The 263,165-nt window shown below is 51.6% G+C and overlaps 30 protein-coding genes, 2 long non-coding RNA genes, 5 other non-coding genes and 2 pseudogenes across 100 annotated transcripts in view; 18 read left to right on the forward strand and 21 right to left on the reverse strand.

Annotated features, from left to right (window-relative positions):
* Nucleotides 1–210: 210 nt before the first annotated feature.
* Nucleotides 211–2,441, reverse strand: LTB (lymphotoxin beta). 2 transcript variants are annotated; one of them, XM_019715622.2, is made up of 5 exons: nt 1,998–2,441; nt 1,527–1,578; nt 1,245–1,316; nt 987–1,073; nt 211–828 (listed from the first exon to the last, which is right to left on the reverse strand). In XM_019715622.2, exons 1-5 carry the CDS (start codon nt 2,157–2,159, stop codon nt 389–391), a joined length of 813 nt encoding a protein of 270 aa, XP_019571181.1. In that variant the 5' UTR covers nt 2,160–2,441; the 3' UTR covers nt 211–388. The 2 variants fall into 2 exon arrangements, with proteins under 2 accessions (XP_019571181.1, XP_019571182.1); XM_019715623.2 differs by lacking the exon at nt 987–1,073 and having other exon boundaries at nt 1,998–2,276.
* A 1,168-nt stretch (nt 2,442–3,609) lies between these two features.
* LST1 (leukocyte specific transcript 1) lies at nt 3,610–7,381 on the forward strand. 5 transcript variants are annotated; one of them, XM_074332662.1, is made up of 5 exons: nt 4,394–4,409; nt 5,325–5,452; nt 5,535–5,653; nt 5,844–5,942; nt 6,870–7,381. In XM_074332662.1, exons 2-5 carry the CDS (start codon nt 5,425–5,427, stop codon nt 7,017–7,019), a joined length of 396 nt encoding a protein of 131 aa, XP_074188763.1. In that variant the 5' UTR covers nt 4,394–4,409; nt 5,325–5,424; the 3' UTR covers nt 7,020–7,381. The 5 variants fall into 5 exon arrangements, with proteins under 5 accessions (XP_074188764.1, XP_074188763.1, XP_019571185.1 ...); XM_019715626.2 differs by lacking the exon at nt 4,394–4,409 and having other exon boundaries at nt 4,497–5,452; XM_019715627.2 differs by lacking the exons at nt 4,394–4,409; nt 5,535–5,653 and adding an exon at nt 6,240–6,262 and having other exon boundaries at nt 5,143–5,452.
* Nucleotides 7,382–8,193: 812 nt separating this feature from the next.
* On the reverse strand, nt 8,194–10,607 carry NCR3 (natural cytotoxicity triggering receptor 3). Its single transcript, XM_019715625.2, has 4 exons — nt 10,315–10,607; nt 8,712–9,056; nt 8,434–8,541; nt 8,194–8,311 (listed from the first exon to the last, which is right to left on the reverse strand). Exons 1-4 carry the CDS (start codon nt 10,355–10,357, stop codon nt 8,265–8,267), a joined length of 543 nt encoding a protein of 180 aa, XP_019571184.2. The 5' UTR covers nt 10,358–10,607; the 3' UTR covers nt 8,194–8,264.
* Nucleotides 10,608–13,558: 2,951 nt separating this feature from the next.
* Nucleotides 13,559–17,384, reverse strand: LOC109436733 (pseudouridine-5'-phosphatase; annotated as a pseudogene).
* A 737-nt stretch (nt 17,385–18,121) lies between these two features.
* On the forward strand, nt 18,122–18,227 carry LOC141571934 (U6 spliceosomal RNA). Its single transcript, XR_012496976.1, has one exon. It is a non-coding gene; the product is annotated as a U6 spliceosomal RNA (small nuclear RNA).
* Nucleotides 18,228–26,203: 7,976 nt separating this feature from the next.
* AIF1 (allograft inflammatory factor 1) lies at nt 26,204–27,974 on the forward strand. Of its 2 annotated transcripts, none has more exons than XM_019715516.2 (6): nt 26,204–26,341; nt 26,497–26,558; nt 26,645–26,711; nt 27,066–27,116; nt 27,305–27,467; nt 27,775–27,974. In XM_019715516.2, exons 1-6 carry the CDS (start codon nt 26,317–26,319, stop codon nt 27,857–27,859), a joined length of 453 nt encoding a protein of 150 aa, XP_019571075.1. In that variant the 5' UTR covers nt 26,204–26,316; the 3' UTR covers nt 27,860–27,974. The 2 variants fall into 2 exon arrangements, with proteins under 2 accessions (XP_019571075.1, XP_019571076.1); XM_019715517.2 differs by having other exon boundaries at nt 27,066–27,107.
* Nucleotides 27,975–32,372: 4,398 nt separating this feature from the next.
* PRRC2A (proline rich coiled-coil 2A) lies at nt 32,373–47,172 on the forward strand. 3 transcript variants are annotated; one of them, XM_019715533.2, is made up of 31 exons: nt 32,373–32,541; nt 34,323–34,497; nt 34,989–35,166; nt 35,515–35,614; nt 35,709–35,781; nt 36,100–36,243; nt 36,403–36,554; nt 36,750–36,829; nt 36,979–37,121; nt 37,425–37,515; nt 37,628–37,844; nt 38,264–38,738; nt 39,338–39,525; nt 39,733–40,021; nt 40,381–40,591; nt 40,789–42,633; nt 42,900–43,177; nt 43,363–43,493; nt 43,717–43,846; nt 43,931–44,016; nt 44,209–44,442; nt 44,578–44,718; nt 44,814–44,885; nt 44,998–45,177; nt 45,366–45,448; nt 45,630–45,840; nt 45,927–46,022; nt 46,158–46,370; nt 46,450–46,544; nt 46,648–46,738; nt 46,850–47,172. In XM_019715533.2, exons 2-31 carry the CDS (start codon nt 34,386–34,388, stop codon nt 46,988–46,990), a joined length of 6,480 nt encoding a protein of 2,159 aa, XP_019571092.2. In that variant the 5' UTR covers nt 32,373–32,541; nt 34,323–34,385; the 3' UTR covers nt 46,991–47,172. The 3 variants fall into 3 exon arrangements, 2 of the variants coding, with proteins under 2 accessions (XP_019571092.2, XP_019571093.2); XM_019715534.2 differs by having other exon boundaries at nt 45,975–46,022; XR_012496512.1 differs by lacking the exons at nt 45,927–46,022; nt 46,158–46,370; nt 46,450–46,544; nt 46,648–46,738; nt 46,850–47,172 and having other exon boundaries at nt 44,814–44,884; nt 45,121–45,177; nt 45,630–45,767.
* On the forward strand, nt 34,673–34,803 carry LOC141571980 (small nucleolar RNA SNORA38). The gene has a single exon (XR_012497014.1). It is a non-coding gene; the product is annotated as a small nucleolar RNA SNORA38 (small nucleolar RNA).
* Nucleotides 47,173–48,108: 936 nt separating the features above from the next.
* On the reverse strand, nt 48,109–58,807 carry BAG6 (BAG cochaperone 6). 22 transcript variants are annotated; one of them, XM_074332671.1, is made up of 26 exons: nt 58,668–58,807; nt 57,926–58,046; nt 56,683–56,800; nt 56,360–56,556; nt 56,083–56,136; nt 55,851–55,925; nt 55,021–55,259; nt 54,392–54,521; nt 53,754–53,951; nt 53,332–53,581; nt 52,951–53,028; nt 52,732–52,839; nt 52,499–52,611; nt 52,318–52,402; nt 51,841–52,124; nt 51,151–51,430; nt 50,816–50,985; nt 50,576–50,629; nt 50,347–50,449; nt 50,134–50,258; nt 49,826–49,972; nt 49,671–49,730; nt 49,416–49,559; nt 49,228–49,335; nt 48,582–48,728; nt 48,109–48,289 (listed from the first exon to the last, which is right to left on the reverse strand). In XM_074332671.1, exons 2-26 carry the CDS (start codon nt 58,031–58,033, stop codon nt 48,194–48,196), a joined length of 3,471 nt encoding a protein of 1,156 aa, XP_074188772.1. In that variant the 5' UTR covers nt 58,034–58,046; nt 58,668–58,807; the 3' UTR covers nt 48,109–48,193. The 22 variants fall into 22 exon arrangements, with proteins under 22 accessions (XP_074188772.1, XP_074188768.1, XP_074188770.1 ...); XM_074332667.1 differs by having other exon boundaries at nt 52,318–52,405; XM_074332669.1 differs by lacking the exon at nt 58,668–58,807 and adding an exon at nt 58,532–58,667.
* On the forward strand, nt 58,679–62,993 carry APOM (apolipoprotein M). Of its 2 annotated transcripts, none has more exons than XM_019715538.2 (6): nt 58,679–58,817; nt 61,547–61,701; nt 61,924–61,997; nt 62,085–62,183; nt 62,357–62,455; nt 62,852–62,993. In XM_019715538.2, the coding sequence occupies exons 2-6, from the start codon at nt 61,649–61,651 to the stop codon at nt 62,875–62,877; spliced, it is 351 nt and encodes a 116-aa protein (XP_019571097.1). In that variant the 5' UTR covers nt 58,679–58,817; nt 61,547–61,648; the 3' UTR covers nt 62,878–62,993. The 2 variants fall into 2 exon arrangements, with proteins under 2 accessions (XP_019571097.1, XP_019571096.1); XM_019715537.2 differs by lacking the exon at nt 58,679–58,817 and adding an exon at nt 60,974–61,156.
* A 123-nt stretch (nt 62,994–63,116) lies between these two features.
* LG05H6orf47 (linkage group 05 C6orf47 homolog) lies at nt 63,117–65,527 on the reverse strand. The gene has a single exon (XM_019715536.2). The coding sequence runs from the start codon at nt 64,732–64,734 to the stop codon at nt 63,844–63,846; it is 891 nt and encodes a 296-aa protein (XP_019571095.2). The 5' UTR covers nt 64,735–65,527; the 3' UTR covers nt 63,117–63,843.
* Nucleotides 65,528–66,577: 1,050 nt separating this feature from the next.
* On the reverse strand, nt 66,578–69,738 carry GPANK1 (G-patch domain and ankyrin repeats 1). 8 transcript variants are annotated; one of them, XM_074332690.1, is made up of 5 exons: nt 69,440–69,738; nt 69,226–69,289; nt 68,680–68,905; nt 67,693–68,405; nt 66,578–67,172 (listed from the first exon to the last, which is right to left on the reverse strand). In XM_074332690.1, the coding sequence occupies exons 4-5, from the start codon at nt 68,301–68,303 to the stop codon at nt 66,728–66,730; spliced, it is 1,056 nt and encodes a 351-aa protein (XP_074188791.1). In that variant the 5' UTR covers nt 68,304–68,405; nt 68,680–68,905; nt 69,226–69,289; nt 69,440–69,738; the 3' UTR covers nt 66,578–66,727. The 8 variants fall into 8 exon arrangements, with proteins under 8 accessions (XP_074188791.1, XP_019571133.1, XP_019571134.1 ...); XM_019715574.2 differs by having other exon boundaries at nt 67,693–68,408; XM_019715575.2 differs by lacking the exon at nt 69,226–69,289 and having other exon boundaries at nt 67,693–68,408.
* CSNK2B (casein kinase 2 beta) lies at nt 69,736–73,924 on the forward strand. 2 transcript variants are annotated; one of them, XM_074332695.1, is made up of 7 exons: nt 69,736–70,057; nt 70,658–70,740; nt 71,444–71,546; nt 72,113–72,228; nt 72,673–72,748; nt 72,854–73,043; nt 73,684–73,924. In XM_074332695.1, the coding sequence occupies exons 2-7, from the start codon at nt 70,669–70,671 to the stop codon at nt 73,772–73,774; spliced, it is 648 nt and encodes a 215-aa protein (XP_074188796.1). In that variant the 5' UTR covers nt 69,736–70,057; nt 70,658–70,668; the 3' UTR covers nt 73,775–73,924. The 2 variants fall into 2 exon arrangements, with proteins under 2 accessions (XP_074188796.1, XP_019571141.1); XM_019715582.2 differs by having other exon boundaries at nt 69,925–70,180.
* Nucleotides 73,925–74,080: 156 nt separating this feature from the next.
* Nucleotides 74,081–76,363, forward strand: LY6G5B (lymphocyte antigen 6 family member G5B). The gene is made up of 3 exons (XM_019715584.2): nt 74,081–74,839; nt 74,947–75,075; nt 75,286–76,363. Exons 1-3 carry the CDS (start codon nt 74,782–74,784, stop codon nt 75,684–75,686), a joined length of 588 nt encoding a protein of 195 aa, XP_019571143.2. The 5' UTR covers nt 74,081–74,781; the 3' UTR covers nt 75,687–76,363.
* Nucleotides 76,364–78,071: 1,708 nt separating this feature from the next.
* LY6G5C (lymphocyte antigen 6 family member G5C) lies at nt 78,072–83,507 on the reverse strand. Its single transcript, XM_019715583.2, has 3 exons — nt 82,128–83,507; nt 80,524–80,691; nt 78,072–78,581 (listed from the first exon to the last, which is right to left on the reverse strand). Exons 1-3 carry the CDS (start codon nt 82,246–82,248, stop codon nt 78,418–78,420), a joined length of 453 nt encoding a protein of 150 aa, XP_019571142.1. The 5' UTR covers nt 82,249–83,507; the 3' UTR covers nt 78,072–78,417.
* A 3,426-nt stretch (nt 83,508–86,933) lies between these two features.
* On the reverse strand, nt 86,934–100,012 carry ABHD16A (abhydrolase domain containing 16A, phospholipase). Of its 2 annotated transcripts, none has more exons than XM_074332697.1 (20): nt 99,813–100,012; nt 98,732–98,788; nt 97,937–98,003; nt 97,605–97,691; nt 94,920–95,005; nt 93,283–93,356; nt 92,975–93,097; nt 91,523–91,637; nt 91,323–91,424; nt 90,323–90,386; nt 89,882–89,931; nt 89,422–89,545; nt 88,931–89,035; nt 88,635–88,698; nt 88,187–88,243; nt 87,983–88,045; nt 87,789–87,865; nt 87,607–87,705; nt 87,455–87,517; nt 86,934–87,258 (listed from the first exon to the last, which is right to left on the reverse strand). In XM_074332697.1, exons 1-20 carry the CDS (start codon nt 99,942–99,944, stop codon nt 87,233–87,235), a joined length of 1,635 nt encoding a protein of 544 aa, XP_074188798.1. In that variant the 5' UTR covers nt 99,945–100,012; the 3' UTR covers nt 86,934–87,232. The 2 variants fall into 2 exon arrangements, with proteins under 2 accessions (XP_074188798.1, XP_019571172.2); XM_019715613.2 differs by having other exon boundaries at nt 87,455–87,501; nt 99,813–100,011.
* Nucleotides 100,013–101,580: 1,568 nt separating this feature from the next.
* Nucleotides 101,581–111,294, forward strand: LOC109436794 (lymphocyte antigen 6 family member G6F). 3 transcript variants are annotated; one of them, XM_074332698.1, is made up of 6 exons: nt 101,581–101,861; nt 102,353–102,682; nt 102,766–103,029; nt 103,975–104,130; nt 109,525–109,674; nt 110,987–111,294. In XM_074332698.1, the coding sequence occupies exons 1-6, from the start codon at nt 101,708–101,710 to the stop codon at nt 111,217–111,219; spliced, it is 1,287 nt and encodes a 428-aa protein (XP_074188799.1). In that variant the 5' UTR covers nt 101,581–101,707; the 3' UTR covers nt 111,220–111,294. The 3 variants fall into 3 exon arrangements, with proteins under 3 accessions (XP_074188799.1, XP_019571173.2, XP_074188800.1); XM_019715614.2 differs by lacking the exons at nt 109,525–109,674; nt 110,987–111,294 and adding exons at nt 104,302–104,368; nt 104,503–104,657; XM_074332699.1 differs by lacking the exons at nt 101,581–101,861; nt 102,353–102,682; nt 102,766–103,029; nt 103,975–104,130 and adding an exon at nt 109,110–109,427.
* Nucleotides 111,295–112,067: 773 nt separating this feature from the next.
* On the reverse strand, nt 112,068–114,846 carry LY6G6C (lymphocyte antigen 6 family member G6C). Its single transcript, XM_019715519.2, has 3 exons — nt 114,627–114,846; nt 113,141–113,251; nt 112,068–112,730 (listed from the first exon to the last, which is right to left on the reverse strand). Exons 1-3 carry the CDS (start codon nt 114,676–114,678, stop codon nt 112,516–112,518), a joined length of 378 nt encoding a protein of 125 aa, XP_019571078.1. The 5' UTR covers nt 114,679–114,846; the 3' UTR covers nt 112,068–112,515.
* A 1,480-nt stretch (nt 114,847–116,326) lies between these two features.
* Nucleotides 116,327–119,594, forward strand: MPIG6B (megakaryocyte and platelet inhibitory receptor G6b). 4 transcript variants are annotated; one of them, XM_019715610.2, is made up of 6 exons: nt 116,327–116,459; nt 116,650–116,997; nt 117,154–117,244; nt 117,596–117,636; nt 117,755–117,850; nt 117,974–119,594. In XM_019715610.2, the coding sequence occupies exons 1-6, from the start codon at nt 116,399–116,401 to the stop codon at nt 118,045–118,047; spliced, it is 711 nt and encodes a 236-aa protein (XP_019571169.2). In that variant the 5' UTR covers nt 116,327–116,398; the 3' UTR covers nt 118,048–119,594. The 4 variants fall into 4 exon arrangements, with proteins under 4 accessions (XP_019571169.2, XP_019571167.2, XP_019571170.2 ...); XM_019715608.2 differs by having other exon boundaries at nt 117,774–117,850; XM_074332706.1 differs by having other exon boundaries at nt 116,349–116,459; nt 116,698–116,997; nt 117,774–117,850.
* Nucleotides 119,595–119,914: 320 nt separating this feature from the next.
* DDAH2 (DDAH family member 2, ADMA-independent) lies at nt 119,915–123,206 on the reverse strand. 3 transcript variants are annotated; one of them, XM_074332708.1, is made up of 8 exons: nt 122,964–123,206; nt 122,538–122,581; nt 121,775–122,137; nt 121,559–121,658; nt 121,363–121,436; nt 121,080–121,199; nt 120,420–120,520; nt 119,915–120,232 (listed from the first exon to the last, which is right to left on the reverse strand). In XM_074332708.1, the coding sequence occupies exons 3-8, from the start codon at nt 122,069–122,071 to the stop codon at nt 120,070–120,072; spliced, it is 855 nt and encodes a 284-aa protein (XP_074188809.1). In that variant the 5' UTR covers nt 122,072–122,137; nt 122,538–122,581; nt 122,964–123,206; the 3' UTR covers nt 119,915–120,069. The 3 variants fall into 3 exon arrangements, with proteins under 3 accessions (XP_074188809.1, XP_019571162.1, XP_019571160.1); XM_019715603.2 differs by having other exon boundaries at nt 120,420–120,569; nt 122,964–123,198; XM_019715601.2 differs by lacking the exons at nt 122,538–122,581; nt 122,964–123,206 and adding an exon at nt 122,289–122,474 and having other exon boundaries at nt 120,420–120,569.
* A 316-nt stretch (nt 123,207–123,522) lies between these two features.
* On the reverse strand, nt 123,523–128,669 carry CLIC1 (chloride intracellular channel 1). Its single transcript, XM_019715612.2, has 6 exons — nt 128,385–128,669; nt 126,171–126,280; nt 125,848–125,973; nt 125,584–125,690; nt 124,794–124,975; nt 123,523–123,906 (listed from the first exon to the last, which is right to left on the reverse strand). Exons 1-6 carry the CDS (start codon nt 128,421–128,423, stop codon nt 123,745–123,747), a joined length of 726 nt encoding a protein of 241 aa, XP_019571171.1. The 5' UTR covers nt 128,424–128,669; the 3' UTR covers nt 123,523–123,744.
* MSH5 (mutS homolog 5) lies at nt 127,087–145,723 on the forward strand. 7 transcript variants are annotated; one of them, XM_074332702.1, is made up of 25 exons: nt 127,087–127,218; nt 132,151–132,301; nt 132,574–132,697; nt 133,159–133,239; nt 133,424–133,486; nt 134,191–134,312; nt 134,495–134,604; nt 134,878–134,913; nt 135,240–135,322; nt 136,042–136,087; nt 138,881–139,019; nt 139,136–139,198; nt 141,418–141,546; nt 141,812–141,884; nt 142,057–142,166; nt 142,397–142,477; nt 142,706–142,793; nt 143,010–143,199; nt 143,278–143,437; nt 143,845–143,994; nt 144,277–144,354; nt 144,552–144,695; nt 144,887–145,024; nt 145,174–145,247; nt 145,469–145,723. In XM_074332702.1, exons 2-25 carry the CDS (start codon nt 132,164–132,166, stop codon nt 145,578–145,580), a joined length of 2,532 nt encoding a protein of 843 aa, XP_074188803.1. In that variant the 5' UTR covers nt 127,087–127,218; nt 132,151–132,163; the 3' UTR covers nt 145,581–145,723. The 7 variants fall into 7 exon arrangements, 6 of the variants coding, with proteins under 6 accessions (XP_074188803.1, XP_074188801.1, XP_074188804.1 ...); XR_012496515.1 differs by lacking the exon at nt 127,087–127,218 and adding an exon at nt 131,658–131,800 and having other exon boundaries at nt 144,887–145,038; XM_074332700.1 differs by lacking the exon at nt 127,087–127,218 and adding an exon at nt 131,658–131,800.
* Nucleotides 145,724–146,026: 303 nt separating this feature from the next.
* On the forward strand, nt 146,027–147,476 carry SAPCD1 (suppressor APC domain containing 1). The gene is given in 6 exon segments (XM_074333925.1): nt 146,027–146,192; nt 146,195–146,208; nt 146,425–146,499; nt 147,005–147,100; nt 147,214–147,279; nt 147,342–147,476. Coding segments are annotated over 6 exon segments (552 nt in total).
* A 1-nt stretch (nt 147,477) lies between these two features.
* Nucleotides 147,478–156,552, reverse strand: VWA7 (von Willebrand factor A domain containing 7). Of its 2 annotated transcripts, none has more exons than XR_012496514.1 (17): nt 156,248–156,552; nt 155,802–156,050; nt 155,196–155,477; nt 154,633–154,729; nt 153,922–154,032; nt 153,289–153,484; nt 153,002–153,171; nt 151,885–151,997; nt 151,557–151,673; nt 150,882–151,067; nt 150,257–150,389; nt 149,984–150,136; nt 149,786–149,878; nt 149,133–149,434; nt 148,915–149,049; nt 148,539–148,713; nt 147,478–148,442 (listed from the first exon to the last, which is right to left on the reverse strand). XR_012496514.1 is itself a non-coding variant. In XM_019715548.2 (17 exons), the coding sequence occupies exons 2-17, from the start codon at nt 156,033–156,035 to the stop codon at nt 148,269–148,271; spliced, it is 2,676 nt and encodes an 891-aa protein (XP_019571107.1). In that variant the 5' UTR covers nt 156,036–156,050; nt 156,248–156,528; the 3' UTR covers nt 147,478–148,268. The 2 variants fall into 2 exon arrangements, 1 of the variants encoding a protein (XP_019571107.1); XM_019715548.2 differs by having other exon boundaries at nt 148,915–149,054; nt 156,248–156,528.
* A 122-nt stretch (nt 156,553–156,674) lies between these two features.
* On the reverse strand, nt 156,675–169,834 carry VARS1 (valyl-tRNA synthetase 1). 2 transcript variants are annotated; one of them, XM_019715541.2, is made up of 30 exons: nt 169,478–169,834; nt 168,816–169,235; nt 167,597–167,731; nt 167,363–167,501; nt 167,035–167,159; nt 166,861–166,945; nt 166,518–166,618; nt 166,255–166,382; nt 163,164–163,328; nt 162,862–162,943; nt 162,265–162,384; nt 162,077–162,185; nt 161,895–161,989; nt 161,585–161,675; nt 161,221–161,345; nt 161,035–161,138; nt 160,796–160,954; nt 160,614–160,704; nt 160,392–160,497; nt 160,233–160,303; nt 160,023–160,148; nt 159,598–159,702; nt 159,452–159,520; nt 159,292–159,370; nt 159,068–159,195; nt 158,570–158,725; nt 158,196–158,402; nt 158,014–158,125; nt 157,570–157,895; nt 156,675–156,820 (listed from the first exon to the last, which is right to left on the reverse strand). In XM_019715541.2, exons 2-30 carry the CDS (start codon nt 169,200–169,202, stop codon nt 156,752–156,754), a joined length of 3,795 nt encoding a protein of 1,264 aa, XP_019571100.2. In that variant the 5' UTR covers nt 169,203–169,235; nt 169,478–169,834; the 3' UTR covers nt 156,675–156,751. The 2 variants fall into 2 exon arrangements, with proteins under 2 accessions (XP_019571100.2, XP_019571099.2); XM_019715540.2 differs by having other exon boundaries at nt 166,861–166,948.
* Nucleotides 169,835–170,460: 626 nt separating this feature from the next.
* On the reverse strand, nt 170,461–176,233 carry LSM2 (LSM2 homolog, U6 small nuclear RNA and mRNA degradation associated). The gene is made up of 5 exons (XM_019715632.2): nt 176,009–176,233; nt 174,779–174,846; nt 171,233–171,263; nt 171,059–171,118; nt 170,461–170,949 (listed from the first exon to the last, which is right to left on the reverse strand). The coding sequence occupies exons 1-5, from the start codon at nt 176,009–176,011 to the stop codon at nt 170,824–170,826; spliced, it is 288 nt and encodes a 95-aa protein (XP_019571191.1). The 5' UTR covers nt 176,012–176,233; the 3' UTR covers nt 170,461–170,823.
* Nucleotides 176,234–177,417: 1,184 nt separating this feature from the next.
* On the reverse strand, nt 177,418–181,069 carry HSPA1L (heat shock protein family A (Hsp70) member 1 like). 2 transcript variants are annotated; one of them, XM_019715600.2, is made up of 2 exons: nt 180,976–181,069; nt 177,418–179,667 (listed from the first exon to the last, which is right to left on the reverse strand). In XM_019715600.2, the coding sequence occupies exon 2, from the start codon at nt 179,652–179,654 to the stop codon at nt 177,729–177,731; it is 1,926 nt and encodes a 641-aa protein (XP_019571159.1). In that variant the 5' UTR covers nt 179,655–179,667; nt 180,976–181,069; the 3' UTR covers nt 177,418–177,728. The 2 variants fall into 2 exon arrangements, with proteins under 2 accessions (XP_019571159.1, XP_074188810.1); XM_074332709.1 differs by lacking the exon at nt 180,976–181,069 and adding an exon at nt 180,581–180,938.
* A 378-nt stretch (nt 181,070–181,447) lies between these two features.
* On the forward strand, nt 181,448–183,910 carry HSPA1A (heat shock protein family A (Hsp70) member 1A). The gene has a single exon (XM_074332711.1). The coding sequence runs from the start codon at nt 181,709–181,711 to the stop codon at nt 183,632–183,634; it is 1,926 nt and encodes a 641-aa protein (XP_074188812.1). The 5' UTR covers nt 181,448–181,708; the 3' UTR covers nt 183,635–183,910.
* Nucleotides 183,911–199,636: 15,726 nt separating this feature from the next.
* On the reverse strand, nt 199,637–202,172 carry LOC141571611 (heat shock 70 kDa protein 1). Its single transcript, XM_074332712.1, has one exon. It carries the CDS (start codon nt 201,838–201,840, stop codon nt 199,915–199,917), a length of 1,926 nt encoding a protein of 641 aa, XP_074188813.1. The 5' UTR covers nt 201,841–202,172; the 3' UTR covers nt 199,637–199,914.
* Nucleotides 202,173–202,706: 534 nt separating this feature from the next.
* LOC141571613 (uncharacterized) lies at nt 202,707–206,799 on the reverse strand. The gene is made up of 3 exons (XR_012496518.1): nt 205,612–206,799; nt 204,548–204,708; nt 202,707–203,027 (listed from the first exon to the last, which is right to left on the reverse strand). It is a non-coding gene; the product is annotated as an uncharacterized LOC141571613 (long non-coding RNA).
* Nucleotides 206,800–213,002: 6,203 nt separating this feature from the next.
* HSPA1B (heat shock protein family A (Hsp70) member 1B) lies at nt 213,003–215,618 on the forward strand. Its single transcript, XM_074332713.1, has one exon. The coding sequence runs from the start codon at nt 213,329–213,331 to the stop codon at nt 215,252–215,254; it is 1,926 nt and encodes a 641-aa protein (XP_074188814.1). The 5' UTR covers nt 213,003–213,328; the 3' UTR covers nt 215,255–215,618.
* A 3,158-nt stretch (nt 215,619–218,776) lies between these two features.
* On the forward strand, nt 218,777–230,422 carry LOC109436747 (uncharacterized). Of its 3 annotated transcripts, none has more exons than XR_012496517.1 (7): nt 218,777–218,933; nt 219,114–219,152; nt 219,372–219,411; nt 219,968–220,142; nt 220,356–222,076; nt 222,956–224,071; nt 230,408–230,422. It is a non-coding gene; the product is annotated as an uncharacterized LOC109436747 (long non-coding RNA). The 3 variants fall into 3 exon arrangements; XR_002136154.2 differs by lacking the exon at nt 230,408–230,422 and adding an exon at nt 229,092–229,106; XR_002136153.2 differs by lacking the exon at nt 230,408–230,422 and adding an exon at nt 229,092–229,106 and having other exon boundaries at nt 218,783–218,953.
* LOC141571970 (small nucleolar RNA SNORD48) lies at nt 219,208–219,270 on the forward strand. The gene has a single exon (XR_012497004.1). It is a non-coding gene; the product is annotated as a small nucleolar RNA SNORD48 (small nucleolar RNA).
* Nucleotides 219,801–219,868, forward strand: LOC141571967 (small nucleolar RNA SNORD52). Its single transcript, XR_012497001.1, has one exon. It is a non-coding gene; the product is annotated as a small nucleolar RNA SNORD52 (small nucleolar RNA).
* On the forward strand, nt 220,170–220,250 carry LOC141572003 (small nucleolar RNA ZL8). Its single transcript, XR_012497034.1, has one exon. It is a non-coding gene; the product is annotated as a small nucleolar RNA ZL8 (small nucleolar RNA).
* A 417-nt stretch (nt 230,423–230,839) lies between the features above and the next one.
* Nucleotides 230,840–238,075, reverse strand: LOC109436736 (small ribosomal subunit protein eS26; annotated as a pseudogene).
* Nucleotides 237,561–241,547, reverse strand: NEU1 (neuraminidase 1). Of its 3 annotated transcripts, XR_012496516.1 has the most exons (7): nt 241,183–241,500; nt 240,564–240,756; nt 239,585–239,847; nt 238,825–239,007; nt 238,420–238,642; nt 238,035–238,320; nt 237,561–237,944 (listed from the first exon to the last, which is right to left on the reverse strand). XR_012496516.1 is itself a non-coding variant. In XM_019715628.2 (6 exons), the coding sequence occupies exons 1-6, from the start codon at nt 241,426–241,428 to the stop codon at nt 238,094–238,096; spliced, it is 1,335 nt and encodes a 444-aa protein (XP_019571187.1). In that variant the 5' UTR covers nt 241,429–241,547; the 3' UTR covers nt 237,561–238,093. The 3 variants fall into 3 exon arrangements, 2 of the variants coding, with proteins under 2 accessions (XP_019571187.1, XP_019571188.1); XM_019715628.2 differs by having other exon boundaries at nt 237,561–238,320; nt 241,183–241,547; XM_019715629.2 differs by having other exon boundaries at nt 237,561–238,320; nt 239,774–239,847.
* A 221-nt stretch (nt 241,548–241,768) lies between these two features.
* Nucleotides 241,769–252,811, reverse strand: SLC44A4 (solute carrier family 44 member 4). Of its 2 annotated transcripts, none has more exons than XM_074332715.1 (21): nt 252,709–252,811; nt 250,812–250,860; nt 250,328–250,401; nt 250,133–250,211; nt 249,321–249,420; nt 249,116–249,241; nt 248,889–248,949; nt 247,622–247,712; nt 247,461–247,544; nt 246,992–247,227; nt 246,788–246,887; nt 246,099–246,194; nt 245,715–245,814; nt 243,831–244,084; nt 243,658–243,752; nt 243,452–243,555; nt 243,274–243,347; nt 242,987–243,057; nt 242,789–242,883; nt 242,631–242,715; nt 241,769–242,007 (listed from the first exon to the last, which is right to left on the reverse strand). In XM_074332715.1, exons 1-21 carry the CDS (start codon nt 252,737–252,739, stop codon nt 241,889–241,891), a joined length of 2,124 nt encoding a protein of 707 aa, XP_074188816.1. In that variant the 5' UTR covers nt 252,740–252,811; the 3' UTR covers nt 241,769–241,888. The 2 variants fall into 2 exon arrangements, with proteins under 2 accessions (XP_074188816.1, XP_074188817.1); XM_074332716.1 differs by lacking the exon at nt 252,709–252,811 and adding an exon at nt 251,123–251,257.
* A 423-nt stretch (nt 252,812–253,234) lies between these two features.
* The window catches only part of EHMT2 (euchromatic histone lysine methyltransferase 2), a 15,326-nt gene continuing 5,395 nt past the window's right edge, over nt 253,235–263,165 (reverse strand). For 2 of the 4 annotated variants that reach the window (XM_074332717.1, XM_019715597.2), the window contains 21 exons: nt 261,580–261,717; nt 261,345–261,459; nt 261,080–261,181; nt 260,718–260,866; nt 260,483–260,626; nt 260,164–260,399; nt 259,904–260,086; nt 259,699–259,781; nt 259,249–259,355; nt 259,028–259,150; nt 258,850–258,951; nt 257,993–258,097; nt 257,723–257,877; nt 257,472–257,639; nt 257,005–257,149; nt 256,639–256,716; nt 256,155–256,270; nt 255,965–256,051; nt 254,411–254,489; nt 254,095–254,270; nt 253,235–253,704 (listed from right to left, as the gene is read on the reverse strand). In XM_074332717.1, the coding sequence (XP_074188818.1) occupies nt 253,524–253,704; nt 254,095–254,270; nt 254,411–254,489; nt 255,965–256,051; nt 256,155–256,270; nt 256,639–256,716; nt 257,005–257,149; nt 257,472–257,639; nt 257,723–257,877; nt 257,993–258,097; nt 258,850–258,951; nt 259,028–259,150; nt 259,249–259,355; nt 259,699–259,781; nt 259,904–260,086; nt 260,164–260,399; nt 260,483–260,626; nt 260,718–260,866; nt 261,080–261,181; nt 261,345–261,459; nt 261,580–261,717 (2,772 nt within the window). In that variant the 3' untranslated portion in view covers nt 253,235–253,523. The remainder of the gene's footprint in view (nt 253,705–254,094; nt 254,271–254,410; nt 254,490–255,964; nt 256,052–256,154; nt 256,271–256,638; nt 256,717–257,004; nt 257,150–257,471; nt 257,640–257,722; nt 257,878–257,992; nt 258,098–258,849; nt 258,952–259,027; nt 259,151–259,248; nt 259,356–259,698; nt 259,782–259,903; nt 260,087–260,163; nt 260,400–260,482; nt 260,627–260,717; nt 260,867–261,079; nt 261,182–261,344; nt 261,460–261,579; nt 261,718–263,165) is intronic. The other 2 variants (XM_074332718.1, XM_019715599.2) reach the window with 1 other exon arrangement.

Below are 263,165 nucleotides of genomic sequence, written 5' to 3' on the forward strand. Positions count from 1 at the left end.
ATCCCCTTCCTTCTACCCTCCAACTGGGCCAATGCTGGGAAAAGGCAGGTCAGAGGCCGAGAGTGGGTGGGACCCACAGACCCCCATCCCAGGGATCAGATGCCATACGAAGCGTTATGAATTGTTTCAAGCAACCAGAAAAACACAGAAAATATTTAACCATCACTTGTGTACCCACCCTGAATGAAGACATGTTAGCATCTCAGCATCTGTATTGGCAACACTACAACTTCTCATTCTTTATTTTCATCAGGCTCAAAATCAGTTTCCAAACAGTCTCCTACATTTTCCCACGGTCACAGGGTCCCTGGTATCTGGGTCCCCAATATCTGGGCTGATTCACGCACTCCCACCAGGCAGTCGTTTTCCCCGGGACACGGGGCGGCTATCACCCCACCATCACAGCCCCAAAGAAGGTCTTCCCTCTCCTGTAGTCCACCATATCCGGGTGACTGATGTTGACGTACACCCTCTCGCCCCTCCGGAGCTGCACCAGGCCGCCGAACCCCACGCTCGTATACCAGAGCCTCCGGGCCGGGTCCAAGGCTGGGCTCACCGTCTCGGCGCCCTCGAGCAGCAGCTCCGGAGTCCCGGGTCCATAGGCGCCCCCCGCCCGGTACAGCCGGCTGCGCAGCGTGACCGAGCGGCCGAGGGGGTCCCCGTCCGCAGGGGGCGCCCGGCCTCGGTAGCCGACGTGACAGTAGAGGTAATAGAGGCCGTCCCGCGGGAGGGCTAGCCCCTCCGCGCGGGAGAACTGTGTCCCGCTTCTCAGGAACGCCTCTTCTTTCTTCGTCTCCCAGCCCAGCCCCTGCCCCTGTGTCCAAGCGCCTGCGAAGAAACGGGAGGGTTGGCTCTCGGGAATCCGGTCCCGAGAGGAGCGATCCAAGCCCAGGACCCCTGGGAAGGCGGGCAGAAGGGAGTGGGGGCGGGAAGTTCTAACCCCCTGCAGGAACCGAGCCCGTAGTGGGGTGGGATGATGGTGCTACCTCTGCAATGAGCACGAGCTGGGGATTGAGGGAACCTGGGTGTGGGGTGCGGAGCGGTGTGCTGGGGAGATCCAGGCCGGGTTTTGCCTGCTCCGGGAGGGAAGCAAGACGCTAGAACGCGGGACAGGCGGAAGGGTGGGCATTTTAGGGGCTAGAAGTGGTGAAGCGAGTCGGAAACCCAGCAATGCAATAACAGAGCAAAGGGGCTCTAACCGTGGGCTAGCCCCCTTGGACTATTCAGGTCTATGGGATCCTTACCTATGAGGTGGGCAGCCGGGAGCTTGGGGCTGGGATCTGTTTCTGCATCCTGCTCTGGCAGCTCCTGGAACCCTGGAAGGGGCGAAGAGTCCACGAATGGGTCAGGGCCGCCATCCATGCATGGTCCCCTCAGAGGACAGGGCGCCAGAGCCCCAGAGCCCAGGGACGGGACACCTGGATTCCTGGAGACAGGAAGGAGGACAGTATCTAGGGACGCAGATGAATGGGAGCTGGGAGTCCCCGAGGGTCTGGAGCCCTGGAGGGGAGACGGTCTGCTCTTACCCAATCGCTGCTGGGCCTGTGCCTGTGCCCCCGGCTCAGTGGTCCCTGTTACCTGGGTGGGTGGGGTCACAGTGCCAGAGTTCAGTCTTAGCTGATGCCAACCCCACCCCTCCCAATGTAGCCCCAAGCGCTAAGCCTGGGGTTTGTCCCACCAGCCGCAGCCCAACACCCATCTCCTTGGAAGGGAAGGCAAACAAGGCAAGGCAGATATACTAGAGGATAGAGACAGAGACCTGAGTATGTCTTGGGAAGAGGAGGGGAGAGACACCCAGGAAGGGGCTTGGAGACATCAGGATACAACAGCATCACAGGAACATGGAAAAAGCCAGCAAAGACTCACACTAGACAGGCATCCCCACCGGGGGCAGAGGAGCCAGCTGAGCAGGTGAGGCAGGAGACCCTAGGCACAGCCAGAGGTAAGTAAGCATGAACAACATACAGCCCTCTGGGGCACTTGTTGCAGCCACTCACCAGTCCTCCCTGCTCCTGGGGCACCACTGACAGCACAGCCAGGACAGTGATAGGCACAGCCAGCAGCAGGGTCACCAGGGAAGTGGCTCCTGCCACAGCCAGCAGGAGGCAGCCTTTCCCCTGGGGCCTCCTCCCCCAGCCCTCCAGCCCCAGTGCCCCCATGGAAACTGAGCCAGGGCCCAGGCAGGGGGGCTTTCATACCTCAGGGGTGGGGCTACCCCCTCCCCATAGACGCACACACCTGGCTGGGACTTTCCACACACCCCTGCTCCCCTCACCCAGCTTCCTGTTTACCCAGAGCTGGGGCGGGGCAGCTGGATGCCTGGGTTCTCTGAACTAGGGAAGGAGTTGGGGTGAAGAGATAGGTTCTCAGGGTAGATCTGGAGGGAGTTTTAGAGACCTGGCTCAATAGGGAGGGAAACTGAGGCCCAGATTGCAGAAAATCAGGCAGCAAAGCTGCAACGAGAATATAGAACTCCTGATGTTCAGTGCAATCTGAATCCTTCTACACCCCCGAGGTGGGTGCTAGAGAGAAGGTTGCATCCACATCCCTGAGGTCAAGAACTGGGGTCTTGAGGGATGGATGTCCGAGTTCCTGAGAAGAACTTATCCCTACACTGGACTGATCTCCTCCTCCATTCCCGTGCTCGCCCCTAGACCCAGAGCTGGGTCCACAGTGATGGCAGCTGAATGGAGTCTGCCTCACCACAGACTACTGCCTCCTGAGGAGGGATGGAATGAGCATCACCTCCCTTGGTACAGAGTGCAGAATGAGCCCCATCCATTTAGTAGGTGTGACTAAATGTTTATGAACAAGTGAAGAAAGGACAAATGAATAAGCAACACCAAGCAGCATCCCTGAAACGAATGGTATGGTAGACAGTGCAATAGGAGCTCAGAGGAGGAAAGACCAAGTCTGAGGAAGGTGGAGGTGGTCATACATTAGCTCCCCTTCTTGATGACATCTCTTTGTGTTCAGATAATAATAATAATAATGGTAATACTAATTTAGCTTATATACAAATAGCACTAGCATGTGCCTGCCACTGATCTCCGTACTTTACATAATTCTTGTCATCCTGACAAAAACCCTATGAGAGACACAGAGAGGTTAAGGAACTTGTGGAAGGTCACACAATAGCAGCAGAGTCAGGACTTGAACCCGGGCAGTCTGGCTTCAAAGCCTTGACCACAAGACAATTTAAAAACTGAGTACTGACTTCAGGTTTACGCATTTCACTGCATGTACGTTTTGCCTTCCTCAGCCCCCCCCCCCACCCCCAAAGAAAGGCAGAAACAAACACTGAACTGGAGTAAATGGTTTACAGGTGAAACATGTTGATGTTTGAAACTTTGAAAGGTATCAAAAAAAAATGAGATGATTGATAGATAAGTGATAAAGCAAATATAGAAAATGTTCATTGTAGAATCTAAATGTTAGGGACATGTTCAGTGTACAATGAAAAATGTACCATTTTTTCTATGTTTAAACTTTTTAATAATAAATGTAAAAAAAACTGAATATTGTCCTATGGTGGGGCAAGGGGAACATTGTAGATGGGGGAGGGAGAGGAAGTAGCAGAAAGTTTCTGAATTTGGAGAAGGAAATGCAAATGCATACGGACAGGGGCACCAGAGATCCTCCTGATCCCTTGCCTCTACATGAGCTAACTCCCCGGTCTTCACCCTCCTCAAGGACTGGGTGTGCAATGCTCCAGCACCCATCTTCCTCTCCATCAGTGCCACGAAAGGCCTTCATCCAGGTCTCTGTCGCGAGGGCCAAGACCAATGCCCTTACTTACTTTTGTGCTTAACGTCAGAACGCTGCCTCCAGCAGGAAGTCCACCTGAATTGGCCATGCCTCCTTTCCCAGTGCCAACTTGTCATCATCTTTCTATCCTAGATCTATCAGCAGGGCTTATCTAGGTCTAGTCTGGCTGCTTTTGACTTTCCTGTTTGTTAATCAGTCAGCAAAGCACCCTGCTAGATAGAGCTCCAGAACACCAAGTGAGTCACCCCAAATCCCCCAGAGTCCCCAGTCTTATGTGGGAGCCAGGGGGCTTTGTGAGCTCTTAGTGGATGCAGTGTGAGGGGGAACTGGGAAACAGCTCATCAGCGAAGGCGCACGGAGGAGGTGTGCAGTCACTCACTACTGTGGGATCATTAGCTGGCTGGAGCTGAGGGCATGACAGGCTGCCTTACAGTCCCAGGAGTCTGCAAGGAAAGATGTCATAACCCTAACTCTCAAAGCCTAACTTCCTCTCCTAACCATGCTGGGGAGGCACCAAGGTTGGGAGAGAAGTTAAAGCCAGAGGAGAGGAGGGAATGTCTGAGGTGGCAACACCTCTCCACCCAGGCAGCTCTGGGCAGCTCTTGGTCCCCCCAGCCCACTGCTGCAGGCCAGAGGCTCTGGTAAGCTGGGAAACTGCAGGGACCCTGGGGGGGGGGGGAACTTGGGGTGGGAATCACAGCCCAGGACGAGGTAGGGCTGTGAAGAGCGAGAGGAGTATGGTTTTGAGGTTTCCCGAGCCCCGAGGACTCCTGTCCGGCCTCCGTCTCTGCCCCCCACACTTAGCACAACCCACTTCTACCCCCACTGCTCGTGCTGGCCACCTTGGGCCCCCTGCCACCCGTGCTTCTGCGCCACACCCTCTGCCACACACACCCCAAATTCCTCTTGTACCCAGGAGTGTCTCAGCTTCCAGACTCTGGTCAGCACGTCCGGTTCTGGGGTGAATTCAGACAGGGCCCCCCTTTTGCCCTCAAACAGGAACCAGTGGTTATAGGGCAGGAAGTGCCTGAGGGGAAGTGATGGGGCCCCAGACACCCCTCTATGCCCCACTTCAGCCCATCAGTGTCTGCCTGTGGGAAGCAGTTCTCCACTCCAGCCAAATAGGGATCCCCCTCTCCCCACTTGCCCTGGGACTGAGGGAATGGCCTCAGCTGCCAAGTGGCACTGGATGCTGTTCTCCCTACTTTCCCTCCAGTCCCCACAAGCACTGCAGACCCTGGCTCCTCCTCCTCCATCAGCCCCTCACCAGAACCTAGAACTGTCTGGTGCTGGAGAGGCCCCCATGAACCACGTGGTCAGTCTGGGGCAGAGGGAAGGGGATGGGCTCTGGAGCTGGACAGAGCTGGCCTTGAACCCCAGCTCTGTCACTTCCAGGCAAGATGTACTTATAGAGTCCGTGGTAGAGTTTCAGGTTCCTCAGGGAGGTGGGCACCACAAGACCCTACATTGTCGTGGGGATTAGCAGTGACGAATGGAAAGTGCTAGGGTTGGATATAAATGAGGCTCCTCAACCTGGGAAGATTGTAACTTTACAGATGAGGAACTTGAGGCACGTGACTCACCCCAGGACATTTAGCCTGGCAGAGCCTGGGCTAGGTTTCCTCAGCTTCAGGCCAGTCTTCAGTCCCCAACCTAATGGCAGTTTGTGAGGCGCTCGTACAGGGTAAGGTAACCGTCTGCACGGGGAGAGTTGTGGGTGCACAGGGAGCAATGGGTGAAAAGAGGTATGTGTGGTTCATGAGTAGGTGGGCAGGGCCTCTCAGGACCAACATGCAAGTGGGCAAGGGACTTCACAGGGAGGCCCAGAGACAGCAGGGATGGCAGAGGAGCCTCTGAGGAGCAAGAGGACGCAAGCGTGAGTGAGGTAACTGATGAGGGATGAGTCCCTCTGGTAGGAGGTGAGGTAACACGGTTGGGTGAAGAATCTCTGAGAGTGTGTTTTTCTGCCTCTAAAACTGTTGGAGAGGGGAGCTGAGACACCCCCGCTAACCAGGAGGATGGGGTAAGCTGAAGAGGGACAGGGGCCCTCTAATACTTACCCCTTCTCCCTACAGAGTCATGTCTTTACCTGCATGTGGGCTTTGGGCTGGGGGTGCTCCTGCTCGTGGTTGTGGTTGTACTGTCTGCCTGTCTGGGTTGGCTCCATCGGAGAGGTGAGCACCACCCTGACCTCCCTCCTTCACCACGAGCAATGCCCTGAGTTGTCCCCACCCCCACCCTTTCCTACTGCTTTCCCTGAAGCCCCAGCAACCCTGACACACCCTGGGGAGGAAGGTGGTAGGGGTTGGTGGGAGAGGGGAGGGGAGAATGTCCAAAGAGAGAGGCCAGAGCTTTGGCCTTGGGACCCACAGGCAAGTCAGCAGGAGACAACCAACTGCTGGGGGTGGGGGCGAGTCAGGAGGGCTGGGAGGCCGATGGTGGGCCATGCTGAGCTGCTTCTTTTCTTCCAGTGAGGAAGCTGGAGAGGAGCCTTGTGAGTCTGGGGGCAGGGAAGTGGGTGATGGGGCAACAAAAGGCAGTGGAGGCTGAGATGGTGGGAGGCAAGAGAAGAGAGAGAAAGCTGGAGCATGAGAGAGGAAGCAAGACAGAGAAAATCAGAGAGGCAGAAAGAGAGGAAAGAGAAGAGTAGAAGACAGGAAAGAAATGGTGTAGAGATAGGAAGAGGAAATAAGACCGGAAAGAAATGATGTAGAGATAGGAAGAGGAAATAAGACAGAAAACAGAAAGAAATGAGAGACAGTGAGAGAGAAAATCAGAGAATGAAAGGGACACGGGAAAAATAGAGAGATACCAAGAGAAAAAGTAAGACAGAGCGAATAAGAGTGAAGGGGGGAGAAAGAGAGTGAGAGACACAAAGAGAAAGGGCAAGAGAGAAAAGAACAAGAGCTGAGGGCGGGTGGGGGGTGTGGGGGTGGGAGGGGAAGACAGGGGAAGGGAGGGAAGGGAGAAAAAGCCTAGAAGACTGGGAGGCAATGAGGTAAGAAAGTAGGGGTGGGGCAAGAACTCACAGGAAAGGATCAGAGAGAGGGAGGCCCCTCCAGTGACATCCCTTCCTTCAGTGCCTTTTCCCTTGGCCCCAGGCCCAGGTATCGGTGCAGGAGCTCCACTATGCATCTCTGCAGAGGCTGCCCTGCGGTGAGGGGCCTGACCTTGGCAACAGAGAAAGGAAAGGCTCCAAGGAAGACCCTAACTCCGACTATACCTGCATTTACCAGAACAAAACCACCTGAGCACCCCCAAACACTGCCCTCAACCTAGGTGGGCGGTGCCCTGTGGTTCATCCAGTAAAGTCGGTGGTCTTGCCGCCTTCTGTGTCTCAGGCAGGCTTCTCAATCTATCTCAAGCCCCCATTCAACATGGCCACCATCAAAACTTAAGCGACTTACCCTCTCACCTTGTCTGGGGTCAAGTAGTGATTTAGTGGGAGAAGGATGTTTAAGGACCCAAGCTCCCCTGAAGGCCAGAAAAGAGTATGTAGTGCCCACCCCACCGCCCACCTTATCTGTAGTTTCAGTTACCCGTGGTCGACCATGGTCCGAAAATATTAAATAGAAAATTCCAGAAATAAACAATTCATAAGTTTTAAATTGCACACCTCTCTGAGTATTGGAATGAAATCTTATTGTCCTGCCCAGGACATAACTCATCCCTTTATCCAGCCTATCCACACTATATATGCTACCCACCTGTTAGTCACTTAATAGTCGTCTCAGTTATAAAATTGACTGTCAAGGTATTGCAGTGTTTGTGTTCAAGTCACCCTTACAGTAGTCTAATGCTATGTCACCGTGCCTCCGTCATTCACCTCACTTCATCTCATCACATAAGCATTGTATCATCTCAGATCATCACAAGAAGGGTGAGAACAATACAATAAGATATTTTAACAGAGAGAGATTATATTCATATAACTTTTATTACAGTGCATTTGTTATCATTGTTCTCTTTGTATTATTGTTATTAATCTCTCACTGTGCCTAATTTACAAATTAAACTTTATCATGGGTATATATGTTTAGGAAAAAGCATACTATATATACAGTTCAGTACAGTTCATGGTTTCAGGCGTCCACTGGGTGTCGGAACGTATCCCCCTCGGATAAGGGGGGACTATTATATTTGTGGGCAATTGACAAGTAGGACTAATCAGATTTGATACTCCCCATTTCTCAGGAGAACTGGCCTCAGCCTCCTGGACCTGGAAGAGGTAGGGCCCATCCTGTTGAACCCCAGGATGGTGGTGGGAGGAGGCTCTAAGCACAGGTGCTGGGAAGCTCCCTCCTTGGACCTTTCCAGGCCAGACTTACTAGAAGGGAGAGTTAAGAGTCAGGGAAACCTGGAGAGGGGTATACTGGGCATCTGGAGAATGGAGAAGGAAATACACAGAGACTCATAAGAAGTTAGTAGTGGGGCAGAGACAGATTTATTGGGGTCTCTTGATGAGCATTGGGATCACTGGAGCCTGGAATCACTCATCAGAAGCCATCCAAGCAGTGACAGTGTCTTCTCATGTGACAGTGGCCTGATGGAGAGATGATCAGCGTCACTGGGCGCTGCAGGCCTCCCCTCCTTGGTCTCTGTCTGCTCGAGGGCTCTCTCACTGCCCCTCCACCTCTTCCGCCATTGCACAGCTCCATCACTCACATTTGCCTTGGTAATAGATGGTGCTGCCCATGGCCACAGAGAGAAAGCTGAAGGCATAGAATCCAGCCCGAAGGAGGAGGGATGTGAGGGCCCCTCGCTGAGGAGGTCCTGCGTGTGGGTGGTAGAAAGGAAGTGCTTGGTAACTGGGACCCTGGGGAAGAAGTGAGAATGGGCTCAGGGAGGGACAGAGGGCAGGGAGCCTCAGGGAAGGACTCTCAACTGCCACAGAGGGTGGGGCTTCCAGCCAAGGAGGCACAGCTTCCCTCTGGGCACCTCACCTGTCTCCACCACCAGTAGAGTCCCATTCCCTGTCCCGACACCCAGGCCCAGCACTTCCACCCTGCACACGTAGATTCCAGCGTCACGGCCTTGCGTGTCCCAGATGTGTAGCTCAGCCTGGTGGTCACAGAGGAAGCGGGAAGAGGCAAGAGGGGCCAGGCGGCCCCTGAACTCTGGGGTCCTGTTCCTCACCTCATTCCCTGGGGCCACATTGTCCCGGTACCATGTGACGGAGCCAATGGCCAGTCTCCCTCTGCTGGCATTGAAGGAACAGGGCAGGAAGGCAGTGACGCCCTCCTGGGTACGAACCTCAGGGGGCTGAGACACCCAGAGAGCACAGGATACTGAGGGCAGAGAGACAACCCAGAGAAACACCTCCCCAGTTAGTCTGAAGAGAAAAGACAAGAGAGCTTGCAGGACGTCCCCGCTGTCCCTTCACCATGGAGAATCAGGGGGACAAGAACTTTGGGTGCCTCATTCAATCCTTTCCTCTTCACCAATCTCATTTCTTAACATTGCTTATTAAATCGTTTTTCAAATTCTTCCCTATACCCACTCTCACCCTCACCCTCTCCCATCATTTTCCAGCTACATTCTCTAGTAACATCTTGCTGAAATTTAACCTGTCACAGAGACATTGAAACTCATTAATAAATGTGGATGTCTAGTTCATATCGTTGATTGTGTTATTCCAAGTATTATTTTAGTACCGATGACGTTCTACAGTCTACCACCCTTGCTACTTTGTTTTTTGTTAAAGAACATTAACTACTTAAATCTACAGGTGAAGACATGGCTATAATTGATTGAGATCCCTATTTAACTTAATCCAAATTGATGAATTACACCAATTATTAAAATCCCTGATTAAATTCTCTAGTTGGTGAAATTTACCAGTCATTCTATTTCAGTGGTTCTCAAACTTGAAAGTTCATTGGAATCACATGGAGTCTTTGTTCGAACAGATCCCTGCGCCCCTCCCCAGAGCTTTTTATCCAGTGGGTCTGGAGTAGGGCCTGGATTTGCCCCAGGTTCCCAGCTGATCTGAAGCTACAGGTCCGGAGTCCACACTCTATTTAGTTAAGGGGTATATATGATAGGTAAGGTCTCTCTGTTAATTAAAATCAGTTTCACTAAGAAACTTATCTTAGATTTAATTAGGTCTCCCAAACTCCTAATTATATCTAGACCCAGATAATAAGCTTTAATAGGCTTATTAAACTCATCAAATTAAACCCCTTTAAAAAAAAAATTGACCCCTTCCCTGAAGCCCTTCCTTCCTTCAAACCGATTTTACTGGTTCTTTCAACTTGATCTTATTAGGAAGGTGGCTGAGAAGAAAAGAGCCCTGGGATGGAAGCTGGAGAGTGACCCCCTAGTGGACAACATGGAGGGAACTGAGAACTGGGGGAGGGGGGTCCCTGGGTGTCGGCTTTATTGAGGGTCCCACCTGCTCCCACTCTCCTCTCTCCTTGCCCCTCCTCTCAGGGTCCATGTTCAGCCCCCACCAAGCCTGCTCCCCTGGGATACCTATGTCCAGCCTCCCCCATCCTCCCTCCTCCCAGCCCCACACCCCACAGGGTCCTGGGAGAAAGCTGTCACCTGGATGGACCATGACAAAGATGAGCAACAGCATCCGGACCATGTCGAAGGGCGTTCCAGTTGACGACGAGGGGGCCCTGGGCAGGGAGGCGAGGGTGGAGGAGAAACGACCCACCGCTTGTGACCAAGCCTTTGGTCACCAGATGGGAGTAGGGAGCTTTCTATGACACACAGGACTCACACATCACTTGCCAAGGACCTCAACTGCCTGGGCCCTTGGGCATGAAATGCATGCCTCTCTGAGGAGAGAGGCTGTTGCTGGTGGTGATATCTGGGTCACCAGGAGGTGGGGGCAGCATGTGGGCAGGTTGCCTAAGTGTTTGGGAGGGAGGGTGAGGCTCACATGCCTGGAAACGCTAGGGTAGGTGGGTGAGACCAGGATGTGGTTCCCCCACCTTCTGACGTTCAAGAAGACCAACATTTTATGCAGAAGAAACCTCCAAGAGCCTCCTGGACCTAGAGCTCGCCTACTTCCCCTCCCCAGGGTGCAACAGTGCCCAGGTCCACTCCATCCATTCCCTCCCCTGGAATCAGGCCCTCCCCCAGGGCAGCTCAAGAAATTGTATCACTGTGGGGCTTCACCGAGCCAGCTGATTGGTAGTGGTGACAGGGGTTGCTAGGGGCTTTGTTTGCAAGCTGCATTTGCATAGCTATCACCCGGGTTAACATAGACTGTATTGACTTGCAAGGTCTGGCAGAGTGAGTGCAGCGGATGGAGAAGTTCCGGCTCTTTCATGATCAGATCTCCATTAAAGGAATACACCTCTCACAGAGGCCTGCTTTGCCTAGAACATCCTGCACGATCTATCACCCACTGGTAAATCCACTCATATTATTTTATTCACTATTTAACGAACATTTATTGAGCAATCACAGTGTCCATTACATGAAATGTATTTGTACAGACACAAATGAAAGACATATTGCATTACATATAACTCCAAGGTTATACATGGATTAATAAAAGAGTAGGCCACATACTCTTGTATATGTATGACAGACCTATGTGAGATAACACAGCACATAGAAAAGGATTCCCTTTATAATCCTTTAATAAGCCTGGTGAAACACGGGCCCAGCCCTCTTACCACACACTTCTCTCTGGCTCCTTTTATATCAATATGTATTTTTCCTTTGTGCCTGTGTTTCTAGCTCTGTTTCATAATACATTTATAGATTGTGCAGTGCCCACCCTTCACTGCAGTGATCTGGAACTTTTTTTTTTTTTTTTTGGAGAACCAGTAATCTCATGGTCCAGAATGCTGGCTTGGAATCAGGCTGGGTTCAAACGCCAGCTGCCACACAAACTAATTATATAAGCTTGAACAAATTATTTACTTCTATGAACCACCTAGACACACATGCACGCCACACAGCAGGGAAGGACAGTGTGGGGACAAAGCCCCAGAGAGCAGTTTCCAGGCTCTCGGCCTCACGTGGAGAGTGCTGGCTCAGGTAGTAGATGGTCATCAGCTGTGACTAGTTGGCCATCGGCTGTAACCAGTTAGTCATTAGCCACTGATAGAACTGCCATAGCTAAGCTAGCAAGGTGGTGGCGTGGCGTGGCGGAGTGTGGATTACGGATTGCAGCTAGCACGGCAGATTGCAGCTAGCAAGTGAGGTTGGTTGACAGAGAAGTGGCTGGCAGGTTGTGGATTGTGCGGCTCCTGCTTCCTGTCTCCAACCCAGCCGCCAGGGAGAATATAGTGGTATGACTCCCCTACCTATGGTTCTGTGGGTGTTCCTTTTTGGTCTCACCATGTCCTGAGTGTCATGCGGGGTGTCAGGTGGAGTCTCAGCTCCTGCTCCCCGCATAAGAACACAGGATATGGCAAGGCCAAAAAGGAATACCCACGGAGCCATAGATAGGGGAGTCATACAACTGTAGTCTCGCTGGCGGCTGGGTTGGAGACACAGGAGGCAGGAGCCACACTATCCACAACCCGCCATCCACTTGTCTCTGCCAAACAATCTCACTTGCTAGCTGCAATCTGCCTCTGCAATCTGCAATCCACACTCCGCCGCTTGCTGGCTCAGCCACCATCTTCTTGCTAGGCCCCCAGTTACTGCTAGTGTAACCATGGCAGTTATATTAGTGGCCAACGGCTCACTAGTTACAGCTGATGGCCAACTAGCCACAGCTGATGGCCATCCAATCACAGTTGATGGCCATTTACTACCTGAGCCAGCACCTCTCCACGTAAGGCCGAGAGCCTGGAAACTGCACTCCTGGCTCTGTCCCCACCCTGAGTTCTTATGTGGGGAGCAGGACCAGAGACCCCGCAGGACAACTGACTCAGCCATTCTCCCAGCTGTGGAGTGGTTGCCTCCTCAGGGCAATCTAACCAGAGGACATGGGACTGAGGCACCACGGCAAGGTAAGAGCTGCCCCCTGGTGGTCACAAAGCATGGGGGGCCTGAGGTACCAACAGGTGGCTTTTCTGCACTGGGCGGTAATTCCAGCTTCTGCCCTGTCCCTTTCCGTGCCTTGTCCTATCAACATTAATTCCCACCCAAAAAGTCAATGTAGAGAAAATTGTGTCTTCTACTCAACTGTGAGAAGCCCACGGTTTATTGACGGAGGGGCGGGTCACCACTTAGTAGAATGGGGTGGGGGCTGAAACAGGCAATTGGCCTGAAGATAAACCATACTTTCACAGTACACACGCAATCTCCACGTCCCTGGGCGATGTGGCTTAGACATCGAGTCAGCCTAAGTTGGAGTCCTGGTTTTACTACTTGCACATCTGTAAAATGGGAGTGGCACCTGTCAACTTCCAGACCCCGCTGTACTGTCTGTTCGTCCCTATGTCCTCCCCAGTCCTGGGCTAGGATGACCAGTGTTATAGCTGGGCCTGAACTCAAGGGTATCCTGCTTTCTCCTCCTCTTTTCTCTGTCTACGATTTCCAGTATCCAAAAATGTTGCGGATTCCAAAGACAATACTTGGATTTTTTTAAAGTCCATCTAGAATAAATCCTGGTATATGTGTGGACCCTTTTTAATAATTCTGAGGCCCTCTAGGGAGCTTTAACCTGCAGGGTGGGAACTGTTGTGTTAATTAGCTCAGCCAACACAAGGATGGAATTTTTCAAAAGAAAGTTTTACCAGGGACTCAAGAGGAAAGGCAACAAACAGCAAAGCTGTGAAGTGGATGTATACACATTGTCGGAGCCTGCCGAGGAGACGAACGGTTCCTGAAGTGGGGAGTGAGGATTGAGAAAAAAACAGACAAGAGACAAAGATGGGATCGGGAGGGCGAGCAGTTCTGACTAGACTGCTGCACCTGTTTTATTTTCCAGCTTTCTTTTATACACACAGAAACAAGAAGGTTACATAGAGCGGCTGAGGCAGCAAGTACAGATTAGTTATGTTTTTTCAAAGTTTGACCCTGACTGTCTTTACCTTTTTTATATTTTCCCATACCCAGGACAGCAGGTGTCTGTTTGTTCTTTATGCTTATCAGAGTTCCCCTTAGCGATCCTCCCAAACTCTGCTTGTAGTTACATTTTCTTAACCCTTAATGCTCCAGCTCCCTACAACACATCTCTGTTCTAACTTCTTTAACATCCAGCTGTTGGCTGAGTTGAGTGTGATCAGGGCCAATAAACTCCCAGCTCAAAGCTCAGAGCAAAGAGGTGACAACACAGAAGGGACTCTGGAATCCCAGCACAGGTGATCCCACCTCACTAGCGTTTCCTCCTCTAAGTGTTGGCAGGGGTGAGTTGTGGGTGGCGTCTCTGGTTAAGTCCTTATAAATGTTTTTCAACTAATTAATGGTTGCCAGTTTCTTCTTTCAACCTCCCTGGCACCTGACTCTCCAGCTTCCTCTCTATTTCAACCTTTGTCATCTCTCTGGAAGACTTAATATCCAGGTAAATGACATTTTAAACACTAAGACATATTATATAAAGTAAGATGCACAGATCTTAAGTGTACAGTTTGATGACCTCTGGCAAATATATGTCAACAACACTGCAATTCCATCACCCCCCCGATTTTTTCCTAAACCCATTTTTGGTCAATCCCTCTCCCCTCCCAGAAGCAACCACTGATCTAGACCCCTATAGATTAGTTTAATCTGTTTTTTTCCCCAACTTAAAATTTATTTTATTACAAAGACATATTTTTCTTAATTAAAATAAAAAATGAGCATGAATGAAGAAGCAAAATGTCCCCTTCACCACACCCACAGAATCTCTCACTCTCTCTTTAACAACAGCAAATATTTGTAAGGCAATTGCTATATACCAGTCACTATTAAGTTACTCAACCCTGAAAATTTAGGTGTTGTACACATTTCACAAATGTAAAAACTGAGAATCAGTGTTTTGATAACTTGTTTAAGGTTATACAGATTAATCAATGGTAAAGCCAGGATATGAACTGGGTTATAAGCCTCCTTTTATTTATTTTTCTGATTGTACGTGAGATTTATTTTCATTTCTTTTTCTTTTTTTTTTTTTTTACTCTTCCAATTACAGTTTGACATTCAATATTATTTTCTATTAGTTTCAGGTTAATGATTTGTTAAGGGCTCATCCATGACATGGCTTTCCCACTCAGTTTACAAAGCAAATAGAATTATCATCTCACATTTATCAGTTGCTACTGCATATTAAGATCAGCGGACCACGTGCATTCCCACTGAGGGGGCCGGCCCGGTGGCTCAGGTGGATGGAGCTCCGTGCTCCTACCGCGGAAAGCTGCTGGTTGGATTCCCACATGGGCCAGTGGGCTCTCAACCACAAGGCTGCCAGTTGGACTCCTTGACTCCCGCAAGGGATGGTAGGCTGCATCCCCTGCAACTTATAACAACAGCAACTGGACCTGGAGCTAAGCTGTGCACAACTAAGACTGAAAGGACAACAACTTGACTTGGAAAAAAGGCCTGGAAGTACACACTGTTCCCCAATAAAGTCCTGTTCCCCTTCCCCAATAAAATAAAAATAAATGAATAAATAAAAAAAAGAAATGAACACAAGTAGAATTTCATTTTGTCTTGGAAAAGTAGGTATTTACATATATATGCATACATGTATTCACACACAAGCATGTATATGTATGCGTGCATATTCACTGTACATGATTATTATATGACTATGCAAATACAATCATATCGTTGTTCATAGGACAATTCTGATCTCTGTTCTGGGCTGTCTCTTGTTTTCTCTCGACTGCCAAGTTAGGGCTTTTCACTTGCATTTACTGCAGAGCAAGTGCACAAGTGATGAGGCTGGGATGGCTGTTGCCGTGGCAATGTGGGCAGTGCTGCTTCCTGGGCAGGACGGCTCATTCAGTGCGCACCCCCTCACCCGCATGCCGCAAGGCGGCCCCCTCACTCACAGACCGGCAAACCGAAGAGTTCCGGCTGGAAGTCCTGCAGCACGACCGTGACCTGTGTCGTCAAGTCTCCGTGTAAGTGTCCATCTGGAACCATAACCACGTGCATTCCCGCTGCAAGGGCCACCTCCACCCGGTTGGGAGTGTCTTCAAAGACGAGGCACTTCTCCATGGGGGCAGGAGGCGAGAACCTCTTCGCACAGGCGAGATATATGACTGGGTGCGGCGTGCCATCCCCACTTCGGGGTCATCCCCCAAAACGATATGATCAAACAAGCTGAAGAATTCCTTGCGTGCACTGGTCTTCATCTCCGGAGCTGGTGGCCACCGCCAACAGCACGTGGTGCCTCCGCAGATGGTGGGCGAGATTTTCCAGCCCTGGCATCAGAGCTGCCATGGGGAACACATCTTGCAGCTTCACCTGGCTGTCTTCCACCAGCTCGTCTTTGGACATCGGCAGCTGCAGGACGTCTAGTATGACCTGAGCCGCCTCTAGTGCCTGGGACTTCACATCCCACGTGTACGTCTTCTCAGAGCGATCACAGGTTTCTTGGAACACCACTGAATAGAGCCGTTCAGTGTCCAGAAGGAGGTGGGTGATGGGCCGCAGCGGGGGAATGGGCGCCACGATTGTGCCTCCCTCTCAGCCAGGTGGAAGCAGGGAGGAGGCCTAGTTTAATCTGCTTTTGCATTTAATATAAATGGGATTATATGACATACACCCTTGTATCTGGATTCTTTCATTCTGCATAATGTCTGTGAGATTTATCTATGTTGTTGCTTGTATCAGTAGCTTGTTCCTTTTTATTGCTGAGTGGTATTCCATTATACAGTTTATCTGTTTACCTCATGATATACAATTGGGTTGTTTGTTATATTTTTGCTGTTATGAATAAATCTATGAACATTCATGTACGTCTCTTGCAAATGACTTTTCTTTTTTATGCTCTTTTCTTCTTATTATTAGTTTCAGGTGCACAAAGCAAATGGCTTTTCAATACTTGACTTCACAATTGCTTCATCTTCTCCACTCCAACCATCACCTTGACTCTACATGACTGCACTTTGGATCTTGTCACTGTGGAAGCTGTTCCACTTTGGAATCTTACCTCTTCTTTCACAAGAACATAAGAGCAATCAGGACTGATCCCTTCAGGCACCTGTTCCCTGCTCATGTACATTCACACCATTCTCCTAAAACAACTTTTAGGTTGTTTCTCTCACTTTCAATCACAAATTTTGAGCATCTACCATGGACTTACCCAGGCACTCCTGTTATAGCCACAGTGTTAACTACTGCTTCCCCAATCTATATCTCTACCTTCACCTCAGGCCTCTTTCTTGAGGTCTGAGTCCAGAATATCTAACGTCCCTCTAGACAGCGCCTCCAGAATGTTCCGCAGGCCTTTCACAATAATCGGTGTCCACCAAACTGGGTCAGCCTCCTATATTCCCCGTCTTAGTGAATGGAAACACAATCCACCCACTCACTCAAGGCAAAACCCCTGGATTTATCCTATTATTCCTTCTCTCTCAATTCCCCCATCCAAACAATCTCAAGTCCTGTCCCTCCTGCCTCTGAAATATCTCAGGTATCTTTCCCTGCCTCTTAATTCTCACTGCTAGTTAAAGGCCCTCCTCATCTCTGGATGAAACCTGTAAAATTGCTTCTCTGAGGAACAGTGTGGTTTCTTCTCAGTATCATTCCACACCTACCTCTCTGAGCATCGAGGCTCATCCATCCATTCAACGTTTTTACAAATGCCTTCCATGTGCCAGACATCCTAGCTTTATCTTCCATCATATAGCTTCCCCTCATCTCTCTCCTTATCTCTCCTACCTCCCTCAAATCTATCCACAACTCTTTTGTCTCACCATCTTTATTCACATCACTTGTTTTTTCCCTATCTCTCTACCCAGACCACACATCTCTCTAAACATCTCTACACACACACACACACACACACACACACACACACAAACACACACACACACCTGATTATTCACTAATCCATTCATTCAACAAACATTTAGTGAGCATTTTTCATGTGACAGACACCCTATTTCTTCATATTTCTCTTTTTCTTCCATAATCTCTCTCTCCACCTCTTTTTCTGCCTCCCCATCTTTCTCCACATTTTCCCTCCCCACCGCTCCCCATCAGCACACCTCTTTTCCCCACCCCATCTCTCACCCTCTTTCTCCTCCATTTCTCTCTGAGTGGAAGAATGAGGCAGGTCTGGCAAGGCATTCACCTCTTCCCTTTGGGGGCCGATCACCCCTCCACTGAGAAGCCTTTCCTGATTCTGCCCTTAACTCTGTGCAAGGATGCTTTCTAAAAAAATTTAATCTACAATATCAGAGGAAGACTTTAACCCACATCTCTCAGAAACTGATAAATCAAACAGAAAACAATTACTGAAGACATAGAAGGACGAAACCAGACAATCAAGAAGCTTGCTCTAGTGCTCATTTCAGCAGCACATCCACTAAAATTGTAATGATAAAGAGGAGTTCAGCATGGCCCTGCACAAGGATGACATGCAAATTCATGAAGCACTCCATAATTTTGAATAATAATGTCAACTAAATTTAATACATATGTAGTCACAGGATGTGGAGCACAGCATAGGGAATTGAGTCAATGGAATTGTAACAGCTACATACGATGTCAGAGGGGGAGTAGACTGGGGGAGGGGGTATCACTTTGTGAGGGGTGTACATGTCTAGTACATTGTTTTGTACACCTGAAACTAATAAATACATAAATACCAAGCTTGATCAAATGGCAATATGTAGAATTTTAGGAAAATTAGAAAATACACATTCTTTTCAAGTACACACAGACATTTGGAAAAAAGAATCAAAGTCATATAGAACACAATTGCTGAACAAAATCTATGACAATTTAAGATCAATAACAAAGAATATTTATATTTGGAATTTTAAAAAATTTATTTTTAATGTATTTAAACTTCCAAAACCTATTTCTAAATAATTCAAATGTTAAAAGAAAATATTATAGGGGCCGGCCCGTGGCTCAGGCAGTTGGAGCTCCGTGCTCCTAACTCCGAAGGCTGCCGGTTCGATTCCCACATGGGCCAGTGGGCTCTCAACCACAAGGTTGCCAGTTCAATTCCTCGAGTCCCACAAGGGATGGTGGGCAGCGCCCCCTGCAACTAAGATTGAACACGGCACCTTAAGGTGAGCTGCCGCTGAGCTCCCGGATGGCTCAGTTGGTTGGAGCGCATCCTCTCAACCACAAGGTTGCTGGTTTGACTCCCACAAGGGATGGTGGGCTGCACCCCCTGCAACTAGCAAGGGCAACTGGACCTGGAGCTGAGCTGCGCCCTCCACAACTAAGACTGAAAGGACAACTTGAAGCTGAATGGCACCTTCCACAACTAAGACTGAAAGGACAACAACTTGACTTGGAAAAAAGGCCTGGAAGTAGACACTGTTCCCCAATAAAGTCCTGTTCCCCTTCCCCAATAAAATCTTAAAAAAAAAAAAAAAAGCAATAGAGCAGAATACAAATGTATATTTACATAGAATACTGAACTGAAAATCTCTGACCAAATTCACTAAGCAGAAAAAGAAAAGGGGAGAAAAGGAATGCACAGACCAAAAATATGTAATTTAAAAGGAATGTAATGTCAGGTACAGAAAATATTTAGATTGCAAATTTTTTTTTAAATATTTTATTGGGGAAGGGGAACAATGTATATTTCCAGGACTTTATTGGGGAACAGTGTGTTTTTCTGAAGACCCATCAGATCCAAGTCAAGTTGTTGTCCTTCAGTCTTACTTGTGGAGGGCGCAGCTCAGCTCCAAATCCAGTCACCGTTTTCAGTCTAGTTGCGTTTTCAGTCTAGCCCACCATTCCATGCAGAATCGAACTGGCAACCTTGTTGTTAAGAGCACGCACTCTAACCAACTGAGCCATCTGGTTGCCCTAGAGTGCAAATTTTGATGAGATGAATAATGTTCTAGAAAAATATATGACCAAAACTTACTCAAGAAAAAATTAAAAGCCTGATGTATCTATAACCATTAAAGAAATGAATCAGTTGTTAAAAATTTAACCACCAAAGAAAACACCCCAAGCACAGATCGTTATGAAATCTTCAAAACAGAGATCATTCCACACATACAAAAATTATTCTAGCAATCAGAAAACAGGAAAAGTTTCTCAATTTATTTCATGAGATTAATGTAACAGTGATACAAAAGCCAGGCAAAGAAAATTTGAGAAAGGAAAATTGTAAAACGGTTAAACTCATGAACATAGATGCAGGGAAAAAAAAGAACAATAAAAATATTAACAAATGTAAGCCAGAATTGACTAAGTATAAAACAATTTAACCAAGCAGTCTTTATCCTAGAAAAGCAATTCACTATTCATGTTAATTCCTAGTTCTTATTCATAGAATTCACTGCATTAAGAGATTAAGGAGGAAAATCCCTATGACCATCTCAACCAATACAATAAAAACATTTCACAAAGATGTTCATAATAGCAACTGCTTGATTTTAAAAATAGAAATAAAAACATTTGCAAGTCATTCATAATTTTAAAAGTTAGGAATGTATATTATATGAGGTCTGACAATTAAGTTCATGAACTTGCCACCATTCACTTACATTGGCACACTGTACAAATAGCTCAGTAAGGTTTCATAACCTGGTATATCCGTGTCTCACAGCTGTGTTCGTGTCGACGCGTGGCAGTGTCTTGCTGAGTGGCGTTTATTATTATTGTTGTGTGTTTTTGTGTGCCGTCATGAGAATGTCTGAGCTTGAATTAGAGCAATGAACAAACATTAAATTTCTTGTTAAACTTGGCAAGAGTGGAAGTGAAATCAGGGACATGTTAGTCCAAATATATGGGGATAATGCCATGAAGAAAAGGCAGTGTACAAATGGATTAAATGGTTTTCTGAGGGGAGAGAACGCGTCACTGATGAAGAGAGGTCAGGGCAGCCAGTAATGAGCAGGACTGACGAAAATATTGCAAAAATTCGTCAAATTGTGCTTCAAAATCTTCAGCTGACTGTGAGAAGTATAGCAGACCAGTAAACATCGATAAAGACTCAGGAAAATCTGAACTGAAAATGTTGGCATGAGAAAGGTGTGAGCAAAAATGGTCTTGAAGGAGCTCACCGATGAACAAAAGCAAAGGAGAGTCAAAGTTTGCCAAGACCTTTTGGAGAGGCAAGACGAGGTTTTTGACCGTGTTATCACCGGTGATGAAACATGAGTGTACCAATGCGATCCTGAAACAAAGCGTCAAAGTGCACAATGGAAGTCAGCCAATTCTCCACAACCAAAAAACGTTCCGTCAGTTCAAATCAAGAGTCAAAACGATGTTGCTAACCTTTTTTGATATCAGAGGGATTATCACTGTGAATTTGTGCCAACTGGACAGTTAACCAAGTTTATTTGGAAGTGCTGAAAAGGCTGCATGAAAAAGTTAGACGAAAACGACTTGAACTTTTCGCCAACAATTCATGGCTCTTGCATCACAACAATGCACCAGCTCACACGGCACTGTCTGTGAAGGAGTTTTTAGCCAGTAAACAAATAACTGTATTGGAACACACTCCTGTTCACCTGATCTGGCCCCCAATGACTTCTTTCTTTACCCCAAGATAAAGGAAATATTGAAAGGAAGACATTTTGATGACATTCAGGACATCAAGGGTAATATGACCACATCTCTGATGGCCATTCCAGAAAAAGAGTTCCAAAACTGCTTTGAAGGGTGGACTAGGCACTGGAGTGGGTGCACACTTCCCAAGGGGAGTACTTCGAAGGTGACCATAGTGATATTCAGCAATGAGGCATGTAGCACTTTTTCTAGGCTGAGTTCGCGAAGTTAATTGTAAGACCACGTATGTCTTTATTCTCCCATGAAATTTAGCGTTCATTTTTGAAATGGCTTTGTATTTCTCTTCTATATCTTTCCTCCTGTTCCCATTCATAACCTCCTATTATCATCTCTTCTCTGAGTATCTATATTTCTGATATGTGGCCTTCCTTTACTGCTAAAAAGCTACACAAAGTTTTATTTTTCAATTCATGCTGGAATTTTGGGCTACAATTTCCATCTGCTTTTGGCAATATACTTGTGGTGTATTGTCATCTGTTGGTAAATTGTGTTACTGTTTTTCACCTTTTTTCTCATAGTTAATTGAAAAGAAGCTTTGGTCATTTCTTTTTGTTACTCATATTTAAATGAGCTAGATTTTTCTGAACTATTAGCAGGAGGACCTTGTGGAGGGCGGGGAGAGGGCCCAGAATGGCTTTCCAGACTTACAAGTTCAAGGGTTCCTCCTGTTTTGCCATAGCAAAATATTATTTCCTTTAAATTTGGCACCTCAGTGTAGCCACTACCTCCTTTCCTCTGAGAACCTCTTCCAGTTAAGCAAGTGTCTACCGGCAAACTTAAGCTTCTCTATTTCACAGGAGGCCTCAGGAGGCCCTCTCCACAGTGCACCTAAGTGATGCACTTAATACTAGAAGAATTTTCCTGGTACTTTCTGAGACCTCTGGGTCCCTTTGGACACTTTAAAACAGTCTTGCTTCACCTTTACCAGCATTGAATCTGTTCAGTCAGCCCTGGCCTCAGCTTTGCCCTCTCAGGGTGAGGTCTTGGAAGGAACTTTTGCTATCTGCATCCTGTCACTGGGACCGTCCCTCCCTTCCAGCTCTTCCCTGAGGCACTGCTGGGGACTGCCTTCTTGGCTGGGAATTTGGTCCCAAATACACAAAAGATGGAGTTTGTAGGTATTCTGTGTCTTCTAACTTCACTGAAAATGTAGTGTGTGTGTGTGTGTGTGTGTGTGTGTGTGTGTGTGTGTGTGTTTCCAATCTCTCTTTATTGCTCCATAAGGTTTCCAGGAGAAAGGGGGAAACTTTAGAAATAAACTGCTGTCATGTTCCCCGCAAAGCCCTACTTTGAGAATTTTTAGAAACAAAAGGCTTTTGGCAAAGACAACATGAGTGAGTGGGTTATGGCTCCACGGAGCTGCATGGTGTAGGCTCCGAATCCTGACGTGTTTTCCCACCTTGCCTCACGGGGAGCCTCTGGTTTAGCAGGCCACGAGTCTGGTGCATACACCAGGATGCCCTTTTGTTCATTTTCAGTAAGAAACAGCTGCAGAGGTCTGTTTCTTCCGAGCCCCTCCCTCCCTACATACACACCTACTGTGTGCACTGCCTCAGTCAGGGTCCCAAAAGGAAAAGCACCCTCTCGTCAGGCTAATAGAGGAGACAGTTTATTTACGAAGGTGTGAGGGGGTGTATGGGAACCTCCAGGATACTGCCAGCCCAGGCCCCAGGGATGAGGGGAGGCACAACAGGGGTTCTTACTCATTTTGTGCCACGGACCTCTTTGGCATTCTAATAAAACAAAGATATATGCATATAACAAAGTAAACCAATTATATTGAATTCCAGTTATCAAAATATCAGTAAAAGTTTGCAATAGACTAAATCACGTACTTTTTTTTATTACCACATTAAGTAAAAGACAAGATATTTAAAATACAGGCAAGTTGAAGTTTGGGCTGGGGCCCAAAACTGTGCATTTCTAATGTTTCCGTGTGATGCTGGCAGAAGGACCATTCTCTGAGAACCACTGTTTAAGGAGATTTTGCATATGTCTGCTCAGATCTAGATTTTGCAGCCTGTCAGTGTTTTCAATTTTCCTTATTTCCAAGTTCTCAGTGGATTCCTTGCTGTAGCCCCCACATTGCACCCTTGCAGCTCTCAACCCAGAGGCCCCACTCCCCTTTAGCCCTGACTGCTGTCAGCTAGCCCTCTCTGTGGTCCAGGGAGCCTGGCCCCTGAGTTTGGGTGGGAGGTGTCTTTGTGTATGTCTGCTCCTCACAGGTTTTCCCCACATCTGTGTTTAGGCTGTTTCCTTCTCCACCCAATTGCCCTGCTAGATACTCTTTACTCTTTACTTTTGTCTCATGGTCAGAGCAGCTGTCACTTTATCCCAGGAAGTTTTTCTGGGCATCGAAGCTCAAGCTCGCCATGGTAATCTGCCAAGTCATCCGGGATGGACGACCACTCTGGAAGGCAATCTCAGTCTGAATAAAAGCCAGAGTTTTCCCAATGGCCCTACACAATCTGGCCTCATCTCCTGCCTCTGTTTCCCCTCACACACCTGGCTCCAGCTACAGTGGCCTCCCTACTGCTTCACAAATACTCCAGATACCCAGACATGTTCTCACCTCAGGACCTTTGCACTTGCTGTTCCCTCTGCCAACAATGCTCTTCTCCCATATATCCACATGGCTTATTCCCTCACCTCCTTGAAATCTTTGCTCAAATATTACTTTCTCAGTGAAGCCTCCCAGACTACTCTATTTAAAACTACAGTCCAGGGGTGGCTGGATGACTTAGCTGATTAGAGTGTAAGCTCTCAACAACAAGGTTGCCAGTTCAATTCCCACATGGGATGGTGGGCTGTGCCCTCTGCAACTAAAGATTGAAAACGGCGACTAGGCTTGGAGCTGAGCTGCGCCCTCCACAACTAGATTGAAGGACAACAACTTGGAGCTGATGGGCCCTGGAGAAACACACTGCTCTCCAATATTCCCCAATAAATTTTTTTTAAAAAAGGGGTGGGGTGAGGGGAGGATGCAGAGGGTAAAGAGAGTCAAAGACATGGTGACGGAAGATTAGACTTTGGGTGGTTAGCACACAATGGAGTACACAGATGTTGTATTATAAAGTTGTACACCTGAAGCTTATACAATGTTATTAACCAATGTCACCCCAATAAATGTAATTAAAATTAAAAAAAAAAAAAAACAACTGCAGTCCACCACAGCACTTCCTGCCCCCTTCCTTACTTTGTTTTTCTCCATAGGCACCTACCACCTTTAGTATACTTGTTTATTTATTTTTATTTTATTTTTTAAGTTATTTATTTTTTGGGGGGAATAGTGTGTTTCTCCAGGGCCCATCAGCTCCAAGTCGTTGTCCTTCAGGGCGCAGCCCACCATCCCATGCGGGAACCGAACGAGCAACCTTGTTGTTGAGAGCCCCGCTCCAACCAACTGAGCCATCTGGCTGCCCTACTTCTTTATTTTTATTGTCTCTCTTCCCCAATTAGCCTGTCCCTGAGAACAAGAGTTGACATTTGTTTGGTTCACTGGGCTTAGAAACACCTGGCATATAGTAAGTATTCAGGAAATAGTTGTTGAATTAATGAATAAAGAAATGAATTCATATATATATAAAATTACGGGATGTGGAGTACAGCATAGGGAAATAGATAGTCAATGGAAGTGTAGCAGATACATGTGACATCACAGGGAGGGGGGTAGACTCCGGGGTTATCACTATGTGAGGGGTGTAAATGTATAACTATTATATTGTTTTATACACCCGAAACTAATAAAATAAAATAAATAAAAAAATGAATTCTCCCCACCAGGCACTGAGACCATCGGGAATGCAGGCTTGCAGCTTTTTCTGCAAGGGAAGAGGCAGCTGCAATAAAGGGAAGTCAAGAAGTCAAAGTCCCCTCCAGCATCGTCCCCCCCTGCATGGGTCAGGGAGAGGGCAGTGAGAAGTGAAAACTTACAGCTGCAGAAGGGGAAACAGGCTGAGGAGAGAGGAGAAGAAAAGGTGTCTCCATCAATTCTGGAGCAGAATGGGTGGAGCTCTGGGCAGGGAGTTTGGACAAAAGGGTCTCAGTGAGGGGGATGCACTACCCTCCCCTCCCCCAGGAGTGACTAGATAGCAAAAAGGATGAAATGTTTGCCTAGGGAGGGCATTTATCAGGGCTACTCACCTGTGCTGTTGAGCCCACAGTGACCAGCAGCCATGCACGTGCACGTGAGCACACGTCCAATGTTGGCCTCACCCCGGCTCTGTGTCCATAAATGCTCTCTCTCAGCATCGCTTTCAGTTCCTCCAAAGAATCTATTTAAATTCTCGAGTTCCTGAGCTCTCCAGATTTTACTAAAGGTTTCAAAGGGGATAAGATGAGGGGGTTACATTGCACATCCTAAAGCAAACAAACTAAAATGCTTTCAATAGACGTTTCCATGTTTCCAAGTGCCTCTCTGGGGCTGCCGAGCTGGGAATGAAGTTTCTCTCCCTTTCCAGCCCTGCACCCATCTTGCTACCCTCCTGGACTTCACATTCTTTTCCCATCCACAGCACAGAAAAATCCAGCCAGCCCTTCCTCGGCTCCCTAGCCCAACCTGCATGCCCCAATTCATGAAACCTGACAGAATGCAAGGCCTTAGAGTTACCTGAACCTCTGGACCTGTTCAAAGATCATTTGTTCCTGAGAATAAAGGCCCCTGGGGTCTTCCTGCCCTTCCCCTACACCTCCAGTGGCTTATCAAAATATTTCTTTCATGCATACACAGGGCTCTCCATGAGAGGAATTGGGGAGCACGTCATTTTTCTTATTTCCATTCTACACTCAGCTCCCCCTTCCTCCTGGGGTGCCAGTGTCAGCAGAAGCTGATGGGGAAGTGAGGCCTGGGAGTAGAGGAGGAGGTAATGAGGGTAAAGGGGAAGTTTGGGAGGGAGGCGTCCTGGGAGGCTGTGGGAGAGGAGAGCAGCAGACAGAGACACAGCCAGCTTGGCCCTCTCCACCTGCACCTCCACCAGCACCTGCTGAGCCATGAGCCAAACCCGGGATTTACAGGGTAGGGAAGGTGGGGTAGGCAGAGGCCTGGAAGGGGGACAAGAAGAGACAGACCTGAGCCAGGGGCTAGGAGGGCAGAACTGTGACGGCCCTGGGCTGGTGTGGGGGTGAGGAGAGGAAGGGGTGTGAGGACACACTACCTTTGTGCCCCCGCAGGAGGAAAAGCCTTTGGGCTGCTGAAGGCCCAGCAGGAAGAGAGACTAGATGAAACGAACAAGGTAAAAGGAAAAAGTAAGGGGGCAGGACAGGGGGGACGGGCCCTGGCCCTGGAGGACCTACCCGGGTTCTGGCTTTCCCCCCACAGCAATTCCTGGAAGATCCCAAATACAGCAGTGATGAGGACCTGCCCTCCAAACTGGATGCCTTCAAGAGTGAGGGGAAAACTGTAGGGGTGGATGGGAGGTGATGAGGAGGGTTTCCCCAAGAACAGACAGGGGGCCGCAGAGACACAAAGTCTACTTCTGTGATGGGAAGAAGGAAGGCTGTCTCTGTTGCCCCTCTGGTTGTAGTCCCTTTCCCTGGCCAGCCCCTTTCAGCACCCCCTCTAGTTCAGGACCCCTTAACAGAACCCCACAACTGCCCAACCCCCACTTCCTCTGCCTGTCCCACCTCCTCCTTCCACACCTTCTCCCCCAAACCTAGCATTCAGTAGCAACCCCTCTCTCAGTGCCCCGCCTTGCCCCTCTAGCCAGAGCTTACCCGGCCTGCTTTCTCTCCTCCCCCAGAGAAATACATGGAGTTTGACCTGAATGGAGATGGAGATATTGGTGAGAAAGGTGACCTGGGGGAGTGTGCAGACCTAGAAAGGGGGAGGTCTCTCCTACACTGCTCCATCATGATGCTTTGGGAAAGGGCCCAGCTCCCAGTGTAGGAGGAAGGGAGTGGGAATGGGGAAGTGGAGGGGGCAGAGAAAGAGAGGGAGAGGGAGAGGCTCCCCTGTTCTCATCCCACCCTCTACTTCCAGACATTATGTCCCTGAAGCGAATGCTGGAGAAACTTGGGGTCCCCAAAACCCACCTGGAGCTAAAGAAATTAATCAGAGAAGTTTCCAGTGGCTCTGGGGAGACTTTCAGCTACTCTGACTTTCTCAGGATGATGTTGGGCAAGAGATCTGCTATTCTAAAAATGTGAGGTCCACTTCCAACCTCCCCTATACTTACCTGTTTTCTCCCCACTTCCACCCCCCGTCCCCGGGCTCACCTTCTACACATTACTCAGCATCCATTTCTTCCATCCTTTGAGAGGCCCTTCCAAGTTTCTATCCCCATCCATGGTTCTGGTCCCCACAGCCCCCAGCTCTCCCACCCCTGCCCTTCCTCCTCCTCCTCCCACCTTTGCAATCTCCGTTCTGTTCCAGACTTTCATAGCAGCCTAAAGTTTATTCTCTTGAAAGGACTGTTCCCTGATTCCTGTGTCTCTTCCCATCTCAACCAGGATCCTGATGTACGAGGAGAAAGCGAGGGAGCAGGAGAAGCCAACAGGTCCTCCAGCCAAGAAAGCTATTTCTGAGTTGCCCTGATCTGTGGTGGGGGAAACGTGGTGGGATTGAAGGGGCTTCTAATGGTCCCAACACGAAAAAAGAAGACAAAATTGTGAGCCAGAATCAAACTAAAATAAATTATCCTCCTCCTCCAGATGAAGTCAGTTTGCTCTCTGTTTGGGGAAAATTTTTCCCTGGGTTTGAATTATTATTATGGTGTTTTTTTTTAAAGAATCTTTGAGGGAAGGGTAGCAAGGATTTGCCCAGATGAGCAATCCATCACCAATGTGTAGTGTGTCTACTACAGCAGATGGGTTTGTACACCAAGGGGGATTCCAGATGTATAAGATAGTCTTGGCCTCAAGGAAGTTAGGTGGAACGAAAAGACATGTACAGACAAAAAAAAAAAAAAAAAAAAAAAATCACCCAGGCCCACAGTGAAGAGAACCAACATTCTCCATCATCATAAGCTTTGTGGGATTTTTGGGGGGAAGTAGGGGAAGGGGAACAGGACTTTTATTGGGGAACAGTGTACTTCCAGGATTTTTTTTCCAAGTCAAGTTGTTGTCCTTTCAGTCTTAGTTGTGGAGGGCGCAGCTCAGCTCCAGGTCCAGTTGCCATTGCTAGTTGCAGGGGGCGCAGCCCACCCTTGCAGGAGTCGAACCGGCAACCTTGTGGTTGAGAGGATACATTCCAACCAACTGAGCCATCCGGGAGCTCAGTGGCAGCTCAGCTCAAGGTACCGTGTTCAATCTTAGTTGCAGGGGGCAGAGCCCACCATCCCTTGTGGGAGTCAAGGAGTCAAACCGGCAACCTTGTGGTTGAGAGCCCACTGGCCCATGTGGGAATCGAACCAGCAGCCTTTGGAGTTAGGAGCACGGAGCTCCAACCGCCTGAGCCACTGGGCCGGGGCCGGTCCCCATCATAAGCTTTGTGATCTTAGCAAATCACTCAGTCTCTCTGAGTTTTTCATCTGAAAATGAAGATAATATGATCCACTCTGCAGTGCCTGACTGCATAAGCCCTCAATAATGTTTAAAATTTGAATGGATGGATGGATGAAAGAATTGGTGTTATTGGATGGAGTAAAGGATTCACAACACTATAAAGCCTGATAATTTAAGTGTTAAATGAGTCACTGAGGTCCTTTTGGAGACAAGCTACAAAAACTGAGTCTATCTAATGAAGGGAAAAGGGGCTTAGATTAAGAGGATACTGAGGGCAGATGCTGGGGATACAGGATCTCTGGATGGCAGAAAGGGTTTAAATAGCCAACCTGGGGGAAGGCAGGAACCTAAGAGCTCCCAGGCCTTCAGTGAGAGACTATTCCTGGACCTCTGCTCCAAGGAGTCCAGATGCATTAACTAGCAACCCCCAGTCACTGGCCACTATTTCAGATTTCCTGACTTCCTGGAAAGAGAGAGAATCCAATTGGCCCAGCTTGTTTCATGTACTGAGAACAGACCAGGTCACTGAGGCCACTCATGTTGGGCCTGCCCAATGGTGAAGCCAGGCTGGTATCCTAAAGAGTGCTACAGTGACTGTACAGAACCTCAGATGAGGACGAGATCATTGAGTTGAATAAAATATCTGAATATAACAAAATTAATACTTAACCTCTATTGAGCACCTACTGTATACTGGACACCATTCTAAATGCTTTACTTGTATTAATTAATTCATTTAATCTTCACAACAACCCTGGTGACACCAGAAGGGAAGAAAGGATCTGGGGATCTTAGGGGCTGGCCTGGTGGGGCAGGCGGCTGGAGTTCCGTGCTTCTAACACCGAAGGCTGCCGGTTTCCCACATGGGCCAGTGGGCTCTCAACCACAAGGTTGCCAGTTGGATTCCTCAACTCCTGCATGGGATGGTGGGCTCCGCCCCCTGCAAATAACAACAGCAACTGGACCTGGAGCTGAGCTGCGCCCTCCACAACTAAGATTGAAAGGACAACAACTTAACTTGGAAAAAGTCCTGGAAGTACCCACTGTTCTCCAATAAAGTCCTGTCCCCCTTCCCCAATAAAATCTTAAAAAAAAAAAAAAAGAGAGAGAAAGAAAGGATCTGGGGATCTTAAATAATTTGTTCATTCAGAATAAATAAATTGGGTTATATTCACACAGTAGGCTATTATTATAATACAGCAATGAGAATGAACAAACTATAACCACATACAACAATGTGGATGAAATTCATTAATATAATGTTGAGCAGAAGAAGACAGACAAAAAGAGCCCTTACTGTACAATTCCATTTGCATAAAGTTCAAAAACTGGTAAAATTAATATATGTTGTTAGACATTAGGATAGTAATTAGCCTTGGGGAAGGCTCAGAAGAGGCCAACTGAGCAGAGGAAAAAGGGAACAGAAAGGCCCTGAGGTGAGACATGCCTGAGGTAGGTAGAGAGGGTAATGAAATCAGAGACATAAAAGGGTGTCAACTCATCTAGGATCTCATAGGTCACTATAAAAACTTTGGCCTTTATTCTGAGAGAAATGGAGAGGTATTGCAGGGTTGTGAGTAAAGGATTCCTTTGAGGCCTACTTTGAAAAAAACGCCCACTCTGGCTGCATTGTAGAGAATATAATAGAGTGTAGGAGCAGGCGTAGACTCAGGAAGACCAGTTAGGAGACTGTTGCGGTAACCCAGATGAGAGATGAGGATGGTTCAGATCAAGGTGGATGGATGGATCAAGCAGTGGAAGTGAAGAGGTTTGATTCTAGATATTTTCTCAAGATAGTGCCTATCTGAAAGTGGGGAGTGAGATAAAAGGAGCTGATGAGGATTCCATAGTGTTTTACTTTACTGGAATTTTTAAATTGCCATCAGCCGAGAAGGTGAACACCGGCTGTGAGTAGAACTGGTTTTGAGGAGCTGAGGATCAACTGTTCGGTTTCGGACATACTGAATTTGGAATGATCTATTAGACGCCCAAGAGGAGATGTCAAGTACATAAATGTGTATACAAATCTGGAGTCTGAGCGTTCTTTGCTGAAGATATGCATTTGGGAGTCATCAGCACATAAATGCTATTTCAAACCATGAGACTGATGTGTTTGACACACCCAGTTTAGGTAAAGGGTAGGGGTGAAGGCTTGACTGGAGTGGGTTTAAGAAAGAATGAGAGGAGATAATAAACTGGAGACAGTGAGTATGAATAGCTGTTCCAAGAAATTTTGCTGTGGTAGCTGTCCAGGAAGAGGGGACAAGAGAATCATTTTGAAAGTTTGAGAACTGAAGTCATCTCAACTATCTTAATGAGCCTCAGGGTAGTATTTTTATCTGATTCTTGCTACTTTTTCTGCTCTCTTATTTCCATAACAGATAGGCAGTCCCTTAATTCAGCCACACCAGCCTAGGCCCAGCTCTCCAAACCCATGCCTCCACTCATCAGTTCACTGAACCAGAGCTATGCACCTTCTCCTCAAACCTAGCTAAATTCTAACTAGTTCTTCATATCTCCCACTAAGAGTTATGTTTTTCTAGACACATTTCTGAACCTGCCCAGGCGCGGTCTGATTTTATCCCCCTACTTCTACAATATTCTGTGCCTATCTCCGGTACCTTCAAAACATAACTGTTGAGTAAATGTCTAATACATTGTTTTGTACACCTGAGACTAACAAAAAAACATAATTGTTGAATGATTTGCTGAAAGGGTAGTAGGTCTGACTGGAGCAGAGTAATAAATAGGAGAGTAATAGAGGAACAAAGGACGGGAAAGTGCTGCATTTCATAGAGTGAAACCCATTGTGAAGAGAATACAAATTGCCAATATAAGATATACAGGTTATAAAATTAAATGTCTGTCTTGTCATTGGTTGCCAATATTTTGATGAATAGGTCATTCCTAGCCTATCTTTGTTCAAATGATTTGCATATATTATGCAAATAAATAGAACTGCCTGAAGAATGCCCATGCTGCGTGATATCGATGATACACTTCCTTGGACCCTTCGATTGGCCTGTCTAGTCACCTCATTTGCATGACGGGATTTAATAAATTAAAGGTCCCGCCCCTCTGGTGCTTTCACTTCTCGCGAAAGGACGCGTGAGTTGGGGCTCTTCCCAGGTTACGTAAGCTCCGCCTTCCGGCAGCTAATCCCTTCCGCCCGGTCCCCTCACTGTCTCCTCGGCTAAAGCACTGCGGGGCCTGCATCGTTTCCTTCCACTTTCGGCGTCTCTACGTCTCTCCGCTCCCATCTTTCCACGAACGCACGACGTACGCTCCACCTCTTTCTCCACCCCAGCACAAATTCTACGCCCCAACCGCCGGGCCGACTAGCGCCATATTCCCGCCCCCTCTATACGTCCCAACGGCCAACGCCGGGTTCCCGCCTCTTCAGCCAATCGGCGTCCTAGCGCGCCTGTAAATCCCTGCTCTTTATGCAAATAACCTATGCCAGCTCCTCACGCCCTGCTTTTTTTTTAAAATAACTACAGCCCTGGAAGTAAAGGGGGATAGAGTAGAAAGTGCCCCGCCCTTTATGCAAATTAAGGGGCGTGTCTAGGCGCGGAGGGAGGCGGGAGGTGGGGGGCACTCCCGGGGGCGGCGGTTGCCCGGATGGGCCGTTAGTCGGAGCCCAGCCGCGGAGTGAGCGAGGGAGACGGGAAGAGCCGAACCCGGCGCCATCCGCCGCCATCCGCCCCCGCCCCACCGCCATCCCACCCGGGGAGGCCCTGGGCCCCGGCCCCGGACCCCCGCGCACCCGGCCAGGTGAGTCTGGGCGAGACGAGTGCTCACGCCCTTTTCCAGCACGGGAGCAGTGGTGGCGGTGGCAGCGGCGGCGGTGGCGGGCCGGGGGGAGGAGAAGCTGCCATTAGCCGCCGCCATTTTGTCCTCCTACAGCCGGGGCCTGCCCTGCCCCTCCCCCTCCGATACCACCTTCTTGGGACCCGCACCTCCAGCCCCTCTCTAAGTCTATATAGCCTGCTCCTTCCCACCTACCTTCATGGCTTCATGCGGCGACCCCCTCTCCTGGGCCCGTAACTCCCCTCCTTCCGCGGCGCTCCTGGCATCTCCCCTCAATCTGTGGGCCCCCTTCGCCGCCGCCGCTCTGGGTGGGCCGCGCCCGACGGTCCTCTCGTAGAGTCTCCTTTCCTCCATATTGGACTCCCTCCCATCATCTAGCGCTAGGGTACCCCCCTCTTAACGCCCCTTTTGCGTCGAGTCACTCCCACTCTGGGACCCAGCTTTTATCCCGCATATTTGCTTTCTGTGTTCCTCAGTCTCCCCTCTCCTTTTTCATTTTTCCTATTCTTCATCCCCTTTTTCCTACTCCAAGCTCCCTTTTCTTCCTGGGTTTCTTGACATTACCACCTTAACTTTGCATCCTTTTTCTACCATTTCTGCTTACGTGTAGTATTTCCCACTTGCTTTCCTTTTAATTCTTTTATTAGTCTTATTCTCTTCACGACTTTTCGGTACCCTTTTCCTTCTTATATTTATTTTCAAAAATTAGTTACCTTAAACGTCGGCAAAGCAGCCCCCATCCTCTCATCTGCCCTGTCTTAAAGTTCTTCTCGATTTTACTTTTCATCCTGACCCTGTCTGGATTTCCTACCACTTCCATCTCCTTTTACACCATTCCCACTTATAAATGAATGCCTGGTCACTTCCACAGTGACTGACTGTGGAGTTTGGCCTGCTTGGGGAGCAAGGGGTATTAGGGAAAGAAGTGACTGCTGGTGGACTTTCTTAGTGAGGGTAAGAAAATGAAGTTGGTTTTGGCCTTGGCCCCGTGCTTACAGGGTGCTCCTGCGTTAGCTCCATAGGATGAATCCACCAGCATTGCCTTTGGAGACAAGATTTTTTCCCCCAAGAACTGGGATGGGGCCATGTAGGAAATGATGGGGTATTCTAAATTCTTGGGGTTCTATAGTTGGGAGTGGGTAGCACCCCAGTTCCATGAGATATTCTCTGACACCAGTCCCCAGTCTGGCTGAGCAAGCTCATAAAATCCTTAAACTCCCAGCATACCTTCCTGAAACCTCCCCCAGATGGGAGTGAGGCTGCTGGGAATGGAACCTGGGGCACAGTTAGGGAGCTGTGTCTAATAAGTCAGGCATCTAAAGCTCTGTTCCGTGCACGATGGAGCTGTATACCTCTTTCTGGTTTTCTCTGGGGCCTGGACTTGCCCTGTTTTATTGTGGGTCTCTGAAATGATTTTGTTGGAAGAGATGGTTGCTCGTGGGGATAACGGAAGAGGCTGCTCTCCTTTACAGGCTGGCCCAAAGGGGAGAGTATTTATGCTAGAAGGATACTAGATTTTTTATTTGGTGTCTGGGTGAAAAAGGGGACATGGTATTGGGGCTCTGTGGGAGCTGAGTAGATCGTGGCTGCTTACAGGGACTGTGGGGAGTTTGAAGAGGCTAGAGGAAAAGACACCAGAAGGCCGCATATCTGGGCCCCTAATGAGAATGAAAGGGGGTGTCTGAGCTTCTGTTGGGAGTCTGTAAAGAGAGCAGAAACTGATACACTTGGTGTTTGGCCCACAGGCTCCGGCACGTTTTGGGGGAGGTGCCTGTAGGACCCAACGTACTCAATGAGCTTCCAGCGCAATGTCCGATCGCTCGGGGCCGACTGCCAAGGGGAAGGATGGAAAGAAGTATTCCTCGCTCAACCTGTTTGATACGTATAAGGGCAAGTCCTTAGAGATCCAGAAACCCGCCGGTGAGGGTCCTGCAAAGATGCTCCTTATTAATGGAGGCCGGGCATGAATGGGGCATGTGTTTTAGAGGTCTTTGAAGGGAAATGGCAACAATACAGATTATCAAAAATGTAGAGGAACACTAGAGACTCCCCAACTTTATCCTGGGTCCCGTAGGGGGCATGGAGCTTTGGGTTACCCTCCTACAAAGGCGTGTCTGTAGTGCCCTGACTTTGGACACGTAAGAATTGGAGGCACAGAAATGTGGACTTGGAGAAGTCTGGAGCCAGCTTGCTCCCTGCAGGCTCCAGACCAACCGTCCCACACAGAAGCATTGGATGTAATGCCGCTCAGCCTTCCTGATAGGAATTCCAGGATTGCTGAGGGCAAAGGAAGGGATGGTTCTAAGAGAAGTTGGGTAGTAAGACACTGAGGATGTCTAAATGGGGCCTACGACAGGATGCTGTCAGATCTCCCATGTGAGGCGTTTTTCACCCTCTCCACCTTTTTCCAGTTGCCCCTCGCCATGGCCTGCAGAGTCTTGGGAAAGTTGCCATTGCCCGGCGTATGCCACCCCCAGCCAACCTTCCAAGCCTGAAAGCCGAGAACAAAGGCAATGACCCCAACGTCTCACTAGTGCCGAAAGACGGAACAGGATGGGCAAGCAAACAGGAGCAGTCCGACCCCAAGAGGTAGGGAGAGGCTTGGGGTACTTAGAGTGATGAGTATTTTAACTGTGAACTTCAGGATGAATTGGGATGGTCTAGCCCAGCCACAGAGCCAGAGAGAAGCTCCTCTCCTTCCTATTCCAGGATTCCTGTTAGATGGCTAAGAAATGGTACCTTTCGCTTTCTGTCAGATGGGAAGAAAGCATAAAGAAACAGATGACAGCCTATGCAGGGTGACGCGGTTGTAGTAGTTTGTACTAATGTTTGTAACCAGTAGTAAATAGGCTTGGGTGCTGTTCCTATTCTCCAGTTGTAGACGTAGGGGAGGCATCTCAGGCTCTGGATAACCTTCCTGCCCTTCCATCCCCTCAGTTCCGATGCCTCAACCGCTCAGCCGCCGGAATCGCAGCCACTGCCGGCTTCACAGACGCCTGCCTCGAACCAGCCGAAACGACCCCCAACAGCCCCCGAGGTAGCTGCAGAACTCGTTGTTATTGAAGGGATGGGAGCAAGAATGGCTTGTAGCTCCCCACCTACGTCACCATTTGTTACCTCTGCTTCCGTAGAACACTCCTTCGGTTCCAAGCGGGGTAAAGTCCTGGGCACAGGCCAGCGTCACCCATGGAGCACATGGAGATGGTGAGTACAGGCCTCTGGGCACGGTGGTAGACTGGAGCCGCACTATGCCTTCTCCGAAGTGTTCTCTGTCCTTTTGGCTAAATTTGGGGGGCCCATATTCAGTTTCTTGGGGCACAGCAGGTTTGTCTCAGCCTTTATGTGAGAGTGAGGAGGGTGTCCCAGAACTGAGCTTGTTCCTTGGGGAATGGGCACCTGACGCATAGGGGTGAGTTTGAAGGCAGGAACCTGGTGATCGGGTACTAACAGAACCTGGCTCTTTCATGGTGCATCCTAAACAAACATACTTCTATCTCCTGCTCTGCTCCGCAACCCCAACAGGTGGAAGGGCATCAAGCCTACTGTCACGATTCTCTCGAGAGGAATTTCCGACCCTGCAGGCGGCTGGCGACCAGGACAAAGCTGCCAAGGAAAGGGAGTCTGCCGAACAGTCGTCTGGGCCCGGACCAAGCCTCCGCCCCCAAAGTGAGTGGCCACCGTTTGGGAGTGGGTGGGTGGGTGGGTGAGTAGTTACCTTTTGACCAGGACGTTACCTTACTCCATCTCAGAGCTAAGTGCTGGCTTTTTCACCTTCCTCCCCATCGTTTTCAGCTACGTTCACACTCTGCCTTTTCCAAAATACAGATTCTACAACTTGGAGGGACGGAGGTGGGCGTGGCCCTGATGAGCTGGAGGGCCCAGACTCCAAACTTCATCATGGCCATGACCCCCGGGGGGGACTGCAGCCTTCGGGCCCACCCCAGTTCCCTCCCTACCGAGGAATGATGCCGCCCTTCGTGAGTTTGGATGTCTTATTTTGGAGTGGTTGCACTGGAAGCTGGAGAGTTAGGAATTAGGACTTAGTCTTGGAGGGGACAGCTGGAAAGCAGAGGCCTTTGACATAGAGTGAAGGTGGGGAGAATGATAGATTTAGGGAGCTGGCAGGCTATTTGACTGTGCCTCTGAGCAGCTACTATTGGGCCCTTTTGCAGATGTATCCCCCATATCTCCCGTTCCCTCCGCCCTATGGACCCCAGGGGCCTTACCGATACCCCACTCCTGATGGGCCCAGGTAAGTGATCCCAGGTCTGGGTTTGTGGTTGTGGATGGGGGAAGCCTACTGGAGAAGGAAGGGTTTTCCAGCCAGGAGGCTCAGTCTTGTATGTGGTTGTACGCCATGCCATCTTTTACCCCCTCTTCCATTTGCTTCTTCACACACAGCCGTTTTCCCCGTGTGGTAGGCCCCCGGGGCTCTGGGCCGCCAATGCGCCTTGTAGAACCTGTGGGTCGGCCTTCCATTCTTAAAGAGGATAATCTCAAAGAGTTTGACCAGTTGGACCAGGAGAATGATGATGGTTGGGCAGGTAAGTGGTTATTTAGGATGAGGCATTTTAATCTTAAAGGCAAAATCTGATGAGGAAAAAATGGGTGTGAGAGAAAAACAGACATTGAAGGGTAGGGGAGATACATGGAGGAAATCCAAGTGCTGGTAACGAACTGACAGGCGTGAGAGTGACAAGACTCCAGTGGATCAGACTTCAGAGGGAGGGGTGGCATTGGTAGTGCATTTCGTCACATAGCTCCTGACCACTTCCTGTGTCCCAGAAGATAACGGGAGACTGGAAAGCAGAATGATTGGATTATTTGCTCTTCACGTTTCCCCTCAGGGGCCCATGAGGAGGTGGACTATACTGAGAAGCTCAAGTTCAGCGACGAGGAAGATGCACGCGACTCAGATGAGGAGGGGGCAGAGGCCCAGTGAGTGAGGGCTCTGGGGGGCGGGGGCTCAGCCTTGTGGTGGTGCACTTTTATGCTTTTAAAGGAGCTGGGTTGCAGCTGATTTTTCATTCCATTGTTGGTCTGCTCACAGCAAGGAGTCCCAATCAGCTGCTGGTGAGGAACGGTCCCCTGAAACAGATGGCAAAAAGGGCAACTCCACTGGCAGCGAACCGCCTCCACCCAAGACGGCCTGGGCAGAGACCTCACGGCCTCCAGAGACAGAGATGGGGCCTCCTGCCCCAAAGCCGCCCCCACCCCCACCTCACCGGGGCCCCTCCGGGAACTGGGGCCCACCTGGGGACTACCCAGTGAGTGTCTACAATGAGGGTTTGAGGGGGCCCGTTGTGGGTGGTAGTGCCAGCTGAGTAGTTGAAGGAGCAGTAATAGAGGGAGCGGGAGAGAGGGCTGAAAATGGGCTGTGGGATGTGGAGAGCTTTGGAGCGTCTCTGACAAGGTTTGGAAGATCCTTGGTGTTAGGGGAGTTCAGGTGAAGAGAGAAATTGGGATGCTAGCAAGGAAGAACAAGGAGGCCTGGGTGTTTGGGTCTCTGAAAGGAGAGAGGAAGCAGACGAGAATGATGAGTTTGTCCCTACCCAGAGGGACCATCAACCCAAGGCCCCCCGCTCGTCCTTGCAGCAGTAGCTAGAGACAGTTGATCAGTCTGAAAGAGATCGCAAGAAACGTAATGACTGACACCTCTGGCCCTGCTGGGTCTGCCCATTGATAGGATCGTGGGGGCCCGCCCTGTAAGCCCCCAGCACCCGAAGATGAGGATGAGGCATGGCGGCAGCGGCGAAAGCAGTCTTCATCTGAGATCTCCCTGGCCGTGGAGAGGGCCCGGCGAAGGCGAGAGGAGGAGGAGCGCCGCATGCAGGAGGAGCGCCGGGCAGCCTGTGCCGAGAAGCTTAAGCGACTTGATGAGAAGTTTGGGGCACCTGACAAGCGGCTCAAAGCAGAGCCTGCTGCCGTGCCTGCTGCCCCTCCCGCCCCAGCTCCACCGCCCGCAGTCCCCAAAGAACTCCCCGCACCTCCAGCTGCTTCACCAGCACCAGCCCCAACACCAGAAAAAGAACCGGAAGAGCCAGCACAGGCTCCTTCTGCCCAGTCCACCCCCAACCCAGGTGTGGCTCCATCTCCCGCCCTAGTGAGTGGTGGTGGCAGCACCAGTAGCACCAGCAGTGGCAGCTTTGAAGCCAGCCCAGGTATGGAGGTGGGGAGAGGTACTACCAGCTGTCACGTCTCTTTTCTCCTTGGGTCGGGTAGGTGGGAAGGATGGGAGGAAATGCAGTAGACGGCAGTTGTTTTGGTTTATCGGACTATCGTGTTTCCCTGAAAATAAGACATAGCTGGACCATCAGCTCTAATGGGTCTTTTGGAGCGAAAGTTAACGTAAGACCCAGCATTTATATGTTATATTATACTCAGTCTTATAGTAAAATAAAACCAGGTCTTATGTTAATTTTTGCTCCAAAAGGTGCATTAGAGTTGATGGTCTGGCTAGGTCTTATTTTCGGGAAAACGCGATATCAGTATGAGGAGGAGTTTTATTACCCGAGTTCCTTAATGAGTCGTGACCTAAAACTACTTTTCTGTAGCTTTGTGTAGAGCGAGACTAAAAAAAGTATCCAATTTTGATGGTTTCATGGGATGTTAATGCCACCATCATTGGCTTCATGTGTTTTAAGTGGGAGGGATTTATCTTTAGGGAGGAGCTAGAGGTGAGAGCTGAATTACTGGGGTATTCATTGGAGTATCTGTGGTGGGCTAATCCACTCTGACTGTTGTCTTTTCATCCATGCAGTGGAACCGCAGCCGCCCTCAAAAGACGGTCCTGAACCACCAGAAGAGGTTCCTTCTGCCACACCCCCGGCTCCAAAGGTGGAATCCAAGGGTGATGGAGTTGGTCCCACCCGGCAGCCCCCCACCCAGAGCTTGGGCTACCCCAAATACCAGAAGTCATTGCCACCTCGTTTCCAGCGGCAGCAGCAGGTAAGATTGAGTTACTTGCTCTCTTAAGGCCCGCTTCTCTCCCTGGCTCCAACGTTCACCCTGTCTGTAGTCTCTTCTGGGTCTCTCTACCAGTCACGTCTCCGTCTTGTCTGGTTGTATGTTACATTTGTGTGTTAACTTTTTTTTGCCAGTTCCTTTTTTTGTCTGAGGGTGGGGAGCTTTGATACTTCTCTTGTGCTTCCCCAGGAGCAGCTCTTGAAGCAGCAGCAACAGCAGTGGCAGCAACATCAACAGGGCTCCACCCCCCCTGCCCCAGTGCCCCCATCACCGCCACAGCCTGTGACCATGGGGGCTGTGCCAGCTCCACAGGCTCCGCCCCCTAAGGCCCTATACCCAGGTGCTCTGGGCCGGCCCCCACCCATGCCCCCAATGAACTTTGATCCCCGCTGGATGATGATTCCTCCTTATGTAGACCCCCGGCTCCTCCAAGGCCGGCCCCCTCTGGACTTCTACCCTCCTGGTGTGCATCCTTCTGGTAAGGATTCAAAAGGGGTGGGGAGCCTCTCAGTCCTGGGGAGTGGTTGTCACTCAACATCTTGCTGTGGGACAAGGGGCCACCATTGGGGGGGGGGGTTCTTAGCACTGCTAAGATGGCTCTTTGTTGCAAGGACTTAGGGAAGAAATAAACAGTGGTCCTTCATTGGCCAGGATTTACTTGGATTGATTCAGTTATAGGGAAGCTGAGTGGAGAGCAGGCCAGGCCCAAACTCCCTGGGAATGAGAGATGGGAGGAGCTGGTGTTGACTGACAGAGTTAGACTGGGGAGATGCTCTGGACTGGAAAGCCTGGCACATGAAAAAGGGTTACCTTTCTCATGTCCTTTGTTTCCTGGAGGCCTAGTTCCCCGGGAGCGCTCAGACAGTGGGGGCTCAAGTTCAGAGCCGTTCGAGCGCCATGCACCCCCACTCCTACGGGATCGGGGCACCCCACCAGTGGATCCAAAGTTGGCCTGGGTAGGAGATGTCTTCACCAGCACATCCGCCGACCCCCGCCCACTTACCTCACCCCTGCGCCAGGCTGCTGATGAAGATGACAAGGGGATGAGGTAAGTGCGTAGAGAAATGCTGAATTCCTCATGAAAGGGTCTAGGCTAGGAGAGAAGGTACTATGGGTTATTGGTGAGGGGATGGGGATAAACATGAAAGGAGTGTCTAGGTCATAATAAAGTGTTCTCTTTCCCCGCCTAGTTCCAGTTTTTCTCTTGAGATGCTCATTTCCATTCTTTTCTGTCTCCGTCTTCAGGAGCGAGACCCCTCCAGTACCTCCCCCACCACCCTATCTGGCCAGTTATCCCAGCTTTCCTGAGAATGGAGCCCCTGGGCCCCCAATCTCTCGCTTCCCTTTGGAGGAGCCAGCTCCCCCAGGGTCCCGTCAACTCCCCTGGCCCCCAGGCAATGAGGAGGCAGCCAAGATGCAAGCTCCACCGCTCAAGAAGGAGACCCCCAAGGAGGAGACTCCACAGATAACAGGGCCAGAAACTGGCCGGAAGCCTGCCCGCGGAGTTGGAGGCCAAGGCCCCCCACCGCCTCGCAGAGAGAGCCGCACCGAGACCCGCTGGGGCCCTCGCCCAGGCAGCAGTCGTCGTGGAATCCCTCCAGAGGAGCCGGGGGCCCCTCCTCGTCGAGCTGGGCCTATAAAGAAACCCCCACCACCTACAAAAGTCGAAGAGCTGCCTGCCAAGCCCCTGGAACAGGGGGATGAAACCCCTAAGGTCCCAAAGCCAGACCCACTCAAGACAGCAAAGGGGAAGTTAGGGGGCCCCAAGGAGACGCCACCCAGTGGGAATCTTTCTCCTGCCCCAAGGCTTCGGAGGGACTATTCCTATGAAAGAGTGGGTCCTACCTCTTGCCGGGGTCGGGGCCGGGGCGAGTATTTTGCCAGAGGGAGAGGTTTTCGGGGGACCTATGGGGGACGGGGACGGGGAGCCCGAAGCCGAGAGTTCCGCAGTTACCGAGAATTTCGTGGAGATGATGGGCGTGGAGGTGGGACCGGGGGTCCAAACCATCCCCCTGCTTCTCGAGGGCGCACTGCCAGTGAGACACGAAGTGAGGGTTCTGAGTACGAAGAAATCCCCAAGCGGCGCCGGCAGCGGGGCTCAGAAACAGGCAGTGAGACCCATGAGAGTGACCTGGCCCCCTCAGACAAAGAGGCACCCCCACCCAAGGAAGGAGTGCTCCCCCAGGTCCCTCTTGCTCCCCCACCATCAGGAGTCCCTCCTTCACCAGCCCCAGCCCGATTTTCCACTGCCCGAGGTGGGCGGGTCTTTACTCCTAGGGGGGTGCCTTCACGCAGGGGCCGAGGGGGAGGGCGGCCCCCCCCACCCATGTGCCCAGGCTGGAACCCTCCAGCCAAGTCTCTGGCTCCCAAGAAACCTCCAGCAGGCCCTTTGCCCAGTAAGGAGCCTTTGAAAGAGAAGCTGCTCCCAGGGCCTCTGTCCCCCATGGCCCCAGGAGGCGGCGGCGCAGGCAGCCACCTCGGCATGGGAGTGGAAGACGGTGAGCGGCCGCGCAGGAGGCGACACGGAAGGGCGCAGCAGCAGGACAAACCGCCCCGGTTTCGGAGGCTGAAACAGGAGCGGGAGAACGCTGCCAGAGGGGCTGAGGGCAAGCTCTCTGCCGTGGCCCTTCCGGCCTCCACCCCTGGGCCCGAGGAGGCCCTCTCAGCAGTGGCAGTGCCCCTGCCACCTCGCCGGGCAGCTGCCAAGTCCCCTGATCTGTCGAACCAGAATTCAGACCAAGCCAATGAGGAATGGGAGACTGCGTCAGAGAGCAGCGACTTTGCCAGTGAGCGCCGGGGAGACAAGGAGGCTCCCCCACCAGCTCTGCTGACCCCCAAAGTGGTGGGAACTCCTGGGGGCGGTGGCGGACCAAACATTGCAACCATGTCCCGTGGAGATCTGAGCCAGAGAGCCAAGGATTGGAGCAAGCGGAGCTTCTCGAGTCAGCGGCCAGGCATGGAACGGCAGAACCGGCGCCCTGGCCCAGGCAGCAAAGCTGGCAGCAGTGGAGGAGGTGGTGGCGGTCCTGGAGGGCGGAGCGGCCCCGGCCGAGGGGACAAGAGGAGCTGGCCCTCTCCCAAGAACCGGAGGTAGGGGGAAAACCTGAGGGAGAGGCGGGGGTGGGTGCTGTGAATTGGCGACCCTGCGGGCGCTGGCATCTCTACACCGAGGTAAAGGGCTGGGATGCTGCTGATGGACATAAACACCCACCTGCCCTCTGGTCCTGTACACAGTCCCTTAGCAATGCTCGGCCACACCTGGGTTGGTTTGCACAGGACCAGGAGGGGTCGTGCTGCAGCTTGCAGGGAAGGAGTGAGCTTCAGGAGTACTGGAGCTGCCGCTCTGTTCCCCGCAGCCGCCTTCCGGAGGAGCGCCCCCCGGGCCTCCCTCTGCCTCCCCCGCCCCCCAGTAGTTCTGCTGTCTTCCGCCTGGACCAAGTGATCCACAGCAACCCTGCTGGCATCCAACAGGCTCTGGCCCAGCTCAGCAGCCGCCAAGGGAGTACAGCTGCGCCAGGGGGGCACCCAAGGCCCAAGCCGGGGCCTGCCCAAACCCCTCGAGGCCCCTCTCCTCGGCCCCCAACCCGCTACGACCCTCAGAGGGCCAGCTCCAGCAGCATTGGCGTCAATTCAGGTAAGGAGCTAAGGGTGGGATCATACGTCCCCAGAGGTCAGGTGCTCGAGGGGAAAGCGTGGCCTGGGGGCCCCGGTGCTGGGTGTCTGCCCTGAGGGGGTGGAAGGATTGGGAGGTGAGGCAAGAAGGAGCTAGGGGCAGCAACGCAGCGAGGCTGATGGTGACGGATTTCCCCTCTTCCCCAGACCTCCACTTCGAGGAGCCAGGGCCGATGGTGAGGGGGGTGGGCAGGACTCCCCGGGATTCTGCCGGGGTTAATCCCTTCCCCCAAAAACGGCGGGAGCGGCCTCCCAGAAAACCGGAGCTGCTGCCAGAGGTGAGAGGCCCTTGAGGTTGTGCTTCACCGCTCAGTTCTGAGGGTCCTTTCATGTTTTCTCCACTCTTTCCTGTTCATGTTACCACATTGTGACCCCACATTCTGGGTTAGTCACTGCATGTGTGTATGTCTCGTTGCCCCACACCCCACACTTCACTGTCCCAGTCTCATTCCCCACTTCTAGCTCATTAAGCTTCTGCCTTTGCGCCTTTCTCATTTTTAGGAATCTGTGCCACCTTCTCATAGCTCTGGATTCTTGGGCCCCAAGCCCGAGGGCCCAGGCCCTCAGGGAGAGTCCAGAGATGCAGGGGCCGAGGCCCTGTCCCCTCACATCTGGAATCGTTTACATACTGGTGAGCTGAACAGAAGGGGACTGTTAGAGCTGGGCAGGCCCCACAGCTGTCCTCACACCCTCTGTTCTGTCGCTCCGCTTCCAGCCACTAGCCGAAAGACTTACCCGCCTGGCCCCGTGGAGCCCTGGATGGAACCCCTGAGTCCTTTTGAGGACGTGGCTGGCACAGAGGTGAGCGAGGAAGGGAGTGTCTGAGCTTGGATGTTACTGAGCCCTGGCCATACTTCACCTGTTCTGGGTTGGGTCTGGGGCTGTGCCCTGACATAGTTGTCTCCTTTCTTCCGTTTGTCTGTCTGTGTACATCAGTCAGGTCATTGGGGTGCTTCTACCCTATTTAACTAACTCCTTCTCCACTCCTCTCAGATGAGTCAGTCTGACAGTGGGGTGGACCTGAGTGGGGATTCTCAGGTGTCGTCAGGTCCCTGCAGCCAGCGAAGTTCCCCTGATGGAGGACTCAAGGGGGCAGCAGAGGGGCCCCCCAAGCGACCTGGAGGCCCCTCACCCCTGAATGCTGTTCCTGGTGAGGGTCCACCTGGCTCTGAACCCTCTGAACCTCCTAGGAGACGGCCACTTGCCCCCCCTGATGGGGACAGGAAGGTAAGAGGAGCGTTTCGGGGAGTCTGACTATAGTTCTCCTGTCGTCTCTCCTTCTGCCTGTGCGTGTGCTGGGGATTCCCAGATTTGGGCTTCTGTTTCCTTCCCCCAACCTCACTGTACTGTGCCCCCACCCAGGAGCTGCCCCGGGAGCAGCCTCTGCCCCCTGGTCCCATTGGCACAGAACGATTGCAGCGTACAGACCGAGGCCCAGAGCCTGGCTCCCTGAGGCCATCCCATCGAGCTGGCCCCCCAGTCCAGTTTGGCACCAGTGACAAGGTCTGCATGGGCCGGATGGAGAGAAGGGGAGGGCTGGAGGTGGGACATGGAGGACACGTGCCTGAATCGTGGGACAATCTCCCTCCTGATAACAGGACTCAGATTTGCGCCTGGTAGTAGGAGACAGTTTAAAAGCAGAGAAGGAGCTGACAGCGTCAGTCACTGAGGTAAGTGGGAGTGAGGTTGGGTGGACACATCTCAGATTTCCGGAAGCATGACTGAGTGACCTGGGCACCCAGGGCGCACAGATACCGTCTCCACGGGGCCTCTCCTTCCCAGGCCAGCCCCATATCCCGAGAGTGGGAGCTGCTCCCCAGCGCTGCTGCCTCTGCCTCTGCTGAGCCGCAGCCACAGCCCCGGAACCTGGCTCCTGGGCACTGCGGCCCAGAGCCCAGCTCCTCCGGCCAGCGCTTGTACCCTGAGGTCTTCTATGGCAGCCCCGGGCCTCCCAGTTCTCAGGTAGGGCCTCCTTCCTATCCCATGACACCGTTCTGCCTGCTGGCCTTTACAGGAAAGCCTTCCCGTTGCTATCATTTTAACACATACTGTCATGTCATTTTTCTCCTTGCTTTTACTGTATTCGGAGGGGTGGGTGAGCTTTCGTTGACCAGAAAAACTGGAGCTTTTCTGGCTTTGCTGTCCTGCAGGTCTCAGGGGGAGCCGTAGACTCTCAGTTACATCCTAACCATGGAGGCTTCCGCCCTGGAACACCCTCACTGCACCCTTACAGGTGAGGCTAGGAGCCTGTGGATCTCAGAAGGAAATGGAGCCACGTTTTGGGGGGAATGGGAAGAGAAAGACATTTCTAGGGTACCAGAGGCTAGTGGGCTTAGGGCATTGCTCGGACGAAAGGAGTGAGTGACTCTGGCTTCCTGACGTCTCTCCTCCCTCTTGCCCCAATTTCTTTTCAGGTCACAGCCCCTGTACCTCCCCGCAGGCCCAGCACCCCCCTCAGCACTACTCTCGGGGGTAGCTGTCAAGGGCCAGTTTCTGGATTTCTCAGCACTGCAAGCAGCAGAGCTGGGGAAGTTGCCGGCCGGAGGAGTTCTCTACCCTCCACCCTCCTTCCTCTACTCTCCCGCCTTCTGTCCCAGCCCTCTGCCCGAGCCGCCCTTGCTTCAGGTAAGAGGTGGGCAGGTGCTGGGCTTAGGGAGCTAGGGGTGGGGGAGAACACTTTTGGGGGGAGTTGACATATTTGTCCCCAATAGGTGCGCCAAGACCTGCCATCCCCCTCAGATTTTTATTCTCCTCTGCAGCCTGGTGGCCAGAGTGGCTTCCTCCCCTCAGGGGCCCCTGCCCAGCAGGTACTTTTTATCTTCCCACTTCCCATCATTCTCTCTCTCTGTCCAACCTCTGGCTTTTTAAATTTGTTTTGACTCTTGCCCATGTTCGGACATTCCTTCCTGCCCCCAGCAGACACTCAACATTTCTTGTTACAGATGCTCCTGCCCATGGTGGACCCACAACTGCCTGTGGTGAACTTGGGCTCCCTGCCGCCAGCGCCGCCGCCTGCCCCACCCCCCCTCTCTCTGCTACCTGTGGGCCCTGCTCTGCAGCCCCCCAGTCTGGCTGTGCGGCCCCCCCCTGCTCCTGCTACTCGGGTGCTGCCTTCACCTGCCAGGCCATTCCCCCCTAGCTTGGGGCGAGCAGAGGTAAGGACCAGGAACTGGAGTGCTAAGGTGGGGCTGCGTCGCCTCAGAGACGGAAGGCTCATGGAGTTTCTTCCTTCAGCTGCACCCAGTAGAACTAAAGCCGTTCCAGGATTATCGAAAACTGAGCAGCAACCTTGGGGGACCCGGGTCATCACGAACTCCCCCAGCTGGAAGGCAAGAGAGGGGAATGGGGCTTCAGACTGCCCAGCTCCAAGGCCTTTCTTTGGGGACCAGGGGGAAGGTCTTCAGCTCACTTTAGACACCCTTCCTTCTCTAGGTCTTTCTCTGGCCTCAATTCCCGACTCAAGGCCCCACCCTCCACCTACCGCGGTGTCTTCCGCACCCAGCGCATCGACCTTTACCAGCAGGTGAAGGAGAAACCCATGTCCCCAAGTCTGAATTCTGGCGTCACCACCCAAGTCTGTCTATTCCTGACCTCACAGTGTGACTTACTCTTCCCCATGTGACTGCCCCACCAGGCCTCCCCACCAGATGCTCTGCGCTGGATGCCGAGGCCTTGGGAGCGGACAGGGCCACCTTCTCGAGAAGGACCTTCCCGACGGGCAGAAGAGCCTGGGTCCCGAGGGGATAAGGAGCCTGGGTTGCCCCCACCCCGCTGAGGGAGTCCCCTCATCGTCCCCACTTCCCCAGGGCTTGTATATAGATTATAAATATATAAGGGGGAAAGGGGTGGGTGGGGAAGGGTTGTAGGGCTGGGGCCTTGCTTCCTCTTCCCCCTCCCCTGGTCCCCTATCCCTGGGGCTGTTTGTTAAAAAAGAATAATAAAAGAATTAAAAAAATATTTCCAGAATGATTTTGGGGGCAGGTTGCTTGTTTGCAATCTTGTATCATAACAACAGTGCTAAGTAACCTGTAGAAGGGGTTCTTCAGGGAACTGATCTTTCGTAAAAACTACCTCAAAACAACCATTTGTTGTATCTTCAATTTCTGTAGGCCAGGAATTAGAGCTGGGCTCTGCTGGGCAAATCGTGTGCCGGCAGTGAGGTCAGTTGGTTACCAGTCAACAGCTGACAGCTGGGCAGGTCCCATAGAGCTCCCACCGTGTGTCTGGGGCCGCGGCGGGACGTCTGGAATTGTCAGTGTCTCTGTGGCCTCTCCAGCAGGATGTTCTCAGAATCGTGAGCCAGTGTTCCGAGGGATTCCACTGCAACCTGCAGACCCATGCCCTGGTCTTAAAACGTCTCTCCTGCCACTTTCTATTGGTCCAGCATTAAGCTAAAGAAGGGGAGGGCACAGCAAGTATGTCCTAAAGGGAGAATCTGTAGCCGTGTCACTTTGGTCCCATCGACAAACAGGTGCCTTTACAGCTTTCATGGACTCAATGTTCAAGCACATGTTGATCACGGCTCCTTGAACTGGGGAGACCAGTTCCACCACTGTCACTACTGCAGGTTAGTCGCAGGCTATCCCGGCTGCTCAGAATCGAAATGGGTTTTTACTGGACAGTTGGGGAGCCCTATCCTATCACGCACCTGGATAGGTTTCTTCCGTCTCAGAATGCACGTCTTATTTACATGCAAAATGCTTCTCCTTGAAGACCAGCAACTGTCCAAAACAGGCTTGTACATGTGCTGCACGCACAGTAAACGTGATGCTGCACGTCTGCTCCTGGGAAATGCTCAGCTGTCTGGTAGAGCTGGGTGCCCAGGGATGAACTTTAAAAACAGAAGATTAAGGGACTTAGACTACTTAACAAAGACAACTTAGAGACAAAAGAGCCAGGAAAATCTGACTTTTATTTCTTAAATACTGTGAAGAAAGAGGGGGAAATGGTCCCCTGATGAGGGAGGGCCACAGAGCAGTTAGGGATCGTCAGCAAAGGCCCGCTGGGCATTAGGGAAGCGCTGGGGGCTGTAGTTGGGGTCTTCCTGCAGCCGCTTTTGTATGTCAGCCCGGAGCTAGAGAGAGAGAGCAAGCAGGTTGGAGGGGCACTGGCTGAGCCCCCAGGATCCCACCAAGAACGCAAGGCCATCCCTCAGGAGCTAACACTCGGCCCCACCAGCCACGCACTGCCAGCCGCCCAGTATGGCATCACTGAGCCTATGCAGATGCCACTAGGGGGAAAACACTAAAAATAGTATGCGGTAGCCCCAGACTAACCAGTTCATCTCTGAAGGGATCTGGAGAAGTGGGGCCCTAGCCCGACCCCTCCCACTAGACCATCCCTATTCTGCTTCAAGGTGGGGGCACCTGCTGCCTGTAGCTCTCCTGAACCTCTGGTGCCTCCAGGTCCCGGCTCAGGCTCTCGGGGCTCGTCAGGGGCCGAGCTCCGGCTGCCTTAGCTGCCCGGCTCACGGCCTCTGATAGAAGCAGCTGGGGGCCCTCACCCTGCATCGTCTGGGGGACAGGGGGTGGGAGGGAAAAGAGGATCGAGGTCAGATCCAGTGCCACCACCCAGTTCACTTTTTCCTCGAGCCCACCAGTCTCCATGCTAGCAGACCAAGGCAACAGTCCGCATGTGATGGCAACAGCAGAGATGCCTTCCTAATTGTCTGGCGTTGGCCCAAAACAGCACTTGAATGCTGGACTTGCTCTTCAAAGTAAGAGGGGCGGGGTGGGCCACGCCATCCAGCTCTCGAAGCTAGCTAGTCCACAAGAGGACGCCACAGTAAGGAGGACGGGCCCTGGCCACACAGGGATTAGGCGGCTGAGGGATGACAGCACTGACTGCTGGCGAACAGACTCATGGGGCAACCGTGAGCAAGTCTGAGTCCCAGAGATGTTTCCTCATCAGTTACATGAGGGGACTAAACTAGGGAAAATTCCTCCCAGCTCAATTTGATTCTAGCACGATGGGAGTTGGATAGAGGGGACCCTCAGGGAGAGGCAAACCAACCTTGCGTCTCTTGGCAGGCATACCACTGAGGTAGGCGTCGCTCAGGGGGGGCTGCGGTTTCACCTTCCGCTGGCTCTGAATGTCCTGCTGGATGATAGGGACCCATTCCTGGGGAAGAAAAGATGACTAGAAAGTAACGCCCACAGTCTTCAGCTGTCTTGGCCCACTGGTAACCTCCGGACACTTACTGGGGGGACAGCAGCTGCCCAAGGTTCTGTCTCGGCTGAAGCTCCATCCTGTTCATCTTGGGAGCCCCCCTCAGGGGCCGGAGGCGGCCCTCGGGACATAGCCTCTTCTGCTGTTGTCCCAGGGGCTGGGGAGGCGTTCTCCCGCTGCGATTCCGACAGCAGGAAGATCCAGGCTTCAGAATTCGTGGCCTCCGGCCCCGCCACCCCTCAGCCCTCCGGTTCGTGTTATCCGGCCCCTCAACCACTCCCTGGTACCTGAGACTCAGGGGAAGTTCTCTCTGATCCCTGAACTTCCATTGGCTCCTCACAAAGTGGCTGTGAAATTGGACAAAGAAGGAGAACAAAAGACCCCCTCAAATCTGTGCGGTTCCGTCAAGTGCCCGAGCCCCACAGCCCGTCAGGCCCTTTACCTGCGGGGGGTCGCCAACCCTGCGGACATATCTGAGGATGGCATCGGGGCCCACGGGCATGTGCTCCAGCACCACCTGCAGCCTCAGTCCCATCATAGTGGTCAGCCAACTCACCAAGGATGGATTCACCCCACGAGACATGCGGCGCTGAGGGTACGAAAGCAGACAGTGCACACAACCGTCAACCAGCTTTTGAAAGGTATCAAAGAGTAAAGGATGGCAATTTGCAGCAGTAAAATGGAAACGGCAGAACACCAAAGAAAATGGAAACCTGAGCAAACAAAAAGCTGGGGGCTGGTGGTGCTTACAATTCGGCCATTGATGACAGCAGCAAGCTCCATCTGCTGTCCCCCCAAACAGTGCAGGTTCAGAGCCAGGCATTCAAACAGGCCCTGGTTACACAACTCCAGCAGACGGGCCCCAAATCCACTGTCTGTGGGCGACACAGAAGGAGGGAATGCTGGCACCCCGAGCCCCGCACACCACACCACACTGCTCGCCCCGCCCAGCCAGCCCCTGACCTGTGCAGTGCAGCACGTGGGCGGCGATACTATTAAACTGCTCCTGGAGAAATTCCAGGTTCGTCCGGATGATGTCCACACCCGGCTGAACCTGCACCAAAGACTGAGACAAGATACACAGAGACCCAAAAATAAGAAACCCGAAGAGATTAGCAGTGGAGGCGGAGGCAGCAGGAACAGCAGCTCTCCTACCAGACCCAGGAGGATGAGATGGGGAAGGGCTACTCACAAAACTCTCGCGAACGTATTCTTCTAGCCCCGTGATCAACGTGTGGGTTGCCATCTACGGGATGGGGGATGGGACAGCACAGGTTTAGATTCTAGCCGCAACCCTCAAGACACTTAACCCCTCCACCCCCAACAAGTCCAGGGTTTGGGCTGGGACAGTCATCACTTCAGGTGACATAGTCAGGAACAAGGCATTGAAGGTGAGGAGCAGCAGCGCTCTGGGGCCCAGATCTTCATTTACCCGGATGTTACCAGGTGTGGGCTCCTGGCCACCCAGGTAGTGCTGGTGGAAGAAGGATCGCAGCTGGGGCTGCAGACGCTGCAGTGGCTGGAAATGTCCGTGGAGAAGCATCACCACGTCCACCATGGAAAAGTTCTGGCACAGAAGAGAGAGCAGGGCCCCGAAGAATCCTGTGGACAGGGGCAGAAATTAGCAGTGGCCTTTACCACCTAACCTGCCTGCCCACTGCCAGCCCATCACCCTCATCCCACCTTGGCAACACCCCTAAACACAGGCCATCTACCTCCCTCTGGTTGCCCCTCCAAGAGAAGGCCAAGCACCACCCATTTGCTCACCAAGCGCCCCATCAGCCCCAGGCTCAAAGATGTTGCTGGACCCACTGAGGCGCTGTATGAAAGCCGCGATGCTTTCACTGCTGCCAGCCCGAGCCCCCAGGGAGCCCAGCAGGGAGCTCAGCACACCCTGCACCACTGAGGTAAAAAACTCCGGCGAAAGGCTCTCAGGACCCAGGCCTCCGGGACTGCCTGCACCACCAGCAGGGGACCCTGGTGGGGGTGTGGTCTGCTGCTCAGGGGCGGGGGGCGGGGGCGGGGGCGCAGGGGCCGTCTGAGTTGCCTGACAAACAGAGATGGAATAAAGAAGATTAAGTGAGAATGGGGACCAAGACATAAAACGGCATCAGCAGGGCACAAACCGGCTCGGCTGTGAAGGATGGGGAGCTCGGCTCTCGCCTTGACTCCTTACAGCACAACGTGCACAGGTCGTTCCTCAAAGCAGAGTTAGGCCAAGCAACTGCCTCTCCCTAAACGGGTTAGGTCAGAAAGCAGCGACACGAATGCGTTCTCTCCCTAAAGCCCGTTTTCCTCATCTCCAAAATAGGGGGCCGAGTTAATGGATCCCCAGGATTCCCTCTCACTGACATGCCACCAGGGATTGTAGCCCAGAGGTGATATAATGGCAGCAAAGCATCAGTGCCTGGCTGGGCTGGAGGAAAGGAAGTGAGGAAGAGCATGCCAGCCACTCACCTGCAAGAAGTCAGTCATGCCCTGGAGAAAGGCAGGGACACCAGGCATCGCCACAGTGATGGTGGGAGAAGCCACGCCAGGCCCCCCGGCCCCTGGCCCTGCAGGCCCCAGCAAGTTCCCCAGGAGCTGAGAGAACTGAAGGTCAGTGGTGGAGGGTTGAGGGGGTGGATGCTGGGTGGGCCCCCCAGGGGCAGGGCCAGCTGTGGTAGCTGTGTTGGTGGTTCCAGCACTGGCCGAAGCAGTGGCAGGGGCTGGAGGTGGAGCCATTCCCGGGGTCCCCTGAGCTGTAGGAACCAAAAGAAGAAAGCTGAAATCTGAAGAGAAACAAGACACCACAGCACCTCTATTCCGGTCTGCCAGCAGGAAACCAATGACAAAGGGATGACCGTGAGAGGTAGGGAGCACCAGTGAGGAAGCATCAGCCTTCAGAGCCACAGAAACCTCGTCAGTTTGAGGCAGGCAAGAACGAGGACTCACCCACAAGGACAGGCTGCATGAGAAGCTGCCCCACGAGGCCGCTCACCATCTGGGCTAAAGAGGCGTTGCTACCCACACCGGCACCCTGCTGAGACACAGGAGGCTCAATCCTGCCCTTTCTATGCCCACCACAGGACCCTTCCCAGGCTCCTGCCCACCGAAACTCTCCCCCATTACGCACCAGAGCCCCTGAGACTGGGGGCCCTCCAGGATGGGAAGGCCGAGCCTGTGGAGGGGTGGGCCGGGCAATCACCACCCGGGTCGGGGCTGTCGGGAAGCCCGGCACCTGCTGTCCTGTGCATGGCAAGAGGAGAGACCGAAGAGGGCTGAGGGCCCGGCCCATGCCCGCCAGCCAACAGCACCCACCACCATGGACCGTGGCCCCCTCCCAGGCCTCCCCTTCCAGGTTATTACCTGCGGCCGCGGAGGCAACAGCTGCCACCATGGCCTGATGAGTGATCTGGTGGGCGACGGCGTGCATGAACTCAGGGGGCAGGGAGGGCAGCTGGATGAGGGTGGAGCCTGGGGGGTGGGTCTGATGTAACCTTGAACCTGGACCCCCTTCAACCCACCCACTCAGCCCTATCCCTTCTCTACCCAGAACTCAGCCTGCTCTGATGCCCTCACTCTTACCCAGGGTCTGGCCATGACCAGGGGGTCCCAGGGGGCCAGTGGGAGCGCTCGGAAGTCCACCAGGCTGTGTGCCAGAATCTGGGCAGGGAGACAGAGAGAGTGGCCCTGAGATAGGTGTGGTCAAGGCCTGACTATCCTCCTGAGATCGATGTCCTTTAGGCCCCCATTCCCCCCGACCAGACACCTACCTTTCCCTCCATCTAGACAGGGAGAAAGTGCTCTCTTTACCACGCAAACAAACCTCCAAGGACCAAGGACAAGCAGTCGCTGCTGCCCCTCCCCACACACGCCATCTGAAGCTTCTGGCCGGCCTCTCCATGCAGCCTCGCTCCCACACCTCCCTCGTGCTGCTCTTCTCTGCCCGCTACTGGCCCAGCTCACCTTGAATGTTCATGTGCATCATGACCACGGGTTCCACGCTCTGGTGGGAAATCCGAATGACCCTTGGGTGGCCGGCGGTCGGCGGGGGAGCCGGCCCTGGCGGGGGCGCCCCCTCAGTTGACTCAGCAGTGGCAGAAGAGGGAGCCAGGGACGAGGCCTGCCCAGGACCAGGGGGAGGTGCCTCTGCACTGGGCGTCGGGGGGGGCCGAGTGCCATTCCCCGTCATAGTCACAGTGGTCCCCACATTGATCTGGAGACAGAAGGATGAGGCAAAAATAAAAAAACATAGCCTACCCCAGAGCCCCCCATGACACATTTCTCAAGTCTCCCCCATCCTTCGTCACTGTTTCCAAAGCTTCCACCCTGGGTCATTCCGAAGCCCGCCCTCTCCCCCAGGCCGGCGCCCCCCTGCCCCAGCCCACCTGGATGGGGATAGCTGCCTGCTGGAGCACCATGGGGGTGGTGTAGTGAGACATAGGCCGGACGACGTGCAGATGCCGTGGGGGTGCACAGGCCAGGTTGCAGCGCAGGTCCGAGAGCGCCACAAAGGTGTTGCCCAGCAGCCGCAGGCTCTCCCCCACCAGGTTGATCAAGCGCTGGTCCTCTTCACGGCCCTCTTGCTGTAGCCCCAGGCCAAACATAGAAAGCAGAAAATATCAGGCTGGAATCTACCTCACTCCCCAGAGCAACAATTCCTTCTGAGACGTCACGTCAACTAAACCTCTCAGTATGTCCCTGCGAACTTCGGCACGGACCAAATCTTTGCAATTAAATCTTACTGTACACACATGAAGGGTATTCTATTAAAACTAACCCTAGACTGAACCAATTAAATCATCATTCCCTAATCTCCCTCACTTTATAAACTCCCTAAGTAACTCAGTAAACTGAAGGGTGCAAGGACAATGGATATCACCTTTCCTGAATGAGAGAAAAACATCACTTTCTTACAAGCCTAGGGTAACGTCATCTCCTTGCAGACAATGCCTTTAGGGGAGAGGGTGGTGTGTATGCCAGCCTGTCCCACGTGGGCACCTGGGCTGGGGGAGGGCAGACTCACGTTGTTGTTGTAGTCTGTGCTGGCAGCGGCACCCAGAACCTCGCAGTAGCGCTGCAGGAAGGGGTGGAGGCGGCTCTCAAGCCGCTGGAGCTCCTGCAGCACCTCGACGTACTCCGCAGGAGAAGGGTGGCTGCGGGCAACCCCAGGAGGCAGTGAGCTGAGGCTTTCCTCAGCTTCCCAACCTCCAAGCGGACAGGCACCATAGCTGCCTTTCTCTCCCAGGTCTCCCAGACCCCTGGCCCAATCCCTTCCTGGACTAGCAGAGCTTGTTCTTTACCCCCACCCATGGGAAGACAGGAGAGAAAAATAAACTACTTCCATCCCCCTCACAGCACAATCTTGCACCTACAATGGCGAGACACTAACTCACATAAAACAGAGAGGGCCTGTGTGAACTCAGGGGCGAGTCGTGGTCAGGCTCAGGAAGCACCATTTGGTGCCCAGGGAGGGCAGAGCCGTTCAGCTGCCAGTCCTAACCTCGTTTACCTACCCTCGAGTCCCTCCCTATGCCCCAACACTCCCCCTCCACGGTGGACCTCCAAGCAATCCTTCCTGCATCACACCACCCTGCTCCTCGTCCTGCATGCAGGATCCCCACCCTCCTCTCAAAGGTGCCCTCTTTCTCTCACTTGGGTGCACTGGTCTCAGGGGCAGAAGCTGGGCCCGCAGGGGCTGGGCCAGAAGGGGTCAGCTCCGGGCTCTGGGCTGGGGCACGCTCTTCCACTTCTTCCGCCTCCATGGGCTCCCGAGGAGGCGCTTCACTCTCCACTGGTTCTGATGTCTGCGAGCTCAAGGCTACTGGCTCTGGGGCCACAGTCGGCGTCTGTGCCGGCGGCTGACTGTGCTGTGCCTGGGGCCCCCCTCGACACTGAAGGGGAGGGAGAGTCAAGATACCAGGTCCAAGGAGAGCAAGGGGACAAGGTGCTCTAACTAGGCTCCCTGAAGGCAGGGCTTTGCATCTGTATCTTTGACGTCCTAGCAGCCAGTGTAAGACTTACACAAATTAGATGCGTAATAAGTATCTGTAATACCCGTAAATGAATTACTGACAAAAGGTAGAGCTTGTGGTTTCCTTCCTAAGCACCATGAGAAGGAAAGGAAAGGCCATAAGCTACAGCCGCAACACAAACAAATGAAGTTAAGCCATGCCAGCATCAAACATAATTAAGAAATTCAAAAGCAAGAAACCTTCAATTGAGAAGAGATACCACGAGAATTATCTGACAAGTCTGAAACAAACTTCCCAGATACCAGGCACCCAGAGCATTAGCAAGGACAAGATAGTCTCACATAGATACTTTTCTCCCCCAAAGAATGAGAACTGCAAACAGACCAGATTAGGAAAAAAAGATTCCCAGTGCATGTGGCCAGTCATGCCTCACCCCCAGGCTGACAGAAAAGGGGGAGGGAGCATGGGGAGACAGAGTGACAGCAGACCCTAGCCAGCCTTGACACTTACCTCCATCCTGGAAAGTAAGGTCTGTATATCCCTGATCATGTGCTGAGCCATCACCAGCCGAACCCGGGGCTCACTCTACAACAAGAGAGAAGAGCAGGGCAGGTTTGAGATGAAGCCATGAGATCCACAGCCTAGTGAACCAGGTCCCAGCATCTCCTCAGCCAGGTCCGACCCACCTCACGGCCTCCTTCTCCCAGATCCCCTTCGCTGACCCTCCCAGGCTCCGTGATACCTGAATCGGGGCCTGTTCCATGTTGATGTGAACATCCACAGCAGAGCCGTCACTCTGGGGAAAGGGTAAGGGAAGTTGCTCTGGGAGAAGCCAAATACTGAGGCCCCCACACTTTCAACTCATTCTCTGGAGCCCCACCCCTTTTCCCCTCGAGACTGCGGCCATTAGCAGACCGCAATCTAAAGACTGCGACACCTGTCTCATGAGCTCTCTGCTGTTACCACAACCAGAACTCCCTTTCCCCACAAAAACCACCCCACGTGGAACACAAGCTTACAGGAAGATTGAAGGTTCCAACCATGACATAGCTGTTAGCATTCCGGTCATGGACAGAGGTCCCAGGCCCCCGAGCACCAGATGAGGGTCCCCCACCATGGGTGGCTGAGGCAGACCCTGTCCCAGAAGATGCCCCTGAAGGGAGCTGAGTCTGAGGAGGAGCACGTTCCACCAGGTGGATAACCTTTCCCCCAACGTCTGGGGAGAAAAAGCAAAACAAAACAAAACCAACACCAAAACATTGTAGGATCACATAAACCCTCCATCTCAGCTCATCCCTCTGGGCAGTTACTGCAACCTCTGAAATGCCCCCCCCCCCCTTACTGTATTCCTGGAGCTTCTTATCATCCTGCAGAACTCGTCCCTGGTAGATGAGCCGTTGTTTCTCTGAGGGGATGCTGACAGAGGCAGCAATGTGCTCCTTAAACTCCTTTACGTTCATCTGCAAAGAAGGGACACACACAAGCATGAGGGAATGAAGGAAAGAGGAAGGACAGAAGAGAGACAACTGACTTCTGGGGGTGAAGGGTAAAAAACCATCCCATCATAAAATCACTACCCACTTGTCTTGACTGTGAGGTAAGGATTGCACAAAGCCCCAAACTCAGACAACTCCTGTCAAAACATAGACAATGAACATAAAGAAATTCAGTTTCTAGGCCTAGGGGAAAAGTACATGGCTGAGAAACAGAAAAGCCAACTGACATTCCCTTCACCCCTTTGCCTGGCTCCCAAGAAATGTGTGTCTAAAGATACCAGTGATCCCTCCCCAAACACAAAATGATACAACTCTAATCTCAAAGATAAAAGTAACAACAAGGAAGATCGGGTGGACAATCAGGTTAAGGAAGAAAAAGAGAGAAGGCAGCAAAAAACAAAAACATTTTTCCAAATTAGGCAACTGACTCTTGGGAAGTATCAGGCTGTTTATGTACATATAATCACAAAAAACCTACATGGTTTTCTGAAATACATGTAACACCGTGTTTTAAAAACCACAGACCAACCTCTCACAGGTCTGTCTCCAAGTATCACAGGAGTAGTAATATGGATACTTGTATCCATGTTGTTAAGCTCAAAAGATTCCAATTATACCACAAATACTAGTTACTCCACTTGACAGCTACTAGGGCTCTACCTACATTACCAGTTCTCACTTCTTGCTTTTAAAAACACACTATAGAGACCTGACCAATTTTTGTTTTTAAGACACACTTGTGTTTGGGGTCTCTGTGTTCTGTTTCCATTCCCAAAGGCAGGAGCCATGTCTGTGCCTTTGAGCTGCAGTTCACTCATGATGATGGCATATAGATTCCTCCTCCCTCCATTATTTCCCTCTGCAATGAGTTCTATCAAGGTGGAGGAAGGCAGAACAAAATCTACCTCGTTCAACAGAAACCATACCTTCTCACTCAACAAGAAACATCAGAAACATTCTGTCTAGAATATGAACAAAGGAATCAACGAAAGAAAAGTTGAGGACCAGAAAATCAGGTTCTTCTCTCAGGCTAAGAGACCTACAAGAGAAAGAGTAAATGACTATCTTCCGGAAGTACTGGGGTCTCACCTGGGCCCCCACAATAAAGGTCCGAGTCTGAGAATCCAGGGTCTTCACCAGCACCTCCAGGCTGTCAGGCTCCTCCACAGTGGTACTGGTACTGTTATTGGGCTCCATGGCCTACAGCTCTCTAAGGAAGAATGGAGAGAGGCCCGCTGTAGCCCAGAGCAGATTTTATATACCCAGAAGCCTCTCCGGCCTGAGTCTCCGCCCCAGTACCTAAAGAGTTTCTCCCACACAAGCACACACACTCACACCCTCCCCCAACCTCCCTTCTGATTCCGGGGCACAGGGAAAAACACAATGGGCAAGGCACGGACCGCACAGGGAGCTAAGGGGACGAGAGGTGGGAGGGGCTCCACCATGCCAATCACAATAAGGGAGGGCAAGTCGGGCTAGGAAGAAGGGAGGGAAGGAAGCGCGAGACCAGTGTCATCACCGGTCGTGAAACAAGGACCCCAGAAGACGGCAAACCCTGGGACAACGCGAGAGCGGGGAGGAGTGGGGTGGAGGGAATGTCGCGCTAGACTCTGCAGAGAAAGTGGTTTCGCGCACGCGCGCCACGCCCATTAAACCCGCCTAAGTCACGACAGACCCGAGATGACGGACACTCACGGGGGGCCAGACTGGCTAGGTGACTGCCCCCCTCTTCCGTCTTCCCTCGGTTCTCCAGCAGAGCGTCGCAACCAACACACACCAAATACACACACACCACCACCCTGCGGCTCCGCCCCCGACTTCCCCACGGTACCGTCACTTCCGGTCTCCTCCAACCTGCCACGGAGGGCCACTTCCGTTTCCCCGATAGTATTTGGAAATCGCGAGGCGGAACTTCCGGCTCCCCCAGGTCCCCAAACTTTACTTTCGTGGGGCACGACAAGAAAGTCCGCGGCCCCAAACAGTGAGTTCCTGGGGCGAGACGGGCAGGGCCGGCCAAGATGGGAGGGAGCCGAGCACCCCGAGGAGCCGCCGCCGCCGTCGCCCGAGGGGCCGTATTGCGCCTGCGTGCATGGCAGTACGCATGCGTACACAGTTAGGCACCGCCCTACCTCTCTGATGCTGTTCATTTCTTCTGGGCGCGCGCTTGTGCAGTGGGAGATTGAGGTGGCTACTACAAATGCCTGGGGGGAAAAAAATCACCAGATGAGACTACGACGGCCTCAAGACGCTTTGGTCGGTTGTATGGATCTTGGAGTTTGGCGACTGAGGATTGTGTCTCGTTAACCTATGTTAGTCTTAGTCCGCAGAGATTTTGAGACGGCACTGTCCTGGCCACCTAAAATTCCATCTCTCTCGCTCTCGCTGCGCCACTCCTATGGCGCCTCCCGAAGTCACCCTTTCCTTAGGCGGTTAGGGGTGGTTCGCGAGCTGTCTTGAATGCGGACGACTCGTTGGGCCTGACCTCGGGTCCGCCTGGTGGGCGTTTTGCGGAGTGTGGGCGCCATGTTCCTCACTGGCAGTGCGCGGCCGAGGGAACACGCCATGTTTTGGAGAAACCAAGAATTTACCTTTCGTGACTTTTGTAAAAAAAAAAAAAAAAAAAAGTGGCGTGGGGGGGCGGAACCTCTGAGTTTGGGAGTTGGGAGCAAATGAAGTTCGACTGGACCAAAACACAAGGCTGATCCTGGGGAATTGAAGGGACCGCCAAAGTGCTTCCGTAGGCTAAGGTCCAGGGAGTTACTGCCTCTCTGCCCTTTTCTCCCACCCCCGCCTTCGGGCTAGGGTCTGGGCCCTGCTGCGCAGCCCCTACCCCAGCCATAGCCGTCGCTGCAGCGTGCCTTCCTCTGGTGCCCAGCCTTTCTGGGATTCGTTGTTGATCTATACCCATGTCCCAGTACTGTTTCAGTTAAAAGAGTTCTGATAAACACCTGTTTAGTGAGCACTTAGTTTGTGCCAGCCAGTTTTCTAAGGGTTTTATGTAGTGTCACATTTAAAAGCCTTTGAACGCTTGAGATAGTTACTACATCCATTTTATATAGTGCGTACACCTAAATTGTATGGTTTTTATTATTTAAAATGTCAAATATTACTTCAAAGTAATAGTATAATGAACCCTCGTATACCCTAAGTTGTCAGCCTGCCTCACCTCGCAGGACAAATCTTTTGTCAGTCTTGAGTTACAAATCGATTGAGGAAGCGCCACCTTTTCATTGCATTAACTCCACCCAGCTGGCATTATCCAATGACTGCCTCTTGACAATTCTTTCCTTACCTCCTATTTCAGAATTTATTACCCACCAGAAGCTATAATAAGTGCTTTACAAACATTACTATTAATTTTATCAAATACTTTGGATTTGCCATGTGCAGGCCTTTGCTAAGGGCTTTTATGCATTGTCTCTTTTAAGCCTATGAGATTGATGATTTACTCATTTACAGGTGAAAAAACAGGCATGAGATTAATAAAATTGTCCAAGTTCTAGTAAGTAGTAGAGTTAGGGTTTGAGCCCATTCTGCCTGACACCAGTGTCTCATCTTTAACCACTAGGTTATGTAGCCTCTTGTAGTAATAAACTCAGTGAACTCATCTGTCAGTGAACTTTTCTGGATGGTGTACATGTTGTTTCCCCAATTATAAACTTCAGAGAGAAAGCCTCCCATCAACCATGCCCCAGCACCTGGTTCATACCTGTTCTAAAGCACTTATCAGGTTGTATTGCAAGGACTTGTTTACACAGCTAGTTTTCCTTAGACTGACTTCTTCAAGGCCAGGGACTGTGTCTTACTCATTTTTACGTCCCCAAGGCTTAGCGAGTTTCTGGCAAACAGCTGGAACTCAAAAGTTTGCTACCGTAAATGAATGAATGAATCAATCCACCTCTATTCAGTGCTGCACAACACAGCAGACATCCAGCTCAGGTATGGGCTGAAAGAACACAGGTTTCTACCTGCAGGACTCAGCTTCCTTATAATTCCCCAAAGACCCTGAACATGCCAGGGTGTATTGTGGAGTGGTTGCATATAGAACGGGGAGGAAGGGCCAAACCATTCCATACTTGGAAAACAAGGTTGAAGTTACTCATTAGCAGGCAAAAGGGTCAAGGGTTGAGGCAAGGGGGCTGGAAGCAGAGTGGACTGAGCAGCCAGCGGAGAACAGTTAAAGCACCAGCTCCCTATTGCTTGAAGATGTTCCACCAAATTTGGGCAGCTCTACTTTACCTCTACGGCATTCTCCTTAACTCCATCTACCAGTGCCCTGAGCACAGTCAACTGACAACTCAGGGAGTGGATGGGAAAGAGGTATGGAGAAAAGGCGGAAGCTTATAGCGGGGTCTATGAGGGACTTGAGTGGGTGGCCTAGGGTGACCGGAAGCCACATTGGGAAAGGAAAGGAGGAAGACGGTGTGAGGGTTGTGATGATGAAAGCAAGGACAAGTAAAAAAATATCAGTACTATGCCCATCAATATGGAGACATGGTAGAATTGGCAGGAGGCAGGGGGTGGGGGCGTAGTTACTCAGGTAGATAGAGGGCAAAGAGGAAAAGTCATTTAATGACTCCCTATCATGGATCCAAGCCCCAGTTGGAAAAAGGCAGCCAATACCTCCGCCCCTAAGTCTTGCCGTCCTGACAGAGGTTAGATGAATCCTGTAGTGGGACCTACCCTCCTCTGCTCCCCTTGTCTCTCCAGTTCCCAGAGCCCCACCTGGGCCAGTGGTACTTCATCGCAGGGGCAGCTCCCACCAAGGAGGAGTTGGCGACTTTTGACCCTGTGGACAACATTGTCTTCAACATGGCTGTGGGCTCTGAACCCACACAGCTCCAGCTCCATGCTACCATTCGCACGTGAGTGGTGAGGGGGGCAGCGACCAGGAGGTACAGCCTCTGCCCAAAGTGTGAGCACCCACTGAGTTCAACAGCTCTATTAGTTTTCCTCTGCAGAGAGATGGGCCTAACCATCCTTTGGTAGCTTGAAACCCAAGGGGACCCGGGCTCCAAGAAGGAATAAGAGGGAATAAAGGTTGCTACTGTTTGGTGGGGATGTCACTCAGTCTTTCCTCCTCGCAGGAAAAATGGGTCCTGTGTGCCCCGGGAATGGATCTACCACCTGACTGAAGGGAGCACAGATCTCAGAACTGAAGGTTGGTTCTCTCCAGTTCCCCAAGTCCCCTGGGCTTGCCTGGTTTTGCATCTCTGTCCTCACACTTCCCCCCAACCCACCCTGACAGGCCGCCCAGACATGAGGACCAAGCTCTTCTCCAGCTCATGCCCAGGGGGAATCATGCTGAAAGAGACGGGCCAGGGTTATCAGCGCTTCCTCCTCTACAGTGAGTAGGGAGGCAGGATGGGTTGGTGGGAAACACAGGAGGGGCAGAAGAGTCCCTCACTCTGGGCCCTGTAACATCATCCCAGGAAGGGCTGGATGCTTCCAGGAGGTGCTCACCAGGGGTGGTGCTGAAAAGTAGAGGCTTTGATGGGCCTGTCCGTTCTGCCCTTCCAGATCGCTTGCCACACCCTCCCGAGAAGTGTGTGGAGGAATTCCAGTCCCTGACCTCCTGCCTGGACTCCAAGGCCTTCTTACTGACTCCCAGGAAACAAGGTGAGAGTGTAAAGTCCCACAGAAGAGGACTGGGACTCACCAAGTCTTCTGCGGGTGCTGGATGAAAGGGACAAGTGATGTCATCAGAGGGCAGGGCCCAAAGCTGACATCATCAGAGTGGCACCAGGTGTGTTGACACCTCCATTTGTGTCATAGGTTGTGATGGCACCAGAGGGAGCCAGGGTGGGCTTTGGGCTACTCATAAGAGAGGTTTCTGAGTTGGCAGTGGATAAAGGGGGCAGAGAGGCAGACGCGGAGGAAAACAGGTCACCGAGACCCCTTCTTTGACACAGGGAATGAGGGAATGCATTCTCCCCCACCCATTACCAGGAACCTTGCTTCTCTCCCTGGATTTCCTTCCTTTCCATCCTCTTCTTTTCTCCCTCCTCCCACCAGAGGCCTGCAAGTTGTCCAATGACTGACCTGTGGCTTCATCTATGCCCCCAAATGGATTCCGTGGGAGCTAAGATTGTGGTGGGGGAGAGGAGAAGCTGGAGACTCCCTTTCAAGAGTAATAAAGATGATTTTTCAAACCTCATCTCATGTTGGGGTTTGTCTCCAGACATCAATCCCACTGCCCCTATTTCAAAATTCCCCTGAACCTTCTACTATCTAAATCTCCAGCTGGACGGCATCACGAAGGACACTGAGTGGCAGTAACTCTCTTTGTAGTGATATATTTAGGATTTGGTGTGACACAGTGATTTATTGCTGAGTGGGGAACCCCTAACCCCCGCGTGGGGACTGCAAGCTCCAGTGCTTCCCCACAGTGCCTGTCTGGGCTGCCAGTCCCGTAGCGCCTTCCTGCCAATGCCGTCTGCTCCGTCCCCGCCCCCTCTGGCTCCCAGGAACACCAGAGCTTCATTGCAGGTTCCTTGTCACCTGTGTGCCCCATCTAGACTCCAAACCCACCCACCTAGCTGCCCGTCTTCCCTCGATGGCTCCATCCCAGGGATCCTTTGGGTCTCCCAACCACCCTTTACCCCAGCCGGAGGTCTGTCTGTCCCTGGGGAGTCTTGAAAGGTAGAGAGGACCCTTTAGTCTTTATTCTCCACCACCACACTTTTTTTGGGGGGGAGAGAGGGATTTTAAAAAGTGAAGGTGGGGAAAAAAAATGGAGGTGGGAGAAATGTAAAAGCAAAAATAACAGCTGGTGAATTCAAGGGCCATGTCCCCACCGCCCATAAGCCCAGACATCCTAAACAGTTCTTCTCTCCCGTGGGTGAGGAGGTCCCTGTGCCCTCATACTCTGCGGTTTCTCCCCCATCCCTGAGGTCCCTGTGCTTACAGTCTGGGTCATGCCCCCACTCTCAGAAGGCCACACTGTCTTCATCCTTACTCCCACCCCACTGAGGGTAGGGCCCTGTGTCACCCCCCCCCCCCGGCAGTCACAGCGCCTTTTCTGGGTCTCCCCTCTGCTCCTCACCATCCCTCCCCAACTTCTCACCCTCCAAGTCAGTGGCCTCCTCATTCCCACTGAGCTCCCGGAGGCTGACAGCCAGCACCAGGGCCTGTAGGAGACCAAAGAGGCAGGCGAAGTGCAGGGGGTGAGCAGTAAGCAGGCTCAGCACGGCATGGAGACCATGCAGGGCAGCCAGGAAGGACAGCAGCCCATGCAGCCAGAGGCCCAGCGGTCCGCTCAGGCCTAATGCGTCCAAGGCTGCCCGCAGCGGCCGGGAACACAACCCCAGCAGGGCTGAGGCCAGCAGCTCCAGCAGGTGCAGGGTCAGGTTGGTGGAGATCTGCAGACACTCCTCTGGACCCCCCAGGTACTGCAAGCGAGCCCCTGCTCCCCCACCTGGTTCCCCCTGCAGCCAGCCTAGCAGCTTCTGACGCCGGCCGGGCTTCTTCACTGGGGCTTCAGGTCCAGCGGGGCTCAGTCCCCCTTCAGGGGACAGTCCAGATCTCCTGGTGCCGCCTGAGTCCACAGGATCCCATGCCAGTTTAGGAATGGCCCCTGCAGCCTCCAGTCTCCCAGACTCTTGAGTGCTAGAGCCAGTCTTGTCCCCCTTGAGGGAATCCATTCTTTTGCTCCCTAGTTGCTCAACTCGGGTCTCCCTGCTTGGTTCTGGAGCAGCCCCAGAGCTCCTCTGGGCCCCTGAGTCCTTGGTCTTGGGAGGCCCCACATCTCCCATGGTTTCTGGGGCACTGTCCCAGTCACTCCCTGAATTTTCGGAGGAGCTGTCCACCTGTCTGGATTCTGGGGTGGGCAGGTCAGGCCTGGGTTTCCGGCGGCCCCAAGGGCGAGGTAGCCAGCCACCAAGCTGTCGCAGGAACATGGTTGGGGTGTGTAATGAGCCCCCAAATTTTGGGGCCGCTTCCTGGCACTGCTCAGGTTTGAGGGCTGAGGGTCTCCTCAGAAGCCAGAGTCTGTTCGGGCTCAGAAGAACAGGTCTGCTTGGCGAGTCCTACTTTGAATTCAGAAGTGGCTCCCCACTTCCCTGGATGGTCATACAGCCTCAAGTGGGGCAGGCAGCTTGTTTCCTTTTTCAGTTTTGAGGTAAAGAAAGGAGGCACATCCAATTCACTCACTACCACCGCTCCCCACACACAGGATTCCAAGAGTCAAGATCTGACAAGGCCTGGGTCACCCGACAGTGTCCTCCCCGGGTTTCCGGGTTTCATTCCCAGCAAGCAACACCCCAAGTTTCACTCACCAAGGCTACGCCCCAAGGTGCCCCCAAAACTGGGGAGGCGGTGCTGCATCCAAGAAGAAAGGTCGCCCCAGGTCCGAGGTGCTCCGGATCAGGGGCGTCCTGAACTGCTTCCCTAAGGGAGCTCAGGAATAAGACGTCTTCTGTTGGGGGTTGTGGGGAGGTGTCCAGCGAACTCTAGCCACCAGCGTTCGTCCTGTGAGTTAGAGGGCTATGAATCCTACAAAGCGGCCGGACCCGCACCCGAGTACGCAGCCGAGACGCGCGGCCTCCGCAAGGTCAGGCCGGAGACGTCCTCCGAGACCCCGGTCGCGAGGCAAAGCGCGGGCCCGCCTGGGGGACCCAGGCGTGCGGGCTCTGTGTGCTGCGGCCCCTCCCGGGCCCAGCGTCAGGGCCTGGGCCTCGCCGACTCGCCCCGAGCCGCAGAGCCCGGAAGCAGCTGCACCGGGATTGGAGGGCCAGGCGGGGCGGAGCCTGCAACTCGCGGGGCGGAGCCTGCGGACTGCCCGCCCCCCGTGCCCGTGCGCCGGCAGTACGCGCCATAGAGCGCACCCCGCCGCTCTGGAGACCGCCAGGATTTCTATTGACCCGGTTCTCCATATTCATCGCCCAGAGGCCCCCTGGACCGCCAGTGCGCCCCTGAACTCGCCCGGCCCCTTCAGTTCTTGGGTTCCTCCTCGCACCCCCCACCACTTGTCTTCGTGCCCGTGACTTCATAAATGGCTTTTCCGGAAAAGTAAACTATGAGAGGGGTTTGGGGGAATTGAGTAGCTGTTCCCTGCCCCTCCGTGCAGATTTTACTTCCTGGGTTTGACAGGTGAGCCCTTCATTTGTCTGGCACCTGGTATTAGCAGCACAAGAGATGTGGGAGACGGGAGAATGGGAAAAACTAGTGTGGACGAAAAGGATGTGCTTCCCGCCCTCCTGAGTTCTCAGGTGGTGAAGTACAAGAACGTTGACTTCATTTTTGGGAGGCCCGAGCTCTGATCCCAGTTGGGCTGACAGAGTACATGCTGGATAATCTCAGGCCCTCCCGTCACACTGGCCTCTTCCTACACTACTACCTACCCACTCTCATTCACCTCCGAGCCTCCCCTTATCACTGCGCAGTTTGATCACATGGCTGTCTCCTACACCAGCTGGGAGCAACTTGGAGCTTAGGAATGTCTTATTCCTATTCTTAGCATAGTATATGAACTTGTGATTGAATTAGCTGGAATAGTCAGAGGACCCTTCCTGGAGGTGAGACTCGCATAGAGCTGGGCAGTTCCTGGCTCAGGGTTGAAAGATAGGTGGGGCACTCTAGACGGGGCTAGGACCTGGCAGTGAACTAGACTGGCAAGGAGGTGACCCTATCATGCCACCTGGAGGGGCTGCCCCTATTGCCTCAGGTGGGGCTTGCATGTGGCCCCCAGACTTGTTTGGCTTCCCACAACAGCTTCCAGAAAAGTTAGTAAAACACAAAAGAGTAAGAAGATTGATTTATTTCTCAACTCCCACTCAGCCCCCTCTCCCAAAGATAGTGCCCATTGACCAAAACCTGAGGGTCTGGGACCTGGACAGGTCAGAGGCTCAAGTTCAGACCTCAGCAGCAGACCAGGGTGAGACCTTGCCAAGGTCAGAACTCAAGGTTCATGTATGTCCTCAGATCCCGCTCCCAGGCCCTGTCCTTCTCCTCCTGCCTTCTCTCCTCCCTCCGGCTCAGTGTAGTCACCTGAGGGACTCTCTCCTTCCCAGCCACTGCTCGGGTGTCCTGAGCCCGAAAGTGTGTAACTCGGGGTTGGGGCGCTGATCTGTACCCTAATCCTTCCTGGTCCCTCTTGAGGACTGTGGGGATGGGGTTGACACGGCCCTTGCCCTGGGGTCCCAGCCCCATTCCAGGCTCCCAACCCCCCCTCAGCAGTAGCTTGAAGCCTGGGCTGGATATGGGGACCCCAAGGGACAGGTTGGGGGTCCGGTGATCTCGGGACAGTGACAGCAGGTGAGCAGTAGATGTGTGATGGTTAGAGTCTTGGAAGTAGCCATCACAGGTGTCACAGTACTTCGGGGAGGAGGATTGGGACCTGCAGAGGACGAAGAGAAAGGGTGAGGGCAGGGTTGGACAGGGTCCTTCCAGTTTTTCTGCTAAGGAAAAAATTGCCTTCCGCCCCACTTAGCAATGAAGGACCAGAGGGGAATAGTTGGGAGAAGAGATGGTAACTAGGCCTCATGAGGCTCTTGGGCAAAAAAGGAATAATGGTTATAGCTAATGTTTCTATAAAGCTTACCGTATGGCAAGCACTGTTCTAACACTTTACATGTATTAATGCATTTAATCCTAACAACCCTGAGAAAGGTGCTCTTTTCCCCATTTCTCAGATGAGGAAACTGAGGCACATAGACGTTAGGTTGCTTGCCCAAGTAGAGTTAGCATTTAATCCCAGAGAACTCATGTTCATAACCACTCTAGCACACTGCCTTCCCTGTCAACCTATACGGGGATGGGGGAGAACCCTTCAGCTCTGTGCTGAGGCCTCTGGTGTGGAGTGGCTAGGAAGGGCAGAACACACTGAAAGAAGGACATGGGCACAGGCGTCCCCTCACCGGTTCTCTGGACTCCTCATCTCTCCGTGGCTCTCTCTGACGATGCGGGCCACTTCAGGGAAGCCCGCTTCTTCGGCCAGCTGAGCAGCATCCCTGCCACCCAGCTCGCAGACCCCAACCCAGGCAGCCCCTCGCTCTAGGAGATAGCGCACAGCCGCTCCCTGGCCTGCTCGGGCAGCACACATCAGGGGGGTCCACCAGAAGGCATCCCGAGCATTGATATTCCCCCCAGCTCCCCCTGCCTCATGGGGATCCAAGAGCCTTCTTAGTTCTGCCAGGTTCCCCTCCTGGGCTGCCCTCAGTATCCACTGAGTCATTCTGTCCTCAGCTTCAAGAGATCTCCTTTGTCCATGCCCTCCTGCTGCTCCTGCTGCAGCCTCCCTCCTCATGCTTCTCTTCTTCCGCTTTCTCTCACTGGCAGGCTCAGGCTGTGATCTCTGGGATTCAGGGGCACTGCTCTCATCCCCAATCAAATCCTCATAGAAAGCCCGGGCTGCAGCCCCATCCAGGGTAGGCTCCAGCTCTTCAGGCTGTGACTGCTGCTGCCCATCTTTCCAGAGGTCGCTAGGGTCGGTGGCCGGGGTGAAGGTGATGAGGGAGGGCCTGGACATGGCTGTGGGAGAGCTGAGAAACTCAGACTAGGCAAGGGGAAGATGAGACAAGGAAACCAATCCCATGGTGGCCCTGCAGTGACCACAGCCACCTCCAGAGACCTGCTGGGATGAGGGAAAGTAGCTTTAGATGAAAACAAACAAAAACCCTCCCACCCCAAAAGTTACCTCACAACCTAGGACCCTACAGGGCCTAAGGACAATAAATCACGTGGAAAAACGGAACCCTACAATAACAGACCATGCCCCTTAGTAAAGGTTAACAAAGACTCCATGGGACAGTTGTGCAGAGGTCCTGCGTTCAGCCCCCGCCCCCAACCTCATCAACAATAAAGAATAAGTAACCTCTTTGAAACTACCGCTCCGTAAGGCATACCATTAAGAAAAACAATCAGTCTGGCCCTTTAAATTTTCCTTGATCCTATTTTGGATATTATCTTCTCAAACAAAAACAGACTTGACACTTGTCTGGAAGCAGGAAGCAGATTTGGGGGAAGGCTGCAACCTGCGTTGTCTCGTAGCTTTCGTACTGCAAAATGGCACCTCTGTGCAAAGCAGTTCGCAAGCTCAAGTAGCGAGATGACTAGAAGACACCTGCGTGGCTGGAAAAAAACGAACTTTTACTTGAGGGTACAGGCGTACAGAAAGCACCAGGTTTCCTGCCTGGCAACCTTTCCAATAGTATTCGCGCAAAGTGCCACGTGCCAGCGTAGCACGAGGACCGAGGATCTGTCAGTTGGGGTCCTGCTTTTATATAACGCCCCACAATGCCCTTTGCCTCCCTCAACTTGGTCCCAGCTCTCAGCTCATTTTCTGGAGCTGGGAAACCACTCTCTGGGTTAAAAAAAAAAAGGCCCTGAGGAGGCGGAGGGAAACCTATGGAATGCCCAGAGCTGTGAAATAACGTCACGCTGCCCCTCACCATTACTCCAATCAGGGTTCGAAGGTCACACTTAGCGCCCGCAGCAGAAGGCCTCATTCAAGCCCTAAGAGGAAATGGAGAACTGCAAGGGGACGAGCAGCAGAATAATGGCTGGCACCACCTCAGGTTAGCGCTGGGCCGACCCGGCTCTCACACCGCTCAGCTCAGCCCAGCACATCCTACCCAGGTCCCTCAGCACGGAGGCCGGCCTCACCTCCCGCCTCAGGAGGCCGGACCCCCAGGTGAAACATGGGGCCCGTCGGGGGTCTCCAGTGGCGTGTCTGGTTCGGGCGAAGGGCTGGCTGGGGATGAAGTCAGTCCCCTGGCCAGCAGGGGCGCGCCGGGGCCGAAGTCTCGCTCGCTGTGTGAGGGGAGCGGCAGGAAATCACCCAGCCACCATCAATCCTTACCCCGCCCCCTCGCGACCCCCGGGTCCCGCGATCACCCGACTATATTTTTCAAGCTCTCTGGCCCAGGACGCGGTACAGGGCTTCCGCTTCCGGTGGAGCTTCGCTGCGCCCCGCCCCTAGCATCTTCCCCAGGGGCCTCGCGACACCAGGGTCGTGCGCAGGTCACCCTGGAATTCGTAGTTCGCCTTTCCCTGGTTTCTCCAGTTTCTCACTAGCAGAGACTCTATCTCCCGGCGTCCATCGCGGCGCCCGGCCCTTGGCGCTTGCGCGTTGCCCTCTTCCCCACCCTCTCCAATTTCCACTCCCCCCTCCCCACTTCGCCTGCCGCGATCCGGTCCGCGGCCTGCGCTGTAGCGGTCGTCGCTGTTCCTTGGAAGTAGCAACTCCCCTCCCCCACCCCGGTCCTGGCCCCCGTCCAGCCGGTGAGTCTGAGGTCGTCGCCGCGCTGAGTGCCCTGTCCCTGGGCACGGCACATGGGGGTCTCCGCGCTTCGACGTGCTCGGTGGAGAAGGAAGTGACCTGGTCCGGCACCCAGGGAGGAAGAGGTGGCCTGAGGGGCGGAGGGGGGATGTGGGGACTCCTGCGAAAGGGAGCTGAGGGCCACCCGCCCTACCCCAGGCCATGAGGAAAAGAGGGGCCCATCTCTTGCTTGGGAAGGATAAACTTCGGAACCCTTGGGAAATGCCCCGGAACATGTAGAGACCTGAGGGAGCACGGCCGGAGTTGACGTGAAGGGGAGAGGGGACTGGCTTTTGGGAGCGTCAGGGACGTGGGTAGGACTGGTGGGTCAAGACCTGTCGGTTTCTTGCAAGTGGCGGGACCCCAAAGAATTTCTCATCTCAGAAAAAGAGGGTTGAGCTGTGAATAAGAGGATCTGGGCAGAGGTGCTCCAGAGTCTGGGATCCTTTGAGGAAAGGAGGCCCCAAATTCTTCCGCGGTTGGAGAGCAAAGTGTGGGAGGAGGGAGGATACCAGAGGCAGGGAGGGAGAACTTGGGTTACACTTAAACTCTTCTTTCTCCAGCTGACGTGAAGATGAGCAGCTCAGAGGAGGTGTCCTGGATTTCCTGGTTTTGTGGGCTCCGTGGCAATGAATTCTTCTGTGAAGTGAGTTCTCTTCAATCTCCCTACTTTTTTCCACACATAGTCAGGCCAGATATTCTCCCACGTAGTCAGTTTCTACGCACTTGTCTCCCATGCTTGCATAGAAACGTTTTCCTGTCAAGAAAGAGTTCCTTCAGTAACCAACCACTAATTTGTGGTGAAATAATAGGACTGGGGCCCAACTCCCACCCCTGCCACCCTCCAGCAGTATAACGTTGCACAAGTTAGTCTGTCTTCTTTATTACTAGAGTGGTATTGGTAATACCTATTTCTGGTGACTGTTAGGAGAATTAAAATGCCGCATTGTAAAATGTTTTGTAGCATTTAACATAATGTTTGTCAACATAAAGGGCGTAACTGCCTTCAGAACCCATGCTTTTCAACCTCCACCTTTCTCAGCCATCTGCCCCTAAGGAGAGAACAAAACTGGTTCTTAGAGATGGGGGAGCAGGAGTAGGGACAGGTATCTTGAAAGGGAAGCCTCTCTAAGGAAGGGGATTGCTGTACATGCTTATCCTTAGAAAAGAAAAGCCAAAGCTTCTATGGACGGCAGCGTAGGCAAACTGGGGAGAGAGACTCAAGTGCTTCTGCTGAGTTGGGAACAAAAGCAGCTGTATTGAGGATAAGGCATCAGTTAGAGCAACTTGCTCAAGTCAAAGCCAAGGACTCTGCTGTGGGTTCCCTCTTGACCTCTGCATCCTGACAGGTGGATGAAGACTACATCCAGGACAAGTTCAATCTCACTGGACTCAATGAGCAGGTGCCTCACTATCGACAAGCTCTAGACATGATCTTGGACCTGGAGCCTGGTGAGTCACCCTCAGGGTTGTTTTGTGTGTGTATATGCTTTTCTCCAACTCGCTGTTCGTGTGCTTCTTGAATTTCTAAATTTCCTTTTTGTTTTCTGATTCCCTTAACCCAAAATCCCCTACTTCGTTTTTATTGCGTCTCCTGATTCTTGCCTAGTTTTGTGACTGATACCACTTGTTCCCACGCGCTGATCCTATAACTCAGCTATATTCCATAATGCATTTCCCCAGGGTTCTCATTTTCCGCTTCTTTATCCTACCTTGCACTTTCCGGGCTACAGTTACATCTTCTGCATTGACGTCTTTGCATTTGTGTGTTGAGGAGGGAATTGGGAAGGAGAGAAGAGAGCAGAGGCTGGGAAGGTGTGGAGAGAAGGTAGAGCTACCTCGGGTTAGTGGAAGGGTCAGAGGCCCGGGTTTCTGGGTCAGATGCCCACATGATAGATGGGGAGAGACTCAAAGGTGGGTGCTCTGAGAACTGAGTAGCCAGCAGCCCCCGGGGATGGGCAGGGCACCCAAGAAAGCTGTAAGACAAGTGGTTGCATTCAGCCGGGGCCATGTTTCAGATGAAGAGCTGGAAGACAACCCCAACCAGAGTGACCTGATTGAACAGGCAGCCGAGATGCTTTATGGATTGATCCACGCCCGCTATATCCTTACCAACCGTGGCATCGCCCAGATGGTGAGGCCTCTCTGCTCCCACTTGATTCCTGAGGCAGTAAGGGAAACAGGGGTTCCTGCAGCAAGAAATCACATGTTTCAACCCTGTCAAGGAGTCTAGCTGAGAAGAGGAAAATGACCTCAGAACCTGGGCCTGGAATTTAATCCTGATTGGGGGTTGTTCTGAAGGGGGTGTTTTCAGGGAGGGGGACGTAACCTTGGACAGAGAATTGTTATAGACTGCCTCTTTCTCGGGTAACAAACAGCAAATGGCTCTGATAGTCTGCAGCCTGCCTAAGTGGAGAAAAGGAAGCAGAGAGTCACATGGCTGGTCTGGGCCAGAGAAGGGGCCTCTGGACAGAAGGAGATAGGAGTGGGGCACAGAGTGATGTGGATTGGGCAGAGGAGGGGATTGCCTCTTCTCTTCACATGTACCCACCAGTCTTTTCCATTTTATTCACCTCAGTTGGAAAAATACCAGCAGGGAGACTTTGGCTACTGTCCCCGTGTGTACTGTGAGAACCAGCCAATGCTCCCCATCGGTAAGTGTTGGAGAAGGGGAAGGAGGGCAGCAGATGGCAGGTCCTCTGGAAAGGAGGTTGGGCAAGGTGGGAGAGCCTGGCGTGCTGAGCCTGGCTGTCTCCCAGGCCTGTCAGACATCCCAGGTGAGGCCATGGTGAAGCTCTACTGCCCCAAGTGCATGGACGTGTACACACCCAAGTCATCGAGGCACCACCACACGGACGGCGCCTACTTTGGCACTGGTTTCCCTCACATGCTCTTCATGGTACACCCGGAATATCGGCCCAAGCGGCCCGCCAACCAGTTTGTGCCCAGGTGGGGAGCATGGCAGAATCACCAGGGGTCACAGGACAGGCCCAGACCCCCAGAGAGAAGGGAAGAGGGGGCATAGTCCTTTCTTGAGCTCTGCTTCTCCCAAAGCTAGGGCTCTCCCTGCTGAGGGACCCTGCCCTGGGAAAGTTCTTTGATTGCCTACACCTCAGCCTCCAGATCCGTAAAATGGGGGTGATAGTAGTACCTACCTGGCAGGGTATTTTTAAATATGTGAAGTGCTTAGGATAACGTTTGGCACTTGAAGCACCATTTAAACAGTGGCTGTTCTTACACCGTCTTGGGTGTTCGTCCTTGGCCAGGACATCGCAGAGCCACGTTTCAGGTGTGGTTTATCTTCCTAGAGTATCGTTTTTCCCCTGGTGTGGGGAAGGAAAGTTCAGTTTTACATTAAAACAAGTACTGATACAGACATCTGTATACATACATGCATAGCCTAGACTTGAGTTTTAATGGATGTTTAAGGTACGTTCCCAAATATTCTGGAGGGGAGGAGTTTGGGAACCACTACCCTTCAGCACTGAGCAGGCTCTTGAAGGAGCTCGGGTGGGGAGCAGGGATGCAGGCTGCTGGCATGGTCGCGTGGGGCTCACTCTGCTGCCTCTTGACCTCTGCCCTGGTCCAGGCTCTACGGTTTCAAGATCCATCCGATGGCCTACCAGCTGCAGCTCCAAGCCGCCAGCAACTTCAAGAGCCCAGTCAAGACGATTCGCTGATCCCCTCCCCACCTGTCCCTGAGTGTCCTCAGTCTTTGACACCTCCATTCCTTTGCTGCCACCCTTTCAGGAACCCTCCATGGTTTTTAGTTTAAATTAAAGGAGTCATTATTGTGGTGGGAATATGAAATAAAGTGGAAGAAAAGGGCATGAGCTGGTCTGGTGCTTGGGGTTGGGGAAGGGAGGGTAGTGGTGTGCTGGACACCAGGGGTCCTCATGGCCCAGTCCACCCTCCCCAAGTTGAAAACCAGCACAGATTTGTGCCCTATGCATTTGGGCGATGGTGTTAGTAGCAGAGCAGAATTCCTAGGACTGGGTATGCGGGTGTGCAGTCACAAGGAAAATTCCCAGAGAAAAATCAGATTTCAAAGACTAGAGAAATACTTGTTCTTTGGGGGTCTGCTTACAGCTGTCTGTTTATACTGTAAAGGGAAATAACACTATCTTTCGGTTTTGGTTTTACAGGGAAAGGGGTTCAAAAAACAAGCAATTATAAGGGGTGGAGAAAGGAGGGAAGAGGTCCAGAATTGCTGTTCCATGGTGTTGTGCGGCCCCTGCTGGGGAAACTGAGACATGCTCAGCTCAGAAGGATGGGTATACTGAGTTCCTGGCCCAAGTTCCTTCCAACACGATAGGAACTGGCCCTGCTGTGGGGGGAGAACAGCAGATGGTGCCAGAGACAAGCTAATCCGTGGGCCCTTGAGGGGCGGGAACAGATGTTGGGGGAGCATGCCGGACAAAGGTAGCTGGATAAGGGCCCAGGTGTTGCCCTTGTCCCAGCCACTGCTCCCACGTTCAGGAACCAGACCTTGTGGGTGAAGACACACTGTCCCTCCTGTCAAGTTAAGTTCCTGCAGCCCGGATCCTGCCCCAGGCAGGATTGCAGCTCTACCCACAGCAGCGCCTGCTCAGACTCTGTCTGCAGCTCAGGATCAAAGAGCACGGTCACAGAAAGGTGGGGTTTCAGGGCACCCCTCAGGGGCTGCCCCTATCCCTAGTATTCCAAAATGAAGGCCCATATTCTTGTAGGTGTGCTGGTCGTGGTGGGCTTCACAGTGGGGAAGGGTAAGTGGGGCCCAGGGGCAGGAAGGCAGGGGGTGGGGCTCCCTGCACAGCAGGGAACTTGGAATGGGAAGCCAGTGTTCCAGCCCTCCTGTCTTCTGCTTCCTCAGCTCCTGTTACTCAGCTCCGGACCTGCCACCTCTGCCTCTTAGAAGAGCCTTCTGTAGGGTGCATTTCAGGCTCGGAGAAGTGCACCATAGGCAGCTCGTCCCCATGCATGGTGATCACCATCTATCACAGTGAGTTTAAGACTACTTGAGGCCTGGGACACAAGAAGGAGGCAGGCGCATCCAGGAAGGAGGGGTCCAGAGTTCAGAGCCAGCTGGGCTGATTTTTTGATCCCTTCTGAAGGCATCTGGGATAGAAGTCAGATCTGGTGAGCGATGGGGAGAGTCCGTGATAGGGGTGCTAAGTTTGGGAACTGTTATTAGCTGTCCTCTCTCCTCTAGATACCAAGATTCGCTTCTTCATCCGAGGCTGTGGACAGTACAGTTCTTACCGCTGCCAAGAAAAACGCAACACCTACTTCTCAGAGTACTGGTACCAGGCCCAGTGCTGCCAGTATGATTACTGCAACTCCTGGTCCAGCCCCCAGCTCCAGAGCTCCCTGCCTGAGCCCCCCGATGGGGCCCTGGCCCTGCCCCTGCCCAGGTCCCAGATCCAGCGGTTCTACCAGGCCCTGAACCTCTCACTGCCCCTCCCCAGCTTCCATGCTGTGGAGGAACCTGAAGGCCTGGACCCCCTGGCTGCCCTGCCCTTGAACCTGGGCTTGTCCATTGCTGACCTGCGCCATATATACTTATTCCTCAACAATTCAGGACTTTTGGTTCTTCCCCGAGCTGGGCTCTGACCTCTTACCATTCCCAGATTCCAGTCTCTTCCAGCCTCTCTCCCAGCCCCCCAGCGTCCTGCACTGCCTTCTCAGAACCCCACAATCTCTGCTCTGCTTTCTCAGACCCTCCTTCCTTTGTACTTCTAGTGTCTGTATGCCTTTGATTTAATTTTCTCCCCAGACACCAGTTGGCATAGCACCCAATGCTCTTCCTCCTAGAAAATAATCTCAAGTACAGATTCTGCCCAGGCTGACCTGGGAAAGGCAGTGGTTTCCTCAGCGCTTTCCCGTCATCTGAGTGTTCAGTCACCGCCCTCACCCCATCCCCCATCCTCTCTCACTCTGGTCACCTGCCACCTCCATTTAGATCTGGCTGTACATCCCATTTTGTGCCTATTTCTAAGACCCAGTGCCAGACTGAACTTGCAGCAAGAAGGATGAGGGGTAGATTTCTGTGCAGATTTCCAGGCTTCACATCCTGGCGTCTCTGCCTCGCTGTCTACACCACCCCACTCCTCTCCTGGTATCCTGCTGCCTTCTCCCATCTCTTGTCCCAGGCTCTGGCCTCCTCAGCCCCACTTCACATCACTTGAGTCCTGACACCCCCTTCCATAGGTACCCAGGGAGGGGAGAGGGTCTGTCCTGCTCTGCTCCATGTCCCCTGATTTCCCTCCACAATAAATGGACTGGGTTAAGTCTGTGTCACATTGTTCATCGGCTCAGACTCAGGTGTGGGCAGGTATAGACAGACTAAAAGTTAATTGGGTGTGGGGTTCAACAAGTCTGTGAAGCCCTGCCCACTCCACACGGCCTCCGCCTGGCCTGCTCCAGAGGACCCACGTCCGTCCCACCCTCCGTTCAGCTCGAGATCAAAGCATGAGGATTGTGACACCTCCCAGCTTTATGCCCAACAAAATCTAGAAAGAGACCCAGGTGAAGTCGTTTTTCCACCTAAGAGAGGAGGAAAAACTTAAACTAGGAAAACTAAGAGCAAAGCAAAGGGCCCACTTCTGCCTCTGAGTCACCTGGGGCTGTGGGACCTGAGTTCCTACCTGTCCATTCTTTTCAGCATCCTGGACCCCAGGGCCCCTTTGGTTGGGGGCCTTTCATAGATATAGGTATACATATAATTTTATTTCGTTTTTAAAAGCTACAAGCATACGGAAAGCAGTAATGAATAGCTATAGCTGCCTTTCTCATACAGTTGGGACACAGTGGACACTGGTGGCGCCAGGCCCGGCCTTAAGCAGCAGAAGTCACAGGCGGTACAGCCAGGCATTTGCCCGCCCGGCTCGCAACCCAGTGCTGGGGTTCTGAGACATTTTTCTGAAGTCTTGTAGCTTTGTGGCCGGGTGGCCCAATCTCAGTCCTCTGCTACTTGGGTAAGTTGTTGTTTCTGCCTCACTGGTCACCTGTCAGGTAAGGCTGTTCCTCCTAAGATTGAGAGAATGCATGTAAATGTGTACACAGTGGAAGGCAGGACCTCAAAAATAGATACATGCCTTCGAGACAAACAGAGACGCTAGCCTGTTCTTAAACCTTTCGGGCAAAATACTCCAAAGTCTTACGTACCATAAAACGGGCTTTTGTGAACTGTCCCCCTGTGTTACCAGTTCCCGTTCCGAAGCCACCTCCACGCCCCTCCCAGGCACGCCCTGCACGCAGGGTCGCCATTGCCCCCCCCCCCCCCCCCCCCCGTTGGAGCCGCTCAGATGGGTTTATGCTCGCTCCAGATGGCGCCATACGGCCTGTACACTTCAGGTACGCGGTGCTTGGCACCCATGCTGTGAGGAGACATTGCCACGGCCCCTTTGATGGTCTGTGCTCTGGCGGAACACACCAATGTTCACTTTTAGGTCAGAAGGCACTTGGAGGTACAGAGGGGGGTACAGACCTTCCACGTGTTCTTCTTTTGCTGGACCCCCTTCTCCGCATGAACTCGGACAGGCCCAGGTTTGTACAAACTGGAAGGCAGCCTCAGGCTGAGGAAGCCAAGGCCCAGAACTGGACAGTGACTTACCGCGGTCCTTGAAGAGGGAAGCTGAGCCTGGGGTCAGAGCGCCCAGGGCTAAACTAGGCCTAGCGTCTTTTCCACAGAGTGTCCTTCTCCCTCGGCCTGGTTTGTTCACTGCCCCACTCCCACTGACACCCCGCCCCCACGGACCTCCCCTGCAGTCCCCCCACAGCTCTGTGTGAGCGCCAACAGCATGCCCACTGCCCTTTGGGCCTTCACTGTACCCCTTTCCAATTCTTCACCTTTTTGTGCCTACAGCTGAATCAGAGACACCGAGGCAGGGCAGGAGGAGCTCAGCAGGGCTGGGAGCCCCCTACCTGCCCCCAAGATGGGGTAGTCAGGACCCCATCCCTTAGTTGCCACCTCCACCAGAAGAGACAGACAAACCATGCAGTTCGTATACCAGTTTATTTTGGAGGAATACCTGTCAAGAGAGACCTGGAGGTGGAATAAGCAAAGAGCAAAGCAGGGCAAAGAGGCAACCAAGAGGTGGAGGAGAGAGGAGGGAAGATGTCAGACTGAGAGAACTTGAAAGGAGAACTCCAGAGACATCTGGGGAGGGGCAGAGTGGGAATGGGGCTGTTGAGACATCAAGACTAGGGCTGGGGTATGGTAACCTAGGGGGGTAGGAGGGCTGGTGGGAGGGCCTGGGAGTTGTCCGGCAGGGCCCAGGTGGGAGTCAGGAGGCTGGCTGGAGACTGGCAGCATTTTACTCTGAAGGTCTCTGCAGAAGTCCTATGGAATATATGACACTCTGTTCTGTGGGTTGTTGCAGAAATTCTGGAAGCAGCATCGAGAGAATGTCCAGAAGCCAAGCACTGGAGATGGACGGGTCTGTGTGCAATCGCTCATCTGCTCCCTGCGGATGCAGTCACTCACCATCATGCCAGGGCCACTGCCTGGGGACGGGGACGGCAGCAACCGGTGATGTGGTGGTCCCGGCAAAGCCCAAGCCCTGCATCCCCTTGCTCCACGTGGACTTCTCATCACTGCCCCACACCTTCCCCTGGACCCCGAAACGCAGATTCCTGGAACTGGGCAGGGGCAGCGAGTGTCAGGGAGTCAGTCACCAGCCATGAACTCTACAGGAGTTTCCCATGGAAGATTGGTGGGAAAGAGTCATTTGAAACACAGTGACACTTGCGGGGGGGAGGGGGCGGCACTGAGCTGGGGCTTGTGGAGCAAAGTAGGAAGAATCAGCACCTTGAGCAGGACCACGTCAGAAAAAGTTGGGCGATGTATTGGAGGTTGGCTTGCACAGGGGAGGTGTTTATTTTATGGATTAAAAGTAAGAGAAGTTTATCTGCTGCTATTATGAGTATATATTAGAGGGGAAAAATCTTTGTGCCCAGGTAGGATGTTCACTGCTGCCCTGCTTGAGAGAGTGAAAAATGAAGTAACCTAACAGTCCATCAACAAGTGAGTGATGTGGCGAGATGGCCTCCGACAGGCCCACCACGGAGAGCCACGCAGCAGGCCAACGGACAGACGAGGAAGCTGTTCACAAACTGACATGGAAATATTAAGTTCCTAGAACTGTTAAACTTCAAAAGCAAATGCAGGGGCAGCAGGTTGGCTCAGGCGGTTAGAGCTCGGTGCTCTTAACAACAAAGTTGCTGGTTCAAATTCCCACATGGGCCACTGTGAGCTGTGCCCTCCACAACTAGATTGAAACAACTACTTGACTTGTAGTTGATGGGTCCTGGAAAAACACACTTAAAATAAATAAAAGTTAAAAAAAAAAGCAAACAAATGCACAACAGTGTTTATAGAGGTATGCTACTGTTTGTGGGGGAGAAAGAGATGAAGATGGGGTAAACTAATATTTGTATAGGGTGGAATGTCCACAAAAGATCACAGAAAAGGTAATCAAGACAGTAAAGAGTAGTTTTCTGTTGTGTGCATGGGAGCTGGGTGGATTGGGCCAGGAGTGGAAGGGAGACTTACCTATGACTCTCTTGAATACTGTAACCATGGCTATGCATCAGCTATTTAAAATAATTAATGTAATAAAATGATTTGAATAAAGGCACCTTCATGCACTGGTTAAGAGTGCCATCTCTGGAGCCACCACAAACTGTGACTTAGCCCCTAGGAGAATTGGGCACCTTTCTGCACCTCTGTTTCCTCATCTGTAAAATGGAGTAATAATACCTACTTCAGAGGGTTGTAAGTGCTTAGAACGGTGCCAGGCACTTAGCGTGTGTTATGTGTTTGTTAACTTTAAAAAGGTGAGGGACTGGGTGGACGAGCAGGCATGAAAAACAAGGGAATATAATCAATAATCGGCAAGTTGAAAGTGAGGTGGAGATGTCCAGAGGACAGTTTGACATGACAGTATGACCAAACGCTCAGATTCAAGAGGAACCAGTATATGGCTGCTGGTTGAAGCCGAATAAGCAGATAAAATGGTCTGGGAGAGTAAAGCAGTAAGATAGCTAAGGCCCAAATCTTGGTGAACATGTACCATTAAGGGTCAAGGAGAATGAGCGAAGACTCAGTGAAGAAGATTCAGGAGAGGCAGGAGAAGAGAGATGCTGGCAGGAACTGCCTGATACACGGGGACAAGGCAGCCTGAGGGGAGGCCCGTGGGTCTGGTGATCTTGAGGGTCCCTAAGGCTGGTGCTGTGAGGGCGGTGGAAGCCAGTCAGCTGTGCACTGAGGAGGCCGCAGCAGTGCAAGTGGAGACAGCGAGTGGCTCTGAAGGTGAGCATGGAGAGACAGCGATGGAACAGTATCTTAGGGTTGTGGAAACCAGACTTGGGGTGCAGCTTAGGACACTGGTAGAGACTCAGGCTGGGAACGGGCTGGGCCCAAGATTGGCGGGAGAAAGCGCCTTACTGTTCTTGATGAAGAGCGTCATGCAGCTGCTGCCAGGCGAAGCGAGGCAGACGTCAGATCCCAGAAGGCAGCCCAGCTCCTTGGTCTCCAAGAGGCATCGATAACAGCGCAGGTATTTGGGGAACTGAGCTGGATGAGGGGGTTTTTCACTGACAGGATCAAACTTACCTAGAACACAGAGAACCCCCACCTGCCTAATTTCCAGGTCAAACCCACCGTTCTCCACCACTTCCCCGTCTCAGAAAATTGATGATTTAAAGAAATCACCAATTCTTTAAAACCGTTTCACTTAATCTTCCACCAGAAGCTTTAGTCCTCATTAAAAATATCCATTCTCTTTTCTTATACTTCCTGAAATGAGGAATTCATTCATTCATTCATTCATTCATTCATTCATTCAACATGTATTTGAGGGGCCAATAGTGCCCAGCACTGTGCAGGCCTCTAAGTTCAAAGGCGAGGCGAAGGCAGCCCATTCCAGCTTTGGGCAGCCCTGGTAGGACAGTTCTTCCTCTGGGACCTGGTTTCCCAGTCCCCAAGCCCCTGGACTCTCTTTTGAATATGCATTCTTGATCTGTCGTGTTGAGAAGTGAAAACGAGAATGAATGTGTCCTCATAGGACAGGAAGAATCTCTGCTTTGTGGGGACAGGAGACTTCAAGCAGCCCAGGGCCACATTCTTTATTTGGTGGCCCTAGCACAGGACAGACTCATCGGACTTTGTCTACCAAAGCGCTCCCCATCTACATGCATAATGGTTGTCCCTCGGTATCCGTGGGGGATTGGTTCCAGGACCCCCCCACAGATACCAAAATCAAGGATGCTTACATCCCTCGTATAAAATGATTTAGTAACTGCATATAACCCACACACATCCTCCTGTCTACTTTAAATCATCTCTAGATCACTAATACAATGTAGATGACATGTAAATAATTGTACTGTACTGTTTAGGGAATAATGACTCAGAAAACATGTCTGCACCTGTTCAGTACAGACACAACCACCATAGGCCTAACTACACAGTACAGGTCAGCAACAACCAACTTTTCTTTTTTTTCCCGAATGTTTTCCATCCACAGTTGGTTGAATCCAGGGATACACTGTTGGTTGAACCCTCGGATACAGAGGGCCGACTGTACATCTCCCTCTTCTTCTGGTCCCAGGCCCAGACCACACATTAACGAGTCCCCAGACCCAGCAGAGCACTTGTTGTGAGGTAAATGCTGAACAAACATTTTGAATCCTGTTTCTATGGAGCTAGTGCTTTGTAGCCAAGTGAGTAGCCAGCTTCGTTCCACCCTGTGGATCCTGGTGCCGTCGTCTAGCATGTTCCCTGAACGCTCCCTATTCTGCATTGACCTCATGGGTTCCGTTCAGCTCATCGCTGTTGAGACAGCCCTGTGGTGTCACTAGAAATCTCCGAGTGAACATCAGTCCATTATCAGTGCCCAGGCATTGTCCTACCAAGCCCACTCACCTCACCTCTCCTCCTGCCTGGGCTTTACCTGAGTATCCTGGGCAGATGTACCCAGACACCTGGTGTCTGTGGGTTTCTCTATCCAGCAGGCCAGGAGACCCTTCTGACCCCTTAGAGCCACTTACCGAACGCCGAGCTCATCATGACCAGCGCTATTAGGAGGACCCTGTACAGAGCTTGGGGGGTGCTGTGGAGGCCCAGAGGACCCAGACTCCAGCTGCATGCAGGGCCAGCCATAAAATTCATGACTGCCAACCAGCTTCCAGTCTGTGCTTATATTGGTGCAAGAGAACTTGGCCAAGAGGAAGGAGAGGGACAATGGCCTTTGGGGTGGAAATGAGTGCCAGAACAGCCAGAGGGACAGAGCGTCCTCACCCACGGCCACTCTGGGGGACTAACAGCCTGGCTTGCTCACTGGAGCCCAGCAACAGAAGAATGAGAGAGGAACATTCTTTCATATTCATTCAACAGACAATGTATTGAATCATTGCATCAGGTGTTGTGGACACAACGTCACACCAAGTCCCTGCTGTCAACCTAAAAATAAAAGGCCTTTCAAAGTGAGAGGCAACAGCGTTTATGTGAGATCAGTAAGAATAACTATTCGGGAAGAATCCATTCCGGCAGAAGCCCAGATAATGTTCTCATTAGGAGACAAAGGCAATGGGTATTTATGAGAAGGGGAAGGGGAACGAGTACATCAAAAATAGAAGGAAGGCATTTCTACTAGTGCAGAAAAGATAACATGGTGATGGCAATTCTAAACAATGTTTTAAGTTTTCAGTCCAGTAGTCATCGGTCCAGCAGTCATAACTGCTTTCTTGACATTTTTGTAAACAATTCTTTGGGACACAATGTTGCCCTAGGCCCAGTCCAAAGGTTATTTTGCCCTATTTTAACATTCCAAAGGTTTGAGGCATAAGAGTGCAAGGCAGTTCTTCTGGGATGACCGCTAGCAGCTGCAGCTCCGTTTTACCTACCTTGATTGTTTACACTGCCCCTCCGCAGAGCATCCAGTCTTAGTGGGGGAGACAAGTCAACAAGCAATGATAGGGTATGAGGGGTGGAAGGCAGAGTGCTTCCTGGGAGCACCTGGGAAGTGGAAACTACTGACAAAGGGATTTCAACAGAGGAGTTAACATCATCAGTTTTTCATTTGTAAGATAAATAAGGCGGGAAACCAGTTAGGAAGCTGTTCCTGAGTCCAGTCACAAGATGGCGGTCTGGTCTAGTAGAAGAGAAGCAGGGAAGCCCAAAAGTGACTGAATCTGAGATATATTTAGACAGGAAAACAGGACAGATTTGGACAGTAAGGTGACGGATGGGGGGGATAGGCTTGCTCAGGGGAGTGATTGGTACTACCACCTTCCAAGATGGGAAAAACGTAGCACTGTCAGAAATCCAAAAACGAGGACCCGTGGGTCCCCAGTGACCATACTCAGCCCAGTGCCCCCTGTGGGTTCCGGGAAACCAACACCTTTTCCTACGCCCCCTTTTTCCCCGCCCCGCCTAACCTCAGCTGCAGATCAGTGGGTCTGATCTCCGGCGCCCACAGGCCCGGGCGCTGTGTGCTCTCTCTCCGCGCTTGGCTGCGCCTCAGCGCTCCTGCGAAGACGCGGAGGCGGCCCCCAGCCCAAGGTCAACTCTCCGCCAGGAGTCTGGGAAGAAACCTGGTAAGGGTTTGCCCGGCGATAGGACCCAATGGACACTCAGAGCATTACCCGGCTTTCCCGGAAGGTGGCGATACAGCGCCACGATCCCACCCAGGTCGGAATTCTGGAGACCGCGCAGCAACCAATGAGCGGCCGTGGGCAGACCCCAGGCGCCCCGCCTACTTCCCAGCTCGGGGCCTGCGGGGCTATGACCCCGCGTCGCTTGCTCTGTTCGAACCTTGCCACTTGCCAGTCCCTCTGCTGAGACCCTCAGGGTTTTTACTTTAAGGGTCGTTGGGCTAAGGAACGAACCACCTGCTCCAACCTCCAGTTTGGAGGTTTGGGGCGGGTTCGCAGAAGGGTTCCCGGGTTTCCGCTGTGGTACCAGACCATCCGGCTTCGAGGTGCTGATGAGGAAGATGGAAGAAACGGAGACTTGCGCCACGAAAGACGGATGGGAAAGAAGAAACACGAGTGGAAAACGCACAGCGCTGCGCGCCCCCCAAGAACCTTGGGATGAATTAAGTCAAATTGTATTAAAGTCAGTAATTTATGTAGGTGCCAAGGGAGGAGCGCCTGGCACCTACATAAATGTCTGTTGAATGGAACACAGTGATAAACGAAGAGTCACAGAGGAGGGACACCTCTCGAAGCGCAGAGGAAAAGGGGGAGGCAGAAAGGAATTTCACAGCGCTCTCCGAACCCCTCTCGAATATAAAACCGCAACTGAAAGGCCAGGGACTATGGAGGGCTACCGGTGGCTGAGGTTGGGCTCCCGAAGGGGTCGCCCTGAGAGGTCTGGGAGGACTTGCTGTGGAGCTTCAGCGGCCGCGGGCCCTGAGGGTAGCAGGAGGGAAGACACTGGCGGCCCCGCCTTCTCCGGAAGGACGTGTCCTCACGTTCACTAATCCCACCCTTGTTTAGTTTCAGTCCTTCCCTGTCCACGCGGCAGGGCGCGGCCAGTGCGCGCGAAGAGCCGCGAGAGTTCGTTGCCATGGTTCGTTGCCGCGGGCTCCGTGGCGGCTCTCCCGGGGTGAAGAGGTGGGGCGTTGCAGTAGTCGCCATGGCGACAGCAGTGACTGACTATCTGTGCTGAGTGCCCCTCCCGGGAGGCAAGGGATGCTTGGGGATTAGCAGCCGAGCGATGAAACAAAGGAGGTCGGGCCTGAGGCCAGAACGCCAGTTAGAGGAATGGGGCGGGGCGGGCGAGGGGCGGGGTTATAGGTGATTGGGTACCGCGCGAGCAGAGTTCTGTTCCCGCTACTGTCCGACCCGGCGGTCAGGAGAGGAACTGGAGAGGGAATCGTTAACCCGAATATAAATGAATGAAAAAAATGAGTGACTGCGTTCCTGAGGGAGCTGGGATGGCTTGTTGATTGGATGGGTGGATGGATGGATAGATAGGGACCTAGCTATCACCGACGCCTGGGCCTCCCACGCTCCGGGACCCTCACTCTGTTGTGATAGTTGTGCGGGAAATACATGCCCCTCCAGGGGTCGTGGAGCAAACCCTCAACCCCAACAAGCAGCCCAGAGCCGAGTCCAGCATCGCACACTGGGAGCCGTGCAGGGTGGAGCATGGGCCAGAGAGATAGGATAGGATAAGGGACGTCCCAGCCTGGGACCCCCACTCTTCTTCCCAGATTTCCTGTCCAGGCGCTACCTCTCCTATCTTCCAGCCTCCATCCTCTCTCCCAGTTTGCCCGGCTCCTCGGGGACACCTGGGTGTCCAGACCTCACCTGGTGCCCAGTACAGCAATAGGGTCTAGCAGATGCGGGGTCTACATCTCAGCTGGTCTTCCCCAGAGATTGCTGGGATCCTGCTATACAGGGTGAGGAGTGGACAAGTCCCGTCCTGGGATGGGGGTGGGGTGTGGTTCTAAGAACACAGCTGCTATGGGGTTTATCAAAGGTGGGGAGTAATCTGAGGGGGTAGACTGAAACCTATGGGAGGGGTGGTCCAGAATTCAAATGTTGAGCATCCCCTCTCCACCCACTTCAGAAATCCTCGTGTCATCCACTGTTCTCTATAGTATGTGCAGGAAGAACGGGAGAGGGAGTGTGGGGGGGGGGCCAGGTCAGAGCTCCTAATGGCCATGCCGGGAAGGGGGAGTCCTTTGTCTCCAGGGTGTGGGAGGTGGGGCTGGGGGCCCCCTATTTACATTTAAGGAGTTCCCTTAGCTGAACAAGGACTCTGTTTCCAGGATATTAACTGTCCTTGTGGATCTGGGCAAGGTTCAGAACCATGCAGCTGGCCCCCCAACTTCATGCTCCACACTTCCCTCACTTTGCCCTCTGGGACAGGATGGGGGGCATATCAGCTCTCCAGTATTTGCTATAGGGGGAGCGTTTTGGAGCTGGGCCACCTCCCCTCTCTTAACCCCAAATATCAGATGTCGTATCACTTGACAAATCTGTCACCCTGCACAGTGGAGCCGCAGTAAGCCCCACTTTAAGGAGCTGCGAGCTAGCGGGAGCTGACACGTGTGCCCCGAGCTGCAGTGGGGCTTCATGCACTGCTGGGGAGACACTGAAGTTAGCCAGAGACTATCTAGGACATTGGAACATTGTCCCCACGTTAAGTATCTTGTTCAAAACGGTGGACCCTGGGTGATAAACCTAGGGGTGTGTCATCTGGAAGGAAGGCTTCCAAGGGAAGAACATAGCCAGACAACAAACTGATGGGTGAGAGAGGGTCTCATTCTGTTCCATGAGGCCCAAGGATTGGAAATAGGAAGGATGTTACAGGGAACCGATGTCCTCAGGGTCAATCTAAAAATCGTGTAATGGCTACCCAAAAAGCTAAGTGTGGCTCTGGGAGGACGTGAGTCCTCGGTACCCAGTCCCTGGCAGGCCCTGTGTTTGTTAACTTGAAAAGAGCATGTGACTTGATGACACGGAGAAGAGGGTGTGCAGTTTGCTGCCTAAGACACGGGCGCAGGCTGCTCCTCGCTCCCCATGCAAATAGCAAGAGCTAAGCAACGAAAACGGGATACTGATGGTGAAACCATGCAAGGTAGACCTGAAAATTGGTAGAAGTAGGTGAAATCAGGTACTAGAAAGCACTTTATAAACAACAAAGTTTTTGAGTTGAAGCAACAGGAAGCAACCACGTATCAGGCATGCGGGAAGGATGAGGGCAGCTCAGGCTGAGGGCTGAAGGCCAGGGGGCCGGCAGAGAGGGGGAAGCTTAAACTGGCTGTCTGGAGTTGGGGTTCCCCAAAGCCCAGCCCTTTGGGACACTTGGACACTTAGAAAGTCACATAATTAGCCAGCCAGTAGAAAAAATACCTTTTTATTAATTATTAGGAGTAATCTACTCATTTAATGCAGGGTGTGTCCCAGGGGGAGGTTAAGTACTGCCAGATCGATGAGGGGAACGTGCAAGAGGAACAATGAAGAGGGGGAAGCCCCCCCTTTCCACAAACTATAAACAGCAACATGAACACAGAATCACAAGAGGATCCTTCCTCATGTCTCGTCCCATCCCATTCTTCCAGAATGAGTCCCAGTGTGGTCCCTAGAGGTGCCAGGGCATCTGGAAGTTCTGGACCGGGAGCGGGGTGCAGTGTGTGGCCTCAAAGTTGTGCAGGTGCTTCTGAGCCTGAGGAAAGAGGGCAGGGCAGGTAGGGTGCACAGCACTGCAGAGAGCATCAGCCACCAGACACCCCACCCTCAAACCCACCTCCCACTCTATGAAAGCTGCCACTTCCGGTGCTTACAGAGTATCCCCTGTCCCCAAGTCCCACTGCACCCCCGGCCCCTCAGGCACCCCTTCTTGCTCCCACCCCTTCACTCACCAGAAACAAAGCCAGCTGCCGCCTTCCATCTGCACTCATGTCCTCCCCTGCAGAGAGGAAGAACTTAGAGGGGGTCAGGTATACCCCGCCCAGTGGTATACCCCCGTCCTGGACTCTTCCCAACTCCCTCTCCTGCCCCAAGGCCTCCTTACCCACACTCCAGGGGAAGTCTGGCCCGTGTTCAGCCTGGTAGGAGCGGAGGACAGACAGACACCAGTCTTCCTCCACCTCCCATCGGCTGTAAATCGAAGCTGGTGAGGGGGAGAGAGGAGGACGCATCAGCAGCCTGGCCTTGCCAGGCCTTCCATCCCAAGGCCTCACCACATCCCCTCACCTTCCTCCAGCTGTGAGGAGGCCTCCAGCCACTGCCTCACCACTCGAAGGCCGTCTTCTGCCATCACACGGGGATACCTACAGAGGAAGCGCGGACAGGGTCAGAACCCATTCCCTTCACTCCACCGCCCTGAGACCTCTTCCCGCCCCCGCCCAGTGGTATACACACATGCACACACACACCCTGGCGCTCACCGATGCTGCAGGAGCTTCAGCAGGAGGTCATTGCCTCGGTTAGACATGACGTCCTCAGGAACCCTGGGGGTGAGAAAAATGGACACTGGAGGGCTGCAGGTTGGGGAGGAAGGGTCTAGATACCTAGGTTTCTGGTGGGCAGAGGCGGGCGGGGCAACTGTCTAACTGTGGGACCCAAGAGGGTAGAGGTTTCTAGGCACTCACGTGGTGGTGATGATCTCATCCTTGGTTCTGCGGATCAGCAGTACAGGGCCCTGGTACCTTCAGAGGACAGAGCAGTGGGGAGGGAGAGCTCAGAGGCAGACAGGTGACACATGGCCACCCGGCTCCTGAACTGGCTGCATTCTTAGCCCCTGCTACAGCAGGGCCCCAAGGCTAGCCCTTCACCCAGGAGTGAGAGTAGGAACGTTTGAGAAAGGGCACCTGAAAGTCCAGCCTTGCTAGGAGATCCCTGCTGTGTCAGGCATTAACCCTTTGCTTGCCAGGGGCTTAGGCCATTGGGGTGGGGGAAGGGTCACTGAAGGACGTGGGGCAGCGGTCATCTGCCAACTTGCACTTCAGTGCTACTCAGCGTTTGCACACCCAGCAGAGCTGTCCGGGGTGGGGTGAGGTGGAGCAGGACGTTACCTGATGGACGTGGGCCTGCCCTCACCTGCACAGCTGTTCCGCGTTGTTTAGATTGAGGTGCTGCCTCACAGTCCTGGTCACCAGGCCCCCTAGAGTGAGAAAAAAGTGAAGGGACAGCAGAGACAAAGCCCTTGCCCAACACAAAGGTCCCCACTGTTCATGGAGAGAGAAAACTGAGGCCCCCAGGGAGGGAGTCCTCCTGCTTCTCAACAACGGGGAGACCCACTCCCCACCCATGGAAAAGGGAACCATCTCCAGTTAGAACAGCTCCCAGTCCTAGCCCCCCTTCTCTGCAAGGGCAGGCCTGGGGGCTGTACTCACTCCAGCTATCTGGCATGACCTTCAAGGCCAAGGGCACGAGGTCATCAAAGGAGGCATCCAGGATCACAGCACTGATGTCTGGGTAGGACATGGCTGCCCACGTGGCTGGTCCCAGGACAGGAAAGAAGGGTGAGGACCAAGGGGCTCCTGCCCACACCCCACCCTTGTCCCACTGACCCTACAGGAGGACCCATCACCCCAGGCCTCTCCTTAACCCCTCACGTCTGGAGAAGACAGAGAATATGGAAGTGCACTGCAGCCAATCCGCAAAGAAAACATTCGCCTCCCTGATCTCAGCCCAGGACCCTGGTCTACTTTTAATAATCAGGCCTCAGTGTGGAAGGACATGTGAAGTGCGTATGTACGGATACCCGACCACCCAGACGTCGCTCTCCTTCACTCCATTTCTGGGCTGCCAGTGCATTTCCCCACCTCCCCTTGTGGTGGGGGCACGAATTCGCCTACAGTGGGAGTAAGAGGGAGGCTGGTACCAGTGAAGCCACCGATGGACCAGGCGTAGATGATGATATCCTGGGGCTGGAAGCCCAGACGGTGGACGGCAAACTGGACCACCACGTCCATGGCATTGGCCTCATTCTGCGGGAATGGCACCCCCTGCAGGTGGAAGGGCGGAGGCAGGAGTGCGTCAGCTCCACCACCACCCACACCCACCCAGAGTGGACGCTTCCAGGTGTAAAAGAAAAGGACGGTGGGAAGAGTGACTCTACCCAGAAACCAGCATTGACAATGATCCACCTCATTCCATCCTGCTAACCCCCGACTAAGCAGAGGGGGTGGGGCTCCGCGTGGTTTGCAGTTCTCTGCCCTTGGCACCCAGGTCACAGGTGAGTGGGAGCCCCACAGAAATATACACTGCCTTCCCTAACTCTGGTGCTGACCAGAAGGAGATCATAATTCAGGGAAACGAAGGGGTTCTGGAGAGGGTCTTACCGTGCTTCCGGCAAAGCCTGGATGATTCCAGCCCAGGACTGAATATCCAGCTGTAACACAGGGGGGACAGGCTGGGACCTCGTGCCCACCCCACCCCAGGCCCCCAGAAGGAGCAGCAGGACACCAGAGCTCTAACCACCCGCCCAACTAGAAGCAAATAACTGCAAGCTTTCTCGAGATGCAGAGCTGACACAGGAGGTTCTGAGGCAGAGGGAGAGAGACCTGTGATTGTGGGGAGGAGGGTAGTAAAGTTAGGGACACAGCCCAAGGGGAGGGATGTAAAGTTAGTACAGCAAATGGGGAGTGGAACTTTTCCCCCCAGGTGACAGTTTCAAAGCTCCCCCAGAGCAAGTGGTCAGGCCTGGGGAGGTTATGTCAGTGTGGGAAGAGGGGGACGTTCAGTCCAAGGGGCATAGACAAGAGGGCTGAGCCATGGCCTACCTTCCAAAGGTGTGGAGACGCAGCCCACCTCATAGAAGCCCGCGTTCCCCTCACAGCAGATCACCTATGGAAGGAGGCAGGAAGGAGGGTTGGGAACAGCCAAGTGGGACTCACAGTCCCCCTGTGGCAGGGAGGGCAGCCTGTGGGGGCTTCACAAGGAAGAGGCACATTCCTCTGCTCTCCAAGGGCAACGGAAACTTGTCTCACGGTTCACGAGGTCCAGAGGTTGAGAAGCAATGTAGATGCAAACGCTCCAGGGAAGGTGAATGTTTGCATGTTGAATTGCTCAACCACCCAGCAGTGTCCATTCGCCCTTGGAAGACCACCAGGTGGCTTTCTCCCCGGAACGGGATTATGGGTATTTTTTCCTGCCTACTTTTTGGGTCTATTTTTCCTGTGGCTGTTTCTTTTGTGTGGTATGGCAATCGCTCTTCCTCTCCCTAGCTGGGCTAAGGTCTTATGACCAGATAAACTGTAATTCCGTCTGCCCCAAGCCAAAGTCCAGAGATGAGGGGACCTGCATGGACTCTCCCAGCAGCTGGCAGAGGCAGGACCAGCACCCAGCTCCCTAGACCGCTGGTTAGTGCTCTTTCCAGGGCTGCTTCATGGAGGCAGGAGACTTTGGAGCCTGAGTTCAAATCCTGCCTCTTCCACTTAGTGTGTGATCTGGGAAAGTTATCTGCCTGTTTCACCATTTGTAATGGGCTAATGTAAACAGCATCTATCTTACAGGGCTGTCGTGGGGATAAATATATGCATTGCATCTGGTAAATGCTAAGTGGTGGCTATTACGATGATTACTTTTTGGTCCTTGAGTGTCACCTCCTACGTCATCTGTTGCCCTAGCACAGGGTTTTCCTATATGAAGAGGTCTTTAGGGTGGAGCTGGGAGATGGGACTATCCGCAGCTGTGCCTCCTGGGGGCTGCGGTAGAAATGGGATTCCCCAGAACCCCCACTGCCCTCCCCACACTCCACTGCAGCTCCCTGCTCCCTCTCACCAGCTTCTGTCCCTGGGGCTCAGCTGTCCCCCGCCGGTCCACAAACATGGTGTCAATCTCATTGCCATCACAGGCCAGCAGCTTTGCCCGGCGCCCATTACACTGAGTGGGGGACATGCAAGGCCAAGTTGTTAAGGGCAGGAGACCACGTCCTTCAGGGGGAGAAGGGCTGTTGGGGGGCAGGGGCAGGCGAGCCTCACCTCTTCCACCAGCCGGGCCTGGCCCTGCAGCAACACAGGCATGAGGGCCTTCTGGAGCAGGTACACAGAGCCCGGGTACAGCATCCGGCGCCCGAGGGTGTGTGCCACCAGGAAGCTGTAGGGAACGGGGGTTAACGAACCTCCAGCCCAGTGGGGCCCAAGGACTGTCCAGCCCTGGCACTCACAGGCTCTGGGGCCTGCTTCACCCTGGACCTTCACAGCTTTGTTTTCCTCTTTGGGGATTTAATGAAATATATTTTTTACCACAACCTTTGTAAGATACACATTCTATATTGTGGCCCAGGACACACATAGGTACATAGAATTCTGAAAGTTTTATGAGATAATACTTTCAATATACAATAAGTAAAAGCAAAGTTATTATCAAATATGAATCTGTTAATGTATAAATACAAGTTAATGAAAGTCCCCAAATAAATAATACTTGAAAAAAACACGATGATTATAATTCACTAAATTGATTTCAAGACTCACTAATGGGTCAAGATCCGTAGTTTGAAAGACACCAACTAGACTGCAGACTCCATTGGGGCAGGGCCCTGGCTGTTTGGTTCACTGTGATATGTCTGATACCTGCCATGCAGGAGGTACCCAGAGCCTGGTGCGGAGTAGGGCCTTAGTAAATATTTACTGAACAAATGTACTAATCAGGACAGATGAGATGTAGTAGGTCCTGCTCCCGACAGACGATTAACCACTTCCAATTAATGCCAAAGTAGGATTTATCTCCAGAACAGCACTGCACAGCCCCTTCCAGCACTGCCCTCAGAACGCAGCTTTGGCTGCCCCTCTGATCAGCCAAGCACACAGTAACAACCAACCCCAAGTCTGCGCTTCCCTGGTCTAGAGCCTGCCTCCCCGCCCCCAGCAACAGTAAAGTCCCAGAGCACCTGCTGCATTTGTCACCTCTGACATCATTAGTGCCCAATTACAATTTCCCCAGGCTTCACCTTGTGCTCTCAGGTCCCCAGGCAAGGTCGATGCCCTTCAGAATATGTCACCCTACATAATGTCACCAACCCCCTGAGGTGGGTTATTCACAGTTGCACAAACTATAGCTCATTCAAGGTGGGATAACCAGGAGCAGAGGTGCCAGCACAGGGACACAGCTGCCACCAGACCCTGCTCCAGCTAAGGCTCTCTTGTGCCCTCCCCACCCCCAACCTGCCTTCCCTCTAGGCCTCACTTAAAGAGCTTTTGTGTTAGAACTATGTTAAAATCCCAGTTCTGCCTTCACCACCAAGAGACTTTCGCCCTCTCTGAGCCTCTCTCCTTCACAAGAACGTAGGTGAAAATGGCTCTGCCACAAATAGTACAAAGCACACGGCACTAGGCCCACAGATGACCGCAACCTTACAGTGGAGCAGCTCGCCCCACGTCCCTGCCCCCCCCCCCACGCCCCGCTGGCCTCTCCTCCCTACCACTTCTCACCTGGTGATCTGACAAGGCAGCTTCTTGACCCGGTTGAGGAGGGTGTCTGCTGTCCCCCGGTGCAGGGGCTCTGGGCGGAGCAGGGCCACGCCCCGGCGGGAAGGGCCCCCTCGGGACTCCTTCCTGAGGAATGGAAAGATGCAGGGGAGGATGGGGTGAGGAGCAGCAAGCTGGACGTCTGAGGTCCGGAGGATGGTGGGGTCTAGAATGAGGAGATGGAGCTGGAAGGCAGGCACTGGGGCGCGAAGAGGGGGACGGAGGTGGGGGACAGGGGAGAGCAGGGATGCAGTGCGGGAGCTGGGCCTCACCGACTGCTGGGTTCTTCCCAGTGGAAGTCAACGGGCCAGCTCCTGAAGTCGAAGTTGTAGTTGGCGAGCTGCCTCTGTGTTGGGCAGGGAGAGAGGGCGTTGGGGTCAGGGGGCTGAGAAGAGGAGGGGGCCCACCTCCCCACCCAGCACTTCATGGAGGGACAGGCAGAGGTCAACACCTTCCTGGGTGGTGAGCAGACAGGGCCAGGAAAATCCAGCAAGAGAGGACACCTAGTCAGGTATCAGAACTGGCCTGACCACCCTCTTCCAGAAGAGGAGCCTAACATGCTTTGCTTTACCAAAATCTACGACTGACTCACCCCCGGGAGGGGTAGCTGGAGGCGCTGATGCTTCTGAGGCAGGGTGTAGGGGGGTGGCTGGACGTGTCCCTCCCCACACATGTCCTTCACATGATGCTATCTTGGAGACTCAGAAACCCCAGTGGATCAAACTGAGTGTCCCAAGGTTGGCTGACAGGGAAGGAGGGGCCGCCTCTTGAATGAAGCCCTCTCTGACTGTTCCATCCTCACGGCTACCTATCTTCCCTCAAACCTGCAGCCATGGGCTGGCACTGCCATCCAGACCATCTGCGCCTCCGGGTACCCCACTGAGTCATTCCACATGCTTTTTGGGGCAGCGGGAGCTGCCTTATACTCAGCTATAGCCCTTCCCCCACCCCAAGCTCCCAGCACTCTATTTTGAAAGCTGTTTTTTATTTTCTGTCAGAGAAATTTTTTGACATCTTCAAAAATAACTTGACTCAGAGAGAGCAACAGAAAATGTGTACAAAAATATGGCCAAACAAAACAAAATGAAGAAAAGCACATTTCAGGCAGGCTTTGCTCAGACCCAGACCCAGATTCATACTCAGCCACTTCCTTGCCTTGGGGCCCTGCCTGGGTCATTTGGCTTGTTTCCTCAGATGTGTCACTGAGGGTAGTAAGGCCACCCCACCTGGTAGTTGTGAGGATTAGAAAGGGCGGCTGCAGGTTACTGGGACAGCCCAGTGCTGGGGCGTCACTACACAGCCCCACACGCCGTGGTCTGGGGTGACCGGTAATACCATGAGGGTGCTCACAGATGTCTGGTCCCAGAAACCCCTTTGTGGCAGGAACGAGCCTTACAGGTTCCCAAAGCCCCTTCTCACAGGTGATCACACTCCAGCACTGGCTGGACTGGCACAACTCGAAGGACACTGAGCCCTGGCTTTTCTCCCTCCTGGTGCCACGCTGCGCTGCTGGCACAAGAGTGAACATATCGGCCCATCTTGTCCCATCCCCGAACAAAACTAGCATGGTGTTCAGTGCACACAGTAACAATAAAACATTTACAGGGCTGAGCTCCTGTGATAGACAGAAAACTCCTAGGAAACACTGTGGAACATTTCTACATCTAGACAATTCTTGCGGATGGAAGGTGGAAGGGTAGACGACTGTTCTAGCAGAATACTCCAGTAGAAGTAGTAGGAAGGAAAAGTTCATCAGGCACACAGTTCACTTGGGGAGGGGAGAAGGGATACAGCACTGTGCAAGCAAACGCCCAGTGTGGCTGGTGACAAACACCGCTCCTCCCCCTGGCAGAAGCTGAGCAGTACTCTGGGGAGGCACCTGTCTGGCACCTTTCCTGGAACCTCTCACCTTGTTTTCTACAGACTGGTTTCTATGTGTGGCCTCCAAAATGGTGATGAACTGCCGGTACTGGGGGTTGGTCCAGCGGCCGATGCCTGGTAGACAGGAGATAGGAAACTGTTAGGAAAGCTGGGAAGCAAGATGAGCAGGTTTCAGGAAGAGAATTAGAGATAAGCAAGAAGAAGGCTCTGGAAGGAGAAATGAGAGGAAAAGGAACGAAGGGCCTAGGCTCTGGGGAAATGGAAGACTGGAACGCTTCTCCATATCCAGCAACTAGCTAGAGCATTTTCCCCGCCTCAGTTTCTTCCGTTTGTTTCTTTATACACACTGGCCTTCCTTCCTCCAGAATGGTCGTCCGCCCCTGTCAAGACACTGCCCTGAAACCTCACTACTTGCCCTGCTAACATTGGCCTTCTCTTCTTTTCACTACCATCCTTCTCCAATGCTTGCTGCTATCTCTTTTCTGTACAGCCTAACTCGCTGCTGGCTGGCTTCATGGCTCTTGCCCCATAATTACTTGCTCACTGAACGCAAGTCCCTTTCCTCCCTCCTCGGTCTCTTCACTGTACCACTCGGCACTCTTCCTGTTCCTCAACATCCTCTCATCCTCTGCTTCCTGGATCCTCTGTTGCCTCCTTCCAGTTTCTGGACTGTTCCTCCCCTGCCTCCATGCTGCCTCCTTCCCTGAGAGTCATTCTGAATGCTGAGCTCCCTTTTCTCAGTGATCGCATCTGTGCTCCCTTCTCTGCCGAGGAGCCTCAAAGCCTGACATCTCTCCTTCCAGTCACCCCATGGGTGTCACACACCAGGTAATGTTGTGACATGGGAAAGACAGTAGGAAACAAGACACATTGGCACTGGCTGCCACTTTGGTTGGGGGTGGGGTGATTTTCACCACTTTGGCTGAAGAAAGACAGTAAACAGGGAAATTTCAGGGAGGGATAAGTGCTATAAAGAAAATAAAACCAGAATGAACTAGAATGCTATGTATCATCGAGTGTAGAGCCCTCAGCAATACTGAGTATGAAGCAAACTGAAGAATGATTTGTGCAGAGCGGTGCCATTTGTGTCAAAAATGTAAAGTGCACCAAAAAAATGCTATATATTATTTACACTTACCACACGAGTATGTCACAGATTCTGAGACATTTTTTTCACAGTCGAAAACTGTGAAATCAGTATGCATTTTACAATTCACAGCAGCCTTAGATTTGATGAAGTGAGGGATATATTTCATAAAAAAAATAAAAACATGGACCAGGGAAAAACCCACATCAGATGACAGTGGTTACTTCTGGGAAAAGAGGAACATGGGCTGGGAAAGAGTCCCAGGACAATGCCAGCTCTACCTGTAATGCTTCAGGATTTTACTGCACAGGTATCTGAAGTAGTATCACAACACATAAGCATTTCAGTTCTTGATGTTTTGTTCTCCGGACTTTTCTGTATTTAATTTCCCCCATAATTAAAAATAAATAAAATTGGGCCGGCCCAGTGGCTCAGGTGGTTGGAGCACCATGAGGTCGCTGGTTCGATTCCCACATGGGCCAGTGAGCTGCACCCTCTACAGCTAAGATTGTGAACAACAGCTCTCCCTGGAGCCGGGCTGCGGTGAGCAGCCAGGCTGCCGTGTGCTGCCATGAGCAGCCAGTGGCCAGCGCGAGTGGCAGGCAGCCATCGTGAGTTGCCATGGGCTGCGGTGTGCTGCTGTGAGCTGCTGTGAGTGGCCAATTGAAGACCTGCAACCGACCACCTCAGCCGGGGGAGCGCAAGTCTCATAATACCAGCGTGGGCCAGGGAGCTGTGTTCTACACAACTAGACTGAGAAACAACGGCTTGAATTGTTGTGGGGGGGCGGGCAGGTAGAAGAAGGGAGGGGAAAAAAAGAAAAATAAGTAAAATTAAAAATTAAGACAAAACCAAGGGGTAGAAAGAAGCTACTTTTAGAGGAAGAGGGAGCTCAGCCCTGTGGACATCAGGAGGCAGAACACCCTGGCCTGAACCCGACTGCAGCCACTCCCTTCTCCAAGCATTCCCCCCACCCGGTTTCTATCATGTGCATCCACCGGGGGCAATGAGTTGGTTTGTCTCCTCATTTTTTAATTGTGAGATATAACACACAATCATAAAACATACATTCAATTTAAAAAATACAAAGGAAATGTTCATGTGACCATCACCCAGGTCAAGAAAGAGAACACAGCCACCTCGCAGCAGAAGCCCCCCCACCGTCGTCTTCGCTCCCGCTCCCAGGTAATCACTCCTGACTTTCAAGATAATCATGCCCATGGTGTTCCTTAGTGTTTGCCACTTATATATGCATCCCTTTTGAACTGTGGAAACATAGTGGAAACGTACTGCATAAACCATTCAACACCATGTTTGTGAGATTCATCTGCGCTGCTGAATGTAGCCTGAGCTTGTCCTTGCATCGCACTGGCGCGTTCTGTTGCAGGACTACACCATCTACCTAATGTATTTATCCGTCCTCCTATCTGTGGCTGTGCACTTGTTTCCAGTTTAGCATAATTATAAACATATATCAAAAGATGTGGAATTGTTGCCCTTTAAGGAAAAGATCATGCCTTGACCATTCTCAATTATTTCCCCTCAAGGCCCAAGACAAAATTGCTGAAGTTACTTAATAAATATTTACCTAGTAATGGATACAAACCAGGCTCTCTCTCCACCTACCTCGGAGGCAGGCTACACCTGCCAGCAGAAGTAGCAATGTCCCAGCATAGTGAGAAAATGGCACCACTTTGGACAGACTCAAGTAACCTGGGAGGAGAGAGGGACTACGTGAGAAGCTTTCCCCACTGCACCTTAGCTCCTCTTCCCAGTTCCGCCCCAACCTCCATCCCACACCCTCTCACTGGGACAGCCATGCCCTCAGAGGAAGAAGACGCCTGATGGAAGAGGGAAGCCAAGCCATCTTTGCAGGTCCCCTTTCCTCTTTAGGGGGTCGGCTCATCTGCCAACAATCTGCCCGTTTCCTGTCCCACCACCTTTGAAACCACACTGACCTTTCCTGTATAAGTAGAAGAAGGCGAAGGGAGAAGAGTAGTAAGAGATGGACCAGAAGACTGAAGCCTGCAGCAGAGAGACAGGGACAAGCAATCAATACACACACACACACACACACACACACACACACACACATGCGCACACACCTGCCCTTTACCAGGCCTAAGCTCTGAGCAAAGTGGATAACCTGCGGGATATCATATGAAGTACCTATTCTGTGTATGGCATCATGCACACAGTAGGTGCTCAATATTTGTTGAAAGGCAATGTGTCAGAGCATAATAGAGGCTAGGTGCAGGTTCTATTTTCTTCCTCTTATCGTCTCCAGACATAATTCATCACATTTAAAGGCCAGTCTCTCTACTCAAGTTAATCAAGCCTTTTCAACTGGCCCTGCTCAGGACAGCCCCTGGCCTGGTCCCAAGAGATGCACAAATGTCACCATAGGAACCCTGCCAGAGAGAACAGCTGTCTCTACAGCCAAAGAGGTTAGTTGCCAGGGAGGACAGGTCACTGGGGACTGCAGGACTCAGCACCTGCAGATGGTCCCAAGAGTAAACACATTTTCCTCACGGCTCAGGCTGTCCCACAGAAAGCAGGGCACACGGCAAAGGGGAGTACCAAGTATGCACGTGCTTGACAGGGAGTCTCTGTGTGTTGGAGTGGTCTGCTGCAGAGCCTGGAGCATCCCCCACCCCGGGGCCACTGCGTTCTCCCAGGCTGGGGAGGACCAAGTTCAAGAGGCAGCGGGGGCTGAAAAGATGCAGTAGTCCCAGATGCCAGGGCAGACGTACCAGCGCCAGGATGCTATCGGCATGTTTCTCCAGGGCCCGGGGCTGATAGTACGTATCCTGCCAAAACAGAGGCCTGCGTTAAGGACCCTGCCCATTGACAAGTCCTCCCCCTTCCCTTTTGGAAGCCCTGATGTGTGTCCTCTGGTTCCAGCCTCCAAAGCTGCCTCTCCTGGGACATCCCTGGCTCCCGAAGAAGGCCCTCTTCCCAACCCCCTCTCCTAACCTGATTTCCCACCCCCACTATGAGAACAAATACAGAGGGCTGGACTTGGAAGCAAAAGTGAAAGCAGGATTGGACGACTTTTGCTCCTTCTTTTACGACCCAGTTTCAAATGGGTTGTAGACCGACGCCTGTGGGGAGAGGGGGGTTAGGCAAGAAAGGAAAGACACCATGACAACTTTAAGAGGGAACGATGGGCATCAGAAATACGAGTAGGCTGATTAAGGAAGAAAATGTGGCTGGTGGAGGGGCAGTTTGTAGGGAACCGGAAACATAATTTGAGACTACAGATAAAAAGTAAGACAACTTAGGGGTACACACATCCCACCCCACCCCCCAGCTTTCATGAGTGCAATGACTATGGGGGTATTCAGGGTAGGTTACGGGATGATGTGGAGAGCAGCGGATAGGTGGTATGTTGAAGAAATCATGTTAAAATTAAAAACATGCTAAAAGGAAGATAAAACGGAGCCGGGGAGGCACCAAGGGGTACTGAGTGTGAAGAAATCGAGAGTTTGGCGGCAAAACCATCCAGCTCCCGAGTCCGCTCAGGGTCTCTTCCAGGACTGAAAGAGTCAACTGAGACCGGCGTGAACCATGACAGACAGGGTGGGGGGCCGCCAGAGGAAAAAGGAAGGAGTGGCAGTCGGAATGAGAAAGCGGTGGCAAACAGCGAAAAAGGAGGTGGCCAGTCCACGGGCGTGACTTTAACCCAGGAAACACAAGGAGCGCAGACTCTGCGCACAACTGTGTTGACAAGCAGGCTCCCCCGATTTCCAAAAATGGGCGCTTCTGGGGAGCAAAGGCCGCAAAGGGGGTTGGGCCGTACCATGTTTCCGACCAGGGGAGAACTCGACTCACCCAGGAGCTGGAAGGGGGGGTAGTGACTGAAGTTGGAGTCTCAGAGACGCTGGACGGGGCTCTTTCAGAGTCCCTTTCCCGGTAGATTTTGTAGAGCCGGGGGCCAAGGACGCAGCTCAGCAGCTTCGCCATGGCCCCGGCTCGGGCCGCTGCTCTCCCAGCAGCAGGTCCCCCTGCTGGCCCCGCCCTCTCCGGCTTCTAGGTGCTGCGTGCTCTTGACGTCAGCACGTACCGGCTCCGCCTCGTGCCGGCTGGAGACATTTTCCGCGCCTCGTGAGAAGGATTTCGTGCAGTTGGACCTACGGGTGCAGCAATGGTCAGAAATTCGACAAAGGCCTTTGGAACACGGAGAGTTAGAAAATTATCAGGCATAGTTCAATCACATTTTTCTATCGCTTAATAATATTGGCAGACACTCGAGTGACATTGGGAACGAGGGGTAGGATTAGGAGCCCTTGACAAGAGCAATGAAAAAGGTAAGGTGTCTAGGAATACATCTAATCCGAGAAATGCAAGGTTTTATGAAGAAAATTATATAAAGTTATTGAAAGAGGTAAACGAAGGCTTGAATAAATGGCGAGCTACACCATGATCATGGATAGAAAGACTGAGTTTTGTTAAATGTGTGAAATACTGGTAAATAGATGAATCATCGCTCTTAAGCATAGACAAATCTCAAAACCACAATGTTAAGTGAAAAAAAAGAAAGCCACAGAAGATTACATACAACACGAGACCATTGTCTAAAATTCAAAAACACATAAAATTTAATGGACAAGTAAGTGAAAGAGAAAGAACAAATTTAGACAAGTGTTACACAGCATAAAGGACCTTTGACTGAAAGGGCAACAGTCTGTTTCTTAATAGATATACAGGTTTTATTTTTCTTTGTGCATTACACCTACATAATATAGAAACTCTACCTTTTCAGTATAGTAACCACATATACAGAAAAGTGTATCAATTGACTGTCTCAGCACCCAGATCAAGAACACATCATTACCACACCTAGAAGACCCTCTCCAGTCACCACCAGTTGCTATCCACCCCCCTAATAGTAACCACTACCTTAATTTTTAACCTCTTAGATTAGTTTTGCCTACTTTTGTACTTTATATAAATGGAAGCGTACAATACATGCCCTTTGTTTCTGGCTTCTTTTTGAGATTCAGCCTTGCATGTCACTGTGGTTTGTGCTATCTCATTGCTGTGGAATGTTCCATTGTATGAATATACCACAGTTTATTTAGCTATTACACAGTTATACGTCAGATATAGTCTTTGGTATGCATGGACTATTTTATCAAAACTAATTTTTAAAAATAAGTAGCCTTTAAAATATATATATAACACATTACAAACTATTAGAGCTATATGAAGATCTGCTCTGAGAGCCCTGCCTGGAGCAAAGGAATGAATCAGTGAATTTTCCAGGCCCCTGCTCTCCTTCTCCTTGAGTAATAACTTAATATACTCATCAGAAGCTCAGAAGAGGTCTGTGGTGTGCCAGGCAGCCACAAGGAAAGTCATTCTAAATCATGTCTGAAGTACTGACTGGGCATGCAGTCTCGTGCTGGGTTCCGTGAAAACCAACATGAAGACAGTTCTTCGCTCACAGCTGACGTCTTTTCAGGTTGGAGGAGAGAACACAGAATGGACTTTCAGACTGACAGGCGGGGGACAGCTATGACCCCTTCTGTGCAGGTTTCTTAGCACGAAGAGTCTTTGATCTGAGTCCCTCCACCTACGTGGGGTCAGAGGGTAAGGAGGTCATCTTTGGAGTGGCCTAGACTAGGTCTTCTTCCCTCAGAGCAGAAAAGTGTTGGTCACTTTTTCCCCAGTAAACATGCAGCTGGGCTTTATCTTTCCAGCATTCCCATCCCCTCCAAAGGCCCATGTCACGCCAGACCAGGGAGTATGGGCCTTTATCTGGGCTGTTTCCTCCCTGGGGACACCAGGTCCCAGGCAAGAGAGCTTGGCAGGCTCTCCACATGGCGGTCTTATTCCTCCTCCTTCTGCTCCTCTGTGGGGCCCCCCATGCTGCTGCAGGTAAGGAGCAGGAGGTGAGGGATTCTGCAAGGTTGTGAGGCACTGCCACTGTTTCTCCTTAAAGACATGGGGAAGACATCTGACTCAAGAAGATAGATTTACCTTGACTCACCTCCCCTGCCTCTAATACTGGGGAAAACTCAGAGACAATGAGGGTCCAGGTCATGTAGAGATTCCATTAGAAAATAAGAATGGATGAGTAAATGCTTCCAGAAAAGGAGAACCATGAAAGAGAGATATGGGCATTTGCCAACTATTCCAGTCTTTTCCCTCTTACCCTCAGATTCCCTCACTCATTTGGGGAGAGGCTAGGAAAGCCCCTACCTCTTTTCTCCATCTCACATTTTTTATAGCTGTCACTTGAGAAATGTGCTCACAGCCAGGCCACTGCTGGGGGACCTTAGAAAGGGAGGAAGCCAGGGGTTTGGAGGTCCGTGGGTGTTTGTTGATCTGATAGAGGTCTCTGGCCTCACACAAGCCGCTTCCCACAGACAACATCCTGGCCATCCACGTGGCCTTGGGGGAAGCAATGGAGCTGCCATGTCCCTCACCACCTACCCTGCATGGGGACGAACTCCTGTCCTGGTTCCACAGCCCTGCAGCAGGCTCCCCCACTGCCCTGGTGGCCCAAGTCCAGGTGGCCAGGTCAGCCGCAGAGCCTGGAAAGCCTGGAAGGGACTCCAGGCTCAAGCTTCTGGGGAACTACTCTTTGTGGCTGGAAGGGTCCAAGGAGGGAGACGCCGGACGATACTGGTGCGCTGTACTGGGTCAGCACCACAAGTACCAGAACTGGAGGGTGTATGATGTCTCCGTGCTTAGAGGTGAGTGGGGGCATGAAAACCAGGGGACACTGGGAGATGGGGGAGCCAAGGCAAAGAACTGAGGGGTCCCTCTCTCCCCACAGGATCCCAGCTATCTGCAAAGGCTGCAGATGGATCCCTCTGCTCTGTCCTCCTGTGCTCTGTGGTCCCCCCCAGACGCCTGGACTCTGTGACCTGGCTGGAGGGGAAGGGTCCTGTTAGGGGCCGTGTACAGTCCTTCTGGAACAATGGGGCTGCCCTGCTCTTGGTGTGTCCTGGAGAGGGGCTTCCTGAGCCCAAGGGTCATAGGCCAAGGATCATCCGCTGTGTCGTGCCTCAGAACAAAGGGGTCAGCTTTAGCCTGGCAGGTAAACTGAGGGAGATATGGGGAGGGATGTGCCCTCTGGCACATCTCATACCTGCTGGCTGGGGAGGAGGTGAGAGAGGAGGCAAATCTGTCCAGGAGGGATGATTTCTGGAGCTGACCATATCCTGCAAGAGGAGGGCTTTTTTCTCATTGACTGATTCCATAACTGAGAAGAGTGTTGGTTAAGCCAGCTATCTGGTGGGATAGACCATGGCCGAGAGAGAAGGAGAATTCTGGTGAAATATAGCATCGTCTAGAAACAGGCCAATCGGATTTGTGTGACACATTCCATAGCAGAAAGGAAGAAATTAAGAATTACTGCTGGGGGAGTTGTCTTTTGAAGAAAGGATGTATGCACTGATGTTATAATGGCCATTGACAATGAAGGCAGAAGAGAAAAAAATAGAATCGCTTTATAAGAAAATGCTTTACACAGAGGCAGAATGCTATTGGATATGGAACAACCTGTTTACAAGGCAGGAGGGAGCAGCAAGTGGCCATTATTTGGGGAACAGAGGCCACCCATGGCAGCCGCTGGGCTGCGCTTCCCTCTGCATGCACGGCGCCTGCTATGGTGTCAGCTGTGGTAGGCACTCAGCGAACGCTTACGGAGCTGAGCGAGTGAATGGAAGAATGAACACAGGGAAGGCACTTTTATTTTCTCTTGAAAGGGTAGATTACTGTGAAGGGTAAAGGAGAAATGAGCTATGGCTGGTTGCTCCAGAGTTAGCTGTCCGTTGTGTGGGGGGTGGGGAGGCATCGCCGTTCTGCATCCATGTTGGCTTATAGGGTCAGGGTGAGAGGCCTGGAAAGGGGCAAAGTAGGGGAGGGGGGGTACGGGGGGTGGATTTGGGGGCAAGAAAGCTTATGAAGCCTCTCTTTGGGGCACAGGACAGACCCCCCTCACTGCCTCACTCCGTACCCTCCTGTCTTGCCCTTATTGCAGCCTCTGTGGATGCCTCCCCGGCCCTCTGTGCCCCTTCCACAGGCTGGGATGTGCCCTGGATCTTGACGCTGTTGCTCGCAGCGGGCCAAGGGGTCACCATCCTGGTCCTCAGCACCATGCTCTGGAGGCGGAGGATCCACGGGGCTCAGTGCAGAGGTGAGTCCCTTCCTCCCAGAGGGAGAAAGGCCGCACATGGGTGTGAGGCCGAGGGGTGGGCTCTCATCTTACCTCTGTACCCCATCTTCTCCAGGGCAGGAGGGGAGGGAATATAGCTCAGAGGTACCCCGTGACTTCTCTGCTGTACCCCATGTGGCTCTTTCTCCCCAGATGCCTCGATTCCTCAGTTCAAACCTGAAATCCAGGTCTATGAAAATATCCATTTGGCCCGACTCAGGTGAGGAACAACTAGAGGACAGAGGCTTAAATCCCAAAGAGGACTGGGGTTGGGTCGGCCTATGGCTCTGGTTTCTGAGGGCGTGGAGAATGGTGGTATCCTTAATCTGTCTTTCTGTTTCACAAAACCCACAGCCCACCTGCCCCCAAGACCAGATGGTCTCCATGACATCTGCTGGGAAGTGACCTGCTGTCTCCTTGGCCATCTGGCGCCTGAAGGATTCCCTGAAAACCTTGGCAAGGGGGGAGGGGCTGAGAGTGTCACTTCACAGTCCAACTGGTCTCTTGCAGCCAAGCTGTGTGTGTGTGGGGGGGGGGGGGGCGGAAAGGAGAAGCATTTCTTGATGTCACCTACAAAAAAGGTGTGGTCTCCTGTCTTGTAGCAGCCAGTGGAGGGCAGCCCTGAGCCTGCAGTATTATGGGGTGTGGGGAGCCTGGCATAGCTGACGGGGTGAAGAGGGGTGGGGCTGGGCAGCGAGGAGACAGAGGAATCCAAGAACTTGAGCCGTGGTGGAGAATCTGGCATGGAGGAACCAGAGACAAATGGGAGAAGCTGAAGCCCAGACAAGGGAAGAGACTCAAGTCAGAGTAAAGGCTGAGATGTTCAGAGAGACAGAGGAAAGCAGAAGCACAGAATAGGAGGGTTGAGGGACAGAGGGAGTAGAAAGAAAACTCAAGGTGCCTCTAAATTACGCCAGTCCCCATCCTCACAAAGAAGAGACGCTGAGAGATAGCAAGCACCTTTAATCAGACCCCAGACTTCCTCAGATGGAAGAGAAGGGAACTGAGTCAGTATGGGGTGCCCATGCTGGCCCCACACCCGTCACCCTCCTTATCCCCGGCACTCCATTCTGGCATCCGGAATGGAGTGAGCTGCCTGTCATCCTGACATCCTGGGAGTCCAAAGAGTCACATGCTCTCTCCCTGGGCAGGAGTGTCCACAGGGGCAGCCGGCGGATTCCCAAGTGGTGTATGTCATCAGGTCCTATGTGCTGGGCTGTTTGTGAACCGTGGACAAGTCTGGGCTCCTGAGGCGGCAGAGGGCATTGATGCTCCCAGCTCATCCATTCCCTGGGCTCAGGCAGAAATAAGCTGGACCCCCAGCCACACACCCGCACTAGCAACTCCATCAGGTGCCCTTTTGTGTATCTGCTCATGTGTGGGCCTCATTGGAGGAAAGCTTTCTCGGAAGTCTCACCTAAAGCCTTCACGCTACAATCGCTTAAGCTAAGCTATTGGCAAGAAGAGGACGCAAATGACATAGATGGAGAATGAGGTGAAAGTATGGTTCAGGTTCCAGCAGCCAGCACAACCCACCGAGCAACCAGTTTGCTTTTAGAAAGCACGCACAGACGCACGCAGCGGTGTTGCTGGACTCCAAGATAGCACTTTTATTCAATTACTCTTCATAGTCCCCAGGCCCTCCTTCCTGAGCCCTTCTGATGGAGGAATATTTTCCTGTGAGTCCCCAAATGATGTAGATGATGTTGGATCTGCCGGGAGTTTCTGGGTGTAGGCTGGGGTCGTGTCTCGTGAGACCAAAGAATGGAAACACAGACCCAGGAGAGGCAAAGACTTTTAAAAAGAGGATAGTTTATTGAAAGCAAAGGGTTAGAGGTCCCAAGCGGGAGGGGGTCCGGAATGGGGGTGGCCCTGTGTCTGATGCAAAAGCTCTTACTTTTATACCTTCCCTTGCCTGCTTGGGGAAGGGAGCTGTTTGAAGAAGGGAACTGGTGCCTTCCAATGAATTTCGTCTGCCAGGTTTGTTCTGCTTGCCCATCCTGGAGGAATTAGCAAAGTAACCCACTCTTATCTATCAGATCTGCTCCGTTTGTCAGGCCAAAAGGAATTTTATGATTAACCTCAAGGCATTGTTACATTATATCCTGGAACGAAAGGAGTGATTTCAAAACCTGGAGTTTTAGGATATGGCTGTCTTTGTTTATTCCACCAGGGACCTCCCTGTCTGCCTAGGGACATGCTAACTCTCCTGTATCAATGACCTACCAAGTTAACCTTTCCTAGCAAGAGCTCCTCCTCACCATACTTGGTGCTCCTATCGCCTTGCGTGGGACACACAGCTGCATCAAAACACCGGCCTTGCCAGAGACCTAGGGCTGAGAGAGGGCATCAGCAATGGGCATCTAGAAAATAAAAAACCCAGAACAGGGTTTTTTTGTTTTTGTTTTGTTTTATGAGGCTGGGCTCTGGGCAAGTGCCTGTAGGGGCTGGAGCAGTGCCTGTGGGAATCAGGTCTTAGGAGGGGTCTGCGAAGGTGTTGGGTGTTGGGCCAGGGATCCGAGGTCTTGATACAAAATCAAGTTCATGGCCATATCTCCAAAGTGTCTGTACAGGTGTTTCCAGGGCCATGGTGATGGTGGAGGGGCACTGGGTTTAGGGCTGCAGATCTGTGTGAAGCTAGTGGAGGAGGCGGCCTCCCCAGGTGAAGCTGGCCATGAGGAGGGGCAGGTTGGTGAGGAGGGGGCTGGAGGGCCGCTGCAGCAGGGCCACGTCCTGGAGGCAGCAGTGGTGCCGCAGAGCATAGGGGCACGCACAGTAGGTGGCATGGCCTGGCAGAGGGCACTGTGCTGTTGGGAGGCAGCCTTTCAGCTGGATGATCCCACTCTGCTCTGTGGGACGAAGGGGGAATGCTGAGGCAGGGGCAGTAATGCAGTAATGGCCGGGGGCAGCAGCAAAGGCAGGACAGGTGGAGGTGGGGAGCATCCTGGAGCAGGGCCATTGGACCAGACTCCTACCTGAGGTGCCAGTACAGATGCCACAGCTTCATGGTCTGACACTCGGTGGGAACAGGGCAGCGGGGTTTGGCAGAGCTGCAGGTGTAACAATGCTGATACCTGTGGGGTTGGCTGAGATCAGGCAGTGGGGAGGAGAGGCCAACAGGCCAGGTGAGAGGTGGAGCCAAGACTTGGGATAGGAGGGGATGCACAGGTGACACACAAAGTGGGGAGAAGGGAGCAGTGCAATGGAGGGAGAAGGGCAGACAGAAAGGGAGACACAGAGAAGGGAGGGGAGACAGTGCAGTAACAGAGAAAGACACAGAGGCAAGAGGGATACAGGGATTGGGAGACCCAGATGTGAGTGAGAGATGACCTTAGAGAAGGACCGAACAGCCAGGGGTGGGAGGCAGCAGCGAAGAAGTTAAGCAGCTGGTGCCAGAGACACATGAGAAAACTAATTGACATTGTCTGAGGTGCCCCACAAAGAAGCAAGAGGTGAGATAAGGGACAGGGGAGACAGAGGCTTGTCACAGATGCCACAGAAAGGGACAGTTATTCTCCGATGGGACTAGTCCTGTTCCACCCTATCAGGCTGAGGCCATTCCCAGTAGCACCTCTTTCTAAAGCTCCTACAACTCTCTTCTTGCTGTTTCTCAGCCCCTGTCCCCATTGGCCCTCTGGCTCCTCTGCCCCAGCCGCCCCCACAGTACCCTGCCCCCTTCACTCAGTGCCCCACAGAGGAACAAGGTGCAGAAGATGGTGCTGGAGGTACTCATGGCTGGGCCCGGGGCTCAGGAGTCTGGAAGAATGTGACTGCACCCCAAGATCCTGAGAGACAGAGTTGGAACATCCAAGTGAGACAGGGAGGGACAGTAAACAAACACACCTAGGGAGTGAACCTGGGAGGGGGGAAGGCAGAACCGGGGCCAGATTCCCCAGCCGGAGCTGCGGGGGCTCTGCCTCCTGTGCACCCGTTTCCCTGCCCCCTACTGAAGTCTGCTCTTGCCTTGAGGGTCTTCTCTGTTCTCTCAGCTGTATCTGGGATCCAGTGTTGTGTCTGTCACCTTCCCTCCTACTCCTTTCCCTTCCCCACTCTTGTCTCAGGCTGTTTGCACGCTCAGCCGTCTCCTTATCTTTGCTTTCTCTGCCTTTTCCCCCTGTGTGCATTTAAGTCTCTCAGGGTCACCCTCCTAAACTGCCCTGGCCCAGATCTGTTTCAGTGTGGAATCATCATCCCCTCCCACCCACCCACACAAAACCAGCTGTTTAAGGGAGGGCCCCACCCAGCTTTAGATCCCTTTGATTCCCCCCTCCCCAAGCCTCAACATTCCTACCCCATAATTATGCCTCCCAGCTTTACTACCTGGGAGGAAAGAATTAGTCATGCTTGGAGTCAGCGGGACAGGGACAGAAGTGTTTCTACTGGGGCGGGGAGGTTGTGGGGCTGGGGCATAGAAACTAGAAAGGGATGCAGGAATAAGTTTTGGGGGGCCACGGTAGAGCCTGGAAGATGGGTTTAAGAGACTGGGGACTCAGAGAGCCACATCTGGAGAACAAGGGCAGGAATGTCTCAGGAGCAGGAAGACTCTGGGGGGGTGGGGGGGAGTGGACAGAGGAGACACAGCTATCCATCCAGCAGCAGTTTTCCAAAATTTTTTTTTCAATCTCACGACCACTTCCGACTCTTAAAAATTACTGAAGACCCCAAAGAGCCTTTCTTCGTGTGCGTTACATTGACATTTACTATATTAGAAATCAAAACAGAACATTTTAAACAGGTTCGTTTCAAAGTTAAAATAATAAACCTACTACATGTAAACAAAACATAGTTTTGTGAAAAATAACTTCTTTCCCAACAATGCTTTATACTCAGGGAATCTATTTAATGTCAGGCGTAATAAGATGGCTGGGTTTCATATCTGCTTCTACATTCCATCTGTTGGACGATGTTGTTTTGATTGAAGTGTATGAAGAAAATCTGACCTCACACAGGTATGTGGTTGGAAAAGGAAGACCATTGAGTATCCTCTGAAAGGGTCTTAGGGACCCGCAGGAGTTCTGGGGCCACAGTTTTAGGGGGCGTCTGGGGACTCCAGAGGATGCAGATCCCCGTGGGGCTCTGGGCCGCTGGGGGAGACTCTTTCCTCCCTTTTTATTGCCCTATAAAGTTCAAGGCAAGGGGGATATAAGGCTAGCAAAGCAGGGCCAGGGAGGGGGTGGGAGGGCGCGGCACCAGGGACGCCAGCCGGCCACACACAATGAACCCTCACCTTGTCGGCCTGCTGCTCTGCACCCTGAACGCCCTGTGGGGGGCTGCGGTGGGTAAGAAGGCAGCCAAGGCCCCTCTCTCACACAGCCTGTCCCCCGCTGCCAGGGGCTTCCTGAGAGCCCAGGTCCCGCTCCTCGTCTCTCCTGCCAGGAAACCGCATGAGGTGCTCTGACTGCAGTGGTGACAGCCCCAGCAGCTCCTGCAGCGAGATGGTGACCAACTGTGGTGAGGGCAACCACTGTGGCTTCCTGGAGCACAAACCCCAACCGGGCCTGGGACAGAGCGAGCTATCTGAAAACCGTGAGTCCTCAGTTTCTCCCTTTTCCCCAGCCCTTTCCTGCTTCCAGAACCTTCCAGGCTGAGTCTGGGCCTGGGCAGATGGTGCCGCTGGCAGAGCAGAGCAGTCTATAGCCCCTTCTGGCTCCTGGCACCAAGCCCCTCAGCAGCCTGCTGTCTGTTGTCCGAGTGGTGCCACCTGCCTCCTCGTTGCCCTCCAGGATCTCATAGGCCCCTTCACTCACACATGGTTGAAAAAGCTCTGTCCCTTGAAAGCAGGGACCAAAATATTCAATCAAACTTCAACTTTCATGCATCAGTTAAGGACCAAAGAGGTATGTGTTTTAATTTTTTACTTTTGAATTTTAGATGGCCAGAAAAGTTGTACAAACAGTACAGAGAATTCCCAGCTTCCTCTCATGTTGACAGTCAGTCCTTGAACAACTCAGGGGTTAGAGGCACTGATCCCTGCACAGTTGAAAATCCGCATGTAACTTTTGAGTCCCCCAAGACTTAACTACAGTCATCCCTTGGTATCTGAGGGGGATTGGTTCCTCTACACCCCCCTCAACCCCCTCGTGGATCCCCAAATCTTCTGATACTCAAGTCCCTTGTATAAAAAGACGTAGAACGATGCGTACAGTCGGCCGCGGATCCCCAACCATGGTTTGAAAATACTGTCATCAATCAGTCTGCGGTTGGTTGAATCCGCAGATGCGAAACCCAGGGATACAGTGGGCCGACTGTGTATTTACTGAAAAAAATCTGTGTATTAGTGGACCTGCGCAGTTTAAACCTGTGTTGTTCAAGGGCCAACTGTACAATTATGAAAATCAGAAAATAACATTGGTACAATACCACTAATTAATCTACAGACCTTATTCAATTTAGCCAGTTGTTCCACTCATGTCGTTTCTGATCCAGGACTCAAACCAGAATCCCACATTGCATTTAGCTCTCATGTCATCTTAGTCGCCCCCAATCTGTGACAGTTCTGAGTCTTTGTCTTCCATGACAAAGTCATGGAAGAGTCCTGGTATGTTATTTTATAGAATGCCCCTTAATTTGGATTTATTTGATATTTTCTCACGGTTAGATTGAGGTCATGAGCTTTTGGCAAGAATGCCATAGATGTGATGTGATGTCGCTCCTTTTCAGTGCATTGCATAAGGGGGCTCACAGTGTAAATGTGTTAACGCTGGTCACTTGGTTTTAGAGAGGTATTTTTGGAGGCGGCAGAGAATCTCTTTGGGCTTCTTGATATCCCATCTGCTCTGCCCAGAAGGCAAGTCCTCCATACAGGAGGCCAAAACCCCAGTCTCATTCTCTCTCTCAGCCTTAGTGACCTTGCCTCATCACCATCCAGCCTGCGTGACAGCCCACCACTGCAATCAAGTGAGAACAGAGCTGGTGGGAGATGTGACTTACACACGCCACAGGGACTGCTGCGTCGGAGACCTGTGCAACGGGGCCGTGGCAAGAACTGTGGCCCCGGCCTATACTTTGGCTGTGGCAGCCATCGCCCTGGCCTGGGTCTTGCCAGGACTGTGGAGAGGGTGGTGGCAGTAGGGGACGGGACCAAGGGAACAAAGGAGATCTGAGGTGAGAAGACACACACTCCTCTGTGAGCCATTAAAATCTATCAACCACTCGAGCTGACTGGAAAATTCCATGTCTCTTTTGTTGATGGGAGGGCTGAGGGAGTAATACGGGGGCATGAAGGCTCTAGTGTGGGGGTCACCAACCATCAGTGGAGTTAGTTATGATGATGCACTCCTTAACAAACTGAACCCCAAAGAACAATGGAGAATCTGCCCTAAGTTACTCCTGGATCTTGTTGCTAGGGGAGCCTTCCTCAGCGCGAGGATCACTGAGGGAGCAGGCTGGGGCTGAGTGGGGGTCACCAGGAATCAATGAGCCTGGCTGTCTGGTGTGGCTTTCCTTTGCCCCCTTTGCAGCTTGGCTCCCAATAGGACTCTTTCAAACTGAGAAACGAAATAAATATAAGCCTGTGATAGGACGATTGCTCAGTGCCCACTCAGTACCCAGGCCAGCGGAGGCCTCTGACTCTGACGCAAGAGACTGATACCTGGAAAGAGGGCCCTGGGTCCCATCCCCATGCACTCTCCTCCCCTTCCTGGGGGCCCTCACACCACACTGCACACCCTTCTTGGCAGTACATCAGAGGCGTGGCCTAAATTGGAGATAAGGATTGTTTCTCCAAACACTGGGACCTGTGTGCCACCCCCAGATACTGGACAGGAACATGGAGGCCTGAAAAACCTGTTTCTCCATTTGTCCCAACCTGGGAAACTCCCTGAAGGATTGGGGGTGGAGGGGTAAGAGTGTTACTTCCTGGGAGGGGGCCTCTGACGATAGGTTTTCTAACAATAAATGTACCATTTAATGAAGACACAGACATTTATTACTCAAAATGGAAAGAGGTGAGCAAGGGGATGGCATACGAATGGCAGCCAGGGTTTGGGAAATCAGCCCATACAGTGAGGTCATTGGAGCCTTCACAGGGGACAGGACAGAAGTCCCATTTCAGGCCCAGATCCCAATCCCTCTCCAAGTAGGGCACAGTACAGTGCAGGACACCAAGTGGGGAGCCCTTCTAGGGGCCAATGGGGGGTCTGGAAGGGTCTAGAGGGAAATGGGAAGGGACTCGAGAAAAGCAGAGAGGAGGGTGTGGGGTAGAATGATGGGTAAGGAGACCACTGTCTAATTAAAGAAATGTGAAGGGTCCGGAGAAATGTTACTCCGAGCAAAGGGAGCTAGGGAGAGACCACTGTGGGAAGCCTGGGTACAGGGAGAGAGGCTCAGGTAAGGCAGGTGGGAGGAGGGGCAGCCATGGAGTGTGTCTCAGTGCAGCAGCCAGAGGCCAAGGCCAGCCAGGGAGGTGAGGACCAGCAGGGCCAGGGTTGGCGCGGGCCGGGGCGCTGGGCTGTTGCAGTTGTCCTTGCTGCAGCAGGTGGTGTTGTAGGTCAGCCCCAGCTTGTGACTGGTTTGGTTGAAGGCCTCCCGGCAGGGCTCTTCTGCTGTGCCACAGCGAAGGTTGGAGAAAACCCACATCTTACCTGGGGGTTAAGAGTGGGCAGTGGGGTCAGCTAGGATGGGCAGCTGGCATGCCTGTGTCCACCTCCCCACCGCGTGCACCCACCCAGGCTGCTTCTTTCCTAACTCTGCCCCAGCTTTCCCCTTCTTTACACCCTGTCCCCTCACGCCAATCCTGGTCCTGTCGCTTGCTGGCTGTGCGGCCTTGGACCCATTATTGTCTCTTTCTGAGTCTGCTTTCCCACTTTATAGGGTTGTCATGAACATTAATTGAAACAATTTATGTAAAGACGTAGAATGGGGCCTGGCACATAATGATTCTTGGCCAAATGTTTTCACTGCTGTCATCCTCTGTTCTATCTCAGCCTCATCCCCAGTTGGGACTCAGCGCCACCCATAGAGTCTCCTCTCCCCACTAAAGAAGGGATATTACCAAGGTACACATTTGTTGTCAGGCATTTGTGTCCTGGCTCCAGGCGACAGGACTGCCGGTCCACACAGCCCAGCACAGGGACCTTGTAGCAGGAGTGACAGCGAATGTCAGCTGGAAGACACAAGTCAGGCTTGAGGCGATGGGTTGTCTGACTCACCTGGGCTGAGCCGAGCTGGAGGATAGGGTGGACAAGAGCCAATGAAGTAGGTGTTCTGACTTGTTTGGTCAGCAGAGACAGAGCCAGTGAATGATAGAGAAAACGTGGAAGTGGGTGAAGGTGGAGTTGTTGCTCTGTGAACAGCCCACACCCTAAATATCTTCCTTCACTCCATCTGGGAATGAGTCAGGAGGGGCAGAGCTACCAACAAAAACACAGGACTGGGATAAGGGGAAAGTGAGAATCCATGGGGAAGGAATGGAGGAAGTGGGGAGAAGATGAAGGAATTCAAAAGAGGTCACAGAGACTTGAAATAGGAAGAAATATTAAAAACATGGATGTTACAACACTTGCACAAATGGCCTGGAACTTGAGGCCAGCAAGAAAGCCACCTGTGGCCAGCTTTAGCAATGTACTCTTCACCTCCTGGGCCCAACAGGCATGTGGGATGAGGAACCTGAATGGAATCCTCTCATCCCAGGAGCTCTCTGACAGAAAGGATTACTCTCTGGGAGACAGATCACCAGATTCCGCCTGAGCACCTTAAAAATGGAGAGGGGGGGTACAGAAGGTGACACCCCCAAATTCCTGCCACAGCTAATTCAAGGTTTGGGCATGCAAGGTTTGGTGAAGGAGGGATTTGGTGGAGGAGTCAGGTGACTGCACCTGAGTGAAACCACCTCACCCTAGGGGTGAGCAGCCCTGGCGTTCCCTCCCTAGAAGGCCAGGGAAATCTCCCTGGTTCCCTAGGATGTTCTAAGAAGTCATTGGCTCCCTCCAGAAAAGCTTGTGTCCCTGGGGGTATGTGCCCCAGGGAGGAGCAGGAGGGAACTAGGAAAGGCCACAAAGTCCCTAATGGAGTACATGGGAGGGGTGAGGTGCAAAAGGAGAGCTCAGCTGAATGCCTAGGTTTCTGGGAGGACACCTTGCCGAGTGCAGGTGAACAGAGAAAGAAGCAGGTAAGCTGGATTCTGGAGTGTTTTGTATTGGAGTGAGGCTGGCAGGGGAACTAAGAAGGGTTTCTGTCATCAGGGTTTTGAAGAAGGGGGAACCTTGGAGTGGGGAACGGGGTACTGGGAGCGCTGGCCAGATAGAAGAGTGGTCTTGGAGGTGGGGAGAAGTCAGAAGGATGGAAATGTGAGTCCTTGAGAAATTGAGCAAGGACTCTGCCACAGGGAGGCCTTGTTCTGCAGGCACAGGAGAGCTAAGCCAACTGGAGGCCGGGGTGCTTGGGGTCCTGAGTAGTAGTGGGTAGTGGAGGGCAGCTGGTGAGGCTGGGCATAAAATTCCTGACCGGATCAACCAGGTCTTTGGGGCCCCGGTGCTCACCTGAGACCCAGCAGAGCAGAGAAGACAAGGTGAGCAGCAGCAGGCCTGTCATGGTGAGGGTCCTGAGAGTGGTGGCAACCGCAGCAGCTGACAGTAGATTTTCGGGGATCCAGCTCCGGGAGTTGAGTGGCCTTTTTGGAATTTATAATCCCAACGGTCCAGTCCCTCCCTTCTCTGCCTCTGGTGGCCCCTCCTTCCCCATTTATGCACAGCTGGCTGGGGAAAAGACCAGGGGTGGGGAGGGGCTAAACAGGACAGGGTGGGGGTGTGGGAATGGAAAGGGGGAAAGCATAAGTGAACCATTTTGGTTCTTGGTTTCAGGTCAAGACACCCTTCCTGGCAGCCAGCTGACAGCCTTGCCTGCCCAGCCCTCTGAAGAAGCATCACCAAAAGCCCCTGCGATGTTAGTGGCTTTGTTAGTATCATCTGCTAGTTCCTGGGAAATGGACAATGGTGATAGCCCAAGATGGACTGCCAATTTCAGGTCCCAGGAGTTCATTGATAGGGACATGTGGGCAGAGATTTGGATGGAAGGAGCCAAATTAATCTCCATTCAGCCCCCACTTGGTCTTCCCCAACCCCTGCTCAGCTACAGGATAAGGGAGTAGGATTTGTGATGTCACCAAGGGCCTCTGTGATGTCATAGCAGCAGAGGCATGGGCTGGGCTGAGCTAAGGAGGAGCTGCCTAAGGCCCCCCAAAGATTCTCAGGACCTTGCCCGGCTCCACTTGGGCTTGGTCTGGCCTCGGTTGCTCCAGTCCCTTGAGGGCCAATGAAGACCTGGGTGTGGGGTGTATGCACCCGCTCCAAAGCGCCTTCCCAATCAAAACCTGCCGGTTTGGGTGAGGCTCTATGGCTGGGAGGGACAGCGTGGGCACAGAGAGGTGAGGTAGAAGTTCAATAAGAGTAGAAATAGTAATGACAATGGCAAGCACTTTGTGTTCCCATGTGTCACCCATTGTTCTAGGCGTTTTATGTGTGTATGCATGTAGTTCTCACAACCCTCTATGGCATAGGAGAGTCGCGTGCTTTTATTTTTTTATTTTGTTTGTTTTCTAATAAGATTAAATTTATTCAATAACCTAGTAAAAGTTTTGATTATAAGTATCCAACAGTATAAAAAGTACAAAACAGATCTGTTGATTTCTAATATATTAATACAAAGTGCATGACTACATACAGTATATCCTACAGGCAAAGAGAGGTGGAGGGGGGAAAAGAAGACTTGTGGTTGAGGTCTAGTAATAAATAAATAAATACAAAAGTAGAGATGATCCATATTATAGTATATTCTACCACCAATACTGCAGCCAAAATGTACAAAAAAAAAAAAAAAAAGACAAAGAATCATTTCAAAATAACTCAGGAGGAAGGTGATAATGGCTGGGACTCTTGAGTCGTGTGCTTTTAGAGATGAGCAAACAGGCCCAGAGAAGTTAAGCTACTTGCCCATATCACACAGCTAGTAGTAGATGGCAACGTCAGGGTTTGAATTCAGTGGGAATTCGTGGGGCTGCGACCACTGCTCCGCTGCAGCCTGCAGCTGTTAAAAGTTTGAGAAAATGCTTTGTATACAGCCGGAGCACGAATTTTAAGTGAGCATGGCTGTGCACTTGCCTGCGAGAACTCCCAAAGGGAGCCCGGCAGCGGGTGGCCCCGCCCCCTCTTATCGGAGCCCCCAGACCCGCGGATCCTCCCTTCGCCCCCACTCCCGTTTCCCTCCGGTCTCCTGTGCTGATTCACTCGCCTCCTCTCCCCACCACATCCCAGCCATGGCCCTGGTTCTGCAGCTGCTACCGCTGCTGCTGTCGAGGGCACAGGGGGACGCCGGGGGTAAGCCATCCCTGAGAAAATCGGGATGAACAAGGAAAGACTTAGGAGGGGAGGGGGAGTCCGGGGGCTGGATGTGGGTGGGAAGGTATAGGATAGTGGGACAGCAGAGGAGAGAGTGAGGAGATGGGAGGGTGGGGGGTTGTCTCCCCCTGTGGACCTGACCTTAACCACTGCCCCCGGACTCCCCTAGTTCCCTTGGACGGCCACCCTGGGGACCGGGTGAATCTCTCCTGCATAGGGGTCTCGCATCCCATCCGCTGGGCCTGGGCGCCTAGTTTCCCAGCCTGTAAGGGCTTGTCCAAAGGACGCCGCCCGATCCTGTGGGCCTCTTCGAGCGGGACCCCCACCGTGTCTCCTAGCCAGCCGTTTGCTGGCCGCCTACGCTCCCTGGACCCTGGTATCCGGCGGCTGGAGCTGCTTCTGAGCGCGGGGGACTCGGGCACCTTTATCTGCAAAGGCCGCCACGACGACGAGAGCCGTACCGTGCTTCACGTGCTGGGGGACAGGGCCGATTGCAGGGCTCCGGGGCCTAGCCAGGGTAGGTCGAAGCCTTTCAGCACAGGGGGACTTAACTCAGATACACATCCCCGGCAGGGAGGGGGGCCTTGGTGGTCGATTCCTGAGCGGGAGAGGCAGCCGTCTTTCCCCGCACCCCTGATCTCGGCTCCACCACCCCTTTCCACCATTCCCCCAGGGTCCGTGTATCCCCAGCTCCTGATCCCACTGCTGGGCGCGGGCCTAGCGCTGGGACTCGGAGCGTTGGGCGTGGTCTACTGGCGGTGCAGGTGAGAGCGAGGGGCGGGGCAAGGTTTAATGGGGCGTGACCAGAGGCGGGAGGGGCAGGACCCGAAGTTTCGCGGACAAAAGCTACACTGGGAGCGTTGGGGTGTGGTTTGGAGAATGGGGGAAATCAGAACTTGGGGGCGAGGCCACAGGTTAGTGGGTGGAGCCATGGCTCGGGAAGAGAAAGGGGAGCAGGATCAGGGCGTGGGAGGGACTACATGTGGGGGTGGAGCCTAAGTTGTTTTGCGGGTCAGATCCTGCAAGTTGCTGGGTTGTGGTTGGCGCGGCCTCGAGCCGAGAACAAGCAAGACAAGACTGGTGGCTCTCAAAAGACTATTATGCATCCCTAACAGGCGCTCGCCCCCGCCCCCGCTTCGACCAGTCCCCAGATTTGGTGAGACAAACTCCACCCCCTTTTCCTTTTCCTACCCGCACATTCCCCACCCCTCAATTCCTGAGTCTGAGCCCTTGCTGGGAGCAGACAAGTTGGTCACCTACTCTCAATCCTTCAGCTGTGTCCCCCTCACATAGCTCCACTTGTGAAAGCCGAACCCCAGAGGCCAGTAAAGGAGGAACCTCAGATTGCAGGGGACCTGGACCAGGAGCCGGTAAGGGTTTGGGGAAGGGAGGGGACAGGCCAGAATCCCTGAGAAAAGTGGACCAAGAGAGACAGAGGCCTGGCAGGGGAGTCACTCTTCTGAGACCCTCCTGCCTTCCTCCCCACCCTTTAGAGCCTGCTCTACGCAGACCTGGATCGTATGGCCCTAAGAAGGCCTCGCTGGTTGTCCCCTGTGGTCCCTGCTGATGCCTCCACCATCTATGCGGTTGTAGTTTGAAGGAAAGCCCTTACTTCAAACCTCGCAAGCTGGGGCTCCCGACTCTGCATAACCTTCTCCCCCCAAGCCTCTCCCCTGGAAAAGGTAGACTGGGAGTCAGGACAGACACCTGGGTTCCAGGCTCTGCCACTGATCTTGCTCCTTCAGTTGCCCCACCTCTCATTACTTCAGTTACTCCATGTCTCCTTCACCACTGCTGTCCTGTCTACACCTCATCAAGCCGTCTCACCATGTTAAGACATCAACCACTCCGAGACAGTCGTCCCATCTCTCCCCTTCCCTCCACAGTCAAGCTCTTTGAACCAGGGGCCCACACCTATCTCTTCCATTTTCTTCTCCTTCACTCCACTCCCATGAGGTTGCCAGTGATGTCCTAAGGGCCACACCCAGTAGACATTTTTTAGCATTCATCTGGCTTGGCCTTTGATCGCTCCCTTCTTTAAGCTGTTTTTAATGCTGGTGTGTTCCTTCTGGATTTCTCTTCCTTTCTCCCTACCCCCATGGTACTCCCTACCATTCTAGGTTTGTCTCTTTCTTTATCTGCCTTCTCCCTCTTCTGGGAAGCTGTCATCCACAGCCAGTCCTCAGCCCTCATCTCAGCAAATGACACCCAGAACTCTCTCCAACTCAAATCTCAGATATGGGATTTCCAAATTGTTCCTCAGACATCCCTGCCCTAGGCATTTTGCACACAGCATGTCCCAAGCCTCTTACTTAATCCTCCTCTGCATTCTCTCTAGATCAACCCAGTTGCCCAAGTCAGAAACTGGGAGTCATGCAGACCTCCTTCCTCTCACTCCCAATGAACCAAGTCCTGCTGTTCTATTTTAATGTCACTGTCAAACCCACACCCTCTTCACTCCCAGCACTGCCACCTGAATGTACTCTCCTCATTTCTTCCTTGGATTTCCCATAGCCCCACCTCATCCCCCTGCCCTGGCCCTCCTCTCTGAAGCCAGAGAGATCCTTTCCAAATACTGACCTGCTCCTAACAGCCTGTGTTTCAGAACTGTAGTATTTCTTCCCTTAACCTTCAGCTCTGGGCCCATGGGCTTTGGTGTGGGGTACAGGTGCTGGGGTACAGGTGCTACAGCACTTGCCTACCTACTCTCCAGGCTTCTCTCTGTCACACCACATGCACACAACATGCCAGTCTTAGGGAAATTCTCCCCAGGCCCCAAATGCTCTTTGCTGTTGTCCAGCACAATTCCTTCATGGATTACCTTTTCCCCCCTCCCCACTCCCTGCCTGGCTAATCCTTATTTACCCTCAGGACTCAGTTCAAGTGTAGCCTTCTGGGATGCCATCCCTGACCCTCTTTGCCCCCCTGCATACATTTTGATGTCCTGGAGGTTCCCTTATTTCTCTCACAGTACCAGCCTCCTGTGAATTGTTCCATCACAACCTGTATTTGAATTTGTAAGACATTTTCGTGTATTGTGAGTTCCCTGATGTCAGGAGACTGACCCTTTTCATATCACTGCTAAGCCTCAGTAAATTATTGAATGAAAATTAATATCCCTAGAAGCGTCATTTCTTTCTCTCTATCAACTAGGGACGGGCTGGTAATCTACCAGTCTCTGAATCATCTGACATTTAGATAAATTCAATGAGTGATTCACCCATACTCTCTCTTCCCTGTACATGTTCCCCACAATAGAAATTCTATCCCGGCCATCTTACGCCCAAGCACCTATGACAGGGCTGGGCAATAAGACAGTAAGTGCCTAATGAGGGTTTGACGAATGAAAGAGGCCTCCTTCCCAGCACTATCCCCAACTTCAGGTTTCAGCCCTGCCCCTGTCCCTCTACCAAGACACCAGCCACAGTCCAGTCTAAAAGGTCAGTTCTGTTTTATTAGTTCTGGGGGAGAGGACTCACTCTGTGGCCTCTATCCTTTTCCCCACACTATGCCCTCCCCCTATCTTGAGTCCCTCTCCCCACTACTAACTATTCACCAATCCTCCATCTCACCTTCCTTCTTCTACCCGCTATGCTGCCCTACCCCTGGCCAGCCAGGACCACAAAACCAGGCCCTCAGCTGTGGGGCCGTGTGCTGAGGACCAGGCAGAGGGAGCTGAGCCCCGCGCCTGCCTTCTCCAGTTCTGAGCAGGACACAGGTACCAGGGTGACATCGGAGAGCTTCTGTAGTGCCTACAGGGAGGACATGGAGTGGGAGACAGGAGTGAGACCCTGAGGCCACAGCCAGGCCCACCCCTCTGCCGCCAGCTCAGAGCAGTCCCACCCGGGCTTCTAGAAAAGGTACCCCTCCTTCCTCCCACTAGGAAGGCCTGAGACTCCTTTCTTTGGTTGTTGTTAGGGATGGAGCCCCTTCCCTCACCTCCTGGCTGTTGGGCAGGTCCCCACCTCCGCGGTGCAGGAGGAAAGGGGGCACACCAGGCAACCCAGGACGCAGAAAGAGACAGTCAGCAGCTGCATCGTCTGGGAGGGTCAGGGAGGCATAGGGGTGGTCTGTCAACACCGCCATTGCCTGGGGCAGAGGAAGGAGGAAGCAGGAAGCATTCAAGTCTCAGAGCTTCTCCATAACTGAGCCTGGCTGCCCTACCACAACTAGGGTTGGGGACAATTACAGTGGTGGAATAATAAGGACAGCAAGTACAAAGGACTTATTGTGTGTCAGAAGCTGTTCTAAGCACTTTAGTTACCTCTGCTAATTTCCACCTCAGACTCACATGAAGTTCTTTCCACCTGTAACTAACTTCTCCCCTTCAGCCCCCACCTGTCAGTCCCATCCATCCTTTACGTCACAGTTTAGATGCCACCTTTGGGGATTTTTTAAAGACGATGTTAATTGACCTTGTTCCCGGGTTTCCCAGCTCCCTGTTTCATTATACTAACTTGTTGTTTTCTCGTGTGTTTTCACAGTAGATGGACCTCTGTGAAGGTAGTAGGGGCTGGAGCTACTTCTCCTCGGCTCCCAGGCCCAGAACCACACCCACTTTCGCCCAATCTGCCCCACCCCAGCCCCGCCCCTCCTCACCCTGACAGCCTTTTGGGCAGCGTCGCTGCTACCGGCCACCACAGTGCGGGGTCCCCCCATGCCACAGAAGCCGCGCAGGTGGGAGGAGCTGGATACCGGCACTGTGGAGACAGCGAAGTCCTAGGGAGACCAAGGGAAATAGGCAGGGACATGGGGGGGGGGGGGTTACCCTTAAACACAGGCTGCCCTCAGCCTCTCCCTCCTCAGCGCCGCCCTCCCCAGGCCCTTCTGACCCCCATCCGCTCCCCGCTGCTTCCCACCCAAGGCTGGTCCGGCTCCTCACCCGGAACGTGTCTGCCACGATCTCTGCTCCTCGGTGATTAGTCCACTTGGAGAGGCCTACGAAAAACTCCCGGCCTGAGGCCACAGAGGTTTGAGGGCGAGAGGAAATGAGTTGGAAACAAGACCTGAGGTGGCCCAGTCTCTCAAACTCTGCTTCCTTGGGCCAACCCCCAGGGGTGCTGGCACCCCAACCTCACCGGTAAAGAGAACATCGGTGCCATCCAGCGTCGCGTTCTCATCCCCCATCTCCACTATTCGGAGCCCCAGGTCCTGGAGGGCTTTGCGGACTCCATCCACCTTAAGGCAAGAGAAGAGGGCGAGGGGCTGAGAAAAATCTCACCCCCAATTCTTCCCTAAAGCCTCGGATGTCCAGTTCCTCCCTTCTCCCTACCCCCACCCACCTTGGTGCTCACCTCTGGCCTGCGGGCAGGGCTCCAAGGCCGCGTGATTAAGGCCGTGTCCCCTTGGATCACGGCGGTGTCACCGAGCAGCGGTCCCAGCGGCAGCGACTCTTCAGGAGGCAATTCTAGCAGCTGCAGCCCCAACCGCTGCCTCAGTTTACCCCCCAGCACGCCATGCTCCCTCTGAGCTTTGGCCAGGTCCAGAGCCGGGATGCCAGCCCCCGCACCCTCCCCCGACGCCAGGCTCTCCGGGACCCCCCGGATCAGGGCATGGGAGCAGCGGCCCAGCCCTTCCCCTGGCGTCCCCATCCCATCCACACAGACTCCCCCTCCAGCCGCGCTGATTTCTTAGTTTCTTCCTTTTATTTCACCTGTCTGTGAGAAGAGACAGAATGGGGGAGACAGAGAAAGAGACATGCATTGAAGACGTAGGGGGTGGTTAAGAACGCCAGGGTCTTCCTCCTGCCATCTCCGGGCGCCCCTCCCACTCTTCCCCACCCCCTCCAGACGTTCCTCTCCTGCCTACCCCATTCCACCCGCACGCTCGGGGGTCTTCTGCTTTAGGGCGAGTCCGAGAAGCAAGACCAGGATCCCCTAATCTCCAAAACACCTGTTGCCCCTACTCGGGGGCTTCGTGAGGTTCCTGCCCGGCGCCCCTCTTGGCAGCCGCTAGGATGCGCTCACTCCCCAAAAATGCAGCGGCCCCGCCCCCTTAACCCTCAGCTGCTCGCTGCTGTAGGGAACCGAAAGGCGGCGGGGAACCCACGGGGCTTACCGGACAGGAGACAACTGGGGGAAGAGGGCCTGGGGGATGGAAGTCTTGGATGTCCGAATGAGAAAGGGAGAGGGGCAAGGTGGGAGGAATTAGAGCCTAATGAGTTAAACATCCTCTCCACCCCGTCCCGTCTCTCTGCCCCTAGCGCGACCCAGTATAAACCAGACCGAGTCCCGGAGGACTGGGAGAGGTCTAAAGCGAAATCTGAGGGGCGGGGAAACGGGGGCGTGGTTCCGGGGAGCGGGAGCCACTCCGGGTTCCAGGACTCGGTCCCTTGCTCTCCCGGTCTTTTCCCCCAAGTCCACCCCACTCAGCTCCGCACCCAAATGTCGGCCCCCAGCACTCTGTCCGATGCAGGCAAGGGCCCGACACCCCCGGTCTCCGGCCCCAACGGGGCCCAGGGGACACCTCCCACCCCCGACTCACCTCCAGCTGCCACCCCCACTCCTGCAGCTCTGCGATCTTGGCTGGCCCCCCCACCTCCCCACCCCAGGACAGAGTCGGTGGAGAAGAGTCCTAGTCTTCAAGCCTCGGGGACTGGAGCTTTGGCTTTGAGGGGTCCCTGCGTAGGCAAGCTCAAATACTAAGGTGGGGCGGGGGCGCGACGGTCTGGCGGCTCCAGGGCATTGTCTAAGCGGGACGGGGCGGGGGCTCCTCGAGGCCACGCCCACTCCGCCCTCCTATGCCGCGCCCGTTCTACAGGGATTGTGCCCCTCCTTTCTGAACTCGGCCCCGCCCTTCGAGCACTGCCCCCGCCCACCCAAATCTGGCCCCCACTGAAGGAAGGGCTACAAAAGCGACAGGGAGCGGAGTGCAAGACAGCTCGGCGATGGACTGGCGGATTAAAAAAAGAAAAACAAAAGCACAGCAAGCACCCCTCTTCTAAATTCCTGGCTTCAGCTCTGAGCTCAAGGTCACTTGACTCATCCTTCATTCCGTGTTACCCACATTTCCAGCATGCTTTGTATAAAAACACTAGATTTTTTTCATTCTGTATTTTATTACTGAAATATTCTTACCCACCCCACCCCACAATAAAAATCTCACCCAGAACCCCCATTCCTTTCCTTCATCCCCCAGCCAGTCCTGCACAAGTGCTCCAAAATTCACTCCCCACTGGCCATTTTGGAGTGTGTCCATTGGGTAGCCAAGTGGAAACTACTTTGTGGAGAAAAATGGAGGGGGGCAAGGTAGCCCCAGGAGGGGCTTATTTGAGGGCCTTGGCCACTTGCTCATAGGCCAGCTCGATCTCCTCATCATCTGGACAAGTGGAGGAGAACTCTTCCCGAGCATAGGCATTGCGCAAATACCGATGCACTCCCCGGAACACCTCTGGGATGGAGAATCCCCGGTACTTCTTACATACCACCTGGGGGTGGGGAGAAGAGAGGGACCGACATATTAGCCTTAGGGAAGCCATACTGTGGTCTTTCTCTTATCCCAAGTCCTACCTGACCAAATCCAGCATCCTGTCCAGTCCAGGCGTTCGTTTCCACTATCTGGCTTCTCTTCCTTTGATCCTTACCTCCCACACGAATCAATCATCTTCTCCAATTGGCTTTCTTAACTCCCGAATGTCTTATAATGTCTTCACCCTTCCTCTACACTTAGTGATAAGCAGCTCCTTTACAGACCACCCCATTCCATGGTGCTACCTTTCGCCTCTTGATTTTATTGAGATATAATTCACAAACCATACATTTTTTCCAAAGCAACTTTTGTCTCTATTTTTCATTTGACTAGATTTCAAATCCTTTGGGGCAAGGACTAATTGCCTTGTCTTTCGGTGCCTAGTTCAATACACAGTTTTATGGCAGACTGACATTGGGTCCATGTTTCACAAACTAAAACCATAGCTTTGAGGCTATGACAAAAACATGGGAACAAACAGTTTTCAACTTCCACAAGAGGAAGTGGAGACTAAAGCTATAAAAAGAGTTAAAACTTTTGATTTTAGGACCAGCCTGCTGTCTGATCTGGGGATTTGGCAGTGATAGAGACAGAAAGAGCATTCTTGAAAGTACTACTGTGAATGTGTTACCCTCGGCCAGTCTGCCTGCACCTATGACTTGTATCAGGGAATGTAATTTTTTCAAACAGTGGTCTTGCCAGCAATGACTGCTGAAAAAAAATGGGATGGTATCCACTATTGGTAGCAATGTATAGAAACCACTGTAAGAAAGAAACAACCTTCAGAGTGGTTGTCATGGGAAGCCATCCCAGTGGCCATCCTCTCGTACCACGATGACCACCCACCTGTACTATGTGGAGCTTTGGCAACAGGTTGCAGTCAGCCAGTGTGAGCTCATTGCCATCCAGAAACTTCCTCTGAGAGATGCCCTCATCCTCAGCACTGGTCTCATCCACTTCTTCTGGGAGGGGGGATGTCAAGTAATTGTCTAAAACTTTCAGGGCTTTCAGGAGCCCCTTCTCCAGATCTGCAAGACAGGGAAATTGGATAGAACATCAGAAAAATAGTCCAAGAAGATCCATGGGGCGGGGTCGGGGTGAACACGAATGTGAGGCCAGTCCAAAATAATAATAATTAACACTAATGTAATGAGCTTTCTGTATTAATCTAAGAACTTTACATACAAAAACTCATTTAATTCTTACACCGACCCACAAAATAGGTATTATTATCCTCATTTTATAGATCTGGAAATGGATTTACCGAGAGGTTAAATGAATTGCCCAAAGTCACAGAGCTAGTAGGATTTGTATTCGAGTAGTCTGGATCTAGAGTCCCTGTTCTTAAGCACAACCCTGTTTTGCAGGAAAACAGGCTAGCAGCCAACCCAGCAGCTAATGTCCCCAGTGGAGCAGGAGAAACGGGGGGAAAAAATGAGAGATGTTTAAAAGTCGAGGCCAAGAAGAATGCAAGGAAATATGGGGTCAAGCAAAAATAAGGCAATGCGGGTGGTGGTGAAAATTTGCCAACATCTGCTCCATCCATCTCCCTCATATCTGAATTTTGTAATTCCTTCCAATCCCTGGATCTTCTCCATTCCTTCCAGGACCCAGGCTTCTGAGCAACAAGACTCACTATCATTGAGTGCTGGGTTTGAATTCTTGATGTAGGCAGAAAATTTGGCAAATACGTCCAGCCCAGCTGTGTTGGATTCGGGATTCAGAGCTGCGAGCTTGGGGTACCTGAAAGCCAATGGGAGAAACTGGGTAAGATATCTTCCTGGGAGGAGCCTCAGCTCCCGTCCCAGCCCTATCACCATCTATTTTTCATTTTTCCAACCTCTCTCTTTCTCAGAGCCTCCCAGCTCCCTTAACACCCCTTTCTGAGTGCCCCCAATACCTGGGGGGGGACAACACTGCCTCCAGAAATTCCTCAATCTTGTTGGTGTCTGTGTGTACTTCGGTGCCATACAGCAGGAATGGAAGCTGCCCTCCCGGGCACAGCTTCTGTACCGTCTCAGTTCGCCTGGAGGAAAGGCCAGGCATCAGGACAGGAAAAGGGGGTCAGGGAGAACCAGAAAGGGGAGATGGAGGGATGTGGGAAGAGAAAGGGGCTCTGGGTGGGAGGGGAAAAGGTTCAGGATGGAAGGGGTTGGGTGGCTGAGTGTGTGCATATGCACGTGTGAGCACAAGGGGTGTTTAGAAGAACAGAAGTGGGCCCACCTCTTAGTGTCAACGGTGGTGACGTTGAAAGTGACTCCCTTGAGCCAGAGCACCATGAACAGTCTCTGGGAGAAGGGGCAGTTCCCAATCTTGGCCCCATCACTGCCAGCCTGAAAAGCAACCCCCACCCCCAAGGTTAGGCCTGGGGCACGCTACCCATCCCCAGGCCATTTTCAGCATCTTCCACTCCCAGACCTAGCTGTTTTCTGCCTCGTCATGACACAGACTCGGTCTCCAAGAAAAGCCCCCCCTACCCCCCCAACTGGGCTCTCCACCCTGGAGTCTGGTCAAACTCAGGGCAGGTCAGTGGGAACACTTTCTGCAAAAGTTGCCTTCTGGTTCCCAGAGTTGAGGACAGGCGGTGGGCAGAGGGCACATGGGTTGTGGAGAAGTTAAAGGATCTGGACCCTGGGGAGGAAAGACTAACAATAGTGTAGTTTTCTAAGTGCTATTTTAAGCACTTTACCTTAAAAACTCGTTTAAGTCTCACATCAACCCATGAAGTAGCCCCTAGGGAGGGACTCTGGTGAGGCCAGAGTTGTAGGTTAGAGGCCTGGATTCCTGGGTTCCTGAATGGAGCAGAGCCTGAGGACAGGAGCGGTGGGGGACCGTTTGGGAGCCAGAGTTCTGGTTCTCTATACTTAGAGCCAAGCTGTTTCTGGGTAGCTGGGTGGGGAGTCAAGGGGTTCTGAGCCCTGCCCTAGAGATGTAGAGGGCCTTGCAGAGGGGGGCTGCACTCTAATTGGCAAGTGGTGACCTCATCTCCCAAGGGACACCTCCCCCTAGGCTGAGGGTGATTCATCTTATGGTGCCTCCAGCCTCAGCAGCTTCCTTCCTGGCAAGGAGTGGGGGCAGGGACCTGGGAGGCTGAGGACTGGGCTTCCAAGGCCACCTCCCTCTTCCCCGATACTGCCTGCAGGAGTCTCCCAGCACAAGTCCTTTGGCTCCAGATAATCCTCCTCCTTCTCATACAGGACCCAGGGCCGGAATCTCTGCAGCCCAGACTCAGCCAGGAGTAAAAATAGCCCTTGAGGCGGGTGTGACTGAGGTAGGGACCACACCTAAGTGGGTGGGCCCAGGCACTTCACTGGGCACAGCGGCAGGGAATGGCTGCCGGAGAAACTGAGCATAAAGGAGAGGGAGAAACAGGCAGCAACACACAAAGACAAATGAACAAAAGGGGGGAAGTGGAGAAAAAGGAAGCAGGAAAGTGAGGGCAGGAGATAATGTGCAAACAAGAAGACACAGAGGGTAGGCCGCCAAATGGAGGGAGGGGCTCAGAAATGAGGTCCAGACAGGGGAGCTTGGTGGGGAAGGGAGCAGGAAGAAACAGTGGAGGCCGCCGCGGGTGGTTTTGATACCCAAATGCCATGCGACCACCTCTCCTCATCCACACCCACAGACAGAGGAGAGTTGGGGCAAATCTTTTTCTCCTGCTTCTACAACCCCCAAACCCTAAAAGCCCTCACCCAGCTCTCCTCCTCTTTCTGATTTCTCTCCTCATCTAGCCTCGAGGTAGCCACAGCTAAACTCTCATCTCCTCGCCACCTCCCTTTCTCTCACTAACCCAAGTCCCCAGGACACGCTTCTCCACCCATCACCTCTCCAGCTCTGCTTTCACTCCCACTCTGTCTCCTTCTACCCCATCAATTCTTCCCAGTTGACCTCCTCCCACTCCCAGGCTTCCCTAACACAACCCTCTCCCCTCCTTGAAACCTCCCCGACCGGCCCCACACACCCACACACTTTTCCAAGTCTCCCCCACTACACCCCTCATCCTCTGATCTTCTCATTGGGCCTACATGTCCTGATGCTCCTCTCAGTCCCTCCCAAATTAAATTCTGTTGGAATTCCCGCGGTTCCCTTTTCCCCTGTTCTTCCATCAGCTTGTACACCCCTCCACCCCCACCCCAGTCAATCATCCCCACTCCTGGGAACCCTCCCTTTTCTCTATCTTGCGGTCCTTTAGGCTGCTGAAAACGTGGACTTTTACAAACTTTCCAGGGTTGAGCCTACAATTCTCATTATCCGCATACTCGTCAATTGTCTTTCCCTCCAGAACCAGCTAGCCCCCCCATTCCAAAGACTGCACGTGGCGCTGTGGGTGGGGGTAACGAGGGATGGGATTGGGGTGTTAAGGCTGGAGCTGGGGAAAGGTGAGAACTGCCTTTCAGGAATTCGCAGGGTGGCCTAGGAGGAAGGTGGTGTTCTTACCTTCACGAACAATTCGACCTGCGGTTGTTCTTCAGCCATGGTTGCGACGGGGACCAGGAAGCGGCCGTCGCTGGGGGAACTGGGAGGGGCCCGGGCCAGGGAAGGCGGATCTCACAACAAGAGATTCTCTCCCCCAGAGCTAGGACTGTCACTTCAGAGCAACACAAGCCCGATCTGACCCGCTCACTACAGACACGGCCTCCCCACCAACTCAGCGTGCGTTACACCCAGCTCTTCAGCGCGATCACCTCCCGGGCAGGATCAGGGAGCCGCTGACTCACGGACCGGCCCCGCCCTGAACCTGGGGAGGGGACAGGAGGGGGGCGGGACCCGACGATCAGGGAGTGGGCCCGGAGGGGCAGGTCCTCAGGTCTCCCGGAGGATCAGGAGGGGATGTTAAGGTGAGGGAATCCTAGGGACCTCCTCGTTACTCTGCTAGTAACCTTGAACACAAGACTTTATTTCTGCCTCACTTTCCCTGCTTCATTAATCAGAGGATTTTCCCAGGCTACCTTCACACAAGAAACTTGATTATCAACGGGTTGGGCACGCCCATGAGGGCCCAGACGGAATTTTAGGATGGGAAAGTGGTCAATTATTCCTTTTCCCACGTCCCTTCCAGATTTCAGTCCAAATTCTGGGTTGCTAGGACTGTGGTCCTGGAGAGGAACTTGGAAGTGGAAGCTGGGACTGGAGGAAAAGAGTGGAGAAAGGAAGGGCGGGGGATAGGTAGGGAGACAACCAGGCCTGCGCTAGTGGAACAGGAAGTTGAGCCCAGGGGCCTCATCACTGGGGGAGGTACGCTCCCTCTCTGTAGCCTGGTATGCTGTAATGCTTCTACTTTAGCAACCCCCCTTCCTGTGCCCCTCGCCCTTTTCTTACTGAAGGTTGCCTTGGAGATGGGGTGGAAGGATGGGGTTATTTTGGCCCCAGGAATTCTAGGGGATGATGGTAGCTGGTCCTATCACAGGTAAAAAGGAAAGATCAGACAGAATAGAGTGAGTGGACTCCTTGGGGACACAAATAAATAAGTAGGGAGGACCCAGGAAGAGTTAGCTCTTTCTTTCCCCAGTAACCTTGATTTTGGAGTTCTATCAAACTATGACCTGCTGAAAAATAGTCCGAGAATATGTCCTCCAAGCTGGACATAGCCCACCCTCCACATCTTGATTCTCCTTTCCAACCATTCCCGCTCTTTCTTCCTCATCACCCTCTGTCTAACAAGAGACCTACAGTTCCCAAAAAACTTGGTGGAGTGCAAGGACATAGGAGCAAAACAGAGCTTGAAACTTAAAAAAAAAGGGGGGGAGGGACTAGGGGGAGGAGTGGGGTGGAGGGACAAGCCAGCAGTTAGTGGTTTCCTCTCACACTTCCTCTTCTGTGGGTTTTCACCTCCCTGGGTGAAGGCCTATCTCTTTCCTCCCCAGAGAGGGGATGGATATATTTGGTATTTGCCCCCTTCAATTGTAACATCCTATAAGGATGTAGGATGATTCCGTGAGTATGTGTGGGTGGGTGGGTGACCCTCAAAATCTGCACATAGGACCCCTTACATCTGAGGAAGTGGGAGTCAAAGCAGCCCTACTTCCCAGGGTCCTCTCCTGCTCCAGCTGGTCAATGTCCACCAGAGAATCTGCCTCACAAAGATGTCCCCTCTGGGAGAAACCTCAGGCAAGTGGGGCCATCCCTGAGCTTAAACAGGTTTGACAGCTTCTCCCCTGCTTCTCTCTTTTCTCTCCTACAGTTTTATAGTTAGAACTGCCTTAATCATCAATATTGACTTTGGCTGGCTGGCATGGCTACCCAGAAGGTATTTTATTTTGCCTTAATTTCCCAGATGACAGGTCATGCTGCCCTCTCCTGGTATCATCCAGCAGTGCCCCACAGCTTTAAAGCCCAGAGCTGACCCCCGAATCCTGCATCAGAGAAGTCTCCCTCCCATTTCATCTCCTTGCCCCTGCTTTTCTCCTATCTCAATATCTCCCCGTTCCTCTTCTGGGCAGTCTTCCCTTTCTACTCCCTCCCCTTCCTGTGCTTGGTAAACCAGTCCCTAATCTCTTCCCACCCCAGATAGGAAGGAGTGTCCCTCCCAGACACTCCTTAGAGCTATCACCAGCCTCCTCCAGGTTTCCATAGCTCTGTTGCTCAACAATTTGCCAAGGGTAACCATTAACCTTGCCCTTAACTCACTCCCCCACCTTTCTCTCTAGAGGGGATTTTCCAATCACTGTTTAGCAGAGCTGGTTACCTTACCATCTTTCCTCAAGTCTTGGGTGGGATCTCCCCATCTCACTGTACCCAAAACAAAACTGGGAGGAAGATGTGTTGTAAGGGATCTGTTTTTAAAAGTATATGTTGGTTTATTTCTGTCTCATAATCTCCTTGCTTTTCCTACACACACACACACACACACACACACACACACACACAGTCAAAAGTTAGCTTCATGGAACGGAGCCCAAACTTGATTATGTTCACTACTTTGAGTCCACCACCTGGCCCAGAATAGGCACTAAATAGTTGCTGAATAAATGACAACCCTCTGTCCTTAGGGTGCGTGTATGCACCCAGGGATATGAGTAAGTTCCAGTAGGAGTGTAGATCTTATCAGGTCTATTCTCTGTGTTGGTGTAATTCCAACGTTTTCACCTCTTGGTAGTCTGAAATTATAAATTAGGTCCTGTAGTGCCCTTGTGGGGGTGGTCATACACTGTACCCAGGAAACTGGCAAAGGGCTGCTATAGGAGTCTCACTTATTTCTGCTTATTTATTTAAAACACTCACGTTGCTCTTACTATGTTTGTCAGGCACTGTTCTAAGCTCTTTTATAAATATTAACTCCGAGTGTACAAATATTAACTTAGAGTTGTTGGCACAAGTTGAATTAATGTTGCTTATCTCCATTCTCCAGAAGAAAAGAAAAACAACGCGCCTTTGGCCCTTTAAGATTGGCCTCCTCCCCCAGATTTCTGCCCTCCCTCCAATCCCCCTGCAACGCCCCCAGACTAGTTTCCAAGGCTCAAACCCAAGCTCCGCTTCCGGCCTTCTCACAGGCTCCACCCCGTGTCAATCAAAGCCCAGAAACCGTGAGGGCCAGAGACCCAGGTGCTAAGCTATAGCAGAGGGCGGGAAGTTTGAATGTTCTGGCACCGCCCATATGCGAATAGGCCAATCAGCGTCGGCCTCTGCAACTGCGGTCCCCTCCTCTCTCTCTCCCGGTAGGCTCTCTAGGCAGGATCCAGGTCTGTCCGACCAATAACAGCTAAGAGGAGGGGCGCCTGCGCGCGCACCCCGTCCTCGCGCTGGCGCGCCCCTCACGCCAGTTCGTGGCTGTTAGTTATTGACGTGGTGTCACGCACGTCGTGGTCCCGTTGACTGAAAAGGCGGGAAAACGCCGCAAGTTATCTGCAACTCTGGTGGGGAAGTTGAGAGCTTGGGGCTGCGGTCATTGGGGCGTGGTTGGCAGGGGCATGGAGAGGAGACGTGTGCAACTCGCTCCACAGGGCCCTCGAACCGTCTCCATCCTAATACAACCTCGGCGGGACAGAAATGGGGCGGGGGAGGGAGTTTTCCAGTGTGCGTCAGTGAAATACCTGAGCCATCACCTCTCGAAATACCCCACAAATGTTGAAAACGACGTGACCTTTCTCTCGCCTCAGCCCTCTCCCAGACTTCCCAGTGCACTTGCCCTTGAGCGCGCCACCCTCCCCAGCTACCTCGCAATGAACGCTCGCTCCTGAACCGCCTTCATTTTTCTAATCTGCAGAGCCTCCCAGGCCATGGCCTCCTTGGGAGCGACCGCAGCCAGGACGCCGCAGGGACCGGGACCCGGGGCGGCTGCGGCAAGCTTCCCCAGCCCGGCCCCAGTGCCGGGCCCCGGGGAGGCGGAGGAGGACGACGTGGAGGAGCCCGCGGAGGTCTCTGGGGCGACGAGGTCTTGGGAACGAGAGCTCGAATAAATCTGGAGAGTTGGGAGTTGACTGGAACGTCCGGGTGTTAGAATAAAGAGGGGCCAGGAAATGCTGGGCTGGTCACTCACCTTTCTTGAGCGTCAGTTTCAGATGTAGTGAAGGGGGTTGATGATGCCTATTCAGAGATTTGAGAAAATGATAAAGATTAAGTAAGGCATGGCACAGCCCTGCACTTAGGAGTGGTTCAAATACTGGTTTCCTTCCCTCCTGGACGACAGATCCATCTGTGTGTGCTATGGAATTCAGGCCACTTGGGCATTGCCTATTATGACACTAGTGACTCCACCATCCACTTCATGCCAGATGCCCCAGACCACGAGAGCCTCAGGCTTCTCCAGAGAGGTGAGGACAGAACCAGCAATCCCTCTACCCTGGCACTTAAAGTGTCTTTCACTTATATGTCCTTACCTGACTCAATCAGTTTTATTAGTTGACTTCCAGAGGACCGTTTGTTGTTTTGGGGAACTTGTTTTATTATTCAACAAATATTTACTAGGTGTGTGCAATATATCAGGTGCTGGAGATATAATCTTGGCAAATCATGTCTGTCCTCTAGGGGTTTATAGTGACAGTTTCCAGGGCACCCCTCTTCCCTCCCACCACTCCGCCAGTCTTTTTTCCTAATTCTCGTGCCTGACTCCTACCTATGCTCCCAATTTGTGGGGCACTCCCTACTCTTAGAGGGAGAAAATAAGTTTTTTAGGTGGGGAGGGAGATAGCAAGAAGAGGGTTGTGGGTTTCCTCTTAGTCAAAGGATGAATCAAAGATCCTTTAACTCATTTTGTCTCCATTCTCTTTCCAAGTTCTGAATGAAATCAGTCCCCAGTCTGTTGTTACGAGTGCCAAACAGGATGAGAATATGACTCAGTTTCTGGGGAAGCTTGGTAAGGACTGGGTAAAGCTGAGAGGGAAAATGAGGAAAGACTAAAATATGGAATATTACAGGAAACTAAAGGGTCTTGGAGGGAGGTAGAGCCAGGAAACCAGAATTGGGTGAGAGGGAAGATGGGACAGAGGCAGAAGACTGAAATGTACAGACTAATGGCCCTTTCTTTGCCTCCCTGACAGCCTCCCAGGAGCACAGAGAGCCTAAGAAACCTGAAATCATATTTTTGCCAAATGTGGATTTTGGTATTTCTTTGCTTTGCCCAATCCCCCATCCCAGCTTCCCAACCCTTTCTCCTAATTCCACCCCCATCATCAGAGGTCTTTCCTCAGATTTATCGTATCAGTTTTGTGTTCTCCAAACCCCGTGACCAGTCTCCTTAGGATCTGTCCTGCTCCCTATCCTTTAAGAACCTTATTATAAGCTTATTATGAAACCTCCACTTAGGCATGTCTAGGGATGAAGGCCTCCCCTGAGAAGAGAGAGAGGTGATACTTTTTGGACAGCTTTGATTGTTGGAATTTCCCCCTTAAGCCAAAGCTATTTGTGGGGGGAGCCACTGCCTCAGTGACCATAAGGCACTTCCATAACCTTCCCAGGTTTGCAAAAAGGACAGGGAATGTTCTATCCTAATTAGATGTTAGGACATTGGTGTTAAATGATGATGTTTTGAACCCCAAATCCCCAATTCCAGACAGATATCTTACTCTCCTGAGCCATTTATCTTTCTCAGGTTGTGATCTCAGCCAAACATCTTTATACCCTATGTAAAATAACAAGAGAATTAGACTAACAGTCCAAAATTTTGGTTCTTATTTCAGCTTTCCATTAACTGCCTGTGTGAGCTTGGCAAGTCAGATTATCTCTCTTGCTTCTACTGTCTCATTTTTAAAATGGGGTGAAAAATTGGGGTATAAGACCTTTCCCTTTCATGCCTCCCCCAAAATAGGTCTGGAGATAAGTAAACAGCGCCTCCTTTCTGGAAACTACTCTTTCATCCCAGACTCCATGACCAACACTGAGAAAATTCTCTTCCTCTCCTCCATCATTCCCTTTGACTGCCTCCTCACGGTGAGAGGGGTCCTGGGAGCTAAGGGATGGAATGCTGCCGGTTGGAGAAAGGCGCAAGCACCCTACTCCTCGGGTTGAGTCCTGGGAGGTAGTGGTAAGGCCCAGGACAATGGTAGTTTTCCCTGGTGTCCAACATCCAGGACACGGGATTTACCCCAGCTCTACTACTGATCCTTGCGCAGGTTCGAGCACTTGGAGGGCTGCTCAAGTTTCTGAGTCGAAGAAGAATTGGTGTTGAACTGGAAGACTATAACGTCAGCGTCCCCATCCTGGGCTTTAAGAAATTTGTGTTGTAGGTGATTTACCCTAATCTCAACCAAAGTAAGATGGGATTGGGAGCCCTGAGTACTAAGACAGGGTTGGGGTGGGGGTGAGAGTGGGAAGCACGGGCAGTGGCCTGTCAGGTAAAGTGCTCTAGGATACACAGGAGTGCCTGAGAGGGTGTGCAGCTCTAGGGAGAAGACCCAGATAGTATCCCCGGAGGTGGGCAAGGGGGTGGAACTTAGAAATGAATCAGACCTCTCACACCCCGGCCTCCTTCCTTCCGCTTGTTTTCTGTCTTCAGGGCCCATTTGGTGAGCATAGATCAAGACACTTACAGGTAAGGAGATGGAGGCAGGCTGCATCTCGGGAGGGAGACGGATTAAGTTTAAGGCTCTAATAGTCCTAATGAGGCTCTAATTTATTTAATCCTGGGGCTATATCTCTCTTCTTGAAGGGAAAGGAAGTGGAGGTGAGGGGGGAGAGAGGAAGAAAAGCACAAAGGTGTCACCCTTTTTTTCTAAAGAAGAAACTGAGGCAGAGAGAAGTGAGGGACAAACCTTACATGAAGACGTGATCTCTGGAGGATGTCCCCAACCGCCTTCCATTTTCTCAATTTCCTTTAAAGATCCAAGTTACCCCAAACTCTCAATTTCTCCCTGACAGTGTTCTGCAGATATTTAAGAGTGAGTCTCACCCATCAGTGTACAAAGTGGCCAGTGGACTGAAGGAGGGGCTCAGCCTCTTTGGTATGTGTGCCTGTCTCTCATCCCACACTACAAAAGCCTTCCAGAAAAGCAGTTGCCTCTAACGATGTGTCCCAGCCTCTCTCTCTTCCCACTTCACTCCCATTGCTAGATGTCTCTTCCACTCCAGTCCAGCTTTCTTACCCTCTTTGTATCCTCTCTGAGCTTGGGCACCCCCCCTTACCCTGTAGTGTCCAATGTCATTGGCATACCACCTCTTACCTTACCAATTCCGTGCTCATTCCTTGGGTTTGTATGGATGTTCCCTCCCCTGTGCAGGGACTTTGGGAGGCCCTGTGTATAGAGGAGAGTTAGTAACTGTGAAACTGCCCATGTTTGGTTTGCACAGAGTCCTTATCAGTTGTCTCTAGCGTTAGGGTGTACTGGGGACAGCGCCCCAAGTATCCACCTGGTTTCACTATGCATATCTCTGTGGGTTGTGTCTAATGTTTATGCATATGTGTTGGGCTCTTTGTGAGTCTAGCTATGCCTGCTTTGCCTATTTTTCTGGCTGAGTGTACCAATAAGTGCCTCTCCCCTCCCCTAAGCACATGTAAAGTAATCCTGGCTCACACTTGTGGCCAGGCTCTGCCTTTGGCCGCCTTTGTGTTCTGTATCTGGGGAATACCCCCCAGGCCTGCCTGCCCAACACTGGAATCTCTGACCTGGATGCCTCAGCTTAGACAGAGCCCATATGCTTTTCCCTGGCCATTCCCACACAGGAATCCTCAACAGATGCCGCTGTAAGTGGGGAGAGAAGCTGCTCAGGTAAGTGGATCTCACCCACGTGCTACGGGCTAATGCATGCAGTCTATAGACACACACCCCACCCCACGTGGTAGTGATAAAACCTACTGCCCTTTCCGCAATGTTGGCTAAATGCATTTAATCCTTACAACGACCCCATGTGGCAGCTAGTGTTACCCTCAGTTTACTTCGTCAGTGCACACCCACATACGCGTATACCCACTGATGATACGCGGACTTGCACACATACAAGCAGCAGAAACCCAATCACAGAACCCTCATGTACACATGGTGATATCTCTAATTATAAAAACCACACTTCAAATTTGAGCTATTCTCTGATGACTCTCAAATTTGTGTCTCTAGTTCAGAGCTCCATACGTAGACTGCTCATTACACATCATTGCTACCTGCGGTTTCCACAGGCAGCTCACACTCAGAGGATCCCAACTGACACCCACCGAACCTTTCATTCCTCTTCCTGCTTCCCTTTTCTGGTTAATGTCATTGCTGGCAATGCAGCTTCTCAAGCTCTGAACCTGGGATTGATGCTTCTCCCTCACCCCCATGTTCAATTATTCGCTATGGCCGACCGACTCTATCCTCCAGTGGCTCGCTCAGCCACCCCTTTCTCCCTCTTTCTACCACTCTAATTCTACCGACCATCATTTCTAACCTGAAGCATTGCATTTGCCTTCAAATTGGTGTCTCTGCCTCTACTCTGTTTTTTTTTTCCAATCTATCCTTCATCCTAAAATACCTGTTAATCCAAAACAGAGATCTGAGCATGTCACTGCACCTTTTTTAAACCTTAAGTAGAAACAAAATAAACCTCAGGAGGCTTCCCCATTACTTACAGGATGAAGATTAGCATCTTTAGCAGTATGATGTTCAGGACCACTCCCATCACCCCAGTTTTAATTTCCTTCCCAAGCCCCTCCAAAATCCTTTCTGATCAGATCTATCCCGTATTACCGTCATTTAGGGCCCCTTGCCATCGCCGAAACACCCTGCCTGTATTTATGCTGTCCTCTCTGAAAAGCCTTTTCCATTTTCTCCCCTGTCAAAATCTTACATCCTCTTCAAGGTGCAACCCAACTATCTCCTCTTTCCTGAAGCTTCCCCAGGCCGCTGTAAGGAGCCCGACATGCCCCTTCGCGTGTGCTCACACGGTGCTTGTTTATGTTCTCTGGTTGCACTGTCACATCAGTTGGAATTAGCAGTTGGTGAGTCTGCTTGGCCTCACAGCTGTGACCTGTGTGAACTCAGTGCCTGCCAGGCCACGGATACAAGCACACGTGACATCATCTCTAAAAACTCAGACCGGAAACCTTGGCTAGCCTGCAGGTGCGCAATCCTTTCCCCTCCTCACCCACCCTGCAGTGTGTGTCTTTTGGAGGTGAGTTTAGGATAACCTCTGAGGTCATCTCCAGGTAATTGGTGGGTGATTTAATTACACACACATTCTCCAGTGCTTCAGGGGCAGATCTCTAATCTCAGCCAGGCATGTGAGGAGAAGAGAACTGAATTAAAGGTGGGGAGGAATGCAGATTCCCCAGATAGGACCCTCCAGGGCATGGAATCCACCTGAATGATGAACCCAGGACCCTGCTGGCTTACAGCTGACTGGGCACCAGGAGGGTGACTGAAGGTCACAGTACACTCTACTGGCCTAGTCATCTGGAGACCTGGGTTTGAGACCCAGCTTTATTTCTTGCTGGCAGAATGACTTTGGACAAGTTGCTTATGCTCTAAGGCCTCATTTTCTCAGCTGTAAAATGAGAAAGTTGGACTTGACTAAAATCTCCTGGCACTAGCGGTAAAAACCTAGATGTTTTACGAGAAAGTTGTCTTGGTGAGGCTCACGTGCTCCCCAAGGTGGAGCCTGGCCGACATTGCCCTGGGTGGAGGCTTCCGTGGCCAAGGAGCACAAGTGCCCAAAACTGAGCCCTCCGCTTCATTCTAACCTGCATGTTCTAACCCAGGGCCGTAGACTACAGTGTGAAATACACATCCCCAGGCCCCAGTGTCTCCACACGTTGCTCTTATATACAATCATATGCGTAATGGCTTGCTCTAATGTAGAAAAGAATCTGTGGGCTCACAGGTCCTTACAGAGGCTCACACCCTTCATAACCTAGGGAGATAAGGACGCCCAGAATCAGGCAAACACAGATGAGACATTTCTGTATACTAATTCATTAGGAAATACCTCAGACACTAAAGGCATACATATTAATATTATAAACCTCTGTGTTTCCATCAGCCAATTTAAAAACAGCACAGTGTTACCGAAGCCCCTTAAGTGTCCCTCCCCAATCCTTTCTTTGCAGAGATTAACATTGTCATGAGTTGAGGACTTATCATTGCATGTGGGACAAGTATATACTTTCACAGGAAGAACACGAAAAGACGAACGTCTGTGCTATGACACCCAGACACTTTCACGGCTAAACACAGATATACGAGTATAAACTCATTCTGACTCACCCTCTCCTACTCAGCCGCAGAGAGAACTAAAGCGTTGGCGTGCAAATGCTTCAACACACTGCTCTCCCTCTAAAATATTGACAGGCTCTGTCACATAGCCACATGGAGTGACACATGGTCATATCCGTCAAAATCATGCTCAGAGCCAGAGACTTTCAATAGATACATGTAACACCCCTGCATAGATGGGACACTGTACTTGCCAGGACAGGCACATACTGCCACAATTGCCAGGGACCTGCAAACACATTTTCACAAACAGATCAAGACAATGATGAGAACAGATGTGATTTCTGGTCTCCCCACCCCAACCCTCACTTCCAGGCTGTGGTTCACACGTCCAACTCAGGACCTGCAGGAACTAAATTCCCGTCTGGACGTCATTCAGTTTTTCCTGCTACCCCAGAATCTGGACATGGCTCAGATGCTGCATCGGTTGCTGGGTCACATCAGGAATGTGCCTGTGAGCCCAGGGTCAGGGGCAAGGAGGTGGGGAAGGAGGCTGAGGGCTGACACGGGGCTTCTGGAGGGGCGTTTGCGTGAGGGGGGAAACAGTGGCTGTCCCTTGTCTGACTGTAGCTGATTCTGAAACGCATGAAGTTGTCCCACACCAAGGTCAGCGACTGGCAGGTTCTCTACAAGGTAGGACCACCCTTCTTAATCCCAGAAGTTCGACTTAAGCCCCTCAGCAGGTGTTCTAGACCCTCTGTACTCTGGGCACCCTGTCCAACTTTATCCCCAAACTTTTTTAAAGTGTGTATTGTGGAAATTGTCCAAATTTAGAGTAATAAAATGAACTCCCACATACCCACCATACAGCTTCAACACCTTGACTAAAGCCAATCTTGTTTCATGTACATCTTCTCCCACTTTCTATTCCTGGATTATTTTGAAGCAATTCCCAGGCATCATGTCATTTCATACATAAGTATTTCAGCATAATTTCTAAAAGAAAGATATTTTAAAAGAAGAAGAACTACTATCATCTTACCTAAAAATTAGCACAATCCTTTAATATCAACTATCTGATTTTTAAATTTCTAATCATCTCTTAAATGTCATGCTTTTTAAAAAAATTACAGTTTGTTTCATTAGGAACCAAATATGCTAAACATATGGCAATGAGATGATGTCTCTTTAAGTCTTTTGCATGAGTTCTCTCTCTCTCTCTCTCTCTCTCTCTCTCTCATTCTGCTTGCAACTAACCTGTTGAAGAAGTTGAGTTATTTGTCCTATAGAGCGTCCCTTAGTGTAGATTTTGCTAATTATATTCCCTAGGTGTTTTTGATGTGTTTCTGTCACTTCTAGAATTTATATAAATTAATAGTTGAATCTAGAAGCTTGATCAGGTTCAAGTTTGATTTTTTTAAATACTGTTTCATAAGTAGAAGACTATAATGTCTGATATACCTGTCTCTCCTTTTGTCATGTTAGCAGGTTTTTGTGTTTAATACCTAAGTCCATCAGTTACTTAGGGATTCCAAAGTGGTCATTCTAATGTTGTCATTCTTCATTTATCAGCCATAACATTTCTGGAAAGAAAAACTTCCTCTCATCTGCTCTTTGGTTACCCAGTAACACAGTTCATATCATAGAAAATCGCTTGTTGTTTTTTTCTCCACCTTTATTTACCAGCTGTCATCTTAGTAACTTAGTCCCCTGACATCCTCCCAGGTAGCCAATGAATTTTTTGTTGTTGTTTTAGTATCATTATGAACTTATAGATTTACACATGTGTTTCAATCCACTGCATTTTTAATCTATACATTCAAATTATTCCATCTTTTGCCAGTGGGAGCCTCTTGAGGTTGGCTTCTGAGTTCTTTAAACACAACCCCAGTAGACTTTGATAGCTTCCCTGCTCACTGGTTTGACAAAATGTACCAGATATATAATTTATACTGCCTGGTTCTGACCTGGAACCAGACATTTCTCCAAGGAGCCCGGGTTCCTTTTAGTGAAAAATGCTATTTTTGTACCACAGTCTGAATGCTAGAGGGTGCTCAGCGTGTTTTGGTTATTGCTTCTAGGCCTTTTCTGTGGACAGATTTAGGAACTTTCTAAAAAGTAAAATACATGATAAATTAGCACTGATACCACCATTTTAAATTCAGAACCACAGGGTTCTTATCTTGTATATTTCTTTACTGTACTTATCTTCTTCAGTATTTCTCCCACTCTGGAAATTCTGGTTGTTAGTCACACTAGGAATGATAAAATTAGAGTATCACTCATTTGCTTTTTCCTATATTACATCCACAACAATCTTATTAGAGCAATACCGGCACTACTAACAAGTATGTGACTAGTGAAAACCGTTAAGATTTTTTGAGGGGAGAGGAGGGACAGTTCTTTTTGTCCCCACTAGGGATATAGAAATTACTGTTTTAGTTACTTGGAATAGTTCCTCTCTGTGTGGTTATGCCAATGCATGGATATACATTTATGTTCATTTGTTTCTACTTTTGATTTTTAGCGATTTCTTTTTAAAATTTAATTTGTATAATTATGTAAAATATTTGCATAGTTCCAAAGTCGTGTCTCCCAAACAAGGTATAGTCAACTGATTCTAGCTTCTATCCCTGCCCCTCTCTCCACCCATAATAACCTTTTCTTTTTAAAAATGTGTCTTGTGCACTAGGCCATAAGCTCAGGGACAGGGACCATATCTTGGCTGTCTGCAGTGCTTAGTGCAGTGCTGGGCACATTTCCTTTCTCACTGTTTCTTTTTTGCCGTTGAAAGCTTCTCTCTGTCTTTGATACTGTGTTTTCCTTGTTGGTCTTTGCTCTCTGTCCATCCCTGCCCCTCGCCTCAGCCTGGCGGGCTGTGGGCCACCCTTCTCTGTCCGTGTCTCCTACAGACCGTGTACAGTGCCCTGGGCCTGAGGGATGCTTGTCGCTCCCTGCCTCCGTCCATCCAGCTCTTTAAGGACATTGCCCACGAGTTCTCCGATGACCTGCGTCACATCGCCAGCCTCATTGGGAAAGTGGTGAGTGGGAAGAAAAAGGCCAAACCCCGGGACCTAGGGGCAAGGATGGGGTAGGAGGATGGAGAGCGCCTGGGCTCTGCTGGGGAAGATGGGGAGCATGGGGGACGTGGAGCTCAGCTGGATGACTAAACAACGGGATGGTGAGAGGAGGCGAGCTTGGAGGGTTAAAGCGGCGGCTGCAGGGAGAACTGCGGCCGAGAAGCGGCGAGGAGCAGGACCGTGAGATGCGCCAGATGATGAGCGACTGGACTTCTTGTCTCCTCAGGTGGACTTTGAGGGCAGCCTTGCTGCAAATCGCTTCACAGTCCTCCCCAACGTAGATCCTGAAATTGACGAGAGTGAGTGTTGGGTGTGCGGTGGGCCTGTGAGCCCTGACACAGCCCCCCCCCCCCCCGCCAGCCCCCCCGCAGCGATGGGGTGCCATCCTTGGTCGGTGGCCACTACAGCTGGGGATGATCACACCAACCAGGAATCTTCCATTTGATGCCCACGTGTCTTCCACCCTCCTAGAAAAACGAAGGCTGGTGGGACTTCCCGGTTTCCTCACTGAGGTGGCTCGGAAGGAGCTGGAGAATCTGGACTCCCGTATTCCTTCATGCAGTGTCATCTACATCCCTCTGGTGAGGGCAGGAGGGTGGGTGTGACCTCTAGAGGCCTTTAGGGGAGACAACAGGCTTGGGAGGGACACACGGGGGACACACGGGGAGATGAGAAAACCGAAGAACAGGAGCCCTGTGGTGACTTTAGCCCCCTGAGGGACCATTGGGGATACAAGGGACTCTGGCTCCCTCTAGGGAGAGAAGGTTCTCCTACATCACTCTGCTTCATCTCCTCTTTACTCTCTCCCCAGATCGGCTTCCTTCTTTCTATTCCCCGCCTGCCTTCCATGGTGGAGGCCAGTGACTTTGAGATCGAGGGACTGGACTTCATGGTAAGACCTTTGACCTCCGCAGGCCGGTGATAAGGAAAGTGAATGAGCAGCTGACGGAGGGCCTTACCCCATCAGCACTGCCCAGTGTGGGAGCTCTCTTCTGTAGTTTTACTTTGACCTTTATTAGCTCTGAGGCAAAGGAGAAAGAAGTCAGGGTGGTGGTTTAGAAAGGTGGGAGAGGATGAGGAGCAAGAGAGGCGAAGCCACAGCGGGAACCCTCTTGCCCAGTTTCTCTCAGAGGAGAAGCTGCACTATCGCAGTGCTCGGACCAAGGAGCTGGATGCATTGCTGGGGGACCTGCACTGCGACATCCGGGGTGAGGAGAAGCGAAAGGCCGGAGGGGCGGCAGGGTGGAGATGGTTCTGACAGGCGCCTTGCTTCCTGCTCTTGCGCTCTCACTCTGACTCTGCGTCTTCTCCTCTGAACGTCTCAGCCTGTGTCTGCAAGCCTGTTTCCAGGTCCCTCTGACCTGCTTGTGTCTCCTTCACATCGCCCTGGAGCTGACACCAGCTCCTCCCTCCCCCACCCTCAGACCAGGAGACCCTGCTGATGTACCAGCTGCAGTGCCAGGTGCTGGCACGGGCGGCGGTCTTGACCCGGGTGTTGGACCTTGCCTCCCGCCTGGACGTCCTGCTGGCTCTTGCCAGTGCTGCCCGGGACTATGGCTACTCGAGGCCCCGTTACAACCCCCAACTCCTTGGGGTACGAATCCAGAATGGCAGGTGAGAATGGGTGGAGGCATAGGCACGAGGGGCCCCAAGGCCCCATATTCTGGGGGCTTCATCCACCTGGATCCACAGGCCATGTGCGCGGTACCTCTCCACACACTGCAGACACCCTCTGATGGAACTCTGTGCACGCACCTTTGTGCCCAACCCCACAGAATGCGGTGGGGACAAAGGGAGGGTCAAGGTCATCACCGGGCCCAACTCCTCAGGGAAGAGCATATATCTCAAGCAGGTAGGAGAGTCCTACGCCCTGGGCCTCTAGCATCTTCTCCAGCATCTCATCCCTCCGCCTGCCAGCCAACCCAGTCCCTGCAGCTCCTCCTGCCCAGTTCTGAGCCTGCCTGGCATGAAGAGACCGTAATCCACATGCCCTGCTCCTCTACCTCACGTGTGTTCCCTTCCCTACTTGAGGGAGAGCCGTGACGACTAGATCTTTCCATGGCCTCAGTTCCCTTCCCCCGCCTCTGCATAGGTCCGGCCGTGCCCGTGCCTCTGCCCACTCCCCGTCCCTGTGTACTGATTCTACAGCGAGCAGGCGGGGCTGTGATCCTCTATTAAACTGTGTCTACCCCCCTGGACTTATCATTCACCCTCATTTTAGCCTCCCCTCACCCCAGCCCCACGTCCTCCCCTGTCCAGGTGGGCTTGATCACCTTCATGGCCCTGGTGGGCAGCTTCGTGCCAGCAGAGGAGGCCGAAATCGGGGCGGTAGATGCCATCTTCACCCGAATTCACAGCTGCGAATCCATCTCCCTTGGCCTCTCCACCTTCATGATCGACCTCAACCAGGTCAAAGGGGGCAGAGAGGTGGGGTTGGGGCAGGGGTAATGGGGAGGAGCTTGACCCCTGAAAAGTGATGAGAACGGGACAAACATGCCCTCTGCTGCCTGCCCTCTACACTGGGGAACCCCCTTTGAAGCCTTGCTGTGCACGCGGCACTGTGCGCCTCTCCGTTAGACTCTGCGCCCAGTTTGTGGGTGCCGTACAAGCAGCTTCTGGCCCAGGCAAACGGCCCGTGAGCTGCAGGCCTCCACGGCTAACAGAACTCTCCCTCGCCCGCCTGGTGCCCAGCAGGTGGCAAAAGCAGTGAACAGTGCCACCCAGCAGTCTCTGGTCCTTATTGATGAATTCGGAAAGGGAACCAACACGGTGAGGGAAGAAACTGATGAGGCGCTACGGAGGGGAAATGGAGGAGGGCAAAGGGGCAGCAGCGGGAGGCTGGGCCTCAGGAACCGAGTGGGCTGTGTGGGCAGGAGGGAAGCGGAGAAGCGTGAGATGGGAAAGGCCGGGCGGTGGGGGCACATGGGCACCAACGGCTCTGCATCCTCACCCCGTCCTCTGCACAGGTGGATGGGCTCGCACTTCTGGCCGCTGTGCTCCGACACTGGCTGGCACTGGGACCCATGTGTCCCCACATCTTTGTGGCCACCAACTTTCTGAGCCTTGTTCAGCTACAGCTGCTGCCACAGGGGCCCCTTGTGCAGTGTTTGGTGAGGAAACTAATCTAGCCCCCTGGGACCCCTAAGCCAAGCTGGGGACTGGCTCCTCCATCAGAACAGGGGCCCCCTGAGCAGAGACCATGTCCCTTCCTTTTTCTCACTGCCCACAGGGATTGGCCAAGGGTTTCGGGGCTGGCAGCCGAGTGATGATGTCACACTGTCCCCTTTTATTCTCTTTTAAGACTATGGAGACCTGTGAGGATGGCAGCGACCTTGTCTTCTTCTATAAGCTTTGTGAAGGTGTTGCCAACGCCAGCCATGCCTCCCACACAGCTGCCCAGGCCAGGCTTCCTGACAAACTCATTGCTCGTGGCAAGGAGGTGATGAGATCCAGGTGTCAACCACCTGTCTCAGAGCTCCCCTCCGCTGTCCCTGCTCCTTTCAGGGGCCTGGGTTTCTGGGCCCATGGGATTTCTGATCCTTACTGCCCTCTCCTTACCCAGCCCCCCCACCACCTTCCTGTTCCTAGGTCTCAGACTTGATCCGCAGTGGAAAGCCCATCAGGCCCGTCAAGGAGTTGCTAAAGGAGAAGCAAATGGAAAAGTGAGTGTGTGACCCAGGCCCTTGTTCTCTCTCGCATCTTCTGTAGCTCTTGTCCCCTTTTAGGGGCTCAGAGAGCCGCTTTGCTTTCAGTGACCCACTGTTTCTTTCTGAAATCCCTAAATCCTCAACGTCCCAGCTTTCCTGTGCCACAGCCTCTCCTCTCTGCTCAGAAACTCGGTTACCCATTCCCCCATAAATCTCACTGTGCTCTCTCCCCTCAGCTGCCAGACATTAGTAGACAAGTTTCTGAAACTGGATTTGGAAGATGCCAGCCTGGACCTGGACATTTTCATGAGTCAGGAAGTGCTGCCTGCGGCCACCACCATCCTCTGAGAGCCCTTCTTCGGTCCTCCTCCACTTTCCAAACCCCACTGGGCTGCCGTGCCCTTTCTGTCTCTATCTTCTTCAGACCTAGAGTTCTCAGTTTCCCTGGAAATTTTTGTTTCATATTAGGAATAAAGTTTATTTTGGAGAAAGTTACTGTTTCCTTAGACTATCCAAAACAAAGCAAGAGAATAGGAAAGAGATGCAACACCAAGCAGGAGTCCACAGAGGGGCCTGTCTGGCTTCGTTAGAAACGCAGTGACACTGCTGTAGGGAGCCGGGGCCTCTACCCAGGGGGCCTTCATGAGAACCAACTGCAACAGGCCCTACAAAAACTGGGGGGAGGGAAGACAGGAGCCCAGGGCAGGTCGTATTTCCACATATGTACGGGGAAGCCCCCAGCCTCAGACAGACACAGCAGGAAGGGCTCTGAGGCCACAAGAGAGGTAGGACCCATGGTACAAGGCAGGGGGGGAAGGGAGCAGCCCTGGCCACCCGTGGGTGTGGCTCCACCCCGCCACCTTAGAACCATGGGGAGCTGTAGTCCTGATGGGTGGCCCCTGGTGCAGGCCCCCTACACAGTTCTGCTGCTAACCCTGGGCACAAGCCCCCACGACCCAGGAGCTTCTTCCTCTGGGTATTAGCCCAACTGGAGGACCGAGGGGAAGGCCCTTCTCCTAAACCTGCCCCTGACATTTCCAATCGATTTTCAGGACTCATAAGTCTTCCCCTCTGCTTCCCCTTGTCCCCGAGATCCTCAGTGGCCAGTCTGGGCTCACGTTCAGTGACCAGACAGTGAACCCAAGCAGGGCTCCTGCTAGAGTGAGGCAGCCTCTGATGCTTGTGTTTCCAGCTGCAGAGAATGCAGGCTCTGGAGAGGGAACAAGATGCCCTGTGGCAGGGGCTGGAGCTGCTGGAACATGGCCAGGTCTGGTCTGGGGGCCCCTGGTGAGGTATGGGGTTGCCCTGAGGCGGGCGCACAGGGACAGGGCACAGGGACGGGTGTGTGGATATAGCCTGATACCACCCTGGAAAACAGTTAATGGGCAAGGCTCCTGAATTGGAAGCAGCATTGTAATGACAGGATGCAATGAGGCTGGTGTTCATTGTTGGGATTGGAGGAGGCCGGTCTGCATTCCTTTCAGAGGACTGGCCTTTGGATCACTCCATTGGCTTGGGGGAGTGGCCTGGATTGTTCCAATGGATCAGGGAGGGACGGGGAGGATCCACAAAGAATAAGGAAAGGGGGTGAGTGGGATGGAGAAACTGAACTGTTAAAGAGATGGAGTGGAGAGTACTGGATTTTTCCACCTGCCTTGGAGGGATACTGGGATGAGGGGATCTGGATGGAAAAGAATGGCCTGTGGAGACAGCAGAGTGGCAGATGGGCCTCAAGTTATCACCACGTTGTCAGCCTCCACCTCCTCCTTTAGACTTTTCTAACAGATTTACACTCAGAACCAGGTGGCCCCCCATTAGCCCAGATTCAAAAGGTGAACATCTGTTTGCAGAATCTGATTCAGGGGAAGGTGAGTTATTGTTTTTAATTCAGACTTTTGGGAAGTGGGCGTAGAAAGGGGACTTGAGGTCAGCACTGGTTTCACAGAGAACAGTGAGTATCCTCCCCTGGTCCCTTGGACAGGCTAGTTCCTGTGCCACCCAGGACTGGAAGGGAAGGCCAAGGAAGCAGAACTTGTGGCAACAACAGGTACACTGGAGGGGGGGAGAGCAGAGCACAGGTGCCCAAACTGTTTCTCTCCTCTTCTCCAGGAGTTGTCAAGACAGCGGAACGAAGTCATTCATCCACAAGGGGAGATAGCTCAGCTGGGCTGCCCGAAGGGGCAGAGGGGGCCCCACCAGTGTCTAAACCTCTCATTCCCCTCAGTTGGTGACAGAAGAGCCTGAGTCAGAACCACCAGCTTCTTTATTCTGTCCCTTGACTCAACAGCGAAATGGCTGGGGGTGGCGGGAGTGTCAACTGAAGTCCAAAGACATCCTGCTGTAAAGTTTCTTCTCTGCTCCTGAAAATTTCCATTGCAGCTTCTTGGTATCTTACGCCCTCGCTCTCCTATATGATGTGCACAAATGATCTTTGAAATCCCTCTGGGGAAAGGACATGTTTATTGACACTGTCCTTCAGCTTTAAATACAAAAATAAAATAGGAGCTTCTCCAGAATTTCAAATAAAAACAGTTCTATAAATAACACTTCCTGGTACCTTCCTACCCCACTCCCAACCTTCCTCTCCTCTCCATGTATCTTCCCTTCTACCTGAGTTTGGGAGAGCAGGAACAAGTCGTGGAATAAAGTTGTGGAATAAAGATGCTACAGATAAATAGAAAGTATAACTTTCTTCCAAAATGAGTCTTGGGCTTCTTTTTCCCACATGGGTGGCTGGTGAGTGTGCACACACTCCTTCATTCTATTTCTTTTTCTTTTTCCCAATAAACCATTTTCTTTTGGTGGGAAAAAAAAAGTCTTGGGTTTGGTTCCCACCAGGGTTAGGAAAAGTGCATTGTGGGAAAATCCACTGCCCTCTCTCCCAGTCTTGCTAAGAAAAGAGAAGAGGCAAGTGCATGAGAAGAAAAACCTCCAGCCCAGCTAGGAGAGGTAGGGTCCCAAGGCCCATGTTACCTCCTCACCAATGGGGTAAGGTTGAAAATAGCCCTGGAGACCCGTCCTTCTAGGGGCTGTTTGTCACCAGGAGGCCAGGCCTAGGAGGAGCAGCACCCCTCCAAGTGTGCCCCACCAGGGGTTGCTTGCCAGCCCTCCCCCAGCCCTGCCCCGAGTCACCAAAGAGGAGGGACGAAAGGCAGGGCTGGCCGTGGTGAGGACGGGGCCAGACGAGTGGGCAGGGGCAGCGAGCTGGTCCTGGGGAGAAGAGGGAGAGACCGTCAGGGTGTCTGCGCCCAAATGAAGCTTCCCCTTGCCCAGCCTACCGAGCGATGGAAAGTGGGGGCGCCTCACCTGCGGGGCTGGGGCCAGCACCAGGAGCCGGAGGAAGGCATAGGTCGGGGCTACTGGGCTGGCTTCTCGACCCGTCGCACTCACAGTCACCGTCACCACGGAGTCCGGGGCGGCTGAGTCTGGGACCTCCAGCCACAGGCGCCCCCAGGCGGACTCATTCTGTTCCAGGCGAACCCTGTAGAGCGGATACAGATGCGGGGCTGAAGCCCAGGCTCCGGACAGCGGAGAGTCAAGGGGCGGAGCCAAGCGCTGGGGAGGAGAGGAGGCGACAATCGGAAGGGGCCAGAGGCGGGGGCTTAAAGAGCGTGAACCGGATCCCGCCCTCGGGAACCGAAAGGTGGGGACAGAAGGAAGCAGGACCGCTCAGCGGCCTCACCTGGAGAGGTTGGAAGTGAGAGCGAAGCTGGAGTTGACAGATGCCGTAAGATCGAGATCCTGAGGGCCAGAGAAGCTGGCGATGTGGAGGCTGAGCGGGGCCTTGCTGCCCGGGGCCAGGATACCCGGGGGGCCACTGAGCTGCGGAGGATTGCGGTCAGAGGAGGAGCGGCCCCAGCTCCCCCGCAGGCCCAACCACACCTTGCCCTAGCATCTCACCTCCAGAAGGACTGGGACCACCGCGCAGGCCTGGGGGGCTGCCCGGTGCAGGTCCCGCCCCCCTCCGTCCTGGCCAATCAGCTCCAGAGAGAAGGATCCAGCGGCAGACAGAAGCGTGGGCGGTAGCGAGGCCGCGAGGAGGCCTCGCTCCCGGGATCCCTTTGGCTCCAAGGGCACCCGGCCCAGCTCGGCACCCTCAGGGACCCCTCGAAAAACGACGTGGGAGAAATGCGGCAGAGGATGTCCAGGGTTGCCTCCGGAGCCCAGCCCTGTCACTTCTACCAGCAGCTGGGTCTGGAGACCTGCGACAGGGGAAGGGTGGGGAGAACAGTGGTCTGCGTGAGGTGCGCAGACCAGGAGAAAAGAATGAACGGCTTTCAGAATAGGGCCGACCTCTGGGGATTAGCGATGGGGAATAGGGGTTACCTCTGAGGCGTCTTGATGGAGAGGGTTAGAAGGGAGTTCTGAGGTGTTGGAATATTCTAAATCTTGAACTAAGTGATGGTTACATGGGTGTATTTAAGAAATCCATCCAGCTGTACACTTTTTAGTGCACGTTGTTATATGTAAATTTTAACTCAATAGAAAGTTAAATACACGTAGAATTTTGTAAATATAAAGGTAATGAACAAGTTGGGGGAGAATAGATGTACCTGCAACTGGATGAGTCAGGGGGTAGAGGCCTGGGTGGGGGCCATCCTCCATGGGGACCCCAAAGAAGAAGAGGAAGTCCAGGGAGGTCTGGGCTGAGGGAGGGAAAGGCAGTCAGACCTTCCTGAGGTGAGTGTCGCTGACAGTGCTCTCCGAGCTCTGCAGTCTCCCCTCCCCTCCCCAGGGATCTCCCTCCTTACCTTGCACTCTCACCCTGGGGTTACCCTTGGCTGTGACCCGGATCTCCCAGGTCCCCGTCTGTGGAGGGTCATTCATTGTCACAATCCAGAACTGCCCAAAGCGGCGAGTGTGACCTAGAGGTCCCTGGCCTTCCTCCTGGCCCTGGGAGACCCCTGGGTGGGGGTGGGGAGCAAGAGATTGTCACATGAAACAATTCCTTTCCCTTAGTACATCACCTCTCATTCTCCATTATCAGTCCTTCCCTCTGCCTGGAGACACACACATGGAAGTACCTTCAGGGTTCCTGATCCAGAAGCTGCTGACCGCCCCATGGATCCGGACTGTGACCCTCTGGAGCAGTCCATCCACACTGAACACAAGTGGCCTCCCAGGGACCACAACAGGAGGTTCCAGGGGAAGGGTCACCTTGAGGAATGGGCAGGACCAAAATATGGCGAGAAGATAAGGCATGGAATGAGGTGGGAACAAAGACAGGAGAAAGGTGGAGACAGAAAGAAACTAAGTCACATCTGGAGAAGGGGTACAGTGAGAGAGGCGCATAGGACCAGGGATGAGCTATGTCACTGACAAAGTTGGAGGCAAGGGATTAAGGATGAGTCAATCACTTCTTGCCCCCCCTCCCTTAAAATATGGCAGGACTTCCTGTGGTAGCTCCCAAGACAGAAAACTGGAGACTAATATTGGGGTGGGGGGATGGTGGTATTAATATGGAAGGAGCAATGTGGATGGTGGCTGGCCATGGATCTCAGAGGGAGAGAAACTTCCTTCCCCACCCTTCTGGCAACACAGCAGTGGGAGCCATTCCCTTTCTCCTATGAGAAAGAGAAATGCGGTGTCACCTATCCCCTCAGGTCTGAGCTGAAAGCATTGGTCCCTCTGTTCCCTACACTTACTCACCACGTCAGCCATACTGTCCCCAACAATAGCTGCCACGTCCTGAATGTGCTGATCTTTGGTGAAGATCACCTCTCCTCCAGAGGCCAGGGCCACCACTTCGTATGGCTCAAAACGCAGAGGGGACAAGACCTCACGCCGAGCTCGGCCCTGACCCCTCGATGGGTCTTCAGTCACCAGGAATGTTACCTGTGCCCAGAAGGGAGGCCAGTACTTGAGGTGTCCATGGGCCATCTACCATTGTAAATGAGGACCTCCTGCGCTCCAGCTTGCCACAGAGCTCACGATTAGTGCTAAGGTCTGTCTGCCCTCTGGCTGCTACACAGGGGCTCCCCATGACACGGCCTCCCGTCTTCAGTTAGTGGTTGCCGCTCTGTTGTAACTGTCACCATATGTTATCCACAAAGCGGTTATTGGCAACTATTAATAGATTTCCAGTTCTTCAAATGGTTTATTGGGGGCAAGTTCAAATATGAATTCAGCATCATTAAGGGTAGAGCCTCCCGCTCTTTAGTATTGTTTAAGGGATCAGGAAAAGTTACACTCATTGTACTTCTCCCACCCCATGCGAAGGCTGGTTCAACCACCATAGTGCAGTGGGACCTTGTTATGAGATTGTCACAGGGTCTCCTGCATCCCTGGGTGGCTAACACTGGGTCTCCCACCGGCTATGCTCACTCTGCAGCGCCGCTCCTGAGTCAGGGATTCCACCCGGTTGGTGAGAAAGGCATCCTTGGGGGAGGCGTCAGTGAAGACGAAGATGTCTGAGAGTGGAGGTGTGTGCAGCAGGGCCAGCTGGCAGGGAGGGAAAGTACGGTATTAAAAATGGCACCAGCAGTGGATGGGTAGAGTAAGGAGGGCAGAGTAGAAGGCAATATGGTCCTGGAACCCTAGAGTGAAGCTAGGGGGATCAGGCTCTGAAGGCGGGGTGGGGGGTGGGTAGCTCCCCTTTGTGGTGGGGCCTGGAAAGAGGGGGAAGAAGAAAAGAAGAGGGGACAGGGCAGACCTCCAGGGCTGACAGGCACATCTCAGGCTCATCTCCACCCCCCAAGGCATGGATCTCATTGAGTTGTTGCCAGAAGCTGTCGGGGTCACTGGTTGTAAAGACAGGGCCAAACCCTGGGGAGGGGGAAAGGAGGTTGACATGAGTAAGGAGAGAGTTCCCCTCATTCCTACCCACTCAAGAGGCCCCCTGTGCTCCTGGGTTGGACAAGTATTCAAATAACAACATTCCCTTATATAGGCAGGATAGGGCAGGGGCTAGGTACCTCTGGTGGGAAGGTGGACCTCATTTCCGTAACAAAATGGCAGCACTTCCTGTGGTCCTGAGTGTGCCTTTTTGGGTATGCATGTAAATATTAAAAAACAACTGGGATCTCAGTTTCCTCACCAGAAAAGCCAGAGATAATAGTACTTACCTCAGAGGGTTATTGGGAGGACTAAAGGAGATGATTTTGTAAATGTTAGAATAGTGCTTTGACACATAAGTGGCTAAATTCTTAATTACTCATTTATTCATATCTTCATCAAATGTGTGATAAGCCCCTACTAAATGCCAGCCACTAGGAGATTTATGCAGGCAAATCCTACTCAAAATCTGCTCTTAGGGAATTCTTCGTCTTACAGGCATTTTATTGACGATCATTTCAACCCTGGAAGATAGGCAGGATAAGGCTAGTAGTGACCCATTTTACAGATGATGAAATTAGGCAAAGAGCAGTTAGATGACCAACCTAAGGACACACAGTAAGACTCTGACTTCCATTTCAGCAGGGAAAGGAATACCATATAACTGTCTCAGACACTTCGCAGAGGCCTGGGCCCACCAGCACCCCATCTTTATTTCAGCCTCTAACTACTGGAAATGGAGAGAATTGAAAATGACTTATTGGCACCAAAGCCTAAGAAAGCAGAGGCCACCTGCCTAAGCATGGATTGTGATTAACTCACATGTAAAGTGCTGCCATTTTGGAAGCAGTGGAAGAAGAGGCTGGTTACTTCTCATTGCACACAGGAAAGGCTCACTCGGGGCCGTAGGAACTGCTATGAGGCCCACTGCGCCACCATTAACCCCTTGCCCTGGACTTTGCTTTTCTCCACGATCCTGGACAGACCACAGTTACCTGGGTCATGGAAAGGTACCAGGACATAGTGGGCGGGCTCCATGGGGCTGCCCCGTCGCTGCTCCACAATGCGGCGAGCCTGGATTTTGGCAGCGTTGATCTCCTCACCCATACTGCCTGTGGTGTCCAGGACGAAGCTCAGGCTGGAGGCTGGGCTGATGTCCAGCAGCCTGGGGAGCCGGCCAGAGACACACTGAAGGGTCTGCCCATTTGTCCCCAGCCCCTGGCTTCTCAGCTGCCCCAGGAGCACCTATCCATTAGGGAGCCCATCTCCGGAGGCCACTCACCTAGAGAAACTCCTGTCTCCCAGGCGGCTTCGCAGGAGGCTAAAGGCCTGAATGGAGGCCAGAAGGGCCAGTTTTGCAGCCTGGAGATGCAGCATGTGGTGGGGGGAGAAGCCTGGGGACGTGCTATCCTTGTTGATGCCTCCCCGTGGTGGCTGGGAGCTGCTCCGGTCAAAATGGCCCCCATGGCTACATTTCCCTGGGTTGGGAAAAGAGATCTGTAGGGTGGAGGTAAAAAAAAACCCCACTGCTTCCTAAGAAAATGGGGTCCTTTCTGACCTGGCCTGACCCTCTCACTGCTCGGCAAAGGATCAGCAGGAAGTGATGACATTTGGTGAAGGGCAAATCTGGAGGGGTCAGTCACACAGCACAGGATGGGTCCCCTAAGCCCTCCAGGCAGTCCCCAGGAGATGTCCTTGGGCCGTGGAGAAGTCATTAGCTGAGTAAGAAGCTGCTCCCCACCCCCACCAAATCATGGCCACCTCAGGGGCCTTCATCCACCCATCCCATTCCCAACAGCCTCTCCTTCTTACAGAAAGTGGGGCAAAGGCCTAGAGCACAGAGATCCCTCAGGACAGGGTCAGGGCAAAGGAAACGACTTTCTCCCTTACTTCTGGGGGATTTCCTGTCCGGTACCTGGAGGCTTGGAGGGATGAGTTCCAAAGTAGCCAGAGGTGAGGAGTGTGGAGCCCAGCAAATTTCCGGGACAGCTCAACTCGTGACAGTCAAAGCAGGTATGATCTCCCACTGGGAAAAGAGGGCTGAGGTCTAGAACCCAAGATTCTGCTGCTCTGACCCTTATCCCCATCCTCCCAAGCTTCTTCAGCGTTTCCTCAGCTGGAATAAGGTGAAAGGCCACAGGTGGCCTTCATAGATACCCTTCCAGGGTTTCTGAACTAAAACCTGGAGTTCATGCGCTGGAGCTGAGGCTGAACATTTGAGACTGGGACTTGCTAGAAAAGCCAGAAGTGTGGGGACCAATCCTATGGGGATTGTACCCCCTGTGAGCTGTGGACAGGAAGTGAACTTGTAATGGACAAAAGGCAGCTTCTGGGTCATGTTCAGCTGGAAGGCTGAGGGAATTGTGAGATCCACTGAGGGTAGAAGCCAAGTAAAAGAGAATTCAACTGAGGTCTGCAGACCTAGACCTGGCAGTCCTTTCCTGTGTGACCTCAGGGAAGCCACCAACCTGACCTGGCCTTTGGTTAGACTGGGAGACCTCACAGGTCGTTCCAGAGATGAAGTGATATCACATTCTATATGACCTCTGGCTGTGATATGGTGGCTGGTGTGCTGAAAAGAGGTGGCTCTGTGAGCATCCCCCAACCACTGGGGTCACGGCCGTACCTTGTGCCAGGTTCCCGAGCTCCTGCCTTGGCCAGAGGAGGTGAGGGTGTGGCTGCTGCTTCCCCAGTTCCACCCAGTTGCTGTGACTGTAGAAATCCTGGTCCCAGGGAAGGGAGAAGGGGAACAAGGAGCTAGTCTCTTCTCACAGTGTCCAGCCCTACGTCACCTTTGAGTTCCCACCGGGAAAGCCTCCTCCCAGCCCTAATCCTGTCAGACGCCCCAAGGCCCCTCCACTGCTCTCTTTCCATTGCCCAGACCAGAACATCGCTGAGGTAGGAGTCTCCCTGGGTTTCTTCCCATCTCCTCAGAGTTCAACCGCACGTCTTTGAGTGGCCACCTCTGACCTCAGCACCTTCCTCTCTCACCCTCACTGCTCTCTGGCCGTAGTGGGTTCCCGCAGTGGGTTCCGCGCTGTTCCCACAGGAAGTACTTCCAGTTCGGACTCAGGGCCTTCAGGCAGGGCCCCAATCCCGTCTAGAGAAAGGGCTAAGGAGGACCATCTGGGGCACTGGAAGGCTGGCAGTGAAGGAGCCCTCTGACCAGTACCCAAACTCTGTTCTCACCTGCAAGGCATGAAGTGCAGCCCCTAAGCGCTGGCGGGCCAGGGTGTGGTCAAGGGCTCTGGCGGCCACCACGGTCTCCCGCAGAGCCTCCACCAGGCGTGTGCGCCCCTGGCCCAGCCTTTCGGCATCAAAGTGCTGGTCAGGGTCGTTCTTGGAAGTTGACAGGAAGTCCTGGGCTGCATTGGCACGAGACACCTCGCCTAAGGCTGCTCGGAAGCGCCGGGAAGGGGACCCAGGTCCAAAGTAGGCGGAAAAGAGGTCATCAGCGAGGAGCGTGCGGCCCTGGGAGAGGGGTAGGGACAGGGTCTCCAGGAAAGCCCTTGGATTGGCCATTGCCCACATTTCCTCAGCAACTGGCACTCAAGGCTGGGTGTGGAAGGAATTGAAGGTGCTGGCCCTAGAGGGAGGGGCAATCTTTTACCTCTCTGAGGGGGGGAGACTCCTGATTTTAGGACCAGGGCTCCTGGGTGTTGTTGCTGCAGAGGGTAGAGACTGGAGGGAGAAAGGGGGGTCCTTCCTCCTGGCAAGCAGCGCCCTCAAGGAGTGGTCCCAAGGGATTGGGGAATCTGGCTGGGATGTGACATGACAGGACTGAGGGACGCTCACCAGGAAGTCCTTAAGATGAAGGGGGGGGCGACTTGGGGGCGGCTGCTCCAGGAAGAGCTGCAGAGTGACGTTGAGAGCCGCCTCCTCCGTCAGGTCCTGGTGGGTGATGGAGCTGGGGGCAGCCAGGAGGCTCCAGATGTTGGGGAAGAAGGCAGATGTGGGGGGCAGCAGCAGCTGCAGCAGCAGTAGCGCTGAGGGGCCCAGGTGGGATAGGGGCACATCGGTGGGGAGCATGGCTGAGACATGGACCTGGGGGACAGAAGACTCACGGGAGGAGGAAGGAGCGGCGATTCCAGGGCAGGCCTGGCTGTCTCCAGGGACACCTGCTTGGAACCCTTCTGCCTTGCCTCAAGCTCCTTACCTGCTCCAGTCCAGGGCTCCTCCCCCAGGATCCCTCTCGCCACCCAGTCTGACACCCACCCACAGGCACAGGAAGTCTCCCCTACCTGGTGGCTGGGTCTCCAGGCAGGGCTGCAGGGTGTGGCGTCACAGGCACTCAGGTCAGAGTTATAATTAACCTAAGCAGGACTCGGGGGAGGAGGACGGAGGCCCAGCAGGCTGGTGGCAGAACTTCGGCCTCTGGCCCCTGCAGTCATGCCTGCCCAAAGCCACCGGCAGCAGCCAGCACCAGGGCGGGCCCCCTTAGCTGCAGTGTGGAGGTGAGTGAGGAGGAAGGGAGCCAGCAGCGCAGCGTGACTCAGGCCTGGCTTGGTGCCAGGGACAGGCCCAGACGGATGCACCTCTGCCCACTGGGATCTGGTGCCTCGCCCAGCTGGCAGCCCGCCCACTGCTCACACCAGCTGCCGCTGAGGATTCAGGAACCCAGCCCCTCAGCACCCCTTCCCCAGCCCCACCACACACACAGATGAGAGATGGTTTTATGGCAAAATATTTATTGCTGTCATCCCCGTGGTGGACCACTGGGGGTTACGAGGGGTGGAGTTGGTGCATCACAGCATCTTCTGAAATAGGGAGATGGCCTCGTCCATCTTCCTGAGCTCTGCTTCTGTCTGTTGGAGCTGGGGGTGGAACAAAGGGTAGTGAGTGGTGAGGACCCAGTCCTAAGAGAGAAGAATCCCAAATGCCCACTATGGCAGAGGGGTCCGAGTTAGAAAGGCAGGTGAGGAACACAGGCAGGGAGTAGTTAGGGGACTGTGTGTACCTGGCTGGACCAGTCCCCCAAATTCTCAGCAGCCACCCCCCACCCCCAGCAACACCTTTCTCCTCTATTACTGGACTCTTAGGTCCTGCCTTTTCCCGGAGTGGTCAGAACTCAAGGACAAAGGAGCCTCAGAGCCTGGGACCCTGCCCCCACCTGGGGGGCAGAGCACAGAGGTTAGGTACACAGGCTGCTAGGTAGGTATTTAGCCTTCACTGGTAAAATGGTGAGAGTAATACTGCCTGCCCGGAGAGGGCTACCTGGAGAATAGATGGAGTGAGTGACCCCACCTCGCCTCCAAGGCTCTGTAGCTCAGCCAGCATGGCTGTATCTCTAAGTGGTTTACCCACTGCTCCTGCCTAGTGGGGTCCCTGTATGTATGCTGCCTGAGCCCCAGCCCAGGCGGAAGCCAAGTTCTGGCCCATGGCTGCCCAAGGGGTCTGGCTGGGAGGCAGGGGACCTTGCTGTGGGGCCTGGACTGTGCCCCACCCTGCTGCTGCCCACCTGCTCAACTCCATGCCCCTATGGACTACCTGGGGCTGAGCAGCGCAGCTGCAGGGCTGGGTTGAGATGTGGGAAGCAGGGGAAATGCCTGCCCACACCACACACCTTGGCCTCGTCTGCCTCCTGGACTGTGAGGGGCACCTTGGCTGTGTAGCCCGCGGCGGCGCGGCGCTCCCGCAGACGCTGGGCCTGCCGCTGTGCCTCACCACGCTTGGCCTGCAGCTTGCCCAGCTCACGGGCCGGGTCGACCAGCCCCTGAAGCTGCAGGTGGACGGAGCAGCGGTCGGAAGCCAGGGCCACAGCGCAGCCCTGGGGTATGGGAGCCCCCAGAGCCAGGACAGCCACCACACCTGCGCTGGCCAGAGCCTGCACGTAGCCCGACACTGCCGAAGCCAGGGCGCCTGTGGCCTTGTCCGCCACTTCCAGGAAACCTGCAGGGGAGGGAGGAAGGTGAGACCTGGCCCGAAGGAGACAGGAGACGAGGCAGTCGTACTGGGGAGTGGGCCCAGGGACAGTGGGACAGGGAGCACGTGGGGGCCTGAGGCTCACAGTCGGGCCGGATCCGGATGAGGTTGTAGTCAGCACGCAGGGAGCGCACGGCTCGTGTGATGCTCAGGGCCAGCTCCATGGCAGCGTCGGCCTCAGGGTCCTTCCAGGAGCACTGTGGGTGGAGGAAGGGGTAAGGAGGCCGTGGGGTCAGGCTGCAGTCCCCCTCCAGGCCAAAGCCATACCTCTGAAGGCTCTGGGTAGGGGGTAACGCAGAGGCTAGGGGCTGCGTGTGGCACCCGCCGGGGCAGCCTCTGGAACAGCTCCTCGGTCACGAAGGGCATGAAGGGTGACAGCAGCCGCAGGCCAACGTCCAGGCAGGTGTAGAGGGTCTGGCGGGCACACTCAGCAGCAACCTGGTCCACCCCATTCAGCACGGGCTTCAGGCACTCCTAGGGACAGGGAGGCTCAGGGCTCAGGGTGGAAAAGGTCTGGCCTCCAGCCCTCACTGTGCCTGTGACGACTGGGAGAGGGACAGGGAGGCTCAGGGCTCATGGCCGACTGCGGGAAAAGGAAGGCCCAGGGCCCTGCTGCGCCCGCCCCACTCAGCTCCTCTCACCAGGTAGACATCACAGAGCTCGTAGAGCCAGAAGCTGTACTGTGCGGTGGTGACAGCTGGGAAGTCATAGGCCTGGAAACCTTGGTTGCTGAGCCTCACGGCCTCAGTCAGCCGGCTGCGGATCCAGCGGTCCACCAAGCTCTCGTGGCCTCCAGGCTTGGGGGGAGGGGCACATCAGCCAGGGGCCATGGGGGCAAACACCCAGGGGGAGGGAGCCAGACCCCCTAGGGGCAGAAACCATGGGCAAATCTGTATTCCAGAAGCCTGAAGAGTCTGAAGCCACACGTGCCCAATATCTGGTGGGAGGACCCTAATATCCTGGGCTTTCCCTGTAACCCTCTGTCCCTCCCACCTCCCACATGGAGGCTGCTTGGGGGCAGGGGTGGGGCCTCCTGCCTCAGTGGCTGGAACCCTGACAGCATGGGCTGTGCTTGATGCCAGAGTGGCGGGGTGCAGCCTGGGCGGGTGCCGGCCATCCTGTGCCTACGAGGTCCTCACCTTGGAGGTAGGTGAAGGCACGAAACCCTTCCCAAGACCACGGAGGGCAAACTTAGTGGCGTTCCAGAGCTTGTTGCAGAAGTGGCGGTATCCCAGTATCCGGTTCACGTCCAGGTTGATGTCACGACCTGGGTGCGGGTGAAGTATGCGTCCTCACCACCTCCTTCCCACCATCAGCCAGGGCAGAGGAGGAAGGATGGGGCTGAGAGCGGGGCTGTCCGTACCCTGGGATGTGTAGGCGCACAGTCCAAACCGGAGGGCATCAGTACCGCACTCGGGAATCCCCGCCGGGAAGTCGGCCTTCTGCAGGGAGGAGTCGGAGCGCGAGTCCTGAGCCAGCCCCCTTCCTTCTGCCCGCACCCAGCCCGGGCCCACCCTCTATACCTGCCCTTCTTTAGCCTTCTCCATCTCGCTGGGATCCAGGTTGCTGTTCAGCAACTGGTCGTGGAGGCCCTGAGGATGAGGGGTGTCAGGGGTCCGCAGCCACAGCCCCGCAGCCCTTCCTGGCCTGGCCCGGCACCCAGCCCCACCTGCAGGGAGACTCCGTGGATAACATCGAGGGGGTCAATGACATTGCCCAGAGACTTGCTCATCTTCCGGCCGTGGGCATCTCGCACGATGGCATGGAGGTACACCTGCGAGGCAGGGCAGGCACGGCTGTGAAGCTGTGCCTCCCCGCCCAGACCCCACTGCCCCCCCGGGCCCTGCATCTGGTCTGCCCCACTCTGGACCTCAGGCCCCTCAGTGTCCTGCCAGCCCATTCGGCACCATCATGTGACTTAGAGGCGTCCCCCCTCTGGGAAGCCCAGGAACGGAACCACTGAGCAGATCCCAGGGAGCTTTCAGCCCCCACAGCTGTCCATGGCCCTGCCCTGTGCCCCGTCCATGCTGAGCCTGAGCTTGTGGCACAGGAGGCCATGTGAGGGGGACTGGGGGGGTTTCAGCAGGCCCCCACCTCTCTGAAGGGCAGCCTGCCGGTGAGCTTTAGGCCCAGCATGACCATCCTGGCCACCCAGAAGAAGAGGATGTCATGGCCCGTCTCCAGCAGCGTCCCCGGGTAGAACACACTCAGATCTTCTGACTGGGGGCAGAACACGGCATGTGAGGGAGCCAAGCACCCACCTCCAAGACTTCCACCCCACTAGGGCTGGCCTCAGGGACGTACCTGGTTGGGCCAGCCCAGGATGGAGAAGGGGAAGAGGCCAGAGGAGAACCAGGTATCCAAAACGTCCTCATCTGAGGAAAGCCAAAGGTTGGCGGTTAAGGGGGCAGAGGTGGGGATCAGAGCCCAGCTCTGCCCCTGACCCCCGAGGCCCCGCCTTGCCTTGCTGGAGACTGATCTTGTCAGGGGACACACCAAACTCCTTGGCTGCCTTCTCACGGGCCTCGGCCTCGCTGCGCCCACTCACCCAGTACCGCCCGTCGGGGTCCTGCCACAGGTGGAGTGAGTACCCAAGGGGCACACTGACCCCGCCCCCCACCAAGGACCCAGCACAGCTGCAGCTCCCCCACATGCGCCAGTATCGGGCTCTGGCCCAGTTCTCACCTCCCCTGGAGGTATGGCTGGGTCGTGGACAGTGATGAAGTAGGCTGGGATGCGATGGCCCCACCATAGCTGCCGGGAGATGCACCAGTCCCTGCAAAAGGCAAGGGGAAAAGGGGTCAGGGGGGAGGGAAGTGCCCTGGCCTGTGCCCAGCTCAGCCCCCAGCCACCTGCCCCTAACGCACCGGATATTGTCCATCCAGGCATGCCAAGTCCGCTGATGGGCCTCAGGCAGGATTCGGAGGTCACCCCGAGTCACAGCAGCACTGGCGGCCTGGGCCATCTCCCCACAGCGCACGTACCATTGTGGCCGCAGCAGAGGTTCCACCACGTCCTTGGACCGGCTGCAGGGTCACAAAGGTGGGGAGGTTGGATGGGGAGCACCCTGAGCAGCCCCTCCCCCCTCTCTGGCCCCCACCCTCACTTGCAAAGCGGCACCACCATGGGGTTGTCCTCGATGCCACGGAACAGTCCCCGCTCCTTCAGCGCCACCAGCACCGCCTTCCTGGCCTCAAACCTGGGCAGGCCCTGGGGGGAGACATGCCTCATTGTGGCCGTGCCTAGGTACCCCGCTGTCTCCAGAACGGTACTCACACCCAGGCTGTCTCACCAGAAAAGGCGGGGGCACATTGACGAGGGCCCCTCGGGCGTCCATGATGCTGATGGCCTCCAGCCCGTGCCTCTGCCCCACTTCATAGTCATTCTGGTCATGTGCTGGGGTGATCTTCACAGCACCTGGGGTGTATGTGGGGGTGCCAGGGCCACAAGGGAGGGACTCAGTAGACTCCCTTCTCACATGCACATAGCTCCCAGACCACCTGTCCCCCACTTCCCTAAGACAGGCCTCTGAGAACTAGCCCAAGTCCTCCCTTTCCCAGGGATGCTCCCTTTCTTTTCCTTGAGAGGGAAGATGGACAGTGGGGTGTGGCTCGTGGGCTCCTTCCTCTCCCACAGGAGGACAGGCCCTTGCTCACCTGTGCCAAACTCCATGTCCACGAAATCATCAAAGAGGATGGGCAGACTCCGAGACAGGAACGGGTGGGTCACGCTCTTCCCCTTCAGGTGCTGAGAGCAGAGGGAGACCTCAAAAGTGCACGAAGGGCTGGCCCCAACTCCCTCCTACCCAGGGCCCGGACTGTCCCAACACCCAAGTTCCCTCTTCAGGGCTCGAAAGGAGCCCCAAGATGAGTTTCTAACCCAATTTTTCTCTCTTCAGCTAGGGCTCAGTGCCCATGTCCCCGCCACAGTGTGGGGGCCCCTTTTCAGCCAGCATTCTTCCTCCACCTGGTATCTGGGATCTTTGGGGTGCACAGCTACGGCCACATCTCCCAGCATTGTCTCGATCCGTGTTGTTGCCACCACCACCTCCTCATCGCTCTCTGGGGTGACAGGAGACCTTGTGATCTCAGAGCTTGCCCCTTCCCACTGCACCCCCAGCCCAGGATCCTGGTGTCGCTGGCTCCTACCTGAGCCTTGGACCTTGTAGGCAAAGGAGATTAGGACCCCGAACTCCACCTTCTCCTTGTAGCCAGGCACTGGGAGCAGGGTGCGGCCTGTCAGCTCCTTCTTATCCACCTGTGAAATGGGTATGAGGAAAAGTGGCCCAGGGACTGGGGCTGGGGTGCAGCTAAAGAGAGCCTGGGGCAGGACATACCTCAATGTCGGAGATGGCCGAGTTGAGGGTGCAGGACCAGTTGACAAGGCGGGTACTGCGGTAGATGACGCCTTCCTCATGGAGCCGGACAAAGGCCTCTGTCACAGCTGTTGACAGTTTCTAGGGTAGAGCGGGGAAGTCAGAGATGGGCCTAGGTGCACAGGCAGACTTTCCATCACAGCAAGTCCAGTGAGACTGGCCTGCCCAGAGTCCCACTGCCCAGCACCCAGACCCCTTTGAGGGGTGGAAGGGAGAAATACTTTCCATGAAGGGGAGAGGGGACTCTGGGAACACAAGGCAGGCAACAAGCCTGGTGATACTGGAGATGGCAGGAGAGCCACTCAGCTGGGGACAGATGCTAGTGCAGAGAATCCTGGGAGTTCAGGCTCCATGGGAAGGTGAAGCCCCACCATGTGCCTCTTGGAGCAGTATGAGCTCCCAGAGCGGGCGAGAAGGAACGCAAAGGGCCATGACATGGCGTTTGTAGCTGAGCCGTTAGTGATTTCCTACGAGTGGGCTCACTTCCTGGGGGAGGACACAGCACATGCTCTCGTCTGTGGGTGCCCCACTCTGGGGAGCCTCCCCGTTCCTACTCACAGGGTCCATGGTGAAACAGGCTCGATCCCAGTCTAAGGAGCTGCCGAGCTTCTTCAGCTGGTGGTAAATCCGGTCACCTTTTCTGGAAATGGACACATAGGCGGGGTCAGCACTCATGCCTGGGCCGGACAGACATCTGATGGCTGCTGGAGCCATGTGGGGCTCACTCATCCTCTCAGATTGACCTGGGCCCTGAAGCCACTGACCCTCAGCTTCTGTAAGAGGGCTTGTGCCTGCAGCTAGGGTCGCAGATGACAGAGGTCTGGATAGGGGACAGGGAGGCAGGGCTGCTGTACACTCACTCCTCCTTCCACTTCCAGACCTCCCGTAGAAAGGCCTCGCGGCCCAGCTGGTGCCGGTTTAGGCCCTGCTCTCGCCAGAGCTTCTTCTCCACCACCACCTGGGTGGCAATGCCTGCGTGGTCACAGCCAGGGTTCCACAGGGTAGTCTCCCCGCGCATGCGGTGCCTGTGGGAGGAGCACAGAGGACCGGAGGTGAGTGGTCCGGTAAAGCCTGGCACCAAAGGAAAAAGAGGCTTCTGGGTAGGGAGTCAATGGACTCAGGAAAGAAAGGGGCGGTGGAGAGGGACCCCCGATTCTAAAATTACAGTCAGGGGGAGGAGATGTACAAGGACAGCCAAAGAACAGGCTCTTGTCCAACTAAATAACAAAATATATCAGGAAGTTATGATTATTAAAGCAGTAAGTTATGACACAGGGAAAAGTTACAGACTAAGGAAACAAAACAGTGACTAGAAACAGATCCAAGCCAATTTAGTGTCATTTCGTATCAGTAGGGAAGGGAAAATTAGTCAAAAAAATTTGTTGAGACAACTAGCTACATAGTTGGGAAAAAACCTCCATACTTCCCAATAGTCTCAAAAATGAATTCTAGTCAGATTAAAGAACTCAACATAAAAAAACACTACGAAAAAGCTTTAGAAAATGACATAGTTTTCAAAAAACAAAGCAATAACACAGGTGAACATGCGTATTACGTTGAGACAGGAGAGGCCATTTCTAACAAGACACACGAGATGAAGCACGTCGGTGAGACGACTAGAGCAAAACGTAAAACTTCAGACCATCAGCAGCCCTCAGTGAAGTTAAAGCGAGGGATAGACTATTATGGAGAAAATGACTGGAAGCTAGTCATGTTTTAGGGAATTAATCAGGAGATGAATTAGAGAGTAAAATCATGGTCTTCAGCTACTGTAATGACAGAGGTACATGCAGACTCTGCAGCCCTACGCTGGCACCCCACCACATGGCACACGAAGCGTTAAGCTCTCGTGTCCCAGTAGAAGGACTACCTGCGTTACGGTGGGGGAGCGGAGATTACTAGAGAAACTCAATCACAATGCATTCACACATTATTTTCAATGCCTCATCAAACTGTATTACATTCATTATTTTATGGTCTGTTTGTCCCCACTATATTCAGATCTCCCTAGGGACAGGACTGTAGCAACTCTGTGCTCTTGCAGATAACTGATACTCAGAAATTTTGTTTCTGTGCCATAATGGATATGAACATTTTCTGAACTTCAACGTGTTGTTAGATAGCGCTATTAAAGAAATTAAGCATAAGAAAGGAAGACAATAATATCTTTTCACTAAAAGCATCTGTTGGGGATCACATAAAATTGGCAAAAAAAAATAAATCAATGTCATGGATATTTGTAGAACAACACCCTATTTTCTGCTGGAGGAAGAAAAAAATATAGTTCTAAAACTCACTTTTATTTCATTTTTATAATGTCTCGTTGGTGGAAATATTTAAGGCTGTATTTCATGTTATTTTTTGTTCTAAAATATTGAGATAAATCTACTCCATTTAAGTAACATCTAACATTTTATTTAAATCACGTTCATTACAAAAAAAAATGTTGCTACCCTAAGAGTTTTATAAGAGTGTTGATTCTATCTCATGTAAATAAGTTGGCAGTTATATGAGTATATTATATATATTGAATACAACTCCATTTTTCCAGCTCTCAATTCCTTGCAAAATGCTAAAGCTGACATTATGACCCCAGTGCCCAGAGCAGAGCTGGCACATAATGATGTCCTGTAAATATTTCTTGACCAAATTAATTTAGTAAGTAGGACACTATAGAAAAACTTCTCAAAATTTGAAATATAATAGATAATCCTGGTTTCCAAAAATAAAAAGTTTTAAAATACTTTTTAAAGGAATTTGTCACCTAGAATATTAGACTTTATATCTGTTAACTAATTAAAATATTAACAGTGGGGCAGGTTAGATGGGGAAAGCCAAGCGCTAGAGCAGGAGAAAACATTTATAATATACGACAAACAAAAAAACAATACCCAGAATACGTAAAAAAAGTCTTCCAACAAGCCACAAAAGAAAAAAACAACAAAGAATCAATAGAAAGATTGACAAACGATCGGTATGTACAGATAGATCACATAAGGGGAAACCAGACTGGCCCAGAAACAGAAAGAGGCAGAGCCTCACTGGTAATCAGAAATTACACTGGTGCCATTTTCTTGCCCATCAGGTTGGGAAAATGAAGACCCATAATATCCAGAGTTGCAAGGGCAGGGGAAACGAATACCCTCACATTCACAGAGGTATAAATCGGTAAAGCTGTTTTGTAGGGCAACTTGGCACCCTCATTTGTACTTAATACTGGTGTGCCCATCCGACCTAGCAGTTTCACTTCCTGCTAACTACACCAGAGAAATCCTTCCACATGTGCTTGAGAAAGCATGTGCAGGAATGTGCATTCTAGCAAGGCTTTCAACAGAGAAAAATTAGGAACAACCATTAATAAAAACGTGACCCTGTTATGGTATAGTCACACTATTGAATACTACAGAGAAATGAGAGAGAATGAAGTCAGTCTATATATAAGGATAAGGAAAGCTCTCTAAGAGAAACTGTTAAGTGGAAGAAGACATTTGAAGAATAACATATTTGGTGTGAGCCCTTTATGTTAGAGGATAGAAAAGAAAACCATGAATTTCTATGTGAATATGTAAGTAAATAGATGGAAAGATCTGGAAAGATCCACATCAAAGTGATAATGAAGGCTAAGTCTTGGGAGGGAGTAGGTCTGGAGGGAGGATTTCAAAGAGACTTGAAGTTTTCAATTTCTTACAACAAGAATATTTCACGTATTTCTTGTTAAATTCAAAATAATCTTATTTCTAGTAGCAAGACAAGGGAGAGAAGGGAGTCGGCAAGTGGGGGTGTTGGTTACCTGACTAGTGGAGGATGCTAAGTGATCAGATGGGAGTGACGCACAGAGAAGCACCACCAGGGGGTAGAGCTGAGCGCCAATATGGAAGGAGAGAGGCAGGAGGGCCCCAGTCAGGGAAGAGAAGAAAGCAGAGAGAACCAGAGGAGAAGACAAGAGCTCACCATCGGGTCAGGGAGTCCTGGATGGCGTTGGTGAGCGCGTGGCCCAGGTGCAGGGAGCCTGTCACGTTGGGGGGTGGGATGCACATCATGAAGACGCCCCTGGGATTTGGTGCTGACAAGCTGGAACGCTATGGGCGAGGAAGGATTGGCACGTGCTAAGGCCTCATGTCACCTCTCCCAGCCCCCTCCCGGGCAATGTGTCCTTCAGCCCTGCCCTTCCCTGCCTCCTCCCCTCCAGGCCCGGGGCGGCAGTGCCCACTCACTCCATACTCTGGCTTGAAGAAGCCCTGCTGCTCCCACCAAGGGTACCAGGCTGCCTCCACGTACTGAGGGCTGTAGGAGTCAGGCATGGTGCCACTGACATCTGGGGGAGAGGAAGGGAGGGGTTAGTGTGGAGGCTGGGAACAACTGGGAAGGGGACGATGGGCCAGCAGAGAAGGACCTGGCCTCTGTTCCTCACATCACAGGACAGGAATTGGGAGGCTCTGCAAATCTTCACCAAACAAAGTGGTGGGAGCAAGGACAAAGCAGGAAGGGGTATAAACAAGCAGCAGTAGCTGAGGAGGGTTGTGGTGAAGAGTGCGGGTTCCTTCCCTCTCCTAGTACCTTTCTTTTCCCCAGGTGGGGTTGGGAGGTCATAGGTAATGACTCCAGGATCCCGTTTCTCCCTTTTCTCTGGTTTTGGTTTCTTCTGCTTGGGAGGGAAAGGATATAGGTACAGGTATCAGCCACCCCACCATGGCACCAATCTCCTATCCAGCCCCACCCATAACCTCTCACCTCCCCTGGGGGTGGCTGCTGCTGTTGCATCTTCTGCTTCTGCTGGAATTTCTCTAGTTTCTCCCGTTTCTTTGCCTCTTTCTTGAGTTGAGCAGCTGTCTTTGGGGGTGCAGTGACCTCAGGGCCTGGTAAGAGGCAGACAAATGCAGACTTAGCCTGCTGCGGGCCCTCTGTAAACAGTGCTGTCTCAGATGGGCTATTTCAGCATGGCTCCTCGGTGCTGACTCCCACCTTACCCTCCCGCAGGCCCCTGCCCCAGTGATTCTGTCATTTCTATGAGAAAAAGTAAGCTGCAAGGAAGACCCCGAGGAAACCCTTCCCTCCTCACCTGGCTGTTGGGAAAGAGGTCTGGCCCCTGAGTACAGAACCACCTCTCCCAGCACGGCCCGGAATTCTGGCTGCTGGACACATGTGATAAACCAGCGAGTGACATTACCCCAGATTCGGCGGGCAGAGGCGTCCAGGACCTGGGATGGGGTAAATAAATGGACTACCCTTAGTTACCGTATGGTGAGGTCTGAGGGGAGCTGCCCTCATCCTTCCCCAGGACCTAGTGACTCACATATCGGAAAGGCAGCAGCAAGGCTGTGACAGCCGCCAGGTCAGCCAGAGTGGGGGCCTCCCCGGCCAGGTAGGTGTGCAGCCGAAGCCACTCTTCCAAGGGGCTCAGGGCCCGTCCCAGGGCCCCCAGTGCAGCCTAGCAGGAAGGGGAAGGGATATGAGACAAGGCTTGGCCTCCTTTCACTCCCACGGATCATGACCTCTGAGGCCAGTTTCACCTTCACTGAAATGGCCATAAATAAAAATACTTCCCATTCATTCAGTAAATTCCTACTGAACACTTACTGTGTGTCAGATGCAATATATTAAGTACAGGAAGTTAGAGTAAAGATTACATGAGGCAACACAATAATTGTTTCAACAAATATTTATTAGGCACCTACTACATGCCAGGTACTTCTCTAAGGAATGACAAGAGAACTTGAACAGATGGAACACCTGACCTGCTGGTTTATATTCTAATGAGGGAGACAATAAATGAGCAAGTATATAACACATTACCCTATTTTTCTCCTTAAGTGCTATGAAGAAAAACAAATCAGGCTGAGGGGGACAGGGAATTCTAAAACAGGGACCTCTATTTTAGATAGGGTAATCAGGATATGAGGGAGGAAGCCAAGGTCTAAGTCATATTCATTTCAATCATTCATTCATTCATTCGAGAAATACTAAAAGTATCTGCCATGTGCTCAATATTCTGCAAAGAGGCAGTGTAAGAAGGACCCTAGGGAACAGCCCCACTCTGGAAGGCCTTAGTTACAAGCTGGTGTGGGGATTTCTCCTTTCCCTTACTTCCCCTCCTCCTCATTTCATTTCTTCCTCATCTCCTCCCAGCAGCAGCATCTCTCCTGGCCCTACCTGCGCTCTCCTCTCTCCTTCATCCCTACAGCTTTCCCTACAGCTCACAGTAACCTCCATCATCAGTTTCAGACTCATCAAACTTTTACGCAAGACGTTAAAGTGACTGGCACTAGACTATGTGCTCTGCACACATCTGTTCATCTTCTCATGCCCTTAACACGTTCCTCAACATGAAAACTAAACTTCTCATAGACATTAGAGAGACCAAGGCTCAGAGATGTTACCATGCCAGGTGGCAATCTGAAATCTGACCACTCTTTTTCCACATCTGACATGCTATCTTCCTGTCCCATTATCCATTCCAATTCTTGCTTCCAAAATTTTTCTGAATTTCCCCTCCCCCTCTTCTCCCCACTCACCTGGGGGTCCTGGACTGAGCTGCGGAGTCCCAAGGCAGGCAGCGTTGCCCCACAGGCAGCTGGTATTAGCTCCGTATCGGCGTAACTGACCCACTGTTGGACCACAACGGCTGCCCGGCTGCCCCCAGGCCCCCCCAGGCCTGCTGGCCACAGCAGCTGGGCCACAGCCGTGGCCCCCCACACCCAGAGCCCACCGGGCCCCTGCTCCAGGGCGGGCAGACGCGGTGGGGGAAAGGGAGTCCTGCTCGTCGGAGGCGGCTGGAGACAGATGCGGGGGTGAGCCCCTCCCCAGCCGGGACCCTCCCCAGCCTCCCCGTAGCGCGCAGCTATGAGAGCTCGGAGGCTGGGGAAGGCGTCGGGGTGAGGCGAGACATAGAGGATGGACATGGTTATGCAGGGGTCGAGCCAGATGTAAAAGACCTAAGGAGAAAAAGAGACGGGGAAGACTGAAGAACCAGAGGAGTCTTTGAGGAGAGAGAGGACCCTCATGGGGCTCCTCTACCGCAGGCGCACGAGGCCCCCAGGAATGGAGGTCTGATCCGGTCTCAAGAGCCGAGGGCCCGGCTCTCGGAGTGGCAGTGACAGTGGGGTACTCGGGGATTGTGGAAAGCTCCGAGGAGGCCCTCGGCGTCCGGTAGAACGCAGGTTCGGCAGGTACGTACTGGAGGGACGAGATCAGACGGAGCCGGACAGCCACCTCACATCCGGGAGCCAGCCGAAGCTGGACCGGCCCAGCGGCCGGGGCCGAGGTAGCGGGCGGCCGGGACGGTGAGCGGTTCTCCCGGCGACTCTGGCGTCCTGCGACCGCCGCCCGGGCCGTCGGCGCCCACGTGTTGTCCCCTTTGTGACAGCGAGCGTTTCCGGGCCCGCGGGTCCTGGCGCGGGCGGCCGTGTCCCGCCTGCAGGTGCAGCCGCCACCCTGCACGACACTGGCTGGGGGTGTGCGCCGCCTTCCGCGAGCTGCGCTCAGGTGCAAGGGCGCGGGGCGCGGGCACAGAACGAGGACGCCCCCGCACCGCGCTCCCGTCAGGCGCCGCCGCGGGCAGCCCGCACGGGGCCTCGTGAGGGACAGCAGCCCCCAGCGGGTAGCGGTGGAAACGGCCCGGAGAGAGTGCTGCGGCTCGCGGACCATCCTGGCACAGCACTGGGCGGCCAACTCCAACCTCATTTCCTCCTATTGAGAAGAGGGAGTCACGCCGATGGCCTCTAAGGCCCCTTAATGAAGAGCTCTCATCTGTAGCGGGAATGAGCGAATGAAGACTTAATTCCCACTCAACTCTCCACAATAAAAATTGTCACTTGTTTGTAATTATCTGCTGTATTCAGGGTGTACTGATTTGGCTGGGTTGCAGAAGAAATCCAGCATCAAATGCATTCTGGTGTCTCATTTAACACTCACATTACAAAAGGATAGCAAGCACTCCGGTAGGTATAGTATGAGCAAAAGGCCATGTAGGTAGGAGCATGTTCAGGAAACATGGTGTAGCCAACTTGAGGTATTATAGTTTATACCAAGAAGAGTGGCACATAATGCTGGGGAGCTGGGTTGGATTCTTGGCTGGGGTAATGAAGAGTAGCAGGGCTTGAGTTCAACATGCTTTTCCCACCCTCCAACCTCCTTCCCAAAACACACACACAACCAGAATTCAAATTTGCATCATAAATTTTATTCCCGATGCGGGACAGATTCCTTCCACCTCCAAAATGAATCACATGCTGCCCTGGAGAGGTCTAGGAGATTCTCCCACCATCTCCAGGGAAGGAGTAAGAAAGGCAGGTACTGGTGACAAGGAAGGCTTTGCAAACTACTTATCCACGCCTTCTCAACAGAGGATAGCTGCTCCCCACTATTAGTTCTCTCATCCCCTTATTCTTTAAAAAAAAAAAAAAAAAGTGCCTTCACTATTAAAAAAAACCCACAACACCTAAAGTATGGGGGGAGGGGTCCTGGGCTGGGACATGAGGTCAAGGTTCGCCAACTGAAGAGGGAAGGGGAGCAGAAGAGCCATCACTGTTTCTGCTGCAAGGCCTCCTTCCTTGCTGCGTCCTGTAGCAACTGCGTGTCGACCTCATCTGCTGGCAACTGCACATAGCGGACCACTGAGCCCCGGATGAAGCAGTTCTTCACTGATAACTAGACAAAGTTAGGCAAATGTGAAAACACCCTTAAAAATGTTCTTTCCCTACCCAGGGGCCTCCTGCTTTTAGAGGTGTTTCCTCTTTTCCACCATCCCCAAACTCACCATGTGAGGGTATTTCTCAGGGTCTGTGACACTAATGTCAGTTAATTTGATGTTGAGATACTAAAAAAAGATGAACACCATCATTAGCCCTAGAGACAAGATCCAAGTACCCAGCCCTTAAGCTCCACCCCCTCCTTCCCTAAGGCTGGATTCTGGTCTCTTGCTCTGTCTCACCTGATCCACAGAATGGAGGGTTCCACAGATGCTGTCAGGGGCAGAGGGAAGGAAGAACCAAGTTAGTTTACACCAAAGTCAACACAGAGGTGACTTCAGAACTAAGAACACGCTTGGGGGAAGTCAAGGACTTGAGGAAGCCAGAATAGGTGGAACCAAAAGGGGGCATTCCTAAGCTCTAGAGTAGGAAAGACAGTGCTTCAAGAGCGCTGTTATTTTAGACTGCACATCTCCTCTCTCTAAACAAGGGGTGTCCAAACTTTTTTCAACGGTTTTCACCAAGGGCCATATGCGGTAAAATACACAAACAGCCGGGCCACTCACTCGAGGAGAAGTACGTATTGCCTCACCTGGTTTATTTAAGTAAACAATATATTTTTGGAATTTGCTGCTGGCCAATAAACAATGGATCATGGGCCAATAAACAATGGATCGTGGGCCGCAGTTTGGACACCCCTGCTCTAAACCAACCCACCCTTAATAGCTACCATTAAAAAACTGTTATGGGCAGCCAGGTGGTTAGTTGGTTAGAGCGCAAGCTCTCAAATACAAGGTTGGCAGTTCCCGGCATGGGATGGTGGGCCGCTCCCTGAAACTAAAGATTGAAAATGGCAACTGGACTTGGAGCTGAGCTGCACCCTCCACAACTAGATTGAAGGACAATGACTTGGAGCTGATGGGCCCTGGAGAAACACACTGTTCCCCAATAGTCCCCAATAAAAACATTAAAAAAAACAAAAAACTGTTATGCACTAGACTTGTATTTCACCTATATTCTGCATAGACATTTGTAATTTTTATAGCCACTTTATACTCTTATAGCTACTTTACAAAGTAGCTATTACCATCCAGGGGCTCAGAGAGGTTGTGTTACCTGCCCAAGCTTAAAACAAATAAACAGGGACTCAGTCCACATTTGTCTGACCCCCAGAACCACTGACTATTTTCAAATATTTATTGCTTTGGAACCAGAGCCCCATCTGTAAAATAAAGTAGCTAGCATTGTTCTTGATGATGAAGGCATAAGGGACATTGTATCCCTTCCTGGATCCTTGAGACCCTGAAATATTGAGCAATGTTATCAAAACACCAGTGCTCCAAGCCCTGCTACCTCTCTTCCCCAACTCTTTAATTTCTGTCAGTGGCTTCACCACTGTCTCACAACCTCAAATTCCATGAGTGTTCTCTACCCTCCATGCCCCATGAATCCCCAGTTTGCTGATGCCTTTCTAATATTTCTATAATTGTCTTTCCAGTTTTGACTTCTACAAACCAAGGTCTTATTACTTTACATCTCAATCCAGGCCACCCTCCAACCTGGTCACCCTCATCCTAACCGTCCTGCATGTCTTCACCAGATTCGAAGTTCCTTAGAACCATGATTCTCAAACACTGATGTGTGTTCAAAGGTTTCAGGAGTCCATGGCAAGACGACATATCAATACATGCTAGTATAGTGTGTGTGGAGTGTATATTTAGTGTGCTAAAGGTTGTCAGTTTTTTTCCTAAAAATAACTTTTTAATTGGTCTTATTTTTTTCTTTTGGTATTAAAAATTTTTAATGAAATTATTATAATAAATGGCAGTTTTTTGTAAATGTCTTATCTTGAAGAAAATAAAGTTGGCAATTCTCTATTGGACCCTAATTTTCCTAAAATTCTAAGTCTTTGAAATCCAGTGTCTGAGACCTACTGCCTCAGTAGTAGTTTCACCATATCCCTGGCTGCTGAAAAGCCTTTGACAGCACCTTACCATCATCTGCAGCAGTAAAATAACTTTCAGGAATTGCATAAGGTGGCATTATCTCATTCATGAATATTTGGCACAAAAATGGTCTGACAACAAGCCTGAAAGAAAGAGCTCTTCTCTCACCCAATGGACTCCCTTCAAATCATACAGTCCTTGCTTTAGGACCTGAAGCTAAAACGTAACAGTTGTTTTTGCAATGTGGAAGGCCCAGGAAGGAGGAAAGAAGGAAATAAAAAACATGTCATCTCAGAGAATTGCATAGGGTTGGTTTTGGCTTCCATACTTGTCTCTCTATATGGCCCGAATCTATGTGTCATCAATACCATATGCGTTGCCAGTGTCATAAATGGAAATCTCTGATCCAAAGAGCAAGTCCCTCTCTTCACCATTCTCTGCCATGTCAAAGTTTCTTCCACTAAGAAGTTATTGCACATAGAAATGTGGAAAACACTGTTGATTCAAACTTTCTAAAGGGCAATCAGGTAATAGATATCAGTATTTTAAATGTACATCTCATTTGAAGGATTTTTTTCTAAAGAATTGGAAACAGCTTAAGTGTCTAACAGCAAGGCCTTGGTTAAATTAGTTCCAGCCAGCTAATAAAGATGCTATTCAGACATAAGAATATTAAAGATCAACTTTATTGACATGGAAAATATCTACAACATCTGTTAAGTGAAAAGAAAGTTTCACAACTGCATAGAGAATATAATCTTGTTTTTAACTTAAAAAAAAAAAGCCAGACAGAAATGGATTTCAGTTCTGGCTGTGTCACTGACTAGTTGCACAGACTTGAGCAAGTTTCTTAACCTATATAAGCTTGTTTCCTCATATATAACACAGCAACAATAGTATATGTCGTATCAGGGTGTTATGAGAATTAAATGAGTTAATACATGTATTCAGAATAGCGCTGGGTCAGTAGAGGGTTCTCAAACATTAGTTACTTTTCTTCCTTTCAGCACACATTTGTTAAGCTCCTACTACATACCAGGCCTCTGTTAGACATCAGGTACACAATGGTGAGCTTAAACATGGTCCTGGCCCTGTAGGGAGGACAGGCCACAAACAGTAAATGTATTTCTCTGAAATCACATTTTGAGAAGCACCTACTAGGGAGAAAATAAGACTCTACGACAGAGGGGTCTATTGGCTAGAAGGACCAGGAAAAGTCTCTCCAAAGATACAGCATTTTAATCCAAGTCCTGAAAGACGGTTAGGAGTAAGGGAGGTAAACGCGGTAAAGACAGAAGGGACCGCATTGGTCTTCTGTTTTATCTTTTATATTTTCTTTAACAAAAGGATTATGCCACATATACTATTCTGCAACAGCTTTCCATATCAATACATCTCATTCCTGTATGACAGCTGTATAATATGGAAGTACCACAATTTCATTAACTCACTCCCTATTGATAGCTATTTGTTTTCAATTTTTGGCTACTGCAAATAAAACTACAAACATCTGTAGATACATCTCTACTTGTGGAACTGATTCTTACATTTCTAGAGGCTGGGTCAAAGGAGTATTAATTTAATTAGAAAAAATAAAAGTATATTTTGTAAAAAATGTTACTGATGCCTAGGCCCTCTGACCTCTCTGTACTTACTCTTCATATATATATTTCTTTGTATTGCTTTCCAACACAAAATACAACTCCCCAGTTAATCTGTCAGCTTAAGGCAGAAGTCATTTATTTCTTCTGTATCTCTCCTACCTTGCTCAGCTCTCAAATAATACTTGTCAAATTAAAGTGGTTCCACTCCCCCTTCAGACATGTTGGAAGAAGTACCTACCTCAGGTCATTCTTGAGTTCCACGACCACATCCTTGCCCACAAGGGACTTGAAAAAGGAATAGAAGAGCTATTGGGTGAGAGAGGGGAAAACCATCATATGAGAAGGGACATGGTAGGAAGGAGTGTCTTTCTGGCACTATTACCAAATACGGGTACTGGGATTCCTGCCACATCTCTGGCAGTTCTCAAAACTTCACACAGAAGAATACTTGGTGACAGGGATGACCGGCTGGAGCCCAAATGATTCTGCATATTTCACTGAGCCCGACATAAAGTCACGAAAAGGCTCTGCCCTGCACCCCTTAGGCTCTCTACTCATCTCTCAATCTGTTACCCGGAATGATATTGTACCTCGGCTCTGTCTTTTTGAAAGAAAGATTTCAGTCAAGAGGCACAGTTTGTGCAGCACAGCACAGCAAGAAGTTTATTAGTAAAACCGAGTACACTCCGAGACATGGAGCAGGCAGACCCAAGAGGGGGAAGCAGTCTCTCCTTACAATGTGTGAGGGTTTTTATCTCTATGGGTAGAATCATCTTCCCCTCCCTCTCTGTCATCTTTCTCTGCTAAGGTGTCCCGTCCTCCCCTCTGGTTCTCAAGCTTGTAACCTATTAATTTCCCATGATTTATTTATCTCATTAAAAATGGTCGTGAAGCAGGATGTACATTCTGATTAAGTGCGATGATTTCTTTCTCTCCAGCATTTTTCCTTCTTCTAACGACATATCGTGCTCTCAATATCCTGCTGAGTACGCAAGGTGTTTGTGCCCCAAGTGAGAGCAGCTGCAAGGCGCCTCCTAACCGGGGCAGTTCCCTTTTTCTCCTGCTCATTTCTACCTTTCTTCCTACCCTATCAAATGCACCACCTTTCCTGGGGTCCTTGCCCACTTCTCCCAGGGAACTGTAGAATGTACATCCCCCTTTTCCACTTCCCCCGCCAAACTCCAGAAGCCTAGTCTCCATCAGGGAAATGCTCCTTGAGGAGCATTTTTCCCTCTCCCGCTGTCCCTGCCAACTCTCCCTCGGTTTTTTCCGCCCTTATAAGAGAAAAAGAAAAAAACCCATGTATTCCCAGGTGTCTCCTCAAAGAACTTGAGGCGCAGGAACTAAGGACGAAGGGAAGCCCGAGACCCAACTCCAGCGAAGAGGGACAAAGCCGGGACCCCCATCCCCACCGTCCAACCCGCCCGTGCTCCCCGAGGGCGCCCTCTTGTGACGTCACGGTACTTACCATGGTGCCGGTGCAGCGCGCTGTCCTGAGGGCCGAGAAGGCGAGGGCCTGCTGCCGCGGAGCGTGAGCCCGCGCGGGGGACGGGGCGAGGTGGGAAGCACCGCCGAAGCTCAGAGTATCGAAGGACAGCGCACCGCGGGCCCCGGGCTCGGGAGAGCGCGCGTGGTAGAGAGGAGCGCGCGCTGATGTCGGGGAAGGGGCGGGGCTTCCTGCCCCCCGACTTCCTCCCGGAGCTGCTGGCTCCACGCGCAGGCGCGGCCCCAGTTGATGCCTAAGGGTCGAAGAGACTCCTCACCTTTCGGAGGTTTTGTTCTTTTCTATGACAGTGCAGTCCCCAGCATGATTTGCTCACAACCTACAGACACTTGCTATTGAAAACTGTTGGGGAGTTTGTGAAACCTCATTATGATTTCTACCCTTTTCTATGTATGTTACACTTCCTTAAAAAGTAAAAAACAAAAAAAGAAAAACGTTGAGTCGCGGAGATCAGGAGCCTGAGCACAAATCTTGATTTTATCAAAAGTTCCCTCCCAATAAATATATTTCTCCCAAGGACCTACCCTCAGTCCACATTTCTTACACACTTTTGCCTAGGGCTGTCCTGTGAAGGACTGAGTAAAACCAAACGGAGACTGGCTCAAGGATAGAAATAGCCATTCTACCGTGTTTCCCCGAAAATAAGACCTAGCCAGACCATCAGCTCTAATGCATTTTTATTTGACTTATAGTAAAATAAGACTGGGTCTTATATTAACTGTAGCTCCAAAAAACGCATTAGAGCTGATGGTCTGGGTCTAGCTAGATCTTATTTTCAGGGAAACACGGTAATATTTCATATCCAAATATGGCCCCTCAAATACAGTGTCAACAAATGCAGTTACACATGCTTCTATTCTCATGTCCCCAAGATTTTTATAAATATACTATAATACAATTGGTGAAAACAGTTTTTCAAGAAATAAGTCAGTACTAAATCGTCCACTTCTCATCTTGCACAAAACTACCCATTTGTCAGGAGTTTGTTGTAGAAATGTTTTCTGCATGTCAAGGATGTAATAGTGGACCCTGTGAGTGCACAGATGCTGGATCTCCTAGACCTCACCTATAGGCGACATCAGGACATCAAGCAGAAGTTTGTACCCCCAGCACTTAAGCACCTAAACTGGCCTATCACTGAATATAAGCAGTAATTACATGAGGCAACTGCTCTAGCTGGAGCTAAAAGTGCCTGATGATCCAAAGTTATTTTCCTGCTTGAATCAAGTAATTCATGAAAATTTAAATACTTTGCCCTTACCAGCTAAATCATTCACAATTGGCTCACAATGAAACCACACAATCTCTCTCCATGAACTTTCCTTTTCCTTACTTTTCAAGATACACTCCCAGTTTAAAAATGCAAGAAGTAATTTGCTTTAGGAACAAATTTACTGAGTGGCAACCATCCACACAGGAAGAAATTGGGGAGGCTGGAAATAAATTACAGACATTCAAATTCGTCATACGGTTCAAAGAGGCGCCTAGATTTCCTAAGAGTCTCATTCTAGAGTCAAAAACAGGACACTGAAGTATGAAAAGATGGCACACGAGACTCCTCCACCAAAATCCCAAAATGATGTTTAGGTTCAGGTCCAGTCAATTCAAAAATCATAATGTCTGAAGATGAGGGGAACAAATTTCACCTTCCGGGCACCCTAGAACCCTCCAGCTCCAGATAAGATTAATCTACTTCTTCAATGGTGGGGCCTGTGGCAGCCTGTCCAGGCATATACCCTGTTCCACGGGCAGGCCCAGAGTATCCTTCCTGGTAGAGTTTTGTGATGACTGGGTTACACACTTGCTCCAATTCCTTTCTCTTATGATCAAACTCATCTTTCTCAGCCAGTTGATTGGTCTCCAGCCACGAAAGGACCTCACTGCATTTATCCAGTATTTTCTTTTTATCAGTCTCACTAATCTTACCCTTTAAACCTTCATCACTCACAGCACTCTTCATGTTAAAAGCATAGGATTCTAAGGCATTTTTTGCAGCAATTTTCTCTCTCTGAACTTCGTCTTCAGCTTTATAGTTCTCAGCATCCAAAACCATGCGCTCGATCTCCTCCTTGCTCAGGCGGCCCTTGTCGTTGGTGATGGTGATCTTGTTGGCCTTGCCCGTGCTCTTGTCCATGGCCGTGACGTTCAGGATGCCATTGGCGTCGATGTCAAAGGTCACCTCGATCTGGGGCACGCCCCTGGGGGCCGGTGGGATGCCACTCAGGTCGAAGCGCCCCAGCAGGTTGTTGTCCTTGGTCATGGCCCGCTCGCCCTCGTACACCTGGATCAGCACCCCGGGCTGGTTGTCTGAGTAGGTGGTGAAGATCTGCGTCTGCTTGGTGGGGATGGTGGAGTTGCGCTTGATCAGGGCGGTCATCACGCCGCCGGCCGTCTCCAGCCCCAGCGACAGGGGAGCCACGTCCAGCAGCAGCAGGTCCTGTACCTTTTCAGACTTGTCCCCCATCAGGATGGCTGCCTGTACTGCAGCCCCGTAGGCCACTGCCTCATCAGGGTTGATGCTCTTGTTAAGTTCTCGGCCATTAAAGTAGTCCTGCAGCAGCCTCTGAACCTTAGGTATGCGGGTGGAACCCCCCACTAAAACCATGTCATGGATTTTAGCCTTATCCATCTTGGCGTCCCGAAGAGCCTTCTCGACAGGCTCCAGAGTGCCCCTAAACAGGTCTGCACACAACTCTTCAAACCGGGCTCTGGTAATAGATGTGTAGAAGTCAATTCCTTCATAAAGTGAATCAATTTCCAGGTTGGCCTGCGTGCTGGACGACAGGGTCCTCTTGGCCCTCTCGCAGGCGGTGCGCAGCCGCCTCACAGCTCGCTTGTTCTCGCTGATGTCCTTCTTGTGCTTCCTCTTGAACTCCTCCACGAAGTGGCTCACCAGCCTGTTGTCAAAGTCCTCCCCTCCCAGGTGGGTGTCCCCAGCTGTGGCCTTTACCTCAAAAATCCCATCATCTATGGTCAGGATGGAAACATCAAATGTGCCTCCACCCAGATCAAAGATCAGGACATGTCGCTCTCCCTGACCTGCTTTATCTAAACCATAGGCAATGGCAGCAGCTGTGGGTTCGTTGATAATTCTTAGCACATTAAGACCCGCAATTACACCTGCATCCTTGGTGGCCTGGCGTTGAGAGTCATTGAAATAGGCTGGCACAGTGATCACAGCATTGGTGACAGGGTGGCCCAAGAAAGCCTCAGCAGTCTCCTTCATCTTAGTCAGTACCATAGAAGAGATTTCCTCAGGGTAGAAAGCTTTTTTCTCTCCTTTGTAGGACACCAATACCTTCGGCTTACCTCCTTCGTTGACTACTTGAAAAGGCCAAAGTTTCATATCTGATTGCACTACAGGATCATTAAATTTTCTGCCAATCAGGCGTTTGGCATCAAAGACAGTGTTCTGGGGATTCATGGCCACCTGGTTCTTGGCCGCATCCCCGATGAGCCGCTCGGTGTCGGTGAAGGCCACGTAGCTGGGGGTGGTGCGGTTGCCCTGGTCGTTGGCGATGATCTCCACCTTGCCGTGCTGGAACACCCCCACGCACGAGTAGGTGGTGCCCAGGTCGATGCCAATGGCTATTCCCTTGGCAGCAGCCATGTTTTTCCGAGGCCTATTGAGAAAAAAATGAGATAAAGTCTTGGCAGAGTAATTTTTATTTTATTATTACTTAAAACTTTAAAAAATTTATTTTAAGGGTGTTTTTCCAGGACCCATCAGCTTCAAGTCAAGCAGTTGTTTCAATCTAGTTGTGGAGGGCACAGCTCACACTGACCCATGTGGGCATCGAACCAGCAACCCTGGTGTTATAAACATCCCACTCTAACCAACTGATCTAATTGCTGCCCCTATTTTATTATTTTTAATCGTGGTAAAACATGAATAACATACAATTTACCATTTTAAGTGTACAGTTCACTAGTAAGTCCATTTACATTGTTGTCCAACCAATCTCCAGAACTCTTTATATTGCAAAACTGAAATTCTATGCCCATTAAACAACTCTCCGTTCCCCCCTCTCACCAGCCCCTGGAAACCACCACTCTACTATTTATGATTTCAACTACCCTGGGTAGCTCATATTAGTGGAATTACACACTGTTTTTCTTTTTGTGACGGGATTATTTCACTTAGCATAATATCAAAGCTCACCTATATTATAGTACGTGTCTAATTTTCCTTCCCTTTTAAGACTGAATAATATTCCAATGTGTATCCACATTTTATTCACTCATTCCCTCCATGGACACTTGGTCTGCTTGTACCTCATGGCTATTGTCAACAATGCTGCCATTGTTGACTTGGTGTACAAGTATCCTTGTGGTGTACAAGTATCTCTTCCTAGTAATGCTTCCATGGTTTTTCCACAGGTAGACAAAAGTAGTCTTAACCACCTGGAAGTGGGAAGGCAGTGGATGTAACTGTTTCAGTTCTCACAGCTCCTGACTCAAATGTCCTGTCCTATGTCTGTGATACTTTTTATTGTGACATTGTACCTGTCTCTTGCTGAACTAAGATTATTTTACCTTCTGGTCTCTGCACAAGCCAATCTCCACACTTGGATTAGCTGCCTTCTGGGGCTTCTTTACCTTCTATCAAGAATTTGGTGTACCAGAAGAATTTGGCTGCCAGAAATCCACTCAAGCCCTCACAAGTTTTCTCAGGTGAGGTGGTAGGCTCCAGGCAGTCTCTTTGTCTAACCTACCCAATAAAATCCTGTTATGTGGAGACAGTAAGAGATCGGCTGCTCCACCTCTTTCCAATCCCATCCACCTTGAAGTCCTCAAATAATCCCACTTCACTGATTAGGCAACACTCCATACCTCAAACTTGAACTAGAGATCCTTGCAGCACTTTCTCAAACTAGGACCTGCCAGTCTTGCCTATTCCCACACCACTGTAATCAACCCTCCAGATTCACCTATTCTCCCGCCGTCTTCGTTCCAGTTTGGTAACGTTGTCGGTGGGGATCCCTCAACATCCACACAGCGCAACCGGTATCCCCCCCACCCCCCACCCGCCCGTCCTACAACTTTGAGCCGGCCCCTGTGCTTGCATCCAGATTCCACACTGGCCGTGAGGTCAGAGGCTGCATTTCCATTGTAACGCGACTAAGGGAACCGGCGTCACCACCGTCGCCCCCGCCCCCTTCCTAGCTTCACCAGGAGAGCGACCGCGTACGCGCGGACCAAAGGCCCCTCCCACCCCCACATCCGCCCGACCCTCCCCCGCGCAGCAAGTTCCAGCAAAACCCCGAGAGTACTGGAAGGGGCGGCACCCAGGACTCTGATTGGCCCGAGGCGGCCTGGGGGGCAGGACGCAAGGAGAACCCGCTGGAAGGTTCCGGGCCAGGCGTCCCCGCCGAGCTCGGTGATTGGGTGGAGCGCGGAGAGGGGGGGGGTCGAGGAGGAATTACAAATGCAGAGCCGCGGGCCGCGGAGAAGCAGCGAGCCTGTGGAGAGGAGGTGCTTCTCGCGGCGTTGTCCCGGGTGCCTGAGCGCGGCTCCCACAGACCCAGTGCCTCCGCGGACGAGCCCCTGCGTGTCGGGCTTTCGGTTTCCGGCCTCGGAGAGTACCGAGCTTCTGGTCGCGGACCCCGGCCACCGTTGACCAGGCCCGAACCTCAGCGCGGCGCGAGAGAGCGGGACACCGGCATGGCGAAAAGCACGGCCATCGGCATCGACCTGGGCACCACCTACTCGTGCGTGGGGGTGTTCCAGCACGGCAAGGTGGAGATCATCGCCAACGACCAGGGCAACCGCACCACCCCCAGCTACGTGGCCTTCACCGACACCGAGCGGCTCATCGGGGATGCGGCCAAGAACCAGGTGGCGCTGAACCCGCAGAACACCGTGTTCGACGCCAAGCGGCTGATCGGCCGCAAGTTCGGCGACCCGGTGGTGCAGTCGGACATGAAGCACTGGCCTTTCCAGGTGATCAGCGACGGCGACAAGCCCAAGGTGCAGGTGAGCTACAAGGGGGAGACCAAGGCGTTCTACCCCGAGGAGATCTCGTCCATGGTGCTGACCAAGATGAAGGAGATCGCCGAGGCGTACCTGGGCTACCCGGTGACCAACGCGGTGGTCACCGTGCCGGCCTACTTCAACGACTCGCAGCGCCAGGCCACCAAGGATGCGGGGGTGATCGCGGGGCTGAACGTGCTGAGGATCATCAACGAGCCCACGGCGGCCGCCATCGCCTACGGCCTGGACCGGACGGGCAAGGGGGAGCGCAACGTGCTCATCTTCGACCTGGGCGGGGGCACCTTCGACGTGTCCATCCTGACGATCGACGACGGCATCTTCGAGGTGAAGGCCACCGCCGGGGACACCCACCTGGGAGGGGAGGACTTTGACAACAGGCTGGTGAGCCACTTCGTGGAGGAGTTCAAGAGGAAGCACAAGAAGGACATCAGCCAGAACAAGCGAGCCGTGAGGCGGCTGCGCACCGCCTGCGAGAGGGCCAAGAGGACCCTGTCGTCCAGCACGCAGGCCAGCCTGGAGATCGACTCCCTGTTCGAGGGCATCGACTTCTACACGTCCATCACCAGGGCCCGGTTCGAGGAGCTGTGCTCGGACCTGTTCCGTGGCACCCTGGAGCCGGTGGAGAAGGCCCTGCGTGACGCCAAGCTGGACAAGGCCCAGATCCACGACCTGGTCCTGGTGGGGGGCTCCACCCGCATCCCCAAGGTGCAGAAGCTGCTGCAGGACTTCTTCAACGGGCGCGACCTCAACAAGAGCATCAACCCGGACGAAGCGGTAGCCTACGGGGCGGCGGTGCAGGCAGCCATCCTGATGGGGGACAAGTCTGAGAACGTGCAGGACCTGCTGCTGCTGGACGTGGCTCCCCTGTCGCTGGGGCTGGAGACGGCCGGCGGCGTGATGACCGCCCTGATCAAGCGCAACTCCACCATCCCCACCAAGCAGACGCAGATCTTCACCACCTACTCGGACAACCAGCCCGGGGTGCTGATCCAGGTGTACGAGGGCGAGCGGGCCATGACCAAGGACAACAACCTGCTGGGGCGCTTCGACCTGAGTGGCATCCCACCGGCCCCCAGGGGCGTGCCCCAGATCGAGGTGACCTTTGACATCGACGCCAATGGCATCCTGAACGTCACGGCCATGGACAAGAGCACCGGCAAGGCCAACAAGATCACCATCACCAACGACAAGGGCCGCCTGAGCAAGGAGGAGATCGAGCGCATGGTGCAGGACGCGGAGAAGTACAAAGCCGAGGACGAGGTCCAGCGCGAGAGGGTGGCTGCCAAGAACGCCTTGGAGTCCTACGCCTTCAACATGAAGAGCGCTGTGGAGGATGAGGGGCTCAAGGGCAAGATCAGCGAGGCGGACAGGAAGAAGGTGCTGGACAAGTGCCAGGAGGTGATTTCCTGGCTGGACGCCAACACCCTAGCGGAGAAGGAGGAGTTTGAGCACAAGAGGAAGGAGCTGGAGCAGGTGTGTAACCCCATCATCAGCGGACTGTACCAGGGGGCGGGTGGCCCCGGGGCCGGTGGCTTTGGGGCCCAGGCCCCCAAGGGGGGCTCTGGGTCAGGCCCCACCATTGAGGAGGTCGATTAGGAGGCCTTTCCCAGATTGCTCACGTTTGTTGTGGAGACAGATGAGATTGTGCGATATTTGCCTCTCATCTGCTCTCAACTTTGCAACTTGTTTGAGAAGTCAACCAGCGCGTTGGTGAGGTTGTGAATGTGCTTTTTTTTTATTCTTCAGTTGAGTTTATATTGCCATCTTTAGCCCTTTTTTAATTTTTTTTATTTTTTGTAATACTCATACCAACTCAGTCTTTTTTTTTTAACCAACTTCTACTTGAAAGAAAATAAACTCAAAAGAAGTCGAGTGATGTCGTGTCCGTCTCTGTTTCAGTTTGTGTTCCTCATGATGTCTAAGATGGAATGGTAATTTGCCTCTTAGGTACTGTAAGAGATCTGGGGAAGTAAGGCTATTACTGCATTGTGATCCCTTTCTCTTAGGCAAAGGGTATCCTTAGGACGTAAAAAAAATATCCTGCTTATTTGCAGTGGGTTGGGTTTGTCGGTCCAGAACAAGTAAGGGCCACTGGCATGGAGGCCTCAAGGTGGATGAGGGGGTCAAACCTTGTAAGGGTGGCCTCAAAAGGGACTTGGGGATGGGGATGTTCCTGGAGAAGCAGGCAAAAGAGAGGCAGTTAGATGGGAAGGTCATGGCTGTTCGTCTGTGTAAGTACACCCCATATACCAAAGCCCTGATACTTCATCGGGGTTCAACATGAAAGGGAAGGTGAGGCCTGACTTAGAAGTGAGGAGGTAGATGTGGGACGAGCACTGGCTTCCCGACGTTTGCACAAGCGTATTAGCGGCCCTGATCCCTACTTCTATTTTAAATGAGTGTTTGGCTCACGCCCCAGCTTATAGTTCTCATTTATGACAGGATGCTAAGATAGAAATGCCACCTTTAGAGCATTCGGGAAGTGCCCGCAGTGAGTGCCTTTGGGAGGTGTCATTGAGAGTTTGGTGCCCCAGCAGAAGGACCCCAATGTTATAGGGCTCTTATGTGCCAGGCACTGTCCTGGGGCCTTTTACGTGTTTATTAACCCTCATTCCACTACGCTGAGTTTAGGTAGTGTTTGACTTTCACAGGTGAACAAATGGGGAGCTTAAAAAGTACTGGCTTAAGTAAAATTACTTAAAGGTTGAAAATAAGCTCCAGTTCAGCAAAGATGTTGAACCTGGATTCCATGTCAGGTTTTACAGGTTTTTGCCATGCTGCCCAAGTCCACAAGGATTGTTTATGCATGCCTCCTTCTGGATTAAGTTTCTACCCTAGGTTTTACAGTCCGTACCACTTTTACCTTTACTCCGTTCAGTCCTAAACAGTTATGTCAGATAAGCAATAGGACTGATGACAAAGGTTTAGTCTTACCTGTTAATTTAAAACAGAGGGAAGGAAGCTGCAGCCCTGTACTGGGAAGACCTACTGCAGGCTTCCTTCCCTCGCCCTTCCTGCTGGCATCCTAGAAGTAATCTCCTCCACAGCCTGCTTGTTGGAAAAGGCCTAGCACAATCCCCAAAGCTTGGGGGAGTGAGCCCCTCTAAAACTCAATTGCATCTGGGGGTTACAAAGATGTTTTACAACTAAGTTGAGGTCATGGTTGCACAACGTTGTGAACGTACTGGGTACCACTGAATTGTACACTTTAAAATGGTTATTTTCTGCCCTGTGAATTTCACTTCAACAGCAAAAACAGTAAAAGGAAAAGTCTTCTATCAACATTCTATAAAAGCACTTGGTGAACTTATGTGTACCTCAAAGCCCACCAGCCCTTTCACTAAATACTTGGCTTTGAAGAAAATCCAGTATTCAGGAAATGGCGCATACAGGTAGACCTTGCCATGGAGAAGTTCCCAAATGGAGGTCTGAGACGCTTAGGCCTCCAGGGCAGCTTGTGAAAGCACACTTAACCAGCACGGTAGTTGAGCTGTAGCACTGTGGACTCTAGCCACCACATTAAATCAATGTTCCTGGGGATATGTATTTGCTACAGGACCCTTAGAGATGCAGGAGCATTTGTGACTGCCATGTGCAGATAATAGTGGCTCTTGGGGTAGGGAGGAAGTGGCAGGGGATGTGCAGGGTGGGTGGAACAGGGTGGAGATTGGCAAGGACCTCCCAATACCTTTGATGAGAGACAGAGCTTAGGAAAAGCTCCTGAAATAACCTTGGAGGAAATAAAGAGTTCCTATGGCTAGATCAGTCAAGGTTATTGAGTAGGTGTTTTATTAAGAAGTCAACATACAATGTTATTACCTGCATACCGTCGCACAGAGCACTTTGAAAATAACCACTTTGTAAGCTCAAGGAGGTCAGGCTGAGAGAATTGTGGAATTAGCGAAGAAAGTGAAGTGCCATCCCTGGAGGAAGCCATTTTTGGGTAGCAAAAGGAACTACTTTGGGGGAGCGGACGTGCCCAGAGGAAAAATTAGCTGTAGGTGGGGAAACAATTTTTAAAATGCGGTATCTAACCGGATTCCAATCTCACCTCCTATCTCCCCATGCCAGCCCTCAGAAGGCAGGCTGCTATGGTGAAGCGACTGTTACCGGTATCATAAGCATTCTGAACCCAAGATACTGCTTCACTGGTAACACATATACTTAGTCTTATTCCTGGTGTTGAACAGGGTTCTGTCCTCCAAGTTGCTGAAAAAGACAGCCAGTGTGAGAGACGTGGGTAGGGGCGTGGCTTTTGGTTAAAACACGAGACTGGGTTATTTCAGGTGAAGCAGACATTGGCAAGTCCTAAGGGCGGGGGGCGGCGGGGGGGACGAAACTTACGGTACGAATAACGGTAACTATCATCATCCTTCACTCTAATCGAGCACCCTAAATCAGTCCTCTGGGGTCACCCCTAAGGTATCCGGTGCAGTTCAGTGGGACACAGCAACCCCAACCAGCCGGTCGCCCTCTCCAAGCATCGCTCCTTAAAAAGACTCGGACAGCGGAGCAAGTTCCTGGCGCGGAGGTGCACCGGCGCCACCCGCCGGTCCCGGTAGGGACAAGTCAAGAACCAGAGGAGAGGGCACGACCCACGGGGAAGGAGTCGGGGGTCGGCCCACTCAGGTCGGGAAGACGAAGGAGTCCAGAAGAGCGAATCACTCCCCGGTGTCTTCAACCTGCTTACCCCTCCAAATGTCCCCACGGGAACTAGAGCCGGGCAGTGAGGCGGCGGGGGAGAGAAGTCGGCAGGCTCCCCCCGAGCCGTTGCGCGTTCCCAGCCCGCTGCGCGCTCGCCTGGGGCTGTGGGGACCTTCCCTTCTCGCTTCTGGTCACCCAATTCCTCCGGCTTAGTTGTATGAGTTACCAAAGTTTCCAGTGTTTGCGTCTGTTAGATTAAGAAATTCTAAAGGTCTCTCGATCTATTCTTCCTCCATTAACCCCGTTTTGAAAAAAACAATAGCAAAACAGCGGCACCGGGCAGGCACCTGCGCGGCCAGCTCCGCGGTGAGGCCCGGCGCTCGGCGCCCCCCCCGCCACCGAGTCTCGCCGGCTCAGCTCCTCCCCCTCCTTGGGGCGGTTCGGGCACTTTCTGGAGTTTTCTGGGCTCGGTGGCCGTGACTGACTGCTGGATTACTCCTCAACGAACAGACTCCTGCCCAAGTGTCCCTACCGCCCAAGCCTGCCCTAGAACACCAAGCTTAGTCACGGCTCTGCATTAAATTTCCGGAAGATTCTGTGAACCACGTACGCCTTCCATAGTAACACCTCTCGCTCCCTTCCCTTCCCCGCCCCCTCGTCCCCCAGTCCTTTCCCCTGTTTCCCACCCAGCAGCCTGGTGTGAAGGGAGTGGGAAGCCAGTCTGGGAGAAGCTGGAAGGTTGGGAGCTTGTGGGGATGTGGTTGCGAGAAGCAGCAGCAGGAGGGGAGTCCCTGGCTGGTCACGTGCCCCCACGGTGTCCCTAATGCGTGCACAGACTCGATACTCACTCTGCACTCCCTTCTTTTGTGGCCACTTTAGAGGACGAAAGGATGCTTGTGCGAGTGGGGGAGGAGTCCAAGACAGGGAGTACGAGGACCCGCAGGTTCAGTGTCTGGGTCTCTAACTAGCTGAGTGACCAGACCAAGCCGCGGAAGCTGCCTGAGCCTTTGCGCTCCTCTTTGAAAGTGAAACGGTTTGGCCCTAATGCCCCTGCCTAGACACCTTAAGATAGTTTCTACAATACGTGGAAAATGATGCCATCGTCCCCAGGCTTTTAAACACCTCAATAAGAATGATTGATTGAGAGATCAGACCTGAGAGTGTGGGACCCAAAGAAAATGGAGAAGGTAGCTACTTTTGAGCACTACTGTCACAGGCAGTGCACTAAGCGCATATAATCCTGTTAATACTTATGGCTAGCTTCCTATGACACTCTTAATTCTATTTTAGAGATAGACTTGTGTAAATTAGTTAACTTCCAAGTATCTCATCATTAAAAAAGAAAATTAAAAACAACAACCAAAAAAACCTCAGCATGGAAGTACAGTCCACATGCAAATCCACGTTTTCCTTTCGCAGGTGTTTTTTTCCATGCTGCTGGAAATCTGTAGGGTTCCCAAGTCATTGACGCCTTTGCCATTTGGTTGTTAATAATGCCTGGCTCTAGGCTTTGTGGAAGAAAAAGGGCCACACGCTAAACCTGACAAACTCAAGGGAGGCCCACATGGCAGGCCCTACAAACTCAGACTGAAATTAACCACACAGAAGGCCTGAACATAAAGATTTCTAACTAAAAGTGGGTCATAGTCTTTACTCACATCCTTGGCCTGTAACTTCCTTGACAAAGGTGAATCTTTACCTTAAGTGAGACTTGTCTATTGTCTTTTTGCATCTAAGATAACATACCCTTGGAATGTCAGAGTAATCCTCTTTTCCAGACCCTTCAGGGCACAACCCACCACACCAAAGCAGGAGACCACAGAACCCCTCATTGTTATCTTGTTCCTCGAACACCATCTCTAGGTGCTGTGCCAACTATTAACTACCGTGTACCCACCAATGTAAAGAAGTGTCTCTCCATTTTACTTTTGATCCAATCTCAGAGATTTCCCCAATTTGCTTTTTCCCACCGCCTTAATCTACCACCAATGGATTTCTTGTAATCCTCCTTAGGACTGCTCCTTTGATTCTAATGTAGAAAATAAATTGCAAAATTGCCATTCTCCACAGCATTTTCTTCATCTGTTAAGATTTTGCCTCCTGGCAATTGTTGTCAGTTCGGCTCAAATAAACTCTAATTAAACTTCTGTAGAGGTTTGGATTTTTCTTATGTTGACATTTACTTGGTACAGTTGGCAGTATTCCAAAGAAGCCCAGCCAGGACCACCCTGAGGACCTAGATTCTTATTTGGTGCTAGGTACCAGCAGGGGCCCATTGTACCCCACTGGCTCTCTTGCTTCGAATTGGGTGAACTTAGATGAGTTTTTCTTGGAATTCTGGACATCCCTGTTTTAAGGTAGGAGGCCCTGACTTTATTTGAGCTGTTTAAAAAAATCCTTGAGGTGGCATTAAAGGTTAAGCATGAGATAACCCAGGCTAAGGACAAGAGTTGAGATAACTTAGACAGGAGAAAAGAACAATAGTGGCTGGTTTTTTCATTTCTGCTTTTCACCTGCAATTGCTTACTGTGAGTCTGAACAAAACCTTTTGCTGGATAAATTAGAATTTGAACTTGTTCAGCTCCAAAGATAAGGGGCATTTACTCACTCCAGCTCAAATTTTGGGTATTCTTATGTGACTAAGAATCTATGTGGAGGGTGGCCAGATGGTTCAGTTGGTAGGAGCATGTGCTCTCAACCACAAGGTTGCCGGTTCAACTCCCACCGATAGTGGGCTGCGCCCCCTGCAACTAACAATAGTGACTGGACCTGGAGCTGAGCTGTGCCCTCCACAACTAAGATTGAAAGGACAACAACTTGAGTTGGATGGAGCTGATGAGTCCTTGGAAGAACACACTACTGTTCCCCAATAAAAAGTCCTGGAAATACACACTGTTCCCCAATAAAGTCCTGTTCCTCTTCCCCAATAAAATCTTTAAAAAAAAAAAAAAAAGAATCTATGTGGAGGTGTTTGAGGGTACTCCTCAAATGGCCAGTGACCCCACAGGGAATTCCAAAACAACTGTAATTAAATAATGGACTCGTCTGGGGACGTGCACATAAAGGCTGGTTACCTAGCGCTCCGAGTCCTCACGGTTGTACTAGACAGCCAGGGAGAGAAACTGAGATGGGGAGAGAAACCAACACATGTAAGAGAATTGAAGCTCAGGAGGTGACAGCCTTTTGGAGCTCAACCTATGAGCAGCACACTTCACTCCATGACACAATACCACTAGAAAATCGTTCAGATTCTGCAGATCTCAAAAGAAAACTAAAATGAATGTGGAAAATGGTGAAAAAATGGTTTTAAAAGATTATATGAGACGAAACTAGTCTTGAGACTGAACGTTTGTTATAGGACATTCCAATACAACTTTAGGCTTTTTTCAATACAGACATTGGCAAGATTAAGTCAGCCACTCCTATTAAAATAACTAATGATAATACTTTGCCTCTACCTAATATTTGCCAATGTCCTTTCAGTCCTGATGCACTAGCTGGAATTAGCCCATTATACAAGATTACGTTTTAAAAGGGGGGCCTTATAACTCCAAATGCAAGCCCCTGTAATTCTCCTATCCTTCCAACGAAGAAACCCAGTGGGAAAGGATGGAGATTTGCACAGGAACTCAGAGCTATAAATGAAAATAACCTGTGGTTCCAAATCCTAATGTTAGCTATTCCTGAATATACTGCCAATATTTTTCAGTGAGAGATTTATGTAGTACCTTTTCCAGCATTCCTGGGGCGGGGGGGGAAGGAATGACAGGAAATACCTCTTTGCTTTTCTACCTGGGAAGATCAGTTTACTCCGACAGTGATGTCTCAGGTGTACCCAGAGAGTCCCACCTACTTCTCTCAGATACTAAAAGCTGATCTGAATGTTGAATTTCCTAGAAATTCTACTCTAATCCAATATATAGATGATTTACCCTTATGCACTAAGATACATTAGATTCCCAAGAGAACACAATTTACCTATTACAATAGCTAGCCATAAAGAACATAGGGTCTCAAAGAACAAGCTTTGATTCTGTTTATCCCAGGTAAAATACCTTGGTTATCTAATATCTAAAGATAGGCTAGTAATGAACCCTGAAAGACTTCGAGGAATAATATCCTTTCCTGTTCCAAGAACAAAACCAGCTTAGAGGGTTCCTGGGTCTGACTGCATGCTGTCACAATTAGATTCCAAACTTTTCATTAAGGCCCAATCTATATATATCTTATTAAAATCAGATCAATCTGATCCAAGTCAGTGGAACTTCGAAGGGAAACCAGCTGAAGAAGCTCTAGAGTCTAGACAATTCAACTCAGTAGTTAAAGGGCTCCCTCCCTGCATGACAGCCATCTCTGCTACAGTTTTGTTATGCAAACCAACAGCAGAGAGTTATAGGCATTCCTTTATTTATGTTACTCATTCTGTTGAATCTCCACTGAACGCTCATCACATTCAACGCTTCTGTTGGTCGACTGGCTTCTTATGAAGCACTCTTGCTTTCTGTGCCTAATATTACTTTAAGTCGATGTAACAGTCTTAACCCAACAACTTTATTACCCTCTTTACAGGATGAAGACATGCACAATTGTGTGCTGCTTACTGACCACCTTCTTGATTCTAGGAATGGTTTACAGGAAACCTTATTGATACTGCTGACTCTTATCTGAAAGATGAACAGGGATATTACCAAGCTGGATATGCAATAACTTCCATGGTGAACATAAATTAAAGGTTCTTTTCTCATTTACCTGATTAAGAGCTGCCCAACAAGCTGAATTAATTGTTCTGACAGGAGCTTGTCAATGAGCCAACGATCAAATAGCCAGTATTTACACTGATAGTTGCTATAGCTTTGGTGTAGCTCACAACTTCGAAATGTTATAGACACAGTGAGGCTTCTTAACTTCCTCAGGGCAGCCCATAAAACATGGAAAACAGGTTGCAGAATTTAAATTAGATGTCATACAGCAACCGAAACAATTGGCAATTATCAAAATTCCAGGACATTCTAAAGCCACCACCATGGAAGCAAAGGAAAATAATTTACCTAATGCTGCAGTTAAACCAATATCAATAAGCAGCCAAATTATCCAGACCTGCGAATGTTTCTTCTCCCTATTAAATCATAAAAGATTCTCTTTTACAGTTCCAGTGGATAGCTACTGAAGAAAAGAGAATATGATAACGAAAAGGGGGAACCTTTGACCCAAACGGATATAGCTTAGACCTAATCTTACCTATAGGGGCTCAATGACCTATTTTTTTTAAATTAAATTTATTGGGGTGACAATTGTTAATAAAATTACATAGATTTCAGGTGTACAATTCTGTATTACATCATCTATAAATCCCATTGTGTGTTCATCACCCAGAGTCAGTTCTCCTTCCATCACCATATATTCGATCCCCCTTCCCTCATCTCCCACCCCCCGCCCCCCTTACCCTCTGGCAACCACTAAACTATTGTCTGTGTCTATGAGTTTCTGTTTCTCATTTGTTTGTCTTGTTCTTTTGTTGTTTTTGGTTTATATATCACATATCAGTGAAATCACATGGTTCTCTGCTTTTTCTGTCTGACTTGTTTCGCTCAGCATTACTCTCTCAAGATCCATCCATGTTGTCACAAACGTTCCTATATCATCTTTTCTTACCGCCGAATAGTATTCCATTGTGTATATATACCACAACTTCTTTATCCATTCATCTATCGAAGGACATTTTGGTTGTTTCCATGTCTTGGCCACAGTAAACAAAGCTGCAAAGAACATTGGAGCACACGTGTCTTTATCTCTAAATGTTTTCAGATTTTTTGGGTAGATACCCAGGAGAGGGATTGCTGGGTCATATGGAAATTCTATTCGTAATTCTTTGAGGAACCTCCACACTGCCTTCCATAACGGCTGCACCAGTCAATGACCTATTTTTAACATGTACATGAGCTAACACATTGGGGTCTTAGAAAGACGATTTCATGGAGTAAAGAATATAGTTGGAAACCTTCCCCTACTGTAGCGCATAAAGTGTATAGCAGATGTTCTAGTTGTCTAAAATATAACCTTGGAAAAATCACTCCATGGGTCCCAAAGATATTTCCCACTTCCCTTAGGTCCATTTGAGGTATGGCAATTGGATTTTTTCGAAATGCCACCATCTCAAGGATACAAGTATTTTATATGCATTAATCATGATTTGTATGTTGTGTCACTGGGTTGAGACATTCCCTTGCAGGAGAGCAAGAGCCTTAATGGTAGGTAAGTTATTATTTAAAAAAAATAAAATCCCCCATTGGGGAATTCTCTGTGAGTTACATAGTGACCGAAGGACTCATTTCACTGGGCCAATAATGCAATCTATTTGTAATATTTGGCCTATTTTATGGCATTTTCATTGTGCTTATCACCCCAGTCCTCTGGATTGGTGGAATGTACAAATTTAAAACTTCACTAGGTAAATTTTCAAAGCTTTTAATCTCCCTTGGCCAAAAGGTCTCCTTAGTGTTTCTCAACCTGAGATATTCCTTTTGGTAAACACAGCCTTTCTCCTCATTAATCATAGTTCACCCTACGCGAAGGGACATATGAACCAACCTTACTAAGACATTCTATATTATTATCAAGGACTTACCAACCAGCTTCAAGAAATTGATAAATTAGTAACTGTTTCACTTCAGTGTGCTCCTGGGAGATGAAGATTTCAAAGTCCATGACTCACAACCAGGAGATTTAGATTTTGTCCATTGGATAAGACGTCAATTAAACACTCTCCAACTTTGTTGGAAGGGACTTATCAGTGGACATGAGAGACTCCTCGAGGATGAGATACCACTGACATTTGGGGTAGACAGCTATCCCAAGACATCAAGAATGGCTGTATACCTACATAATTGATATTGAACTTAATCATTTGTTTGTCTTTATCTGCCTGCTAATAACATTAGTCATATTGATAATTGTTCTGTAGGCTTTTCTTAAACCCTTACGTAGCCCAGCTGTTGATAATCGCTGAAGGTATATGAAATAACTTTTACATTGTCAATAATACTATTTTTATGGTTTTGAATTTAGAAGGAATATTATTGTAGAAGGAAGAAAAGAGATGTGTATGTATTTTTTAGAGAAGTTAAAAGGAAGTATTTTGTCCTAGTAAGTTGATTATTTCTGAATGAGGAAAAGGAGGCAAACTGAGGACAAACTGAAGTTGAGGAAGGCTAGTGGAAAAAAATATTGAGAAAGAAATTTTATATAAATATTAGAACCCAACTATGCTTACCCCTTAACTCAGCAAAGACCACTAACTATATTAATTCATATAAAAGCTGATGTGGATGTATTTAAAAACTGGCCCTCTATAATGGCTGCTGAGGCACAGAAATTTATGAAACTTTAAAAAAAATTTTTATCAGGGAATATTGGGGAACAGTGTGTTTTCCTAGGACCCATCAGCTCCATGTCAAGTCATTGTTTTCAAACTAGTTGTGGGGGGCGCAGCTCAGCTACAAGTCAAGCCGTTGTGGAGAGTGCAGCTCACTGGCCCATGTGGGACTCAAAGAGGGCAACACTGGTGTTATGAGCACTGCGCTCTAACCAACAGAGCCAAATGGCCACCCCTATTTATGAAACTCTTACTGTCCTCTTGACCTCTAGAAATTTTTAGATGGTAATTGTAATTTATATCATTGTGTTCTTCCTGCCTTGGCCCCTATTAAACCTTAAAGTTACAGTTCCCAGTTATACAACTACCGTGTTTCCCCGAAAATAAGATCTAGCCAGACAGTCACCTCTAATGCGTCTTTTGGAGCAAAAATTAATGTAAGACCCGGTCTTATATTACATTATATTATATAAGACCCGGTCTTATATTATAGTAAAATAAGACCGGGTCTTATATTAATTTTTGCTCCAAAAGACGCATTAGAGGTGACTGTCCGGCTAGGTCTTATTTTCGGGGAAACACGGTAGCAGAAATCAGATTAATAATGAATGACACTTGAGTGCTTCCAATGAGAAGTAGATAGGCCATATTCAAATAATAATAATAGTAGTAATAATAATAACAACACTAACAGTAAACGGGAACCTATCTCATGGTTAGATTGTGAAGAGGTATATCTGTGTGTCCTCAAACTATAATGAAATGTTATTCTAGACGCAAAATACAAAAAAATTAAGACAGCAAGACTTGGATCATGACAGCTTATCGGTTAGGTTAGAAAAAGCCCATGAGACTTCACTGCCTCCCATTTACTCACCTTTCCTTTAGAAAAAAAAAATTTGGCCTTGACTACGGTCCAAGGTTATGGTCTTGCCCCATCCCCAATGGTCCACCATTTCAGCGAGACAAATGAGGACACTAAGAGGCCCCAGGAATGGGCCTTTCTAGCACCGTGGGACCACATTATACAATGAAAAGTTTGGTTGTCAACGCATCCTTTGGATTGATTTATGACAAAAAGGGGGACATGTGGACCAAAAAGAGGGCATATACTAAACCTGACAAGCTCAGGGAAGGCCTGCGTGGCAGGCCCCAAAACTCAGACAGCACAATTAACCTCATAGGATGGTCTGAACATAAAAATTCCTAATTAAACCGGGTCATGGTTCGTAGTCACATCCTTGGCCTGTAGCTTCCTTGACAAAGGTCAGTCTTCACCTTAAGTGAGCCTTGGAGTGTAAAAGTAATCCCTATTTCTAAAGGAGAGCAGGAAACTAAAGAATCCCTCATTGTTGTTCTTGTCTCTTAATTACCATTTTTATATGCTACCAAAGGTGAACAATTAACTTTGGCATATCCAACAATGTAAAAGAACTATCTGTCTCTCCATTTTACTTTTTATCCAATCCCAGAGATTCCCTCATCCTTCTTGGCTTTCTCCAACCCCATTAATCTACCACCAATGGATTTCACAAAATATTCCTCTTTTGATTCTCTGTACAAAAAGCTGCAAAACCACGATTTTCCGGAGCATTTTCTCAGCCCACTGAGATTTTCTATCCTGTCAATTGTTTGAGCAATTTGGCTCAAATAAACTCTTCAAAGCTTTTTCTTAGGCTGGATGATTTCTCGTCTACACAAAAGGTATCATTTTCCACGTATTGTAGAAACTATCTTAAGGTGTCTAGGCAGGGGCATTAGGGCCAAACCGTTTCACTTTCAAAGAGGAGCGCAAAGGCTCAGGCAGCTTCCGCGGCTTGGTCTGGTCACTCAGCTAGTTAGAGACCCAGACACTGAACCTGCGGGTCCTCGTACTCCCTGTCTTGGACTCCTCCCCCACTCGCACAAGCATCCTTTCGTCCTCTAAAGTGGCCACAAAAGAAGGGAGTGCAGAGTGAGTATCGAGTCTGTGCACGCATTAGGGACACCGTGGGGGCACGTGACCAGCCAGGGACTCCCCTCCTGCTGCTGCTTCTCGCAACCACATCCCCACAAGCTCCCAACCTTCCAGCTTCTCCCAGACTGGCTTCCCACTCCCTTCACACCAGGCTGCTGGGTGGGAAACAGGGGAAAGGACTGGGGGACGAGGGGGCGGGGAAGGGAAGGGAGCGAGAGGTGTTACTATGGAAGGCGTACGTGGTTCACAGAATCTTCCGGAAATTTAATGCAGAGCCGTGACTAAGCTTGGTGTTCTAGGGCAGGCTTGGGCGGTAGGGACACTTGGGCAGGAGTCTGTTCGTTGAGGAGTAATCCAGCAGTCAGTCACGGCCACCGAGCCCAGAAAACTCCAGAAAGTGCCCGAACCGCCCCAAGGAGGGGGAGGAGCTGAGCCGGCGAGACTCGGTGGCGGGGGGGGGGGGGCGCCGAGCGCCGGGCCTCACCGCGGAGCTGGCCGCGCAGGTGCCTGCCCGGTGCCGCTGTTTTGCTATTGTTTTTTTCAAAACGGGGTTAATGGAGGAAGAATAGATCGAGAGACCTTTAGAATTTCTTAATCTAACAGACGCAAACACTGGAAACTTTGGTAACTCATACAACTAAGCCGGAGGAATTGGGTGACCAGAAGCGAGAAGGGAAGGTCCCCACAGCCCCAGGCGAGCGCGCAGCGGGCTGGGAACGCGCAACGGCTCGGGGGGAGCCTGCCGACTTCTCTCCCCCGCCGCCTCACTGCCCGGCTCTAGTTCCCGTGGGGACATTTGGAGGGGTAAGCAGGTTGAAGACACCGGGGAGTGATTCGCTCTTCTGGACTCCTTCGTCTTCCCGACCTGAGTGGGCCGACCCCCGACTCCTTCCCCGTGGGTCGTGCCCTCTCCTCTGGTTCTTGACTTGTCCCTACCGGGACCGGCGGGGTGGCGCCGGTGCACCTCCGCGCCAGGAACTTGCTCCGCTGTCCGAGTCTTTTTAAGGAGCGATGCTTGGAGAGGGCGACCGGCTGGTTGGGGTTGCTGTGTCCCACTGAACTGCACCGGATACCTTAGGGGTGACCCCAGAGGACTGATTTAGGGTGCTCGATTAGAGTGAAGGATGATGATAGTTACCGTTATTCGTACCGTAAGTTTCGTCCCCCCCGCCGCCCCCCGCCCTTAGGACTTGCCAATGTCTGCTTCACCTGAAATAACCCAGTCTCGTGTTTTAACCAAAAGCCACGCCCCTACCCACGTCTCTCACACTGGCTGTCTTTTTCAGCAACTTGGAGGACAGAACCCTGTTCAACACCAGGAATAAGACTAAGTATATGTGTTACCAGTGAAGCAGTATCTTGGGTTCAGAATGCTTATGATACCGGTAACAGTCGCTTCACCATAGCAGCCTGCCTTCTGAGGGCTGGCATGGGGAGATAGGAGGTGAGATTGGAATCCGGTTAGATACCGCATTTTAAAAATTGTTTCCCCACCTACAGCTAATTTTTCCTCTGGGCACGTCCGCTCCCCCAAAGTAGTTCCTTTTGCTACCCAAAAATGGCTTCCTCCAGGGATGGCACTTCACTTTCTTCGCTAATTCCACAATTCTCTCAGCCTGACCTCCTTGAGCTTACAAAGTGGTTATTTTCAAAGTGCTCTGTGCGACGGTATGCAGGTAATAACATTGTATGTTGACTTCTTAATAAAACACCTACTCAATAACCTTGACTGATCTAGCCATAGGAACTCTTTATTTCCTCCAAGGTTATTTCAGGAGCTTTTCCTAAGCTCTGTCTCTCATCAAAGGTATTGGGAGGTCCTTGCCAATCTCCACCCTGTTCCACCCACCCTGCACATCCCCTGCCACTTCCTCCCCTACCCCCAAGAGCCACTATTATCTGCACATGGCAGTCACAAATGCTCCTGCATCTCTAAGGGTCCTGTAGCAAATACATATCCCCAGGAACATTGATTTAATGTGGTGGCTAGAGTCCACAGTGCTACAGCTCAACTACCGTGCTGGTTAAGTGTGCTTTCACAAGCTGCCCTGGAGGCCTAAGCGTCTCAGACCTCCATTTGGGAACTTCTCCATGGCAAGGTCTACCTGTATGCGCCATTTCCTGAATACTGGATTTTCTTCAAAGCCAAGTATTTAGTGAAAGGGCTGGTGGGCTTTGAGGTACACATAAGTTCACCAAGTGCTTTTATAGAATGTTGATAGAAGACTTTTCCTTTTACTGTTTTTGTTGTTGAAGTGAAATTCACAGGGCAGAAAATAACCATTTTAAAGTGTACAATTCAGTGGTACCCAGTACGTTCACAACGTTGTGCAACCATGACCTCAACTTAGTTGTAAAACATCTTTGTAACCCCCAGATGCAATTGAGTTTTAGAGGGGCTCACTCCCCCAAGCTTTGGGGATTGTGCTAGGCCTTTTCCAACAAGCAGGCTGTGGAGGAGATTACTTCTAGGATGCCAGCAGGAAGGGCGAGGGAAGGAAGCCTGCAGTAGGTCTTCCCAGTACAGGGCTGCAGCTTCCTTCCCTCTGTTTTAAATTAACAGGTAAGACTAAACCTTTGTCATCAGTCCTATTGCTTATCTGACATAACTGTTTAGGACTGAACGGAGTAAAGGTAAAAGTGGTACGGACTGTAAAACCTAGGGTAGAAACTTAATCCAGAAGGAGGCATGCATAAACAATCCTTGTGGACTTGGGCAGCATGGCAAAAACCTGTAAAACCTGACATGGAATCCAGGTTCAACATCTTTGCTGAACTGGAGCTTATTTTCAACCTTTAAGTAATTTTACTTAAGCCAGTACTTTTTAAGCTCCCCATTTGTTCACCTGTGAAAGTCAAACACTACCTAAACTCAGCGTAGTGGAATGAGGGTTAATAAACACGTAAAAGGCCCCAGGACAGTGCCTGGCACATAAGAGCCCTATAACATTGGGGTCCTTCTGCTGGGGCACCAAACTCTCAATGACACCTCCCAAAGGCACTCACTGCGGGCACTTCCCGAATGCTCTAAAGGTGGCATTTCTATCTTAGCATCCTGTCATAAATGAGAACTATAAGCTGGGGCGTGAGCCAAACACTCATTTAAAATAGAAGTAGGGATCAGGGCCGCTAATACGCTTGTGCAAACGTCGGGAAGCCAGTGCTCGTCCCACATCTACCTCCTCACTTCTAAGTCAGGCCTCACCTTCCCTTTCATGTTGAACCCCGATGAAGTATCAGGGCTTTGGTATATGGGGTGTACTTACACAGACGAACAGCCATGACCTTCCCATCTAACTGCCTCTCTTTTGCCTGCTTCTCCAGGAACATCCCCATCCCCAAGTCCCTTTTGAGGCCACCCTTACAAGGTTTGACCCCCTCATCCACCTTGAGGCCTCCATGCCAGTGGCCCTTACTTGTTCTGGACCGACAAACCCAACCCACTGCAAATAAGCAGGATATTTTTTTTACGTCCTAAGGATACCCTTTGCCTAAGAGAAAGGGATCACAATGCAGTAATAGCCTTACTTCCCCAGATCTCTTACAGTACCTAAGAGGCAAATTACCATTCCATCTTAGACATCATGAGGAACACAAACTGAAACAGAGACGGACACGACATCACTCGACTTCTTTTGAGTTTATTTTCTTTCAAGTAGAAGTTGGTTAAAAAAAAAAGACTTTGAGTTGGTATGAGTATTACAAAAAATAAAAAAAATTAAAAAAGGGCTAAAGATGGCAATATAAACTCAACTGAAGAATAAAAAAAAAGCACATTCACAACCTCACCAACACGCTGGTTGACTTCTCAAACAAGTTGCAAAGTTGAGAGCAGATGAGAGGCAAATATCGCACAATCTCATCTGTCTCCACAACAAACGTGAGCAATCTGGGAAAGGCCTCCTAATCGACCTCCTCAATGGTGGGGCCTGACCCAGAGCCCCCCTTGGGGGCCTGGGCCCCAAAGCCACCGGCCCCGGGGCCACCCGCCCCCTGGTACAGTCCGCTGATGATGGGGTTACACACCTGCTCCAGCTCCTTCCTCTTGTGCTCAAACTCCTCCTTCTCCGCTAGGGTGTTGGCGTCCAGCCAGGAAATCACCTCCTGGCACTTGTCCAGCACCTTCTTCCTGTCCGCCTCGCTGATCTTGCCCTTGAGCCCCTCATCCTCCACAGCGCTCTTCATGTTGAAGGCGTAGGACTCCAAGGCGTTCTTGGCAGCCACCCTCTCGCGCTGGACCTCGTCCTCGGCTTTGTACTTCTCCGCGTCCTGCACCATGCGCTCGATCTCCTCCTTGCTCAGGCGGCCCTTGTCGTTGGTGATGGTGATCTTGTTGGCCTTGCCGGTGCTCTTGTCCATGGCCGTGACGTTCAGGATGCCATTGGCGTCGATGTCAAAGGTCACCTCGATCTGGGGCACGCCCCTGGGGGCCGGTGGGATGCCACTCAGGTCGAAGCGCCCCAGCAGGTTGTTGTCCTTGGTCATGGCCCGCTCGCCCTCGTACACCTGGATCAGCACCCCGGGCTGGTTGTCCGAGTAGGTGGTGAAGATCTGCGTCTGCTTGGTGGGGATGGTGGAGTTGCGCTTGATCAGGGCGGTCATCACGCCGCCGGCCGTCTCCAGCCCCAGCGACAGGGGAGCCACGTCCAGCAGCAGCAGGTCCTGCACGTTCTCAGACTTGTCCCCCATCAGGATGGCTGCCTGCACCGCCGCCCCGTAGGCTACCGCTTCGTCCGGGTTGATGCTCTTGTTGAGGTCGCGCCCGTTGAAGAAGTCCTGCAGCAGCTTCTGCACCTTGGGGATGCGGGTGGAGCCCCCCACCAGGACCAGGTCGTGGATCTGGGCCTTGTCCAGCTTGGCGTCACGCAGGGCCTTCTCCACCGGCTCCAGGGTGCCACGGAACAGGTCCGAGCACAGCTCCTCGAACCGGGCCCTGGTGATGGACGTGTAGAAGTCGATGCCCTCGAACAGGGAGTCGATCTCCAGGCTGGCCTGCGTGCTGGACGACAGGGTCCTCTTGGCCCTCTCGCAGGCGGTGCGCAGCCGCCTCACGGCTCGCTTGTTCTGGCTGATGTCCTTCTTGTGCTTCCTCTTGAACTCCTCCACGAAGTGGCTCACCAGCCTGTTGTCAAAGTCCTCCCCTCCCAGGTGGGTGTCCCCGGCGGTGGCCTTCACCTCGAAGATGCCGTCGTCGATCGTCAGGATGGACACGTCGAAGGTGCCCCCGCCCAGGTCGAAGATGAGCACGTTGCGCTCCCCCTTGCCCGTCCGGTCCAGGCCGTAGGCGATGGCGGCCGCCGTGGGCTCGTTGATGATCCTCAGCACGTTCAGCCCCGCGATCACCCCCGCATCCTTGGTGGCCTGGCGCTGCGAGTCGTTGAAGTAGGCCGGCACGGTGACCACCGCGTTGGTCACCGGGTAGCCCAGGTACGCCTCGGCGATCTCCTTCATCTTGGTCAGCACCATGGACGAGATCTCCTCGGGGTAGAACGCCTTGGTCTCCCCCTTGTAGCTCACCTGCACCTTGGGCTTGTCGCCGTCGCTGATCACCTGGAAAGGCCAGTGCTTCATGTCCGACTGCACCACCGGGTCGCCGAACTTGCGGCCGATCAGCCGCTTGGCGTCGAACACGGTGTTCTGCGGGTTCAGCGCCACCTGGTTCTTGGCCGCATCCCCGATGAGCCGCTCGGTGTCGGTGAAGGCCACGTAGCTGGGGGTGGTGCGGTTGCCCTGGTCGTTGGCGATGATCTCCACCTTGCCGTGCTGGAACACCCCCACGCACGAGTAGGTGGTGCCCAGGTCGATGCCGATGGCCGTGCTTTTCGCCATGCCGGTGTCCCGCTCTCTCGCGCCGCGCTGAGGTTCGGGCCTGGTCAACGGTGGCCGGGGTCCGCGACCAGAAGCTCGGTCCTCTCCGAGGCCGGAAACCGAAAGCCCGAAACGCAGGGGCTCGTCCGCGGAGGCACTGGGTCTGTGGGAGCCGCGCTCAGGCACCCGGGACAACGCCGCGAGAAGCACCTCCTCTCCACAGGCTCGCTGCTTCTCCGCGGCCCGCGGCTCTGCATTTGTAATTCCTCCTCGACCCCCCCTCTCCGCGCTCCACCCAATCACCGAGCTCGGCGGGGACGCCTGGCCCGGAACCTTCCAGCGGGTTCTCCTTGCGTCCTGCCCCCCAGGCCGCCTCGGGCCAATCAGAGTCCTGGGTGCCGCCCCTCCCAGAACTCTCCAGATCCTTGTCGTCTTTTCGCGAGAACACCGGAGTCCTAACGGGTGGGGCCCCACAGCCGCGCTGGGAAGGGTGGGCGTTCCCTCCGTTCGCCCGCTTCGGGCCGGTACCGGGGCCAGCTGTCCAGTTGATACTGTCCGGAAGGGTCAGCTCTTGGCTTGTACGAACTGTAGGGCGGTGAGAGGCTGGTGGGCCTCAAATTAGTTTGGTGGTTTAAGGTAGAAAAGTTACCAGAAGTTTTCTAAGAGGGTGGGGTATGTGTAGGCAAAGACACTGTGATTGGACTTTGGCGCTTGACGGACGGGGCCGCGTTCCTGTCGCCCCCGAAGGATTCCTTTGGCCCTGGCTGCCGGAGGATTGCCAAAGCCATCGGCGGCGTTTCCCAATTTAAAAATGGGAAGTAGGAGGACAGAGATAATGCATTATAGTTTTTGACATAGTTTTTCACCTACACGGATGGACTGTCTGGGGATAGGGGAATCTGAATTTTCAAAAGAAAAGCAATCAGGTAAACAGGCGGTTCTTAAACTGGACAAGGTGCTCGTCCCAGGAGAAGGAACGTGCGTTGTTCAGGGGCGGGGATACAAAAGGGTCCGGCTGGGTCCGGGGCGCCCCTGCGCTTGGTGCTGGACTCTGGCGGCGTGAGGAAGAAACAGTTTTCCGTAGAACTTGTCTTTACCGCCTCTGGGGCTTCCCCCTTTCACTCATCCTTCCCAGCCCGGGGTGCGGGCTGTTAAGACAGAGGAATTGTAATGGTGGCACTAAATCTTCTATTTTGACATTCGGATCTCTGGTATAATTTGATTTAACAAGTGTAAGTTAGCTGGGGGCTTTTTGAAAGCTCTTTTTCTTTCCTTTGCTTCCTTTCCACCAACTGTTGATGGTTCTGCTTCCTACACATTTACTATGCATACTAGTTTTACTGTTTCTATTTACTTCTGCCTAGTGCTGGCCCTGTGACTCGGGAAATGTTTTGTATCTGTATGGGATCCACTCGTGACTCTAATTTAAATCTACATAACATATGCAAAGGCAGTGATAACCTGCTTAACTGCACCTCCTTCCCCGCCCTCCCCCCCCCCCCCCAAAGCCCAACTCATTAGAAAGTTCCACTGCAGGCTGAAGAAATGTACATCCTGAGTAGAAAATATAAAACTTGAGATGAAACAACGACTCGGGGCGGTAGTTTCCCACAGATTCTATTCAGCTGAACCTTTTCTTTCTTTAATTAATCTTCCTTCTGTATTTCTACCTGACTCATGAATTCTTTCATGGCCGGTGAGCGAGCAGCCACAACACGAGCCACTCCCGTCTCTCCCATCTGCCTTCACGATTTCTGTTTCAGCCTCGGGGTGTGGGGTAGGTCCAGGGTTAGCCTCAGAGCCCCGAATTTGGTCTTCTGCCCGGTCACTGCAGCCCCTAGCCTCTCCATTGTTTTAAAATTAATGTAATGGGGTGTGCGTCTGCCAGCGAGGGCAGGGAAAGTCCTGTCCTCTTAACTGCATCACACGGCACAGCTGGTTGGTTGGCAGGCGGCCCGTTTTAAGCAAACTGGTCAGGAATTGTGCTGTAATCTGGGAGTGGCTGGCCTGACGCAGGCCCTAGTTCCCACTCCTCTAAAACTCAGGGTATTGGTGGTGCAATTTATTCACCCACTGAATTATTTCACCCTAGATTCCAGTTTACTGCGCGTTACCCTCGCTCCTGTTTTAAAGACAAGCGCATTTGGTCATTTATTTTGGCCTTTTTTTCTTCATCCTTTGTGGGGATGCAAGACCCCTTGGTAGGTGCCTGAATTGAAAATGTGAGGGACGTTAAAACAAAAGTAGGGGATTCACAACCCACCGGAAAATAGACTCATTGCTATACCCAGGTGTCTTGAGCACAGAAAACATAAGAGCACACATGGGAGGAGACAGTTTTTGATAAAGGGAAGGAACACTTTTGAACACTTTGTTCAATGTGCGTTTTTTTACACACACACATCAAAACAACATCAAAACACCTCTTCTGGACCGCAAAGGCGTTCAGTTGTTTGTAACTTGCTCAGACTGATCTAAGCTGATGTTACAAAAAGGTTGCGTGTCTGTGTGTGCAGGTGGGTAACTTTTTTACATTCAGAGGTGGCTCCCTAACGAATCACCTCCTTAGTCTAGTCAAACTGGTCAAATTCAGGAATTTTCTATTTCTTTATGCAGTCTGGCTGGGGATTCTCCAAACTTCCATCTCAGCTGCCCAGCGTACCAACACTTGTAGAGACTCTTAATGTCACCCCCACCCCACACCCAGCCCCCAGAAAAACTTCCTCACCATCAGCTGGTACCAGCTTCACTCTGGATTCACTCCTTCCTTCTCTCCAAATCTGCAATATAGAATACTCGTCTATGGGCTGGAAGCAAAGGGCATCAGTGGCTCCACTGCCTGGCAGGTAAACATGGGCTCCTAGAGGCTCCAATCTTGCTGTTGGTGGGCTGGAAGAAAAAGATCCAGTAGAAATGCTGTTTCCCATGAATCAGACACTCGACTACACTCTATAGCTTAACTATTCTTTGAGTTAAATCTCTCTCTGTGGATTGGTCCCCACAAGGGATGAAGGAAAAAAGGCCAAAATAAATTACAAACTGTGATTGTCTTTAAAACAGGAGGGAGGGTAATGCGCAGTAAACTGGAATCTAGGATGAAATAATTCACTGGGTGAATTCATTGCACAGCAAATGGCCTGACCACCCTAAACATCTATGTTCCTTTTCGATTTCCTGACAAGAAAGAGGGTCTCCCGAATTTTGTGTTTCCTTTTACACTGATGCTTCCCAGGGCAGAAAGCCAGGCACAGGTTTAACTGATGTCTAAGGGGACTTTAAGTCTTAACCCAACAACTTTATTACCCTCTTTACAGGATAAAGACATGCATAATTGTGTGCTGCTTACTGACCACCTTCTTGATTCTAGGAATGGTTTACAGGAAACCTTATTGATAATGCTGACTCTTACCTGAAAGATGAACAGGGATATTACCAAGCTGGATATGCAATAACTTCCATGGTGAACATAAATTAAAGGTTCTTTTCTCATTTACCTGATTAAGAGCTGCCCAACAAGCTGAATTAATTGTTCTGACAGGAGCTTGTCAATGAGCCAACGATCAAATAGCCAGTATTTACACTGATATTTGCTATAGCTTTGGTGTAGCTCACAACTTGGAAATGTTGTGGAAGCAGCAAGGCTTCTTAACTTCCTCAGGGCAGCCCAAAAAAACAGTGGAAAACAGGCTGCAGAATCGTTAGATGTCATACAGCCAGCGAAACAGTCAGCAATTATCAAAATTTCAGGACATTCTAAGGCTACCACCATGGAAGCAAAAGAAAATAATTTACCTGATACTGCAACTAGATCAGCTGCAATGAGCAGCCAAATTATCCAGACCTGAGAATGTTTCTTCTCCCTATTAAATCAATAAAAGACACTTTTACAGTTCCAATGGACACCTGCAGAAGAAGGAAAGAAAATGTTGCAACAAAAAGGGGGAACCTTTGACCCAAACGGATATAGCTTAGACCTAATCTTACCTATAGGGGCTCAATGACCTATATTTAACATGTACATGAGCTAATGCATTGGGGTCTTGAAAAGATGATTTCATGGAGTAAAGAATATTATTGGAAACCTTCCCCTACTGTAGCACATAAAGTGTATAGCAGATGCTCTATCTGTCTAAAATATAACTCTGGAAAATCACTCCATGGGTCCCAAGGATATTTCCCACTTACTTTAGGTCCATTTGAGGTATGGTAGTTGGATTGTATCCAAATGCCCCCATCTCAAGGATACAAATATGTGTTAATCATGATTTGTATGTTGCATCACTGGATTGAGTGAGACGTTCCTTTGCAGGAGAGCAACAGTCTTAATGGTAGGTAAGTTATTACTGGAAAAAATATTCCCCAATTGGAGAATTCCCTGTGAGTTACATAATGACCGAGGGACTCATTTCACTGGGCAAATAATGCAATCCATTTGCAATATTTGGCTTAATCTACAGCGTTTTCATTCTTCTTATTTCCCCAGTGCTCTGGATTGGTAGAGTGTACAAATGGTAAATTAAAACTCTACTAGGTGAGTTTTCAGAAGCTTTTAATCTCCCCCAGCCAAAAGGTCTCCTTATAGTGCTTCTCAAGCTGAGATATATTCCTTTTGGTAAACACAGTCTTTTTCCTTATTAGTCACTGGTCACACTATGTGAAGGGACATATGAATCAACCTTTCTAACAGGAGACATTCTGCATTATTATCAAGGACTTATCAACCACCTTAAAGAAATTGATAAATTAGTAATTGATCCAGTACAGTGACTTCCCGGGAGATGAAGACTTCATGCCTCACACAACCAGGAGATTTTGTCCATTGGACAAAAGATCAATTAAAGATTCTCCAATCTGGTTGGAAGGGACTTATCAGATATTACTAGTAAGCAGATATACTTCAAGCTGTTAACTGGAGGATTTACATTTCTCATTAAAAAAAAAAAAGTGCCTGTGACTGGACATCTGCCCCTGTCTGACACTGGCCTCCACCTAACAGCCAACATCAAAAACTCCTCGAGGATGAGAAGCCACCCACATCAGAGGTAGACAGCTTTCCAGAGACATAGAGAAGGCCTGTATACTTATATAACTGATATTGAACTTAAAAAAAACATTTGTTTGATTATCTTTACCTGTCTGCTAATAATCTTAGTCATAAGGATAGTTATATTTATTTTTTAGGTTTTCTTAAATGCTGTATTTATATAGCCCAACTGTTAACAATTGCTGAAGGTATATAACATTAATATTATCAATAATACTATTTTTATGATTTCTCTTTTGAAATTTAGAAGGAATGTTATTGTAAAAGAAAAGGGATGTGTGTGTATTTTTTAGAAAAGTTAAAAGGAAGTAGTTTGTCCTAGTAAGCTGATTATTTCTCAATGAGGAAAACGAGACAAATTGAGAAGGACTAGTAAAGTTGTGGAAAAGAAATATTGAGAAAGGGATTTTTTTATATAAAAACTAAAACCCAATTATGCTTGCCCCCTAATTGAACAAAGGCTAGTAACTATATTAATTCACATAGAAGCTGAAGTAGATATTTAAAAACTGACCCTCTATAATGGCTGCTGAGGCACAGGAAATTTACCTATGAAACTCTTACTGTACTCCTGGCCTCTAGAAATTTTTAGATTGTGGTTGTAACTTACATCAGTGTGTTCTTAAAGCCTTCGCCCCTATTAAACCTTAAAATTACAGTTCCTAGTTGTACAACTAGCAGAAATCAGATTAATAATGAATGAAACTTGAGTGCTTCCAACGGGAAGTAGATAGACCATATTACAATAATAGTAATAATAATAATACAGTAAATGGGAACCTATCTAATGGTCAGATTGTGGAGAGATATACGGTATGTCCTCAAACTGTAAGTGAACGTTATACTGGATGCAAAATACAAAAAAGTAAGACAGACAGCAAAACTTGGATCATGATAGCTTATAGGTTAGAAATGATCCAGTGTGTTTTTTACTTAGTAAAACCATTAGACCTGACTGCCGCCCATTTACCCACCTTTCCTTTTGAAAAAAAAAATTCCGCCTTGACTGCCGTCTAAGGTTATGGTCTTGTCCCATCCCCAATGGCCCACCATTTCAGTGACACAAATGATGACACTAAGACTTCCTAGGGATGAGCCTTTCTAGCACCTTCGGACCACACTATCCAACCAAAAGTTGGTCATCAATGCATACTCTGGATTGATTTACGACCAAAACGGAAGTATGGATGAAAAAGAAGCCACAAACTAAACCTGACAAGTTCAGGGGAAGCCTGCATGGCAGGCCCTACAAACTCAGAGACTGAAATTAAGCACATAGGATGGTCTGAACATAAAAATTTCTAACTAAAAGCGGATCATGACTGGTAGTCACATCCTTGGCCTGTAGCTTCCTTGACAAAGGTCAATCTTTACCTTAAGTGAGCCTGTCTACTGTCTTTTTGCATCTAAGAAAACTGACTGTTGGAATGTCAGAGTAATCCCTTTTCTAGAGCCCTCAGGGCACAACCCACCACACCAGAGCACCAGACTACAGAACCCGATTGTTATCTTGTTCCCCAGATACCATCTCTATGTGCTGTAAATGTTAATTATTAACTATCCTGTACCCACCGATGTAAAAGAGGTATGTGTCTCTCCATTTTACTTTTTATCCAATGCCAGCGATTTCCCCTTTTTGCTTTCTCCTGCCCCCTTAATCTACCACCAATGAATTTCATGTAACCCTCCTTACATGAATGGGGCAAGACCATAATTCTCCTAAGGACTCCTCCTTTGATTCAAATGAATAAAATAAGTTGCAAACCTGCCATTCTCCAAAGCATTTTTTTCCTTTTTTTTTTTTTAAATTTTGTATACTGTATTTTAAAAATTAGAAATATAGAGAGTTAAAGTTTCTTTTAAAATTTGTTTTAATTGGGGAATATTGTAGGGAAGAGTGTGTTTCTCCAGGGCCCATCAGCTCCATGTCGTGTCCTTCAATCTAGTTGTGGAGGGCGCAGCTCAGCTCCAAGTCGCCGTTTCAATCTAGTTGCACAGCCCACCATCCCATGCCGGAGTTGAATCGACAAACTTGTTATTAAGAGCATACGCTCTAACCAACTGAGCCATCCGGCCGCCACTTCAGAGCATTTTCTTAATCCCTTGAGATTTTGCTTCCCAGCAATTGTCATCAGTTTGGCTCAAATAAACTCATTAAACTTTTCTACAGGTTTGAATGTTGCTATGTCGACAGTTTCGTACCAGTTATCTTTTTTGCTTTTATTCTGGATAAACTTAGAATTGTAACATTTTAAAAAAGAAAAATGAGGAGGAAGAGTACTGTTTGGGAAACTAGGGAAAGACAGAGAAAAGAAAAAAGAACTTGCAGCTTTGGGGTGAGAAAGGCTTCCCTCCGTGACACTTCCCACCACTGGCAGTCAGCGTTCTTGGGAATTCCTTCTTCAGTCCCCCACTCTTAAATCACCTGACAGCCCATCCAGCTCAGGGAACCTGAGCCTTACTCCTTCCAAACAAAACCCTATAAAAAAAACACACCTGAATCAAAAGGGGCTATACAATAAACATGACAAGATCAGGCGGGGTTCCCATGGCAGGCCTGACAAGATCAGGGACCAAAAGTAACCACACAGGTTGGTCTGATCACAAATTCCTAACTGGGCAGATCATAGCTGGTAGTTTCGTCCCAAGGCCTAAAGGTTCCTTAGCAAAGGTCAACCTTTACCTTAAGAGAGCTCTGCCCACTGTTCTTATGCACCTAAGATAACACACCTTTGAAATGTCAGAGTAATTTTCTTTTCCTACCCTGTGAAGTCACAACCCCCAGCAACAGAGCTCAAGACTACCACAGCAGGAGACTACAGAACCCCTCATTGTTATTTTCTTCCCTATTCCATCTCTATGTGCTGTACATGTTAAATTTCCTGTACCCACCTTATAAAAGTAGGTGTTTCTCCATTTTGCCTGTTATCCTGTCCTATAATTCCCTGGACCCATGGTTTCTCCTGTCTCCTTAATCTACCACCCGTGGGTTTCATGCACCTTCCTTAGGTCTTCTCCTCTGATGTTGATGTATAAAATAGGTTGCAAAACTGTCATCCTCCAGAGCATTTGAGATCTTGCTCCCCAGCACATCATCAGTTTCGTTCAGATAAGATCATAAAAATTCTCTACAGGTTTGACTGTTTTTTACATCAACAAACCTAATTCCAAAGCTAATCAAGTTAAAGTTCCAGAAATTTTCTTGGGGTGTTTATAGTCCCCTTAGACATCAGTTAAACCTGTGCCTGGCTTTCTGCCCTGGGAAGCATCAGTGTAAAAGGAAACACAAAATTCGGGAGACCCTCTTTCTTGTCAGGAAATCGAAAAGGAACATAGATGTTTAGGGTGGTCAGGCCATTTGCTGTGCAATGAATTCACCCAGTGAATTATTTCATCCTAGATTCCAGTTTACTGCGCATTACCCTCCCTCCTGTTTTAAAGACAATCACAGTTTGTAATTTATTTTGGCCTTTTTTCCTTCATCCCTTGTGGGGACCAATCCACAGAGAGAGATTTAACTCAAAGAATAGTTAAGCTATAGAGTGTAGTCGAGTGTCTGATTCATGGGAAACAGCATTTCTACTGGATCTTTTTCTTCCAGCCCACCAACAGCAAGATTGGAGCCTCTAGGAGCCCATGTTTACCTGCCAGGCAGTGGAGCCACTGATGCCCTTTGCTTCCAGCCCATAGACAGTATTCTATATTGCAGATTTGGAGAGAAGGAAGGAGTGAATCCAGAGTGAAGCTGGTACCAGCTGATGGTGAGGAAGTTTTTCTGGGGGCTGGGTGTGGGGTGGGGTGACATTAAGAGTCTCTACAAGTGTTGGTACGCTGGGCAGCTGAGATGGAAGTTTGGAGAATCCCCAGCCAGACTGCATAAAGAAATAGAAAATTCCTGAATTTGACCAGTTTGACTAGACTAAGGAGGTGATTCGTTAGGGAGCCACCTCTGAATGTAAAAAAGTTACCCACCTGCACACACAGACACGCAACCTTTTTGTAACATCAGCTTAGATCAGTCTGAGCAAGTTACAAACAACTGAACGCCTTTGCGGTCCAGAAGAGGTGTTTTGATGTTGTTTTGATGTGTGTGTGTAAAAAAACGCACATTGAACAAAGTGTTCAAAAGTGTTCCTTCCCTTTATCAAAAACTGTCTCCTCCCATGTGTGCTCTTATGTTTTCTGTGCTCAAGACACCTGGGTATAGCAATGAGTCTATTTTCCGGTGGGTTGTGAATCCCCTACTTTTGTTTTAACGTCCCTCACATTTTCAATTCAGGCACCTACCAAGGGGTCTTGCATCCCCACAAAGGATGAAGAAAAAAAGGCCAAAATAAATGACCAAATGCGCTTGTCTTTAAAACAGGAGCGAGGGTAACGCGCAGTAAACTGGAATCTAGGGTGAAATAATTCAGTGGGTGAATAAATTGCACCACCAATACCCTGAGTTTTAGAGGAGTGGGAACTAGGGCCTGCGTCAGGCCAGCCACTCCCAGATTACAGCACAATTCCTGACCAGTTTGCTTAAAACGGGCCGCCTGCCAACCAACCAGCTGTGCCGTGTGATGCAGTTAAGAGGACAGGACTTTCCCTGCCCCTCGCTGGCAGACGCACACCCCATTACATTAATTTTAAAACAATGGAGAGGCTAGGGGCTGCAGTGACCGGGCAGAAGACCAAATTCGGGGCTCTGAGGCTAACCCTGGACCTACCCCACACCCCGAGGCTGAAACAGAAATCGTGAAGGCAGATGGGAGAGACGGGAGTGGCTCGTGTTGTGGCTGCTCGCTCACCGGCCATGAAAGAATTCATGAGTCAGGTAGAAATACAGAAGGAAGATTAATTAAAGAAAGAAAAGGTTCAGCTGAATAGAATCTGTGGGAAACTACCGCCCCGAGTCTTTGTTTCATCTCAAGTTTTATATTTTCTACTCAGGATGTACATTTCTTCAGCCTGCAGTGGAACTTTCTAATGAGTTGGGCTTTGGGGGGGGGGGGAGGGCGGGGAAGGAGGTGCAGTTAAGCAGGTTATCACTGCCTTTGCATATGTTATGTAGATTTAAATTAGAGTCACGAGTGGATCCCATACAGATACAAAACATTTCCCAAGTCACAGGGCCAGCACTAGGCAGAAGTAAATAGAAACAGTAAAACTAGTATGCATAGTAAATGTGTAGGAAGCAGAACCATCAACAGTTGGTGGAAAGGAAGCAAAGGAAAGAAAAAGAGCTTTCAAAAAGCCCCCAGCTAACTTACACTTGTTAAATCAAATTATACCAGAGATCCGAATGTCAAAATAGAAGATTTAGTGCCACCATTACAATTCCTCTGTCTTAACAGCCCGCACCCCGGGCTGGGAAGGATGAGTGAAAGGGGGAAGCCCCAGAGGCGGTAAAGACAAGTTCTACGGAAAACTGTTTCTTCCTCACGCCGCCAGAGTCCAGCACCAAGCGCAGGGGCGCCCCGGACCCAGCCGGACCCTTTTGTATCCCCGCCCCTGAACAACGCACGTTCCTTCTCCTGGGACGAGCACCTTGTCCAGTTTAAGAACCGCCTGTTTACCTGATTGCTTTTCTTTTGAAAATTCAGATTCCCCTATCCCCAGACAGTCCATCCGTGTAGGTGAAAAACTATGTCAAAAACTATAATGCATTATCTCTGTCCTCCTACTTCCCATTTTTAAATTGGGAAACGCCGCCGATGGCTTTGGCAATCCTCCGGCAGCCAGGGCCAAAGGAATCCTTCGGGGCGACAGGAACGCGGCCCCGTCCGTCAAGCGCCAAAGTCCAATCACAGTGTCTTTGCCTACACATACCCCACCCTCTTAGAAAACTTCTGGTAACTTTTCTACCTTAAACCACCAAACTAATTTGAGGCCCACCAGCCTCTCACCGCCCTACAGTTCGTACAAGCCAAGAGCTGACCCTTCCGGACAGTATCAACTGGACAGCTGGCCCCGGTACCGGCCCGAAGCGGGCGAACGGAGGGAACGCCCACCCTTCCCAGCGCGGCTGTGGGGCCCCACCCGTTAGGACTCCGGTGTTCTCGCGAAAAGACGACAAGGATCTGGAGAGTTCTGGGAGGGGCGGCACCCAGGACTCTGATTGGCCCGAGGCGGCCTGGGGGGCAGGACGCAAGGAGAACCCGCTGGAAGGTTCCGGGCCAGGCGTCCCCGCCGAGCTCGGTGATTGGGTGGAGCGCGGAGAGGGGGGGTCGAGGAGGAATTACAAATGCAGAGCCGCGGGCCGCGGAGAAGCAGCGAGCCTGTGGAGAGGAGGTGCTTCTCGCGGCGTTGTCCCGGGTGCCTGAGCGCGGCTCCCACAGACCCAGTGCCTCCGCGGACGAGCCCCTGCGTTTCGGGCTTTCGGTTTCCGGCCTCGGAGAGGACCGAGCTTCTGGTCGCGGACCCCGGCCACCGTTGACCAGGCCCGAACCTCAGCGCGGCGCGAGAGAGCGGGACACCGGCATGGCGAAAAGCACGGCCATCGGCATCGACCTGGGCACCACCTACTCGTGCGTGGGGGTGTTCCAGCACGGCAAGGTGGAGATCATCGCCAACGACCAGGGCAACCGCACCACCCCCAGCTACGTGGCCTTCACCGACACCGAGCGGCTCATCGGGGATGCGGCCAAGAACCAGGTGGCGCTGAACCCGCAGAACACCGTGTTCGACGCCAAGCGGCTGATCGGCCGCAAGTTCGGCGACCCGGTGGTGCAGTCGGACATGAAGCACTGGCCTTTCCAGGTGATCAGCGACGGCGACAAGCCCAAGGTGCAGGTGAGCTACAAGGGGGAGACCAAGGCGTTCTACCCCGAGGAGATCTCGTCCATGGTGCTGACCAAGATGAAGGAGATCGCCGAGGCGTACCTGGGCTACCCGGTGACCAACGCGGTGGTCACCGTGCCGGCCTACTTCAACGACTCGCAGCGCCAGGCCACCAAGGATGCGGGGGTGATCGCGGGGCTGAACGTGCTGAGGATCATCAACGAGCCCACGGCGGCCGCCATCGCCTACGGCCTGGACCGGACGGGCAAGGGGGAGCGCAACGTGCTCATCTTCGACCTGGGCGGGGGCACCTTCGACGTGTCCATCCTGACGATCGACGACGGCATCTTCGAGGTGAAGGCCACCGCCGGGGACACCCACCTGGGAGGGGAGGACTTTGACAACAGGCTGGTGAGCCACTTCGTGGAGGAGTTCAAGAGGAAGCACAAGAAGGACATCAGCCAGAACAAGCGAGCCGTGAGGCGGCTGCGCACCGCCTGCGAGAGGGCCAAGAGGACCCTGTCGTCCAGCACGCAGGCCAGCCTGGAGATCGACTCCCTGTTCGAGGGCATCGACTTCTACACGTCCATCACCAGGGCCCGGTTCGAGGAGCTGTGCTCGGACCTGTTCCGTGGCACCCTGGAGCCGGTGGAGAAGGCCCTGCGTGACGCCAAGCTGGACAAGGCCCAGATCCACGACCTGGTCCTGGTGGGGGGCTCCACCCGCATCCCCAAGGTGCAGAAGCTGCTGCAGGACTTCTTCAACGGGCGCGACCTCAACAAGAGCATCAACCCGGACGAAGCGGTAGCCTACGGGGCGGCGGTGCAGGCAGCCATCCTGATGGGGGACAAGTCTGAGAACGTGCAGGACCTGCTGCTGCTGGACGTGGCTCCCCTGTCGCTGGGGCTGGAGACGGCCGGCGGCGTGATGACCGCCCTGATCAAGCGCAACTCCACCATCCCCACCAAGCAGACGCAGATCTTCACCACCTACTCAGACAACCAGCCCGGGGTGCTGATCCAGGTGTACGAGGGCGAGCGGGCCATGACCAAGGACAACAACCTGCTGGGGCGCTTCGACCTGAGTGGCATCCCACCGGCCCCCAGGGGCGTGCCCCAGATCGAGGTGACCTTTGACATCGACGCCAATGGCATCCTGAACGTCACGGCCATGGACAAGAGCACGGGCAAGGCCAACAAGATCACCATCACCAACGACAAGGGCCGCCTGAGCAAGGAGGAGATCGAGCGCATGGTGCAGGACGCGGAGAAGTACAAAGCCGAGGACGAGGTCCAGCGCGAGAGGGTGGCTGCCAAGAACGCCTTGGAGTCCTACGCCTTCAACATGAAGAGCGCTGTGGAGGATGAGGGGCTCAAGGGCAAGATCAGCGAGGCGGACAGGAAGAAGGTGCTGGACAAGTGCCAGGAGGTGATTTCCTGGCTGGACGCCAACACCCTAGCGGAGAAGGAGGAGTTTGAGCACAAGAGGAAGGAGCTGGAGCAGGTGTGTAACCCCATCATCAGCGGACTGTACCAGGGGGCGGGTGGCCCCGGGGCCGGTGGCTTTGGGGCCCAGGCCCCCAAGGGGGGCTCTGGGTCAGGCCCCACCATTGAGGAGGTCGATTAGACCCCCAGCGTCATTTTTTCGGTGTTTGTTTATGAGACTGAGGGGATCCTAAAACCTTACTATTGCCCTCTGTTTTTCTAATTTCTGTTTTCTAGCATTTTAGTTCAATCTAATATTACGTTGTATCCTGTATAATTTGGTCATATTTGTCATTTCTCTTGTATAATCAATGTGTTGTCTAGAATTATTAGCATTTAATGTAAGTTGGCACTGTAAGGGTGTCTTTCTTTTTTCGTGTCACATGAATCAACAGTGCCACCCTCTGTTTTAGTTTTTGGCTTTGTAAACAGCTAGAGTCATGGAATGTTTTTTGTTTTTTTTTAAACTTGTATTTTAAGGATTAAAAATTACAATAAAATGTTAATGTGTGCCTATTTTTATTTGCCCAGGGCTAATGGACTCTTGGGAAATGTATGGATTCCCCAGATTGATAATGGTCAGTACTTCGCAAGAGAGGTCCTCATATAGCCGTGATTATCATCATTGTTTGGAACTTAATTCTTGGTGGTCATTTACATCTAGTTAGAAAAGAAAAAGTCTAAGTGACCATTTCGATCGGGGTGGGGCTTGCTTTAGAGATTATTAGGGTGAGGAGCTACAGAAGGGGTTTGGGAAGAAGTTAACTGTATTGAGGGGTTTTATGGTTCCTCACTCTCTTCCACTTAATGTATGCAGAGCCCTTTAATACCCACTTGTAACCTGTGTGTCTTGCAGTGTTTCATCTAGGTTATAAATACACTTAGGGGTGAACAAAGGAGAAAAATGAGATACAGATTCACATTCTCACCTGATGATCAAGTGCAAATTATTTAGCCTCTCTGTTTTTGTTTGTTTGTTTGTTTTTCTAAATGGCTTCAATTCCAAAGTTCTAAGGTCGTTTTGCTCAGAAATGTGCTATGGACAAGTGACACCTTCAACCAAGTGACACCTTAACTCGCTGCAGTTATCCAAGTGAGAGTCTGGAGCAGGGAGATACTCAAGAGCTTGGGCTAGGCACTGTATGGGGTTCTTTGAGTTACCCTAATAATCCTCAGTAATCATTCAACCACTCTCTACATATAAGGTATTATAAAGCTTTTTTTATAGGTGAGCATATGGAGGTGGTCACCTCAACTATATCCAGGGAAAAATTAGCACAGTGATGGTTTGGGGGCCAGGGTGTTTTCCACACTGACTGAACACTAGTGTCTGGTTCTAAGTACTGTCTTTACCTCAGTTCTTTGTCCTTTTTATGGACAATCTCAAAACAATAGCAATTTAAAGTAATTGCAAATTTAATTATGAAGAAAGGAGATAAAAGCCGTACAGCATAGTGCTGGAATGATCTAGGAAACTGGCTTTTCTCCCACACAAACCCTTTTGTAGGGGGTGTTCTTCCTGTCTAGCAGTTAGGTGTCCTGAACACTTCCTCCAGCCTGAGAGAATCCCAGCCTCCTTCCTACCAAAAACATCCTTGAAATGCCTACTCTAAAATCAAACAAATTAAAGTTCTATATTATATCTTTCAATAAATGCTTCACTCTGGGAAAAACATTTTAGGACTGACAAAATATAGGAAGCCCTCCTTGAAAGCTTGTAAAGGAAAAGGAGTAAAGAGTTCCTTTGGTTCCTGGGCCAATTCTCAAAGGCCTGCTTTACTCACAAGGTAGGTCAACTACAATGCAGCCTAAGACCATAGCATATACTAAGTATAGTAGAGGGAATAAATCCTTTGGCTTCAAGCCATGATTCTTCAACCCAGTGATATATTAAAATCATTTGGGAAGGCTAAAAAAAAAAATACAGATGCCAGGCCAATTCAGAATCTGAGTAGGCTAAGGCATTGTATAGAGTTCAAGCTGCCTAACTGGTGCTAATAAGCAGCCAAAGTTGAGAAAACACTGCACCAGAAGCTATTCCTGATTATACATTTAGAGGGATAGGGGCATGTCAGATCGAAGCAGGAAGGTGTCAGTGCTTCCAGGAGAAGCAGCTGAGTGGGCTTCTTGCTGAGTGGGAGCCTGAGGCTTCAAGTCCTTAAAGTATTGATCCACTGGCAGCAGCAGCAACAGTGATAGAGGTCAGGGAAATCTCTAGTAAAAACATCTCCAGCAATAGTGTGTAACGGGGCAAAAAAGAATTCCTGAGGCTGGGCCAATTAAGTTCATACTCCCTCATTAGGGAAGTGGTTCATTAGGAAGCAACATCAGAATATAAGTCGTCGCCTAATTGTACATATACACATCTTAAAATTTCAAGGAAAATCACTGCAACTTCAGCCATAGGTGGAAGTCGACCCCTGGGAGCTGAGAAATGTATCAAATAAGTGAATACCACAGGATTCTTGGAAGAGATTTTTTTGATGAAGGGCTGAAATCTTGGGGTAAGGGAGAGCAGATGGAAAGATAATTGCAGAAGAAAATAAAAGGATACATTTCCTGCACTCACTATGGCCTTCCAAATTTTACTGTATGCTCACTGTGCCTAAATTATGTGACTCAAAAAGGATACTGATTTTGTATGATTTGGAACTCCCAAATCACCATTGTATGTGGCATTTATGCAAAAGACCCCAACACACATTACCAAAAAAATCTGCATTTATAAATGAGGAGGTATAGAAAGGTCCAGGTAGGTGGGACTCGGGATAATATATGAGTTGATGGATTAAGGGCCAAAAGCAGATGACTAAGGAAGATTTATGAGAGAGTGAAGATTAGTGAAGGGAGGATAGGGCCTGGCGGTTGCCACCCCACCCCAATTGGTTTGCTTCTAACCTACCTTACATAGGGTGCTACTCAGAGCACCCTGAATGAGTCCATTGTTTTTGGCCAACTTCCATGCCTTGCAATTGCTCATGAAAAGGATATGAAGGAGGGAATGGGGAGTTGTTTCATAGGTACAGAGTTTCAGTTTGCAAGACGAAAAAGTTCTGGAGATCTGTTACACAACGTGAATATATGTAACACTACTTAAGTGTACACTTTTAAAAAGTTAGAATGGTTTTTAAAGACTTATCAAATTGTGTATTTAAATATGTGCAGTTTATTGTAGTCAATTATACCTTAACAAAGTTGAAGGAGAAAAAAAGAGACATGCAACTTAATATGCCTGACAGGTCTGCAGGCTTCAGTGGGGCTACGAATTCAGATTTCGCTGGTGACAGTCCCTGAGAGTGACCCGGATCCCAAGATGGGACGCGTTAAGGATGAGGGAGGAGGCTCTGAGTGATTAACGGATCCAAAGGGGACCCGGCTGTGACCGGCCCCTAGGAAGAGCGCTCAGGTGCGCGTACGTCCGGCCGGCACTGGGGACTTTTTCCCGCCTGGCCAGTTAGGTCACCTGTTTTTTGTTTTTCAAAATTGAAAAAAAAATCTCCGAATATTTGCCCACAAGTGTGTGAAGCATTCACTGATGGCCTCTCTTTCCCTTTGTTTTGTTCTTGTTTGGACGAATGATGGGGGGGGGGGGGGGGAGAATGTCGCGGGTCGAATCAGGCATCTAAGAAGACAACTATGGCCGTCAGGCCCCCGACCTCACGCCACCATAAATAGCCTGGCCCCGCCATTATAGTTCTCTTTTGGCGACGGACTATTGGAAGTGGGCATGTGTGTACTGTGTCTGTCGGGAGCAATGCAGTCTACGCTTAAAAGAAGGGATAGTGGAGGTTCCCTGCGCTCCTGCCATCTTTGCACGGCAGGTACCGCGGGGCCTTGCTAGGTGAGGGGACCGCAGTCTCGGATTGAGGTGGATGAACTACCGTTACAATCGAGTGGTGTCTCACTGACGCCGCTGCTTAGAAATGACCCAGCCTTGGACGGGGCGGGGGGAGCTCATCTGGAGTCGCCCCGGCCTCTGTTGACTATTGGTTTCTTTACAGGGCCCTGATTCTCGCAAGCGGGTCTACAGCGCCACGAGGGTGAGTGGGTTGTGCGGGATGGGAGTTGTTGGCAGTCGCCCTGGGGATGGATTGGGGTGATGATGACTACAGGTGACTCTGAGTGTCTCGCTGACGCCATCACCGCAGCGCGCTGACCACCTTCTTCCCGAGGCTGGGATCCTGAGTACCTGGGCTCTGGGAGAAGTGGATGGCCACGATTTCTTACTAATCATTTGTTCCTGTTCATTTCTTCATTAGGGATATAAGAGGTTCAGCGATGTGTTATCCTCGAATAAAGGTGAGTGTTAGGTGGGAGTGCACTAAGTGTCTTTCACCGACCATTTTGTTGCCCAAGCTCTCCTACTTTTTAATGAACACATATAACTGCAAATATTTCACGTAGTGGTTTTCTAAGGGCTACCTTTTGGTTTACATTTTTCTAGTGAAGATTACTTTTTGAAGAATCTGGTAACAATATTTTTGTGTAAACCTCGTTAAACCTGCTTTCTCCACTCATTTTCCTATTGTCAACTTCCCTACATGCTGAGTCTCTCTGATAGAGCTATTTTATGCAGTTCTAAATTTATTTTCTAGGTCTTGCCTCTCCCAAGCTCTACCCATCCTTGTGTCTGAATGTATTAGATCCCTTCCCAGGATGGCTTCTCTTGATCCAGGTCTCCCTAAATTGGGAATGATGATTTCTCAGACTAGAGTCTCTGACACTGGTCCTGATGTCAAAAATTAAGTTCTGACTCATTTTGGGAGAACTGGATGCTTAGATCTCTTGAGAAGGGCCAGTGGAAGGGCTGTGCCTCTGCTCGTCCTTCTCATTGGTTGTCCTGTTTTCATTCCAGCATGAGCTCTGGAAGCCCAGCCAGCAGGGATTTGCCACCAAAGTAGTGCTGAGAGCCTGAGGTTACACTCCTCTTGGAGCAGTGCTGCTGAGATGGCTAGGGTGCCTAGGTAATGGTTCCTGCCACTTCGGGCTATGAAAAGAAGAGCCACGGTCCTTAATCTCTGGCTACTGTGGTGAGTCTGCCAATTTTTCTAACACCCCAAGAGTGGTTGTGATTACCTGGTTGGACTAGAGTCTGAGTATTTCTCTGAGAATCTTTGAAACCACCTGATGCACCCATTGCCCCCCTTTAATCCTAGGTGGCAACTCCCCTGCCTATCCAGCTTCATGTTTTAATGACCGTTGCCTGCGTGGTTCTAAAACATGTTCCTTTTATGAAATTTCAGGGTTTTGCTGACAAAAAGGATGCCCTCTTTACCTGGTGTTGGGAACTTACATCTTTCCTGCATTGACCTGTGTGAGCAGCTGTCAGTTTATTGGAGGAAAAAACAGAAATTTGGGGCGTTTAAATATCAATTAGCTTTCATTTCTTTGTCTTAAAACAAGTATTTGGTTTTATCAGAAGGATTCTAATAAAGTATTTCAAAGCAAACAAAGTAGATTCTTTGGTCTCAATGAAAACAAGATGATTCAGAAAAATTTAGGGATGGGGGAAGGGGTTATCACTTTGTGAGGGGTGTAAATGTCTATTACATTGTTTTGTACACCTGAAATTAATAAATAAAAACATTTAGGGAAGTAAAAGGTAGTAACCACTAGTAAAGGTGCATTACAGTTGGTATCTAGCTGTACTACTATACAGGTATGTGCAAGAAACTAAGATTGTACCATGTATGGACACTGCTGTTAAGGATTTCTAGATCGACTACCATAGCATCCTGTTGTACTAGAAGTTATTAGCAAGGTATTTGGGATTTTTTTTTTTTAAACTTTGTGTTTTTCCAGGACCCATCAGCTCCCAAGTCAAGTAGTTTCTATCTAGTTGTGGAGGGCCCAGCTCACAGTGGCCCATATGGGGATTGAACTGGCAACCTTGTTAAGAGGACCACCCTCTAACCAACTGAGCTAGCCATCTGCCCCCCACATTTAGGACTTAAGATAATGTTGACACGCACCAAATTTGACCTTTAAAAAAAAAAATTTTATTGGGGAACTGTACTTCCAGGACTTTTCCAAATGAAGTTCTTTTGATCTTAGTTGTGGAGGGCGCAGCTCAGCTCCAGGTCCGGTTTCGGTTGTTAGTTGCAGGGGGCGCAGCCCATCCCTTGTGGGAGTCAAACTGGGAACCTTGTGGTTGAGAGCCTGCGCTCCAACCAATAGCCATCTGGCTACCCAGGAGCTGAGCAGCAGCTCGCCTGGCCCATGAGGGAACTGAACCGGCAGTCTGGTTGCCCAGAGCACACGCTCTGACCAACTGAGCCACCCGTCCGTCCTAATTTGCTTTTTTTGGCAAATTAATGAAGACAGGTTGTCCATATACATTTTAAAAGAATACTGGTGGTTGTAGGGATGGGGAAGTTTACTGGGTACAAAGTTTCAGTTTTACCAGAGGTGGATGGTGTGGTGAAGGGTGGCCACTTAAGGTGGTATTTTATCACTAGTTTAAGTATCGACTCATCTTGTAAAAATTGGATCTCTTTTCTTACTCATTTCCAGCTTGATCACCACTGAAACAGATCAGAGATTCCCTTTATTTTCCTTAATCACATTTGCTTTTTTGAAATTGCCCTGTAACTCCTTGGGGGCAGGGTACCTGCTCCCATTTGCTATTCTCTGATCAGGGATTCCCTGAGTTTCAGTCCTTGGCCCAAAACTTTAGGATTAGCCCTGTTCAAAAGGAACGTGTTCTCTAATAAAACAAGGTGGATTAAAAGAGGTAGTATTTTTTTTTTTTAATTATTAAAACCCTTCACTTGGTTCCCTGTTTTTAGGGCAAGGACCAAACCAGTCTGTTAACCTCTCTGTTAAGGTTACTTTTGGACTGGGATGGGATTGGGAGGAGAATTGGACATTTTGCTGCATGGATTTCTGAATTGTTACCACTAAGTGTTTCTGCTGGACAGCCCCAAACTCTGGTTCTCAGGCATCATTCTACATCATGATCTTGGTAAGCTTTTTACATGCTTAGTTGGGTCCTTAAGAATCAACTTTGCAAAGTAGATGTATCTACCCCACTACAGGCAAGGAATAGAAAGCTCAGGGATATTAAAATAATTTCCTAAAACTCAGAGACAACGAAGTAATTAGGATTCAAATTCCTTTGTCTCCAGCTTTAGAACACCAGTAACTGAAGTGAACCTGCCTTGGGTTCAATTTCCCTTTTTCTCTCTCCAACTTGGAGGAAACCACCCAGCTGAATTGTGGCTTTATCATCCTGACTATAGTTTTACTCTGCATTCAACAATCTATTGTTTGGTTTTGTATCTTTTTGAATTTCATAAGTACGGATTTATGTGATTCTGCAACTTGCTTTTTTTTTGTTGTATTTTTCTGCAGTTATTTTAGATTCTACCCTTCTATACACATTTCTGTCCAATTTCTTGAATTAAAACTTTAGGTTGGTGTCTGGGTAATGTATACAAGTACTTTTTAAGTGCATTTTTCTAGAGTGACTGGTGCATAGGAAGTGTAGGGGACTGGTTAAGATTATGGAGGTAAACAACACAGTTTAACTTTGGCTGAGTTAACTTACCTACTTTATCACAATATCCTCATTTGTAAATGGATGAGTGCCACCCTTACAGAGTTAGATTTAAATATATGTAAATGTACTTAAAAACTATTTAGGTTTTAGCTGCAATCATTTCAAATAGCTAAGGCATTCATTTGCAGAGTTTATGCAGCCTAGTCAGTACATCACCCACCCTTATTTGTATAGTCTCCCCCTTGGGTGTTGGGACCCTCTTTCCTGTGCCATCCCCAGGTTGGGTGTAAGATCGAGCTACAGCCATGGTGAAGATTGTCAGTGAACTTTTCTTTATTCCAGGCTTGGAAAAATCACTTACCAATCTGCGTCCTTTAGCCCCATGGCCTTTCCTCACAGGGTTGACTGATTAATAAGGCCTCGACCCCAAAACAGTGATCTTTTCCTCGCCCCACCAGGCTCTCGGAGTGGAGTAACTTCAGAAGTAACGAGTCTTCCCTCCCAATCCACCGGGCGGATCGCCCCATATCTCTTAGCAGAGACTGGCCTGCTATCAGCCACCTCGGACAGTCTCCCAGGATCTGGCTGTGGCCTGTCTCCCCAGGCCTCCTCCCGGGAATACTCAACAACTAGCTGCTGCTAGACCCTCCAGACACCCCTCCACCCTGCCAGTTGCTCAGGCCAGAACCCTTAGAATCTGCTTGACTCCTGTTCTCACATACTCCGTATATCTAATTTATGAGGAAATCATGCTGGCTGGCACTACCTTAAAAACCAAAATCGGACTGCATCTCACCTCCACTGAACTCCATTCTGGTGGGAGCCACCATCGGTTCACCTACATGACTGCAACAGCCTAACTGGACTGGCTTCCACCCTTGCCCCGTTACAGTCTTCCAATTCATGACTTGGGCTTTGTCCCTCCCCTCCGTAAAATCCTGCAGTGGCTCCCGTTCTACTCAGTGAAAGCCGGTCTTTACAGAGACCATGGCCTCCCAGTCTAGCTGTTGTCTCTGACCTCATCTCCTTTCCATTCAGTTCCAGCCATGAGGCATAAAGCCGGGGGCTGGTAGTCACTATCCTGTATGTTCAGGGAGTAGTTTGCCTGATGGCTGGGGTCTGCCAAGTGCCGTGGCCTGTGGGGTAGATCCAAACTTGTGCCAACAGAGCTTGCAAATGAATTTACTTAGGTTATGAGGAAATCCTAGAGGCGAGAAATAAGCTTACAAACTGTTTTGGACATTGCTTGTGGGAATGTGATTATATAATCCCTTTGGAAAACAGTTTGGCAGTATCTTCAAGATGATGAGGCACCGTCTCTAACCCAGCATTTCCACTTCTGGTAACACACCCTGAACAAACTCAAGCGTGAATAGGACTAATGTACACAAAAGTCCTCAGCAGTATTTGTAACGGGACAAAAGGAAACAACCCAAATGTTCTCCAACAAGAAAATGGGTAAGTTGTGGTATATTCATAAAATGTAATACCGTAGAGCAGTTGTGTGTTAGGTACAGTATGACTAACACACCAGCATGGATTACTCTCTCAATGTAAATAAAAAGGCAAGTCACAGAAGAATACATACATAGTATAGTGTTTAAACACCTTTACAGCTGAACAATGTATTGTTTGGAGTTAAGTATAATATAGTAAAGCAGAAAGAAATGCATAGCATTGCTAAATGCTAACTTCAATAAAATAGTTATCTGGGCTGTGACGGGGTGGGGAGGGAGAGTGATGCAGTCCGGAGGTATACATGGGGGCCCCATGGGAGCTCACGGTATAATTTTTTCATCATTTCTGTGTGTCTTAACTGTTTCTTAAAAACATGGCTGGGGACCTGTGAATCCCTAAAGGCTGAGCAAAGGCCAATGGTAAGTCACCCCACAGGGATACTGTCACATGGGAGCTCATGAGACAACTGCTCCCACGATGAGCCAGAATCAAAAACACAGGGCCATCCATCCCCACGGGAACAAGTCAGCAGGCACAGTAACAGTTGATTACAGCTAAGAAACTCGTAACAGCGCTCTTGGAGGCTGAAAATATTCAGAAATCAAAGAAAGAATTTAATCTGTTGTGCAGGAACAGGGCATCATAAAGAAAGAGCAGGCAGATTTGAAAAAAAACACGTAGAAATTCTAGAATTGGAATAAACAAATACATAAGAAGCACAAAAAACAGGTTAAATAACAGACCAGCTGAATAGAGAATTAGTGAATTGGAAGAAGAAATCCATAATGTGGAGTAGAGAAAACATGAGTAATGAAAAGGACGTTAAAAGAAGGGTGGAATCCAATATATGGTGATGGAAAGAGAACTGACTCTGACTGGTGAACACACATGTGAGATATAGATGCTGTATTACAGAACTGTGCAACTGAAATCTATGTAACTTTACTAACAATTGTCACCCCAATAAACTTAAAAAAAAAAGTGGAAAAAAAGGGTGGGATGGATGCTCCAACTTTTGGCAGTGCTTGTGCAGAACAGCCCTCACCTCACTGGTCTATTACAACGTGAGAACAGCTACAGGCGCCATCTTTACCTCTGTCCAGTGGCATCTGGGGCACCTGGCTTTGAGCAGCTCGGGCCATCTGTTAGTTTGTTTATGTACTTCTTCGTCCATTAACATCCTGCTTTACTGGGATTTTTTTTTTTTAATGTTTTTTTTTCTCCCTTCTTCTGCCTCCACCCCCTTCCACACTCCATTTCAAGCCGTTGTTTCTCAGTCTAGTTGTGTAGGACACAGCTCCCTGGCCCATGCTGGTATTATGAGCTTTGTGCTCCCCCGGACTAAGGCAGTCAGACAGCAGCTCACCGCAGCTCACACTGGCTGCCGGCCGCTCACGCTGGCTGTGGACCACTCACGCTGACCACCAGCCGCTCATGGCAGCACACAGCAACCCACGGCAGCACACAGCAGCCCATGCCGACCTTAGGCTGCTCATGCCACCTCAGCTGCTCACAGCTGCCCAGCTCCAGGGAGAGCCATTGTTCACAATCTTAGCTATAGAGGGCGCAGCTCACTGGCCCATGTGGGAATCGAACCCGCGACCTCAGCGTTAGGAGCATGGCGCTCCGACAACTGGGCCGGCCCCAGGATTGTGTTTTGATTGTTGTATTATTTTCCCAGATAATCAGGAAACATTCTAAGGGTTAAAGTACCTGCTGACTCTTAAGATGTTGAATTATATTGCCCCAGTCAGGTGAACCTCAGGTGGAAATAGGTCACATTCTAGGCTGACTATTGCATGTCATTAAACCATTAACATTTTAAGAATGTAGTGCAGATAGAAATGTCAGCCAATTATTTCCAGTAATATGCTGATGTCAGGTAATAAACAGAGGGGGAGCTGTCTGTCTCTAAAGGGCCTTGTGACAAAGGCAGGTACTACCCTGAATCCGGGAGCCTCCCTTTCCTAGCAGCACAAGGGAGTGGCTGTTGTACACACTGGATTGATTTCTCCTGAAGGACGCTGAGCAACTGCTATAAAAAATTACTTTAAACTTTTTATTATGAAACATTTAAAATAGTAGGAAGAATAGTATAAAGAACACCCATAAACCCACTACCTAAATCCAAGAGTTGTCAACATTTTTCCATATTTGAAACTGGCAAAAAAGTATATATTAAATTGTGTGTGTGTGTTTATATGTGTGTGTGTATGTTATATATACAGTTGGCCCTTGAACACACTAATATGGGTTTGAATGTCATGGGTCCCCATATATGTGGATTATTTTTTCAGTAAATATTGTAAGTGGGGCTGGCCCGGTGGCTCAGGTGGTTGGGGCACCGAGAGGTCGCTGGTTCGATTCCCACATGGGCCAGTGAGCTGCGCCCTCTATAGCTAAGATTGTGAACAATGGCTCTCCCTGGAGCTGGGCAGCTGTGAGCAGCTGAGGTCAGCATGAGCTGCTGTGTGCTGTCATGAGTGGCCGGCAGCCATCATGAGCAGCCGGCTGGCCAGAGCTGCCGTGAGCTGCCATGAGAGGCCAACTGGCAAACTGGCAACTGACTGCCTCAGCGGGGGGGGAAGCACAAGGCTCATAACACCAGCATGGGCCAGGGAGCTGGGTCCTACACAACTAGACTGAGGAACAAGGCTTGAACTGGAGTGGGGGGATGGGCGGAAGAAGGGGAGGAACCCTCAAAAATATTGTAAATGTATTTTCTCTTATGATTTTCGTAGTAATGTTTTCTCTAGTGTACTTTAGTGTAAGAATACACCATATAATACATATAGCATACAAAATGTATTCATCAACTGCTCATGTTATTGGTAAGGCTTCTGGTCAACAATAAGCTATTAGTAGTTAAGTTTTTGTGGAGTCAGAAGTTATATGTGGATTTTCAACTGTATGGGAGTTGGCACCCCTAATCCTGTGTTATTCAAGACACAAATATATATATATACTATTTAGCAGACTCATTTCAAAGTGAGTTATAGAGATGAGGACGTTTTATCCCTAAATACTTTAGCGCGCACATCCACAATATAAGGACATTCACCTACATACCCACAGCACTATCATCATACCTGAGAAAATTCATAATTCCTAATAGTACTTAATATGTAATCAATATTCAACAGTTACGGTAGTTGTTCTTTTAAAGAGCCAGTATCCAGTCAAGGGTCAGCACTTTATTTTCCTGTTAGTTACATCTTGTTAGTCTTAGGAGTCAAGGACCACCCTCTTCTATTATTTCTGTGACATTGGTCTTTTGAAGAGACTAGGCCAGTTGTCCTGTAGAATGTTCCACATGTTGGATTCATCTAACTGTGCTCTCTTCTTTTTTTTTAAAGATTTTATTGGGGAAGGGGAACAGGATTTTATTGGGGAACAGTGTGTACTTCCAGGACTTTTTTTTCCAAGTCAAGTTGTTGTCCTTTCAGTCTTAGTTGTGGAGGGCGCAGCTCAGCTCCAGGTCCAGTTGCCATTGCTAGTTGCAGGGGGCACAGCCCACCATCCCTTGCGGGAGTCGAACTGGCAACCTTGTGGTTGAGAGGGCACGCTCCAACCAACTGAGCCATCCGGGAGCTCAGTGGCAGCTCAGCTCAAGGTGCCATGTTCAATCTTAGTTGCAAGGAGCACTGCCCACCATCCCTTGCGGGACTCCAGGAATTGAACTGGCAACCTTGTTGTTAAGAGCCCACTGGCCCGTGTGGGAATCGAACCGGCAGCCTTCGGAGTTAGGAGCATGGAGCTCTAACCGCCTGAGCCACCGAGCAGGCCCTGTGCTCTCTTATTTTTAACTAGCTCTTCGATCTTCTGCATTTTCTTTAAAACTGGAAGTTACACCTAAAGGCCTAATTAGATTCTGGTTACATGTGTGGGCAAGAGTACTTCGTGAATGACACTATGTATTAGTTTCCTATGGCTACTGTAACAAATTAGTACAAATTTGGTGGTTTAAAACAACAGATATTTATTCCCTCTCAGTTCTGGAGGCCAAAAGTCCAAAATAGTTTCACTGGGCCCAAGTCAAGTCCACATGGCATGTACTTACAGCACAGCGCATCATATCAGGGGTCATAATGGCTATTTGTTCCATTATTCGTGATCTCAATTTGATCACCCGGGTAAAGTGGTGATCCCCAGATCTCTTCACTGTACTTCCCCCCTCCTTGTGAATTGCAAGATAGGGGTAATTCTTTGACACCATGTGAATGAATATCCAGTTCCCCATCAACATTTAACCTAAGGATTTTAGCATGAGCTTTCCTTGGTTAAGGGAGGGAAAAGTTTTCCTCGACCCCCGTAAGGTCCCTGGCAGGTCTGAAGATTAACCTGACATAGACATTAACAGGAAAAAAGCATACAAATTTATTTCATATAAGTTTTACATGACACAGGATCCCTCATAAGGAATGGAGTTGCTTTTATGTTAGGTTGAACAAAGAGAGGCAATTGTGGAAAAGTGACTAAACTATGTGGGGAGGCTATAGGAAGATACAAATTATTTTAACAGTCTGTATAGTATTCTCTCATTCTCAGCTTCTCATCCTTGATAATAAGAATGGCTTCCTCCTGGTACAGGAAGGGCACCTTTCAAATGAGAGCTTTAGCTCCTGCTTTCAGGAAGAAAAAGGAAGGTCAGAGTGTCCTTGCCCCTGTTTCCCAGTGCTTTACCTCAAAATAATCAATATGCTAAAGCTGCATATGTTAGGGTGACATGCTTTGAATTCCTTCATCTGACTTAATTATTTAAGTTTACAAAATGATAATTTTCTAATTTGATTATTGTTTTGTACATTTATTAGCTGATATTCTTCTATAAAATAAGTAATAAGTTATCTTTCATTAACTGTTACTTTGTCTAACCTGAATTACTTGTTCTTACTGCAAAGGCAGGATAAAAGATTCATTATTTTCCTTTATTTACAGTATCGTGTGCATAAGGAGTTGGTATAAAAGTATCTTCCAATGGTGGCAAATTAATTTCACCTCTTTTTTTTTGTATACACAGGTGCAAGAAATTTCCCTGTCATCCCTCTGACCTTATCAAATGCCCTGCTGAGACCCAGACATGCCTTCCTTTGGTTTCTCCTTTTAGAAGTGTAGTCAAGGTACTGCCACTGGGGTTGGCATGACATTCTCAGTGAACTCATGTTAGTCTCTGGATGTTGCTCTCTACAGGTTCCCACCTCCAATAGCAAGGGTATCTCAATGTCACGAGGGATTCCAAATATCAGAACCAACCTTGAGAGTAGTCAAACACCACACATCTCTTAACTTGGTTAATTGACACAAACGTAGCAAAGTCAGCTGGGCTTAAGAGGCTGAAGCAAAAGCTGGTTCCATATCTCCACTTCTGCCTCCAGTCTCACCCTTTTGGTGCATGCGGGCATCATTCGCTCAGGGCATCACCATCTTTGTGGCTCTATATTTGTCAAGTCAGTGTTCTCCATTTATCTTTTTCCTTCTATTTTATGTGCTGTTAAATATATAATATATACAAAAGTGCATATAATAATTATGTACAATGTAAAGAATGCTAATAAACAAAAGGTACTCACCACTGAGCTTAAGATCTGGCACCACTAAAATTGTTGCTTGCAGATCTAGGGGTCATAGGAAATGAGATTTCTAGCCCCAGTCCCACAGGACTGTGCACTTTTGTTAGGCATTATCCAGAGACACTTTTCTTTCTTTTCTTTCCTCCATCCAGAACACAGGCCACTTCACCCACAGATGATGTGGCCCTTTGGTTCTTTATTAACAGAGAGGCGGACAGCCTGTGAGCTGTAGTTTGCTGTGGATGGCTGGGGTGCTGTACTAAATCTAATCAAAAGTTACCTCACAGGTCGATCTGATCATAGTCATGTCTCTTCTTTAGTAAAAGGTTTATTTTTGCCTAAAGCAAGCCCTGTCCATTGTATCTGTCTGTCTAGGTTAACACACCTTTGAAATGCCTCTTTTTCAGACCCCTCTGAAGCATAACCACCCTTAAGAAAGTACATAATATTGTTAACTATTTTGTAACCTAATCCCTGCTTTTTCTCCCACCTTCATGTCATCTTTTTAGTCCCCTCCTTAATTTCAAATGCATAAAAGAAACTGCAAAATTGTTATTCTTTGGAGCATTTGAGATCCTGCTTCCTGGCAATGTCATCAGTTTGGTTCAAATAAAATCTTATAAAATTTTTTTGCAGGTTTGGGCATTTCTTACTACATCAATATTGCAAATTTGATCTTTGGATATATAATGCATTAAAATATTTATGTATTTATTTATTTTTTATTTATTTATTGTAAGTATAATTTCCATTTTGTTTCCCCCAGCCCCAGAGAATAGTTCTTTGGACCTTAAGGACTTGGCTCCCTATGATGGAGGAATATTTTCCTGTGAGTCCCCAAATGATGTAGATGATGTTGGATCTGCCGGCAGTTTCTGAGTGCGGGCCGGGATCGTGTCTCGTGAGATGGAAGAATGGAAACACGGACCCAGGAGAGGCAAAGAGTTTTAAAAAGAGGATAGTTTATTGAAAGCAAAGAGTCAGAGCTCCTGAGTGGGAGGGGGTCCCAAATGGGGAGCCCCGTGACTGAGGCAAAAGCTCTTACTTTTATACCTTCCCTTGCCTGCTTGGGGAAGGGAGCTGTTTGAAGAAGGGAACTGGTGCCTTCCAATGAATTTCGTCTACCAGGTTTGTTGTGCTTGCCCATCCTGGAGGAATTAGCAAAGTAACCCACTCTTATCTATCAGATCTGCTCCGTTTGTCAGGCCAAAAGGAATTTTATGATTAACCTCAAGGCCTTGTTACATTATGTCCTGCAACGAAGGAGTGATTTTCAAAGCCTGGAGTTTTAGGATATGGCTGTCTTTTGTTCACTCCACCAGGGACCTCCCTGTCTGCCAATGGACATGCTAACTATCCTGTCTCACCTACATGGGCTTTGGTGGAGGTCGTGGGGCAGCACCCGCAGCTCTAAATCAGAGTAGGAGTGTCGGGTCCTTCCAGGCTCCCCAGGAACAATTCCCAATGACCGTGCTGTGAATGGCACAGCTCACACAGTAATGTGGTTTCACATACAGCTTAGGCAGCACATAGGCGGCAAAGAAACTCACTTCAAAAATGTCCCTAATGGCTGCAGCCTCTACTATGTTTCCAGTGACGAACTTCTTAATGGCCTTGTCCTTGGGCACACATGGGGCGCAGTTGGTGCAATGAATGGGCTGCACGTGGCCGCGGCCCTTTATGGCACCACCATTGTTCTTCTTTTCTTGGTCATCTTGGAAGAGAGGACCTGAGAGAGTAAAACATTTACCTTGATTCCTGAATTTTTTGGTGTTCTCTTAAATTTTGCATCCAAGGTGTAGTCCTGCTTTGTTGGGGGCAGTGTGGGGTGGGGGCAACTCTCTTATTTAACTTCTAGCCCTTCTCACACCCTGGCTTTCTCAATCCTGACTGTAAGATTTCCCTTACTTTCCTGCCAACTAAGTCTTACATGAAAAATGTATTTTAAAACATATTCTATCCAGAATATTAGGAAGGGAAGACCTATCCTTTCATCGTGGTAATTTGAGTCCATTTTTTGTCAAAAGGAAGTGCAAGCCTTTGTCTTAAATCTTCTTTCCTAATCCTTTCTTAGGCGAAAATAATTGACCTCCTGCTGCTTCCTGGTGTTGACTTGTGGCTGTGAAGACTGAATTAGTGAAAAAGTGCCCCTGGTGCTTGGTCCCTGGTATTTGCTGAGCAATATTAGTTGTTCTGATCTTTTCCCAGTGTCTAAGGGCAGCCTGATAAGCAGGAAGTAGGAGCCTGGAGCATGCTGAATCCAACCAAGAGGCCGGTGGGGGGACAAGAGTGTAGGAAAGGGCGGAGGGCCTGCTCTGGAGATTGGGGCGCCACACTAGAATTGGCTGCTGAGCCAGGCAGCACTCACCGCGCTGTAATTGTCAAAGTCCACTTTGCCCCATTTGTACAAATAAGCACTGTACCTCCTGTTCAGTCTCCTGCCACTCCTTCCAATTCCCAATTTATATTAGAAGTGAAGGGGATCAGAACAAGTATCCCCAGATTGTGCATCTTGGGTGTGTACACTATTTTGAGCCAAAGGCAATCAAGGCCTGAAAGACTCAGGAAGAGCTTTTGTTTTCCCCTTAGTTGCCTAAAAGAATGTAGATGAGGACCTGGTCCAGGAAGAGAACTCTCACCAGAGATGCCCACAAAGGGTATGGGCCAAGCGTCCAAGTGTGGTGGGCTGGGTAGAGTTCATCAGGGCCTGTTTGTTCAACTCCTGTGTCTCATTGTCTCTGTGGCAGGGCAAGCATGTGTTCACCAAATATTTGCTCTTCCCATCTTCCTGTGAATTGTCTTCCTTCCCTTTGAAGCCCTACACCTGTACCCCCTTCTCCTTAGCTCAGGACAGCATATAAGCCTCAATTGCCTGGCTATCTGAGAGCTTCTCATGTCTTCATGGTCTCATGTACATGCGAAATTAAATGTATTTTTCTCCTGTTAGTCTGTTTTATGTCAATTTAATTATTAGACCAGCCAAAAGAACATAGGACAGAGGAAAATTTTCCTCCCCTATAAAAGAAACCCTGGTTTTCCAAGTTGAATATGCATCAGCTCCTCCCCTGGAGGGCTTAGCGCACTGCTTGAATGCCCCACCCCACTCCCACCCCCACCCCCCATTCCTGGGGGGAAGGTGGTGTGGGGTGGGGGGGGGTAAAGCATTTCTAACATGTTCCCAGGACGTGCTGCTGCCCATCTGGGACCGATATAGGAGCCCCCTCACTACAGAAATTTTAAGTCTCCTTTTCCCTAGTTTCTTAGCTCCTTAGCCCCTGGCTTTGATCAGTTTCTGAATTCTAGACTAGAGATTGCTCCTAGCTCGAGTCACAGGATGTCTCTCACCCCTGCTTCTGATAACTACTTAAAAACCTGTGACTTCCCAACATTCCTCAAGCTATTCCGGACCTAACTCTTGTATAACTCCATCCCAGAGACCAAATAGGTTTAACATTCCCCCAGGCCAGTCTACTTGTTGATTGTAATCACTGAAGCCTAATGTTTTTTCCAACCCATTCTGGGCCGGGCTCCTGGACAATTGATACCACCTAAATGACTGGTTGAATGGCCACAGGCTCTATAGAGCTAACGGATTTATTAATTAAAATCCATTTTTCCTCATTTAGGGATGTTGGGGATACAGAGGATACCCCAGCAAGATTGCCAGCCGCAACCAAAGAAGCCAGCACGCTCTTCCAGGCAGATCTTGAGACCCCTTCCTCTCATCTAAAATCAGATAGGGTTGGGGCCGGCCCGGTGACTCAGGTGGTTGGAGCTCTGTGCTCCTAACGCCAAAGGCTGCCGGTTTGATTCCCACATGGGCCAGTGCCAGATGGCTCAGTTGGTTGGAGCGCGGGGCTCTCAACCACAAGGTTGCTGGTTCGACTCCCACAAGGGATGGTGGGCTGCGCCCCCTGCAACTAATAAGGGCAACTGGACCTGGAACTGAGCTACGCCCTCCACAACTAAGATTGAAAGGACAACAACTTGACTTGGAAAAAAGTCCTGGAAGTACACACTGTTCCCCAATAAAGTCCTGTTCCCCTTCCCCAATTAAAAAAAAAGATCAGATAGTGCGAGAGTTCCGTGAATCCCCCAATAGGTAGAGACGGCTCTATGCCACTGCCCAGCAGGAAGCAGATACAGAAACCTCCTGTCCCTCAATTTCTCATAGAGATTTTATGGGGATCATGTCTCTCAAGGGAAAAACAAGGCAGGCAGTTAGAGATAGGCATCGGGTGTTTGCATTACTGCCCAGAAGACCTCCCCTCTCTGTCCAAAACTTCTGGTTTTCATTGTAAAGGAATGGGTACAAGATACCCACCTAGATTAAACCAGCCACTCACACCTGCACAGTAAAGGCCACAACGACCTTCATTTCACCTGGGCCTCATTATACCGTCATTATAATATCATACATATGCCCGGAAGTTCATTATAACAGACTGAATTCTGGGAAAGAATATGCGCAGTCTAAAAAGATGAGGTAATAGCCTCTTGTCAATCACAGGTGTCAATCAAGTGGTCCCACACCTGGAAAGGAACAGCCCATTCTAGAGAAAAAGAGATAAAAACTCCAAGTTTTTGCCAGTCAAGCTTTTTTTTTTTTTTTTTTTTTTAAAGATTTTATTGGGGAAGGGGAACAGGACTTTATTGGGGGACAGTGTGTACTTCCAGGCCTTTTTTTTTTTCCAAGTCAAGTTGTTGTCCTTTCAATCTTAGTTGTGGAGGGTGCAGCTCAGATCCAGGTCCAGTTGCCGTTGCTAGTTGCAGGGGGCACAGCCCACCATCCCTTGTGGGAGTTGAACCGGCAACCTTGTGGTTGAGAGGACGCTCTCCATCCAACTGAGCCATCCGGGAGCTCAGTGGCAACTCAGCTCAAGGTGCCGTGTTCAATCTTAGTTGCAGGGGGCAGAGCCCACCATCCCTTGTGGGAGTCGAGGAATTGAACTGGCAACCTTGTGGTTAAGAGCCCACTGGCCCATGTGGAAATCGAACCGGCAGCCTTTGGAGTTAGGAGAACGGAGCTCCAACCGCCTGAGCCACCGGGCCCGGCCCCAAGCCATTTTTGAGACCCAGCTCTTTTTGCCTTTTGAGACTCTTCCTTTGTTCCACCTTGAGCCCCTGGACCTTTTTGCCCTTTTGAGCCTCGTCTTTTGCTCAGCCAGCCCCACACTCTTTGGAGTGAACTATCCCTTTTAATAATGGCCCTTGAGCCATTCTCTACTCTCGGGTCTGCTTCTATTTCTTTGAAGTGCACCTTTTCTTCTAATAAACTGCTTTTTCACCACTTTACCTCCATATCTTGTTCAATTCTTTGCTCGAGACGCCAAGAACCTGGACAGTGCGCCGAGAGGAGCCTGCCCTCTGGTAACAGGACCACTCTGGAACCATTGGCCCAGCTCCTTACTGTGGATGAAAAAGGGCTCTATAATAAATCGACAATTCCAGAGACTGAAAGTAGCTTCCCAGGATGACCTGATCATGAATTCCTAACTGGGCAGGTCATGGTGGGTAGCCACGCGCCAGGCCTATGACTTCTTTAGTAAAAGGCTTATCTTTGTCTTCAGCAAGCCCTGTCCAGTTTCTGGGCATCTAGGTTAACACACCTTTGAAATGCCTCTTTCTCAGACCCCCCTGAAGCATAACCACAAGAGAGCACAGAATCTTGTTAATTCTCCTGTAATCTAATCCCTGCTTTACTTTCTCCCATGTTCGTCATCTTCCTAGTCTCCTCTTTAATTTCAAATGCATAAAAGAAACGGCAAAACTGTCATTCTTTGGAGCATTTGAGATCTTGCTTCCCGGCAATGTCATCAGTTTGGCTCAAATAAGTTCTTATAAAATTCTCCACAAGTTTGGACATTCTTACGTTGACATTACCCACCCTGGACTTTTCTTTCCTTCTGTATTAAGTACCTACCATATGCCAGGTGTTGTGGCGGGCATTCAAAATGTCTGGGTAAATAGGCAGGTTTGGTCCCGGCCAGCTGTTATGGTTATTGGTTTCTTTAGATACGATTTCTTATGTAAAAAGTTTCTCTCTTGCGGTCTTTTCTTCAGTGTTTTGAAATCTGTTCTTCCTAAGTCCAGGCTAACTGTCTAAGAGAAAGTTTCCCAGCAGTAGAATCTCATGCAGTTCCTATTACAGATGCCAAGACCTGGACTGCTCTAGACACACTGGACCTGCAGATCTGGGGTGGGGCCCAGCGCTCTGGTCTATAATGAGCTCCACCCGACCCTTCCTGGGGAGGAGGTCCTTCCTTGAAGATCTTTTCTTAGCTTAGGGTTCTTGGTTATGAAGAAGGAACACAGTCACTTTTTCAAAAGCCTCTTGCCATGTCTACTTTACAAGACTCATGGGTCAGACATTCATGCTATAATTTCCTCTCTTTCCTCCACTATTTCTGATAAATAATGTCAGCTAGACTGTCAGATGTGCAATTTTTTGTGGTATTAGACAGCAGATGTCCCAACTGCTGCAGTTGCCACCCCCACCATGCTTCCTTGTATCATATCTATATTGTGATTTGTTAGAAAAGCAGACCCCACGACCGAGCTGCCCAGGTTGCTCTCTCCATTCCTCTTCCCTTACATGCCCCCCTGCTTCCTCCTGCAGCCCCACAGCTTCTGCCTCAGTATGTGTCTCCTGTGTGGTAACAGTGTGGTTTACTGGCCAGGGCAAAGTATTATATCAGTTTACTCTGAGAACTGGCAATTAAAGGAGGCACATTCAGCATTTATCCTGCCTTTCCCAAACATACCATGCTTTAGGGTAACCCGACAGCCTTGATGAGGACAAGTTGTTTTTTTTACTGAAGTATTCCAGCTAATAAATGAGGATGAAATAATAGAATTTAAAAAATCAACATTTCACAACCCCTCATGAAATAACTGATTCAGGTAAAACTCACCTGTAAATGGAATTGTCAGTTGAAAGGTTCATGGGGAACCTTACAAAGGAGGTGGTCAGGCTATGGCCATCTGAACCCACTGCTCAATCTCAGCTTTACTCAAAGAGGGTCGAGCAAATCCTTGCCTCCTGAGGGGTGGGGGGAGCAATAAGAAGCACACGGCATCTGTGAAGGAACCCTGTCCCCCCCACCCCCCAAATGGAATCTGAATCCTATGTGGCAACATCTTGATAACTGCTCTTTGGTGCATGGGGCTCATTAAGCTATTTACTTTTGAGTGTTTTTGAAAATGTCTATAAATGAAAAACCTGAAATATTACATTATGGATCACAAATGCTGGACAAAGTGTAACAGTTATACCATGTCTTCACATGCAGTAGGATTATTCCACTTCTTCCATCAGATAGAATAAATTACCCTAACATTTCCTAGAGAAGCAGTTGAAAATGAAACAAACGTCTAAGTGCAAATGAGTGTGGCCCTCATCCCTTTATGTGAAGACATTCTTACCAGCTCATCTAGGCATTCTGTTTTCTTTCCACTTGGAGGAAAGCTATGGCTCTCCCACTCACCTACAGCCACTCAGGTTCTTTTCCCAGCATCCGCTTTAGGATGAAGATGCTGTTTTCTCCCAGTGTTTTGTCACAGTGTTTATTCCCTGCCAGGCTGGCCCGGGAGAGGCTTCCTATCTGCAGGGCACACACCTGCTCCCTGTCTCACAGAGGGCAGCGTCCCGCTCATCTTAGAAATACAAAACAGAGCAGGTTTTTAATGTCTTATGGGGTCCCCCTCCTACTCTGCATTACACCTGTAAAGATCAATCTGTGTTTCTGTGATGAGAAAGAATGTGAAAGGGAAAGGAGGATTTGATTTGCCAAAGGCAGATTTTCACAGGCCATAAGCACACCAGCTTCCTCCCCAAAGCTCCATTACCAGCCTCAGGGTGTATGTAAGGAACACAGAAATGGAGATGGGCGCTAACCAAAGCACAGACTCTACACAAGTTCTACAACAAGTTCCTAGTCCTTCATTGAAAACATTATGTTACAAACATTTTGATTCACAAATAGCAACAGTGGGTGGTGCATCTAGTTCCTTACCCTGAAAGCAAACATGGTGCTATCCCATGACCTTCACCAACCCTCTCCAAAGCCAGTATCTTACCTCCAAGAGGAAGCTCAGCCTTCCCTAATTCCCTGAGTTCACATTTATTCAGTTCTACAGGCCAACCTAGTCTTGCCCAAGAAAAGGACGAATCACTGTCCTGGGAGGGCAGAGAGGGTAGAGGGGCCAGACCCAGCGATGTGGAAAGGAAGTGCTCCAGGTGGGGGCAGGACTTCCTGCGTGGGTTCAGAAGCCAGGCTTTTAGTCCTAATGGAGTGATTTCCCTGTCAAAGAAAAGTTGATTTTGCAAAAGGCTAGAGTCTAAAGGAAGGTGGAGTTGTCTTTTAGGCACCTCCCGCAGACCCTCTGCAGACCTACGGTCCGGTCCTGAGGGCTGAGCCAGGGCCTTGGACATGTGCGGCAGGCGTGCAGCTCAGAGTGTCCCGTACACACTGACTTTGGCCAGGGAAATGCTCTCTGTGTAGTAGTTCCGGCCTTTCTCATACAGGACGAAGAGCTGGGGACCCTGGTCCTCCCCGTCCACACTGCCCTCCAGGGCGGTCAGCGACGAGTAGCCACTGGGCCCTGGCCAGAGCTGGACTGTCTCTTTCCGCCATGAGGTACCATTGCTGAAGCTCCAGCGCAGGGTCAGGTTCACTCCTGGAGACAGCAGCAGAGTCAGGAAAGGAGGGTCTCTGCCCAGGCCTTCTCTAGGCCACAGGGGCTCCCTCACCCACCCCACAGCTGGCATAAACTCACGGAACTCTGGATGGGCTGGGTTGGAGAAGAAGACAATGCCAGAGTTGGTGGCTACAGCTCCTGCGGCTACAACAGGGTCTATGAGCTCAGGGTCAAAGGTGACATCACGGGGCCTCAACGTATCACAGGCATCGTAGCTGCGGAGGACGATTCGGCAGTGGCAGTGGTAGTTGTTCTGGTTCCGGGCGTTGATGACAACTGATCCATCTGGGAGCTCATAGGGCTAAGAGAGGGAACAAGGCTTCAGAAAGACCCAGGGAGGGGGTCAGGCAAAGAGCCCTGTCCCTGAGGGAGCAAGGCTGGGTGGCACAGAGCCGGGGGCCAGACGTTGGGTCTGTGAGTGAAATGGTGCTCTGGAGGACAGGGCAGGTGGAGTGGGTGGGGAGCAGCCCAGGAGCTCCTGACCTGGCACTCATCAGGGTTGAAATCATTTTCCCTCTTGGGCTGGCCATAGGGGATGCCGCTGATCCCACTGCCATAGCGCCAGGAGGCACCATGGTCATCGCTGAGGAGGCAGAAGACCCCATCCCGCTCCAGCGTCCCGTGGCCACACACGATGAGCCGACCCTTCCGTGGCTCCCGCTGTTTCTGTGGGAAAGGGAGCTGGGTGTCACAGAGGGATACACTGAGGGGGGCTCAGAGGAAGGGAAGGGGAACCCACCACCTCTTAAGTGGGAGGACACATCTGGTCCCCTTCAGTTTTGTTCTTGCTTGCTGAAGTCCCCAGAAGGAACTCACAAACAGCCACTGCCTGAATTAAGAAGCTCTTTTGCAGAATAAGCTCCTTCAGGACGTCCAAGTCATATGCTGGAGAGGTTGTGCACAGGACAAGGGGGCCCAGCCACAGGGGTGGATGGGAGCTTAAACCCACCCTGCGCTCACTCACCAAGCTGTGCACCGTGGCTTGTGTCTGCCCAAAGGAAGGGGTGCTTTTTCTAATTTACACAGGCACCAAGTGGATTAGTACAGCCCTACTGACAATCCCCAAATGGGAAGTTCCATCTTCCCATGGCAGGGCGTTCCTCCCTGGATGTCCCTTTCTCCTGAGGAATCCCATCGAAGACAGAAACTGACTTCACAGGATCTTCTCGGGAAGGAGTCCATTTTTGGGCATCTCCCAGACTCTCCACAAGGCAGCCCCCTCCACCCACCTCAGGACAGAGACCTGAATGCCAGAGCCCGGTCCAGGGGCAAACATCTCGGTGCCAATATCCAAGGAGAGGTTCCGGGGCGGGCTCCAGGAAACACCATCATCCTTGCTCCACACTAACATGGTGGACGCTACCTGGCAGCCAGCCTTGTGAGCACAGAGGGAGTAGAAAAGGAACACCACTCCTGTCTCAATATCGCTCACCACTGCCCCCAGATTTAGCCCATCTGGGGTCTCCCCATCGTCCACAATGAATGCTGTAGGAGACCATGTGCTGCCTGAAGAAATAAGGGAAGAAACGCAGGGTTAGCACTCTGGAGGTACCCTCTGCACCACTCCCTGTAACCTTCACCTTCTGCTAGGGACCCAAGGCCTTACAATGGCCTCAGCACCTACAAGACCTGCCCGTCCTTAACTCTTTGACCTGAACTATTCTACCCTCACTCACTCCTTCCAGCCACACAAGCCCCTCCCTATTCCTCAACACTTCCCTCCTGGAGGCCTTTGCACATCTGCCTGGTGCACTCTTCCTCCAGGCTGACTGTTGCCTCCTTTGAGTCTTTGCTCAAATGTCACCTACTGAAAATTGCAATCAGACTCCAGCACTCCCCATACCTCTTGCCCTGTTTTAGTTTTCCCCATTGCATTTATCACCTTCCAACACAAACACTACATTTCCTTACTTATTTTGCTTTTTCTGCTCCCCCAGTAGAATATAAGCCCTGTGACAGCAGGGATTTTTGCACTGTTTTGTTCTTAACTGTATTCACAGAACCTAGAACAGTACTAAGTGTATATTATAGTAAGTGCTCGATAAATGAGCGTTCAGTTCTTGGTGATCCTGATTTCCAGATCACTGCCCTGAACACTTCGTCTCCTTAGGTTCCCTCTCCCCTTCAGGGACCCAGGCTTCCAGCCCTCTCAGTTCCCCTATCCTCAGGCTCCCCACCCATCCAACCTAGCACCGGCTCTTGCCACCGAGGCATCTTCATACCCTGGTCCACGGACCTCCGCAGAGCGATGAACTTGGCCCCCTCATCCGACGTGGACATTTTTCTGGCTTCAGAGAAGGCAAGGAGAGTGCCCCGAGGAGTGGCTGTGACGAGCGGGATGCGGAACGTGTCCACAGAGCCGATCTGCCTCCCGCTCACCCACAGCAGCTGCTCCATAGTCACTAGCGGCTGAACCTGCGAAGGGAGGAGGAAAGGTCAACGTGGACAAACGTGACTTGGGGATTTTAGGACGGACGACTAGCGGCTCAGAGTCAGGTTCCCCTGGGAGAGGCAGGGTGATGAAGATCTCGACTGGGGGCCGGGGTCCCAGAACAAGGAAGGGGAACTGGAGAAGAGTTTGGAGCGAAGCTGGGGGATCGGAGTGGGGAGGGGCTATGAGGGGAGAAGGCGCCCTCGGAGAGAGGAGGAGACCTCAAAAGTGGACGGAGCTCGAATGAGGAGGAAGACAAGGGCCTGAAGACGGAGAAAGGCTGGGGCGGATGGAGGGAACGGGATCGAAGAGTTCCGCGGAGAGGGGACTCAGCAGCCGCGTCCCGGGGGACAACAGGGCATAGACAGCCCGAGTGGGTTGGGGATGGGGTTATGCGAGGGGTGACTCACCAGACTGAAGTCGTTCTCTGTCTTAGCCCCGAATATTGCCGCAGACAACAGCAGCAGGAAGATCGCGGCAAAATCCTGAACCCTACAGACGCCCCCGCACCCCAGCATCTGCGGTCTCCCAGGTCTGCCCAGGAGCACTGTGCCGGGTCGCTCCGCGGTCATCTCTCCTCCGCGGCGACCGCGACCCTGACCCCCAGGGCTAAACCCGGGCTGGAGGCACTCAGCTGACCCGGGCCCTTTAAACATTCAGGTGTCACCCCCCCACCCCGCCACAAACCCCGCCCCACACCCAGCTGTTCCGCTGCGCTTCCGCGACTCTAATTGGCCCTCTCACTCTACGACTCCAGGTGACCCTTCGGCGCCTACGAGCCTGCCCTTCCTATTGGTCCTCTTTGAAGCCCCAAAGCACGTGACCTGGCCGGGAAGCCCATTGGCTGGGGTAAAGAAAAGGCGGCATCACTCCTCAGGAGCTTTTTGATTGGCCGCAGCAGCGGGGTGCGTCATAGGGGCGGGATGTATTTTAAAGTGCCAAGCGGGGAGAAAAGGGTCGCTTAATGTCAATGAGGGAATAAAAGTAGTACCAGACTTTTTGAGAAAACAAAATATCAACCTTTAATAAAATTTTTTTTTACTACAAAATCAACATCTGAAAGACGAGGTGAGGTTGGGAGGCTGGTTATACAGGCAGGGTGCAGGGTTGTGTCGCTCACTTCTTCCTCTTGTTCCCTGGGGGCGCCTTGTTCTTCTTGCCTAGAATCTTCAGAAGGGCCTTGGACATGTAGTAGGGCCGGTCTAGGGAGCCGTCGTTCCGCTCCAGGTCTTCCACTGAGTCGCAACATAGACCAGTTAGAGTGGACTCTGGAGGACTCCGCACTCCCCGGGAAAATTGGGACTAAGAGGCACGCTGCCTGGTTTCCAGACTGTACCATCACCGGCTGTTTTGGGGGCAGGTTTTGTAATTTACTGAGTAGGTTATGTAATCTCAGTTTCCTTATCTGTAAAGTGGGGTCAGTAATAGTATATTTCATATTGTGATAAGGAGTAACAGAAAAAAACCAATAACGCATATCCATTGCTTAGTGCAGAATTTGGCACATACTAAAACCTAAATGTATGTATACAGTAGGGCAAGAAAATCCCTGCTCGCTACAGCCACCTGCTGGGAAGCCATCTCTGGGGTTCGGGGTTCGCTTCTACCCCAGGTTTCCTGGGGGATGACACTGGAGGCCTCTCCCCTGGAATGCTCCTTCTTGGAATAGCCCACCAGCCTGAGAGCTCACTTCCCTCTTCCTTCCCCAAACCCTTGGCGTGGGATGTTGGAAGAGCCTCCCTCTGGCTCTGGCTGCTTTAACTCTCAAAGTCACTGTTTCTAGAAGCACCAAGTCTTTAAAAAGGCCTGAACAGCCTGTACCTTGAAGTTGGGGGGAGGTGGTGGGAGTGTCACTCACAGAAACAGAGGAAGAGTGTGTCCACGCACATGCCAAAAACGCTGAAGAAGCCACTGGCAATGACATAGGCCCCCAGGATGGAGGTCTGGAAGACATAGGCTTGTTAGGATTCCTTTGGGGAGTTTGGAGGGTTGAGACAGACAGCGGGAGTCACTCACCATAATAGGCAGCCAGTAATAGTTGAGGTGGGGGTTCTCAAATTCTTTACCCAGCCCTGGGATGCGACCAGTGAAAAAGAAGAAGGACAGGACCCCTGTGGGAGAGGTCTGGAGGTCAGTGGCACTCCTCTAATGTCACCTCTTCAGTTTCCCAGCACCCCTGTCCTCTGTCCTTGTAACTCATGCCCCGGTCCTTACCGACACCTCCCACCACCAGCAGCTTCCCGAAGAGCAGCAGCAGGTCTGTGACTTTGTCCAGGACAACCACCCTGCATGGGGAGTTGGGGTAGGTGAGGGGTGAGAGGCCCGGCAGGGCTGGGAACATTACTGACTATATAATTTGCTGTGACAGAGGCAAAATGAGAATTGTTCACATTTCAGGATGGAGGCAGCAGAGCCTAAAGCAAGCTTGAGGCCCTTCTGAGCCCAGCATGCCCATGAAGCCAGCATTGGGTGGGAGGGCACGGGGTGGAGGACAGCCTGACCTGACAACGTTCCGCATGAGCAGCATGAAGGCGTTTTTGGCAGAGACACAGAAATTCTTCCCATAGATGGCGATCTGGGTGAGGTGGAAAGGTCAGAGTTACCTGTGGAGAGCTCACCTGGGCCAGGGTGGGGGGTCTGGGCCCTGGAGCAAGGGGCTGCTCACGCAGGGGGGCTCACCATGATGTATGCATTGCGGTTCAGGAACTTGATAAACTTTTCCAGACACCAGAGGCAGCACTTGAAGCAGCACATGATGCAGCGGGCCATCGGGTTCTGGGCTCCTGGGGGCCGGCGGCCTCAGGTTTGCACACTGGCCCCCGACAGCCCCTCCCCAAGGACCCAGCTGCTCAGCAGGCCTTCCCCAGCCCCTGCCCTCGGCTCACCTCTCAGTTTGTGGTCAATGTACTCCAAGATGACCCGGGCTATCTGCACAAGGCTCAGGATGAGGGCCCCGAAGGCCAGTGACCCGGTGTGATAGCTGCAGAGGGATTTGGCAGTCAGAGGCAGCCCTGGGACTCCCAGGCTCAGAACCCCCAGGCCCCAGCCCCAGGCTTACCGCAGTGTGCGGATGAAGGCAGCACCTAGGGGGAAGGTGGGGATGTCCCGAGGCTTGTTGAAGGCCCAGTAGAAGGAGGCAAAGGCCCCAGCCAGCACACACTGGCCCAGGGCCAGTACCCAGTTGAGGGTCCAGAATAGCCCAAGGACCCCGTAGATTTGCAAGTTGAAGAGAGAACGTTGTACAAGACCTGTGGACAAGTAGCCCTGGAAGACGCACATCAGCCCTGGGCACGAGGAGTTCATGGGCTGAGCCTGGGGGGCACAGAGTAGGCTCATTATGAGCCAGCTCCTGCCACTCCCAGAGTAGAGGGAGGGAAGTAGCAGCCTCCCCCAGCTGCAGAAGCCAGTTTCTTCCAGGAGACCCATCTCCAGGTTCAAACTGGGTTCAGCTTACCTATGGTGTGAACATAATTCACTTCTTTCAGTCTCTGGGTGGTCACAAGAGCTCGCAGGAGCTCCCAGGCCATGTGGGCCAAGACTTAATGGTGTGTGTGTGTGGGGGGGAGGGAGGTGACCAACACCTATCTCTGGAGAGCCTGGCACTCAGTCAGCTGTCCCCTCCCAGAGCAGCCCCTGCAACTTCAACCGAAATACTTTCCAGCAAAACTGAGCAGATATTAAGGGATTGTTACTTTTGTTGGGTATGATAATGGTCATAGCAGTTATGCTTTTTAAAAGTCCTTATCTGTTGAGATCCATCCTGATATACTCACAGGTGAAATGGCACAATGTCTAGGATTTGCCTTAAACTCTAGAAAAAAATTTTTGCAGCTAGGAGTGGGAGTGCGGTGGGGAGACAGATGAAAGAAGAACAGCAGAAAGATGAAGGTGTGGAATCTGGGTACAGGCATTCTCTAGTTTGGTGTGTGTTTGAAAATTTCCACAATAAGTAAAAAGCACAGAAATAAAAAATAACCCTTTCTAGGAAATATGACAACAATCTATATGATTGCTGACACTGAATGTATGTTTGAAATTTTATAATAAGAAAATAAACATCTTTCTGCTTTGTATGTAATTGTGGGTTTGTGTCAGTCTCCCCTGCTAGATCCTGAGCAAGTTGAAAGCAAGAACCAGGTCATTTGGGCTTTTGCATACCCAGTGTCTGGCACATAGTGGGTCCTTCATAAATTAACCAAACCTCTCTCTCCTTTTTTAGAGTGTGTCTAATGCCTGCAGGCAAAGCCCCCAGTACTAGCTCAGAGCAGGTGGCCACATGACATCTTTGAGGACAGTAAATTCCCAGAGGTGCAGTGGCACTCCCTGGGAACCTCTCGGGGGTGGGGGCAGTTTGGGGAAGCAGCTTCTCTCCCAGAACCCCCCAGGGTGTCCCACCTGCCTAGGGTACTGTGTTCCTCCAAGGCAGGAAGATTAAAAAAAATAAATAAACAAAACCCTTTTACAGTTATCAGCTCTTATCAGGTGCTGGGCATTGTACTAAGCACTTCATCGGCCCAATGTCATTTAATCTTCTAGGCCACCTTAAGTGACAGTATTATGATTAGTTCCATTTTACAGATGAGTGAACTGAGACTGGTTGGGTGGAGTGGTTCATGGTCCTCCTGGCAGAGGAATGTCCTGGAGAGGGGAGGAGAAGTTCTGGTACTCAGCTTCCCCGGGCCTGGCCCTGCCCTTGGGCACAGCACACCTGCCCTTGGTCTCAGTGCCCTTCCCAGCGTAATGGGCGGCTCAGGGAGAGGACTACTAGACCTGGAGTGAGTGACTGGCTCCCTTTCAGGCTCTGCTGGGGGACTGTTGGGTGCCCTTGAATGAGCCCCTTGCTCTCTCTGGTCCTCAGTCTCCTGGTAACAATGAGGTATTTGGACCAGTTGGCCCCTAAGCCCTATGGGTGCTCCTCCACACACACTCTGAATCCCCTCACCGTGGGGTCGCACGATGTATTCACTGGCACTGTCTCACAGCCAGGTAAGCTGACATTGGGTGCCCAGAGGACGTACTGAGGTTGTCCTGATGTGGCCAGGTACCCAGAGGGGAGTCAAGGAAAGCATGGTCACATGGGGGGCTCCACAGGTCCTCTCCGCAGGGACCCCTCCCCAGGTGCTCGTGCAGGATGTTCACTGCACAAAGGGGCTGGAATCCAGCCTGGGCTCGCTCTTCCAACTCTGTCCAGGGGCAGGGCTGTGCCTGCCCAGAGGAAGAGGGGCCTTCTTCCCATTGCACTAAGGCGCACTGTGTGGGCAAGCATTGCCCTTTCTGCCCTCTGCCCCCAGGGACTCCAGGAGGGTCTGGCTGTGTGGGCAAAGGATACAGAGCGATCATGGCCCAGTAGGCAATGCAGATGAGCAGGAGGACAAAGGTGACCAGCGGGTAGAACATGGTGGACATCATCTGTCCCACAGCCCTGCAGGGAGACGAGTGCCATCCACCAGTCCGGCCCCGGCCCCACCTCAGCCCCAGCCCCACCAGGGCCTGCACCATACCCCAGGCTGGACACTCAGTAGGTGCTTCCTAAGTGAACTGAATTGAATAAATTAGGCTCAAGGGGCCCTTAGAAGAAACTAGGGTCTCAGAGAAGCCACAGGGGCAGCCTCAAGGAGAGTAAGGGAAGAGTCCTCAAAGTATGGTGTCTTGACCCACTTGGCAGGTAGGTCTTGGCTGGAGCAAGCTGTTGCTTCTCTTCCCTACCTGAATTTCCGCCATTCCCCCAACCACCATCACCACCCCAACGATAACAACTGCCCTATGGCCAGCCCTTCCGGGGGGTCTGCTTCATGTCCTGGGACCTGGTGGGACATGAACTCATTCATCCTCAGGACAACCCTACAAGGTAGGAATGATTACCACCCCACTTTACAGATGGGTAAATGGAGGCTCAGAAAGACTGTCATGCAGCAGTGTTAAGCACTGGGCCCTGCTGCCCTTCTCCTGCAGGACTCCCGCCGCCTGCACACCATGCCCCCTGCCCTCTGCCCCATGGCCTTCTCAGGCCCTGACCTGCTGGCCTCCTGAAGGAGGGTGATAGCGATGCGGATGCGCTGCCTCAGGAAGATGAGTAGGAGCAGCAGCAGGCCTTCCAGCACAGCCAGCACGATCACTGAGGGGGCGGGGCCAGGTTCAGGGGCGGGGCCAGGGTCAGGGACTGAGTCAGGGACGGGGCCAGGGCCCTGCGGGGCGTTAGGAGGCGGGCAGGGTACTCACGGGCTGCCAGCCAGGTCTCCTGAACGCTGCCGTAGGCGCTGAGGTTGGTGGTGAAGCCCAGTTGGGTGATGGAGGCACCCTCGTCCCGCAGCACTTGGTACTCCTTCCAGCAGTGGTAGATGCCATATGCCAGCACTCCCAGCACCCCTACGATCAGTACTAGTACCACGGGGCAAACCACCAGGCGCAGCAGCAGGATAAACAGCATGCTCAGGACCAGAGCCACCCCCAGGGCACTGTAGGCAGGGTGAGGTAGGTGAGGGTCATCCCTTATCCCCAAATGCCTTTCCTCACACCTCCAATGTCCCCAGATTAGAACCCCTTTCAATTATAAATCCTGCTGGGCTTGGGGTCCATTCTGAGCTCTGGCTCCTCCTCCTCCATCCAAAGTCTCTGTTTCAGACACTGGGCTGGGGCAGGATCAGGGCGGGAGAAGGGAAGAAGAAAGTAGGGGAATCTGGTCACTCACACAAGAATCCAGTACCAGGACTGGGCAAAATCTTCAAAGATCCTAATGCTGATGTCACGGGCATTGAGGCTGTCAACAAGACCACTGTGGGGGACACAGAGTCAGGCAAGGAGGTGGTGGGAGGGGGCATGGGACAGAGATGTAGGGGCAGGGGTGCCCACCTGATCCCCTGGATGATGGACGCGTTGCTGGAGATCCCTGGGAGTTCGGGCACAGTGGTGTAATTGTACCATGGCAAACAGCGGCCCAGCGCTGAAGGGAGAGAATGGGTTACTGAGGGGGAACGCCCAGAGCTTGGTCTTGAAAGTCTCTGGCCCCCACCGTGGCCCACAGTGCCCTCAGGGGAGGGGAGAGATGGGCACTGCCCCCTCAGAGGGCTGCTCGTGATTCCACAGCTGAAAGGGAGCTCCCACCCATGAAGCCCAGCCCACGCTTTCTTCACCGTCTCATAATGTCCCCTTCCTCCCTGCACTGCTGCCTGGTGTCAGACCCTCCTCCCCTCTGGCCTGACACAACAACTCCACCCCCAACCTTGCCACCAATCAGCCTACCCTCTGCCCGAGTGCCAAGCGGACTATGGCACAGCACAGGCCTCATCATTCCAGGGCTTGAGGTCCCTGCAGTGCTCAGACCTCCAGAGGTTGTGCCCTGGACAGTGCCCACCTCACCGCCAGGCTTCAAGGCCCCACGTCTGAGCCCAGCCACTTTCCCCTCACCTCTGCACCTTCCCTCTTGCTGCACCTCTCTCCCGGCACTCTCCCTCCTCCAGTAATTTCATCCATTATTCCCGGTTCAGCTGCATCTCCACCTCACCTCCTCCAGGAAGCCTATGCCATCTCCTGTGGCACCTATTACGTGCCTACAGCACTTATCACCACCCTTACAACAACTTTGCCAGGCAACGTTTGGCATTTACATCCTAAAGATGAGGAAACAAGTCTCAGAGAGATTGAGTAATTGGCCCAAGACCACACAGCTGGAAGGTGCAGGAATTTAAATCGAGATTTGACTCTGGAGCATTCATTTGAGATACTTCCTATTGTACTTATATTGAGAAGAGGACATCTTTTCTCATGCTATAGTTTAAATTTTTTTTCTATTAAAAAAATAACATTCACTATTGGAAGGAAGAGCATACAGAATAAACAAAGAAGTCAACTGTGATCCCACAGCCCAGCCACGTGTGTTTTCATGGGAAGCCCATGCAGTGTCTGAACGTCTCTGGTCTCCCCACCTAGCATGTGGCTCAAACAGGGAGCAGTTGTCATCTTCCTGTGTCTTTCCCCAGTGCCTGGCACACAACAGGTGCACAATAAACACTGCTGCACCTAAGCTGTGTGACTTAACGCTCTCTGGGCCTGGTTTCCTTATTTGGGCCATAAAATTATAGGACTAGCTAATGCCTGAGGAAGGAATGTGGCTTCTCACCTGGAGTGGAAGGAAGGAGGAAACTTGGACAGAGCTCTTGTTGCAGGCTTTGGAGCAATGGCTGGGGTGTGTGGGGGGCACAGACAGACACAGAGACACAGAGCACAATGAAGGAGTGAACCCCTGCCTCCACCATTATACCACAGTCATCTACCCAGCTCCCCCTCGCACCCCGACCCATGTGACCCGTCCTTGCCCCTAGGGATGACCTTGGGGGCAGTGCTTACCATATTCCAGGGCACTCCAGGCAGACAGAAGTTCCGGTTTTCAGCGTAGAAGACCTCCCCGACTGTCAGTGAGTACTCACTCTTACTCACAGTCCATGGGGCCTGGGGGCAGGAGGACACACACACCTGGGGGCAGAGGGCATGCTGAGGGGCTGGTACCCTAACCTGGGGGGGATCTGGGCAGAGGCAGGTCCCAGGCTCTGACCTGGGGCGTGGGGCACTGCAAGCCGTGCTCAGAGATAGTGATGATGTTGGTGGCTAGGATGCAGCTGAAGATGTTGAAGTAAAGGAGATAGGGTTTGTCTCTGCAGGAGGGAGGAAGCGCACATCAGGGTTTGCTCAGGTGTTGGGGGAGGGAGGGACACCCCACCCAGCTCAGTCCAGCAGGGAGGTGCTGGAGACACCCAAAAGATTTCCCAGAGTCATTCAGCATCACAGATGGTTCAGACAGAGCATGAACTCTGGAGCCAAAACTACACCCAGCTTTGTGACCTTGAGCAAATCACTTAATTGCTCACTGCCTCAGTTCCAGCAGGTGTAAAGTAATAGTAACCACTTCATAGGGTTTGAGTGAGTTTGTGTGTATAAAGTATACCGCCTTCCTGGAACATAGAAACGCCATATAAATGCTAGAGGTTTTAGTGCTGGGTGACCGCTTCCTGCCTGTGGGGACTGATAGCGTCGCTTCTGGGATCATCCTTGCATTTCAGAGGGGAAATCAAAGCTCCAAGAGGTTGGCCATACAACCAGAACTTACTAAGCCCAGCTGGGGATTCAAAGGCCAGTCTCTGAAGTCTAAAACCCGTGCACTTAACCAGGACCTACACTGCCTCCCAATTTTGTGTGTGTGGGAGGTGGGTGTGTGTGTGAGAAGCTGCTCAATGTAGTCTGGAGTGGTGAGATTCAGGGAGGCGGGCATGGGGGTGGGGGACAATAGGGAAAGGGTCTGGAGCCTGAGTGTGGAGGGGCCCCTGTGCAACCCCAGCCTCACCTCACTTGCCCCTCTTCCATACTTACTTGTTCGCCCCCATGCCACAGTAGGCCCCAGTAGAGTTCCTGGGGTAGAGGACTTGCTGGGGGTCTCCATACACCCAGGCTGGACACAGACACACAGAAGAATCACAGAAGGGAAAGGGCAAGCAGCAGCCTGGGTCCCTCCCTGGGTTACTGCCCCCCAGCCACCACCCCAGCTCTGTGCAGCTGGAAACTCACCCATGATCCCCACCACAATGTAACCCAGAATGAAGAGCAGGAAGAGGACACAGCAGATGACATCTGTGCAGCTCCTGGGAGAGAAACGGGGGAAGCCTTTGGAGAGGGGATGTGGGGGGCATGGCCTGGGGGAGTCATGGGATCGGAGAGCTGGAGAGTGGGCATCAGTAGGTTTTATTATTTTTTAAGGAAACCTTTTCTGGGTGGGTAAACTTTCCTCTGAAGTATAACAGAAAAGTGCATAACTCATAAGTGCTCAAGGGATGAATTTTCCCAAAGGGCACATACCTGTGTATCCAGCTCCCGGGTCAAGAAACAGAATATCACCAGCACCCCAGAAGCCCCCGTGCCCCTGCCACACACGACAAAACCCCCACTCTCCTGGGGCAGGAGTTTTCTTTCTCACAAGCTTACCAATATTTCAGCAAATGCACAGCAAAAATAAAACACCCCTGCCCGCACCAGTGCAGGGCCCAGAACTTACCTGTTCTTGATGGGGCCTCGAAAGGAAGGGTCGTGTTTGGCTGGGTTCCCTGAGGGGCATGGGGAGCAATGTGCAGAGTGAGGCACTGAGAGGAGTCTCTCCCCATTTCCTGTCCCTCCCAAATCCTTCCCTGCCCTCAGGCTTGCAGGGAGATGGACAGGGGCAGGACTGGCAGGAGGGCAAGCTGCAGAGCGGGAAGGGTAGGATCAAGGCCTAGTCAGCAGGTCAGCTGCTCACCGTGAATGGCCAGGCGGACTTGGGGCAGGGGTGGGGGTGTGTGGGGGGCTTTAAGGGTCATTTCCAGCTCACACCTCAAGGCCAGCAGCCAGGGAAAGAGCCTTCTCTTCCTGCCCCGATCCTGGCCCTTGAGCCTGTCTCCAGCTGGGATGTGGGACTCTGTGGCTAGTAATCTCAGTGGTCCTCATGTCCCCAGTCCTTGCCCCTGTCCCCTCCCTGTACCGTGTCCAGGGTGGGCACAGATGGAGCCCTGCAGGGAGGGCACAGCCCCTCCCCACATTTGCCCCGGACCCTACCTTTGGCCCAAGGCTCTGGGGAAAGAAAGTGGAGCCAAAGCCATCAACTCTGGCAGGGCCTGGGGAGGGAGGGAGCCCCCTGTAGAACCCCACATGAAGGGACCTCAGTCTCCAGGCCACTGCCCGTCTCTGGGCAAGCAGTCAAATCAGGGTGACACCTGAGCTTTGTGGCTGAGATTGTGGCCACGTCCTGTTCCTAGTCCTCCCTGAGTACACACAGGGAGGAGGTGGGGCCAGGCAGCCAGGGTCCTGAGTGGGCACCGAGGAGGGAGGGTGGAGGGCTGGGCAAGAATGTGGGAAGGGGTGGGGTCTGTCCTCTCCAGGTGCGCTGGACTCTGTCCCTCCGTGGCTCTTGGATATAAATGAGGTCAATGATTGATCCAAAGCTGTTCCAGGAAGTCTGGGAAGTCATCACTGCTTCTTCCCCAGCCCCTTTGGGTGCCAAAACCTCCCCTCTGGGAAGCCTCTCCCGTGGGGCTCCCTTCCCTCCAGATGAGGGGCTCAGATCCCCAAACCCCCAGGGCAGGCCTCTAGCCCTCACTGCTCATGGGGATCCCAGAGGCTGGTCCCAGTTCCACACCCTTCACTGCTAAACCTCAGACCCCTGGGACAGGCTCCCAGCCCTCATTCCTCATATATTCTGGAGACAGGCTCTTTGATCCCTCCTCCCTCAGGCCTTACCCTTCATAGGAACCCCAGAATGCCCCTGCCCCTATTCCTCAAGGTACCCCAGATAGATTTCCCTCCTAACAGAGACCACGGAGGCAGTTCCAGCCCCCTCTCCGTAAATGCCCTCAGCCCAATTCTTCCCAGGGGCCCCCAGCATAACCCACTTCCCGTCACTGTTCACAGAGACCCTGGTAGGCAGACCCCCAACACCTTTCCCCCTGAGACCCAGGGTCCAGGCTGAAATTCCTTGTCTCAGGGACCCCAGCCTTTCCTCCTGACAAGCCCAGCGCCCAGCCTCACCCTGGCGGGCGCAGGCTCCATAGCAGGACACTCCCAGCCCCAGCCCCATCGCCCTGCTCAGGATTCTACCCTGCCTCGTTTCATTCAGGCTTTGCCTTCCAGGGCCCTGCCCTGAGGGACCAGAGTCTAGGCCTGCAAATCCCCCTCCTCCCAGGGACTCCTATTCCTCTTGGAGACCCTAGCTTCACTCCGCAAAGGCTCCTCAGCAATGGCCCCCAGGCCCTGAACCCCAGCCTCCTCCCAGGACCCTGGCTGTGCCTCCTTCCATCAGCTGAGGCCCTCCCCTCAGGGACTCAGGACTCCCAGTCCCAGACGTCTTGCCCTGAGTGGCCCAGGCAGGCCCCCCGCCCTCTGCAGGGTCCTGGTCTCCACCCCCGTCTTGCCCCCAGCCTCACCGTAGGCCTCCTCCCGGTCCTGCTTTCCCATGGCTCAGTCTCCGGAGTGATTGGAGCCTGGGAGACCTGGCAACTCACCTGCCGCCCGGCCCGCCCTCCCACGTCACAGCCCCACCTCCGCCCGCCTGTGGTCCCCGACACACTCTAGTTCTTCCTTCTTAACTCCTGCAGAGGGAGGAGGGCGGGAAGGCCAAGCCAGTGACAGGGGCTCAGGGCCGCTTGCGGCGGGCTTCACAGCCCATGGCCTGAAAGACTTGGAATGCTCTAAGAATCCTTCGTAATTCTGCAAACGACCTCATGGTGCACTCACGCCCACACCTCCCGCCAGGATTAAGTGTGAGGTTTGCCTTTTAGCCCTCGACTAGACCCTGCCCAGTGGTCCCCCACTCTTCTCCCTTCCCCCTGGGCTGCTGTCCACACCAGCCACACCTGTCCAGCCTGCTTCCCATCTCTGCCCCTTGGACCCACATTCCCTCTGGCTGTGTGTGCTTCCTCCCCTGCCACCCCCCAACAATCACCTAGACAGTTTATTACCAAACCCAGTATTTATTTAGAAGAAAACCAGTTGGTATAGAGACCCATTTCAATTCATCAAACTTCAGCTGAGGATGGGAACAGGGGAGTGGCCAGCCCTGAAGTCACCCTCCCAGGGAGGAACCAGCTCTGGGAGAGAGGGGCTGTCAGACCTCCAGGGCCTCTGGCAGGAATGTGTGAAGGGCTGGGGGAAGAGAAGATGGGCTGTGAGCAGCAGGTGACAGGGGCGCCTGCTGAACTGGTGGCCATCCAAGGGTGGGGAGGGAGGGTGTGGTCCAGTCTCAGGGGTTGACAGGGGGCAGGGAGCCCAGCTCAGGCAGCAGCTCGGGGTGGGGGTCCAGGCGGGCCAGGCGGCTCTGCTCCAGGGCGATGGCCTCAGCTGAGTGTTTGCACTTCTCAGAGCCACACTGGCACGTGAAATATTTGCTTTTGATGTCCCAGAAGCGGTCGCCATAGTCAAACCTGTCAGAGAAACACAAGAGGCTTGTGGGACCCAGACCCAGCTGCCCAGGCCCACTCCAAAGCCTGTGTGGATCCTGTTCCCCAGGAGGGATGCTGGCACCCACCCCCATCTTCTCCCAACAGGCTCTAAGTCCTCATATGTTTTGTGGACCAGCACTGCCTGGGAACTTGTTTGAAATGCAGTCTTGGGCCCCAGCCCAAACCTACTGAATCAAAATCTTTCTGAGATGCTCAGGGCTATTTAAAAAGCCCTCCAAGGATACTTTTGTACACCGATGGCTGAAAAGCTGCTCTAACCCACGCCTGCAAATCGGGCGTCCTCCAGCCTTCAGCTGCTGGCCCCAGGATGCTGCATCTCCCACACCCCGGGCCGAGCGCTGGCCACCTCACCCCAGCTCCTCCCCAGTCCGGATGTCTCGGGAACTGAAGAAGGCAATGCGTGGAAATCGCAGGTCTTGGTGCAGCATGAAGACCCGGACGGGGATGATGTTGGGGTCACACAGGTGGTTGATGAACCGGCTGATGTTGCCATAGTAACGGGCATCGATGCAGTATACCTCTCCATCCTGAAGGGAGGGCAGCACTCCTCACATCTACCCCCACCCTTCACTCCTGGCCAAGCCCCCACCCACTGACCACCCAGTCCCTCCTCCCCAGGCTTCCACCTGCTGACTGGGGGTAGGGGACAGAGGGGTCTCCTGCCCACCTTGTTGTCTAAGTCAAAGAGATAAGAATCATCCTCTCTCACATCGGCCTCAGCATCGGAGATCAGCTCCCCAACATACCTGTTGGGCAGGAAGCGGTAGTTCTGCAGGTGAGCAGGGGGCTACTTGCAACCCCACGGGAGCCTCTCCCACCATGCCAGCTACCCGTCAGTGTCTGTGAATCTCACAGGTCAACACTGCTGGGACCAGGCTGGGTGACCCGGGGCACAGGGGGCCCGGAGGACAGTGGACATTATCGGGGAGGGAGAAGGTGGGATCAGGAAGAGAAACATGGGACACAGGCATGTGAGGAGACAACACAAGGCACCTTCCCGCCACCTGGGGTCCCCACTGAATAGCTGGATAGGCAGGACTGGGAAGTGTGGGCCGGGGTGAACTGGAGAAGCAGCAGTGGGAGGGATGAGGGGAAAGGCTGGGACCATGCTGGGGACGACTCGGGCAAGCATGGAGGCGCCAGGCCTCAGGTTAGGGGATCAGTATCTGTGGGCCGTGGGCTGGGTGGGGAACTCTGCTCAGGTTTCGACGCTGGGAGGCGTGTGGACTGGAAGCCACCCAGCAGGTGGTGGTGATGCCAGGCTGCAGGACAGGAGAGTGGTCAGGGAGGCAGGAAGGGGTGGGGCCACAGGAGCCGTGAGAAACTCCAGGAAGGAGCCAGGTGGGAGGACACCCACATTTGGAAAGCAAAGGGAGAGGAGCTGGTAAGAGGAAGGATGGACAGGTTAGAGGTGAGGACAGTGTCATGGAAGCCAGAGCTAAGGGGGTGGCAGATGCCAGAGGGACGAGGACTGAGGCACATGGAGCGGGGGCTGGGGTGGGGGACCATCGGAAGGCTGCACTGGCAGAGGGGTGAGGGCAAAGGCAGATGTGAGCAGGGATGAGCAGTGAGCAGGGATGGTGGGGAGAGTGAGGCCCAGGAAGAACGGGCTGCTTGTTTGAGAAGTTGAGAGATGACCTGACTGAGATAATGGATGGTCTCTAAGAAGGCAAATGGGGCTAAAAGTTTTTATTATTTTAAAGGCAAAAGGAGACCTAGGTGAAGTTTGAAGGCCATGGAATAGGAGCCAGGGAACAGGGAGAGGTTACAGATACCAGGCAGACAGAGAACTGATGGGGAGGAATGAGGGCCCTGAGAGGGTGGACAGAAAGGTCACCTCTATTTTGACAAGCAAATGAGGTTCAAAGAGGTGAAGGAACTGGGCCAAGGACACCCAGCGGCAGTGGGGCTCAAACCCAGGTCTGTCTCCAAAACATGCTTTCCCAGCTCAGAAGGGCGGGGAGAAGGTGTGTGAGGCTGGAAGTAGACAGAGGGAAAGGGAGGGGATGAGGGAAGATGTGGGCAGTGGTGACGGACAGCTGTGTGGTCTGGGGAGAGTGGGGGCAGGGGGCAGCTGTGGTGCCTGGCTATGGGGATGGTGGCAGAAACAGCAGGCTGGAGAAGGGGGGGTGAGAAGAGGTGGGAGCCGTCAGGGAGGAGGGCAGAGAGGGAGGCCTGGGAGTCAGCAGTAGTCATGGGCTCGTCCTCCTGCCCCACTCACTCGCAGATGAAGGTCCCCTGGGGGATGGTTTGTAGGGCTCGGACGCCCCAGCCCATCTTGGCTGTTCGATAAAGCTGCAGTCGCACCCTGAGGGTGGGAGAGAGGGTGATGTTGGGTGAATGGGCCTGGAAGTACCCCACAGGAGGGGAGAAAACGGGGGGTGAGGGGGGCTGGAGGGGTGGGGCCTCACTTGATACCACTCTGCACTACCCGGTTCTTGCAGTTTCTCCAGCAGGAGCAGGCCTGGTTACACTCAAAAATTAGTGGGGGCTCGATCTTGTTAAATTCCTGGAGCAGCCGCCCGTCCTGGGATGAGGAATGGGAGACAGTGGTTTCTGTGTGGTGCCCACCTCAGCTGCCTAGGACCCCCAGGACTTCAGAGGAAAATCCTTCCTTGACCCCCAACCCAGAGACAGGGAAGCTAGGCTGGTGGACACCACATATGCTCTGAAATCAGACAATACGAAACCCACAACCCTCCCCCTTGGTTTGCATGTGTCTGGGCTAGGCCCAGCTTTGTCCTGGCAGCGTCCCAGGAATTCCAGGTCTTGCCCTGCCCTCTGCCACTTCCCCACAGGGTAGGAGGCAAGGGAGAAGGTCCCAGGGAGTCGGTGTGCGAGGCCAGGTCCTCTGAGGAGTGAACAAGCACGTGTGGGGAGGGAGAGGGCACGTACCTTGTCATACCAGCAGCGAATGCTGAGCTGGCCGCACAGGCAGTTGGAGCTGGAGCAGTCGTCCACACACGTGCAGTGCTGGGTGGGAGGCGGGGCCAGCTCAGCCCTGAGCCGGCCTGGGCCCTCGGCTCCCAGTGCGCCCTGCCCCCTACTGCTGCCCTTTCTCTAGGGTCCATGTTTACGATTGCGGGTGGTGATGGTCCCATGGTGAGTGGAATCAAGCTATTGCTGAAGGGGTGTCCCCAGGGCTACCATGAGCCCGAAGGACACCTCTGCGTGTCCTAGAAAAAGGACCCCTTCTCCATGTGGCTCAAGCGCCACAGGAGTTCCCTCCAGGCTCCACTCCCTGGGCCAGGTGCCCCTCACCTGCAGGTGCGTGATGTTGCGGTCAATGTTCATGGTGGAGGTCTCGCAGTTCTCTGAGATGTACTTGTAATCCTCGGGGCACGGCTCCCCGTCCACGCCATTCACACAGGGAATGGGCACGTTCTCATAGCCCCGAGCCACGTCCCTGGCAACAGGGAGGTGAGCATGGGCTGAGGGTCCCCCCGGTGCAAGGAGAGGGCTGGGGGAGGGAAGGCGGTGGTTCCGGGGTTCACTGGGGCATGAGGATGCCCCATAAGATGTAGGGCACCCAGTTAAATTCAGATTTCCAAGACACAGAAATAAGTTTTTAGTACAGGTTATGTCCCCAATACTGCGTAGGACCCTTTTATACGGTAACAGCGGCAATATTATTCCGAGGTTAATTTAACTGGGCGTTTTCTTTTTCGCCCCATGCGGCAGCCGCAGTAGGGGCCGAGGGGGGGTCTGGGTCCGAGGCCAGCGCTCACCGGCAGATGATCTTCTCAGTGCGGAGGGCCCGGTTGCCCACGCCCAGCCGCAGCTTGCGGTTGAGCTGGAGTGCAAACCACACGTCAGAGCGCTCAGGAGTCAGGTCCCATGCGGTGTCCCCCTCCTTGTTCCGAAGCTCAGGGTTCGCCCCGCGTGACAGGAACAACCTGGGAGGGGACAGGAAGCCTGTGGGGTCGGGGCTGCGGGAGGTGGGGGAGCGGCCCTGGGGCGGGGGTGGGCGGAACCTCACAGCACGCAGTCGTGGTAGCTCTCCCGTGCTGCGATGTGCAGGGGTGTGTCCCCGTGGTAGTTGACAGCATGGAGGTCGCAGCGGGCATTCAGGAGGACCTCGGCGATGGCGGCGCTGCCGGTGAAGGAGGCCCAGTGCAAGCAGATGTTCTCCTCCTGTGGAGTGGGTGGGGAATGGGTGGGCACAGGAAGTGAGCCCTTGAGCCCAGCTTCCACCTTGTTCAGGGACCTTGGGCCATCCCCACCTCTGCGACCCTAACCAAACTCTCACGTTGTCTGTGAGGGTGACGTCAGCACCCCTTGTCAGCAGCATGCGGATCACCTCGATGTGCTTATGCTCTGCGGCCCAGATGATGGGCGTCCATCCTCCACTGTCCTGTGGTGGGGAGGGAGGTAGGTGTGGGGGAAGCCCTAGCCCTGCCCCAGCAGCCAGCCCTGCTCACCTAAGCAGCACGTGGTCTAGGGCACACCTGAGCCAGGCTCAGCAGGCCCAGCTCTACCACTCACATGCTGTGGGACTGTGAGCAAGTCACCTGACATCTCTGGGTCTCAGTTTCCTCATCTACAAAGTGGAACTAATAGTGTCTACTGCTCAAGGCTACAGAATAATTTTTCTCTTTCTACTCAAAAGTCCTAGAAGCTGTGTTCCAATAGCGACAACTGCCCCTAGGTACACAGACTCTAGTCTCCATAAATATTCCCATTAAAAGGAACAAGAGTTTCTTAGAGAAATGGTAGATTCTGAGTCTGGGGCAGGAAATGTGCTGCATGCTCTCAAAGCCTACAGGGTCACATCAAAAGGCACAGGCGTCAACTTCAAGGGGCTCTTCCTGACAAAGGATGGGATGATTCAAAGATCGAAAAGAAAGACAACAGACTAAAACCATATGAGAAACTAAGAGTTAACAAAGAATCTCACTGGACACTTCCAGAGGTTAAGGCACCTCATTCTGAAAACATAAAGAGAAAGAAGAAAAAGAGTGAAAGATACAAATGAAGAGGGAAAAAGATGGGGACAGGCTGGAGCAGGGGAAGCACTAGGGAGGGGTCAGAGGTCAGCTGAGGTTGAAAGAGGGCCCAAAGCCGGAGGCCGAGTCAAAGACCCCGAGGGCTGGGCAGGCCCCTGACCTGGGCGTTGACGTCCACCTGTCCCGTGCTGAGCAGCAGGCCGACCATCTCCAAGTTCCCAATTTTGGCGGCATGGTGGAGGCAGGTGGAACCGTCCTCCTCCTGGGGGAGACCAGGGCAGCTGAGTCCTCTGGCTGGCACCTCAAACCCAGTCCCTGACTCGGCCCCGCTGCCCCACCTTGTTATAGACACAGCCACCGCGCTGCACCATGTAGCGGGCCACCTCCAGGTGGTTGTTCACCACGGCCTCCATCAGCGGTGTCCGCTGCTGCTTGTCCACTGCATTGATGTTGGCTCCAGCCTGTGAGGAGGGGGGATGTGGGCTGGCACCAGGGAGGGGCTGGGCAGGGGACGGCCCGAGGGCCTGGTCAGTGAGGCAGGGGGCCGGGCCGTGCTGACCTGCAGCAGCACGTGGCAGATCTCCACGGAGCCCTTCTGGGCAGCCGCGTGTAGGGGCGTGCGCTTGCTCTGCTGGTCACTCTGGAAGTTGGGATCCAGGTTGTCCACTGCGGGGAGAGCCCGCCACCGGGAGAGGGAGGGACAAGTGGTAAGCGAGCAAGGAGGGGCGGGTGGCACCTCCTCCAGGGAGGCTTCTCAGGGCCCCAACCTCCTAGCCCTTCTTTTTCTCACCTTCACTGAGGCCCTGAGCAGACAGTAAGGATTTAGGAGCATCGGCTCTGCCCGACTGCCAAGCGGCTCTGCCCGAGTGCCGCTGTGCACCGGGCAAGGTAGGTAACCTCTCTGGGCCAAGGACAAAGTCCTTCATTGCTGTACCCCCAGCCCAGCCAAAGGCCGCTATATCATGGCTGCTCCATCAAGGTTTGCAGAACGAATGAGCAGAGTACTCACACAGCATCAGGATCACCTTCTGCAGCTCCCCCTGCTTCACTGACAGGTACAACTGCCGCGGATGGAAGCGGAGCTTCTTCCGCCTGCCATAGCAAGGGAGGGGAGGGGTGGGCTCCTCAGATTCGAGCACCAGCCTTAACAGCTACAGATCTGCCCTTCTAGCCCCAGCGCTTGTCACTGTGTCGGAGAGCAAGCCCCCCCTCACCTCTCCGACTCCTGGATGACCAGGGCCTTTTCCAGGGCCTCCCGTCCTGGCCCTGGTGGCAGCCCCACAGCTGAGAGGCAGCCCCCGTTGGGTAGGGTCAGGGAGGGTCCTGAGCTGTCAATGGTGTCAGCCAGGGGGTCGCAGGGTGGGCGCCGGGGCTCCCCATGCCCTCGCATCCGGGCGCTGTGGGAAAAGGCGCTGATGTCTCAGGGTGAGGGGGAGGGGGCGAGGAAAGACAGTAGGGAAGGGGGAGTCAGTACCTGGGCTGGGAAGTGTCTGCTCTCCCGGGGGCATCCTGGGCCAGGAGTGGGGGGGCAGGGGCTGCAGTGCCAGCTGGTGGGGTCACTCCATCCCCCCGGGGGATGGTCACCTCCTGGGCCTCAGATGCATCCTCCCCACAGTGGGGACAGAAGACCATCCCGTTCAGCTGGGACACACAGGCCTTGTGGAAGCGGTGGGCCACACGGAAGTCAGGGTGGCACTCTAGGAAGGTGCCCTGGGCAGGGAAACAATGTGGTTAGGCTATGGGAGCCTCTTCTCCTGTGGGGCACGCGGCCATCTGCCCCACGGGTCACTCACCGCTGTACAGAAGTAGCCACAGCCTGGGCAGCAGTGGTGTTTGACCATGCGGGCGCGGTGGGTCTCACAGAGCACCATCAGTGCCACACGGCTTGATGGCCTCATAGTCTCCCGCTTGAGAATTGCGGCATTGCAGCCTGACAGCTGTGGGCAGTGAGAATGGGCGAGAAGCGAGGTGAGGCTGGGGCCTGGGGCTGGATGCCCACGCACCTCTCCTCCCGTCCCACAGGCCCACCTCTCCATCCACACTCTCCGTGGCCATGCATTTGTGCCCTGCTCTCTCGCTGATGCGGTCAATCTTGGGTGCCTCCATGCGGCAGCTGCAGAGGGGCAGCTCCTCAAACCCACGCTCTGTCTCCAGCGAAGACGTGTCGTTGGACACCCCTTGGACAGAGGAAAAAGGGAGCTGAGGGAGGCCCTACCCTTCACCAACTGGGACCCCTGGCGGGGCCTCTCACCCCTGCCCTGCCTTTCCCTCCATGCTCCAGAACCCCCAAAGCCTGGCCATGGACATCCAGTGGGGTACCCCTCCTCCCCTTTCCCTCCGGCCCTGAGGGTGCCCCCTAGTGGCTCCCTATCCCAGCAATTGGCAATTACCAGCGTGGTTGGGGGAGAGGGTCCCCTCGCTGGGCAGCTCCAGGGACCCCAGAGGGACCTCCATGTACTCACTGGGGCCTGAGGAGCCCACACCATTCACTCCTGACACAGAGACAGAGAGAGTGAGAGTGCGAGCTCACAGGCGCCTGGACATGTGGGTACATGCGGGTGTACATGCGTGAGCGTCAATGATTGTGCATGCTCTCTGGGGGCTGGGAAGGGGGCTGGAGGAGGGGATCCCAAAGCAGAGGGGAAGCCTCCTCACCTCGTGGCTCCTTGGCCCGTGGAGGCTCCCGCTTCCGTCGCTTCCGTGATGGCTTCACCCAGGGGCTGTCCTTTCGCCATTTCTTTTTGGCTTTGCGCCGGCCACTGGAACCACTCTGGGGAGGAGAAAGAGAGTTAGAGAGCCTGGCCCCCAGCCTACCACCCCTCCCCTGAGGACTCAGACCTCTCGTCCCACAGCCCCTTCTCCTCTGGGGGTGCCAACCTCCAGCTCTCACCCTGTCTGATTGATTGCCTGACTCTTCGTCTTCCTCTTCTTCCTCCTCTTCCTCTTCTTCTTCCTCCTCTTCCTCTTCTTCCTCCTCTTCTTCCTCCTCTTCCTCACTCAGCTGTTCAGCCAGAGCTTCAACCTCAGACTGGGAGAGAGGCAAAGTGGGGCTGAGGAAACAGTGACGCCTGGGCCACAGACCTGTCCTAGTGGGGGAACTTGGGGGAGAGGCAGAACAGGTGGTATGCAACCCCCAAGACCCACACAATGAGGAGGGATAAGGAGAAAAACCACTACCAAGGGAGGCTCCCTAATGGAGGTGAACATGGGTGGGGACGGAGGGAAAGAGCTGGGGAACGGAGAGGATGTACAATATTACACAGGAACGATAAAGGTGCCATAGTGAGATGCATTGTGTGAATCTTGCCAACATAACATATATATTCCCCCCCCCGCCCCCCCCTCCAGTTCAAGCTGTTGTTTCTCAGTCTAGTTGTGTAGGACACAGCTCCCTGGCCCATGCTGGTATTGAGCCTGCACTCCCCCTGGCTGAGGCAGTCGGTCGGCGGTCGTCAATCAGCCGCTCACAGCAGCTCATGGCAGCTGTCCCCGGTGGCTGGCTGCTTATGCTGGCTGCCACCCACTCACGCTGGCACACGGTAGCACACAGCAGCCCACAGGAGCTCATGCCGACCTCCAGCTGCTTATGGCAGCCCAGCTCCAGGGAGAGCTGTTGTTCACAATCTTAGCTGTAGAGGGTGCAGCTCACTGGCCTATGTGGGTATCGAACCCGCCTTCAGCGTTAGGCGCACGGCATTCCAACCACCTGAGCCACTGGGCCGGCAGCGGCAACGTAATATTAAGCAAAAACAAAAAAACAAAAAAAAAAACTTCCAGAAAGCAAATGTATAGTATGAAACTCTTTTTAAGAAGTTCGTAAACAGGTAAGACTACCAATGGCTGCTAAAAATACTAGATGAAAAGCTAACAAGGAACTTTATAATGAGGATCAGACTGACATCACCTAAATCCACTGATCAATCTTACCATCACTAATAAAAGACCAGATATTCTATGCCTCCAGACGTGATGAAACAGGAAGCACTAATATTAGCGATCAAGCCTTCTTGGCAAAAACAACAAACAACAAACAAACAACAAAAAGAACACCTGAAGCTGATCACGCTTTTAGATCAGTTTACAAGAAACATTGGGCAGACAGGTACATGTCAATCCCCATCCAATCAACCAACTCTTTAAACGTGAGGAATTCTATAGGACAGCTGACCTGGTTTCTTCAACAAATACATGGCAAGAAAAATTTTTTTTAAAAGATGGGGGAACCATCAAGAAAGACTAAGACAAATATTAATCAGATCAATGTGTCGACCTCATTTAAATTTTGAAAAAAACCCATTTATGAAACTGAGGAAATGTGAAGACTAACTGATAGCAAAGTGATGATATTAAGAAACCATTGGCAAATTTTTTAGGTGTGAAAATAATCATGTAGTGATGTTAAGAAACAGAAAGAGGCCTTACGTTTACATACATGTGGAAATAGTTACAGATAAAATGATACTGGGATTTGCTTTA

Source organism: Rhinolophus sinicus, linkage group LG05 (assembly GCF_036562045.2).
Source record: "Rhinolophus sinicus isolate RSC01 linkage group LG05, ASM3656204v1, whole genome shotgun sequence".
In the NCBI taxonomy this organism is placed as follows: domain Eukaryota; kingdom Metazoa; phylum Chordata; class Mammalia; order Chiroptera; family Rhinolophidae; genus Rhinolophus; species Rhinolophus sinicus.

Excerpts from the sequence above, each read along its gene's own strand:
- HSPA1B (XM_074332713.1), top strand. The coding sequence starts at position 213,329 with ATGGCGAAAAGCACGGCCATCGGCATCGACCTGGGCACCACCTACTCG.
- LSM2 (XM_019715632.2), bottom strand. Across the intron at positions 171,119-171,232 it reads CCCTCCATTCTGTGGATCAG|TATCTCAACATCAAATTAAC; the intron begins GTGAGACAGAGC and ends ATCTTTTTTTAG. Across the intron at positions 170,950-171,058 it reads CTGAGAAATACCCTCACATG|TTATCAGTGAAGAACTGCTT; the intron begins GTGAGTTTGGGG and ends AACTTTGTCTAG.
- LG05H6orf47 (XM_019715536.2), bottom strand. The coding sequence starts at position 64,734 with ATGTTCCTGCGACAGCTTGGTGGCTGGCTACCTCGCCCTTGGGGCCGC.
- SLC44A4 (XM_074332715.1), bottom strand. The coding sequence starts at position 252,739 with ATGGGAAAGCAGGACCGGGAGGAGGCCTACG. Across the intron at positions 249,421-250,132 it reads TGTGGCATGGGGGCGAACAA|AGACAAACCCTATCTCCTTT; the intron begins GTAAGTATGGAA and ends TCCCTCCTGCAG. Across the intron at positions 245,815-246,098 it reads TGGGCCATGATCGCTCTGTA|CCTGGCCACATCAGGACAAC; the intron begins TCCTTTGCCCAC and ends CCCCTCTGGGTA.
- LY6G5B (XM_019715584.2), top strand. The coding sequence starts at position 74,782 with ATGAAGGCCCATATTCTTGTAGGTGTGCTGGTCGTGGTGGGCTTCACA. Across the intron at positions 74,840-74,946 it reads GGGCTTCACAGTGGGGAAGG|CTCCTGTTACTCAGCTCCGG; the intron begins GTAAGTGGGGCC and ends CTGCTTCCTCAG. Across the intron at positions 75,076-75,285 it reads GGTGATCACCATCTATCACA|ATACCAAGATTCGCTTCTTC; the intron begins GTGAGTTTAAGA and ends TCTCTCCTCTAG.
- LY6G6C (XM_019715519.2), bottom strand. The coding sequence starts at position 114,678 with ATGACAGGCCTGCTGCTGCTCACCTTGTCTTCTCTGCTCTGCTGGGTC. Across the intron at positions 113,252-114,626 it reads TCTGCTCTGCTGGGTCTCAG|CTGACATTCGCTGTCACTCC; the intron begins GTGAGCACCGGG and ends TGTGTCTTCCAG. Across the intron at positions 112,731-113,140 it reads GACAACAAATGTGTACCTTG|GTAAGATGTGGGTTTTCTCC; the intron begins GTAATATCCCTT and ends CTTAACCCCCAG.
- LY6G5C (XM_019715583.2), bottom strand. The coding sequence starts at position 82,248 with ATGAATTTTATGGCTGGCCCTGCATGCAGCTGGAGTCTGGGTCCTCTG. Across the intron at positions 80,692-82,127 it reads CATGATGAGCTCGGCGTTCG|GTAAGTTTGATCCTGTCAGT; the intron begins GTAAGTGGCTCT and ends TCTGTGTTCTAG. Across the intron at positions 78,582-80,523 it reads GACGCTCTTCATCAAGAACA|GCAGTGGCCCTGGCATGATG; the intron begins GTAAGGCGCTTT and ends CCCCGTCCCCAG.
- NCR3 (XM_019715625.2), bottom strand. The coding sequence starts at position 10,357 with ATGGTCCGGATGCTGTTGCTCATCTTTGTCATGGTCCATCCAG. Across the intron at positions 9,057-10,314 it reads CTTTGTCATGGTCCATCCAG|TATCCTGTGCTCTCTGGGTG; the intron begins GTGACAGCTTTC and ends CTCTGCCCTCAG. Across the intron at positions 8,542-8,711 it reads TCTACTGGTGGTGGAGACAG|GACCTCCTCAGCGAGGGGCC; the intron begins GTGAGGTGCCCA and ends ACCCACACGCAG.
- BAG6 (XM_074332667.1), bottom strand. The coding sequence starts at position 58,033 with ATGGAGCCCAATAACAGTACCAGTACCACTGTGGAGGAGCCTGACAGC. Across the intron at positions 53,952-54,391 it reads GCACAGACTACAACAACAAC|CAAGAGGGCCGTGAAGAGGA; the intron begins GTGAGTCTGCCC and ends CTGGGGCTACAG. Across the intron at positions 49,560-49,670 it reads GAACTTCCCCTGAGTCTCAG|CGGGAGAACGCCTCCCCAGC; the intron begins GTACCAGGGAGT and ends TCGGAATCGCAG.
- NEU1 (XM_019715628.2), bottom strand. The coding sequence starts at position 241,428 with ATGTTTAAAGGGCCCGGGTCAGCTGAGTGCCTCCAGCCCGGGTTTAGC. Across the intron at positions 239,008-239,584 it reads GACCGGGCTCTGGCATTCAG|AAACAGCGGGAGCCACGGAA; the intron begins GTCTCTGTCCTG and ends CCTTTCCCACAG. Across the intron at positions 238,321-238,419 it reads CCCAGCCCATCCAGAGTTCC|GAGTGAACCTGACCCTGCGC; the intron begins GTGAGTTTATGC and ends TGCTGTCTCCAG.
- AIF1 (XM_019715516.2), top strand. The coding sequence starts at position 26,317 with ATGAGCCAAACCCGGGATTTACAGG. Across the intron at positions 26,559-26,644 it reads GACTAGATGAAACGAACAAG|CAATTCCTGGAAGATCCCAA; the intron begins GTAAAAGGAAAA and ends TTCCCCCCACAG. Across the intron at positions 26,712-27,065 it reads CAAACTGGATGCCTTCAAGA|AGAAATACATGGAGTTTGAC; the intron begins GTGAGGGGAAAA and ends CTCCTCCCCCAG.
- MSH5 (XM_074332702.1), top strand. The coding sequence starts at position 132,164 with ATGGCCTCCTTGGGAGCGACCGCAGCCAGGACGCCGCAGGGACCGGGA. Across the intron at positions 136,088-138,880 it reads TGGGGAGAGAAGCTGCTCAG|GCTGTGGTTCACACGTCCAA; the intron begins GTAAGTGGATCT and ends CCTCACTTCCAG. Across the intron at positions 142,478-142,705 it reads TCGAGGGACTGGACTTCATG|TTTCTCTCAGAGGAGAAGCT; the intron begins GTAAGACCTTTG and ends CCTCTTGCCCAG.
- APOM (XM_019715537.2), top strand. The coding sequence starts at position 61,043 with ATGTTCCACCAAATTTGGGCAGCTCTACTTTACCTCTACGGCATTCTC. Across the intron at positions 61,157-61,546 it reads AGGGAGTGGATGGGAAAGAG|TTCCCAGAGCCCCACCTGGG; the intron begins GTATGGAGAAAA and ends TTGTCTCTCCAG. Across the intron at positions 61,702-61,923 it reads CTCCATGCTACCATTCGCAC|GAAAAATGGGTCCTGTGTGC; the intron begins GTGAGTGGTGAG and ends TCCTCCTCGCAG.
- HSPA1L (XM_019715600.2), bottom strand. The coding sequence starts at position 179,654 with ATGGCTGCTGCCAAGGGAATAGCCATTGGCATCGACCTGGGCACCACC.
- ABHD16A (XM_019715613.2), bottom strand. The coding sequence starts at position 99,944 with ATGGCGAAGCTGCTGAGCTGCGTCCTTGGCCCCCGGCTCTACAAAATC. Across the intron at positions 93,357-94,919 it reads ACCAGTCTGTAGAAAACAAG|AGGCAGCTCGCCAACTACAA; the intron begins GTGAGAGGTTCC and ends TGCCCAACACAG. Across the intron at positions 87,502-87,606 it reads AGACTTCCCCTGGAGTGTGG|GGGAGGACATGAGTGCAGAT; the intron begins GTAAGGAGGCCT and ends TCCTCTCTGCAG.
- LOC141571611 (XM_074332712.1), bottom strand. The coding sequence starts at position 201,840 with ATGGCGAAAAGCACGGCCATCGGCATCGACCTGGGCACCACCTACTCG.
- PRRC2A (XM_019715533.2), top strand. The coding sequence starts at position 34,386 with ATGTCCGATCGCTCGGGGCCGACTGCCAAGGGGAAGGATGGAAAGAAG. Across the intron at positions 43,494-43,716 it reads AACCGGAGCTGCTGCCAGAG|GAATCTGTGCCACCTTCTCA; the intron begins GTGAGAGGCCCT and ends TCTCATTTTTAG. Across the intron at positions 43,847-43,930 it reads CTGGAATCGTTTACATACTG|CCACTAGCCGAAAGACTTAC; the intron begins GTGAGCTGAACA and ends CTCCGCTTCCAG.
- VWA7 (XM_019715548.2), bottom strand. The coding sequence starts at position 156,035 with ATGCTCCCCACCGATGTGCCCCTATCCCACCTGGGCCCCTCAGCGCTA. Across the intron at positions 154,033-154,632 it reads GCTCGGGAACCTGGCACAAG|TGGGAGATCATACCTGCTTT; the intron begins GTACGGCCGTGA and ends CTCTTTTCCCAG. Across the intron at positions 151,674-151,884 it reads TGTGCCTGTCAGCCCTGGAG|CTGGCCCTGCTGCACACACC; the intron begins GTCTGCCCTGTC and ends CCTCCCTGCCAG.
- LST1 (XM_074332662.1), top strand. The coding sequence starts at position 5,425 with ATGGCAGTTTGTGAGGCGCTCGTACAGG. Across the intron at positions 5,453-5,534 it reads TTGTGAGGCGCTCGTACAGG|GTGGGCAGGGCCTCTCAGGA; the intron begins GTAAGGTAACCG and ends GTTCATGAGTAG. Across the intron at positions 5,654-5,843 it reads AGGACGCAAGCGTGAGTGAG|AGTCATGTCTTTACCTGCAT; the intron begins GTAACTGATGAG and ends TTCTCCCTACAG.
- VARS1 (XM_019715540.2), bottom strand. The coding sequence starts at position 169,202 with ATGTCCATCCTCTATGTCTCGCCTCACCCCGACGCCTTCCCCAGCCTC. Across the intron at positions 158,726-159,067 it reads TGCCTTCACCTACCTCCAAG|CCTGGAGGCCACGAGAGCTT; the intron begins GTGAGGACCTCG and ends CCTCCCCCCAAG. Across the intron at positions 158,126-158,195 it reads CCTACCCAGAGCCTTCAGAG|TGCTCCTGGAAGGACCCTGA; the intron begins GTATGGCTTTGG and ends CTCCACCCACAG.
- DDAH2 (XM_019715603.2), bottom strand. The coding sequence starts at position 122,071 with ATGGGGACGCCAGGGGAAGGGCTGGGCCGCTGCTCCCATGCCCTGATC. Across the intron at positions 120,570-121,079 it reads CTGCCCAAAAGGCTGTCAGG|GCAATGGCGGTGTTGACAGA; the intron begins GTGAGGAGGGGC and ends CCTCTGCCCCAG. Across the intron at positions 120,233-120,419 it reads ACCTGCCCAACAGCCAGGAG|GCACTACAGAAGCTCTCCGA; the intron begins GTGAGGGAAGGG and ends TCCTCCCTGTAG.
- HSPA1A (XM_074332711.1), top strand. The coding sequence starts at position 181,709 with ATGGCGAAAAGCACGGCCATCGGCATCGACCTGGGCACCACCTACTCG.
- LOC109436794 (XM_074332698.1), top strand. The coding sequence starts at position 101,708 with ATGTCACGCCAGACCAGGGAGTATGGGCCTTTATCTGGGCTGTTTCCT. Across the intron at positions 104,131-109,524 it reads CCACGGGGCTCAGTGCAGAG|GAAACCGCATGAGGTGCTCT; the intron begins GTGAGTCCCTTC and ends CTCTCCTGCCAG. Across the intron at positions 109,675-110,986 it reads GAGCGAGCTATCTGAAAACC|CCTTAGTGACCTTGCCTCAT; the intron begins GTGAGTCCTCAG and ends TCTCTCTCTCAG.
- MPIG6B (XM_019715608.2), top strand. The coding sequence starts at position 116,399 with ATGGCCCTGGTTCTGCAGCTGCTACCGCTGCTGCTGTCGAGGGCACAG. Across the intron at positions 116,460-116,649 it reads GGCACAGGGGGACGCCGGGG|TTCCCTTGGACGGCCACCCT; the intron begins GTAAGCCATCCC and ends GGACTCCCCTAG. Across the intron at positions 117,851-117,973 it reads GGGACCTGGACCAGGAGCCG|AGCCTGCTCTACGCAGACCT; the intron begins GTAAGGGTTTGG and ends CCCACCCTTTAG.
- GPANK1 (XM_074332694.1), bottom strand. The coding sequence starts at position 68,303 with ATGTCCAGGCCCTCCCTCATCACCTTCACCCCGGCCACCGACCCTAGC. Across the intron at positions 67,173-67,692 it reads ATGAGGAGTCCAGAGAACCG|GTCCCAATCCTCCTCCCCGA; the intron begins GTGAGGGGACGC and ends CGTCCTCTGCAG.
- LTB (XM_019715622.2), bottom strand. The coding sequence starts at position 2,159 with ATGGGGGCACTGGGGCTGGAGGGCTGGGGGAGGAGGCCCCAGGGGAAA. Across the intron at positions 1,317-1,526 it reads ACAGGCCCAGCAGCGATTGG|GGTTCCAGGAGCTGCCAGAG; the intron begins GTAAGAGCAGAC and ends CGCCCCTTCCAG. Across the intron at positions 1,074-1,244 it reads CCCGGCTGCCCACCTCATAG|GCAAAACCCGGCCTGGATCT; the intron begins GTAAGGATCCCA and ends CTCCCGGAGCAG.
- CLIC1 (XM_019715612.2), bottom strand. The coding sequence starts at position 128,423 with ATGGCTGAAGAACAACCGCAGGTCGAATTGTTCGTGAAG. Across the intron at positions 125,691-125,847 it reads GCAGTGTTGTCCCCCCCCAG|GTACCCCAAGCTCGCAGCTC; the intron begins GTATTGGGGGCA and ends ATTGGCTTTCAG. Across the intron at positions 123,907-124,793 it reads CAAAGCTCCACATAGTACAG|GTGGTATGTAAGAAGTACCG; the intron begins GTGGGTGGTCAT and ends CCCCACCCCCAG.
- CSNK2B (XM_074332695.1), top strand. The coding sequence starts at position 70,669 with ATGAGCAGCTCAGAGGAGGTGTCCTGGATTTCCTGGTTTTGTGGGCTC. Across the intron at positions 71,547-72,112 it reads GATCTTGGACCTGGAGCCTG|ATGAAGAGCTGGAAGACAAC; the intron begins GTGAGTCACCCT and ends GCCATGTTTCAG. Across the intron at positions 73,044-73,683 it reads GCCAACCAGTTTGTGCCCAG|GCTCTACGGTTTCAAGATCC; the intron begins GTGGGGAGCATG and ends GCCCTGGTCCAG.